The 287,355-nt window shown below is 40.6% G+C and overlaps 9 protein-coding genes across 15 annotated transcripts; 3 read left to right on the forward strand and 6 right to left on the reverse strand.

Moving 5' to 3' along the window:
- Window positions 1-18,885: 18,885 nt before the first annotated feature.
- Window positions 18,886-56,966, reverse strand: LOC139468541 (uncharacterized). Of its 3 annotated transcripts, none has more exons than XM_071250584.1 (9): window positions 56,787-56,966; window positions 49,876-49,892; window positions 39,495-39,606; window positions 36,452-37,199; window positions 33,272-33,366; window positions 31,722-32,001; window positions 28,903-29,063; window positions 28,382-28,487; window positions 18,886-26,536 (listed from the first exon to the last, which is right to left on the reverse strand). In XM_071250584.1, exons 3-9 carry the CDS (start codon window positions 39,561-39,563, stop codon window positions 26,358-26,360), a joined length of 1,638 nt encoding a protein of 545 aa, XP_071106685.1. In that variant the 5' UTR covers window positions 39,564-39,606; window positions 49,876-49,892; window positions 56,787-56,966; the 3' UTR covers window positions 18,886-26,357. The 3 variants fall into 3 exon arrangements, with proteins under 3 accessions (XP_071106685.1, XP_071106683.1, XP_071106684.1); XM_071250582.1 differs by having other exon boundaries at window positions 49,876-49,899; XM_071250583.1 differs by lacking the exon at window positions 49,876-49,892.
- On the forward strand, window positions 56,571-67,715 carry LOC139468542 (kinetochore protein Spc24-like). 2 transcript variants are annotated; one of them, XM_071250586.1, is made up of 5 exons: window positions 56,571-56,599; window positions 60,792-60,975; window positions 62,482-62,734; window positions 65,688-65,764; window positions 67,402-67,715. In XM_071250586.1, the coding sequence occupies exons 2-5, from the start codon at window positions 60,813-60,815 to the stop codon at window positions 67,506-67,508; spliced, it is 600 nt and encodes a 199-aa protein (XP_071106687.1). In that variant the 5' UTR covers window positions 56,571-56,599; window positions 60,792-60,812; the 3' UTR covers window positions 67,509-67,715. The 2 variants fall into 2 exon arrangements, with proteins under 2 accessions (XP_071106687.1, XP_071106686.1); XM_071250585.1 differs by lacking the exon at window positions 56,571-56,599 and adding an exon at window positions 57,153-57,204.
- Window positions 67,716-67,763: 48 nt separating this feature from the next.
- On the reverse strand, window positions 67,764-84,042 carry LOC139468543 (splicing factor 1-like). Of its 2 annotated transcripts, none has more exons than XM_071250589.1 (13): window positions 83,908-84,042; window positions 81,071-81,244; window positions 78,572-78,647; window positions 75,486-75,638; window positions 74,524-74,644; window positions 74,232-74,384; window positions 73,139-73,257; window positions 71,491-71,595; window positions 70,886-70,958; window positions 70,525-70,641; window positions 69,895-70,147; window positions 69,276-69,371; window positions 67,764-68,808 (listed from the first exon to the last, which is right to left on the reverse strand). In XM_071250589.1, exons 1-13 carry the CDS (start codon window positions 83,960-83,962, stop codon window positions 68,525-68,527), a joined length of 1,779 nt encoding a protein of 592 aa, XP_071106690.1. In that variant the 5' UTR covers window positions 83,963-84,042; the 3' UTR covers window positions 67,764-68,524. The 2 variants fall into 2 exon arrangements, with proteins under 2 accessions (XP_071106690.1, XP_071106689.1); XM_071250588.1 differs by having other exon boundaries at window positions 67,764-68,811.
- A 4,448-nt stretch (window positions 84,043-88,490) lies between these two features.
- On the forward strand, window positions 88,491-130,995 carry LOC139469680 (DNA-directed RNA polymerase III subunit RPC1-like). The gene is made up of 37 exons (XM_071251921.1): window positions 88,491-88,642; window positions 93,987-94,122; window positions 95,362-95,511; window positions 96,006-96,165; window positions 97,549-97,703; window positions 98,365-98,418; window positions 98,975-99,096; window positions 99,853-99,952; window positions 100,331-100,408; window positions 102,907-103,044; window positions 103,920-104,071; window positions 104,269-104,410; window positions 105,172-105,312; window positions 106,310-106,379; window positions 106,554-106,681; window positions 107,005-107,140; window positions 107,478-107,642; window positions 108,060-108,144; window positions 108,886-108,973; window positions 109,164-109,275; window positions 110,693-110,806; window positions 111,797-111,954; window positions 112,756-112,911; window positions 113,286-113,413; window positions 114,087-114,169; window positions 114,536-114,628; window positions 116,638-116,733; window positions 117,683-117,834; window positions 121,399-121,485; window positions 121,628-121,693; window positions 122,278-122,394; window positions 124,846-124,951; window positions 127,033-127,205; window positions 127,550-127,618; window positions 128,197-128,260; window positions 128,924-128,993; window positions 130,489-130,995. The coding sequence occupies exons 1-37, from the start codon at window positions 88,599-88,601 to the stop codon at window positions 130,574-130,576; spliced, it is 4,176 nt and encodes a 1,391-aa protein (XP_071108022.1). The 5' UTR covers window positions 88,491-88,598; the 3' UTR covers window positions 130,577-130,995.
- Window positions 130,996-135,989: 4,994 nt separating this feature from the next.
- Window positions 135,990-168,696, reverse strand: LOC139469683 (alanine racemase-like). Its single transcript, XM_071251924.1, has 11 exons — window positions 168,609-168,696; window positions 165,291-165,351; window positions 164,875-165,028; window positions 162,744-162,902; window positions 162,444-162,574; window positions 162,054-162,143; window positions 160,255-160,376; window positions 159,738-159,847; window positions 158,555-158,684; window positions 158,158-158,255; window positions 135,990-136,242 (listed from the first exon to the last, which is right to left on the reverse strand). Exons 3-11 carry the CDS (start codon window positions 165,005-165,007, stop codon window positions 135,998-136,000), a joined length of 1,218 nt encoding a protein of 405 aa, XP_071108025.1. The 5' UTR covers window positions 165,008-165,028; window positions 165,291-165,351; window positions 168,609-168,696; the 3' UTR covers window positions 135,990-135,997.
- Window positions 168,697-203,582: 34,886 nt separating this feature from the next.
- LOC139469682 (alanine racemase-like) lies at window positions 203,583-209,685 on the reverse strand. Its single transcript, XM_071251923.1, has 9 exons — window positions 209,535-209,685; window positions 207,590-207,751; window positions 206,957-207,141; window positions 206,718-206,807; window positions 206,306-206,427; window positions 205,563-205,672; window positions 204,417-204,546; window positions 203,963-204,051; window positions 203,583-203,635 (listed from the first exon to the last, which is right to left on the reverse strand). Exons 1-9 carry the CDS (start codon window positions 209,677-209,679, stop codon window positions 203,583-203,585), a joined length of 1,086 nt encoding a protein of 361 aa, XP_071108024.1. The 5' UTR covers window positions 209,680-209,685.
- A 5,837-nt stretch (window positions 209,686-215,522) lies between these two features.
- LOC139469684 (alanine racemase-like) lies at window positions 215,523-227,889 on the reverse strand. The gene is made up of 10 exons (XM_071251925.1): window positions 227,275-227,889; window positions 222,205-222,353; window positions 220,659-220,817; window positions 220,008-220,192; window positions 219,754-219,843; window positions 219,148-219,269; window positions 218,453-218,562; window positions 217,037-217,166; window positions 216,564-216,661; window positions 215,523-216,247 (listed from the first exon to the last, which is right to left on the reverse strand). The coding sequence occupies exons 1-10, from the start codon at window positions 227,280-227,282 to the stop codon at window positions 215,985-215,987; spliced, it is 1,314 nt and encodes a 437-aa protein (XP_071108026.1). The 5' UTR covers window positions 227,283-227,889; the 3' UTR covers window positions 215,523-215,984.
- An 8,127-nt stretch (window positions 227,890-236,016) lies between these two features.
- On the reverse strand, window positions 236,017-250,908 carry LOC139468544 (uncharacterized). 3 transcript variants are annotated; one of them, XM_071250590.1, is made up of 6 exons: window positions 250,737-250,908; window positions 248,602-248,679; window positions 243,731-244,493; window positions 238,396-238,531; window positions 237,702-237,831; window positions 236,017-236,177 (listed from the first exon to the last, which is right to left on the reverse strand). In XM_071250590.1, exons 3-6 carry the CDS (start codon window positions 244,366-244,368, stop codon window positions 236,092-236,094), a joined length of 990 nt encoding a protein of 329 aa, XP_071106691.1. In that variant the 5' UTR covers window positions 244,369-244,493; window positions 248,602-248,679; window positions 250,737-250,908; the 3' UTR covers window positions 236,017-236,091. The 3 variants fall into 3 exon arrangements, with proteins under 3 accessions (XP_071106691.1, XP_071106692.1, XP_071106693.1); XM_071250591.1 differs by having other exon boundaries at window positions 248,602-248,682; XM_071250592.1 differs by lacking the exons at window positions 248,602-248,679; window positions 250,737-250,908 and adding an exon at window positions 245,590-245,729.
- Window positions 250,909-252,811: 1,903 nt separating this feature from the next.
- LOC139468545 (intraflagellar transport protein 140 homolog) lies at window positions 252,812-285,328 on the forward strand. Its single transcript, XM_071250593.1, has 29 exons — window positions 252,812-252,932; window positions 254,059-254,208; window positions 255,097-255,318; window positions 255,509-255,639; window positions 261,583-261,731; window positions 262,311-262,486; window positions 262,996-263,084; window positions 263,375-263,481; window positions 263,994-264,133; window positions 264,556-264,759; window positions 265,276-265,354; window positions 265,599-265,690; window positions 267,811-267,938; window positions 268,741-269,016; window positions 269,517-269,685; window positions 270,302-270,433; window positions 271,670-271,896; window positions 272,184-272,361; window positions 273,579-273,769; window positions 274,557-274,652; window positions 274,908-275,040; window positions 275,302-275,445; window positions 275,980-276,108; window positions 276,984-277,166; window positions 277,726-277,932; window positions 278,384-278,596; window positions 279,293-279,459; window positions 281,078-281,219; window positions 282,007-285,328. Exons 2-29 carry the CDS (start codon window positions 254,065-254,067, stop codon window positions 282,226-282,228), a joined length of 4,470 nt encoding a protein of 1,489 aa, XP_071106694.1. The 5' UTR covers window positions 252,812-252,932; window positions 254,059-254,064; the 3' UTR covers window positions 282,229-285,328.
- The last annotated feature ends 2,027 nt before the right edge of the window (window positions 285,329-287,355 follow it).

Below are 287,355 nucleotides of genomic sequence, written 5' to 3' on the forward strand. Positions count from 1 at the left end.
CAGAAGGGATATCCGCAAACTTTGCTTCCATTGTCTACACTACTTTGTGCAATAGGAACAAAATGTCAATACACACACAGAAATATACATTCCTGACTTAAAATGTGATATTAATTCATCATTACACAAGGTAAATGATTTCAAAACACAAGCGCACATATTTGGACAAGATAGAACATAATGCTTAAATGTATGCTTCCAACAACATTGTTCAACATCTACTCCAATTAGTTGTGTCATGGGTTAGATAACCCCATTATTCCTCTTTTATCTTATCAATCACCACACACGGGTTAATTTGTACAAATAACAATTAGTGCTCAACAAGTAGGATACGGTAATGAAAACGCCGATAAAGCAGCTAAACTATCCCTTAAAATCCCAGAAATAAGCTTAAACTTACCCATCTCAAAATCAGAAATTAAAAGTGTAAACAAACAAAAAATCACAAAAAAATGGCATAACCTATATCTAAACTCAAATAGCAAAATCAAAAGAGTGCTCAGCAAACCACTAACCAAACCAAAAATTCTCCATCCATCAAAAAAAATCGACAGAGTAATCACTAAACTCCAAACAGGACACACCAACCTAAATAACCACCTAAAAAAATTTAAAAAACACACTACAGGTAACTGCCCACACTGCCAACAACCAGAAACCCCAGAACACGCACTCATCCACTGCACACACTACCTAACACATCGAACCGCATTACAAACCACCCTCAATCTAAACAAGGCTCTCACTCTAGAAGCAATACTAAACCCACAAAATAAACTCGAAAACTTCAAGGCCTTAGGCGTATTCTTAATAAAAACGGAACTAATAAAACGCATCTAAAACCATAATAACCTACCAAATCAAAATCACATAAACAAACAATCATCCACCATACCCAGCTCCCTTAGTTCTCCTCCCCAACCCCATCAGCATCTATTCCAAATCTCAAAATTCCCAAATTCTATATAAGCAACCCCTAAAGCCCCCTCTTGGGTTGCACATACCACCCTCGCCCCTTTCGGAAACACATTAAATGGCCTGGCCGGGCCCGTGTGCGAAATACGCATCAGTCGGAAAGCGCACGTTAAATCTCCAAAGTAAGTAAGTAAGTAAGTAACAAGTAGGAAGATCTTGAGTCCAACACCCGCTCCAATTTGTTAACACATTAAGATAGGAAACAAAGGCGTCAGACAAGCACGATTATACATCAAGAGAATTATGGTCACCTCCTGGATCGGTCCCACATATCGATCTTTGTTCTGTGTCACTATGTTTCACTTTTCAGAATTTCTTTCAGTTCTTTTCTCATGTCTCTTGGTCGCAGGTCCTATTCAGATGCGACTTTAAATTAGTTTTCAAGAAGGGAATGGATGACCTGGCTTACCTGAGTTCGACCCTTGTCCCTATCGTGTCACTATTTGCCTCTGTAGTACAAACGTGTTCTTCACTACAGCAACAAACCCGCCAGCCCTGTTCAGTGCCGACAGCCTGCTAGTCTCTGACGTCAGCTGATTGTTGACGCAATCGCTCTGTGATGTCAACGTGGGTTGTGACGCAGCTCCATTGTCTGCATCAGCGGTTTCTGCTTGGCGACCACATCCTTCTGTTCTCGGCCGTTTGCCAAACCGTGTGTATCTTGGCGTCGCTCACCAGCATTCTGATAACTGGGTCGGGTAGGATACCGTTTTTATACCCATCCTGCTGGCAATGTGTTGGTTGTGGGGACGGCTATCCGAGTACAGGCACTGTACATAGCTCTAATCAATCCCTAACAAGCACAATGAAGTCCCGAGAGGAAGACTGCAATCTCCATAATATATGCATCAAACTGCCTTACCCTGTACTCTCACCACTACTATGCATCAATACCATCATGTTTGATCAACGTCTGTGTCTGCCTGCTGCGTTTTCAAACGTAGGAGCGGTGAACCGTTCAGAAAGTGTCTACTCTTTAGCACGTGGTAGTTACAACAGATAGGGATCCACAGCTACTACAACCAAATGATTTTAATTCCTTAACTGGGACGCCAATTCTCAGAAAGGGATATCCGCAAACTTCGCCTCCATTATATATACTACTTTGTGCAATAGGAACAAAATGTCAATACACACACAGAAATATACATTCCTGACTTAAGCTGTGATATTAGTTCATCATTACACAAGGTAAATGATTTCAAAACACAAGCGCTCATATTTGGACAAGGTAGAAAATAATGCTTAAATGTATGCTTCCAACAACATTGTTCAGCATCTACTCCAATTAGTTGTGTCATGGGTTAGATAACCCCATTATTCCTCTTTTATCTTATCAATCACCACACACGGGTTAATTTGTACAAATAACAATTAGTGCTCAACAAGTAGGAAGATCTTGAGTCCAACACCTGCTCCATTTTGTTAACACATTAAGATAGGAAACAAAGGCGTCAGACAAGCACGATTGTACATCAAGAGAATTATGAATGCAACCTGGATCGGTCCCAGGTATCGATGTATGTTCTGTGTCACTATTTTTGACTTTTCAGAATATCTTTCAGTTTTTTTCTCATGTTAGTCTCTTGGTTGCAGGTTCTGTTCAGATGCGACTTTAAATTAGTTTTCAAGAAGGGAATGGAGGACCTGGCTTACCTGAGTTCGACCCTTGTCCCTATCGTGTCACTATTTGCCTCTGTAGTACAAACGTGTTCTTCACTACAGCAACAAACCCGCCAGCCCTGTTCAGTGCCGACAGCCTGCTCGTCTCTGACGTCAGCTGATTGTTGACGCAATCGCTCTGTGATGTCAACATGGGTTGTGACGTAGCTCCATTGTCTGCATCAGCGGTTTCTGCTTGGCGACCACATCGTTCCGTTCTCAGCCGTTTGCCAAACCGTGTGTATCTTGGCGTCGCTCACCAGCATTCTGATAACTGCTTCGGGTAGGATACCGTTTTATACCCATCCTGCTGGCAATGTGTTGGTTGTGGGGACGGCTATCCGAGTACAGGCACTGTACATACCTCTAATCAATCCCTAACAAGCACAATGAAGTCCCGGGAGGAAGACTGCAATCTCCATAACATCAAACTGCCTTACCCTGTACTCTCACCACTACTATGCATCAATACCATCATGTTTGATCAACGTCTGTGTCTGCCTGCTGCGTTTTCAAACGTAGGAGCGGTGAACCGTTCAGAAAGTGTCTACTCTTTAGCACGTGGTAGTTACAACAGATAGGGATCCACAGCTACTACAACCGAATGATTTTAATTCCTTAACTGGGACGCAAATTCTCAGAAAGGGATATCCGCAAACCTCGCCTCCATTATATACACTACTTTGTGCAATAGGAACAAAATGCCAATACACACACAGAAATATACATTCCTGACTTTGGCTGTGATATTAATTCATCATTACACAAGGTAAATGATTTCAAAACACAAGCGCACATATTTGGACAAGATAGAACATAATGCTTAAATGTATGCTTCCAACAACATTGTTCAACATCTACTCCAATTAGTTGTGTCATGGGTTAGATAACCCCATTATTCCTCTTTTATCTTAGCAATCACCACAAACGGGTTAATTTGTACAAATAACAATTAGTGCTCAACAAGTAGGAAGATCTTGAGTCCAACACCTGCTCCAATTTGTTAACACATTAAGATAGGAAACAAAGGCGGCAGACAACCGCGTTTATACATCAAGAGAATTATGGTCGCAACCTGGATCGGTCCCAGGTATCGATGTATGTTCTTTGTCACTATTTTTGACTTTTCAGAATATCTTTCAGTTTTTTTCTCATGTTAGTCTCTTGGTTGCAGGTCCTGTTCAGATGCGACTTTAAATTGGTTTTCAAGAAAGGAATGGAGGACCTGGCTTACCTGAGTTCGACCCTTGTCCCTATCGTTTCACTATTTGCCTCTGTAGTACAAACGTGTTCTTCACTACAGCAACAAACCCGCCAGCCCTGTTCAGTGCCGACAGCCTGCTTGTCTCTGACGTCAGCTGATTGTTGACACAATAGCTCTGTGATGTCAACATGGGTTGTGACGTAGCTCCATTGTCTGCATCAGCGGTTTCTGCTTGGCGACCACATCCTTCTGTTCTCGGCCGTTTGCCAAACCGTGTGTATCTTGGCGTCGCTCACCAGCATTCTGATAACTGCTTCGGGTAGGATACCGTTTTATACCCATCCTGCTGGCAATGTGTTGGTTGTGGGGACGGCTATCCGAGTACAGGCACTGTACATACCTCTAATCAATCCCTAACAAGCACAATGAAGTCCCGGGAGGAAGACTGCAATCTCCATAACATATGCATCAAACTGCCTTACCCTGTACTCTCACCACTACTTTGCATCAATGCCATCATGTTTGATCAACGTCTGTGTCTGCCTGCTGCGTTTTCAAACGTAGGAGCGGTGAACCGTTCAGAAAGTGTCTACTCTTTAGCACGTGGTAGTTACAACAGATAGGGATCCACAGCTACTACAACCAAATGATTTTAATTCCTTAACTGGGACGCCAATTCTCAGAAGGGATATCCGCAAACTTCGCTTCCATTGTATACACTACTTTGTGCAATGGGAACAAAATGTCAATACACACACAGAAATATACATTCCTGACTTAAAATGTGATATTAGTTCATCATTACACAAGGTAAATGATTTCAAAACACAAGCGCACATATTTGGACAAGATAGAACATAATGCTTAAATGTATGCTTCCAACAACATTGTTCAACATCTACTCCAATTAGTTGTGTCATGGGTTAGATAACCCCATTATTCCTCTTTTATCTTATCAATCACCACACACGGGTTAATTTGTACAAATAACAATTAGTGCTCAACAAGTGCTCTCCTAAAGCCAAGAGATGCAATAGCGAAGGCCAAACTAACTCTATTTCTGAGAGATGGACAGCTGCTCGAACGTATATAAACAGAGCAGCCAAGGATAAAAATGAAATCATATCAATATAAGAAAATAGAAATCATATCAATGCAAAAACAGAAATTATGTGAACACCGAATCACAATAGATATGTGAACCCTTCTCACACACAGGAGTCCCAAAGAGGGACAGGTCAGCCGAAATTGCCTAGGCAGAAGGCAACCTCTTAAACACCTAATGCAATAACAACAACAACAACAAGTGCTCAACAGTTGCAGTTTGTACTCCAAGCGAGCAACACCTCCCAAGCCAGCACAGAGCATTTCCTGATAGCCAACCAAGGAGAACTCCAACATCGGTAATTATCACGTTATCCTTTCAGCCTTATTCACATACCCTTAAAATCACTCTCATCGTTTGTTTGTTTGTTGTTTAACGCCGAAACCAGAAATATTCCAGCTATAATACAGCGGTCTGTAAAAAATCGAGTCTTGGCCAGACAATCAGTTGCAGTTTGTACCCCAAGCGAGCAACACTTCCCAAGCCAGCACAGAGCATTGCCTGATAGCCAGCCAAGGAAACTTCACCATCGGTAATTATCATCACGTTATCCTTTCATCCTTACTCACATACTCTTATCTCTCTCACCAAATTAATCACAAAACCCCTAAATCCTTAAAAAACAACAACACTCAAACACACCCTTTAGTCTCAAACCAACACCTTACCCTCCCGCATCTCCTTAACACAGCACGCTCTCATTTCTATTCACTACCCACGCCCACCACTCAAACGCACCCTTTGACCCAACTCCTAAAAACAAAAAACACCTAATCCCCCCTTCTCCTAAACACAACGGACGCTTTTTCCTACACACCACCCTAGCCCACCACTCACCTATCACTCCACTCCTTCGACTAAATATTTCCTAATCCCAGCTTTCCACTTGTCTCACCAACCCCAGCCTTCCAGCAAAAAAAATAAATCTCTAGGGTTCAGGCACCACACATCTCAACTCACCCAAACCAAACACCCCAAAACATGACAGACACACGCATCATCTCACACGCAGACACCCAAGATCCTGACTTACCCACACCCCCGGAAGCGCACAACACCTCCGGGAGGACAGTCGAAAACATTGTTCCGGACGAGTATGGCTCAGACATGGAACATACCACCCCCACCAAACCAGCCAACTCGCCTCCACAATACACAAACCCCCAAAAACGTAAGCTCGACTCATCCACTCCACCACCTTCTCCCACACCCACCCCGGCTTCCTTCATCACCACCTTCGCACTATACTTCTTCGCCGCAGGCTCAGCATCAATCCTAACTAAACAACTCTCAGCAGACAGGATAGGTGTATGGTTTAAACGCGAAAAAATCCATTACAGCAACATCAAAAAAGCAAATATAGGTTACCAAATAATATTCCCAAATCAAGATTCATTCAATGCAGCTAAAAAAATAGTACAAATTTTTCACGTAACCGTAACAAAACAAATTCCAAATTGGCAGCAATTCACCCGAGGGGTAATAAGAGTAAACCCTAGAGAAACAGCCGAAGACCTAGAACTCTACACCCAAGAAGCAAACACAAATCAATACCCTCAACACCCAAATAACAAGCACCCGCAGGATAACAACAAACAGAAACGGCAAAACGGTCACTACATCAATCGTTACTGTAAACTTCAAAAAAACTGCTAAATTTCCTGAAGCCCCTAATCACATCTCTTTCGGTGCCCACACTAAACTAGAAGTTAAACCATACATCAAACAGGTCAAACAATGTTCTAACTGCCTTAGATATAACCACACGGTCACCCAATGTACATTCAAAAAAACTAAATGTAAAAAATGCGCCCAAACCGATTGCCCAGGTACATGCTCTCCCTGGTGCATCCATTGCAAATGCATAAAACATACATCACTCTCAAACCAGTGTCCGCACAGACATGCCCTAACACAACAGGCCAACAAACACATAAACATAGATTCGGCCAAAATCCAAACAAGAAAATATGCACCACCTACGTCCAAACCTCTCCTCCCCACACCACACTCAAACACCACACACAAACTCTCGGATTCAATCTGGGGCAACCACATAGAAACCGCACCCACCACTTCCACACATCACCTCACACAGCCACCTACAAACTCCCCCATAACATCAACACCCGCATGCAAAGCAAACAGCAAAACCACAGACACACAACGACCCTCAGCCAGACACTCTACAGCCCACAAGGCAACAACACTTCCCCACAAGCAACCACAACAAAAAAACTTAAACACTGAGGAAACCACAGCTACACCCAACACGCAAGCACAAACTCAACACCCCACACCACAAACACCTCCACAGGCCTCCCCAATGAAAACTCAAACAATAAAAACCAACCTAACCGACGAAGACGAGTATTCTTCCACCGAGGAAATAAATGAAATCACTTTCTCAGCCCCTAAAACCAACAAAAACTTCAGGCGCAAAAATCCTCAATTAACCAGCACTAAAACTCTTAATAACCTCACACCACTCCTAGCCTACATGCATAAGCAAAACTCACCAAATGCTAGTACTAAAGCTTTTCACTCAGTAGCACAAAAACTAAAACTCACAACTCTCTCCTTTGAGTTATTTCTCTCCCAACTTAGGGAAGCTACCAATTAAACAAAACCTAAAACTCAAAACAAACTAATAACCTCTCATCCCCCAAAATGGAAGGACTAAATATATTTCAGTGGAACGCCAACGGATTAGCCTCCCACGGCCAAGAATTTTAAAATAAAAAGCTAATTAAAAGCTAAATTCAAACGAGACAAAGGTCCACACATAGTCTGTATACAGGAAACTAAATTCTCTACCAGATCTAAATTCACCCTACCAAACTATAACTCAATAAGAACTGACCGAGCCAAAACAAACCCAGGTAGAGCCGGAGGCGGCCTAATCATATACGTCAGGGAAGATTTAAGCTACAAAGAACTAAAAATAAACACACCGAACCTAGAAGCAAACGGTATCCAAATAACAAATAACAACCAAAAAATTAATATCATAAATATATACCACTGGGTAGAAAAACAGGTCAAACCTGAGGATTTAAACACCCTCCTCCAAATAGGCAATAAATCTACAATCTTCCTAGGAGACTTTAATGCCCACCACCCTACCTGGGGTATAGAAGATAAAATAGATAAACACGGAAAACTCATCTCAGAATGGATAGAAAAAAATGACCTAATACTACTAAATAACAACCAACCTACTAGATACGACAAAATACACCACAAAATGTCGGCTATCGACTTAACCATATGCACCCCAGATTTAGCCCAAAGTATTCAATGGGAAGTACACGGGGTACCACTAGGTAGTGACCACTTCCCCATAAATATAACTATAGGAGACGTAAACATCCCATCACCAGCCCCAAACCAGGAACCTAAATTCCACTACAACAAAGCCGACTGGGACAAATTTCAGGACATTTGCAACCAGGCTAACCTAGCTGACCTAGAAAGTAACGACCCCGAAATCTACTGTAAAAACCTCACTGACTATATAATAAACGCAGCTAAAAACTCCATTCCTTTCAAAACAACCAGCATAGGCAAACCCTCGGTTCCTTGGTGGAACGAGGAGATAGAACAAACTAGGCGTAAACGCAAATCCGCATTCAATAAAGCCAAACGTGACTTCAAACACCTAAAGATAGCACATGAACTAAATCACAAAGTACAAAGCTTAGTTAAAACAGCTAAAACAAGAGACTGGAAAAAAATTTGCGAAGAAATCATCATACAGACGCCAGAACAGTTTCGCGCAAAATCCACGCCATTAGGGGCATTAAACGTCATAAAAAAACTCCCAACGTAGACAATTCAACAAACCCCACTGAAAAAGCTAATAACCTAGCAAATCACTTCTCGGCCGTCAGTAGCAATAGCAACTTCAACCAAAAATTCCAGGAACAACTAAAAGCAGAAACCAAATTTACCAAAGAGCCAAAAGAAAATAACCTAGAAATTAATCTCCATTTCACAATGGAAGAACTATTCCACGTCCTACAAAATAGGAAAAAGGGCACAGCCCCAGGCTTAGACCTTACTTCATACCAGATAATTAAACAACTACCACCCAAACTACTCCAAACTCTACTGAAACTCTATAACCTCATATATCTAAACGGACAGGTCCCATCACCTTGGAAATTCATACAGACCAATCTCCCTAACTTCTAACTTATGCAAAGTAATGGAATCAATGGCCAAAAACAGGTTACAACACTACTTAGAACAAAACAACATACTAAATCCAGACCAAAGCGGTTTCACTCCTGGACGCTCAACCTTAGATAACCTCGCCCGAATAGAGCAGGACATTAAAACAGGCCAACTTAACAAACAATATACTACAGGCATCTTTCTAGACTTCTCTAAAGCATTCGACATGGTTTGGCATAACGGGCTAATACAAAAACTGCAAAAAATAGGACTTAAAGGTCAAATAATTAACTACATCCAAAGTTTCCTAACAAACCGCAAAATCACCGTGGGCATAGACCAAACGCTATCGGACCAATGTCCCCTAGAAAATGGCACTCCCCAGGGCAGCATCCTAAGCCCAACACTCTTCAATATTATGATTAACGATCTATTCGAGGGACTATCCCCCAAAGTAAACACATCAAAATTCGCGGATGATGGAGCCCTCTGGATCCGCACTAAAAGCATGAAAATGGCCCAAAACTTACTACAAAAATCTCCAAATAAAATACAAAAATGGGCTGACAAATGGGGCTTCTCCCTAAACTCAGAAAAAAACACAGGAATAGTATTTAAACACAAAAAAATGCAACCCGCCACCCTAAACCTCCAACTAAACAACAAACCAATCAAATTCCAAAAACAAACCAAATTCTTAGGATTAATCTTCGATGAACATCTCACCTGGGATGCTCACATTAAAAACCTTGTAACCAGATGCAGCAAAGACCTAAACACGTTAAGATGCCTAACCGGTTCCAACTGGGGGGCCTCTAAAAACACCCTCCTCTCACTCTATATATCACTAATTAGGTCCAAACTAGACTATGGCAGTGCCATTTACGACACCTTAAACAACTCTCTCATTAAAAAACTAGACTCAATCCAGTATCAGGCCCTAAAACTAATCACACGAACTCAACATGGCACCTCTTCCACCTCACTCCAGGCCTTAACAGGAGAAATGCCACTTAAACTACGTAGGGAACAACTTACCCTAAACTTCTGGGCCGCGTCCCAATCAAACCCACTAATCGAAAACTTAATAAAACAAAATATTAGCCCTAGAAACCAAGCCCTAGCCCGGAAACATCCACTACTTACTCCAATTTCCCAAAGAATAACCAATTACCTAAACGAACACAAAATAAATAATCTTAAACAAAACAATAAATCATCCAATATCTTCACTCCAAAACTTAAAATACCAAAAATAGACACAACACTAGCCGATACACTAAATAAACAGACTGATCCTAACATCGCTAAAACCACCACACTAGCATACATACATGAAAATTGGCCAAATTGGTGTCACATATACATAGACGGATCCTCAGATCCGATCTCAAAACACACAGGTTTCGGAGTCCACATCGCACAACCAACCAAAGACACACAATCTTACCGACTCCCAAACAACCAATCCATATTCACGGCCGAACTACTGGGCATGGCCTCAGCACTACACAATCAGCAATCTAAAAAACACCAAAAAATCCTCATCCTAACCGACTCCCTCAGTGGACTACAAGCCCTCAAAAATAAAAACACTAAAAACCGCCCCAAACTAATAAATCAAATACTCAATAGCTCAAACAACTTAACTAAGGTAGGTAAACAAATAGAGTTCATTTGGATCCCCGCCCACGTAGGAATCTTTGGAAATGAAAAGGCAGATAAAGCAGCAAAATTATCCCTTAAACTCCCAGAAATAAGCTTAAACTTACCCAGCTCAAAATCAGAAATCAAAAGTGTCACTAAACAAAAAATTAACAAAAAATGGCAAAATATATACCAAAACTCAAATAGCCAATTCAGGAAAGTACTCAAAGAAAACCTAAATAAACCCAAAATACTACACCCATCCAAAAAAATCGACAGAATAATTACCAAACTACAAACAGGCCACACCAAACTAAATAATCACCGTAAAATAGCTAAACTACACACAACAGGAAACTGCCCACATTGCAAACAACAAGAAACACCAGAACACGTACTCATTCACTGCACACACTACCAAACACACTACCAAACACTACAGACCACCCTAAATCTTAAAACCGGACTTACACTAGAATCAATCCTAAATCCACAAAATAAATTAGAAAAATGCAAAGCCTTAGGCATATACCTAATAAAAACAGGACTAATTAGTCGCCTTTAAACCCCAAATAAAATATTAAAACCAAAACTACCTTATTAGATAACCACCCAACACACACAGCTCCCTTAGTTCGTCCCCCACCCACTCTTGGCATCCTTTCCAAATCTCAAAAATTCAAAATTACTATATAAGTAACTCCTAAAGCCCCCTCCTGGGTTGCACAAACTCACTTTTCCCCTTTTTGGAAACAGATTAAATGGCCTGGCCGGGCCCGTGTGCGACATACGCTTGCAGTCGAAAAGCGCACGTTAAATCTCCAATATAAGTAAGTAAGTAAGTAACAAGTAGGAAGATCTTGAGTCCAACACCTGCTCCAATTTGTTAACACATTAAGATAGGAAACAAAGGCGGCAGACAAGCACGATTATACATCAAGAGAATTATGGTCACCTCCTGGATCGGTCCCACATATCGATGATTGTTCTGTGTCACTATGTTTCACTTTTCAGAATATCTTGCAGTTCTTTTCTCATGTTAGTCTCTTGGTCGCAGGTCCTATTCAGATGCAACTTTAAATTAGTTTTCAAGAAGGGAATGGAGGACCTGGCTTACCTGAGTTCGACCCTTGTCCCTATCGTGTTACTATTTGCCTCTGTAGTACAAACGTGTTCTTCACTACAGCAACAAACCCGCCAGCCCTGTTCAGTGCCGACAGCCTGCTTGTCTCTGACGTCAGCTGATTGTTGACGCAATAGCTCTGTGATGTCAACATGGGCTGTGACGTAGCTCCATTGTCTGCATCAGCGATTTCTGCTTGGCGACCACATCCTTCCGTTCTCGGCCGTTTGCCAAACCGTGTGTACCTTGGCGTCGCTCACCAGCATTCTGATAACTGGGTCGGGTAGGATACCGTTTTTATACCCATTCTGCTGGCAATGTGTTGGTTGTGGGGACGGCTATCCGAGTACAGGCACTGTACATACATAGCTCTAATCAATCCCTAACAAGCACAATGAAGTCCCGGGAGGAAGACTGCAATCTCCATAACAAATGCATCAATGCAATCAAGTTTGATCAACGTCTGTGTCTGCCTGCTGCGTTTTCAAACGTAGGAGCGGTGAACCGTTCAGAAAGTGTCTACTCTTTAGCACGTGGTAGTTACAACAGATAGGGATCCACAGCTACTACAACCGAATGATTTTAATTCCTTAACCGGGACGCAAAATCTCAGAAGGGATATCCGCAAACTTCACTTCCATTATATACACTACTTTGTGCAATAGGAACAAAATGCCAATACACACACAGAAATATACATTCCTGACTTAAAATGTGATATTAGTTCATCATTACACAAGGTAAATGATTTCAAAACACAAGCGCACATATTTGGACAAGGTAGAACATAATGCTTAAATGTTTGCTTCCAACAACATTGTTCAGCATCTACTCCAGTTAGTTGTGTCATGGGTTAGATAACCCCATTATTCCTCTTTTATCTTATCAATCACCACACACGGGTTAATTTGTACAAATAACAATTAGTGCTCAACAGGTAGGAAGATCTTGAGTCCAACACCCGCTCAAATTTGTTAACACATTAAGATAGGAAACAAAGGCGGCAGACAAGCACGATTATACATCAAGAGAATGATGGTCACCTCCTGGATCGGTCCCACATATCGATGTTTGTTCTGTGTCACTATGTTTCACTTTTCAGAATATCTTGCAGTTCTTTTCTCATGTTAGTCTCTTGGTCGCAGGTCCTATTCAGATGCGACTTTAAATTAGTTTTCAAGAAGGGAATGGAGGACCTGGCTTACCTGAGTTCGACCCTTGTCCCTATCGTGTCGCTATTTGCCTCTATAGTACAAACGTGTTCTATACTACAGCAACAAACCCGCCAGCCCTGTTCAGTGCTTACTGCCTGCTCGTCTCTGACGTCAGCTGATTGTTGACACAATAGCTCTGTGATGTCAACATGGGTTGTGACGTAGCTCCATTGTCTGCATCAGCGGTTTCTGCTTGGCGACCACATCCTTCCGTTCTCGGCCGTTTGCCAAACCGTGTGTATCTTGGAGTCGCTCACCAGCATTCTGATAACTGGGTCGGGTAGGATACCGTTTTATACCCATCCTGCTGGCAATGTGTTGGTTGTGGGGACGGCTATCCGAGTACAGGCACTGTACATACCTCTAATCAATCCCTAACAAGCACAATGAAGTCCGGGGAGGAAGACTGCAATCTCCATAACATATGCATCAAACTGCCTTACCCTGTACACTCACCACTACTTTGCATCAATGCCATCATGTTTGATCAACGTCTGTGTCTGCCTGCTGCGTTTTCAAACGTAGGAGCGGTGAACCGTTCAGAAAGTGTCTACTCTTTAGCACGTGGTAGTTACAACAGATAGGGATCCACAGCTACTACAACCTAATGATTTAATTCCTTAACTGGGACTCCAATTCTCAGAAGGGATATCTGCAAACTTCGCTTCCATTGTATACACTACTTTGTGCAATAGGAACAAAATGCCAATAAACACACAGAAATATACATTCCTGACTTTGGCTGTGATATTAATTCATCATTACACAAGGTAAATGATTTCAAAAACATAAGCGCTCATATTTTGAAAGGGTAGAACATAATGCTTAAATGTATGCTTCCAACAACATTGTTCAGCATCTACTAGAATTAGTTTTGTCATGGGTTAGATAACCCCATTATTCCTCTTTTATCTTATCAATCAACACACACGGGTTAATTTGTACAAATAACAATTAGTGCTCAACAAGTAGGAAGATCTTGAGTCCAACACCTGCTCCAATTTGTTAACACATTAAGATAGGAAACAAAGGCGGCAGACAACCGCGTTTATACATCAAGAGAATTATGGTCGCAACCTGGATCGGTCCCAGGTATCGATGTATGTTCTGTGTCACTATTTTTGACTTTTCCGAATATCTTTCAGTTTCTTTCTCATGTTAGTCTCTTGGTTGCAGGTCATGTTCAGATGCGACTTTAAATTGGTTTTCAAGAAAGGAATGGAGGACCTGGCTTACCTGAGTTCGACCCTTGTCCCTATCGTGTCGCTATTTGCCTCTGTAGTACAAACGTGTTCTTCACTACAGCAACAAACCCGCCAGCCCTGTTCAGTGCCGACAGCCTGCTTGTCTCTGACGTCAGCTGATTGTTGACGCAATCGCTCTGTGATGTCAACATGGGTTGTGACGTAGCTCCATTGTCTGCATCAGCGGTTTCTGCTTGGCGACCACATCCTTCCGTTCTCGGCCGTTTGCCAAACCGTGTGTATCTAGGCGTCGTTCACCAGCATTCTGATAACTGGGTCGGGTAGGATACCGTTTTTATACCCATCCTGCTGGCAATGTGTTGGTTGTGGGGACGGCTATCCGAGTACAGGCACTGTACATAGCTCCAATCAATCCCTAACAAGCACAATGAAGTCCCGAGAGGAAGACTGCAATCTCCATAATATATGCATCAAACTGCCTTACCCTGTACTCTCACCACTACTATGCATCAATGCCATCATGTTTGATCAACGTCTGTGTCTGCCTGCTGCGTTTTCAAACGTAGGAGCGGTGAACCGTTCAGAAAGTGTCTACTCTTTAGCACGTGGTAGTTACAACAGATAGGGATCCACAGCTACTACAACCGAATTAATTTAATTCCTTAACCGGGACGCAAATTCTCAGAAGGGATATCTGCAAACTTCGCTTCCATTGTATACACTACTTTGTGCAATAGGAACAAAATGTCAATACACAAACAGAAATATACATTCCTGACTTAAAATGTGATGTTAGTTCATCATTACACAAGGTAAATGATTTCAAAACACAAGCGCTCATATTTGGACAAGGTAGAACATAATGCTTAAATGTATGCTTCCAACAACATTGTTCAACATCTACTCCAATTAGTTGTGTCATGGGTTAGATAACCCCATTATTCCTCTTTTATCTTATCAATCACCACACACGGGTTAATTTGTACAAATAACAATTAGTGCTCAACAAGTAGGAAGATCTTTAGTCCAACACCCGCTCCAATTTGTTAACACATTAAGATAGGAAACAAAGGCGTCAGACAAGCACGATTATACATCAAGAGAATGATGGTCACCTCCTGGATCGGTCCCACATATCGATCTTTGTTCTGTGTCACTATGTTTCACTTTTCAGAATATCTTGCAGTTCTTTTCTCATGTTAGTCTCTTGGTCGCAGGTCCTATTCAGATGCGACTTTAAATTAGTTTTCAAGAAGGGAATGGATGACCTGGCTTACCTGAGTTCGACCCTTGTCCCTATCGTGTCGCTATTTGCCTCTGTAGTACAAACGTGTTCTTCACTACAGCAACAAACCCGCCAGCCCTGTTCAGTGCCGACAGCCTTCTCGTCTCTGACGTCAGCTGATTGTTGACGCAATCGCTCTGTGATGTCAACATGGGTTGTGACGTAGCTCCATTGTCTGCATCAGCGGTTTCTGCTTGGCGACCACATCCTTCTGTTCTCGGCCGTTTGCCAAACCGTGTGTATCTTGGCGTCGTTCACCAGCATTCTGATAACTGGGTCGGGTAGGATACCGTTTTTATACCCATCCTGCTGGCAATGTGTTGGTTGTGGGGACGGCTATCCGAGTACAGGCACTGTACATACCTCTAATCAATCCCTAACAAGCACAATGAAGTCCCGAGAGGAAGACTGCAATCTCCATAATATATGCATCAAACTGCCTTACCCTGTACTCTCACCACTGCTATGCATCAATGCCATCATGTTTGATCAACGTCTGTGTCTGCCTGCTGCGTTTTCAAACGTAGGAGCGGTGAACCGTTCAGAAAGTGTCTACTCTTTAGCACGTGGTAGTTACAACAGATAGGGATCCACAGCTACTACAACCTAATGATTTAATTCCTTAACTGGGACTCCAATTCTCAGAAGGGATATCTGCAAACTTCGCTTCCATTGTATACACTACTTTGTGCAATAGGAACAAAATGCCAATAAACACACAGAAATATACATTCCTGACTTTGGCTGTGATATTAATTCATCATTACACAAGGTAAATGATTTCAAAAACACAAGCGCTCATATTTTGAAAGGGTAGAACATAATGCTTAAATGTATGCTTCCAACAACATTGTTCAGCATCTACTAGAATTAGTTTTGTCATGGGTTAGATAACCCCATTATTCCTCTTTTATCTTATCAATCAACACACACGGGTTAATTTGTACAAATAACAATTAGTGCTCAACAAGTAGGAAGATCTTGCTTCCAAAACCCGCTCCAATTTTTTAACACATTAAGATAGGAAACAAAGGCGTCAGACAAGCTCGATTGTACATCAAGAGAATTATGGTCACCTCATGTATCGGTCCCAGGTATCGATGTTTGTTCTGTGTCACTGTTTGATTTTTCAGAATATCTTTCAGTTCTTTTTTCATGTTAGTCTCTTGGTCGCAGGTCCTGTTCAGATGCGACTTTATATTGGTTTTCAAGAAGGGTAGTTACCATTTTAATATCCATTCCGTTGGTGCTTTAAATGTGCTGACGGTGGCGACGGCTATCTGAGTACAGGCACTGTACATAACTGTAATCATCCCCCAACAACCACAAAGAAGCCCCGGGGGGACACTGCTATTTTTTCAACATATCTGCGTTTTCAAACCCAAGAAAGGTTAACCGTTTGGAAATGGTCGACCCTTGCCCACATTGCTGTTATGACAGCTCAACAGTAATTGCAATGTCCTTACTGCAAAGCAGTTCTTAGGGATCTCGATAAACTTGTTTTCAATGTGTAAATAGCATCCTTGAAAATTGACAAAATTCCAATGCTCCTACTTTAACGCGCAGAAACATACATAGCTAAAACAAACTGTAGCTACATCAATCCACAAGCGAAGACATTTGTAGAGGCTCATACAATGCTCAAGGCTACCATTCCAAGTTTCTTTCCAACATCCACCCTGACTTGGTCAACATATTTAGACATTTAAACGTGCTCACAATCGTGATTCACCATCATGAGAACTACAGTACCCTTCTGGATACGCGCCCATGTTATTTGGCAAGTGGGTGAACTGTACTTGATAGCCCAAATTGGAGGGTTACAGGCCGGCAAAGCCACATTTCGAAAATAGATGGCCCAAATTGATGTGGCTCTCGCGGCAATGGTTATGGTTGCGTGATTGTATAATGTGGCTCTCGCAACTATGCTGTCAAAACATGCTTTGTGATTCTAACAGGTTACCGTATATAACAAAACAAGTCTTGTTTTCTCATTTATTATTCAACAAGGATAACATATTCATCAAAACTTTACATTGATGAATATGAATAGCATATGAATATCATAATGGATTTAATGTCATTACTGCATTACTGCAATACGTGCATCGATTGCCTTGTACTTCTTTCTTCGTGAAGGTTCTCACCGCTGTTGAGAGAGTCGCTTTGAGTGACTGCTCTCGCTGAAATAGCTTCACTACCTCGTAGATGTTCGGGTGGCACTCCTTGGCAAGTTTCTTTATCTTGTGCCACCCTTCCAGGGGATTGTTGGTACGGTGGCCTTGGTTTTCGAAATGGTTCCAAATCTCTGGCATGAAGGCCCCTCCTTGAGCCCAAATTGTTGTCACGTAGTCAGCACGTAGGGCCAGCAGGAGAGTCAGCAATTGCATCAGCCACACATTATCCACTTTGTCACGAGGTACTAACGGGAGGGCAGCATTCCTCACCAGCTTCTTCACCTCATCTTCCTTATAGTCCATCACCAGACCTTCTTTCTGCACCCTCCTCCAGATACATTGGGTGAAGTGAAAGAAACACCCTCTAACTAATGTCCCAGGAAATACATCAGTCACGGCATTGTGAGCTGCACGTTCAAAGTCCAACTGAATTGTAAGTGGGGCAAACTCTAGACCTCCTCTACTAGCAAAATTGCATAGGTACTGAAACATGTTGACATAACACTCTTTTGTTCGATTGGACAACAAACAGTAAACTAATGGAAACATATGGCCAAACACCTCAGCATGTAAACAATAAATCTGATCAAACAACTTGGGACAGGCTTAAAATATACCATCACAAAATACAATGTCTGCGGTACACAAATGTTCAATGTTCTTGTCTGTAGTGAAGATGAGGATGTCGTCACTAAGACGGTGTAGGAACTGGTCGCCTCCCTCAGCCTGGGAGTATTAAATTAGGAGTATAATTAAAATGTGGGACACTCATATACAGGTATCGGTAATCGGATTAATTAATTACCCGCTAGAATAGGTGAAATGCACTCAGCTGAAAACGTGGCTCTACCGGCAATAGCCATTTCTGAAATGTGGCTCTCCCGGCTAGACACCAATTGGAGCATGTATGTGCCATAACCACCAGATGTAGTACGGGCAATTGTTTGTACTGGGATCAGTAATGAAAAGCAAAGACACCATCTTGTTGGAACATGGTTTATTAGGTTTGATGTATGACATCTAAAATATGCCTAAGTACCATGACTAAGAACATTATATATTTCTTTGTGGCAAATCTGTCTTAATATTTTTAAAGTAAAAGGAAAACAGAAGTGTGATTGTTTAGTGTATGCAAGATAGAAACCACTTATCTTGTTTTGTTTATTTCAATAGCCTAAAAGAAAAAAACGAGAAGAAAAATTAGCAGTAACATGTATGATGAAAAATTTGTTTAAGCCTTATCTTTCATACAATAAAATATAAAAACCTATGAACTAAGTATCTCAATGTGAGACATTTGAATATTTCTTGGTCGTGAACAATAGCTTGCTGGTAGTTTTGTTCCTTGAGAAAAACATTTCTGTAGGTTTACTGCACTGGATTCATCCAACATAAACATGTCTTCTTCACATTGCATGTCACTAAAAAAACAAATACCAACACTGCTTTATGCAGCTGCAATGAGTATAACTGTTAACAGGTTACACCAATACTAACAGCAAGAAATAGGCATAGGAAACGTACACCTGGTCCCAGGTCATAATTCACAACATAAAATAATAATTCAATAATTCAACAACATTTGTAATGAGGTATTAGGTCTAATAAACATTTTATTTCATAAAAATATACACATACTATATTCAGTTGTCATGATTTGCACAAGTCGTATGACCATCACAGGTAATATCATATTAGTGCAACAAACAATTATTGGACTAAAGATATGTCGTCACATGACACTTTGTCAATATTCCCATTACACATCGGACAGGCCATACCCATCGGAGTTCCTGTATATGTCCAAGAAGGAAACGGTAACATGGAAGGCTTTCACTGTTCAGTGTAAACAGAAAACATGTTTAACCGATTATAACTTGAATGTTAGGCATTGCAATAGACTGTACAGAGTTGTGTCCAAAGAATCCATGAATGATGGATTTCAGTGCATTCACCATACACGTTTCATGAACATCAGAGACCTGTGTCTTGATTGGATGTGTGACACCGTTCCAAGTGTTCCCACATTAGTCACCTTATTTTTGTATCATATTTTAGTTTGGAAAAGCATCTTTGCAACTTGGACATTAATCTATCATATTTATGAACTTTATCTTAAATTTTGAAAGACAGTGTCAAGTTTCTTTTTTTGAAGAGTATATATTCATGAAACTTTGTACACACATCAGGCATACACTGAAATGGAGCCTTGTACTATTTGGGAATTATTTTTTGGCATTTCCATGGCAACAAGTTGGATTTCAAACAAGGGTAGGGATCATTTTCAGAGAAAAACTTTTTTTGTATAATGCAAAGGCTGAACTGATGGGTTTTGCCTGTCAGGTGTCTTTTTTATAGATGTTACGTTAACAAGTGGAACAAAGGTTTAAAGGAGGGTTTCATTTTGCGGTTTAGTCATCTGTCATAATGACGGTTGTATTCAGAATATATTGTATAATGAGGTACGACATATACATTGTTTGATTTATGCACATATCTGAAAGAGCAGGGGATATTGATGACTTTATCTTCTTGTTCAGTTTACATCCGATAGTCGATAGTATACAATAACCATATGCAATGGCACAATGGGGCTTCATTCACACATAAAATAAATCAAAGGTTTATGTTTAATATTATAGGTCTATTTACATCACATGATTAAATATCAAGCTATGACACACAGAAATAGGATCCAAATCAATCTCAGTCCACATCCAAACAATCCCAAACCCTAAGATTCTTTCCCTGCTGGGATACTTTTGTTTATTAAACAATAACCATCAGGGGTATTTCCAAATAACGACATCCGATGATGTCCTAATTGAAGCAAGTTTAGATTTTCCACAGGTTCGGAATCTGCCATTTCACTGTGTCTCCTGTTCAGTTTAAATGGAGTTATTTGTTTCTATCAAAATATTTTCAGAGATTAAGCATAGTCCAGTGTGAAGATGCATGATGTGGTCAGATAATACTGTGGGTTGTGGGCAAGTCACTACTTTTAAAGCTCACTTTCCAGTCTCATTGTTTTAATCCTTGTCGTACTGGCCGGTACACCTGTCCTTTACACTTACTTCTTTTCGGTCGGCTTATCCCAAATACACGTTTTCTTGCTTGTTTCTCTGCGTGTTCAGAACGAACCGCAATCTCCAAGGAAGATCTTGGAGCTTCGAAAGATTGGGCTCTCAAATTCTAAAGTGTAGATGTATAAATATAATACATCTATATTTTTCTCATGTTGCCGTCTTAGATTATTTACCATAGCGATTTCTGCCAATTCCAGATGCGAACTTAACTTAAAATTAACAGAACGTACATTAATTTCTGCTTGGTATGTAAACCTTGTCAAATCATCATAAATTTGGAAAAATTTAATATTTTACATGTTTTTTGGGGGGTGATCATTTCAATTATTTTCTCTGCTGACTGGTCAACATCCAATGGAAAGGTCCCATTGAGAAAAGGTAGGTGTATTGGCCAATACACCACAACAAATATTTCTTACATAAACCACAGAGAAACAATGTAAGCAGTTAATATACACAATATACAACAGGCTAAACAGGAGACACACCAAGTGACCTCAATCCTAGTAACAAACCTGCACAAAGACATAATAAAGTAATTACTCGATTTTCATCCTTACCCACCTCACTACATTCATCAAATCAAATTATTGGTCTCCCCCTCCCCAACTGAGTGCCCCCAAGGTATTTAAAATTTAGATTCTCTAAACATAACAGACGGTGAAATAAAACATGCAAGAAGAAGCCAAGACACAAATAGGTCTCACTATGGTAATACTGTTGTGTTGAACATGAATGTTCTGCAGAAACATGTGATTGCAAAGTGTTTCAAATGTAGAAACATACATAACGAAGATAACAAAGGTTTAAAACAATGTACAGTACCAGGTACCTATAAAAACAGAACTATGAAGATAACAATCCTATAGCAAAATATAATTAGCTTTGATTTCATGGTTATAGGTTATATATGGTTATATCAAAATACCTTTATGCACTGTACATGTTGTCAACAATCTTCAGTAGGAGTGAGAATTTATGGAGGATAACTTCTTTATTATGAGGAACACAACATTTTGGAGTATTTGATTCATCCTTCATCGGGTGATTTTACCTTGTCTTCACCTGATGAAGGAGCAAGAATATACTCCTTTATTTTACCTTGTCTTCACCTGATGAAGGAGCAAGCATATACTCCTTTATTTTACCTTGTATTCACCTGATGAAGGAGTAAGCATATACTCCTTGATTTTACCTTGTATTCACCTGATGAAGGAGCAAGCATTTACTCCTCTATTTTACCTTGTATTCACCCGATGAGGGAGTAAGCATATGCCCTGAAAAGTTCTCTCTCCTGTGTATCTTCAGTAGATAAAAAATATATGTACAAATAACTTGACACTTCCTCCTGCCAAAACCTTTACAACCTCAGAATTATTCTATTTATACACCTTTACAACCTCAGAATTATTCTATTTATACACCTTTACAAAGAGAACTATTCTTTGAACCCACTTTACAACCTGAGAACTATTCCTAACACCCACTTTACAACCTGAGAACTATTCCTAAAACCCCCCTTACAACCCAAGAAGTATTCCTAAAACCCAGTTTACAACCTGAGAGCTATTCCTAAAACCCAGTTTACAACCAGAGAACTATTCCTTAAACCCAGTTTACAACCAAGAACTATTCTTGGAACCCACTTTACAACCTGAGAACTATTCCTAACACCCACTTTACAACCTGAGAACTATTCCTAAAACCCCCCTTACAACCCAAGAAGTATTCCTAAAACCCAGTTTACAACCTGAGAGCTATTCCTAAAACCCACTTTACAACATGAGAACTATTCCTAAAACCCAGTTTACAACCTGAGAACAATTCCTAAAACCCACTTTACAACATGAGAACTATTCCTTAAACCCACCTTACAACCAAGAACTATTCCTAAATGCCACTTTACAACCAGAGAACTATTCCTTAAACCCAGTTTACAACCAAGAACTATTCTTGGAACCCACTTTACAACCTGAGAACTATTCCTAAAACCCACTTCACAACCTGAGAACTATTCCTAAAACCCACTTTACAACCTGAGAACTATTCCTAAAACCCACTTTACGACCGAGACCTATTCTTGGAACCCACTGTACAACCTGAGAACTGAGGGTAGTTTGTGTCACAATTGGTCCCCACCCTGCAACAGGAGTGTTGATGAATCGGAAGGTTGGCACGGTGACTTGGTTGATTTCATGTCATGGTACCTTGATGGTGTTTGATGGTGCTCATTATGTCAATCACTGGATTTTCTGGTCCAGGTATGATTACTTACAGACCGCTGTCATATAGCTGGAATATCGCTGAGTGTGACATTAAACAAGAAATAATTTGAGAACTATTCTTGACACAAACATTTACAAACTGAGAACTATTCTTGCAACATATTTTACAAACTGAGATGTCTTGACAAACGCTTTACAAACAGACACAAATGCAGATCAAAACTTAAACAGGAATGAATGCTGACCTATACTTGTAAGAATAGTTAAGGACCTCCTGATTCTTTTATATCACTATTGTTAATCTATCACAGCATGACAGATTAAATATAGTAATATAACAAATCGGGTTGTCCTTAACTTCTTTGGAGTTGTATATATTGTCATCACATCAGTGTCATTCATTAAACACAGAAGGAAGTAATAAATACAGTCAAATCCAACAGAAAAAACCCATGTGTAAAGGAGTCTTTGTTTCAGGGACAATATATTATCTGATTGGAAGACTACATATTCGTGAAGCACCTGTACATCCACTGGGAAGGCGTTTAAATAGCCGGTTTCTGAATGCCAGTCACTTCCTTCCCAAGGTGACCCTGGCAGTATGTCACATGATGTTTGTACAACAGTCCAGCTAATGATCTAAACATATTAATATTTCAGTTTCAGTGATCAATAACACACCTGACAGTACACACATTATAATGTATATCAGTTTACAATACAGCTCTATTTTTTGTCACAGGTGTTCATATTCATCAAGCCCCTGTTTTACCATAGAAATTGCACTTGCCCAGGTATTCTTTTGCACATGCAGAGGCAGAGATGCCAACACTAATGAAGCTTTTGCGTCATCAGTTGGGTAAAAGTGCGTAATTTCATGTGAAAGGAGTAATGTTAAGAATACATGCCATGATCCTGGTTTTCACTTCGACATTTTCATAAGGCCTCTATGTACGTGAAGCATAGGTACACATGCATTGACGCTAGTAATGTAGCTGCACACTCAAGCCGCACTATCTTAAAAACAGGGTGATAAATCTCCCAATAAGCAGAAGAAATGACTCTGCTTGTGCTTGTATGGCTAAATATGACTAAACCTCGAAATTGAATATCAATCCAAACATTGAAAATAGAAGTTCCATTACAGCATGCAACAACCTGATCAGTGACATACAGGAGGTTCAAGTTAGAAGGACATCGTAATGGCTATCTCCGAGTTGATACTCATTGTTTCACCAACTGTTTGATGTTTCTTTAGATGGACTATAAACTGGTGCTATCCATATGTTAGTTTCATCACATAATTAGGAGATAACATACTATGCTGTAAACAAACTGCTTGAGCATATAGAGCGCTATATTTTGTTTAAATGCTGTTGTCGGTGATTCAGTAATTTCTGATCAACAACCCACTCAAAACACTGGACTGTAATTTCTATCACCAAAGGGTTCGCATTTTATCTAATCATGGAGATAAACATACTGTGTTTTCACTGTGGAGCTAGATTACCAGTAGATTTAACCGCGGTAAATTGAATTTGAAACCGAACACGCAGCATGAGGTTTCAAATGTTAAATTTAACTGCATGTTCGGTTCCAAAGTCAATAAGAGAGGTTAAATCTACAGGTTACCACAGTGGTGTCATGATTCATCCTTATTCACCCTAAGATCTGATGATACGATACAAGATATGCCTCCTGTGTATCAATTCGAGTTTCTATGCAGTACCAATTTACAAAAACATTTTATCAAGTAAATATTGCAATAGCTATGGCCTGATAACGACTTGAGCGAGCGTTGAAGTAACGCCTATTATGAAACAAAATGCTACATCTGTTTGCACTAGACTATTATCACAACAAGCCAGTCACAGCCAGTCATGCGAGATATTACAAATTGGTTGATGGAAATTTTACGCAAAATTGACACAAATTAAACATAACAATAAGTATTGTATCGTGACCTAATTACAACAATATGTATCGATACGTGAGGTAATCATGTCATTACGTCCCCATGTGATAGCTCACCAACACTATCTATTCTCCCCTACAAGCAGTGTCATGTTAGAAGAGAACAAATACGCTGTTGCATGTCACGATGTTTTCAATCCACTGTTGCCATGTTCCAGGGTTTACATCAGAATCACCCTCACTTCACTTGCATCACAGCTTTTGGCACTTGTATAAGATGGGGGTACATACATTTATCCAATATGTGTAATAGTTATTTTACAAAAATATTATGTTTGTTACAATTGAACTTTTTATCTCCAACCTGAGAAGACAAATGATAAACTTGGATATATCAGACCAGTTCAATTTCTTGTGTAAAGATATTTTTTTGGTCAAAATGCAAGACCTTGGAGTCATTAAATGGGTTCATTTTAAAAAAAGACACCATTTGGAGACAAAAGTTTAAACAAGAAATACAACGTTTTAGAAACTATTTTCAAACATTGGTTATTAATCATAATTCAATTTTACTTTTGCAAAGCTAAGAGCATGGGGGGGGGGCACAGTGGCCCAGTTGTCTAAGGCGCTGCGATTTGCTGTGCAGAGTTGCGTCCCTTGGGCAGCCAGAAACCTATGATTGTGGGTTCGAATCCCGGTTCGCCCCGATTATGTTTCTAGGTTTGTCAGCACCATACCCGTGCTCGTGGGTTTCACCGAAGTGGTAAACGTCGGAGACCTGCATCACTTTGGGCTTTCCTCATTTCCAACATTCAGCTGACACGCTGCGATATAACTGGAATACTGTTAAAAGCGGTGTTAAACCCAACTCACTCACTCACTCACTAAGAGCATGGGCAAGAAAGTAAACTGGTGTGGAGGTGTACACCACCTTGAACCAACAATATGGTGAAGAGGACACAGGTGCCCCAGATGTCCATCCATACATGAAATCTTCCTCACAAGCTGTTAGGAGGAACTGTTTCACAACATGAAACAAACAAACTAATATAACATGTGAGAACCATGACTGAAAAACCCATTCTACTTCGGATGATGAAACTAGTTTCAAGACAAAGGTGTAAAAATATGTAATAAATATATTTTGGGGATTAACATAGGTCTTAAAAATTGGTGTATATCTTCATCTGGAATTAAAAACCAAATAAACATTTGCAAAAATATAAGTTGGAATTATTCAATACCTTTCCCAGATACATTTGACACCTTCTACAATACAGATACATGTAGCTGATATCAAATGGCTGGAAGAACGTCTGACATGGAATGCAAGCAAGGCTTTAGGATTATTTCTCATGCACTGTCAACCAAGTTCCTGATGGTTGAGTACAGACTGATCACACTGCATGAAACGCCCATGATGATGATGATGATGTTCTTGGCCTTGATGTACCAGGGCATGCTGGGGCCGCACAACTTGTTGTAGAACAGACACGGCAAGATGTAGGCCAGCATCGAGCTTCCGATTGCACCTACACACATAATGCAACATGTTGGCGAAGAGTATACTGCACAGTGTTTTCTTCCATAAACTCTATATTCATTCTGTCACATTTACTTTGTAGCTTTAACCAAATAACCCATGTTTATAGTTCTGTGTTTTCCTCAATCAATGCATCCCGTGACTAATCAATATTACCATACACCAGCTGGTGCTGTAAGATTTAAATGTATACTCACCACCAAACGAAATGCGAATACCATACAGGCTGGTTAATTTATGAAGAATTACCCTATACATAGATATTAGATTGGTTCGATGCACAAATGAACATACTGGTGTTGTGTGAACCAACGCTCATGAAAGCAGCATATGTGATGTCAAAGATCGATGATACGAGACGCACCATTTGTCTCATGCAGGATTAGTGTGAAAAGTTTGGAAATCATGAACAAGAATAAAGACACTGTGTGGTAACACTTGACTGTTAGTTTTGTCATTAAGTGGAACACATTGGAAACATCTCTTCTTATCGTACATACTGCTCGCATTTCTTTTGGCGTTGAGCATATTAACATACTGCGATAATCACTGCATAATATAGTCATGAAAGGTGTGCACAATGCATGATGGTGAGGATTCATTTCCCTGTATACATTTCTCATGCATATGTTGATGGAATACAATGCACATGATGTAGATTGTCAGGTAAATCATTAAAGTAAGACAGATATGATTTGGGGAGATTGGGGGATGGGGTTAGAGCAGGTAAGGTTTGGGGAGATTGTGGGAATGGGGTTAGAGCAGGTAAGGTTTGGGGAGATTGGGGGATGGGGTTAGAGCAGGTAAGGTTTTGGGAGATTGGGGGATGAGTTTAGAGCAGGTAAGGTTTGGAGAGATTGGGGGATGAGTTTAGGGCAGGTAAGGTTTGGGGAGATTGAGAGGATGAGTTTAGAGCAGGTAAGGTTTGGAGAGATTGGGGGATGAGTTTAGGGCAGGTAAGGTTTGGGGAGATTGAGGGGATGAGTTTAGAGCAGGTAAGGTTTGGAGAGATTGGGGTTGAGTTTAGGGCAGGTAAGGTTTGGGAAGATTGGGGGATGAGTTTAGAGCAGGTAGGGTTTGGAGAGATTGGGGGATGGAGTTTAGAGCAGGTAAGGTTTGGGGAGATTGAGGGGATGGGGTTGGAGCAGGTATGGTTCGGAGAGATTGGGGGATGGGGTTAGAGCAGGTAAGGTTTTGGGAGATTGGGGGATGAGTTTAGAGCAGGTAAGGTTATGAGAGATTGGGGGATGAGTTTAGAGCAGGTACGGTTTTGGGAGATTGGGGGATGAGTTTAGAGCTGGTAAGCTTTGGGGAGATTGTGGATGAGTTTAGAGCAGGTAAGGTTTTGGGAGATTGGGGGATGAGTTTAGAGCAGGTAAGGTTTTGGGAGATTGGGGGATGAGTTTAGAGCAGGTAAGGTTTTGGGAGATTGGGGGATGAGTTTAGAGCAGGTAAGGTTTTGGGAGATTGGGGGATGAGTTTAGAGCAGGTAAGGTTTGGAGAGATTGGGGTATGAGTTTAGAGCAGGTAAGGTTTGGAGAGATTGGGGGATGAGTTTAGAGCAGGTAAGGTTTGGAGAGATTGGGGAATGAGTTTAGAGCAGGTAAGGTTTGGAGAGATTGGGGGATGAGTTTAGAGCAGTTAAGGTTTGGAGAGATTGGGGGATGAGTTTAGACCTGGTAAGGTTTGGGAAGAGAAGAATAAAAACTCACCTCACACGAAGGCACAGATGTCAGAAAATTAGTCACTGAGAAATCTCACTGTGAGATATACTGAGGAGTATTGGCACCAAGTAGGAACAAGGTATGGTGGTTTTCATGTGTAGTGCACTCACCAGTAAAAGCTCCGATGTAAGCGAAGTTGTCCCGGAAGATGACAGCCAGACCAGCTGCTACACCCACTATAAACATGCGCAGCACATTCCGCTTGAGCGTGGACACCTGTACAGACACACATCCTTCATTATCAGGATTATTACTTCTGTCTGGGTGATAAACATCTGTACACACATCCCTGTGCAGAAACTGAATAAACCAGAAGTGAGTGAGTGAGTGATTGAGTGAGTGAGTGAGGTAGTGAGTGAGGTAGTGAGTGAGTGAGTGAGTGAGTGAACGAGTGAGTGAACGAGTGAGAAAAGCTCTGTTCTGTTTACATGTCCAAGTTAGCATGATTAGTTCATAATCAAATTAAATCTTAAGATAAATTTTGGTGATTTGGTATCAATTCTCAAAAGAATAGATATGCTTTGGTTATGACATCGTGAAACTGATACAAAACATTTCTGAAAGAACCTAAAAACCTAAAAACCTAAAAACCCTGAGCTAAGCAATACAAACAGAAACCCCAAATACTTGCCTCCTTGGATATGGCAGCAGCTACTGGGACATGGGGAGATCTGGATGAGTCTGAGGGTAGCAGTGCGTCCTGATCACTGTAGTCACTACTGCCATAACCCTCGCTGCTATGCTCATCAGCATGTCTGTCAGTGATTCCTTTCTTGGGGCCACAACATTTCCCTGTGAACAACAATACAAGTTGTTCATCACCCACGGCAATACATGACACAAAGACCTGGCTCCAATGTCACCTTCAGTGCATGTTCCCATGGCCATGCATAACACAGTGACCTGGCTCCAATGTCACCTTCAGTGCATGTTTCCTTGGCCACACATGACACAGTGACCTGGCTCCAATGTCACCTTCAGTGCATGTTTCCTTGGCCACACATGACACAGTGACCTGGCTCCAATGTCACCTTCAGTGCATGTTTCCGTGGCCATGCATAACACAGTGACCTGGCTCCAATGTCACCTTCAGTGCATGTTTCCTTGGCCACACATGACACAGTGACCTGGCTCCAATGTCACCTTCAGTGCATGTTTCCGTGGCCACACATGACACAGTGACCTGGCTCCAATGTCACCTTCAGTGCATGTTTCCTTGGCCACACATGACACAGTGACCTGGCTCCAATGTCACCTTCAGTGCATGTTTCCGTGGCCACACATGACACAGTGACCTGGCTCCAATGTCACCTTCAGTGCATGTTTCCGTGGCCACACATAACACAGTGACCTGGCTCCAATGTCACCTTCAGTGCATGTTTCCGTGGCCACACATAACACAGTGACCTGGCTCGTATGTCACCTTCAGTGCATGTTTCCTTGGCCACACATAACACAGTGACCTGGCTCCAATGTCACCTTCAGTGCATGTTTCCGTGGCAATGCATAACACAGTGACCTGGCTCCAATGTCACCTTCAGTGCATGTTTCCGTGGCCACACATGACACAGTGACCTGGCTCCAATGTCACCTTCAGTGCATGTTTCCGTGGCCACACATAACACAGTGACCTGGCTCAAATGTCACCTTCAGTGCATGTTTCCGTGGCCACACACGACACAGTGACCTGGCTCCAATGTCACCTTCAGTGCATGTTTCCGTGGCCATGCATAACACAGTGACCTGACTCCAATGTCACCTTCAGTGCATGTTTCCGTGGCCACACATGACACAGTGACCTGGCTCCAATGTCACCTTCAGTGCATGTTTCCGTGGCCACACATGACACACTGACCTGTCAGAAAAAGGTAAGCATCAATGCTGAATGATGAATGACTGAACATGATATCATTAATCAATGTACCGTATTTTCTTGAGTATAGCATGGTATAGTGCACACTTTTTTTCCAAAAAACACAGCTGTGTAGACATACATGGTAGAAGGGTTGGTTGGTTGGTTTGTTGTTTAACGCTGCACTCAGCAATATTCCAGCTATATGACGGCAGTCTGTAAATAATCCAATCTGGACCAGACAATCCAGTGATTGATATCATGAGCATCGATCCACGCAGTTGGGATCGATGACATGCATCAACCAAGTCAACGAGCCTGACCAACCGATCCCGTTAGTCGCCTTTTACGACAAGCATAGTCACCTTTTACGGCAAGCATGGGTTGCTGAAGACCTATTCTACCCCGGAATCTTCACAGGTCTGTGTAGAAGGGGGTGCGCATTATACACGAAATAATGAGTTTTGATGTTTTTTCCCCCAATGGAAATTACCATGAGCACGTAACACTGGAAAAACCATGTCAACAAATCCATACTGAAGTACGCAAATTAATCATGTAATTACACTGTCTGGCTATAAAAAGTGTTTTTTGTATATCTGGACTTATGTTTGTAACTTATTTCATTAATTCTATTCAAAATCCCTTATAATATTGTTTCGGCGAAATCGTGTGTGAAGCGATTGGAAGATCGCACAACTCAACGTTATTAACAGCAACCATGGTCAGATTACTGCTACTGACGCCTTGAAACGAACTTTAGTTGACAGAGAATGGATACATGTATCATAAATGCCACACTTTGACTCGTTAAAAGTCATATTTGTTATAGTTTGACGATTCTATGTCAACACGTAGTTCTCGCGATGACGTTATTATTATTTAAATATGTTTAGTAAAAGCTGCATCTAAATTAACAAGATATTGGAATAAATTATTCCTGATAAAAAAATAGTTTCAGATACAATTTTGCCGATCCTTGCATTAAAATCCTCTAAAGTTATATCATTGGGTGTGTCTTGACCGAATCACCGGTAGATTCCAAGAAAACGTGTGTACAGCTGACTGCTGTGTCCGGCTTAGTTTACGAGAAAATACACAAGGTAATCTTAATCCCTGGATATAAACAATGCCTAGCAGAACAAAAAATACAATTCAAATGGTAAATAAACATAAAAATTTCGAATTTGTACTGACCAAGTTTCTCATCACCTGTTCATTTGCCGGACTTCGCTAAAGGGGTACGGTGTAAAAAGATTTCTGCGCTTGGTATTCAAATTTTCTTTTTTTTTGCCAAAATACTGAATCCGCTAGAGGGGGGTGCGCATTATACATGGGTGCGCACTATACTCAAGAAAATACGGTATCAATAAATATTTTGCAGTCCAAATTTTGATACGTGATTCCTGACAATTTATTTAAAAAATCCAAAGACATGGTTAACAAAGTTGATAAGGATTTCGACTGAAGTATTCTTAATGTACAGATGCTAGACTCATCATCAAGCACTTATACTGAAGCTTCTGAAATAAAGATATTGTTTTGTTGTTTTTGAGATGGGTGTTCATATGATGGTTTCCACGTCCACCTCCACATACCATCAGCGAATGTGTAGACTTCTGCCAGTTCTATCACCGGAAATATCTGGAGCGGGAATGTGAGAATGACCCCGATACACAGGCAGATGTTGACGGCCATGGCTACCCAGGTGGTCGAGGGGATGTTGGTGTTGATCATCTGACTCGTTGACTCCCCGAACTTCAGATAGCCCAGAACACCAAAGGCCAACAGAACCGAAGACAAGGTGCCAACAGCTCCGTGAAGGAATGCGCTAAAGTTGTGCCGGTTGCCCTCCATGCTGGATTCAATAGGAATAATCTGGAACAGGCAGCTTGCATAGTTAGTGAAGGTACTGAAGCTCACCCTTCTTGGATGCTTCTTTTGTTTGTTTGTTGTTTAACGCTGCACTCAGCAATATTCCAGCTTTATGGCGGCGGTCTGTAAATAATCAAGTCTGGACCAGACAATCCAGTGATTAACGACATGAGCATCGATCCATGCAATTGGGATCGATGACATGCATCAACAAAGTCAGCGAGCCTGACCACCCGATCCTGTTAGTCGCCTCTTACGACAAGCATAGTCGCATTTTAAGGCAAGCATGGGTTGCTGAAGACCTATTCTACCCCGGCTCTTGGGCGATCCTATGATCAGCATAATACATATTTTCTATTCCTATTATATGATATTTTGAAAACAGAAACACATGAAGAAAATAATCTCTTTTTCATATAATGTCATACTTAATTAATCAAATTTGAAGATTGCAACATACTTTCATTTGCTGAAGTAACTGCAGAAATAATGTAGGGATACAATGCCTGAGTGAACCGCCTCATGTGTTTTATAGTGTCAAGTGGCTTGCAACCACTTCGGGAAACCTAAATGAACTTTTGTGGAAAATTGGCAAACTGGCATCACATCTTTCCATGAATTTATTTATAGTAGTTCTTGCTAGGTGACCTCATTTGCATATTCATCTGATACTAAGTTTAAAAGACAAGTTCATCGCAGCCATAACAATAATCAGGCTAAAAGTCTTTGGAAGACGGAGGTACATTTTGTGAATGGATACCAAAATGCCTCAAGCAATGTGTATTTAGGAGAAAGAGAAAACGTGAATGATTAACATAATTGTTCATTGTTCTTCAGTTTATTACTTCCTACATATGTACTGTCGTTTACCATGATTTTAACTATATTTGTACTTTACTTAACACAAATGTACATAAATACACAAATGTGATGCGCCAATGTTCCAGCAATCATGACACGCCTATAGCACACATGGATGTTCAATCAATCATGACACGCCTACAGCACACATGGATGTTCAATCAATCATGACACACCTATAGCACACATGGATGATAAATCAATCATGACACACCTAGGGCACACATGGATGTTCCATCAATCATGACACACCTACAGCCCACATGGATGTTCCATCAATTGTGACACACCTATAGCACACATGGATGTTCAATCAATAATGACACACCTATAGCACACATAGATGTTCAATCAATCATGACACACCTATAGCACACATGAATGTCAATCATGACACCTACACGGTACCTACCGTGCCAATTCCTTCAAAGGCACTGGTGACAAGTCCAAAGAATATCGGTAACTCTGCCCAGTTGTACAGCTTATATGATGAGCTAACACTGAAATCTGAAAACAGAAACTTTTCAATATTTCTTGGCATATCAGCTATAGCCTACCAGCGAGATGTAATGTGCACACAAAAGTCTGAGATAAAACAATATTGGTATTAAGCATGCTTAGTGTTCTAATTCAGGAAAAAACAACTGAAACAACTGAAAGCGGACATGATGAACAAAATTTTATTGAAACATCTTTAAAAACTTGCTCATGATATCGCTGAAATCGTACAACTGACTCTGTTTACAGGGTTTATGAGAGATTTCTTATGATTATGTTTGTTGTTTCACGCTGCACTCAGCAATATTCCAGCTATTTGACGTCAGTCTGTAAATAATAAAATCTGGACCAGACAATCCAGTGATTGATAACATGAGCAACGACCCACGCAATTGGGATGCGATGACATGCATCAACCAAGTCAGCGGCCGTGACCTGATCCAGTTAGTCATCTCTTACGACAAGCATTGGTGCTTTTTACGACAAGCATGGGTTGCTGAAGACCTATTCTACCACGGATCTTCACGGGGAGACAAGCATGGGTTGCTGAAGACTATTCTACCCCGGATCATGATTATGGAAATGGTTTTGTTGCCTATTTTACGGCCTTTGAAAGCAAACAATGTCTTCGTGCTTGATTAGTTATTTGTATTGTGTACCACAGATGGTCTTATTATCCTCAGTTGCATTTGGTATTGATTCAGCTATGCAGCATCACTGCAACCATGGTTGTTCACTTTTGCAGGTGGTGTGCAAGCCACTTTGTTTTGATCCTGTTGATTCAAAATTTGGCATTTACCATTACATGCTGCAGGGTAGTCAGACATAACTCTAGGTCTCTCATCAAACATTTGTGAACCTACAAATGCCATTAAAGAAAACCTGATTTATGTTTACAAACATGCAGGGGCCAAGCTCATCAAGATCAAATCGTCAATTCTGACATAAAACCTCTGTGCTTCAAGGCCTGATAACACCCCCATCTGTCATGTGAACCCTGGGTGACCTTTGAACACCCTATCAAAATGAAGGATGCATGTGTTCTTGAGCCAATCAGGTGTCAGCATTGAAATGATTTAGCTTAATTTCATTACTTCCTTAATTAAAAAATGTGATTTTAAACAAAAGAAAACCCACAAAAACATTCCTTTGATGGTAATCCTTTTTTGGTGTAGATGCCACGGCGCTCAGAAAACACAATATAATGAGTGGCCTTCATTATGTACACTCGGCAAAGGTCATCTAAGTTTGTTTTCGACAGGTGTACAGCAATCAGATATGCTTGTCTGAATGTAGACTTGCACAAGTCTTTACTGCAAAAATTATTAGAAAAAAATCATCATTTCTATATTATATAAATAAGAAGAACAAGTTGCCCCTATAAGAGACTAGCGTCCTTGTACTGTCTGCTTATCTAGACGTGCCTGTTATAAGGATAGAATTACTTAACACCAATGGACTTATAATTCAGTACAGCCTTGGAGAAAGGCTAGTGTGAATGCCTCGACAGCTCTTACAGAAAATTTAGATGCCTCAATGCTGACCAGCTAATTAGAAAGTTCATCTGATCTGACCTCATAATGTGTCCTCGGCTCGGCTTGGCTCGGTGAGGTGAGGTGAAATGGGGTTTAGCATCGCATCCAAGATTATTGCACTTACATAGCGACGTGCATGCACGTGTGTGTGTGTGTGGCTGCTTCTACCAGTCCGGACTGATGCTGATTTATAGTGCTTGCCCACTGAGATACCATGCCACAGTTTAACATGAATACTTCACTGAGACACAGTATACTGACTCCGAGCCAACCAGTTCTTGCTGAACGCGAGACAGGGAAACAACAAGTACCATCTTTTAACGTCTTTCGGTATGACGTGGCTGGGGATCGAACCCCGGACCTTCTGCTCTCTTGGCGGACACTCTACCACTAGACCACCGAGGCGGTCTTAATGTGTACTCGGATCTTCACATAGAGAGGTATATGAGTTAAAGATCTGACGTAAATGAGTTTTATGTCTGGAATGCTTTTGAGTTGGGTGTTTTATATACTGAACGAGCCGAACATGTTGAACATGCTGAACATGGTACTGATGATATTCTACATGTTCTTACATCTGTATCATGGGGCAAACGAGGGAGATATTTAATGTATTATGGAGGAGTGAAAGTGAGTGAATGTTATTACCATATAAAACATTAAAAATGTTAACAAGCCACAAGATAATGAGCAATAACATCGTTATTACACCTCAACATCACACTGAACATGTGTAACCCAGCTCATAAATCAAGCAGCAACAGCTGCTGATAATATCACTGTTGTTACATATTCAGAAACACATCAACCATAGCATCATCATCCAATATATCTCTGTCATAGATTACAACAGACAATGTTGAAAAACAAGAGTAGATGCTCAGCCGAAACACTCTGACAAGGTGATGAAGAAATGGATATTGCAGATATTGCAGCGCACCAATGACTTGTTTAAGCCCGAGGCATCAAATCTAACACTGGAAACCTTAAGCTTTTAAATTTGAATTTAGAACTGTCAAATGTACAGGTAGCATAGCTCTGTATTTAAAACATGGCATGTTTATCTCCTAAAAGACACAGACAGTTATAATTCAAGACTCAATTATCAAATAATCAGACACAGCAAACCAGTGACAGAAAGCATGAGCAACCAATCAATGCCATCAGGGCATCGACCCATGAAGATCCCAGTTAGAATAGCTCTTCAGCAACCCTTGCTTGTCGAAAGAGGCGACTAACGGGATTGGGTGGTCAGGCTCCCTGACTTGGTTGATGGCTGTCATCGAATCCCATTTGCGTGGATTGATGCTCAAGATATCAGTCACTGGATTGTCTGGTGCAGACCCTAGTATTTACAGACCGCCGTCATATAGCTGGAACACTGCTGAGTGCCGCATTAAACAACACATAAACAAACATTTGGGCACGATGTAACCAAACATTTTTGGTCAGCTCTTGTGGAGGCAAAATAACATGCTGAACTAGAAACATGAGAAAATGGAATAGGACTTAATAACTTAGAACCAAGACAAAAGATAAATCCCCAGGATCAAACTTACCTGCCATCAGGTAAATCAACACTGCGACAGCTCCAAAGAAGATTGAAATGTTTGCTCCCACACTTATTCCCCCGAGGTGACGCACATTTCTCACGTAGGAAAATCCAATGAAAATCGGTAAAGGCAGCAAAACCAACAACTTGAGCGATGGAGCATTGGAGATGAGAATGGATGTGGAGATAGCAGTGATATTGGTCACATTCATTCCTGTTGTGTTCCTGTCTAGTTCCAACATTGATGGGTCGGAGTCTGATTCTGGATTAGCCTGGTAAAAATGTGTCATTGAACTTCCTATAGAGTTATTGCTCCCTGAATACACATCCCGTCTAGATAGAAAGGTGTCATCGTAGTTTGAAGTCATGTTGTCACCCCCACATAGATATGTGCCATTCATCAAATTGCACATATGAAATGGAAACATGGCTTGAATGGTATTGCCAATAAAAATGAAATAACCTATGCAAAATCCAAACTGTGTGATGAATATACAAAAATTTACAATGTAGAGGCCGAATCTTCCATAACTGATGTTTCCCACATCTCCATAGGATAAATTCCTCAGCATCTTCTGTTGTAGTTCAAAACCGAAGGTGTTTTCAATGACGACATCGTCGTCATTTGTGCTTCCACTCTCTGACACTGACTCCACGCACACAACTGCGTCAATAGCCTTATACTTGCACTTGACGATCATGTGACAACAGTGGTCTGTGACGGCGGCAATCAGAAGCAGGCACACGACACCCAGCTGTGAAGGACAGAAACATGGTATTGGAACTTGCAGAATTAGACAACTGTAAAATGTACTGAAATAGTCACCATGGTTACACTAACCACAACCCTGACAAGTGAGAAGAAACATGCTGTGAAATGGGTGCAATCTCCCACTGACAAGACTGCAAAGGTGCATTTTAAAATCGGTTTGTGCACCCTTAGTTTACAAGCAGACTGCACTTAGCGCAGTCGGTAAAATATTCCACAACAGACTAATACACATCACTTTCCTCAAATATATATCCCCATGTTATGGGGTTTTGGACACTTAAGAAACAGTCACAGTTTTCTCTCTAATCACATGAACTGTAAAACATCTCATTCACTCATAAAAGACAACTTTCTCTTAAAACAAGCCATCATCTGAGTATTCATAAATGTCTGTGTGATGCTATACCCCCCGTTATAGCGTTAATAACTGCAATAAACATCATGAACATGGCCGTCCAAAAACCTACGACCTGACAATACTACGTCACACGATCTAAACAACTTGCAATAAAATTACTTTCATTTCGCACAACATACATGTCACATCCTGTCTATGTACCCTACAGATCACCAATCTACCCACTTCTCTCCTGTTTTCAAACACTTAAACACTGTGATCAATATCTATCAGTGTGCATAAAGATGCTTGTTCTAGAACCATCTCAACCCTAAAGCCATGTGTCTCTAGACTCTATTCCATGTGCCCAGTGTCTACCCCTGTGTAACATGTCTCTAGACTCTATTCCATGTGCCCAGTGTCTACCCCTGTGTAACGTGTCTCTAGACTCTATTCCATGTGCCAAGTGTCTACCCCTTTGTAACATGTCTCTAGACTCTATTCCATGTGCCCAGTGTCTACCCCTGTGTAACATGTCTCTTGACTCTATTCCATGTGCCCAGTGTCTACCCCTGTGTAACATCTCTCTAGACACTATTACATGTGCCCAGTATCTACCCCTGTGTAACATCTCTCTAGACACTATTCCATGTGCCCAGTGTCTACCCCTGTATAACATGTCTCTAGACACTATTCCATGTGCCCAGTGTCTACCCCTGTGTAACATGTCTCTAGACACTATTACATGTGCCCAGTGTCTACCCCTGTGTAACATGTCTCTAGACTCTATTACATGTGCCCAGTGTCTACCCCTGTGTAACATGTCTCTAGACACTATTACATGTGCCCAGTGTCTACCCCTGTGTAACATGTCTCTAGACACTATTACATGTGCCCAGTGTCTACCCCTGTGTAACATGTCTCTAGACTCTATTACATGTGCCCAGTGTCTACCCCTGTGTAACATGTCTCTAGACACTATTACATGTGCCCAGTGTCTACCCCTGTGTAACATGTCTCTAGACACTATTACATGTGCCAAGTGTCTACCCCTTTGTAACATGTCTCTAGACACTATTACATGTGCCCAGTGTCTACCCCTGTGTAACATGTCTCTAGACACTATTACATGTGCCCAGTGTCTACCCCTGTGTAACATGTCTCTAGACTCTATTCCATGTGCCCAGTGTCTACCCCTGTGTAACATGTCTCTAGACTCTATTCCATGTGCCCAGTGTCTACCCCTGTGTAACATCTCTCTAGACACTATTACATGTGCCCAGTGTCTACCCCTGTGTAACATGTCTCTAGACACTATTACATGTGCCCAGTGTCTACCCCCGTGTAACATCTCTCTAGACACTATTCCATGTGCCCAGTGTCTACCCCTGTGTAACATGTCTCTAGACACTATTACATGTGCCCAGTGTCTACCCCCGTGTAACATCTCTCTAGACACTATTCTATGTGCCCAGTGTCTACCCCTGTGTAACATGTCTCTAGACTCTATTACATGTGCCCAGTGTCTACCCCTGTGTAACATGTCTCTAGACACTATTACATGTGCCCAGTGTCTACCCCTGTGTAACATGTCTCTAGACTCTATTCCATGTGCCCAGTGTCTACCCCTGTGTAACATGTCTCTAGACACTATTACATGTGCCCAGTGTCTACCCCTGTGTAACATGTCTCTAGACTCTATTCCATGTGCCCAGTGTCTACCCCTGTGTAACGTGTCTCTAGACTCTATTCCATGTGCCCAGTGTCTACCCCCGTGTAACATCTCTCTAGACACTATTACATGTGCCCAGTGTCTACACCTGTGTAACATGTCTCTAGACTCTATTCCATGTGCCCAGTGTCTACCCCTGTGTAACATGTCTCTAGACACTATTACATGTGCCCAGTGTCTACCCCCGTGTAACATGTCTCTAGACTCACCACGAGGCCACTCTGGTGGAAGGCGAAGGCAATGGTCAGATAGTTGGACCCAATGAATGCCTTCAGCATGTTGGCAAAGTCTCCGATGTGAACGTACCATTTTGGACTTCCTCTGAAACAGAAACAGGAACTGCATTTCATGTCCTCCATATTTAGCGCCACCTAAAATCTTTAACGAACTTCCCCTGTAGGGATTCTGGTAGAATGTAGGCTCCAAGCAACCTAGTCTGGTCATAAGAGGCAACTTAAACGATCGCGTGTTCAGGCTCGGTGACTTGGTTGATTGCACGTCATCGTACCCTGACGACATGAATCATTCCTCACATTATCAAGCACTGGATCATCTGGTCCAGGCTATATTATTTACAGGCTCCCGACCATTTGCTTTATGTATGCTATATATATATACTTATTACAAACTGTCAGTAACAGTTATTATGAACTAAATAAGTGATCCCTTTGAGTTTGTTATATCCGTAGTTTTCTGTAGTTTGTAATCCTAGATAAATCCCTGGAACTGGTTAAGATTTCCTATTCAACTTTCAGAAATAACATGTATGCATCGGCCCAACTATGACCATATTCGGGATATCTATGGTAACTCCGCCAAGACACTGAATATATTTCTACATTAGCTGAGGAGTAGAAGGTTAGATACATAAATCCTCAAAGAATTAAAAAGACGAGAAAATTACATTCATATCATTCAGGACATGGAGTAGGAAAGCTGGGTATTAATGAACTAGCTATGAGAGCTACTGACAAGTATTTCCCTTGCCTTGTGCAACATTCAAATGTTAAAAACACACTATGGTTACATCTTAAAAGAGCTTCTTGAAAATCTTTATAAATGTAATGTTATTGTTTAATGCAAACAATAGACTACATATACACCATTTGGTTTCCTCAACAGAATAAAATCAGCGGTAATTGATACAAATGTCTTCAGTTCTACCAGGATCTTGTCCAACACAGTTGACGTGTTCTAATTTGAAATAGCCTTGAGCTGATGGGAAGACATCCTGTATGTGCTTTACTTATTTTGTGAAATAAATGCTGCTCCAAATGACTGTGGAATATATGTACTTTATTTATGAAACCAAAACCATCTAGATTATGATAAAACAAATCTAGCCAGATCTATTCCACATAAATATTTATCAGCACGATCAATCATGGTCTGCATTTAAAATGCTACTTATGAAGCATCACCAATAGTCTTTAACTAACTTACTCTGTGGGGATTCTGGGTTAGAATATACGTCTCTAGTCTGACATACAGACCCTGAAATAAATATATCCAATACAGCCCATGCAAGTCTATAATTTTTGGCAAGTCTAAATTACTGCAGTATCACTGGCTGAAAATGAAGAAAAGCCTCTGGGCTCCTTTATATTATATTTAATAACTATTATTTAACAACTGTTTTCTTCTGTAAAATATGTTCACTTCACTTCAGAGACTAGATGTTAGTTTAATAGGTCTCTAGCAGCCGATGCTGGTCTTAAGAGGTAACTTGAAGAGGTAAAGAAAGTTGGAGGAGAGAAATATATTGTGTAATAAAAGATTTCATAGGCTGAAAGTTTACTGCCTGAAGTCTTACTAGACAATTCATCAGCTTCAGCCTTATTTTCAACCATTGGATTGAATGCTTTGTTGATGGTGTCTGTACTAGTGATTCAGATCTTAGACTGCCGCAGCTGTTTGTGTTCATTTAGCATAGGCCGTTTTCTGTTTTTCAATTATGCAAATGTTTGAAATATCATACCATAGTATGCAATATGATGCTTGCAAAGATATGCCAACATACTGTACTGGTGTTCCTCATAAATGGTAATGAAGCTGACAATAAAACTGTAACTGACTGAGTTCCGCCCACATTCAGCTGATGATCATTTTCATAGGAAAGGAGACACGCATTTCTGAATATGCTGAGCAAACTTTTATTTGTATTTGAAATCTTAAAACTACACCAACTAAGCAGCATGCCTCACTATAACTCCATACCAGACAAGTGGGTAGTCACATGAGCACAATCATCTATCTGCCCAGCATCCTGTTCAGGTCTTCCTACAGTTATGATTCAACAACCGAATTGAGTACTTTTGTCTGTATATTTCAAAATCCATAATATATAGAACAGTTACATGTGAAACCAGATCCTGGCAAAACTAAGGCTCAAAACTCTCCACAGCAAGTTGCAGTGCTATGGGCCTCTGTCACCTGTGCCCCAAAATAACATAGATGAACTGACATGGCACTGAATGCTCCTACTATTGTCCAGGTACAATGCCAGTGTACTTCCTGAATAACAAATCTCCCCTTGTGATCCTCATGTGATGTACAAGGGGCATTGTTAGTCAGAAAGGAAACCTACAGAACTAATCACGAGTTGACAACATGACTTCCGCTTAAATATTTATTGACAAGTTGACCTTACTACCGGATTGTCAGTGAATGACTAAGTGCCTGGCTTATGTCAGCTGCATAACTCACCCTGTCATTATTTCGTCAATAGGGAAGCAGAGAGTGAAAGGCTGCCCTACCCAAAACTGGTCTGCTAAGCTTAACAACAAATCATTAAAAATGTAAAGAACAGGGCCTAGATTTTTGAAGCGATCTTAGCCCTAAGATTATCGTAAAGTTATCGTAAGGAAATCGTAGGCTATCGTAGCATATTTTCGAAACTCTCGTAGCCCTAAGATATCTTAAGTTTGTCGTAAATCTAAGATAGCCCTATACCTGTCGTAAGTTTATTTTATCTTCATCCAAGATGGCGTCATACTTTTCCATAGATATTTTACCAAACAATTAGTCCGCTTTACGTTCAAACATTGACATTTCATTTTGTAAAACTTAGTGATTCAAATTGACACTTCGAAAACACGAAGAACGCATCAATGATTTCACGTCAAAAATGTTCTTAATCGCGACAGCGATACACATAACTGTGGAGTCGATAGCTTACATTATTTTTCTATCCGAGTCCATGCTGAAGGAGTGTGAAACAACATACCTTTTCGATAATTTGAGAAAGAAAAAAACGGAAGGTGTCGACAGGTTACAGTAATGACCGTGACCTTATTGATAGTTTAGGGGGAGCTAATCTTAGTTCAAACTCTAGTTGAGAGTGGTTTCCCTTTGTATTCGCCCGGGACACCTTGCTCAATGGTACAGTTTTCATAAAGCGCAGAGTTCCGCTGTTATATTTTCTGAGTCGCATTTGTGTCAATGCTTTAGTCTTTATTTTCGCATTTTATAAAATTGTATCAATCTATATGCGTAAAAACAACCATAAAGGTTTCGCATAAGTTTTTACATCTAAAATCGTGTGGGACGGGTGGTTTTAATAATTGAATTTTAACTATACAGTGTAGTATTTATTGACTTAACAAGGAAATACATGTGATCAAATATTTATATACAATATCTATTATTTTTCTTGCAAAAGTAATTGTAATTTGTTTCGTTTTAAATTCAATACCTACGTTATCTATATCCTCTTGAAAGACAAATATTTGATAAAAAGTGATTAAAAACTGTCTGTTGAACAATTGCATTCTTTAAAAACAGGTGATTAACGGCATATAGATGTATTCCCTTATAAATATAACAATTTACTGAAATTTTGACACAAAAGTTAAGCACAGATTTTTGTATTGACAAACAAATCAAATAAAAAATGAGTTCCCATGCTCGTTCTGGTTCTCGTCAAAATGTAGCATAGATTGCACATTGTCTAAAATTCACTTTCAAATATATGCTCGCAGAAACAAAGTTTATTGAATGAAATTTACTGATCAACATAAAATACACATTTTCAACACAATAATCTTTGCATTCAATAAACCGGTTTTAAAATATTTTGATGTTTTTAACATTTAAGTCTACATCTTCCCGTTTTATGTTTAAAAAATATATAGATATACTTGAGACCATTCAAACAATAAAATCGTTGTCACGTTTAGGGTCAACGGACAAATACTAGTAAACGATCCTCAGCAATGCTGTCAGACAAGCCAAACATCATTGAACTACGTTCTGGAATAGATTTGACACATTACAAAGTATTTCGCTCCTTAGTCAGATTTAAATGAAATCAGACAAATCAGTTTATTAACTCTACTTGATTTAAAAGGATAGAAAATGACTACATTATATGTATGTTTACATTAACTTGTGGCGTGTTCAATGAGACAACATAACTTGGCAATTCCGAAATTATCTCTCTTTGCGAACGAAAATTAGTGTCATTTTAAAATTTTGAAAGAATTATGGAAATAGATAGATAGATAAAAAATAGTTTCATCATCTGAATACTTATAGCTTGATATTGTATTTAAGTCCTTGGTTAATTCGTGAAATATATTAGATATATAAATAACAAAACAAACTTAACAAGCTTAGATTGTCATAAAATCCTGCTTGAGGGTGCGCTGCTTCCTGAACAATTTTTGTTTTGAGTGTTTCCACGTATAATGTTGGTGTTTACACTAATATAAACTTGACTTTTGACATAAACACAAACATATACAGTATACATCACTTAACATCAGACTTGAACACGCATGTTAAATGCTGAACGCATATGCTGTTCGATCAAAGGTCTCGTCATTGTCATTTAGAATAACGTCCCTTACTTTCGTCCTTGACTTTGTATGCGATGTGTTTATATCATAACGTTCTGCGCGGTCACGAGAGGACCATTTGAAGTGAAAATAGTGAAGTATCTTTTCGCACACTATTTCCATTCTAATAGCTAAAGTGTGGTAACACTATACTTATTGATTATAACATTTTTTGGCTTTGAAAAATGCTATTGCATGGCATACGAATGCTTTTTGTGTTCGGTTAGTCATGGCATCTTTTATCATAGGAACAACACGTCTACATGTAGGACATATGTAGGATTGTACAGAATTTCACTCAAATATGTGCATGTTAAACAATGTGACCTGACAATGTAATCACGAATTCCGTGTCACTTATCTATGTTGTTGTTATTGTCAGCAGCTGGGAAATCCCTGTGACGTCATTGGGAAACACCCCGCTTTTCTATCTCCAACACAAATGAGTTCTCTGTCAGAGTTACGATTGGTATCGTAGCTCTGAGCGATCTGCGACAGGTTTACGATAGTTTCGAAAATCTAACTTATCTTAGCCTTAAGATATCTTATCTTTAAACGTAAGTTGTTAAGATTTATCTTAGCTAAGATTGTTTCGAAAATCTAGGCCCAGTATTCTAGACTGACATTATTATCTATTACATGTAGAATCATTTAGTTATAGAAAATTAAAAACAAATTTAGAAGTGGGTGCAATAGCTTAGGCATCCAGAATGATCGTGAAGGACTATGTGAGTTAAATAATGATGATGCATTGTGTACAATATGTAAAGGGCCCTACGGTGAAACTCTCCTTGATGGGAGAGTCAAACACCTAACATCTAACTTCTCTGTCTATCTAAATAAAATTTAAATAATACAATGATTATGGTTCTCTATAACAGGAAGCTAATACTTCAATTTAGCTTACAGTTATTCTAATATAATTTTTTAATTTGACGTTTACACGATACACGGCTTTTGCATTGGACGAGAGGTCACATGACCGTGAAATTGACGTTCATAAGTGTATGAACGACACAATTTGACGTTCATACGTTTTTCACGAGACCGTTTTCTTGAAATGACGTAAACACTGACGGACTACTTCCACATTCCTGGGGAAACCTCTGGAATTCCCTAGCACGAAAACATACATAAGCATTATTTCTGATCATTTAGAACCTTTAATCTTGGTCTCAGCAATTCAGTATACATTGAGAAATGTCAGAGAGCTTGACTGCATGATTTTTCACAAATTTCCTCGCTACGGCCCATCCTAATGAACTAACGAAAAAATGCACATCCAAACCATCGTCAGTATCGACTCGATCTGTGTCTAGGCTGACAGTGACCGTCTCCAGCAATCTAAGAATTTACCTTGGTGTCTGTTTGACGCATCTTAAATCACCTTTTTATAATCGGTCAGTTGATCAATAATGAGTAACACATGTAACCGCCACAGGTTCATTAACAACTTCGGAAATCCTCCCGTCACGTTTATCGTGTCGGCCATTTTGACGTCTTGTACTTGATGTAAATGTATTACGACGCACTGTCATTGTGACTGACTTACTCAGGTAGTTCATTACAGACCTTTCTCGTCTAATGGGGATATTATATGAACACATGTGTTGCGTAAGATGTTTCTGAAGAGCAAGTTCTGCTACCATTCGCTCATGTCACCTCTCTTTTTGGGGAACTATTTTATTCAGCGATATAGCTGGTTGTTGTTTGGCTGTCAGTGTAAACATGAAGTCACATGTACTAAATAAAATTGTGTTTAGATCTTGTGGCCTACATCCTTTGAGGTAAGAAATTGTGATAAAAAATTATAAGAATTGACTTTCACTTTGTGTGAGTTCATTGGATTATGAACCTTCATAGAGTGAGGACCAAACATTGTATGAACGTCGTCGCAAACTCCGACGTTCATACAGTTTGGCCCTCACTCTATGAAGGTTCATAATCCAATGAACTCACACAAAGTGAAGGTCAATTCTTAAATAGGTGATGACAAGTTTACTTACCTGGGGTAAATAAAATACAGGTAGTTCAACTATGTAGACATAACTTTTGTCACGTTACCTCAAGCTAATGTTACCTTAGGCTAGTATTTATCTATAAGCTATTACTAAAACTAATATTTTATATTTGCATTTTCCCTGAATCCTAATATATATTTTGATGTAAATTTATATAAAAATGTGTATAAATGTTACACAATGATAACTTCTATAATAATCACTTGCTTAGGATCTAATTATTACATCAAAACTTAATATAAATGGTACACAATAGTACTTCCCTTGAATCCCCATAGGGTTTATCATGTAAGAGATACACTTCAGTATTTTTGACATGTGTGTTAACACCCGGTGAGTTCAAGTCCTCCTTACATGAATGATAAATATCTTACTATTCTGAAGATTGACATTTTCCAATCAAAATAAATACTGTAAATCTTGAAATTAACGCGAGTGTGAATTAAATGCGAATAATACGAGGGGTCTTAGCTTGCATTATCAATTATCGCATTTAGATCAACAATAAAACATTTTGGACAGCAAAAATACCAACTTCGACATACGCTGAAAACAAACAACTAAGTATTCAACATCGTTGTTTATTGAGCAGCACTTGTAACAAGCATATACACAATACCATTCAAACACTAATTACATCCTGTGAATTCCCACTGCTGGGGGCAAGGCAAGAGTCCTACTCCCTTGTGTCATCACTGATCACACCTGCAAGTCCCGACAGACACAACCCATGCAACAGTGTCTTTGTTCTTTGCATTTGCGCAGTTGGGTTTTACGCTGCTTTTGACAGTATTCAAGTTATATCACGGCGTGTCAGCTTAATGTGGGAGGAAAGCCCAAAATGATGCAGGTCTCAGACCTTTACGACTTCGGTGAAACCCACGAGCACAGGTATGGTGCTGACAAACCTAGAAACATAACTGGGGCAAACCGGGATTCAAACCCACAATCATAGGTTTCTGGCGTGCCCAAGGGATGCAACTCTGCAATGCGAATCGTAAAGCCTTAGACGACTGGGCCACCCGTGCCCCTGACCCCCCTTGAAAGCCCCCTAATTCTAGGCAAGAAAAAAATAGCATTATACGGGATATAAAGAACTATTTTTGTATGTGGATAACTTGGAAATCACACCTGTGCTATTATCTGTGCATCTACACCACTTACAAGATGAAATTCATGCTCTGATTATTAAATTGCAAAGGTATGCAAGATACAGGCTCCTGTAAACATGGTGATCACATGTCATGTCATGACATCACCAAGATTAAGGATATTAAAACCGGTATGGACTATTTTATTTTCTTCCACTTGTTTGTCCCACTGTAAGTACTGCCTCTATGCACTGAACAGAGAGGTTATCTCGCAAGTGTGTTTCAGGATGAAGACACTGGTATTCTGTATTAGGAAGAAACATTGCATTTAGCTAACCAATTCAAGCAAAATACATAATGTTTATTGTTAATACATATAGACACTGATTTTTGTTATCTTAGACTATCATTATGATAATATCAATAATTTTTCTGACTGACTGACTGACTGACTGACTGACTGACTGATTGATTCCACACTCAGCAATGTTTCAGCTATGAAACAGCAGTCTGCAAATAATCAAGTCTGGACCAGACAATCCAGTGACTGACATCATGCACATCAATCTACGCAATTGGTCAGCGAGTCTGATCACCAGATCATAATCAGTTGCCTCTTACAAGCATGGGTTGCTGAAGGCCTATCGTAACCAAGATCATCACAGGTTCATTCTTTATGAGCAGAAGGAAACACAATATTTGACATTAGCCAATGAAAGAAGAGATACGAGACGATTCAACAATACCAGTCCTTAGTCCTAAAGCCTCATCTACAATAGGGTTAATAGGGCATGTAATCCAGTGGTCATCTAACAGGCAATGCTGCTCAGTTTCTGTGTATTCCACTTTCCCTGGCGTGTCATTCCGCTCATACTTGTAATAATAAATTGTGACTTGATACGACAACATCGTCACATGACAATCTGCCCGACAATTCAAATATGTGAATTACTGGGCATGTAGGTAAAATTGGAGGTAAAAAATTACTATTTTGAAAATTCTTGTGTTTGTATTAGACTATAGTCTGATTACAACGATTTATTCACACAAAACTAATTACTAGTTACATATGTAACCAATGACATCTCAACAAATCTGTTCCAGTTAACTTGCCTAATTAATGTCATGTGAAATAATTCGATAGAAATGTTGATGTTATGATGAAAGATGTCAACCTGTCCACTTGTAATACTATAGTGCATGACAAAATAATATTAATATTTATCCAAATATCCTGACACCAAGGTTCTGTACTGATGTAGCTATTTTTAATTTGATAGTTACATTTCACAATGCCATAACATTGAATATCACATGAAAACTGCCTTGTTCAAAGAAATAAATACAAACATTTGTTTAAGTACAAATAATCTTACCATGGTTGAACAGATCAATGATTGTTTAAAGGTACTACGGGGGCATGGGTGGCCCAGTCGTCTTAGGCAACGTGATTCGCTGTGCGTCCCTTGGGCACACCAGAAACCTATGATCGTGGGTTCGAATCCCGGTTCGCCCCGATTATGTTTCTAGGTTTGTCAGCACCATACCCGTGCTCGTGGGTTTCACCGAAGTGGTAAACGTCTGAGACCAGATCACTGCGGGCTTTCCTTCCACATTAAGCTGATAGGCCACGATATAACTGGAATATTGTTACAAGCTGCGTTAAACCCAACTCACTCACTTAAAGGTACTACATTCACATATGACACATGAATAGCTCCCCTTTTGTAACAGAGGGCATTAAGTGTATCTGGGGAAAAGCAGGTACACAAAACTGGTTTTGGTTACTGCGGTTGCAGTAGTTACACTGGACTCTATCACCTGTCGCAGTAGTTACACTGGACTCTATCACCTGTCGCAGTAGCAGGAACCCATTTCTGGCGTCCCCCACCGTGATATTGCTGAAAGTTGTGTAAACCTCACTCACTCTTGCAGTTGCACCTGAAGGAGATGTCTGTTTCTTACAAACAGACAAAATTTTGACATAAGGCAAAATTGTAGCTGTAGCTGTAAACACTATCACCTGGCCATGGTGTTACACTGACCTCACATATTGCACGTGAAAATTCTGGTACAGAAATTCATTATTTGACACTGTTTTGTGTTTTCATATCATTAATTTTGATGTGTAAAGACATTAAGTTTTAAAGAAACCACATTCATGACTTTATTAATAACAATTATAGAGAAAGAAGATTACAACAGTGGTCACTAATTTACAAATAGCAATGTCATAGAACATAATACAGGATGACGTCACAAACAAGAAACGTGATGCCAATGACATCAAATAGCAATAGAATATATAGCAGCCCATCATTAGCAAAAAGAGGCAAGATAACAGGCCTACAAACAAAAGCTCTATATATTAATGTAAGCAAATCCACATTATTAAGGGCTTTAGGGTATACATATTGTAACACATTTTATATGCCTTAATAGCAGGATGATTAATAATGGTATGATAAACAACAAATACACAAAACAAATACAATTTTAGTTTATCTTCTGAAATCAAAGCTGCCAATGCATCATGGGAATTATGACAATACAAAGGTTTGTAACCACAGAAAGCATGTTAGGCAATTGTGGAAAAATTAGATTCTCTTTGAGCATGTTGAGATATAAAGCATTGATTACCTTTGTGGGTGAAGGACCTGAAAACTAAGCATGTAATCACGCTTGTATTCAGTGTAAATATATTTTCAACCTTTCAGAAACATACCCAAGCTGCAAACGTTCTGTTGATATATAACAGTCAAACTACAATAACTATGACTTTTAACGAGTCAATGTATAGCATTAATGATACATATATCCATGCTCTATCAACTATGGTTGATCGTAAGGTATCAGTAGCAGTAATATGATCATGGTTGCTGTAAACAATGGTGAGTTAATGTCATTTGCTGATCAGTTCACTCACAATTTCGCCATAAAGAATGTATATGATATCGAACAAACTTTTCAATAAATCTCATAAACTTCATTACAAACATAAGTCCAGATACACAATGAACACTTTTTATAACTAGAGTGCAATAATAGGATTAAATTGCGTAGTTCAGATTTGTTGGCATGGCAATTCCAGTGTTATATGCTCACGGTAATGTCTTTGCGCTGGTGAAAAAACATCCAAAATCATTAGGACATGTGCTATGTGCTGTGTTTTGAGGATAAATGTGTGCGCTTTACGGAAGAAATATGCTGGTAGTACATTGTTAGAACTTAACACTAGCCCGCTAGTCCGGGGCTAGTACAAATTTCCACATTTCCACATTATTTTAACATTACAAGCGCATTTTATCTTCGCCCGGGCTAGTAATGCTTTTGAGTTTAGGTCTAACCCTGTTAGTACAGTAGCATATGCTAGTTACAAGACAACCTTACTACGACTGTGGTAAGTTCAACGATCACCTTAGCGCTAAGATTGCTTTGCACAACGGCGCTTACTTATCTTAGACTATGATTAGCAGTGGGGCAGCATATCCTAGTTACTAGAGCAACATGATCACCCTTTAACCATAAATATGGATTAAGTGTCCATGCTTTAACAAACTGACAAAATTCAGAACAAATGTCTAGACAGTCAAGTATGCTAGTTTCAATTGGAGCAAATAATAATAATGAGAACATACGGAGAAGGATAACCAGAATACCATCAACATTCCTGACCTGGGACCCAATCCACTAAGTGTTTGGAGTGCTACAATCAATGCTAAATGTGCCATAACTTTATGAAAAATCTTCAGTAATCAATAACGTTTTCTGAGTAAACCTATCTGTAAATATAAGAGAAAAGTTACGAAAGGTCTGGGCCTATGACAGCGACTGACAACAGGAAAGATGCTCGGAGGACACAGTATGCATCAAATGCAGAGTTATAATAGGGTAATTTGGTAGAGCTTAACGGGGCACTGATCTAACGCAATTCCCCGGGACTGGTTGTTGCCTCTGTTATTGTTTTTTCCCAGTGAGTACCCGGATGTATAGCAGAAATCTAGACTAGTTCGCGACCTCTGCTGCGCCATTCGTAAGCGCATTAGTCACTTTTATAGGTAGTAATAAGGGCGTATGGTCACATTGATCAACAAAATGAAATACAGTTTTCGAGATAATAAGGAAATGATAACGAATTCCAAACATTTTGATGTTTAATGTCATCACCAAGACTGAAAATGTAACGTTGAAATGTACATTTCTATGTTGTTTGGCTTCTAGTCCTACATAATAATCTGTTGTGATGTTTGTGGGCCCTTTTGATCGTCTTAATCAATCTGGACAGATTTTTTAGTCAAAATGACTGAAATATTTACACATTTTATAAATTGCCTGAGAGAATCACATTTTACAAATTGACGGTAATATATACATGCTTACAAAGGAAAAGACCTGTGAAAACAACGTCTATCGCTCATTGAAGAATTTCCCAACCAAGACGTAGAGAAACATGGACGAATCGGTTCAATGCTACAGCAAATGAAGAAAAACAAAATGCAAATACCATAATTACAACCTACCAAATTTATGTGTATAAATTTTAGGCAGCTTCCTTGTTCGAGGAATGTATCCGTGAATATCCACACAAAGGAACAATATCCCACTCGTCTGCAGCTGTACAAAGAAACTTATTCGATGTCACGTGTCTCTGTAACAATCAAATATATATAAGATATATATCGTTTCTGGATATTATAACCCGTGTTCGTTTCTCAACTGATCACTTGGATTGTTTCAGGTGTTTCAGACAGGTATCAAGTCTCAAAGGTCGGCTGAGAAAGCCCACATGACAACTATTTTCATAACGTCCACGGTTCCTAAAAAATCCATTGAGTGATAGATAAATGACCAATCAATCAACGTATTATCAGTTAACCCTTTGAACAAAGTAATTTGTTTTTACATCAGCACTTCACGCCATGATATAAGTGTATTCCCTTTGTTTTAGTAAACCTACACATGTAAACACTCACTTTTGACATATCCACTGTGCAAGATAACAGTGATTACTCAATCAACATATTTTCTGTTAATCCTTTGATGACTAGGAACGATCCGTTGATTTACAAAAAAATGTAAATCAACTAATCATTCACCTCTTGCTGGTCTGCCACGTGCATATTACATAACACACATTTCACCTCACTTCAAACCTGGATTTAGATTGAATAATTACCCCAGACACAATAAATGCCAAATGGGAACCTTTGTCATGTAATCTAAGTGGTGCTACCACTAATTGTACCTGTAATAAATTCATTAAGTGAATGACGACAAATACACAAGTGAAGGGTTATACGAGAAAACGTGGATGACAACAAAGGAGTAGTAATCGTATTATCGAAGCAATCCGAAATCCCAAAATGCTTTCACTGCATGGATACTTTTTTAGTATTAATTTATAACCATCTGGGGTATTTCCAAATGACGACATCCGATGAGCTCCGCCGTTCTTTTTGTCTGTTTGTTTAGGTTGAAGAAATTAATTAACATGCGCCCTTTGTCGAAATCTTTATAGATCACGGTTAACCAATCAGTGTTTATGCAAAAATGCGTAAAACAAATATTGCCTCCAGCCTCCAAGTTTATTTAGCTGTCCTTGCAGACGGTAGCCCAGTCTCTGGTCACACTCAGTTGCGTTGCGTATCATCCGGGTTCTCACGGGGGAAAAAAGAATAACAAAGGCAACAACCAGTCCGGGGAAATCCCCTTTAAGCTGCGACCTTACTTTTCCTGAAACCTATTCTTTTGCATCAACATGATCAAAACCTCCAAAGCACATTAATGACCTCACAAGACAAACATGGGAAGAGTTGTATTTTTCTGCTGTAATCTACCACACTGTCAAGTTGAGAGAAGCACTATTTCTATCAAGGGTGGGGTCAGGTAGTACTGAACAAGCAGCTATTTCTGAAATAAATCCGAAGATTGAAAAATAACCAAAGACAAACACTGGGCATCTAATTCTTCCTTCCAATTCGCAAATATTGACCATGAAAAAAGAAATAAGATAATAAGTTTGATTACAACTAGAATGTCTTTTCTCTGAACTTAAGCTTTTAAGAAGACAGGACCATCCTTTTTTATAGCAAAATATGGAAAATGCAGTCTGATGAACAATGCATCTTCACCATATTCTATCTATAGCTATTTCTGTACAAACAGACTGGATGTGTGATTTTGTCCTACGATACTGCTCATGTGCACACTATACATGAGGTTTACCTGTTTAGTAATACTGTTATAACCTAACACATGATTGACCAAGTTCTGATACACATGGTTTATACATTAACATGATTCTTGCTTGATAGGTTACTGAATGTTCTAGTTCCTGTAATTTTTATGTTACCATGGAAATAAACTGCATGTGATTCAGTGGTATTTAATTGGCTATCCATGTATTTTTGTGTGTTTGTTTCCACAAACCGGAACAATAATTAAAAAACCTGCATCAGAGTATTTAGATCCCCATTTTTCATGACATGCTGTAGCAATACTTTTTGTGACAGCTGTCTACTGTAAAACAACACTCACTTTTTTATAACTGTTTTGTTGTTGCAGGAATATATAAACACATGTGACGATTCATGTGACTGCACATGATTCCATGTCTGACAAACACAGTAAACATAAATAAAAAATCCCAAGTTTAAGTTTCCTAATTACCGTGTTCGACGTAATAAGCGCCCAGGGCGCTCTCAAAATAAGAAATAGGGGGCCCTTATTAGAATATTATTTTGATGGAAAAAAAGAGAGTTGAAAGATAAATTTCATGGTTTATGCTGACACACACTGAAATGTTTAGATGCGACAGATACATTTTTCCAGAATTTAATTGCCCATAATTAAGAATGCATATAACACACAAGTGCGTATTATACGCGAATAAATAAGTCTTGTGTATATTGATCAATCGGAAGGAATGCTAATTGGGATTGTTCACTAGCCAATATATTAGCAAATATCCCCGTGGGCGCATATTATGTCGAATACAGTAACAGTTTTTCATTGTATCTTGTTTGAGTTATACAAAGGCATGCTGTATGTACTTGTCAGGAAGCTGGAAGTGTTGCATGAACAGTAGCACTAGCAATAATTTTAACACATAAGCTGTAAATTGTCCCATCTTATGAATTAGAACTGATACTTTGTCCTATAACAACGGGTACTGTAACATTCCTGAACCTGGTGTAGCAATTTTCAAGGTATATATTTATAGTACTTAGGGATGTGCGGTTTTATCGGTATACCGGTATATTGCAATACAAATTCATCACGATATGTATCGCGATACGTTTTGGGCGTATCGGTTTTTCCCCCATTATTCAAACTGTGACTGACATGTATATGCCATGATGTATAGTCTTACCTTATTAAATCAACACAAAGACAAAACAAATGCTTCATACTCTTTATTTGATTGTAGATAAAAATAATAGTACAATTTATTAAAATTGGTTCATAATTTTGACCAAATTGTTAACATTGCAGCTTTCATATTAATATTTGTCAAAGGGATATGAAAAAAAGCTTTTCTCTTGGTAGAAATTATTTCCCAATATATTGCAATAATATTGCAATATGTTTTTGAAATATTGCAATATATCGCAATACACCTTTTGGTCCAATTCCCGACCCTAATAGTACTGATTCATAACAATTAATTTATGGGTCATCATAACAACTTTGTCATCTATCATATCTATTCTATGTGAAAGAACTGGCACATGATTCATTATGTATTTAATTTATGGATCAGCCAAAGGAAATTAAGAAGAATTCACCTCTAGCAAGCTAATGTTACTTATACAAGAATTATAGCAGGCATACAAAGTGAGACAGACAAAACTTAGACATTTCTTAAGTCTTCAGTGACAAAAATTATGTCCGGTGCAATTCCTTATTTTGACTTGTACCATATGTTCCCATATTTTTTTGGATGAACAATTGACTTGCCTTTGCATGTGTTTGTGATGGGTGGCACTGGTTGGATAGGATACGCTCACCTTTTTGCGAACACCTGGTATCATGCCTATATGATAGTGATTCATAAACACATGCTCATGATATAGTCAGAATTGTACAATCAACTCTGCTTTTTGTAGAGATTTCTATTGGATTTGGAAATGGTTTTGTTGCTTTATTTCCCACTATGTATAGGGTGTAGGATAATATAGGATAAAACAAACAAAATGCAACAAGATAGGCCATATTCAGAGTTATACACCACTGATCATAGCCAACTAGTCTGCAGCTCAATTAGGACTAGTGGACTATGTAAACTGAAAAGATTTTGGACCAGTTGCCATGCCTTTCCAAGCTTGATATTTGAAATTAAGTTATAATGTTGATGTACATCAGCTTAGCAGGCAACTAGCTTACCAGGCAAGTGATTATAAAAAAAGCCTTGTTTAATCGTCCAATTATATGTTTCAGACATCATACATTTTCAGATGTTTATCATGATGTATTTCACACTGTTATGAGGGGTGTGACATCACACTGACATGGTAAATACTCGACTGATGGCTTGTTGTTACCATAAAGTTGTTGTTTATAGTTAAGCTAGATGTATTACAGTTGTTTATTTGATTAGTGAGAAAACTATGAATGTTTCTTACATCTATGACGACAGTATCTCAGATCATATCATTGATGTGTGTTTGTCATTATGTTTTTTAATTTGTATCAAACATCTTACAAAAGACATGAATAATACTGTGTTCATACTAAACATTGATCTTCCATCACCAGATACACTAACACTTATAGTCTGTGAAAACATTTTTCTAAAATAATTGTATTTTTTATTTCAAAAGAAACTTCGCTCTTCTGCTGTTTTCATGGTGGAATCAAGGATATAGACTTGGTTTAGTTTTATCTACACTTGCCTAGGCTTTTAGTAAGAAAAATATTAATGTTTATAAATTTCACAGTCATGGCGCTGGACTAATCATCAGCTTGAGTAGTTGTTTAACATGACACATTCAAATCAGAAGCGAGTATATAAAGTTGAGTATGACAGTCAATTTTCGTCATGACCCTCTCCATGCATGTTATTGCAAACCTTGCAGAACCTTCTTTGATAGGCATTTAGAAGTTGGAGTACTAAGTAAGGATAAGAATTTATGTATGAACAACTTCTTTATTACAATTAAGAGCGACGTTTCGTTGTAGGTTCTAACACCATTATCAAGCAAGTGAGAACCCACACCGAAACGTTGCTCTTAATTGTAATAAAGAATTTGTTCATCCATAAATTCTTATCCGTAGTTGCTGAACCTGTTAACAGCTGGTAATATTTGCCTCTCGCGGACCCAGCTAACCGTAACAAATCATGTGGTAACTTTCGACTGAGTAGGTGAGAAGTTTGTGTATCGACAACTCTAACTTTTACTTAAACCCAGGCTCATGTATACAGCATAAACTTAGTAATTAGTCGGAAAATAAGATCATCTGAAACATATACTATAGATTTATATCGATATTTTTTTATAAAATAATGAACGGTATCCAGGCATAGCCAATATTATTAAGTTCACACTCACCTGGTTTCTAGTGCTTCCATTTTCAGTTCTTTTAATTAGTTACTGCCTTATTTCCTTGTGAAATCAACGCTTCTTTTCCTCGGATTCTAGCATTTGAACAATTTTTCTTGCGAGTGAGTACTCCCACCAGAGAAAAAACTCAAAATCAACGCGTGCTACATTTGCTTCTCAATCATATATATCAAGATACGCAGTGGCGGGCTGCGAGGAGCTTGCTGTGACAGTTGTACACAAACATTGTTTTTGTTACAGGTTCGCTCATTGGTTCATTGCTGCCAATTTAGCCAATGAGATAGTGTGTATTAAGCACTTATAAAACTTTATAAGAATTTCATTCATTGGTTTCTTTTTCACGTCTCCAGCCAATAGAAATATATGAGAGGAACTGACAGGAGATCGCGGCAATATTCAATTTGTTGTAAGTTTTATAATAGTAATATTGTGTTCCTTAAATGTTCAATACGAAGGAAAAGCACAAAATTCTCTCATGTCTGAATCACATATGACCTTACAGTGTCAGATCATAAATATAATAAATGGCTGGTGAATATGTTGAAACTGATTTTTGTACCACTTCTTATTCATCCAGTTTTCGATCAAAACAAAGTTGTTAGAACCATATCACCGCTGATCATTGACGCGCCGAGATTCGTAGCTTATTCAAATAATCTGAACTGCAAACCGGCCCCAAATTGGCGAAAACAAAATATTAACATACCCTGGGAAGGAGGCACATGATGTTCATACTACACGTATCATCTTTTATGTGGGGTGGGAATAACCATAAAACGATATAATGAGGTTGTTGCCGAAGGAATCCAATCGTAAATCATTCACCTAAGTTGACGTAACCTTTCAAATGTACATTGAGTTAATAAGTCATTAGTTTAAAACATTTTATGTCCATTTAAGTAACATATAGAATAATTATCAGAGTAGAAACTTACACTTTTTGTCCACTCATCCTAATAATGATAACATATAGCAAAACCGGAGCACCTTTAGAATACAGGGCCCCGTTCCACAAAGCGATCTTAGCGCTACGATCATCGTAAGCCTATGTTAAAGTATGGGAGTTACGATCATCTTAGCGCTAATACCGCTTTGTGGAACGGGGCCCAGTACCACAACTTCTTGTGAGGACGATCTCTGCCGTAGGTCACTTGTCTCAAAGACAAGCAACCCGTTTTAATGAAAATCTGTCGGACACGAACTCGCGACCTTCAGATTGTTATTCCAACAGCTAACCGACTGAGCTACGTCCACACTGTGAAACAAAGTGCAAATTTACCTAGTCATGCCTACGACGTTACGGAACTGAACGAAAAGGGTCGAATAAGTTACAGACACTTACGAAGGTTACAGGTAGGCATGGTGTCTCGTGACTTTCAATCTCATTAAAATCTGATCTTAGTTCTCGCTAACGCTAAACAAAGATCTGAGGACATCCCGGTAGGGGTCACGTCAGAACGACCTTTCATCCAACCAATCAGAGCGTTGCTTACCAGATCATGAAAGTGACTGTCTGAATGTGTTTTCTTATCATGCAACCATGAAATATTTAACACGGAGTATTCCGATCGACAGTTACGGGTTTTATGATTATACCCATACAATCTAGGCCATCTATAAGACATTCAAGAATGTTCTTCTTATCAGTTTTAATTTCTTTTAATCGAGAATACGTTAAAGTATGTTTCAAAGCTTAGTCGCCAGTTTGAAACTAGTGTCGTAAAGCTCGAGAAATCTGCCTTCTGATTGGCTAATGTCGATTTCTTGTCAGTCATTTCATTGGTCAGTCATAATAGGCGAAAAGTCTTTCTGACATGACCCGTAATGGGATATCCTCAGATCTTTGTTTAGCGGTAGAGAAAACTAAGATCTGATTTTAATGAGATTGCGTGACTTTAGTCTACGGATATTTACCAATGATCCCCATGCCATTTGGCACACTCGTCCCATTCCGTAATTTACAAGATACCGAGTGGTGAGGAAAGAGCCGATATGGAGTGAACTGAAAACGCCTCCAGGGGTCATACGTCCAACTCGCGAATACGCATGAATGACATGGTATTTAATAATTCGTCGGGTGGATTCTGTGACAGAAAAGTGTGGTAGGGAACACTGTAACGATTATGTGGATAACAGTAAGGAATGAGGGAGGCATGAGCGTGGCTAGTGACAACACAACAGTGAGTTCGCTTTTGAATCAGTACTGAAAAAATGTAGCCGGTGAAAGTGGCTTGTGTGAATGTCCCAGGACAGTTTCCAGTAGCCAAAATATTTGACACAAAACCATTTCATTCTTTTTACTCGACGTTTTTGTGTGAAGAATATTAGGAGCCACTATAGAATCTATAATAGCCACGAAACGGGTACCTAAACCTAATGATCGTAAAGGGGTGATTGATTGTAAAGGGGATCCAAGGGCTAAGTTTGGGTAATCCAATAGCCACTAAACGGGTACCTAACTCTAATGATCATAAAGGGGTGACTGATTGTAAAGGGGATCCAAGGGCTAAGGATGAAGTTTATGGTAGCCTACCCTAATACTGGCGACATTTCGATGTGTTCAACGCCAATATAATATCCCCAATAAACTGCATTCTTGTGCATAATGATGAAAATTAATGAACCAAAAAAATAATACATGTAAATTAGATCCCATTCATAACCATTTTAGCCACTTGAATTTCGAGAAAAACGAAATTAAAAATAAAAGTGCTTTCGTAGTGCTTGTTATAAAATTTGGTGCCGCAGGCTATATTTAGTAAACAAATATCCAAAACTCTCAACACAGGGTTAGAAACTAACAGTTTTTGTCCACTAGTCCTTATAATGATAACATATAGCAAAACCCTTAAAATGGGCCAAATTCTACTAGTCCTTAGGATACCTTTACTATTGGGCAGTTTGGTAAGGACTACAGGACTAGTGCCAATTTCTAACGCTGCTGAATACCGCTGGGCGTATTCAATAACATTGCTTGTAGAGATGATAGATCACTTGGAGGAGCTTATGCACACTCAATGACCCCTGACGTGACAGAGCATTGTTTTGCTGGTGTGACTGGCAACAAAATACCACAAATTACGTCATAGAGTATTGTCACATGTTTGAAAAGTTTGTGGTACTGTATTCTAAAGGTAGGCCGCAAAACCCTTAAAATGGCAATTTTTTATTATTATATGCCAAGGGTGACATGAGGAATACATTGGACGAACAAAGTGCTTAAAGGACAACAAAACAAGGTGCATCCCCTTTAGCGCTCACATCGACAAATGTGCAGCAGGAAAGACATTAAATTTAAGATATTCCTTTTCTTTAAAATGAATACTGCTGAGGCCATGCAACGTAAAGCTAAAGAAGACTTTTTCATTAAAAGCTGTGTCCATCGTTAAATAGGTAACGCAATGTATATGAATTATATTTGTCTGTATTGTGAATGTTACCACTGTCAAATTAAGTCGCCAGTGTGACGTCATGGCAATGCTGCTGACAGTATTCATATACAGTTGCATTGTGACGTCACAACATAGTGACATCATAATATGATCTGTCACTGTAGTCACTTCTCCCTGAAGATAAGGCTGAAACATGTAGGACAACAGTCTGTGTCGTGTGATTATTTTGTGAGTTTATGTTGAAAATAGAGTTTATGCCAATCATCATAAATATGCAGCTTATGTTGATAATATGTAAAAATGATTGAAGTTTCTTACAAATAATCACATCTTAATCTTTGTTGTGTATTTTGAGAATCCTGTCTCAATGGTGTCATTAATCCATGTATTGATGCATTAAACATCATTTTTCAGTCGATATGATTGAAATTTCCAGTCCATTGAATGAGAACCCCTACAGTAGGTGGACTAACAATGACTGAGAATTCTTTTCTGAGCAATGACTGCAAGGGTTATTTGCAGACATCGGAAAGAACAATTGACAGTTGATTCTTGAAGTGATGTTTAAAATAATAAGTTACTATTGAATTCATTGTTTCAGCTGTGAATTTTTCCCATCACTATGACATCATACGACGAGATAACCAGTTTTGCAGGGGAGTTAATTGTGTACCTGGACAAGGATAATGAGGAAAAGAAAATGATTGACGACATGAAGGAGATGTGGACAGATATACAACAACAGCGACAGAAACAATACAAGCATGTACAAACAGCAATTGAAGGTAATTATCAAGCGCAGTCAAGTTATCTTAGTGCTGTCAGTAAGTATGACGTTTCTTGTCACATCTGGCAATAGAATAGCTGGGAACACCAAGAATTGTCTTCACACATTGTATCCATGTGGGACATCAACCCAGGTTTTTAGCATTTTGAACAAATGGGTCGGCAACCCAATGCACTCTTCAACTATTCAAAGCCTTGTATGTATGTAACGTATGTATGTAACTAAGGTATGTGTGTGTGTGTGTGTGCGTGCGTGCGTGTGTATGTATGGCACGCACGCATGCGCGTATGTATGGACGGACGGATGTACGCACATACAGATGGACAGATGGATGTAGGACCGTACGTATGTATGTATGGATGGATGTACGCACACAGGCATAGTATTCCCGATCATTTTGATTGTGAGTAGATGTGTGCTAAAACAGGATTCAGTCTAGCGAATATTTGAATGCCATCTGCAAAGTTGGTAATTTGTTTTATGAATTTAATATCAAACTGTGTTTGGACAAGTTTTGTACATGTTTCTATTACAACAATATGGCTGAAGATTGTGATGAAGCAGATGGATACCAGTGAAAGAGACGTACATAAAAATATTCCACGATGGAATTTCACATTTTCAAAATGGATACCATTCGTAACTGTCAATTCTTATAAGAGAAAACAAAGGGATAAAAAATAAACCGTCAAACTTGAGTGTGCATGCTCTGGTCTTGGCTTCGTCATCGGGCAACTATATTTTCATATTTACATCATTACTGTTAAACGGAATAACACCTCCATGAACATATTTTTCATTGATATTTTTTCTGTCCACCATAGTATACAACTTTGTGTTCTTATAGATTTGAGTCCATATGTACATAATTAAGTAAAGAAGATTTAATATATCCCTTCTGTAAGTGGATTGAACATCACTGTTCTTGTCCAAGCAGATTCCTATGACCTGCACTTTGACTTGTCATACATGTGTGTACAGACTGAATATGCAACTCAAAGTATTTGACAACAATGACACAACAGCATGGCAACACGAGAAACCACAATTATGACATCTCTTCCAAAAAAGGCTATTGTGACGAAGGGGTTCAGGGTGTTTAATCAGGGAGCCGTTATACAAACGATCTTAGCATTAAGGTGATCATAACTCCTATACCATAACATAGAGTAACTACATGCATAAGGCTGTCTTGTACAACTGCACCCAGGACTCACGTGTTTTGTTTGTTGTTTAATGCCGTGCCCAACAATATTCCCACTCCATGACGGCAGTCTCTAATTAACAGATTCTTGACTGGACAATCAAGTGACTGACATCCGGAGCATCAATCTATGCGATTGGGATATGATGCATCAACCAAGTCAGTGAGTTTGACCACCCGATCCCCTGTAGTCGTCTCTTACAAGCATGGTTGCTGAAGACCAATTCTAACTCGGATCTTCGTGGCGCAAATTAGTATGGTATAGCTCTCATCTGACTTGTCCCCCTCCTGTTACAACAGAACTGATAGGACTGAAAGAGGAAGAGCTTGAGAAGAACCCGGGGGCCGGTGCGCAGGACGCTGGGGAACATGTGGTCCAGGAGAGGAAGTTGAAGCAGCAGATCCTGGCAACCAAGACAACGATGGAGGAAACGGAACACGAGTGTGCAGCCATGAAATCTAAGCTAGAGCAGTCGCAGCTGCAGCATCAGCAGCTGAAGGCTGAGAGAGACCGCATCAAGGATGAAACCAACATCGCCCTACCTAAAGCAAGGTATGTATTCATGATGAAACTAACTTTGCCCTACCAAAAGCAAGGTATGTATTCATGATGAAGACAACATCGCCCTACCTAAAGCAAGGTATGTATTCATGATGAAACTAACATCGCCCTACCTAAAGCAAGGTATGTATTCATGATGAAACCAACATCGCCCTACCAAAAGCACGGTATGTATTCATGATGAAACTAACATCGCCCTACCTAAAGCAAGGTATGTATTCATGATGAAACCAACATCGCCCTACCTAAAGCAAGGTATGTATTCATGATGAAGACAACATCGCCCTACCTAAAGCAAGGTGTATATTGAAGATGTCAGGAATTAATTTTATTTTTGTCCAGTTTTAAGTTTGAGTTGTTTCCACAGTCTTTGCTTGTCCCATGTATCAACCTACTGTTGAACACACAAAGGAAACACTTGGACCTGACTGTTGACCCCGATGAATATGCATGAGTGGCATAGTCCATTACATTCCAGGCGGCCTATTCTCAGAGCTGTCTAAGCTATGACAAATCTTCCTGACTTACGACAAATATTATGGTTGCCTTAAGAGCTATTCTTCAAGCTGTCTTAAATCAATCATGGAACCTACTACACAAATATTAGCTTAGACAGTGAACTCTTTTGTGACTGGGTTTCCCAATGAAGCATAAATGTTTGGGGGAATTCCCTTGATTGAAATTCATGTATGCATTGTTATTGCTTATATGTTTCATGACATTTTTCATGTTTTAACTACCCCATGCTTAAATACACAGAACAACTTAATTTCAATTTGCCAAATATTACGAAAATTTGAATATGCTTTTTCAAAGTGTTTTCAGTACATAACCCTGAAACATAGATACAGGATATACCACAACTGAAACAAGGTTGATGCAACGCTCCCTCAGAGCAAAATGGATGATTTGGGAAGGAATGTTATGGGACTCAACCTACTTAGATTGCAAACTGACCTTGTATACTGTAAATCTGAAAGGTTTTGAGCCATTCAATATTGCAAGTTGGGTAACAATATCCTTAAGTGCGTGTGGAAAGTTTTGCAACACCATGGCGGTGAGATTGCACATTTTATTTTTTTATAGAAGTAGGAAGCAGCGTTCTGAAAAGTTGGCTCAGTGTCAGTCAGTTGCATAAGGCTCTCTGGACTACTAAGTGTTATCATGTTATGTTAGGAAATTTACTCGGTGTGGCGGGTCAGTGAACTTTCCTGATTAGACTATTGACACTGAGTGACAATGGGTAATAAGTACACATGATGTGACGGATTATTTATTTAACTGAAGATAACTTAGTGCTAAGACAGATTCTAGAATCGAATAAGCTAAGATTTTTATAACACCTTTATTCAACCTGAATAGTGCTAAAACAGCTTCATGAATACGCCGCCATGGGTGTTGGGTACAGAGTAGTACATGGAATATGTTAGCTTTACATCAGTCCCAGACACATTCTGCAGTAAAATTACCAAAAGTCTGCAGTAAAAACATAATCATTTCCCCCTCAAAACTTGATACAAACTTTTGTTTTCTTTACACATTTTAATCTCTTGCATTTAAAACTTTTCAAATTTAGTTCAACATGACAACTATATGTAGTCATAATACCACAAGAACGTTTGAAAGTGAAAATTATTTATTTCAAATTTTGTTTCATCCGCAGTAGGAGATCTTAAAATTTTCCTGAGCCTGTTACATGAATTCTAGTTGAAATACTTTATTTCCTAGCAATTCTCATGCAGGAGTGATGACAAATTCAAATGATCATTTCATAACCAAATTGAAGTGACTTTAACTAAAGTACTGTCAGAGTTGCTAGAAAACTGCTTTTTGCCTGTTAGGATATAATTTTTCACAGACAGTTGTTTTTGAAATATCGAGTAACTACCGATCGACCTACCTATGGTCTAAAGTATTTCAGTCACAAGGAGTCCTATCGACAAGTTTACAGGAGACAAATTCAAATGAAAACGGGATAGTCTGAAACGGACTATAGAAATATGCACATGTGACTCCGTTGTAATGATAATAATGTAGTCTTCATAAAACATCTAATCCTTACACAAAAATTATTTGGAGAAAAATCTAGATGTGCATCTTCTAAAACAACAAAATGATGCTGCGTTTCTTTTGTTAACATTGCTCCCATGATGCATGTTACATGTATTTCACTTGCATAGCCATAACCATGGTACACAATATGGAGTCTGTATTGGGAAATGTATGTTCTTTACACATCAGAGAGATAGAGGGAAAACGTTTATTAATTTAGATAGGGTGAATTACCGAACTGCCCAAGCTATATGGTTTTCAATTCACACCATCAAGTCTATAGTATGATAAATAAAACAAAACAAAACTGGGACGTAAAAGGATATTAGACAGCTTTGATACAGGGTGATTCGGCGTATAGTGTACAAGCTTTATAAATAGAAGGTAACGCTGACGTGTAGTAGAATCTGGGAGGAATTAAAGATACAATTAATGTTTCCCAGACTGCACTAACTATTATATAAATATAATGCACTACATATCCTTAATTGCTACCCCATCCACGCACATGTCAATTAAGTACAATAACAGTGATATTTTGAGACCAGAGAATGCACGGGACGGTGTGAGGTCATCACTTTGAGACAGGTGTTAGGTAATTACCTCAGGTTATAGGCCATTTCATACATGTAAGACAACACACGAATATTTTCTAAGTTGATCATCATTTTACCTGTAAAAGTACATTTTATGGGTAATGACAGTATCAGTTAGGGCAGAATAGATTAGGGCAATTTGCATTATTTTGATTTATGCAAATGAAGCCAGAAAAGCAGTTTTCTATCATTGCCGACAGTACTTTAGGAAGAGCACCTCTTCTATTGTTTAAAGTAGATAGTTGATGTATTGTCTTCTATTCGTATGTGATGGAGAAATATATTTTTGCTTTCAGATATGATGTGAACCTGTACAGTCATATTACAAACATCCGTTGGCGATATGACTGTCAACCCAATGAAGTCATTGGATGTATCCTTCTTTTCAAACTTGCTTATATGTAAAGAATTGTATTAGCAGACAAATTTCTCCTTTCAAAGAGATTCAGAGCAATCTTGGAGTAAAAGTTATGACATATAGAGTTTAGAGCACTGTGTCCGTCTGGGGAACCTTGACTATCAGCACCTCGATGCAAAGGCAGATCCAGGAATTTGGAAAAGGTGGGGAGCACATAATAACCACCAAGGGTGCAGTTAACGTGTAAGGTGTCTGAAAAAAGTCGGGTGCGAGCGGGGGCAGGCACCGACTTGTTGGTTCAGTCCTCAATGTATCATATGTCCATTCTACTAAGATATAAACCCTAGACCCATTCACCACCATAGCATTGGTTTCCGCCTGGTTTGATTGATACAATGCTAAAATTGGCTATACAATCAAATAACACTGTTCTTTCACAATGGAAAGTGGCAATATCATCAGGAAGGCTGGGACGAGTCCAAATTTACTACCCGGGTACCCAGTGTAGGTCTCAAGAGATAATTACAAAATGTCCGATTGTGAATTTTTTTACCATAGCCCTTGCAAAAGTATTTAGATACATGTATTAATGATCTGGTCATGCATACACTGAAGTTGACTTAAGTTATATCTTTATTCAACCATTTGAAAAGTCAGAAGGAATGTGAACATTAGTGACTTGTAGTGTAACCCTAGAGTTCTAGATAATTTTTGTTATTCCTGTGGGTACCTGGGTCCTGCTCAGTACCCACCCGACCCGAGTTACCCTACCTAGCCCTAATCACCAGTCCTCCACTTGTAGTATTAGAACATCCGTTCCCTCTGCCAACTGAATTAAATGTATTGACAGCTCGCTCACACAAGACAGCGATTTTAAATGATGATCAATGCCAAACTGACATTCAGAAGATGCATTTTGGTTTGGATTTCAAGCTTTTGAGTGAGGGAATTTCAGCACTAGGTTGGCGAAAAAAGATAGCTTTGTTTCTAAAATAATGTCAAATGGGTTTAGAAATATAAATTAGATTGGTAATGAGATTGGATAATCGAGGGTGTGTTGGCATTTTATATTGTGCTCATGTGGCATAATACATTATTCTACCTTCATTGGTAAAAATGACGTTAAAATATTCCCCAACAGCTTCACAGTTCAAGTATGGATTTTTAAAAAAGAAAAGAAATTCTACATTATCCCAACCATCAGACACGATGCCAATGAGTTTGAAGGGTGTTGTTCCACTATAAAAATACTTTTTCAAAAAATATCTATTTAATACTCATACATTTTTATGCTGACAACTGAAGTAATCAAAATGGACAATACAAATCCTAAGAAAGGCTATACTATGGATGATATAGAACACAGATGCTAGTAAATGTGACGTTAAATTTGATTAAAATCATGGTTATGACCATCCAGAAAAAGTTATAATGTCTACTCGACTTGCACCTGGATTCAGTGTAAAGGGGAAAATCGCAGTGTGACTCCCAGATTGTTGATTTTCTTGTGGAATGCTGCCCATAAGCAGTCTCAACAGTTTCATCTCAACATTCCTCAATAATGTTAAAGTAATAACACATGTAAAGATGCCTTCTGCTTTTCTTTTGGTTGAAGTTTCAAGCAACTTAAATATTCCTTAATAGCTTACCAGATATGTGTGACAAAAACAGTGTACGACCGTTTTCATTTGACAGGAACCAGGTGTCCGATTTCTTCACAGTTAACTATTTGTGGGACCTCATGGAAGAAGAATGGTGAAGATCTTACACAGACTTAATCAATACTGTGCTTTGGACACTCACCTCTAAAGAGCACATGACCATTTTAGTTCATTTAACATGAAAATGGACCAATGTACATTCACACAATGTGTCACTGTACAGAAAGGCCTTTTGCTCCTCTTTGTCCACAGCTGAAGGATGTTGTTTCATGTTCAGTGACAACTGTAGTTCATCTTCAGAATGAATCATACAAACAATTTCATTGATTTCATATTTATTTATTTCCTTATTTAATTTGTACAAATTCATTTGAGTACTAGTATAGCATTACATTGGAAAGTAGTGCTAACTTAAGCATACAAAAGTGCACAAAATGAAATTATTTCTACACAATTAACTGAATGAAATGAAATATTTACATTTAGGAAGAACAATGCATACACAACTTGGGTGAACAAGTCTAATCCATATTCAGTAGCAGATTGTATTCCACTTAAGTGATGAGAATGTTATGAAATGCAAACCTGGCACAAAATCACATGGAATTATTAGAAGCAATGTTAACAGCACTTGGTGAAAATAAAACTTGCCTACAATTGATCACATTTCTACAAAACAAACTGGGACTAGTACAAGTGACAGATGACATTTCCTGATCATCAAAGGTGCATGTATGTACAAATAAGACAAACAACTATACAATAAGGGACACAAAACCATCTTCCAAATTCTTGAAAAAAAAACTGTTGGCTTAAACTATCACTGCAAATCCTTCTTTAGATGCCCCGAAATTGCATTGGAAGCAGAATAAATTATTCTCTTCAACTTCTGACCAAATAAGGCCCATATTATTAGTGATTTTCTTTTTCTACTATGTAGACAGGCATTTACTCGGGTATTTACAGTACCTCTTAACAAAAAAAAAAAGACTGGATGATTTAAATCATACTCCAAACAAGATGAATTTGTTAAAGGATCTATTTGAAAACCATCAACAGGATGCAGTACATTTCGCTTCCACCGTGATTCCGTTAACTATGACAAAACTTGACCTTAAGATGAAGGGGGTGGTGGTGGTGGCGGTGGAACCAGCATAGGGTTCACCCCACCAAGTTGATTGACATCAAAACCACCAGGTGGGGGCGGAGGAGGAGGTACAGGGTTGTAACCCTGACTAACAGGCGGTGGTGGTGGAGCTACACCACTCGGCATGGGGGGTTGAACAGGAGGGGGTGGAGCCTGTTGTTGCCATGGTGGCAAATTCGATGGTGGAGGTGGCGCTGATGCTTGTGTCTGCCAGTGAGCTGTTGTGGATGGTGGTGGTGGAGGAACTGGACCTGCTGGGAGAATATTCCAAGATGATTACATGTTACTAGTTAACAGAGTGAGTGAGTGAGTTGGGTTTAGCGCTGCTTTTAACAGTATTCCAGTTATATCACGACGTGTCAGCTTAATGTGGGAGGAAAGCCCAAAGTGATGCAGGTCTTAGACGTTTACCACTTCGGTGAAAACCACGAGCACAGGTATGGTGCTGACAAACCTAGAAACATAATTGGGGCGAACCAGGATTCAAACCCACAATCGTAGGTTTCTGGCGTGCCCAAGGTACGCAACTCTGCACAGCGAATGGCAATAGTTAACAGAACAGGGAGACAACAGGTCAAGAATTAATTTCAGTCAAAAAGGAGGTTCAAAACTGAATTAAACTTGGATTAGGCAAAAATATGTCCTATTCATCACATGATAAATGTATTGTGATATTTACTCCTGTTTGGAAAATTGTCAACACATTGATAGGCCAAACCTTGTGAGTACTGCATCCAGGGTGTGGAGGTATGTTGGTTGTTTGGTGGAGGTGGTGGCGGCGGATTCAGCAGTGAAGGAGGAGGTGGGGGAACACCTGAAACAAAAACATTCACAGCTCAAGTGAGATGAACAACACACAGACACATCCCTGACCCGAATCCATTCAAAATATGTGCTGATTTTGCAGTGATGAGTTGCATGTTGAAAGAGTTCAATATTACCACCTGCATTATTTCAGTTTTGTCATGTTCCTGTTTAAAGGAAAAAAGCAGGCTATAGAGGCGTACCACTTTCATGATACCCGCGAACATGGGTATAATTTTGACAAAGGATCATAATCAAGGTAAATCTGGGATCTGAACCCACAATCAGCTGATCCTAGAAACTAAGGGATGCATTACAAAGATTAACATCATACTGTGTTGAGAGAAATCATAGAAGTCTTATTTCATCTACTTATAAATGTTGTAGACTCATGTCCCATAAGTCACAGCTGAGAGTTGGCCTTCAATAGTGGTTAGCTTTCCAAATATTAACACATTCCAGCAGTTATTGTGATCATCCTTAGTAACGTTGGTTGTCTCTTACACAAGCATAATCATAACATTATAACTCACCCATAGATGTTGTTACTCCAGACTGTGCAGAACTGTTGGGCTGCTGCCATGGTGCTAGCGAGGGAGCAGTGGTGAACTGTTGTGGGGGTGGGACGCCAGGGGGCATACCTGTGCTTATCACACCATGCTGTTGAATTTGAGAGGCATTGCTCACCTGAGGCAAGCCCCCACGATGTTGCTGTTGGGTTTGGAAACTAGGTGGCCCTAAGTTATGTTTAGCACCTGCATTCTGAGGCCATGGAGGATTGATTGCCTGTGGAAAGAGTCAATACATGTACCATCTATAGTATCTGTATATTTGCTTAAATAATCACAGTATACTATCGCATAAAACTTGAGATTAGCCGGAGGTGTTTTTGCATTGTTGCAAGTAACCCAAGGGGTAACTATGGCGGTTTCTTTTCTTATTCACTCATAGATTACTGAACTGTTATAATGAAATTCTAAAGTTGCATTACATTACATGATCAGACATACCTCTTGGGTACTAAAAGTGTAATAACTGATTGGCATTGAAGATTTTCTACGTCTAAGAACATATGCCTCAATAAAGGTGTAATCATAAAACTGAGTTGATTACAGATAACTTTGAGGCACTGAAATGAAGAAAGCTTGGTAAATATGACCTACCATAGGGTTTGGTGGTGGCTGATTGAAGTTTGAGTGTCTGGGTTGATTGAAAACATGAGATGGCCTTTCTACTTTAGGGGGAGGGCCTTCACCCAACTCTGCCATCAGAGACATATACTGAAACAAAACACAATTTTTACCAAGATATTTCTAACATAATACATTATCTTAACTCATATTTGTTCCATTTTTGTTTCCAGTACAACAGCTTAATCATTATTATTTTTTTCTTCATAACATCATTATTTAACATATATACATTATTTAATGAAAGTAATATACATGTATAAACACAATCTATTTGCATACATTAAATGTTGTGCAAGCAAAGTAAAGTGGGTCTTCAAAACAGTTCTCTTACCTCACTGTCCATTTTAGCTTTATCAGCTTGTGATTGAATAGGGGCCTGCTGCATTCTGAAACCATCACCAGGTCTGAAACCATAAGTGAACATGCATTAGTATCTGGTGGGGGAATAACAAATATTTCTGGAAAAAGAAGTTCTGAATTAGAACTTGATGTGAACATTAGCTGGTTGGAATATCTGTATTTTGAAATACTGGCCAGGTGTTAATATACTGGCCAGTCATATTAATTTGGAAAAAATTAATTTTAAGATTTACAGTATATTTTCGGACGCAGCCATGTAAACTAAGTAAGAAAGGGCCTATTCTCTTCATTAGCCCTGTTATCAATAAAATAATGAAATACAAGTCCTGTACGTTTACTGACAATCATTATAATCTGACTTGGGAAGTTTTGAATTTCAATTTGGATATTTTGATTGACATGTTATAGGCACGGGCGGCCTAAATATCAGCCAATGAGAAACCCTGCAACATATTATTGATATATGTCATAAGGGTTTTCTCTGGGTCCAGTTCAACCACCCAGTAGAAGTGCTGTGAAATGGGGTGGTACACCACCCAGTAGAACACATACACAGTATCAACATTATAGACTTACTTTTTCTCTTTACAATCTTGTGCAATGTGACCTGTGCCGCCACACACTGTACAGATGATTGTGTTTGTGATGATTGTCTGTGCCTGTTGTAGCTGTTTCAATTTCCTGTGATACAAGCGGAAGATTAGAAAATTAGATTTCATGATCTTGTGAAAAGGAAAAAGCATAAAATAGGATAAAAAGTAAGTCAAGTTTCTGTTGAGGTGTACGTATACGGTGACATCACTCATAATTTAATATGGTTGACACCGACATTCTCATTTATAAATTTCAATACAAAAGTGGACGTGCTGTTCAAATCGTCCCTTGAAATAAGAAGTATCTCCACATCATTAAATAACAGTGCAGTTTTATGAAAATTATTCAAAATGAATTGAGAACAGTCTGTCTAAACTAGCCAGTAATCCAAAGCTGATGTCTTGTCAAATTTATTTGTACTTAGTAAGCTTGGCTAATAAAACTCCCTTTATCAATCACCACTAAAATCTTCTGGAAATGATGCCAAGCGACACATTCAGGCTAGTAGAATCAAATGTTGCCAGACTGAGAATGAAAGGACACAATTTCATCAAAATCAGATCTTTTACTCTGAAGTCTCAAAAGAAGTCTGTGTGGGTTCTTGAGCCAATAAACAGTCAGAATTCCAAAACTCTAGTTCGTTTATTACCAGCTTCATTTAAAAATTTTGACATTACAAATGAAAACCCCAACACAAATGTTCTCCCTTATGGGTGTAGATGCCACAGCACTCAGAAACAACAGGATGTATGAAATATTAATACAAATATAATGGTGCCGCTATACTTTCTTCTTTTGGAACAAGTTGTTCTAGTCCATTTCCGAGATTCATTAGAAGCCTTGATGATGATTGTTTAACTAGAATGTTCATCTGATGCGATCGCCCACTGAAGTGTCCTCAGTCCTTAGTTCTTCATGCATTGTTAGGAGTGAACGATATATATCGATCTATCACAATTGTTTGCCCTTTTAAATCGATAGGAATTTATTAATGCCACAACTATTGTCAATAGTATGCATAACTATCAACTGTTTCAATTTGTTATGAACTATACATATATTATGCAAATTTAAAACCTGCCTCTGATGTCGGTTTGCAAAAAAACCTTCAGACTAGAGTTACTTGAATACACTAGAGTGACAGGGAGAAAATTGGCAGTCTTTGAGATTGTCAGCAATGCTTTATTCATTCCATTGCAATGATTAATGTAATATCAGGCCTTAAAGTTAGTTTATTACTATCGGAATACTATTACAATAGTGTGCGCTACTATTGCAATACAATCTCAATAGTGAAAATAGTCCCAATAGTCACCCCTAGGTATTGTATCAGAGAAAAAAGATCTGTTTTTAATGAGAGGGGCAGTCAGGTAGCCTAGTGGTTAAAGCGTTCACTCGTCACGCCGAATATCCGGGTTTGCTTCCCGACATGGGTACAATGTGTGAAGCCCATTTCTGGTGTCCCCCGCCGTGATATTGCTGGGATATTGCTAAAAGCGGCGTAAAACCATACTCACTCACTCACTCACTTTTTAATGAGATTTGAAAGGACAAAACCTTATGTTTCGGGTATTTCTATCATAATTTCAGTACAATGCTCTTCAATATTCATTTAGCTGAAACTACTTACGCTAATCCATCATTCTCCCTCAGCGTTCCATTGAGGAGGGCTAACTCCCTTAGCTGCTGCCTTCTGAGATCATTTTGTCCTTCAGGAACTTCAATACCTTGTCGTATAATCTCCTTGATCTGGAAATGGTCCATATTTACAAGTTGATCATATATCTTGGATATAGAGATGTCACCATTAAGGCTGATTCTCATCAATTTCAAATAAGATTATCATAAACGTACATTTACCTAAAGATGGAGATTCAATTCAATACTTTAAGTATACTTTAAGTATTTAAGGCCACAACCCCATGTGTATTGAAGAGAATTTATGGATGTCAACGTCTTTATTATGAGTGAGTGAGTGAGTATGGTTTTACGCCGCTTTTAGCAATATTCCAGCAATATCACGGCGGGTCTTTATTATGAGGAACACAATGTTTCTGAGTATATACTAACTCCATCATCCGGTGAATAAATGCTACGAAGCAGAGAACATATATTATATGTACCTGTAAGAACAACATATATACTTCTTCTTGAAGATACATATATATGTTCTCCACTTCATAGCATTTATTCACCTGGAGTAATTTTATTCTCAAAAACGTTGTGTTCCTCATCATGAAGAAGGTGACATCCATAAATTCTCTTCCTTGTGTGTATCACTTCTATTTACCATTCAAAGACCCCATGCATATCAGTTATTTACCATCAATGCTGTCTTTCACAAACACTTCATTTTCATAGAGTTACAGATAAAGTTAACCTGTTTTGCAATACCTCATGTGGTGATAAACATGTTTTTGTTTTGTTTCTTTCATTTTATTGGGTGTTGAGTAATATAAACCAATCTTCGAGCATCACATATTCAATTACACATGCAAATCAGAGAGTTTGAGTGCAGGAGAAGTGCTAATATGCTGACAATCTTGTCAGGACAGAGTCCCTGGCATCAAATGAATCTGTCCATGTTTATCAATTAATTAGACTGTGGCTCTCCCTCGTAGTTGACAATACAACATAGGCTGACCCCATATACCTAAGATTGAAAGTATCTACCTACACCAGCTGCCCAATTCATGCAGTAAGACAGTAACAGTGACAACTACCTTCTCAACAGCAGTTTGCACATTCTCTGGGTTGTTCGCTGTGACGTATGCATGTAGAGGTTCATCTTCTCCTGGCAGTGGCTGTCCATCTTTACGTCCTATCTTACCCTCCTTTACTGAACCTTTGCCTCTTATGATGATCTTCGCACCAGTCTGCAGAAAAACGTAATGTTCAATCATAATGAAAGATTCAGCAAATTCAAAACACAATATACAGGAAAGTGATGGCAAATTCATCACATGATATATACAGATTATTAAGGCATATTTACACTTTTTGATATTCTCTTACATCTTTTTCCAAGTTTTTCAGCGTATTTCCTCTGGGACCTATCAGCAAACCAACAAAGTTGATATCTGGGTGTTCCTCCTGTGGTATCATCACCTTGTCACTGACCCGCACCACTGGAGGTCTAGAACAATCAATCACATATGTAAGGCAACAACGCAGCTGTCACCAAGCAAGACAATACTGCCTTGATTCAGGAGGCAAGAGAGTTAACTGACTTTAAAAGTACAGTTTCCACCCTTGCTGAACTAGGCTGGAATTACTGGGCTCGATCGTAGCGACATCAGTGGCTATTACCAGTTATGAACCTTCTAAGCCTCTCCAATGGACCAATCGGATTCCAACTCTCGTATCACTTGCGTTTGCTTCACACAAAATGGTGGCACCGGTCAGGACGATCTGATCGATAATCAAGATCTATATTGTGATAAAACGGGTCTTACATCGCGAAATGCATTAAATCACATGATTAAAAACATGAAAAGATTTGGAAAATATCTGTTGACAACGAGTTGGCGGTGCACTAGCTGTGCAAATCCTGCAATCGACCAAAATCTGCACGACAGTTTACCAACTGGATTTCGATTTCGGTGCGCGATTTTGATTGGACTATGCATAGACTCGTTAGTCCAGCCAAAATATAACTCCATAATACCAGCCTAGTTCGGCAAGGGCGGAAACTGGACTTTTATAGTCAGTTAACTCTCTTGCCTCGGGAAGATGGGAGAAAGTTGACATGTCATTATAATATTTACAAAAGCAAAAGTAAAACATGACTTCCAAATTGCAACCATGGAGTTTGAAAAGAATTATCACCAGACAATTATTACCGGCATTCATAATAGCAATGGTTATTACAATGATTGTCATGATTATGTTATTACATATTATTACATAGGTTTAGTGTTTATACTTTTCATATAATAGATGACATTAATCAAAATAGCTTGGTTTTATTCTATTACTTATAATCTGGTGGTGGTTTGTAGTCTGTATTCAATTGCAGTGCTTCCTGCACGAGTTTATGCCTATCCTCTTCAAGCCGTTTCCTTGTCCGGTACTCCCTTGTATTCAGCCTCTTCCCCTCGTTGTTGTATATGGGTTCCGGAGATGGAGACCTGCAGACAACAAGTATGTGATAAGAACACAGCAACTGAACCCAACCACAACTGGCATGACAGACTCCTAGCAGCAGGGTTTGTTGAGTGAGTTATGGAGCTATGGGGGAATGGATGGATGGGTCATGGGTACAGGGAGGGATAGATCCTCGGGACAAAGAATGCTCACATCACATGCTATGATGTACCCAGATAACAAAAAGAAAAGAAAATTGACAGGCACAAAAGCTTCTTTGCATAGAAACCTGAAGCTAGGCATAACCTTTAAGCATTAGACATAATCAAAATTCACAGAAGGATCATGCTCTTGAAAACTTAGGGGAAAGAATGTTTTAACAAATGTGTATTACACTTGACAAATCAGTAGAAGATTGGAAGTTGGTTGACATTTCCATATATTTTAAACATTAACCATTTCATTCCACTCAAAATATTCAGAGCTATGAAGAATTGAAAAATAATGGATGAAATATAAAAAAAAAGCAAAAAACATTTATGATTTCAGGGCTACTTTTGACCTTTCATGGAGTGAATAACTGCACAAGTCACAGAGTTGTCACAAAGAAATGTTCTACATATAACTAGTTAATCCTTGAGTGGATGAAGGCACAAGGAGTACCTCTAACCTCAATGAGAGCATCAAAGAAGTTGTCATTCATAAAGTTTAATTGTATGATGTCTGCCTGTCAGAGACTATTCTCTTTTTCTGACAAATGATATTTTGTCAAATATAACAAAGGTTCAAATATAATCCTAATTAGCACAGTTGCAAATAGAAAGTGAAGGAAGGACAGGGCATTATTTACTGTTTCTCCAAGTACAAATGTCTTTACTTACCAAAAACTACATATAGATAGAATGTTTAATACAAATGTGCAGACAGCCAATTATACATGTGGTAGGTCAATGTTGGATTTAGAGTTTTGCTACACAGAGACAGGAAGTTCATAGCATTTATACTCAGTGACAATATTTTCTATTGGTTTAATGTAGTTAAGTGCTTCATGCAAATTCATACTTGGAGAAATAAAATACAAAATAAAGAAAGGTGAAATATGAAAGTGCACTGGGAAAGAGAACATGCTCTCTACACCCGCAGAATGAGCTTGGTAATCACTTTGGTCTGTCATGCACCAGTGAGGATGGGACTAACACTAAATCAGGGCCGACCATAGTTTCAAACATGTGCATTTTGAAAAATAATTCTCTTAATTTGCTGTCAATGTGACTGTTGTCAAGAGAAAGGCAATTAAGACTTGAAAGCAGGCAACTATATTATGACTTCCTCTGTCGCTGGAAAAGATCTGGAGTCATTTATCAAGAGAGTAAAATCATTATTTCACAAATCTAATTTCATTTATCACTCATGCATGGTTGATTTAAAAGAAAAGTCAATTATCAATGGGAGAAAAATTCAGATTAGTTACAAATGCTATAGAATAGCAGTAATGGGTTATGTGTGAGATATTCACATCATTTGACTCAACTATAGGAGCACTAAAGGAATAAGCTGGGATAACAAATTTGATATCACTAGCTTTCTGGAATGGGTCAGTTCTGATTATATTTAGTATCAATTCAACTTTCAAGCTGGTAAAGGAATCCTCAAAATTTCTATAGATTTTTTCAAGATTTGAAATACTTGACTTGTCTGTGACAACAAATAATTTCAATGAGTCTGAATGATAGCATAAGTACTACTTTACTTCAAAGAATATTTTAGCCAACATATCAATACAAGAACATGCAAACAAATAAGACATATTGATATTGTGGAAGAAGTTTCACTACTATTAACTTCTAATGCAGGTCCTTGAAATTTACTCTACATGCAGTTTGTGTGAAGCATTGGTTGTAGTAATAATTTAAGTGAAATCTCCAAATAGCACATACATGTTTGTTGCAAAGTTCTGATAATATCTAACACTTTATCATATGGACATAAGTATATACGGCAGAGGCTGCGTCTCAAATTAGGTTCTGTTTACTTGCAATGCAATTTGAGGTTAGACACACTTATAAACTCTTTATGGTGGAATGGGTAATACAAATTGCAGGTTTTGTTAAAGAATTAAATGCACAAGAGTAGTAGATACAGCCATTACCAGTCGTCATGATGGTCCCACCTGGTTGAAGTGTTTTATTGGCACAAACACGCATATAATTGATTCTTCATTTCTTGTGAATATCACATGCTTGTATCAACACTAATTCTCTGATGAAATTCACCGTTCTCAAAATATTTACAAAATCTAAACTTGTTTCATGAGCCTTGGAAAATAATTTTGATAAAACAAAGTTGGAATTGAATATGAATAAAAGGCATCATTCCTTCAACCAAAATAAGGCTAAACAAAAGGTCCCTTTGAATGAAACCGAGTTTAAACATAACAATAACAATGTTTGCCCAAAACAACCAAAACATATTGAATAATTGTGAACTAACGTGCAGGTGTTTTGTGAAAAATCATCTCATGTAACTCATTTATGTCATTACTTTGCCATTTTGGTTAGATCTGCAGGATCTTAATTTCCCATTCTGAGAACTCTTGAGAACATTTCTTGATGTAGGGTGAAGCTACATCATTCATCAATATCCTTTTTTTGTGCTTACCAAGTAATGAATGCTAAAGACTTTGGTTAACCTTTCAAAAACATCATAAATACCTATTGCTGAAAATTTGGTTATTACTAGGTAAGCTGGAAAAATAGTCAAATACATTTCAGGTTTAACAAGTCACATTTTAACAAAATGAAGAAAGAAAGATTGAATTATGAATATCAGTAAAATAAAAGTAAATATTAGCCAATAAAAACGTAATGAGAGACAATCTAAGAATTATTCTAGCAATGTTTGTGCCAATCTCCCATGCTCAGGCAGCCGCTGTTGACAAAATCAGATGATATTTAGGATTAACCCTCCGGCGTCAAACCTTTGTTCTGGATTAGGTGGAATGCCAAGGTCCCCAGTGCGCAGCTTACGACTTATTTCTTCAATCTGTAGGTGCACTGTAATACAAGTGGTTAAAGTAGCAGCAATTGTTCATTAACACATACACAAGTAACTGGTCAAAACCATTCTGGACTGTCCTGGCAGGCTTTTGTTTGCATTTGGGAATAAATTTGAATTTCTTTATTGACGACACTTACATAAAGTTACAAATAACATTTATCCAGGGTGACAATATGATGGCGTTTCATGGTCAGTTTCAGCAATATCTAACAATGTTTATTACAACAAGGGAATGTATTGAAATTACTTTCAAAATCTGGTATATATATATATATATATATACACTACTCAAAAGAAGTTAAAGAACATCGGATTCTTTTATATGACTAGTTAATGCCATGACAGATTAACTATAGTAATATGAACGAAACAGGTGTTCATTAACCTCTTTTGAGTAGCATATTTTGAATGTCTGTTTTAGCCATGTTTCAAACAATCTGCAGCATGTTGGAAGAAAGTTGTTTTTACACCAGAAACTACTGGCATAAACTATGAGCGTGTAATGACATACAGTCGAACCTCTTAGTGTTAAACTCATCGGTACATTGAGAAAAGCTTAATTTGGATACCTGGGACTCCCCAATGAGTTTTAGACAACTGGGAATTTGAGACATCCAAGTATGAACTATACAGTGTACTGCAATTGTTTGTCCCACGATAGTACTACATGTGTACATGCATATCGATAGAAATTTTAAAATGCCAATAGTCTTAGCAAGGATTGTCTTGATTTGAGTAGCAAGGGGGGCAAATGGTCGACTCTGGGATTGTCATCAATACTTTATTTATTTCTATAACATTGATTAATATAATTATTAAGTCTTTAAGTTGGTTTACTGTTGCAATAGTTGACAACTATCACATTTCTATTGCAATACAATCCCAATAGTGAAAATAGCCCCAATAGTCACCCCTAATATAAACATTCCATGAAAAGATTTGATGACATATTGAGAAAGTTTTAAGAACATGTAGAGAGTAAGTTATTTGTATCTAATAGAACTGCCATCAACAGTAAAATTTGACCTATTCACATTGTTTGGTAGCAAGCCTGTCTTTTTCTTTACATATTTTACAATTAATCATGCTGAGGTGTTTCTAACGTTTGCTTGTTTAAAGAAATCTCTGGCACAAACAATGAATGTCACAAGATAAAATCACGATGGGTGGATCTTGTTAAGATACATTGCATTGATAATGTTTTAAATAAAAGGATAAAATTAAACGCTTGAATAAGACACACTCCCATTGAGACTAATGCCGCCAAATCATGAAACGTGGGCAACAAGTCCAGAATGGTGAGACTGAAATTTACACCAAACTATTTAGAATCCTGCAATAGCAGAGCCTGAAAATTAAATAATTATTTTTACCTTACCTTTTCTTCTGAAATGTTTGGGCAGTGAATCGAAACACTTAAACACTATGAATAATGTATGGGAAGATTGTAAAACATAATAGTACATACTATATTATCCTGTGGGCAAAAAAGGTATTTAGCCATGATAATGTCCAGCAAGACTGTCATGTACATGAAGAAGCATAACAATGGCGGGTAAATATAATTTCATAATCAAAGACAATACATACATTTTTAAGTTTAGTTTAGTGCTTTGAAACCATATATCACATGTGGACATGAGCAACATGAACAATATTGTGTCATTTCTATTATCAAACTGACCTTATGTTTTCTGACCATGATAAATAAAATTTTCAATTTTCAATATTATATTAAAAAAAGGAAAATAATTATTTGAATCATAACACAAATTTGACTTTTCTTTGAAAATTATTGTGCCCTATTGAACCCTACTATCACAAATAAATCACAGCTTTTCATTGTTTAAAAGATTTTCCAACCACTTTCATAATGGCATTGTGTGTTCATATTCCTAACAAGCCCAGTAGTCAGAAATTGTCTCTTGGCATCACTATTAGTAGATTGTAAAATTTAAATATACTGACTGATACTAGTTGTGTGTACTAGTCTCAGGTTTTGGACTAGTGACTGCAGTTACAGCGTGATATTCTTAAATAGACATGATAGAGGACATGCAAATAGAAAACACAAAAATGCTTACAAAACTATTATTGTTCACATTGCTCAAAAGACATACAGAGTACAAAATCTAAAACATACATTATAATGTAATATTTGTCCAAACTGTCATTTCACTATCATAAACAACATGACCAAGCAAAAGCAACCTCATTTGGATTGTCATTCATTCACACAGTACAAAAAAAATAGAAAATGAGTAATTTAGGCAATGTCTCTCAATGTCTTCATTGTTACAAAACCAGCTTTTGTATCTGAAATTTGAATGTTCTGTTTTATCATAAAGTACATCTCTTACAAACTGAACTTTGTATTAACTGAAAGCTGTTAATGAAAGTGTTTTGATCCAATTCTTACCCAAGTACTGTCGTTCTTGCTCTGCTGTGAGATCAGGTGGAATGTAAGTTGGCATTCCTGGAATAACAGTCTTGTCATCAAACTCTGTGTTCCATCGACTCCGCCTTTTCTTCTTCCTATCTTCTGCCTTGCTACCATTATTGCCCATATTTGGGTTGCTTCCAGCACCCCAACCTAAGGAAAAAAGGAAAAGCTCATGCAGTGAGTGAGGTTCAGGGATATACACGGCCTGAAGTCTGCTAGTCCAAGACTTGTCGAACTAGTTGTTTCACCTTTAAATCTAATTATGTTACATAACTCACTCGTCCAAAATGAGTTGTAGATTAGTTGGATATGAACAATGGTATATTCCATTGCAGGAGTCTGATAAAAAGAAGTTCTTAACCACCCACTGTTCGCAATCCATCTCATTGCATCATATTGTGGCACTTATTTAGGCAAATGGCAAAACAAAACAAAAAACATAGCTCATATGTTTACATTCCAAAAGCTTACATAACAGTAGCAAATTAATGTTACTGACTGTGTTGCAAACTGAATTCAGTGTCTTTTTCAAAATTGGTTTATGGTGAATACATATTGTTTGTGAAAACATTTTTATGGATAGATTCATAAGCACTGCTGTAAATTTTTAATAACATTAAGAAGGATAATGAATACCAGTTTACAAAATTTGTTGCTGTAACCAGGTCCGGACAGAACATGAGATTGCTGCACTCAGATTATTGAGAGTTTAAGAGATTTATTTGACATGCGTGAAACAAACAGTAACACTTCCTTAAAGAGAGGTAATTCTTTATTGGCACCTTTGCTTTGAGATTTCAGTGAATCCTTCAAATTACAAACTATGTTACGATCACACTCAAATCATTGTACACCTTGTATTCAGAGGGCAAGGGAGGTAACCCATGGTGTATTTTCAAAATGACGGCTATATTACTTGCGCTAGAAAGCTTTCTGAGACATAGTCTCTGTTAAATGCAATAAACTATAAAAGTGCAAAAATGGAAAGGGTTTTACATACATCTCTGTTATTTCTTGCGCTAAAACTAGTCCCATTTAAAAAAATTGATCACACTTTGCAGTTTGAATTCACTAGCGGGTTAATGATTTGACTGCTTTATCTCGATCCTCTGATGTCACATCGCAATGAACTGTAAACTTAATCTTGCTGAAAACAAAACTTGGCGGTATTTTGTAGATATACAAGGTGTTACATGCTGATTATGTTCCAACTCGAATCAAGCCTATGGCAAATCATAATGATACAAGAGAGCTGTGGTCGACATGACAAACGCCCTGTAACTTGAGTGCGGCACTGGAATTTATGTACACCCTGAAATCTGGCGTAACTTCCAGACCTGGCAACTGGTTAATCGAGTAATCATGGTGGGTCTATACAAGTTATAATATCATTAGAATTAACCAAATTGTTTTATTACATTTGTAGCAGAAAATATTTACAAGATTATAAACTTAAATATATATTTCTCTCAATATGAACTGTTTGATTCGCATTCTAGACGTTGGCAAATAAGTAAGAAAAACGTACAACTTTATGGCTAACAACTTCTGGTTTAATGCATATAGCAATGTTTCGATGTAGATTCTTTCACTGTTATGAGAGATGTTTATGCATGGTATGTTGTGATAAGCAGCAGATTAACACTGACAACAACGGTAGCAAACAGATAAATGGATGTAGCAAATGTACAGTGAGAATCAACAAATAGCCCACAAGTTATGAAGCTCATGGGTAGAGAAGCCAGATATACAGTAAGAATAATGATTAAAGCGATTAAACAGTTGTGACAAGCTGATTGGATCCTAATTAAAAAGTCCATTGCAGATGAGATATAATACTTGACTTGTGTTGATCAAAGGTTTGTTACGGTGTATTTCAATAGCTTCTGAAAGTTTTCTTTTGATAAAGTCCTGATGATTTGTTGTGAGGATTTTGACTGTCAAACTGAATTTGATGCCTTGGGAATTTTTGCTGGTGGTCTGAGGGGCTGATTTGCTGTCTGCTTTGGCAGTTGAAGTTGTGTTTTCTTTGATGCGGGTATCTACTGTGCGGGAGGTTTCACCAATTTACGAGTCACCAGTCACAATTAATCTTATAGATTACCCTTTTGGGGGGTTGCTTGTTGGAGGGGATTCTGAGGCATTGGGAGGGATTGGGAGCCAGCCAATTATCTGTAGCCAGACATGATTACTGTTGTTGTCAATGTCATTCTGCTGCTTATCACAACATGTCATGCATATATACCTCTCATCACTTGGTTGTCACACCAGTTTAATAACGTTGAAAGTATCTACATAGAAATGTCACTATATGTCATAAACCAGAAGTTGTTATCCATAGTTTTACTTTCTTACTCTCAATATGAATTCAAGAAAGTAAATTATTTAGTTTTATGAACTAGGGTTGGGATGAAATAATAGTGGCTGGAGCATTTTCATTTCATTTGTGCAATAAGCAGGGTAGGAATTTTAAAGGTCCATACATAATAATTTATCATTGTGCTGCCAAAACCAAGGCTTTCCACGTCCTCGGATTCTTGTCAACATGGTAAGTTTTACAGTTCACCATCATGCCAGACAAAACGTAACATGCAACAATGCAACAAATAACATGCATGATTTATTAGGATATCACACGAAGCCGCACACAGTAATATCTCTGATTAAGTAACAGGGATCGATAAGGTTTTAGACACGTGCCATTTTGGCCTACTGGCACAGTTTCTAAACTACAACCATCAAGACCTAGATTCTTGACTTTCTTTTTTAATGTCAACATTCTTAAATCAAATTAGGTTTACTAAATTGTTTACCAGAGACATTGTCGCCTCCTTCGAAAGGTCTTTTCATAGGATTCTGTGTGAACATTGTCAACGCGATTCGCTCCGCTGTAAATATACCGCACAGCAGCAAAACGTTCACCACGATTCAAACAATGGCCGCCGGAAGTCGCTTGCTCGATTTGCCTCGTTTTGGGTGCTATGAGCTGTTTCCGAAAAGTCAACAAAACTATTTTCACCGATGAGTGAGTGAATATGGTTTTACGCCGCCTTTAGCACTCTTGCAGCAATATCACGATGAGGGACATCAGAAATCGGCTTCACATTGTACCTATGTGGGGAATCAAACCTGGACCTTTAAACGTAAAACATCAAAGCCAGTCATACTAGGAAAAAGTAAAACCTCAAAGGTATTTGTACTAGGAAAACGTAAAACATCAAAGCCAGTCATACTAGGAAAAAGTAAAACATCAAAGCCAGTCATACTAGGAAAACGTAAAACATCAAAGCCAGTCATACTAGGAAAACGTCCGAGAAGTAACATTTTCTAAGATTTCGTCACGTGTAAATTCACATAATGACGGAAGGAAAAACAATTTAAATCCTTACATATTATATCCGTAAATCAGAGAGTCTAATATAAGTGTCCATAATAAGTATAATAGACTCCAAGCGAAAATGAAACTCCAAAACGAAGTTTGAGTGGCCATTTCCTCCAAAGAAAAAAAACTCGTAACAATATATATGGGAACTCCAGAAAAGAACGTGACCAAACATAAGCTGTGTTTGTTTGTTTGTTTGTTTAACACCGCACTCAGCAATACTCCAGCTATATGATGGCGGTCTGTAAATAATCTGGACCAGAAATTCCAGTGACTGATATCATGAGCATCGATCCATGCAATTGGGATATGATGACATGCATCAACCAAGTCAGCAAGCCTGACCACCCGATCCCGTTAGTCGTCTCTTACGACAAGCCTAGTCGCCTTTTATGGGGCCGTCACACCATGACGTTCTGGTCAGCGTTCTATGACGTTTGAGGAAACGTTGGTAGTCGCCCATGGTCGCTGGGATAGCGCCAGAAGAGCGTTGTGTGAACGCTAGTGAACGTCGGTGATCGCAGGGAATCGGCGGAGAACAATGGTCCGGAAAAAAAGTTTTGAACATGCACAAAACTTCTCACTGAGACCAGCGTTCTTCAACGTTTAATTTTAAACGCTGAAGAACGTTTAAGAACGTTCGTGGAACGTTTTACTAACGTTCGCCGAGCGTTGCACGCGTTCGACTATAGTTAGTCAGTCGTTACTCTAGCGTTACTTGGTTGTTACTAATCGTTTGCTTTGCATTGAACGACTCACTGGCCACCTGTCAACGACCGCTGCACGGTCCCCTAGCGCACCGTAAAAATAACACGCCAGCAAGACGCTATTCTGTCGTTATTCATACGTTAGTCACACGCTCAACACGCTCAACACGCTCGTCTAACGTTGACAAATCGTTCGTCGCGCGCCAGTGGCACGTTAGCACACGCTTATGGTTTTCAGGGGTATCTTACTTGGTCGCTGTTACACGCTTCTCGTGCGTTAGACACACGCTAGTCATGCGTTAGGCACACGTTAATCACACGCCAGATGTGTCATCCTCATTCTAGAACACTCACAAATTGAACGATTGAAATGTTCAGAGAACGTTGACCAGAACGTCATGGTGTGACGGCCTCTTTACGGCAAGCATGTGTTGCTAAAGATCTATTCTCCCCCGGATCTACACGGATAATCAAACGTAAGAAAATAATATGCTGCAACATACGGAACATCTAACAAAATGACATAAATAACGAAGGTACTCCGTGGGTATTCCGGGTTAGAAAAGGTAAACATGTGCTTGTCGTAAAATGCGGCTTAAATGGATCGGGTGGTCAGGCTTCGTGACTTGGCTGATTGTGTATCGACGTTAGAGGTTGATCATGATATCAACCACTGGTTTGACTGTTTCAGACTCTATTGTTTACGTATAGCTGAAATATGTCTGAGTGAGGCGTTAAAAAACAAAAACAAAAGCACAATTCACGGGTTTTTTTTGTAAGTATGCCTTTATGTAATATGTGTAGCAGGCACAGGTCCAATGCATAAACTGTTTAATGTTTACAGGCTATACAAATTTTGTTTGTTTGTTTGTTGTTTAACGCCGCTCTCGGCAATATTCCAGCTATATGACGGCGGTCTGTAAATAATCGAGTCTGGACCAGACCCAGGATATGCATCAAGCAAGTCAGCGAGCCTGACCACCGGATCACATTTGTCACCTCTTATGACAAACATGGGTTGCTGAAGACTTATTCCAAGCCGGATTTTCACGGGTCATGAGTATAAATAATAATCGACGTTTAACAACTTTTCAACAGCAACAAATTATATGAAAGCACATTTTTAATGATTGGCGATAAAAATACATTAAATCCAGACATCAGGGGACGTGTAACGTTCTGTTCACCTTTGTGTTATTTTCGGACTCTAATTTTAGGTCCAAAGGAGTTTAGCATCCATTCTATTTGTTGAATTTGAACAAACAAACATGAAATATCAAGTATACGTATTTCACTTCAATTCTTGAACGTTCTCACATAGTAACATCACAACTTTTGCTTTCAAGTGTTGTTGTTTTTGCTTGGACATCCCCTGTTGTGGGAATACGACGTTGTTTGTGTATACTTCTGAGTTTAAGACAAAGACTATTGAGATGTTTGCCCTGTCTTTGCGTGATTCAAAAGCTTCATCTCCTTTTCTTAAAAAAATATAGATATAAAGTCCATACTACAACCTGAACTCTACATCTTATAACTAATAAATATATCACAAATCAGAGCGCTTTGTTAATTCTGAATTTCCCTTCTTAAGTAGTTTAATTAACTTAATAATTGTTAAAATGGTTATTATTAGACGCCGAATCACCGCTATTCATGGTGATAATTTAGCAAGAAGATCATTTGATGTACCATTATGTGATAGAATTTGTTTTAATTGGCATAGTACTGCTATCGAATATGAATATCATGTACTCTTTGTTTGTGAAAAATACTCATAAATTCTTCGTAAATATCTATGCATTTTATGTACGCTTCAATGTAATTGAATTTTCTCAACACTGGAATCTTCAGATATGTTGTCAGCTGTGTTGTACTTTTGGTCATTTGGCCTTCATACTGAACAAACTCACTTTGAGATATTGAAATAGACTATATCGGAGATCGGTGTTTATCAGAGTTACCGCCCGCTGTTATCGAGGGTCTGCCCGGCAAAGAGATTGTAGTTAAAAACAGACCATACGCAAACTGGTCATGATAAAAATATGGTTAAACGTCCACAGACATCGTCAAAGCACATCCGAAAGACTGAGATTATATTTTAAAAATTATATTATTCTTTTACATATTCTTCAAACAAGAATCCTGTTTTTGTGTGAAAAGTGTGTGTCCGTTTGTGCATGTATTCCCTGTAGATTGAGTTCAACTGTCATTTTGCATCTTTGTTGTATCCGTTTTCCTGTCGCCATTGTGTCCTTTAGGACACGGGTGTCATCATAATACAAGCTTCTACTTGATATAGTGTATTTGTCTTGAGTAGCAGCCGTGCTTGAATATTGCCAAATGTGGCGTTTAACATGAAACAAACAAACTGACAAACAAAGCATGCATTTGGATATACACTGATGACAACCAATAACAACATTTTGTTTGTTTCCTTTAGATTGTTCTTAAGTTAACAGACTCATAAAACGGATGCATTTACTTATAAAGCTTAATTAGAGACCATATCGGTACATGCATGCTGGTTTTTAGTCCTGTAAGGTTTTGTAAGGATGAGATATATGGATGAACAACTACTTTATAATACAGTAAACTACGGTTATAACGAACTCAAAGGGACTACTAATTTTAGTTCGTTATAACCGTAGTTCGTTATAAGCACATATACAGCATGATTACAGCAAGCAGTCGGGACCAAAAAGTAAGTTCGTTATATCCGTCAGTTCGTTATAAGCGTCTTCGTTATAACCGTAGTTTACTGTATTACAATTAGGAGCGACGTTTCGATGTAGGTTCTTACACCGAAACCTCGGTCCGAATTGTAATAAGATTTTTCTGTGTCCCCATAAGATTATCCCCATGTGTTAATAATATTTGAAACCACTGATCAGAATCGATTATTGCCCAAATGAATAGTAGAATTCACTATTACTCTACCTAAAAGTATAACACACTTAAATTCTTTAAAAATATCTTACTTTAAATTATAAAATTAGAAATGAAAGCATAATTTGACGTTGTCCAATCTAATTAAAATCAGATCTTAGTTCTCGCTACCGCTTAACAGAGATCTTTGTTTATCGTAGCGAGAACGAAGATCTGATTTTAATGAGATTGACGATTGCCGAGTATGATTGTACTTTCTTCTTTAATTTTGTTTTAAACGTGTCTCTTGTCCGTTTTGAGTTAATTTCTCTTGCCATTTCGCTGCAATGCTGTTTTGGCCGGTTCCTTCGTTATCTGACTGGTGCCTGTCTAGTTGGGATATTTAAGCGCAAATCTTCAATCGGAAAGCATACACGGATATAGGTCAAATGGAAAATGACGAAAACATGTGCAAAGTCTTAGAAACAGGAGTACTTGTCGGAATATTGTGATGCTACCTAAACAAGTGCGCTGACAAAACTAAACAACAATGGTGAAGGAACAATTCAGAGAGGCCGATGTGGCCAAGAAAATGTAAGACATACTTCAAGACATCTGGGCGTACCAAGTGACACGAGAAACTATTCATCTCGGGAACATTTGCAATTACAAAAGCGCTGTTGAGAAAGTGAATTCGCAAAATAAATATATGAAAAGATGTATTATGTTAAGAATGAAGGACTCTTTTTTCACCGTAATTTTATACAATAATCCCGTATTTATAACCAAGTCAAGATTCAGTCACATTTTAAAAATCTATCTTGATAATCTTCAAACAATCCCAAGGTTTCTATACCGTTCTCTGTCAGTTGGTCATCACTTGTTGTGAAGCTTCAACACTTTCGGATGCAATGACATATAACAAGTACTGACGTGAATTTAAATAGTATTTCTGGATTTGTTTTTAGCATTGCAATCTCTACGAACACATGGTCGTTATTATGCCTACTCCTATATATTTTATCTTGACAACAGATGTCACTTTGTTACACAAAAGTGTTGTTAAAATCTGAATGGATAGCATTTGCTCTGGAGCTAGGATATAGATGCAAGTCATTTCAACCCTATCAGCAAAGTTTTATGTATTTTAAATTCCATAACTCACTTAAAATAGAATATTATTATTATTATTATTATTATTATTATTATTAGACAGACACAAATGCATAGGCAGCTCGAGGGCCAGTAATTTCAAAATTGAAGTGAATAGAATAGTTCACAATTTGAAATGTCAGTTTACCTTTTATTAAAATGTAATTTAACTAAATTGTATCCATATGAACTGAAGGGTGAAACATGCAATCCGAATGTATAAGTTTGAAGCACTTTAATTCCTGAAAATAATGTTGGGCAGTTGGCCATTAAATTATCTGTAGGACCACTAGTGTGTATATGTTATAACATGTATTAGTGAAACACACCCATACATGTATACCAGTGTGAATGATTTACCTTGTGTGAGGGATAAAACATGACTTGTAGGTTTTGGTGGAAACAGTAAGACCTGAAGGAAGCAGTGATGGAGCTTGTAAAATTGAGGGTGTTAACACTTTACTAGCCAGGGCCCCGTTCCTCAAAGAGATCTTAGCACTAAGGTGATAGTAAGTCCTATACTTTAACAAAGGCTTACGATCATTGTAGTGTTAAGATCGCTTTTAGGAACGGGGCCCTGGGCCCACTTGCACAAAGCGATCTTAGCACTACAACTATAGTAAGCCTATGTTAAAGTATTGGGAGTTACGATCATCTTAGCGCTAAGATCACTTTGTGCAAGTGGGCCCAGGTCTCTGACTCATGTTTTACTATGTCAACCAAAACCGACGAGTTGTGTTTCATCGGACTTATAATCTGTAAGAACAATATTTATTAATATTTGTTTAATATTATGTATGAAAGTGTGTCATGATAGTCAAAGGTAATGCTCATAAATATATATGGCCATGAAATATACACTAAACATGGCACCTTCTGTTTAACCACCTGTCTTCTACCAGTTCTGTAGTCTAAAGGTTGGAGTGCCTGACTGCTGACCAGGAGGTTGTGGGTTCGATCCTGTCATCCATAATGAAGTTTTAAGACTGAGGCCAAACTTTATCTGCTACTCAGGTCATCAAGTCTTACTTGGAAAAAGTAAAACCTCAAAGCCAGTCATACTAGGAAAAAGTAAAACCTCAAAGCCAGCCATACTAGGAAAAAGTAAAACATCAAAGCCAGTCGTACTAGGAAAAAGTAAAACCTCAAAGCCAGTCATACTAGGAAAACGTAAAACATCAAAGCCAGTCGTACTAGGAAAAAGTAAAACATCAAAGCCAGTCATACTAGGAAAACGTAAAACATCAAAGCCAGTCATACTAGGAAAAAGTAAAACATCAAAGCCAGTCGTACTAGAAAAAGTAAAACCTCAAAGCCAGTCATACTAGGAAAACGTAAAACATCAAAGCCAGTCATACTAGGAAAACGTAAAACATCAAAGCCAGTCATACTAGGAAAACGTAAAACATCAAAGCCAGTCATACTAGGAAAAAGTAAAACCTCAAAGCCAGTAATACTGGGAAAACGTAAAGCATCAAAGCCAGTCATACTAAGAAAGTGTAAAACATCAAAGCCAGTCATACAAGGAAAACGTAAAACATCAAAGCCAGTCATACTAAGAAAGTGTAAAACATCAAAGCCAGTCATACAAGGAAAACGTAAAACATCAAAGCCAGTCATACTAGGAAAAATTAAAACATCAAAGCCAGTCATACTAGGAAAACGTAAAACATCAAAGCCAGTCGTACTAGAAAAAGTAAAACCTCAAAGCCAGTCATACTAGGAAAACGTAAAACCTCAAAGCCAGTCATACTAGGAAAAAGTAAAACATCAAAGCCAGTCGTACTAGAAAAAGTAAAACCTCAAAGCCAGTCATACTAGGAAAACGTAAAACATCAAAGCCAGTCATACTAGGAAAACGTAAAACATCAAAGCCAGTCATACTAGGAAAACGTAAAACATCAAAGCCAGTCATACTAGGAAAAAGTAAAACCTCAAAGCCAGTAATACTGGGAAAACGTAAAGCATCAAAGCCAGTCATACTAAGAAAGTGTAAAACATCAAAGCCAGTCATACAAGGAAAACGTAAAACATCAAAGCCAGTCATACTAAGAAAGTGTAAAACATCAAAGCCAGTCATACAAGGAAAACGTAAAACATCAAAGCCAGTCATACTAGGAAAAATTAAAACATCAAAGCCAGTCATACTAGGAAAACGTAAAACATCAAAGCCAGTCGTACTAGAAAAAGTAAAACCTCAAAGCCAGTCATACTAGGAAAACGTAAAACATCAAAGCCAGTCATACTAGGAAAACGTAAAACATCAAAGCCAGTCATACTAGGAAAAAGTAAAACCTCAAAGCCAGTCATACTAGGAAAAAGTAAAACCTCAAAGCCAGTCATACTAGGAAAACGTAAAGCATCAAAGCCAGTCATACCAAGAAAGTGTAAAACATCAAAGCCAGTCATACTAGGAAAACGTAAAACATCAAAGCCAGTCATACTAGGAAAAAGTAAAACCTCAAAGCCAGTAATACTGGGAAAACGTAAAGCATCAAAGCCAGTCATACTAAGAAAGTGTAAAACATCAAAGCCAGTCATACAAGGAAAACGTAAAACATCAAAGCCAGTCATACTAAGAAAGTGTAAAACATCAAAGCCAGTCATACAAGGAAAACGTAAAACATCAAAGCCAGTCATACTAGGAAAAAGTAAAACATCAAAGCCAGTCATACTAGGAAAACGTAAAACATCAAAGCCAGTCGTACTAGAAAAAGTAAAACCTCAAAGCCAGTCATACTAGGAAAACGTAAAACCTCAAAGCCAGTCATACTAGGAAAAAGTAAAACATCAAAGCCAGTCGTACTAGAAAAAGTAAAACCTCAAAGCCAGTCATACTAGGAAAACGTAAAACATCAAAGCCAGTCATACTAGGAAAACGTAAAACATCAAAGCCAGTCATACTAGGAAAACGTAAAACATCAAAGCCAGTCATACTAGGAAAAAGTAAAACCTCAAAGCCAGTAATACTGGGAAAACGTAAAGCATCAAAGCCAGTCATACTAAGAAAGTGTAAAACATCAAAGCCAGTCATACAAGGAAAACGTAAAACATCAAAGCCAGTCATACTAGGAAAAATTAAAACATCAAAGCCAGTCATACTAGGAAAACGTAAAACATCAAAGCCAGTCGTACTAGAAAAAGTAAAACCTCAAAGCCAGTCATACTAGGAAAACGTAAAACATCAAAGCCAGTCATACTAGGAAAACGTAAAACATCAAAGCCAGTCATACTAGGAAAAAGTAAAACCTCAAAGCCAGTCATACTAGGAAAAAGTAAAACCTCAAAGCCAGTCATACTAGGAAAACGTAAAGCATCAAAGCCAGTCATACCAAGAAAGTGTAAAACATCAAAGCCAGTCATACAAGGAAAACGTACAACATCAAAGCCAGTCATACTAAGAAAGTGTAAAACATCAAAGCCAGTCATACAAGGAAAACGTAAAACATCAAACCTATTCGTACTAGGAAAACGTAAAACATCAAAAAGCCAGTCATACCATGAAAAAGTAAAACATCAAAGCCAGTCATACTAGGAAAAAGTAAAACCTCAAAGCTATTTGTACTAGGAAAACGTAAAACATCAAAGCCAGTCATACTAGGAAAATGTAAAACATCCAAGCCAGTCATACTAGGAAAACGTAAAACATCAAAGCCAGTCATACTAAGAAAGTGTAAAACATCAAAGCCAGTCATACAAGGAAAACGTAAAACATCAAAGCCAGTCATACTAGGAAAACGTAAAACATCAAAGCCAGTCATACTAGGAAAACGTAAAACATCAAAGCCAGTCATACTAGGAAAAATTAAAACATCAAAACTATTCATACCTGGAAAACATAAAACTTCAGAGCTCTTAGTAGGAAAAAGTAAAACCTCCTAAAACTAAGAGTTTATTATGAAGAAACAAGTATAAGCAGAGAAATCACAGGTGCAAGCCAACTACACGTTTGTTATTTATGATACCCAATTTTCCACGTGTTCAGACATGAGCTCATATGTGCATCATTTTAACCATTGTTTATTATGTTTTCCTCTTCATTTGTCTTCTCATGACACCGCAGTAGAGTGGTAGGGTAGGTTAGGGGTTAGAGTGTTAACTTGTCACCCCACATGTCCAATGCTGAAAACCCCTCTTGGTGTCCCTGCCATGATTTGGCTAGAATATTGTTGAAAGTAGGTGTTACAATACGTATCCTGTATCAGCTGTATATTGCAGCATGCATATCGTGATACTTTGTTGTGTTTGCCTCCCCTTCCATTGGGATGAGGGTGGAGAACAGGTGCCCATATCCCATGCTGTTTGTAAGAGCTGCTGAAGAGGATCGGGTGACCAAGTGTCATCATGCCAGAATGGTGTGACCCACTGCTAAAGCTTTCAGTCAATTGTTTGCCTGGTCCAGACTTGATTGTTTACAGGTCCGTGTAATATATCTGGAATAATGCCAAGGATTGATATAGGATTCCAAACTAAGTGACCTTGGCAGGTAAACTGGAAAAAGAAATAATTATTTTGATCCAAATTGGGATGTTAAAACAAATTTGCTTTTAACATTGCATTCAATGTAATTATTAAGCGTAAAGTCTCTTCCTTTTTATTGGTCCTGTTATCAGTGAAAAGTCAACTTAACAAATTCATAACATGTATTGGGAATATCTTTATTCCAGTTTGGTTTATTCCAATTTACTTGGGTCTGAATATCGGCCATGGAGCAGAATTACATAAATCCCTGATTACTGACTGGTGTTGAACAACATGAGTTACTGTCACTGTCTCACTGTTCCAGCTCCCACGTCACCTTTGGGATGATGACTCCCCAGGAGATGCAGCAAGTCGCCCACATACAGGTGACCTGCAAGAACCTCTACAATCAGGACGGAAGCAGGAAACCTGTTGCTTTCGGGGTCCTCGATCACAAAATGGTGGGCGTCATACAAGTTGTCATGTTTTTGCTGAACTACCATTTGGACATGCTTAAAAAGCTTAAATACCTTTTGCAAGATTTGTCACTATGGACAGGCTAGAGAATTGCACAGTGCTAGAATTGCCTAAATCATCCTAATATAGATCTTGTATGATTAGGGGGCACGGGTGGCCCAGTCGTCTAAGGCGCCGCGATTCGCTGTGCAGAGTTGCGTCCCTTAGGCACGCCAGAAACCTTTGATTGTGGGTTCGAATCCCGGTTCGCCCCAATTATGTTTCTAGGTTTGTCAGCACCATACCCGTGCTCGTGGGTTTCACCGAAGTGGTAAACGTCTTAGACCTGCATCACTTCGGGCTTTCCTCCCACATTAAGCTGACACGCCGTGATATAACTGGAATACTGTTAAAAGCGGCGTTAAACCCAACTCAGTCAGTCAGTCTTGTATGATTACTTTACATAAGATGCTGCGTGATAAATCGCAAAGAACAATGAAGAATGAAGAGTTGTTTATTCAACAATGTAACATTGTTCTACCAAACATCATTTCTGGAGATTTGAACATGCGCTCGCAACTTGCTGGCGTCGTAGATTTGAAGATGTTTTTTTTAAGAGGGAAGTGTCTAGTGAGTTGTTCCCCATAGATGTTGGTTGGCAACACAGAAAAACGCCATTGCTGAATGATCACTTCTGAAAGTGGGGGAGATATGGCAATCTGTATTAGGGGAAAAGCTACATATAACCGCCGTAAAAATTGTGAGATATCTGTGAAATACCACACTAAGCACCCCTGTTCATAAAATGGACTTGTCCGACATTGCTGAGATCGGATTGTATTCAGGGAGTCATCATTGTTTAAATATGGGTAAAGTGGTAAACGTCTGAGACCTGCATCACTTCGGGCTTTCCTCCCAAATTAAGCTGACACGCCGCGATATAACTGGAATACTGTTAAAAGCGGCGTTAAACCTAACTCACTCACTCATTGCATGTTGTCATGACCTGATGGCTGGGTTATTGCTCATTATATCAATCTCTGGATTGTCTGGTCCAGACTTCATAATTTACTGGCCAACATATATCTGGAGTATTGCCGAGTGTGGTGTTACACAACAACAAAACAAAAACAAACATGATACAGGCAATATCATAAGTGATATTTGTAATCAGATAAATTTTTTAAGTCTCCAGTGCATTTGTTTTATTTGTATTTCGCTCCAGTAACACTTTGTTCTTTCAGGGCACCAGTGAGAAGGACAACACATGTGACACGTGTGGGAAAGGCCTGGCAGACTGTACTGGTCACTATGGCTTCGTAGAACTGGAACTCCCTGTTTTCCATATTGGATTTTTCCGGACAACTATAACAGTATTACAAATGATTTGTAAGGTATGGAGACAAATAGCATCTTACCTCGTCTGGCCACATTCTGTTTGGTATGGTTTATCCCATCATGCACTTCTGTCATCTAATCCGTGGGGATTCCGGGAAATAATATAGGTCCCCAGAAACATATGTTTGCCGTAAGGTGACTAAATGGATTGGGTGGGAAGGCTGGTTGATGCAGGTCATTGTATCCCAATTGTGTTCCATGCCCGAATCAGCAGAAGTTTGTAATTTGTTTGTAAGTAGACATAGCAGACAAGTGAAAACTTTGCCATCAACTAAAATGAAATGTATATGCACAATGGTATTTGAGTTGCATCACTTAGCTTTCCCAGATAGTTGATAAATGGCATGCTGATTCTGCAAATGTGGCACTATCGGTGACCTGTGTCATTTAGGGGTTTCTTTCGACATTAAAATAACACTGATATGTTTAGTCTGAAACCACTCACTTCCTAGTCATTTCTTCATGATAATAATCCATTGATTTCCCTCAGAATTGCAGCCACCTACTGCTGCATGCTGCTGATAAGAAGTCCTTCCTGGAGTCTCTGAAGAGGCCAGGGATGACCTACCTTCAGAAGAAAGCTATGAGGAAGAAGATCTACGATGCTGCCAGGAAGGTGCCAATATGTCGTTCCTGTGGGACATATAATGGTGAGATGTTATGGCTTTCTGGAACAAGTAACTTTCGAGTCCTACATTTCCATATCCCTCTCAAGTTTACCTGAGGACGGATTATTTACAGATAGTTGAATACAGCTGGATTATTGCTGACTGCAGCATAAAACAGCTTTCAATCACTTATTCCTTTATTTTTTGTGTTTTTGTGTCAGAGGAACAGGTGTTTATTGGTCAAGGCACCCCAATTTGCTATGCAGTGTTGCATCCCTTAGCTGTGTCAGGATCTGCTGTACCTGGGTTTGATTTCAAGTTTTGCCTTAATCATGATCCTTGTTTTGTCAGCGACATGCTCATGGTATTCTACATGAATCAAGGCACTTAAGGCATTATTCAGACTGCCTCCGTGGTTTAGGGGATAGAGCGTCTGCCTGGAGAGTGAAAGGTTGGTCGTTCCAACCCCGGCCGTATCATGTCAAAAGACGTTAAAAGATATTACTTGTTGTTACCCTGCTTGGAACTTGTCCTTAAGGGCGTAAAAGAAGGACTGGGTCACTCGGAGTCAGTATACCGTGTCTGACTGAAGTATCCATGTTAAACTGTAGCATGGTATATCTGTGTGCTAGCACTGTAAAGCCGGTATTAATCTGGACTAGTACAAGCTGGACCACACACACGTGCATGCAGGTCGCTATATAAGTATAATAATCTTATACACCACGTTAAACCCCTTGACACAAGGACATACGGTAAGGTCCTGGGCCCACTTCCACAAAGCAGTCCTAGCGCTAAGATGATCATAAGCCTATTTTAGTGCGTGGGTGTCACGATCATCTTAGTGGTAAATTGTTTTGTGGAACGGGTGCTGTAACCTTGGGGCTGGCATTTCCACCTGAGAATGCCCTCTGAGATAAACCAGGGTAAAGGCTGTGTTTTCAATCTCAACTACATATCAGCCTCAAAGACTGTATCCTAGGGACACAGCCATTGGATCACACAACCACTGGATCACACCGCCACTGGATCACACCGCCACTGGATCACACAGCCAATGGATCACACAGCCACTGGATCACACAGCCACTGGATCACACAACCATTGGATCACACCGCCACTGGATCACACAGCCATTGGATCACACAGCCACTGGATCACACAGCCATTGGATCACACAGCCACTGGATCACACAGCCATTGGATCACACAGTCACTGGATCACACAGCCATTGGATCACACAGTCACTGGATCACACAGCCACTGGATCACACAGCCACAAGGTCACCCAGACAATGGAGTTCCTGTGGTTTGCTGCTGTGGTGTTTGAATCTAAGGACGCCAACTTTTGTAACATTTAACATGGTTCTGACAAGGACCCTTGGCTTAATTTGAACACTGCTTTATCTGGTTACTCTTACAGGAATGGTGAAGAAATGCGGCCTCTTAAAGATTATACATGATCGTTACAAACAAAACAGAAAAGGAGGAGAGCCTGTTTTTACTGAGTTCGTTGGTTCGTTTCAAAGTGCCAATGAAAGCAATAAGGAACTTGAGGGACTCTTGCCTAAAACACAGGTGAACTATTTACTTAGTTGGGTTATGATTCTTGTCATTTCTTAAACATGGTGAATACAGTATTCGACGTAATGAGCGCCCTGGGCGCTCTCAAAATTAAAAATAGGGGAATCTTATTAGAATATAATTTTGATGAGAAAAAAAACGGAGTTGAAAGATTGTAAATTTCGTAGTTTATGCTGACAGCCTGAAAGGATACAAAAGAAAAGCCGGTGCGTATTATACACAACAGATATATTTTCCAGAATTTAATTGCCCATAATTAAGGGTGCATGTAACACACGAGTGTGTTTTATACACGAACAAATAAGCCTTGTGTACATTGATCAATCGATAGGGGTGCTAATTCGGATTGTTCACTAGCCAATATGTTAGCAAATATCTCTGTGGGCGCACATTATGTCGAATACGGTACTTTAATGCGATCAGATAGGAAACTAATTTACGAAATAATCATATTTTCTTTTCATACATTTTGAAGTTGAAATATTTCAATATTTTTAAAATAAAATTCAAAGTATGTTTAACATGGAGTTTTTCCTCACTATGTCCTTTTCGTGTTAATCACACAAGGTTTAACCCTTCTTGTGTTTTAGTCTCACTTCAGCCTTTCTTGTCCTCCTCTAACATTGAAGAAGTGTAATATTGTATTTGCTTGCAGGAGGTGCTCAATCCATTGTCAGTGCTTCATCTGTTTGAGCGGATACGAGATGAGGTAAGCTTGCGTTCACTGAATGGGGAGAGCATCTTTATACCAGAAGGAGGGTTAGTGGGGTAGCCGAGTGGTTAAAGTGCTTGCTTGTCATGCTGAGGGTCCTGGTTTCATTCCACACATGGTGTCCACAGATGTAATATTCCTGGGATATTGTTAAAAGCAGCATAAAGCTATACTCACTTAGACAGAAGGATGTATGTATCACAGGGAGACTGAGAACTTGAACTGTATACTGACACAGATGACAGTCATTGTAAGAATCTGCGAACAATATACTTCACTTCCGATTCACCTAGGGGGTGGGGTAGCATACTGGTTAAAGCGTTCTCTAGTCACGCTGAAGGCTAGTGTTTGATTTCCTACTTGGATACGACGTGTGAAGCCCCATTTCTGGTGTCCCCTAGAGTGATATTGCAGAAATCTTGCTTAAAGCAGTGTAAAATCCAAATCAATCAATCAATCAATCAATCAATCAATCAATCAACCAATCAACCCATCAATCAATCAATCAACCAATCAATCTGTAGTTTTGTGACTGTTGGCGTGTTTGTTACAGGATATTCCCCTGTTGTTGATGAACCCAACAGTGGGAAGGCCAGAAAACCTCATCCTCACTCGCATCCTTGTCCCACCCATCTGCATACGGCCTTCCGTTGTCTCGGACCTGAAGTCGGGCACGTGAGTAACAATGTTGTCCCTCACACATACAGATGCCACCCAAACTATTGTGACCCTCTTTTGTTGATTATCCGACATACTGGCAGTCAGCTTTACCAAACTGTCCAACCGTAATCATGGTAATACATAGGAGATATTTCTTGTGTTCTAGTGGCAATAGATGCTGTGATGCATTAGTACTGTGTTGGGGAAAGAATTATGTTTCTGTGTATGTCTATTAGTTTAGCCACGATGACGTCATACATTCGTATGGCCGCTTTCTAATGGATGGCCTGTTTCTTGCTTCGAACAAGGCCGTAACATGTCTTGTTTGTTGTTTATGCGGAACTCAGCATATTCAAGCAATATGACAATTTCTGTAATATGAGTCTGGACCAGACAATCTAGTGACTGACGTCGCGAAAATCATCTTAATTAAGATACGATGAGATGCATCAACCAAGTCAGCCAGCCTGACCACCTGTTAGTCGCTTCTTATGACAAGCATGGGTTGCTGAAGACCAATTCTAAGCCAGATATTCAGTCATGATATTACCAGTGCATGTGAAAACCTTTTGAGTATTATCCCAGACTTGTGTTTTGACATTAGTTTGACTATTTTATACTTTTAGATCATGGACTTATGAAGTTATTTTATTAGACTCAGGACTGGTGTTTTTATTACAAAAGTATGTTTGGCGATTGTCTTGAACCTGTAAGCTGGACTGTCACGGGGAGCGACAATATGTCATCCACTTTCAACATTGTATGTTGCAGGAATGAAGATGATATTACAATGAAGCTGACCGAAATTATTTTCCTGAATGATGTGATTCAGAAACATCGTGCTACTGGGGCCAAGATGCAGATGATTATGGTAAGTATGTCCTGGTCTTGATGTGCCCTGCACAGGCACTGCTTTGTTCAGTTCACCTGCGTCTTGAACTGCTTAAGATATATATACTCTGTCAACAATTTGCACGTCGAGTCAACTCATGGGATATATGATGTCTTTATTCATTCTTTGTCAGCAATATAAGCATCAGTTGCAGTTAATGTCAGTCAGTTGGTGTTGCTATAAATGAGTTGGTGGGATTGCGTCAAATAGAGTTTTGCGTTTAATGATACAGATTTGAATGAATACAGTACTTACATTACTAAAATTAAATAAATATATCTCTGCTGCAACATAACGACTTATGATGGGACATCATCACAGCTCCCCGAGTTCCTGACGTGATGCCTTTGTTTGCAGGAAGACTGGGATTTCCTGCAGCTGCAGGTGGCGCTGCTATACAACAGTGAGACGTCCGGCATCCCCCTCCACATGCAGGTGAGTAATTAGGGGCAGGTACAGTGAATAGGACCAGTCCAAACTAGGCCTACCTTGCTGTGTGAGACAACTAGGCCTACCTTGCTGTGAGACAACTAGGCCTACCTTGCTGTGTGAGACAACTAGGCCTACCTCGCTGTGTGAGACAACTAGGCCTACCTCGCTGTGAGACAACTAGGCCTACCTCGCTGTGAGACAACTAGGCCTACCTTGCTGTGTGAGACAACTAGGCCTACCTTGCTGTGTGAGACAACTAGGCCTACCTCGCTGTGTGAGACTAGGCCTACCTTGCTGTGTGAGACTAGGCCTACCTTCCTGTGTGCGACAACTAGGCCTACCTTGCTGTGAGACAACTAGGCCTACCTTGCTGTGTGAGACAACTAGGCCTACCTTGCTGTGAGACAACTAGGCCTACCTTGCTGTGAGACAACTAGGCCTACCTCGCTGTGTGAGACAACTAGGCCTACCTCGCTGTGAGACAACTAGGGCTACCTCGCTGTGTGAGACAACTAGGCCTACCTTGCTTTGTGAGACAACTAGGCCTACCTCGCTGTGTGAGACAACTAGGCCTACCTTGCTGTGAGACAACTAGGCCTACCTTGCTGTGAGACAACTAGGCCTAGCTTGCTGTGTGAGACAACTAGGCCTACCTTGCTGTGTGAGACAACTAGGCCTACCTTGCTGTGTGAGACTAGGCCTACCTTGCTTTGTGAGACAACTAGGCCTACCTCGCTGTGTGAGACAACTAGGCCTACCTTGCTGTGTGAGACACTTAGGCCCAGCTTGATGTTTGAGACAACTAGGCCTACCTTTCTGTGTTAGACACTTAGGCCTACCTTGCTGTGTGAGACAAGGCCTACCTTGCTGTGTGCGACAACTAGGCCTACCTTTCTGTGTGTGACACTTAGGCCTACCTTGTTGTGTGAGACAACTAGGCCTACCTTTCTGTGTGAGACACTTAGGCCTACCTTGCTGTGTGAGACAAGGCCTACCTTGCTGTGTGCGACAACTAGGCCTACCTTTCTGTGTGAGACAACTAGGCCTACCTTTCTGTGTGAGACACTTAGGCCTACCTTGCTGTGTGAGACACTTAGGACTACCTTGCTGTGTAAGACAACTAGGCCTAGCTTGCTGTGTGAGACAACTAGGCCTACCTTGCTGTGTGAGACACTTAGGCCTAGCTTGTTGTGTGAGACAACTAGGCCTACCTTGCTGTGTGAGACACTTAGGCCTAGCTTGCTGTGTGAGACAACTAGGCCTACCTTGCTGTGTGAGACAAGGCCTACCTTGCTGTGTGCGACAACTAGGCCTACCTTTCTGTGTGAGACAACTAGGCCTACCTTTCTGTGTGAGACACTTAGGCCTACCTTGCTGTGTGAGACACTTAGGACTACCTTGCTGTGAAAGACAACTAGGCCTAGCTTGCTGTGTGTGAGACACTTAGGCCTAGCTTGCTGTGTGAGACAATTAGGCCTAGCTTGTTGTGTGAGACAACTAGGCCTAGCTTGCTGTGTGAGACAACCAGACCTACCTTGCTGTGTGCGACAACTAGGCCTACCTTGCTGTGTGAGACACTTAGGCCTAGCTTGTTGTGTGAGACAACTAGGCCTACCTTTCTGTGTGAGACACTTAGGCCTACCTTGCTGTGTGAGACAAGGCCTACCTTGCTGTGTGCGACAACTAGGCCTACCTTTCTGTGTGAGACACTTAGGCCTACCTTGCTGTGTGAGACAAGGCCTACCTTGCTGTGTGCGACAACTAGGCCTACCTTTCTGTGTGAGACAACTAGGCCTACCTTTCTGTGTGAGACACTTAGGCCTACCTTGCTGTGTGAGACACTTAGGACTACCTTGCTGTGTAAGACAACTAGGCCTAGCTTGCTGTGTGTGAGACACTTAGGCCTAGCTTGCTGTGTGAGACAATTAGGCCTAGCTTGTTGTGTGAGACAACTAGGCCTACCTTGCTGTGTGAGACACTTAGGCCCAGCTTGTTGTGTGAGACACTTAGGCCTACCTTGCTGTGTGAGACAACTAGGCCTACCTCGCTGTGAGACAACTAGGCCTACCTTGCTGTGTGAGACAACTACGCCTACCTCGCTGTGAGACAACTAGGCCTAGCTTATGTGTGAGACACTTAGGCCTACCTTGCTGTGTGAGACAACTAGGCCTAGATTGCTGTGTGAGACACTTAGGCCCAGCTTGTTGTGTGAGACAACTAGGCCTAGCTTGTTGTGTGAGACAACTAGGCCTAGATTGCTGTGTGAGACACTTAGGCCTAGCTTGCTGAGTGGATATCAGGAAACAGAAATGATTGATGTTTACAGCCTTATGTGTTTATATATAGTCATGTATGGTGATGTAAATAATAACATCTTTATAAGATTGTTTCTGACAAGAATTGAGTTCAACTTGATGAAGAAAACTTAATCAAGATTTTAGAAAATAAGCTGTGATATTTTTATTCATTAACTTGCACCAGTAATGTTTCTGTCAATTTAGCCAAAGAAGTCGATGCGAGGGTTTGTACAGAGGTTAAAGGGCAAACAGGGTCGTTTCCGTGGAAACCTGTCTGGAAAGCGTGTTGATTATTCTGGAAGAACTGTGATCTCTCCTGATCCCAACATGAGAATAGATCAGGTAGGTGACCGAGAAAACGTGTCATACAGTCTCTTAAGGGAGTTGTGTAGGAGACATCTGAATGTTGTAAATGTTACACAGTTAAAGTGTGGTGAGAGCCATGTCACTTCCTGTTTGTTTGTTTGTTTGTTTGTTTGTTTGTTGCTTAATGCCACACTCACCAATGTTCCAGCAAAATGATGGAGGTCAGTAAATAATCAAGTCTGACCACACATTAGTCACCTCTTACAAAATTTGTTGCTAAAGACCAGTTCTAACCTACATCTTTACTGGATTCAGATTAGATAACTACCCACCCCTTGCTTTACCTCGGGGGGTTGCAGGTCATCATCTGCATGTCATGGGTTCCCAGTCGCAGATTTACCCAAATTACGATCCTCGGGTTCTATGCACCATCATGTATTCATGGGTTTAAAAAAAGTGGCACCTGGATAAACGTCACATTAAGCTGACATGATGTGACTAAGTACAGTTTTAGCAGAGTTAAACAGAACTCCTCCCGCCACAGATACTCGGATTCCATGGGGATTCTGGGTTAGAACTCGTCCCCAGCAACCTGTGCTGCGGCCAAGTAGTCAAACTTGGTGACTTGATTAATACCGTGTCCTCGTGACACTGATGTTGTTCACAATGTCAATAACTGGAGTGTCTGGTCCAGATTATTCACAGGCTGCCGTAATACAGTTGGAATAGTGCGGAGTGTGGCATGAAACAACAACAACAACAAACAATCAAAGGGACACCTGACTTCTGTTTTGGGCCCAGGTGACTCCGTGGTCTCAATCATCCCAACTGAAACACAGTTTAAAACAGTGTTAAACCCAACTGAAACATGTCTTAAACAGTGTTAAACCAACAGACTGACTGTTTTGTAGGTGGCAGTGCCAGAGCATGTGGCCAAGATCCTGACTTACCCAGAGAAAGTGAACAGAGCTAACATCAAGCTGATGAAGCAGCTAGTGCTCAACGGCTGTGACGTCCATCCAGGAGCCAACTTCATCCAACAGAGGGACAACAACATCAAGAGGTATGAGACAAGACATTGTGATATGTTTTCAGGACCAGAGAAGTGCACTTTAAATAGCCAAGTAGTTGTAACAATAGTCATAATATTTTTTAACTTCAGATGCCACTCTGAGCAAAATGAGTGTCTCGTATCTTTTCATTTCCTTCCAAGCAAGTATAGTATTTTGCAAAATCTATAGAAATATATGACCCTTTCAGGTTTTTGAAGTATGGAAACCGTCAGAAAATAGCAAGCAGTTTGAAGTTTGGTGACACTGTGGAGAGGCATCTAATGGATGGCGATGTGGTTCTGTTCAACAGACAGCCGTCCCTGCATAAACTCAGCATACAGGCTTTTTATGTGAGTTGACAGGCTTAGCCAATCAATGAGGCTCCTTAGTCGTTGTTTTAGTGTTACATGGATAACTTGAATGAAAATGTCACCAGTGTTTTGTGACCCACAATAGAATGATGTGTCTCTGTTGAGGCAATCTCATTAAAATCAAATCTTAGTTCTTGCTACCGCTAAACAAAGATCTGAGGACATCCCATTACGGGTCACGTAATCATCACTTACAAGACCAGGAAAGTGACAGTCGGATTGTGTTTTCAAATCATGCAACCTCGAAACATTTAACACAGGGTATATGCTACAGGCTTTATGACTAAATCCATACAATCTAGGACATCTATTAGCTATTCCAGGATGTCCTTTTGTTCCGTTTTCAAATTTTTAATCGAGAACTTGTCAAAATATGTTTTGCAGCATAGTTGCCAGTTTGAAACTAGTGCCTTAAAGCTTGAGAAAGCTGCCTTCTGATTGGCTAATGTTGACTTCTTGCCAGTCATTCCATTGGTCGGTCAAAGTCAGGTCACGAAAGGTTAGTATGACATTACCCATAATGGGATGTCCTCAGATCTTTGTCAGGCGGTAGCAATAACTAAGATCTGATTTTAATGAGAATGCTGTTGAGGGTAATTCCATATCTTCATGATCTTTACTTCACAGTTTATTTTCATTTCAATTGAAGCGTGAAGTGAAAAAAACGGTTTTACTGTCATTTACACACCTATCAATATGTTCGCCAATCGAGGTGTGAATGGCTGTCCCCTTTCCTGCAGGCCAAGGTCATGCCAAATCGGACATTCCGTTTCAACGAATGCTGCTGTGGCCCCTTCAACGCCGACTTTGACGGAGACGAAATGAACCTCCATCTTCCCCAGACAGAGGAGGCGAAGGCGGAGGCAATCACACTGATGGGGGTAAGAAGTCCCAGGGAGACGGTCTGATTTCAGTTATGATTTTAGTATTTAAAGTTGTGGACATTTTATTGTGAACCCTGGAAGTTAAACGTTGTTGGCTAGTGCTGTGTGTGTCCAAGTTTATGTGTTGGATGTCATGCAGAAGAAACTGGTTCGATCAGAACATGAACCATTGATTGTCTCCTTGTCCTGATAATTGTCCCATTAGTAAACTCACCATGTGTAGAAATAGGTTGTAAGTCATATAGGGGGCATGAGGGGCCCCGTTGTCTGAGGTGCCTCAATCAACAAAGTTGCCCGCCTTAGGCATGCTGGGAACATTGTGTGCGTGGTCTTGAATCCCATATCCAGGCTTTTATCTCGGTTGTTACCATCACTTGTGCTTGTGGTTCCACCCAAGTGGTAAGCCTCTAAGACCTGCATCATTTCGGGCTTTCCTTGCATATCAAACTGACATTCTTTGTTATGGCTGAAAAACATGCCCTGTACTGTTGTTGGAAACACAAATCAGTCATGGTTAGAATAAAATGATACATAGATTGTCATGTTGCATGTAGCATCTACGTGAAGGTCCAGGCCATTGTTCCCTAAAATAATATTACCAAGTGTTTTAGGTCTTTAACTATGACCCGTGAAGATCCGGGGTAGCGTAGGTCTTCATCAACCCATGCTTGCCGTAACAGGCAACTATGCTTGTCATAAGAGGTGGCTAAAGGGATCAGGTGGTCAGGCTCACTGTCTTGGTTGATGCATGTCATCGTATCCCAATTGCGTGGATCGATGCTCATGATATCAATCACTGGAATGTCTGGTCCAGACTCGATTATTTACAGACCGCCGTCATATAGCTGGAATATTGCTGAGTGCGGCGTAAAACAACAAACCGACTAACCAACCAACTTTAACATGTCTAATACTTAAACATCAAAGTAGCACTAAGAAAGGTCTGTGGAAAGTGTCCCCTGTCTCATACTTTCTACTCACGTTTCCACTTCAGTCTAAATCCAACATCATCACACCCAGGAATGGAGAGCCACTGATAGCAGCTATACAGGATTTCATCACAGGTGTGTTATATTTTTCAATTTGTAGCAAGCTTAATGTTCTCTTCTTCACTTCAAGACCTGATCTGTTGGATTTAGAAAAGAATAGAGATTTGGGGAAACCCTGTGAGAACTGTTTGTGATGGACTAGCTGTCTGTGTTTGTGAGTGGATGTACTGACAGTCTGTGTTTCTGCAGGTGCTTACCTCGTGACCCAGAAGGACGTCTTCTTTGACCGGAGCCGTGCCTGTCAACTTGTGTCCTCCATGTTGGCTGCCAAAGACATGAAAATCAAAATTGACCTGCCTCCCCCGGCGATCTGGAAGGTAAGTCGTCATCCTTCAGTTTCTCCAAGCAGTTATGTTCCACTATGTTCAACATGTTTACCAGCACACATGGGGTTGTTGGGTAGCCTAGTGGTTAAAGCTTTCGCTCGTCACCCCGAAGAGCCAGGTTCCATTCCAGACATGGGTACAATGTGTGGAGCCCATTTCTGGTGTCCCCCGGCATGAAATTGCTTGAATATTGCTAAAAGCGGCATAAAACCATACTCACTAACCACTAGCACACATATACTCATAGTTTGGTTGACATGTAAGTTACCATGGTTACTGATTCGTTGACCCGATTTCACCTTTTGACCCTGCAGCCATGCAAGCTGTGGACAGGGAAGCAGATCTTCAGTCTGCTGATGCGGCCTAATAGGTCATGTCCTGTGAAGGCCAACCTGAGGACCAAGGGCAAGAACTACACCCAGGACGAGGACCTGTGCACAAACGATTCATGTGAGTCTGTTTGGGAAGACATCCTTCAGTCTGATCTAGTACTAGGTCACCTTGATGCTTAAAATGTTCAAACTACTTTCCAACAACTTTCACAGTATTTTCAATATAATAAAAAATAAAATAATAGTAGTGTCAGCTGTCATACAGCAGGAACATTGCTGAGTGCAACAAACAAAAAGAACAAATATCAAAGATATAAGCAAACTTGCTGATGTTTTTTTGTGAGCGTTACCTAAATGTTGAGAACTATACAACACAACTTAGTTCACTATGTTTGTTTCATCCTGATTATGGTAAGTAAGTTTCAATATGATGATTCTGAATGCTTGGTGTTTAGGGGTGGTGATCCGAAACAGCGAGCTTCTGTGTGGATCGATGGACAAGGCCACTCTGGGATCCGGCTCCAAGAACAACATCTTCTACATCATTCTGCGAGACTACGGCCAGGAATATGCAGCTGACGCCATGTCCAGACTTGCTCGACTTTGTCCGGCCTACCTCTGTCAGTATTAATCTCAGTACATATAGTCCAAACATATAGTTACGTCCTATCTTAATGAGGGGCAGCTTCAGTACCCATTGGTTGATATTTTAATTTCCCAGTGGGAGAAACTGATCGTGTATTTCCCCTGATTGTTGCCAACAGGATATTTCTTCTAGCGCCCTAAGGCAGCTTGGGTTGTATACTCCCAAGGGAGTTGAGAATGATAACTGGAATGCGAATGGGTCCACTGGCCAGGAAACAAATAAAACTGCTTTTGAGCAGATTCTAGTTCCTAGGTACCTGCGGAATAATAATAATAATAATTGACAATTGTAACAAACCATTTAACATGTTTAAGAGTATATACTCTCTAACATGTTTAGTCCTAACTTTGATGCATTCTGTTAGGGCCAGTTTTTATTATCCATCTTGCAGCCAACCGAGGGTTTTCTATCGGCATTGGTGATGTCACACCCGGTCTAGGTTTGATCAAGGCCAAGAACGCGCTCCTGGATGATGGGTAAGGCTCACATTGTTATTGGGATGTAACCTACATGTAGAGAATCTCTCGCTTGTGTCTTTTGATAGCAAGTATATCCACACAAGTCGAGAAAAGTTTAAACCTCTGAGGCTTGTCGTAGATTTTTAAACTTTTATCAACTCGTGTGGCTATATTTGGTCACAAAAGACACTCGGGTAAGATTCTATTTATCATCCGAAATCATTCTTCCCACCTTTTGAGTTTGTTAACAGTAATAACCAGTGTCTTGAGTGTAAAAGTAGATCTCAACAGCCTCAGTGGCAGAGAGGTTACTGATGTCATTTGATTATGTCACCATGGTAACCGATGATGTCACGATGGCAAAAAGCATTGCTATTACATCTTGTAGGAGATATGGCTTGATCACATCGAAGACATATCTCCTGTGGAAGTCGGTTGTGGATGATAAATCGTGATCTTTGACTGTCCTCTCTAAATATTGATAAATTATACTTACATTGTTTTGCTGTCTGGTGATTCTTGACTCACTCGTGCTTCTGGTCCGGACCATCTTTGTCAGGTGCTGCGATAGAGCTGTGTTATTGCTGACTGTGATGTAACATTTACACATGTATGTAACGTCGTGCAGCCGATACTGAAATATGTTCCAATTTTTTTTGATAGATTTTACATTCCAATCAGCTGAAAACATTGTATAATAATACCGACAGTGTCTGTGACTGCCAGACTCTGTGTGTGACTGTCTCTGTCTGACTGCAGGTACAGTAACTGTGACAGCTACATCCGAGACCTGGAGGACGGCAAGCTCCAGACACAGCCAGGATGCTCGGAGGAGGAAACACTAGAGGTTCGTGTTTCTGTCATGATCTGGAGGATACTTCCCTACAATGAAATGATCCTCTGTCAGTGATTTCATAAACATATTAATAGGCTTTATGACTTCACAGGAAGTACTTTTGTATTATTTTGTCATATGTTTCCCTCATTGAATCATTCTCCTATGGCAACTCCATGCATGCCCACCTTCCATGCTACAGGCCATGATCCTGAAGGAGCTGTCTGTGATCCGAGACCATGCGGGGAAGGCCTGTCTCCGGGAGCTGCACAAGAGCAACAGCCCCCTCACCATGGCCATCTGCGGCTCCAAGGGTAAGAATACACAGCCATCTGCGGCTCCAAGGGCAAAAATACACAGCCATCTGCAGCTCCAAGGGTAAGAATACACAGCCATCTGGGGCTCCAAGGGCAAGAATACACAGCCATCTGCGGCTCCAAGGGTAAGAATACACAGCCAACTGTGGCTCCAAGGGTAAGAATACACAGCCATCTGCGGCTCCAAGGGCAAGAATACACAGCCAACTGTGGCTCCAAGGGTAAGAATACATAGCCAACTGCGGCTCCAAGGGTAAGAATACATGGTAACTGTGGCTTCAAGGGTAAGAATACACAGCCATCTGCGGCTCCAAGGGTTAGAATACACAGCCGTCTGCGGCTCCAAGGGCAAGAATACACAGCCATCTGCGGCTCCAAGGGTTAGAATACATTGTAACTGTGGCTCTAAGGGTCAGAATACACAGCCATCTGCGGCTCCAAGGGTAAGAATACACAGCCATCTGCGGCTCCAAGGGTAAGAATACATGGTAACTGTGGCTTCAAGGGTAAGAATACACAGCCATCTGCGGCTCCAAGGGTTAGAATACACAGCCGTCTGCGGCTCCAAGGGCAAGAATACACAGCCATCTGCGGCTCCAAGGGTTAGAATACATTGTAACTGTGGCTCTAAGGGTCAGAATACACAGCCATCTGCGGCTCCAAGGGTAAGAATACACAGCCATCTGCGGCCCCAAGGGTAAGAATACACAGCCATCTGCGGCTCCAAGGGTAAGAATACACAGCCAACTGTGGCCCAAAGGGTCAGAATACACAGCCAACTGTGGCTCCAAGGGTAAGAATACATGGTAACTGTGGCTCCAAGGGTAAGAATACATTGTAACTGTGGCTCCAATGGTCAGACAACACAGGCTCCAAGTGTCAGAATAAATTGTAACTGTAGCTCCAAGGGTCAGAATACTCAGGGCCAACTGTGGCTCCAAGGGTCAGAATACTCAGGGCCAACTGTGGCTCCAAGGGTCACAATACATTGTAACTGTGGCTCCAAGGGTCAATAAATTGTAACTGTGGCTCCAAGGGTCAGAAAACACAGTGCCAACTGTGGCCCCAAGGGTCAGAATACATGGTAACTGTGGCTCCAAGGGTCAGAATACTCAGGCCCAACTGTGGCTCCAAGGGTCAGAATACACTGTAACTGTGGCTCCAAGGGTCAGAATACACTGTAACTGTGGCTCCAAGGGTCAGAATACACTGTAACTGTGGCTCCAAGGGTCAGAATACACTGTAACTGTGGCTCCAAGGATAAGAAAAGACACGGCCATCTGTCGTTGCAGCTCCAAGGTTAAGACTTGACATGTCTAAATATGGCTCCGAAGTGTGGTAAGGTTACATTTCAGTGAACATATGGCTTAGAGCACAGTCTGGCAGTAACCACCATGCTTTGTGTGTGTTCAAGGATCCTTCATCAACATTTCCCAGATGATTGCCTGTGTCGGCCAGCAAGCCATCAGTGGCAAACGGGTGCCCAATGGATTCGAGGACAGGGCTCTGCCGCACTTCGAGAGACATGGTGAGTAACCCTTGGGAGATCTGTGTTCTGTTGAACTACCAAAGACCTTCAGTGAGTGAGTGAGTGAGTGAGTGAGTGAGTGAGTGAGTATGGTTTTACGCCGCTTTTAGCAATATTCCAGCAATATCACGGTGAGGGACACCAGAAATGAGCTTCACACATTGTACACAAGTTGTCAAAATAATGTTACGTCTGTCTTAGCTTTCTTTGAATCATTTGTAGACAATAATGGGTACAAGTATGTCTTGCAATGGCAGAGTTTGTTCAACACTGAAATTACTGTGTGAAGTTAGAGTTAATTGCCTGAACATCGGTATTCTGTTTTTAACGTAAATTACATCCATATGAATCGGTAGTTACAATTATCACAGGTTTCATGCTTCTAGGCAGATATGGTCCTTATTGTCATGATGGATAACACGGACATGTTGACACCAGCCGTCATGTGACCACATACTTAATACATGGTGCCATGGCCAATTGTGTTTTTGCCAACAACCCTTCTATTTCTTAAATACAAGTACAGTCAAGTCCTGTTAATCCAACATGGTTGGCTGCATATGATTATGTCTGATTAACAAGTATGTTGGAAAACGAAATCAAGTTGTATCAACTTTAAAGCTTGCATTGTTCATTGTTAAGCCATTTTAGTATGCAGCTACAAGCTTACTCGTATCACATGAAAACATGGGTTGTGTACTGGTGGGCAGATGACCGCGGAGTACACTGATCACTGTGTCGAATTAACGAGACTGATTAATGAGTAATTTCGGTAATTCGTTGAAAATTAGGTGTGTCAGAGTCGGCGTGCGAGACTGTCTGATTAACTGGTCTAAATAACACTGATCTAATCGGTTCCCATGAGTAGTGTCAGATAAAGCTGATTGTCGGATTAACGAGTGACAGATTAACGAGACTTGACTGTATGTTGAGTGAAGAACAGATGCTCATGTGTAGGAAAGTATAAACAAATCTCTACTTCCACTTCAGCCAAGGAGCCTGCAGCGCGAGGGTTTGTGTCCAACAGTTTCTACACCGGCCTGACTCCAACCGAGTTCTTCTTCCACACCATGGCCGGCCGGGAGGGCCTTGTGGACACTGCGGTCAAGACAGCCGAGACTGGCTACATGCAGAGGCGACTGGTCAAGGTAGGACCATGTGTGACCCTCTGTTCCGTGTGTGACCTTCTGTTCCATGTGTGACCTTCTGTTCTGTGTGTGACCTTCTGTTCCGCGTGTGACCTTCTGTTCCGTGTGTGACCTTCTGTTCTGTGTGTGACCTTCTGTTCTGTGTGTGACCTTCTGTTCTGTGTGTGACCTTCTGTTCTGTGTGTGACCTTCTGTTCCGTGTGTGACCTTCTGTTCTGTGTGTGACCTTCTGTTCTGTGTGTGACCTTCTGTTCTGTGTGTGACCTTCTGTTCCATGTGTGACCTTCTGTTCTGTGTGTGACCTTCTGTTCAATGTGTGACCTTCTGTTCTGTGTGTGACCTTCTGTTCTGTGTGTGACCTTCTGTTCCATGTGTGACCTTCTGTTCTGTGTGTGACCTTCTGTTCTGTGTGTGACCTTCTGTTCCGTGTGTGACCTTCTGTTCCGCGTGTGACCTTCTCTTCCGTGTGTGACCTTTCTATTCCTAGTGTGACCTTTCACTTCCTATTGTAGGCTTCTGTTCCTTTGTACATTGTGTGAAGCCCATTTCTGGTGTACCCGCCATGAAATCGCTGGAATATTTGCTGAAAGCTGTGTCAACACCATACTCACTCACTCCAAGTGTAACCTTTCTATTCCTTGTGTGACTTTTCTATTCCTTGTGTTATATTTCGCTTCAGATGCATTGAGTAGCATTGAGAGCTTTTAATACTCACTCTTATGACAGAAGAAGTGTTTCCATTAGATCGGTACTGATGGTGCAGTGTGTTGCTACTGTGACATAGTGCTGCTACTGTTTCAGTCACTGGAGGACCTGTGCCTGCAGTATGACCTGACAGTCCGGTCGTCCACCGGGGAGGTGGTGCAGTTTGTGTATGGAGGAGACAGCCTGGACCCCGCCTCCATGGAGGGCAACGAGAAGCCCATGGTCTTCAAGAGAGTCATGGATCATGTCAGGGTACGGGGAATCACTTGGGGAATCAGAGTCTGTTACTGACAGCTGGACAGTGGTGGAAGTTGAGCTGGAGGGCAAATGGTGTTGGCTGTAACACTGGCTCTTGATGTTTTCATTTATAGGGTACCTAGATAAAAATACTACAGCAGCACACCTGAAAGACATTGGACCCTAAATTTCTATCATTTACCCGACCTGGTTAGTGGCGCTTTGATTAGTGAAAGGTCTTTCTGACCCATAATGGGATGTCCTCTGATGTTTATTGAGAGGTAGCCAGAAGTGAGATTGATTTAAATTAGATTGTGGGATTGCCACAGTGACATGTTTGTTGTGTTTCCGAGAGTGTGAGACAGTGAGATGTTTGTTGTGTTTCCCAGAGCGTGAGTATGTGGGACTGCCACAGTGAGCCGTCACTGATGGGGAAGCAGTTGCGTGACCTCACCGACTTGATCCTGGAGGAGGAGGCGTGGCACGAGGTCAGCAAGGAGTTCCGGGAGGAGGTCAAGTAAGTGGCGTCAGCAGGGATTTCTCATCTATTGTTTCCAGTTGTAACCGTACCTTAACATAGTGATCCCATAGACATGCTTGGTTTGTGTAGGTCCCAGCAAACCATGCAGATCTCTAAGAGGGCACTCAATGGATCAGGTGATCAGACTCGGGGACGTGGTAGATTGCATGTAATTGTAACCTGATGGTGCTTGATAGTTGTTCATACCTTATTGCAACTGTCCCAATCTTGGTATGTATACTCCTAAGGGAGCTGAGAATAAGATATACCTCTGATTAGTCAACTGGTCTATTAATAGGTCATGCCCTGTTTGTGGTGGTGAGATAGGAACGATGTGATAGTTTGAGACAATGACATCCTATAGTAGGGAAGTCATCACATATCGGGATGTCGATGTCTCGATAAATTGTTAACATTGATACTGTATTGATATAAATTTATGAATATCTTGAATGAAGTTATTGACTGCCACAGACACGTTTACATTTATTTACATTACCTTGGGAAAGATGGACAATAAGAACGCAGTAAATTCAAATTTGAACATTTAATGGATAATCCTAGTTCATATTTACCATTAAGTTTATTAGTTGAAGGCCTACATATGTAGATTATATCCAAACACATACAGAATAATACAGTTTTTTATTATATTATGTTTTCGTCTCAGGAAATATATGGATAATTATGCTGAGAAGATCGACAAAACCCGGAGCAAACTGGTGACAAAGCAGAAGTCTAAGAAAGGAAATGGTTAGATTCCTACTATTAGTGTTATGGTTGTAAACTAACGGTAATATTATATATGTTACAGTCAGTGTCTATAATCAGGCAATATTCATATTGCCTGAACAATGAGGGTGGATTTTAGACACATTGACTGAAATGAATTAGACTCCTTAAATTAATTTCCTCATTTTGATTTTGATCTATTTTGAATTAAATATGTTTCCACAATGAGTTGATTGGTTCATCAAACATGAAAGAATACAAGAGTCTTTTTTTATGTTACTTATCTTTATTGACATAACATGCAGTTACAGGGTACAGGGTTTATTGTGAACATATCGCTTTAAGGTGAGACTGAGTGTTCAGGTGTGGTGTGTTCCTTTGTTGTAGTTGTGTACCAGGTGGAGCGGATCACCAAGGTGCAGGTCAAGAAGATGCTGGAGACCTGTCTGGACAAGTACATGCGGGCCCTCATAGAGCCAGGTACCCCATCCAGCAGTCTACGCAACACACGACACTGTCACGCCAGTCTCCGCAACACACGACACTGTCACGCCAGTCTCCGCAACACACGACACTGTCACGCCAGTCTCCGCAACACACGACACTGTCACATCGGTCTCAGCAACACACGACACTGTCACGCCAGTCTCCGCAACACACGACACTGTCACATCAGTCTCAGCAACACACGACACTGTCACGCCAGTCTCAGCAACGCAGGACACTGTCACGCCAGTCTCAGCAACACACGACACTGTCACGCCAGTCTCCGCAACACACGACACTGTCACGCCAGTCTCCGCAACACACGACACTGTCACATCAGTCTCAGCAACACAAGACACTGTCACGCCAGTCTCCACAACACACGACACTGTCAAGCCAGTCTCCGCAACACACGACACTGTCACATCAGTCTCAGCAACACAAGACACTGTCACGCCAGTCTCAGCAACACACGACACTGTCACGCCAGTCTCCGCAACACACGACACTGTCAAATCAGTCTCAGCAACACACGACACTGTCACACCAGTCTCAGCAAAACATGACACTGTCACGCCAGTCTCAGCAACACACGACACTGTCACGCCAGTCTCAGCAACACACGACACTGTCACGCCAGTCTCCGCAACATACGACACTGTCACGCCAGTCTCAGCAACACACGACACTGTCACGTCAGTCTCAGCAACACACAACACTGTCACGCCAGTCTCAGTAGCCACAACACTGTCACGTCAGTCTCAGCAACACACGACACTGTCACGCCAGTCTCCGCAACATACGACACTGTCACGCCAGTCTCAGCAACACACGACACTGTCACGTCAGTCTCAGCGACACACGACACTGTCACGCCAGTCTCAGCAACAGACGACACTGTCACGCCAGTCTCAGCAACAGACGACACTGTCACGCCAGTCTCAGCAACACACGACACTGTCACGCCAATCTCAGCAACACACGACACTGTCACGCCAGTCTCAGCAACACACGACACTGTCACGCCAGTCTCAGTAACACACGACACTGTCACGCCAGTCTCAGCAACACACGACACTGTCACGCCAGTCTCCGCAACACACGACACTGTCACGCCAGTCTCAGCAACAGACGACACTGTCACGCCAGTCTCCGCAACACACGACACTGTCACGCCAGTCTCAGTAACACACGACACTGTCACGCCAGCTTCAGTAGCAACAACACTGTCACGCCAGTTTCAGTAGCAACAACACTGTCACGCCAGTCTCAGCAACACAAACACTGTCACGCCAGTCTCAGTAGCCACAACACTGTCACGCCAATCTCAGCAACACACGACACTGTCACGCCAGTCTCAGCAACACACGACACTGTCACGCCAATCTCAGCAACACATGACACTGTCACGCCAGTTTCAGTAACACACGACACATTCACACATCGACATAGTGACACAACACAGTGTATCATGGTATAAAAGGAATTCACTCAAAGAGTGTGAGAAAGAATGGGTGCAGCATGGACTAGCTGCAGTCATGATAAACTTAACAACTCATCACTTGCCCTGGTAGCTCAGTGGGAAAACAGTGGGTTGCAGAACTTAACACGATATGTGAAGTTGCATGTTCGATTCACGTCATGGAATTTTCATTTTAAAAAACAAATTGTGACTTTTAATCAGTCATCCACTATGACTCAGCAATGTTCCAGCTATATGACGGCGGTCTGTAAATAATCGAGTCTGGACAAGACAATCCAGTGATTGATATCATAAGCATCGATCCACACAATTGGGATACGATGACATGGATCAACCAAGTCAGTGAGTCTGACCACCCGATGCCATTAGTCGCCTCTTACGACAGGCATATTTGTCTCTTGCCGCAAACATGGGTTGCTGAAGACCTTTTCTAACCCGTGACCTTCACACGTTGAAGGATGTGATGAGGTCTGCAGTATGGTTTGTGTGCCTATACTTTGGAACTTGTCTCCCCTCACAGGGACTGCAGTGGGAGCTGTCTGTGCACAATCCATCGGGGAGCCCGGCACACAGATGACCCTCAAAACCTTTCACTTCGCAGGGGTGGCATCCATGAGTATCCTCATTTTCTGTTCAAGATTTGAAACAGTTTAGGGTTAAAAAATATAAAAGAATAGGTTCTCAAGCAATGATTTTTGAAAATATAGTGCTCACAGGGGGTGTATTTTTGTTTTTTTATGTTGTGCAAACTAGTATGTAGGCAAGTAAACAGTTGTGTACAATCAACCTGGGAAAGGGTCTCCCCATAAAATTAATTCCTTGATGAATAAAATACTGGAATACAGTATTTGACTACCTTTGGGACTACCAGTGTGTGCATAATACACACATACAATGAGCTTTGATTTTATTTCACTACGCGAAGACATAACCCTGGGCACACAAGTAACAGTAACTGAACAGTATTCATGTCATAGTGCATAAACTTGTTGTGGGAAGAGAGCCCAAATTGGAGCAGGTCAGTCGTTTACGCTTTGTTGTAACCCAAGAACAAATGCTGTGAGGCCACAATTGGAGGGGTTCCACAGTTCAAACCTACAATCAGGTTAAGGGACACAACTCTGCACAGACACCTGTTGTTCCTTGTATAGCACACTGAGCCAACTAGGCCTTTCTGTTTTGACAAGTGAAATAGTGTTAGACCCAGTAAACAACTTGATGTGAATCAACATTTAATTTGTTTGTTTGATACTGCCCTCGATCATATCCCAGCTCTATGGCAGTGCCCTGTAAATAATAAAATTTCTGAATAAGTGATAGATATTTTGAGCAACAATCCACACCATTATGGTAAAATGACATGCAATCAACCAAGGTACAAAGCCTGGCCTCTCTATCTAGGCATAGGTGCTGGGGAACAGTTGTAACCAGGAATGCTCAGGGTTAAGGATAGGCCATAGCGATTGTTTATCCTGGTGGCCTATGTTTTGGAGGAAACCTTCTTTATTTTTACATCCTTCTAAATGTTACTGAAAGACCTTGAAATGAGTCCTTGACTGTATAAGACATCACACTCGGTGTGCCAAGGATCAAGGAGATCATCAACGCCTCCAAGACCATCAGCACCCCCATCATCAGCGCCATGCTGGAGGTCAGCGACAACGCAGAGTTTGCCAGGGTTGTCAAGGGCCGCATCGAGAAGACTGTGCTGGGAGAGGTGGGTAGACGTATAACAGGATAAGTGCTGGGAGAGATTGGTAGACTATAACAGGATAAGTGGAGAGAGAGATGGGTAGATATATAACAGGATAAGTGGTGGGAGAGGTGGGAAGACGTATAACAGGATAAGTGCTGGGAGAGATGGGTAGACGTATAACAGGATAAGTGCTGGGAGAGGTGGGTAGACGTATAACAGGATAAGTGGTGGGAGAGGTGGGTAGACGTATAACAGGATAAGTGCTGGGAGAGGTGGGTAGACGTATAACAGGATAAGTGGTGGGAGAGGTGGGTAGACGTATAACAGGATAAGTGGTGGGAGAGGTGGGTAGACGTATAACAGGATAAGTGCTGGGAGGGGTGGATAGACGTATGACAGGATAAGTGCTGGGAGAGGTGGGTAGACGTATAACAGGATAAGTGGTGGGAGAGGTGGGTAGACGTATAACAGGATAAGTGCTGGGAGAGGTGGGAAGACGTATAACAGGATAAGTGGTGGGAGAGGTGGGAAGACATGATAGGATAAGTGCTGGGAGGGGTGGATAGACGTATGACAGGATAAGTGCTGGGAGAGATGGGTAGACATATAACAGGATAAGTGCTGGGAGAGGTGGGTATACGTATAACAGGATAAGTGCTGGGAGAGGTGGGAAGACGTATAACAGGATAAGTGGTGGGAGAGGTGGGAAGACATGATAGGATAAGTGCTGGGAGGGGTGGATAGACGTATAACAGGATAAGTGCTGGGAGAGGTGGGTAGACGTATAACAGGATAAGTGGTGGGAGAGGTGGGTAGACGTATAACAGGATAAGTGCTGGGAGAGGTGGGAAGACGTATAACAGGATAAGTGGTGGGAGAGGTGGGTAGACGTATAACAGGATAAGTGGTGGGAGAGGTGGGTAGACGTATGACAGGATAAGTGCTGGGAGAGGTGGGAAGACGTATAACAGGATAAGTGCTGGGAGAGGTGGGAAGACGTATAACAGGATAAGTGGTGGGAGAGGTGGGAAGACATGACAGGATAAGTGCTGGGAGAGGTGGGAAGACGTATAACAGGATAAGTGGTGGGAGAGGTGGGTAGACGTATAACAGGATAAGTGGTGGGAGAGGTGGGAAGACATGACAGGATAAGTGCTGGGAGAGGTGGGAAGACATGACAGGATAAGTGCTGGGAGAGGTGGGTAGACGTATAACAGGACAAGTGCTGGGAGAGGTGGGAAGACATGACAGGATAAGTGCTGGGAGAGGTGGGTAGACGTATGACAAGAGAAGTGGTGGGAGAGGTGGGTAGACGTATGACAGGATAAGTGGTGGGAGAGGTGGGAAGACGTATAACAGGATAAGTGGTGGGAGAGGTGGGAAGACGTATAACAGGATAAGTGGTGGGAGAGGTGGGAAGACATGACAGGATAAGTGCTGGGAGAGGTGGGAAGACGTATAACAGGATAAGTGGTGGGAGAGGTGGGTAGACGTATAACAGGATAAGTGGTGGGAGAGGTGGGAAGACATGACAGGATAAGTGCTGGGAGAGGTGGGAAGACATGACAGGATAAGTGCTGGGAGAGGTGGGTAGACGTATAACAGGACAAGTGCTGGGAGAGGTGGGAAGACATGACAGGATAAGTGCTGGGAGAGGTGGGTAGACGTATGACAAGAGAAGTGGTGGGAGAGGTGGGTAGACGTATGACAGGATAAGTGGTGGGAGAGGTGGGAAGACATGACAGGATAAGTGCTGGGAGAGGTGGGTAGACGTATGACAAGAGAAGTGGTGGGAGAGGTGGGTAGACGTATGACAGGATAAGTGCTGGGAGAGGTGGGAAGACATGACAGGATAAGTGCTGGGAGAGGTGGGAAGACGTATAACAGGATAAGTGGTGGGAGAGGTGGGTAGACGTATAACAGGATAAGTGGTGGGAGAGGTGGGAAGACATGACAGGATAAGTGCTGGGAGAGGTGGGAAGACATGACAGGATAAGTGCTGGGAGAGGTGGGTAGACGTATAACAGGACAAGTGCTGGGAGAGGTGGGAAGACATGACAGGATAAGTGCTGGGAGAGGTGGGTAGACGTATGACAAGAGAAGTGGTGGGAGAGGTGGGTAGACGTATGACAGGATAAGTGGTGGGAGAGGTGGGTAGACGTATGACAGGATAAGTGCTGGGAGAGGTGGGTAGACGTATGACAAGAGAAGTGGTGGGAGAGGTGGGTAGACGTATGACAGGATAAGTGCTGGGAGAGGTGGGAAGACATGACAGGATAAGTGCTGGGAGAGGTGGGAAGACGTATAACAGGATAAGTGGTGGGAGAGGTGGGTAGACGTATAACAGGATAAGTGGTGGGAGAGGTGGGAAGACATGACAGGATAAGTGCTGGGAGAGGTGGGAAGACATGACAGGATAAGTGCTGGGAGAGGTGGGTAGACGTATAACAGGACAAGTGCTGGGAGAGGTGGGAAGACATGACAGGATAAGTGCTGGGAGAGGTGGGTAGACGTATGACAAGAGAAGTGGTGGGAGAGGTGGGTAGACGTATGACAGGATAAGTGGTGGGAGAGGTGGGAAGACATGACAGGATAAGTGCTGGGAGAGGTGGGTAGACGTATGACAAGAGAAGTGGTGGGAGAGGTGGGTAGACGTATGACAAGAGAAGTGGTGGGAGAGGTGGGAAGACATGACAGGATAAGTGCTGGGAGAGGTGGGTAGACGTATGACAAGAGAAGTGGTGGGAGAGGTGGGTAGACGTATGACAAGAGAAGTGGTGGGAGAGGTGGGTAGACGTATGACAAGAGAAGTGGTGGGAGAGGTGGGAAGACATGACAGGATAAGTGCTGGGAGAGGTGGGTAGACGTATGACAAGAGAAGTGGTGGGAGAGGTGGGAAGACATGACAGGATAAGTGCTGGGAGAGGTGGGTAGACGTATGACAAGAGAAGTGGTGGGAGAGGTGGGAAGACATGACAGGATAAGTGCTGGGAGAGGTGGGAAGACGTATGACAGGATAAGTGGTGGGAGAGGTGGGTAGATGTATAACACGATAAGTGTTGGGAGAGGTGGGTAGACGTATGACAAGAGAAGTGGTGGGAGAGGTGGGTAGACGTATAACACGATAAGTGTTGGGAGAGGTGGGTAGACGTATGACAAGAGAAGTGCTGGGAGAGGTGGGAAGACGTATGACAGGATAAGTGGTGGGAGAGGTGGGTAGACGTATGACACGATAAGTGTTGGGAGAGGTGGGTAGACGTATGACAAGAGAAGTGGTGGGAGACTTGGGTAGATGTATAACAGGATAAGTGCTAGGAGAGGTGGGTAGACGTATGACAGGATAAGTGCTGGGAGAGGTGGGTAGACGTGTGACAGGATCAGTGCTGGGAGAGGTGGGTAGACATGACAGGATTATTTCTGTCCTTGTTGGAATCTGCTACATTTATTAAGCTTGGTAATAACAATATCTTGTAACACTTTGTTAGGAACATAGAACTTACTGACATTTCTAAAAGTAAAGTGGTGAATGAGGCTGATGCTGCCTCACTGAATGTTCGTGTGTTTTGAGAGGGTCTCCTGTTTCAGGTATCGGAGTACATTGAGGAAGTATTTCTACCAGATGACTGTTTCATTCTCATCAAACTTGACATGGACAGAATCAAACTGCTCAAGGTAAGTCATCTCTTGTGTCCACTTGTTTTGTTTTCATCTTTAACAAGAATATATTTTCAATTTGACATTGATTAATTTCATTCCATGTGGCATGGAGGCTAAAGAGAAGTAAGATGTTGATGTGAAGGTGTTATCGCTTCAGTTGGAGGTGACCGCAGACAGTATCCGAGATTCGTTGACGAAATCCAAACTGGGCATCAAGTTCCCTGTAAGTATTTGCAGTGACTGTCAATTCAACAAATGTTTCTGGTTTTTTTTACATATGTTTAATATAGAACTGTATCAGTACCATGTAGATTGTTGCATAAGGTTGAAATTCATATATTTTTGCCTTTTTTCTCTTTCACCTGATCTGTAATAATGTCATTTAGAAGTGTTCATTCAATACTGATTTCATTTCAGTCATAGCTACCATGAACAATAAATGTGTCATTTTTACTCCAAGTGTCAATATACAATACCCCTGTGGGGTGAGAGGACAGGGGTGGCTCAGTCATCTTGCTCTGCAAATTGGTCTGCTTCAGACACGCAAGAAGCATATTATCATTGGAATGAATGCCAAACTCAGATTGATATAGCTAGGTTTGTCGACAACATACCTGTGCTTGTGGGTTTCATCAAAGCAGTAAACATTGAAAACATCAATCACCCTGGGGGTTCTTCCCATTAAGCTGCAGTGGTAAAACTGAAATACTGTTCAAAGTGGTGTAAACTCCCTCCCTCACTCACTTACTCCACTGGGAAAGTTCATGATATGGTTCTGCCAGCCAATGTTACTTTGATTTGTTCCAGGATGTCCACATCTACAACAGTGACCTGCTGTCGGTGTCCGCACACGAGACGTCCAAGTCATCCATGTACTATGTGCTGCAGAACCTCAAGAAACACCTGCCTCGTGTCATGATCAAGGTGAGACTGTGCTGGGTTCTGTCATCCCTGGCACTGCCTGGCGTCATGATCAGGGTGAGACACTGTGCTGGGTTCTGTCATCCCTGGCACTGCCTGGAGTCATGATCAAGGTGAGACTGTGCTGGGTTCTGTCATCCCTGGCTCTGCCTGGCGTCATGATCAAGGTGAGACACTGTGCTGGGTTCTGTCATCCCTGGCACTGCCTGGAGTCATGATCAAGGTGAGACTGTGCTGGGTTCTGTCATCCCTGGCTCTGCCTGGCGTCATGATCAGGGTGAGACACTGTGCTGGGTTCTGTCATCCCCGGCACTGCCTGGAGTCATGATCAAGGTGAGACACTGTGCTGGGTTCTGTCATCCCCGGCACTGCCTGGAGCCATGATCAAGGTGAGACTGTGCTGGGTTCTGTCATCCCTGGCGCTGCCTGGCGTCATGATCAAGGTGAGACTGTGCAGGGTTCTGTCATCCCTGGCACTGCCTGGTGTCATGATCAGGGTGAGACACTGTGCTGGGTTCTGTCATCCCTGGCACTGCCTGGAGTCATGATCAAGGTGAGACTGTGCTGGGTTCTGTCATCCCTGGCGCTGCCTGGCGTCATGATCAAGGTGAGACACTGTGCTGGGTTCTGTCATCCCTGGCACTGCCTGGAGTCATGATCAAGGTGAGACTGTGCTGGGTTCTGTCATCCCTGGCTCTGCCTGGTGTCATGATCAGGGTGAGACACTGTGCTGGGTTCTGTCATCCCTGGCACTGCCTGGAGTCATGATCAAGGTGAGACACTGTGCTGGGTTCTGTCATCCCCAGCACTGCCTGGAGCCATGATCAAGGTGAGACTGTGCTGGGTTCTGTCATCGCTGGCTCTGCCTGGCGTCATGATCAAGATGAGACTGTGCTGGGTTCTGTCTTCCCTGGCTCTGCCTGGCGTCATGATCAGGGTGAGACACTGTGCTGGGTTCTGTCATCCCTGGCTCTGCCTGGTGTCATGATCAAGGTGAGACACTGTGCAGGGTTCTGTCATCCCTGGCTCTGCTTGGCATCATGATCAAGGTGAGACACTGTGCAGGGTTCTGTCATCCCTGGCTCTGCCTGGCGTCATGATCAAGGTGAGACTGTGCTGGGTTCTGCCTTCCCTGGCTCTGCCTGGCGTCATGATCAAGGTGAGACTGTGCAGGGTTCTGTCATCCCTGGCACTGCCTGGCATCATGATCAAGGTGAGACTGTGCTGGGTTCTGTCATCCCTGGCTCTGCCTGGCGTCATGATCAAGGTGAGACTGTGCTGGGTTCTGTCTTCCCTGGCTCTGCCTGGCGTCATGATCAAGGTGAGACTGTGCTGGGTTCTGTCATCCCTGGCACTGCCTGGCGTCATGATCAGGGTGAGACACTGTGCTGGGTTCTGTCATCCCTGGCACTGCCTGGCGTCATGATCAAGGTGAGACTGTGCTGGGTTCTGTCATCCCTGGCTCTGCCTGGCGTCATGATCAAGGTGAGACACTGTGCAGGGTTCTGTCATCCCTGGGCCTGTCTGGCGTCATGATCAAGGTGAGACACTGTGCTGGGTTCTGTCATCCCTTGGCCTGTCTGGCGTCATGATCAAGGTGAGACACTGTGCTGGGTTCTGTCTTCCCTGGCACTGCCTGGCGCCATGATCAAGGTGAGACACTGTGCTGGGTTCTGTCATCCCTGGGCCTGTCTGGCGTCATGATCAAGGTGAGACACTGTGCTGGCTTCTGTCATCCCTGGCGCTGCCTGGAGTCATGATCAAGGTGAGACACTGTGCTGGCTTCTGTCATCCCTGGCGCTGCCTGGAGTCATGATCAAGGTGAGACTGTGCTGGGTTCTGTCATACCTGGCGCTGCCTGGAGTCATGATCAAGGTGAGACTGTGCTGGGTTCTGTCATCCCTGGCGCTGCCTGGCGTCATGATCAGGGTGAGACACTGTGCAGGGTTCTGTCATCCCTGGCGCTGCCTGGAGCCATGATCAAGGTGAGACACTGTGCAGGGTTCTGTCATCCCTGGCACTGTCTGGCGTCATGATCATGGTGAGACTGTGCAGGGTTCTATCATCCCTGGGACTGCCTAGCGTCATGATCAAGGTGAGACACTGTGCAGGTGTTGGTTACCATACAGATGTATCACATACTTGTGGGGTGGCCCAGTTGTCTAAGTCGCCACAATTCGCTGTGCAGAGTTGCGTCCTTTCGGCACGCCAGAAACCTATGATTGTGGGTTCGAATCCCGGTTCGCCCCGAATATGTTTTAAGGTTTGTCAGCACCATACCCGTGCTCGTGGGTTTCACCGAAGTGGTAAACATTTGAGACCTGCATCACTTCGGGTTTTCCTCCCACATTAAGCTGAGACGCCGCGATATAACTGGAATACTGTTAAACCCAACTCACTCACTCACAGATTTGAGACTTTGTGTAATGGTTTATATGATGGCCTGTGTTTCAGGGCATCCCCACGGTGACGCGTGCTGTGATACATATCGACGAGAAGTCCGACGCCCTCACGCTGCTGGTGGAGGGAGACAATTTGTTGGAGGTTATTGCCACACAAGGTGGGTACAGCAATTGGTCATCTCAGATATGTGTAGAAGTGGTAGGAGGCGGTGTCAGATCTGTCTGGGAGTGGTAGGAGGTGGTGTCAGATCTGTGTAGAAGTGGTAGGAGGTGGTGTCAGATCTGTGTAGAAGTGGTAGGAGGTGGTGTCAGATCTGTGTAGAAGTGGTAGGAGGTGGTGTCAGATCTGTGTGGTAGTGGTAGGAGGTGGTGTCAGATCTGTCTGGGAGTGGTAGGAGGTGGTGTCAGATCTGTCTGGGAGTGGTAGGAGGTGGTGTCAGATCTGTGTAGGAGTGGTAGGAGGTGGTGTCAGATCTGTGTAGAAGTGGTAGGAGGTGGTGTCAGATCTGTCTGGGAGTGGTAGGAGGTGGTGTCAGATCTGTCTGGGAGTGGTAGGAGGTGGTGTCAGATCTGTGTAGGAGTGGTAGGAGGTGGTGTCAGATCTGTGTAGAAGTGGTAGGAGGTGGTGTCAGATCTGTGTAGAAGTGGTAGGAGATGGTGTCAGATCTGTGTGGAAGTGGTAGGAGGTGGTGTCAGATCTGTGTAGAAGTGGTAGGAGGTGGTGTCAGATCTGTGTAGGAGTGGTAGGAGGTGGTGTCAGATCTGTGTGGGAGTGGTAGGAGGTGGTGTCAGATCTGTGTAGGAGTGGTAGGAGGTGGTGTCAGATCTGTGTAGGAGTGGTAGGAGGTGGTGTCAGATCTGTCTGGGAGTGGTAGGAGGTGGTGTCAGATCTGTGTAGAAGTGGTAGGAGGTGGTGTCAGATCTGTGTAGAAGTGGTAGGAGGTGGTGTCAGATCTGTGTAGAAGTAGGAGGTGGTGTCAGATCTGTGTGGTAGTGGTAGGAGGTGGTGTCAGATCTGTCTGGGAGTGGTAGGAGGTGGTGTCAGATCTGTCTGGGAGTGGTAGGAGGTGGTGTCAGATCTGTGTAGGAGTGGTAGGAGGTGGTGTCAGATCTGTGTAGAAGTGGTAGGAGGTGGTGTCAGATCTGTCTGGGAGTGGTAGGAGGTGGTGTCAGATCTGTCTGGGAGTGGTAGGAGGTGGTGTCAGATCTGTGTAGGAGTGGTAGGAGGTGGTGTCAGATCTGTGTAGAAGTGGTAGGAGGTGGTGTCAGATCTGTGTAGAAGTGGTAGGAGATGGTGTCAGATCTGTGTGGAAGTGGTAGGAGGTGGTGTCAGATCTGTGTAGAAGTGGTAGGAGGTGGTGTCAGATCTGTGTAGGAGTGGTAGGAGGTGGTGTCAGATCTGTGTGGGAGTGGTAGGAGGTGGTGTCAGATCTGTGTAGGAGTGGTAGGAGGTGGTGTCAGATCTGTGTAGGAGTGGTAGGAGGTGGTGTCAGATATGTGTAGAAGTGGTAGGAGGTGGTGTCAGATCTGTGTGGGAGTGGTAGGAGGTGGTGTCAGATCTGTGTAGAAGTGGTAGGAGGTGGTGTCAGATCTGTGTAGAAGTGGTAGGAGGTGGTGTCAGATCTGTGGGAGTGGTAGGAGGTGGTGTCAGATCTGTGTGGGAGTGGTAGGAGGTGGTGTCAGATCTGTGTAGGAGTGGTAGGAGGTGGTGTCAGATCTGTGTAGGAGTGGTAGGAGGTGGTGTCAGATCTGTGTAGGAGTGGTAGGAGGTGGTGTCAGATCTGTTTGGGAGTGGTAGGAGGTGGTGTCAGATCTGTGTGGGAGTGGTAGGAGGTGGTGTCAGATCTGTGTAGGAGTGGTAGGAGGTGGTGTCAGATCTGTGGGTTGATTTGAACAACATTTACTCACTCGACAATGATTGTCAGCGGTTTATGGCACTGAACGTGTACATGTGCAGAGTTGCCTCCCTTAGCTTCTGTGGCGTGCCTGCTGGTGTTTACAGTCCCAGATTCACTGTGATAATGTAATGTGAGCAATGTCTTCTTACCTGCGTCACTTTCCTCCAACACTGAGTTTACTTCACTGGTTTCATCCATCACTTTCATTCTTACAATTTGATTTCCACTGCACTGCAGTCATGATATGGCTGAAATACTGCTGATGTGACTTTGAATTTTAACTCACTCACTACACTGCTAGAGTTCCTGACTGCAAAATATGATGAATTGCTTTGTTTCAGGTGTGAAAGGTACAGCCACAACATCTAACAATACGTTTGAGGTGATGAAGACACTTGGGGTGGAGGCTGCTCGTACAACAATCATGAACGAGATCGTGTACACCATGGTCAACCATGGCATGAGCATCGACATCAGACATGTCATGTTACTGGCTGACCTTATGACCTTCAAGGTGAATTCCAGTGCATGTTTCCAAAAACTGTTGAGCAGTGGTTGACATGGCTTGTGTCACAGTTGTTCAAGCGCAGTAGATATTTTAAGGTGTTATTATGATGTCATGCAGTTTAAGGAATGGTTTAATATTCAGGACTAAGATTCTTGAACAAATAGAAAGAAGGGAATTTTGATTATAGTGTTTCGTTACAAAGACAAGTTCGGGAATGCATTTTTGGGGAATGAACTAATGTTTTTTATGTTAAAAAAAAACAAAACCAATTTTCAGCATATTACCCTAGAATTCTCAAAATATGAAAGTTTAAAATGTTTAATGTTTTCTGGAATATGATTATTTTCAAGGGAGAAGTTCTTGGAATCACCAGATTTGGGCTGGCCAAGATGAAAGACAGTGTGTTGATGCTGGCGTCTGTAAGTATGACAGTTGTGTGATATCTCATCATCAAATCAGTGTGTAGAGTCAGCACTTTCACCGGCTCACTGCATGGTGTAGACTGGCATATAGCCTTGAAATCTTTTATTACACAATAAATTTGTCTCTTTTAATTTTGTTTTTCTAATGCTGATTGCTGGACTAGCCTGTTTTTATCATCTTGACTGGGTTTGATTGTCTGATGGATGCCCAGGATGACATCGTATTTAGTTTTGTGGAACATCATGATGATGTGAAATGTTTTCCACTCTGTCAATATGACACTTGTGGAGGCTAACAGATTAATGAACAGTATGACTGCTTCGCGATCTGGTGGATAGAGTGTCTGCTGGGAGAGCAGTGTGTTGGTGGCAAAAACATTACAATATGGTACTTGTTGTTTCCCTGTCTAGTGGTTGGCACTAAGGAGATGGAACAAGGATTGGTACAAGCAGCCACAAACACGCACGTTGCTGTATGTGCGATAATCTTGAACGTTAAACGCCGTTTCACCTTACCTATGAACAATCGCTGTGTTTGTTGTGACAGCCCTGACAGAACACGTTCTTTGTTTCAGTTTGAGAAGACTGCCGACCATCTGTTTGACGCGGCGTACTATGGACAGACAGACTCCATCAATGGTGCGTCTGGGATACACATGACCCATTTGTCTTTTTACAAATAATACTTCAATATCAACAGAATAAAGAATTTCAAGTGCATTTTCATGCTGGAATATGGCTGGAATATTGCTGAGAGTGACGTAAAACCATGCCTGCTCGCTCGCTCACTCACTCACTCACTCACTCACTCACGGCAGGGTGTTTTGATACTTGATGATCCCCTTTGAAAATTTAATACATTGCCTTCCAGATTTATACATTGTATACATTAGTTAACACATGAGCTGATATATAAACATTTATCATCCAAATCAGTCATCCTAGGAGATATCACTTGTGTGATGATGAAATTGTATCACTATGCACTGCAGACTTGTAGTGACATCACTGGTCTCTCTGCCTCTGTAGCTGGTTAGCTGTATCTTTTACATTCAAACACTGACAAAGTTGAAAAAAACATTTTGGATGATTATTAGAATCTCACCTGATTATGATGATGAAATTTATGACGTTTAAGCCACAGAGTTTACGACGTTTTCGATTCATGTTGATATATTTGCTGTGGAAAGATATACGGGTGAGATTCTCAGTGTCTCACTTTGCATCCCTTTGGAGTTTTGTCTGAAGAACTCGGCTTCTTCCATTTTTTTTGTGTGTGTAATATATGTGTTTGTATTTCAGGTGTGAGTGAGTGCATTATCATGGGAATCCCGATGACAATAGGCACTGGCCTCTTCAAGCTGCTCTACAGATATCCTTTTTGAAACTCACATGATAAAGTTTTGTGCAGGACATGCTCATCATAACACATCCAATGAAATGGCCTCACGTAGGTTCTGCGCTCTCTCTTAAAGCAGCATCTCCTGGTGATAGGGCAACTATTGTTGTTCCTGTATATTGATTTCCTGGTGATACAGCAACACGTGAATATTGTAAGTTGATACTGTGCATCTTCTTGTGAAATCTCCGCGGAAACGCGGAAAATCGCGTTTTTTAAAACAGTTGTCCTCGGAAAAAAATCATCTTCCTCGTAAAAAATTAATACAAAATTATAAAAAAAACCACTCCGTCGCGGATTGTCCTGTTTTCGATCAGAGCTCTCACCAGCATAGGTTTTCGGACATCATACGTTTTCTATCACGAATACTTGCACTATGAATGTTTCTTCAGCGTCCAAAACCCCATGTCATGGGGATATATGTTGTATTAATGTCTTATGTTTGCAATGGAGTTTTGTTTTTTTCATCAAAAGGTAAGTACAAGGTAAGTTTTTTTCAATATGCTTCAACATGGGGAAAGGGTCAGACATTGCACGCTTGTGACAGTTGTCCTTGTGTCTGGGGGATGGGGGTTGAAGTTTATGGCAATATTGCTCCCTGACCTGGCGGGTAGCAAGGTGCGCGTAAGTTACGCCCGATTTTTTAAAAGTACTGATTTAACTTCGAAATTTTGCTGTATCTGCCATCTTGTTTATTTGACTTATGCCATTGACTTATTACATTTGTTGGTGTGAATGTTGTCCAAACTGCACGAAATTGCTTAAAATGCAATCAGATGTTTTTAAAATTTCTGGGGGGGCATGCCCCAGGACCCCCTTAGACTTTTCCTCTTTTTTAGGGAAAACCTGCTCACATCCCTGAATTTTATTATAACAGTGTATAATACACACTTGAGTATGATAAACCAATCAGTAATGAGCTTCTAAATTCTCAGAATAAAACAAGCAAAGCATTCAGGCAGCATACTGGTACCTGACCTCTGTATTTCTGAAAGGGACTGACATGGGCAGTTCTGAATGTAAATAATATAGGCAGTACCGTTATGTTGTGGATATTGTATGCACCCTGTCGTTTCTGGGCACCATGGCATGTACACACAAAAGAGAGTATAGCTGAAGGAATATTTGTGTTCTGTTGGGGTTTACTGTTGTTAAGTCCCTGAATCAAGCTGGATAAGAAATGAAGCCAATCATTGGGAAGGCTGACATCTAATTTAGACCCATCGTTAATTTAGACTGGATGGTCAAAAGTTCACCTGACGCGACCTTGGACGGAGAGGTTTTCAGATCTTCACGCAGAGAGGTAAAAACTCTTATATGGTTGAGATTGGCACAAGACAAACCAGGGCTTGATATATGTGTGAAGGATTTTGATGACTGAATGAAAAATTAATATTATCACGTATATTTTTGATAATGCATGTTGATAGCCAAGTTTTATGACATACATTGACCTTAACGTGTGCACAGCTGAGAGGAAGCCAGAATTAACGAAACGTCCACTCATCTTTGACAACGATGACTTCCACATCCCCGAAGCATCTGCAGCAACGTGACATTGATCTCTCTTACTACCTGTGTGTCAGTGTGAGAGATGTGATGTACGTAGTTGTTCTTCGTGATTCACCATATTCCAGTTTCCTGACAGACTTATTTCAGTTCCAAGATGGGTAGGAACACATTCACTCAGCGTGTGCTCATGATAAGTACTAAAGGAATATGCTTCTCTGATTCTTAAAGAACAAATCATGTTGACATTGAAACTGGAAACAGTTACACTTTGGCAAGGCAACAGTGGATCTACAATTGGAAGCCTTTAATACAGTATAATAATTACAGTCACGGTGGTGGTGTGTGATGCATGTCATGACTCCCATCAGTTGAATGTACAGTACCTGGTGATAGCATCGTGAATTTGAAACTGTAAAATGTGTACAGAGTATATATCAACAAGGAGGAATGAAACAAGTTATATGAATGGAAATGTCTTGTTTGTCTTTGATATTGTCGGGAGATTGAACGTCTCTATGTTGCACAGTTACACTGAGGAGATACAAACAGGAAGAATTTCATTGACGATGAGGAATCTGTGTGAACCAACCCACATTTGAGTCTGTCATCAAAAACCATTTTCATTAATAGCTGCCTGACACTATGTGTTGGATAAAACAGGTCTGAGGTTATTATAAGATTTTAAACCCAAATCCGAGGTTTTAAATCTCATAAAAATACGGGGGAAAGTGTCTTGTCAAACTTATTAACAAAGATAATAATCTGTAACAATCAACATTTTTTTTGTTTCCAACATACATTCCATGAGCCTAAATAAACGGATGTAAAATATCTCATGCAGGCGTACATTGTCTGAAAAAAGACATCCTGAAAAGCATTGTGGTTTGTCAGCACCCTGTGTCCTAGTGGTTCACTCACTAGGCTACAGATATGAAGGCTGCAAGTTCGATGCACTGAAATATGAAGAAAATATTTGTCATTTGAATTTACACGATTCTACACATTTCCTTGATTGCGTTCAAATGCAAAATGCCTCTAGCGAGAACACACGTTACATTATCGCTTGAACTTGTACATATATAATCCACAGGACATTATATGAAAAAAGTCCTCGGGATATTAAAATATCTCGTCTTTAGGAATGCTCTGAGATCCAGGGTTCTTGCCTTGGCAGAAATGCAATGAGTCAGTTTTATCCAACACATGTTCAATGGTGTTAAGGTACGAATGTTTAGATGCTCAACATTGTGACGTTCTTAACAAACTCCTATGACAAAGGAGCTGTGTGGGGGGAAAAAAGCAATGAGTCAGTTGTTATAATTTATCCAACACATGTTCAATGGTGTTAAGGTACGAATGTTTAGATGCTCAACATTGTGACGTTCTTAACAAACTCCTATGACAAAGGAGCTGTGTGTGGGCGGGCATTATCCTGCTGAAATTCAAATTGACGGTGACTCCTACGCGCAGAGGGAACCACGGATGGCCTAAAAACCCCAGAAGAAAACGAACCCCTGTGGCTTGACATTCAATCTCTGAAAAGACAAATGAATAAGTTGTCATCGTCTCCCAATTGCGAAGATTGATGTTCATGATGTCAATCACTGGATTGTCTGGTCCATACTAATTTTTTGTACAGTTTTACAGATGCCGTCATATAGCTGGAATATAGCTGAGAGTGGCGTTAACCAGCAAACAAAATAACATAGATCCTCGCCGAGGCCTTAAATAGGAGTGAGTATGGTTTTACGCCGCTTTTAGCAATATTCCAGCAATATCACGGCGGGGGACACCAGAAATGGGCTTCACTCATTGTACCCATGTCGGGAATCGAACCCGGGTCTTCAGCGTGACGAGCGAACGCTTTAACCACTAAGCTACCCGATCGCCCCCTTTTCTATTGATATGACTCACGGATGCATGCATTGAGCGACTTATGCCCTCGATTCAATTTTATGTCAGCATGCATAATATTTGTCTAAGCTACTTACCTCTTAACAACAACAAAACATTCTTCCTCAAACACAAATTCGGCAAAAGAGCTTTTTAAAAGCAGCAGCGCCATCATTAAAGCATCATGAACATTCAACACATTTCAAATCTCAGCTTAAAATTCATCTCTTCAATAGATCCATAGCTTGACCAAATATCTTTGAAATCTTTATGTTTATTATTTTGATGTAGCTCTTTGTGCACGTTCCAGTGGATTGATTTAGTCCCTTTATATACACATTATTATTCAACTGAATAAAAAGGTTGCGATAGAAGAGAGTGTCTCGTTTGAAATGTTTAAACTTTGAACTTCACATAAAATCACTTTGAATAGGGGACCGCCTCCGTGGTCTAGTGGTAGAGCGTCTGCCCGGAGAGCGGAAGGTCCGGGGTTCGATCCCCGGCCCCGTCATACCAAAAGACGTTAAAAGATGGTACTTGTTGTTACCCTGTCTGACGCTCGGCATTAAAGGGCTAAAACAAGGACTGGTCGGCTCGGAGGCAGTATACTGTGTGTGAGTGGGGTATTCATGTTTAACTGCGGCATGGTATCTCGGTGAGCTAGCACTATAAATCGGCATCAGTCCGGACTAGTACAAGCAGCCACACACACACACCTGCATGCACGTCGCTATAAAAGTGCAATAATCTTGGGCGCGACGTTAAACCACATTTCACCTCACCTCAACACATTGAATAGGAAGTTTACCTCACTCTGAAATAGGATCATACACACACCTGTTTGCAGATAGAGTGAAATGTTTACCCAATTGAAGCAATAGATAATTGTATATTTTGACAAAAATAGTCGTACAGCCATTTTGATATTAAGGAACGGGCTACGAGGAATTATATGTATATATATAATTATATGGCCTTGGGACCCGAGTTTCGAGTGACTTATTTATATTATTACTTAACTTCATCCTCTGTGGTCATATCTTACAAATCGTGTCAGTGTTGGTCAACTGTAAGGGAGATGACCCTTCAGATATCACAAGGGTCAGCGTGTAAAGCGTCATTTCTATTGCACAGCGAGGCCGATTGATTATTAGTCCTCAAAATATTTCAATCGCAAATAAACACAGAACTGTTATTTTTTACCATTCAATAGACAAACACTCGAGGATGAAATACAACAAACTTTCAACTTTCGTCTTAAGAAACAAGAAAGTGACTTAACGCAACCTTGTTTGGATAGCCTTACAGCTAAAATGTTTGCAGAGGCACACTGGCAAGTAAGTTTCTGTTAATGTAGTTCAAAGCTCGCGTTTAATTCTGGAATATGTGAAGCAAGTCTGTTGTGGCTCTTTGCAAGATGTCCCCAAATGCCCCATTGTCACCACCCTGCTGTGGACTAGATGTTATACATGGCAGAAGAGCCATCATGCAAGACGTTGCAGATCACATAATTTTCATGGAATACGTCTTGTTCTTTGCTACTGATTATACTCCAGGACTGAAACAATGCTGAAGATGTATATTTACCTTACAGAAACATGTACGTCGAATGGAAATGTTCTTGGTGTCACAATGTTGGGCAACAGCAACACATCGCCGGACGCTCGTCAGAACCTGTTTGACAAGGAAGTGAGACACTCGCTATCACTATACATTACGACAACGTGCCAGTTGCTCACTTTAACGCTCTGTTTGCCGCACACATTTAAATAACCTGTATAACTATCTCTGCGATGGATTTATTTGAGGGTGACGTTGTGAACACTGCACACGCCCATCTACACATAATGTATGTTTGCATTTTCACACATTTTTAAGTCTAAAACATTTCCTAACTGGATATGTAAATATTTAAAACCAGTAACTTGATGATGGGTCATGATGGGGGAATAATAGCTTGGCATAACATATTGGATATGCGCATTTGTCGAAAAGGTCAATGGCATGTAAACTAATGTCCAAAAGAAACGATACCAACTATTTTTTAAAGTATTTTTGTTATAAGTGATTCATTTTATATGAAAACATACTTAAACATATCCCACGTACCAAGCCAAATGTAATCGGTGGGAAAAGGCGGGAAAATTGACAATTTGTGTAGAAAACGAGCACTTTGCAAAAACGTTGTCAGGTGCCGTAGGCTGACCCAACACAAAGAGAGGGAGAGAGCCGTTGGAATGGCCCAACAGGGAGCGACGCATGCCGTCATTGCCAGAACGTTTGGATGCGCCGGTATAACCGTTACAAGGTTGATGCAATGGTTAAGTCAGACGGGCCGAACAACAGACATGCTTTCGTAACAAAAATGTTATGTACTGTTTGCTTATATTTTTTATTATAAGTCAGTATTTATTTCTAAGACATTTTGGGATTTAAAATTTATTGTATCTGTTTTGTAATGAAATAATGATTCTAATATGTAAGATAAAGAAAACTTCATTTCATGTCACACCTTACTTTAAATAGTGGATTCCTAATGACAGGTATGTTGATCCATTTCCAGTTTCTAACTTTTTGTGACTCAAATTTACATTGAGATAACATTAAAACTGTCAAAAGCAGGTGCAATACATGTTCTTTTTGTCATTTGGGGGTTCGATCCCCAGCCGCGTCATACCCAAAGACGTTAAAAGATGGTACTTGTTGTTACCCTGTCTGGCGCTCGGCATTAAGGGGCTAAAACAAGGACTGGTCGGCTCGGTGTCAGTGTACTGTGTGTGAGTGGGGTATTCATGTTAAACTGCGGCATGGTATCTCAGTGTGCTAGCACTATTAATCGGCATCAGTCTGGACTAGTACAAGCTGCCACACACACGTGCATGCACGTCGCTGTATAAGTGCAATAATCTTGGACGCAACGTTAAACCCCATTTCACCTCACACAAATGATGTCCGATGCAATTTTATATTCTGACTTGTAACAGATGTTCCCGTGTTTTTTCAGGTGTACAATTGACTTGCCCTTGAATGTGTTTGTGACGAGTGCAATCGGTGGGGCAGGATACGCTGATCTTTTCGCGAACACCTTGTATCATCACTATTTGATGGCGATTCATGTGCTCATGATGTAGTCGGAATGGTACAATCGACTCTGGTTTTGGCAGAGATTTCTTATAAATATTGAAAGGGTTTTGTGGCTTGTATTTATTTGTTATGATAACGGGGACCACGATTAGCTAAAGTTGGTGATGTGTCAAACCATCTTTTAGAAACCATACTCTGTGACAATGGCATGTTGTTAAACACTGCAATATTCCAGCTAAATGACTGCAGTCTGTAAACAATCGAGCCATGACCTGACAATCAAGTGATTGACAAGGCAACTCAGTGACGGGATAGCACGTTTACTGATTTTGTTGAAACATGTTAATTTTGAATTACGTCTTCTGTGTACAGGTGCAGAGACTCTGCTGCTCACAAGTAAAGAAAAACGTTTATCAAATAGGTTGACCCTCCTTGCTGAGATGCATGAAACGATGGACATCTGGCAGGTTTCATAAAGAATCTGTGATCTACAACTTCGTGACAGCTGCAATAAGCCCGTCAGATACAAAGACCCGTGGTAGTCTGGCAGCTAGATTTGTCGTCAGCTGGCTTGTAACGGTGCGGAGTGTGGCGGCCATCTGAGTCACACTGTTGGGGGAGGTGAAATCGTCTGCGATGATATTGAACGTCGTGGATGAAGGTCTTGGCCCATCCAAGCGTGACGTGATGGCATCCATGGATACTTTTCCTACCACTGGACATTGCACACCATCTGAAAAACAACGAAGTACTCAATAGATTAGAGATGTAACTGATCATTCTGCTCTTTCAGATTAAGTCCTGCCGTTAATAACTTTATGTTGGCGAGACACAACAGGAAGTATCTACAACAGAAATGTTTCCAATCGTATGTACCAACTTTTAACAATAATTAAAAAGAATTCCATCGTTTGCTTGGAAGTTATGATATAAGAGAGATGTACCATCAATGTAATAACCATGTGTTCAGTCGATCGTAGGGGATGTCAATAGAACGTTATTGGTTTAAACTGGTGTGTACAGCAATGCGGATGTGAAGAAATAAAACAAACGACTCAAGCAACATTTGCTGAGGAATGGGATGGACTCCACTAAATATAAAAGAATGCATGTTCCTGCTATTTGCAAACAAGGGAATTAATGTATTATCCTCAGATAAAAACAGTTTCCCTTAGTGTCCCGCAATATTTCAAATTTCAGGATTTGTTCAATTATAGGAATGTGTTGCAGAACGTGAACTTGGCTGGGATTTTCTATTGAGACACATTGCGTCAATCTCATTTTGGTGGTAGACAACTCCTTTTAAAAAAAAATAAAATATGAATAATCATTCTTTTTGTAGCGTAGTGGTTGAAGCGTTCGTTCGTCACGCCAAAGACCCGGGCTCGATTCCTCACTTGGATACAATGTGTGAAGCCCATTCCTGGTGCCCCCCCTCCGTGATATTGCTGGAATATGGCTAAAAGCGATTACACACTCACTCATAATGACTTCAACCTTGAAATAGTCAACTTTCTCATCAATATTCCAGCAACTCCAGTTTTTGGTGCCTTCATTTCACAACTTTTGAGGTATAATCGACTATGCTCCATCATGAGGTCGCCTAGTACCAAAATCATGTTTTTGTTGGATGTATCGGACCACTCATGAATGTCGGTTTCAGTTGGTAGTCCTTCGTGAAACTGTATATTTGAAATGGAAGCTTGCATTTCCTCATACATTTCCTGCCATGCAGCATAACAATACACGATGAGATGGGGTTACTTTTCAAACATCGTCTTAGCATTCTGCAGTATTCGTTTGGTCAAGTAAGTTTTTCCGCTGCACGTACCTCCAATAATGGTAATGGTAGTAGGTACTGCAAACGGCACTAAGCATTTCGAGCTCATGCTGACACTTCGGTTGTCAGAGTATAACTGAACATACAGTTACGAGTGGGCCTCTCATTTGAGCAGCCTGACGACGACGACGAATATTGCTTTGCGCTTCGGCTCTCACCTGTCTCGCGTGTTCGTATTTAAATACGAATGGGATCAAATGGGTATGATTGATAAAACTGCGTTTAACACTCCTATCTGGAGTTTCGGGGAGAGAGATGCGCCTTAAAATCCTCAGATAAGTGTTGTGAGGAATTGGGTTGCAGATACCTTCGGTTCTCATTCCGAGTGACGGGTATGCGTCCGTTCAACAGTCGCTTGACAATCGCTTTGACAGCTTTGATCTGTCCTCTAGTCATACCACGTATGTCATCGAGTGTTTCGTCATAATCATTTTGTAGAATGATCTGTCTTAGAAAAGTATAATTCTGCAGCACGTATCTGGCCATTCTCGTTCGAAAGTTACTTCACAAATGACATGGAACTTAACAGTTCCTCCTTAAATATTGTGACAAAAACCAGGTCAAATGTTTTCAACCTTTTATTCTTTTCTAGGGTTATTTGGTTACAATACAGAAGTAGAGGAGTACGTAAACTATTAGGATGTACAAAGAGCTTGGTTAGGTAAACAATATTTGAAATAGTTGCAGATGTATCGTGATATGAACATATCATTTTGTCGTTTATCCGCACTAAATGTAGACACGATGTCTATCATAGAGTCTCTACTTTCTCCATTTTAGAAGCAAGAAAAATAAACAGTAAAATCCACACGTTTTGGACGTTGATTGTTGGATTGCTTTCGCGTTGTACCGATAATGACGAGAATGTTTCTTTATAAATTGAGTGAATTCCCGGTTATAAAAATCTGGTTTGTGTCCAAAACTATCAAAGAAATCTGCAACATCGTTTTCAAAATAGAAAGCAACCCAATGGTGTCCCCTCGACCGCGTCACATCCGTGTTGACCACACATCCCCAAGTTCCATGTTGTGATGAGGAGGGTAAGGGATCTCGGGAGAACAGGCCAACTATGCGTCGACGAAGATTCGTATCACTCTGAATGGCACACAGCAATTCATCTGCGTTCATTTTGTTTGTTTGTTTGATTTGTTTTGTTTGTTTGTTGGTGTTTTTTTGTGTGTGTTTTTTGTTTTGTTTTTAACTTCAGGAACACGTTTCGACTTTGATCAATTTCTATGATGGCCGGGAACTTGGCTAGGGTTATGATATTGAACGTGTGGGTTAGGGGCTGGGTGAACTGTACTTCCAGTCGGAGATTGCCGGACCGGACCAGGTTCAGATAGTCCCCATCCGTGACTGTATCTTGAAGATTGAATACGTAAAGGGCGTAGCCAGTAGAAAACTCTGTGCGTTCAATACCGAGGCTTTTGTTTTTTTCGCCATGTATTGTTCCAGTCATACAGGCTGGTGTAAGCTTCGGTGTCGTCCGTCTCGAGCGGACGTCCTGGCACACTAGTACCATTCAGAGAGAGACCCACGCTTTTGACAATGTCTCCTTCAAAACAGAAAGGGTTGACTGTATAGGATCCTCGAACCCCATCGGCTTTAACCAGGGACACAATGAGTCCACTAGGCATTTCATTCAGAAACATATTGTCCCATGTGTAGGACAGCTGAGTCGATGGGACTGATACCATGGATTTCCCTTCTCGAACAGTTTGTTGGGAGCAAGGATTAATGCATCATTAATTTTTAATTTACATACTTTCAGGTACACGTCTTGTAGTTCAATGTTATATTCCTTGCCACTTTCTCCCGACATCAAGACGAATGATGTTGGTTCTGAATAGCTTGATGCTGACATCCACACCATTCACAAGGTGTCGATCGAAATGAAACGCATCTTCACAAAGGGGACCGGACAGGGTCACTGACTTGCTTCCAGATATGAAAGCTCCGCCTGCTGTCCTTGTAGGTAAACACTGATCTGAGACCAAAGACTCTGCAATGCCAGGTCAACGGGTCCAACTTCTCCTTATGAGCGAGAGGCGAACTGTCAGCATGGGTCACTCTCAGTTTGACGTGAATTCTGGTTCGACGCAAATCGACGTAATCGCTACCAGCGTTACTAATGTGAAATTACACGGGACTGGAGTCCATGATGACCAAGAGAGGGCGAACATTGTCGTAATAATGTTGTAGGATGCTAGTTTGATAGGGATCGAGTTCAAACAAATCCAGAGAAGAAGGGAGAGCTTCTGTAAACTGCTTCTCCGTGAGTACCGACATGTTATTGGTGGAAAATGTCCTTTTTACCAACGGCTGGAGTATTGATAAACTTGAGAGATGGTTTTTTGGTCTCTCCTTCACGACGAACTTTCTTCGTTTTGACAATTTTTTCACCTGCTTGTCTTTTTATGGCTTTGGTTCTCTTCTGCGCAGCTTCTGCTCTCTCAACCTCGTCTTGGTTGTGTGACGTCACTTCTAATTTGACCGATCATCTGCTCGATTGTGACGCTGGGGGCTTTCTGGGTAGAATGGAAATGATTTAGGAGCGTGGACGACCCTTCACCACTGACGGGTGATACCCTTACGATCGATTATCAAAGAAATGTATAAATTTACTAGGATCGGCTATATACAATTTGCGTTCCATAGTTTCAGTCTAAAAATGGATAGGACGCAAGACAAGTGACACGTTCACGTCTTCTTTCAGAAATGAGTGTGGCGTACCCTCTGCACACTTTATATAGATTTGAATTTCGGAGTTGTCTTTCAAAACCACTGGTATGTACCATGGGAGATGGAAATAGTAATTGGGGCCGTCTCGCAAATCAACACGTCTTAACAAAGGGACATAATCCTCTCCAACGTGAGAACTATCGCACAGATTGCACATCAGGTCTATTGTGGAATTGTTAATGTCTTTCAAGTTAAGCTTCCCAAACTCTAACTCTAATAAAGCCACCAACCACACTCCTTCTAGTTACAGGCGTTGAGATAGCTTCACCCGGAAACAATACGGTGAATTGGGAAAGTAATCCTTGGAATCTGAACTGCTAAATAAGACATATTTATCCATGTTTAGACAATTTTCACTTCACTTTCGGGTACCCAGCTATCGAAACTGGATGTCCAGCCAGCCCACCTCGCTAGGTAAAAGACCCTCCCTCTCTTGCGCTTTTTTTCAACACTTTTTCGATGTTCCAAACTGCGTCTAAATCTTTATCGACCTTCTGAAGCTCTTGTTCGTAAAATCGTCCTCGCACGGGTTCGCCATGAAAATCTTTCAATGAGTACTGCGGTATATTCTGTGGCAATTTTGAACAATTCTTCCGTCTAACGCAAGTTGTGCTCCTTGGTGAAGGTTTTTTTCAAATAACTGATATCTCTAACTTTATAGTGAAATTTGATGATTTTTCTGTTGCTCTGAATGCTTTTCAAAACTGGATTCATGTACAGATGTGTCCACACTTTAACTTCATTCTTTTTGGTGACATCGGCGGGCGCCCGTTTTCCCAAACTTCTATGTACAGTGTGATTGTAATTGTACACTAAATCTGGTAACACGTCGATGTAACGTTCTGCGTTATTGTGGGTCAGATACCTAGATATTAGGGATCGTAACGTTCTTATCACTCGCTCAGCATAATTGGCTTTGATGTCTTCGTTTTGTGTCACTATTACTTTGATGTCCAGGCTCTCTACGTAGGATCGAAATGCGCCTTTAAATTCATCTCCCTTGTCCACGCGTATCTTTTTGGGAATGTGACCCTCGAGTAGTATAGGTAATGATGGTTCTGGACCACTTCCACTGGCGCCAGATTTATATATCTATACTGCTACTACAGGTGGCATTTTTTATGCCAAAATGATTATGCGATTCAATGATAGTCATGAGATTAAGTTAAATTAGCTCTAGCTCACCACCACCTTGGGCCAATCATTGCTTCTATTAGTATAAAAATGATTATGCGATTCAACGATAGTGGTATTAAAAGAAACACCAATATTAATTAATAATGAATAATATTTACTATAGCCCACGAGGATATTGGAAAGGTGTATGAGCAATAAAAAAATTAGCCACTGCGGCTAAGGTATCTAAAGATGTGGCCAAGGATTGGTTAAAGAGACAAGCGATGTGGCAAATATATTTACCGGCACCGCGTTATATACCGAGGAAGAAGTTTGATATTTTTACAACGAATGAAGTTCATCAGGCTGACCTCTTGTTTCTTCCCCAAGATAAGGTAAAACGCAAAACGTATAAATACGCTTTAACAGTAGTGGTTGTGGCTAGTCGATACAAAGAGGCTGAACCATTAACCTCGAAAGATTCAACAGAAGTAGCTAATGCACTGAGCCGGATATATAAACGCGGACCGCTAAAATGGCCTAAGCTATTTCACGCAGATCCCGGTCACAAGTTTATGGGATTGATAACTGAACTGTTAACAAAGCACGATGTCGAAATCAGGCGTGGTGAAAACGAGGCCCACCGCAGTCAAGCTATCGTCGAAAGATTTAACAGGACATTAGCGGAACGTTTGTTTGGCTATCATTATGGGATCGAAATGAAATCCGAACGATTGAGATCAACCGAATGGGTGACACAATTATCAGCCGTTGTATCAGCGCTGAATAATGAAGTAACGACATTAATAGGGAAGAAACCATCCGATGCTAGTAGAATGAAGTCTGTGACTTCCGAATCTTCAGCACCGAGGAGTAGCAAAGAACGAAAACTGACGGATAGAGTAAGGGTAAGATATTTCTACCAGGCCGGTGAACTCGAAGGAGGCCTACGTCGCGCAACCGATTCCATATGGTCCCTTAAGACATATAACATTAGTCGATTGGTTACGAAAGAAGGAGAGCCTATTCTTTATTATCTTCAAGATGGACCGGGTACAAGAAGAGTTGTTCATAGTTCCCAACGGTACGGTATTACCACCATAACCATAAGCATAGGTAGTTACACCATCATTATCAATCCATCTCTTTGTATCTAAGGGGGATAATGATGTCTTGTTCATTCTTAATCCATATATCCTATGATTGTAACTTCTTAAAGAGTTCATCTCGTGTTTGAACGTTCTACCGCTGAATAATGATTCTTTATACTGTTCGTGTTTGATATGCCTTTTTACAACATACTTCTTAACGCCCTTAGCTTTTCTTATCTCCCCATTATCAGACTTTTTTATAGAATACATCTTAGGTCTTAATCCGACATACTCCGCTATAGGGGCCCCAGCACATTCATCCTTCATCTTACCTAACACCTTTTCATTTAGTACGCTGTGCAGTGGATTAGCTTTTGGGTAATCGCTCGTGTCGTACATATCTATTTTTTCTGCTATATCTTTATACACATCCTCGGTGTGTATTTCCATCAACAAAGAATCTGTGTCGGTATATAACACCTCACATCTATCGCCGTATTGCTTCTTAAGTTCGTTGTAATAAAAGTCATACATTAAGTGTTTTGACAAGTCGAGAATACTCATACCGACGTACACCGGTCTGTTGAATTTTATACTACTTTTCTGCATATGCAATGCGGCTAAGTCATTATTGAATATCTTGCTTCTGTTAGAAGCCGGACTGGCTATAAGTTTCCTGAGTCTTTCTTCCTCATTAGATCTGACTAATTTAACATCAACGCTCTTCCTTAGATTCTCCATAGTTTTACCAAATACTGAGTCATTCATGAGCTGATATAGATTCTTTTCGAAATCGCTTGTAGCTATCTTTCTTAAATCTGTGTTCAGCCTTATATAGGGCTCCATCCAAGGGCTTTGATCAAACTTTAGAACTCTGTGTATTTTCTTAAGTTTCATACCTAACGATAGATATAACTGGAGATTTCTGTAGTGAACTATATATTTTGTTTTATCCATCAAATTTGGTAGGAGTTTTTCTACGTTAGCTAACCTAGTGTTACCCATCAAGGAGCGTTGATATTCCGACATCTAATCTTTATTAACCATTAATCTTTCGGGAGCTAGCGCATAACAGTTATGATCTTTATGTAACTAACTTGGATATTCCAAGTCAACTTCTAGTATGTACCCTTTATTCGCCTCATTCACATTGATATTATTCACATTGACATCATCGACCCACTTAAAACCACCCGTGGGTAAAGGTTGACTCAAAGCCCATCCGTACAAATTGTTAGCGTCGAGATATAATATGTGCGTGTCGGGTTTACTCGAATCGTATCCTTCCACTAATTTATTATTAGCCTTAGAATACCTTTTCGCTGCCATCGATATACCACCTCTTAATCCTTTCTCAATAAACAAGTGCATATCGTAATCTGTGAGTAGTTTTAGTTCTACGCCGGTCTTCTTCAACAATGCATCCCACGACAGTCCGGGACTGGAATAGTACCATGCCGGGTCCAAGCCGTATTGTTTTAAACATGTCTTTCTAAATATCTCGAATATATTGGCGAGTAACAGTACATCAGTTTTTAAGTACAGATTGTGATAATCACCTAAATTCTTACAACCTAATTTATCCCAGACCGTCAGAGCGTGTTCATAATCGGCATCTGTTATTTTAGATTCTGTTAAGTTACTATAGAATGTTTTTTAAGGGGTGGTAATTCAGTTTCTTCGAATCTAGACCAATCATCCATATATTCTTAAGGATATACAACTTTTCTCAGCAACAAATGACGAGTTATCTTATCGGTATATTGATTTGTTATCGCGAAGTCATCGGGATTGTTCGCATTAGCTAAATTGTCTACGGAAGATAACAGAAACTGTACAGAGTCTATGAATCTAAGCCCATTACTTTGCTTTATTCTAGATTTCCCATCCTTGACCCTATAACGTATAGGTTTAGTCAACGAGAACGATATGTATTTTTCCATATTATTAGGAATGCACGTTAAACCGCCGTCTGTCTTTGAGATAGCTTGCATAATGAGATGTGAATCGTATCCCCTAAGGTTGTGAAACACAACGGGGATGGGTATTGTTTGAGAATTCATTTTTAGTTTCAAGTTACACTCGTTATGAGCGGATCCCCGATAATTACCCGTGACGTGGCAATGATCTCTTACGGAATCCCCATCCAGGGGTTTATTACAAACATGACAGCTCGTTGACTTCTTATGGGCCCTCCAATCATCCCTCGTCATACACATGGGTTTCTTACACGATAATTTTTCCCTGATTATTCTCTCTTCATTTTGTAGATATTCTAGAAACTTTCCTGCTGCATCGGGACCTCTGTAAATCACGGGAGTGTTTGTTTTCCCATCATACCTTACAACTATATATCCAAACCCACAAGGAATATGTTCTTGAGTTTTGTACGTAAAACTACTATCTTGATTATTATCTTGATTATTTTCTATGGGTTTGATAAGCGCTTCGAAGTCGGCATAAATTATCTACGGTACTGGCATTTGATTACAATAATGTTCAAATTTTAATATATTTTTTCCCTCTTTAGGCATATCGATCCTGATAGCGGTCTGTCCAACACCTCTGCAGTCTTCTTTATGCGCTTCTAATAGATCTTGTCTGCTGTACCCATGTAGGCATCTTTCGCAGAAATATTTCTTTCTAGCATGTTTTGTTTGATCGTATAATAGCCTGTTTAAACTCTTTATCCACGTATAATGATATTTTCCATCTTTTTCTATCAGAAATGAACTGATTCTTGGGATATGTTCCGGGGCGGAGCTTATCCTGTGTACAACAATTCCTTTAGAATGTCCGAAAACATTTATAGCTAAATTATTTTGCTTTTCCACCTTATCAATTTGTGATATTGGTGTAGGTTCGTCTATACCATCGAAGTTGAGTCCATCATTTTGGGGATAGCTAGAAGGTCTATCCGGATGCTTGTTTACGGGGAACGATGCAGATTTTATCATCATTCTTAAACAGTCATTGGATTTATTTTTTACGTTAATTATGGCTTTTTTCTTCTTATAATACAGGGGTAAATCTATATAAGATCCACCTTTGAAAGGCATATAATTTGCTATATCTAAATATAAACTATCGATTTTATCCACACCCCAACCAGAACCTCTATTAGTCAAACGTTCTAAAGTTTCCTGTATTCTCTGAATTGATGTATCTAATGATGCGTTTATAGTATAGGATTTGGTTATAACTTCTTGATTGCTACGGAAATATGGTTTGGTATATTCGGTGCTATTGTCTGTGTTACTTTTACTCAATAAAATTTTAATCGTCAGCTGGTATTTTATACTATGTAAATCATCTAACTCCTCGTTAATTTTACTTGATATGATTGGCTTAATATCGTTAACATCCATGTTGGAATTAATATCCATCTTCCAACACCTTAGATATTTACCAACACCGGCGGATGTGGGTACAAATATTAATTCTTGTTGTTTATTCTCAACATCATTATCAACATCATTAGGTTGATTATTATCTAGTTAAGCGATCAATTCAGCTCTTCTCATTCGAGAATAACCTCTCAGCCCACTGTTTCTTGCTCGAACTTTGAGTTCTCTAACAGTCTGGGGTTTGTTGTATTCCAAACCAAGTAAGGTAATCAATTCAGCTTTTCTCATTCGAGAATATCCATGGAGACCACGTTGTTTTGCCATAGCCTTCAACTCTCTGACAAAAACCATTGTGACCGTGGTATATACAAAATGATTCATTTGTCTACATGGTTGTTTTTCATATATAAATACGTATTCTCCCCAACCTATTCCTCTCATTGATGTAATCTCTCTTCCTAGTCTTCCAACGTGACTCTTACATAAACTGTAACTACATTTGACTCCAATCCCACATACAGAACAAAAGTAATTTTTAAAACCCTCTCTGATGTTATAAGCGTGAATGCCACATTCGATTGAATCGATTTCCCCTTGAGTGTATATTTGCACAGATTCATGGTTATACACATATCATATCATTTGTCTAAAAGGTAAATCACATCTACAATATTGATTAGGCAGTCAGCCAACGCTATTTATAGATTAGCTAACTAGGTCATGGTATAGCTGAAAATCAATACAGCAGTTAACCCCATTATCACAAATGTGACCTCACGGTTCTTTTGAGCCTCTGACGGTGTATAAAATTGACTCATTGTTGGTCTCGGTATTGGGTCGAGTTTTTTCCCATAGACGAGGAAGTATTCCTGCATGGCAGATTCGACATCCTTAAACGTTTGAATTGAATGTCCTTCCTTACGCATTTCTTCATGAATAAAATCTAATCTCTTCATTCTCTGCCGCGTATATTGTGACTGAGCTGCTTCGAGTTGTTCTAAAGCATTATGTCGTTTACGCTCCTCTTCAACTTCTTTAGCGTTTGATTCCCTCATATTAGAAAATAAAAAATTACTCCCCGAAAAAGCTAGAGCATTAACAATAGCTCCACCGACCATCATCGCAATTGTTGCCATAGTATATGAATATAAAATATTCAAATGTTTAATTACTTCATTATGTCTTCCGGGATAAGCCCTTGTTTGATGAGCATATCCTTCGTTGCCATAGCCAATCCAATATCCAGAACCATCATACCTATATCAAATCCATTAAAATCTAGCTTGGGAGGTGTGGCTTTAGTTATCATTTTAGCTATACGGGCATAGCCAATGGCCAAGCCGGTGACCACCGCTGATTGATTCGTTGCGTTTACAAACATTTTACCGTCTGGAACTGGAGTAGTCATGCTTCTTATAACATTATATGGGGGCTAACCTCTTATTGAACTTGTTGTTGCATTGGGGGTGACGTTTTCTCTTCTCCGGTCTTATAAAAGAACCATACAGCCGCTATACCAGCAACTCCTACTAGTGCCCATGTTTTAATCGGATTAATATTTGAATTATTTACTAATTTCCCTTTCCTCGCGAGTCCTCCCTTTCTTCCTGCAGCTATTTTTGGGGGGTTCTTAGTAACTCTGGCTTTTAGTATTTTCTCATTCACATGTGGTGGTTCCTCATTCACTCGTTGTTCCGCAATCTGTTGTGGTGTCACCTGTTGAGTCTCCTTTATTTTTTTTAACTTCGTTCTTTATATTATTAAGTTTAAATTGACAATACCTAGCCGTTATTAAAGCTGTGGTGAGTGGAGCTAAGAACATTCCGTATCTATGATAAAACTCACAGCTCACTGAGCTTATAGCGTGTTTGATGAATGGGTCTTTCTCGAGAGATTCGCATAAATACATGCGATGTTCTGCCGGGATAGGGAGAAACGTACTAGCTACGACTGTGTATAGTTGTAATATAGCCGAACCTATCGTTTTAGTCATGGTACTCCCAGTGTAGACTCGTAACGCGCATACAGTTTTTTAATTTCTTCGTCGGTCATGTTATCAATTTTTTCGATGGTATAATTTTCTCCCAAATATTGGGAACATTTTCCACCGGCTACCAAAGCCGCGAGTCTTTCTCTATGTTTATCTAAAGATTTATCTACATCAGGCTCAGATTCTTTGAGCATTTGTTCGATGAGTTCGTCGCATTCCATAATGTTATACCTAAGGAGATATTTAAGTCTAACATAATATACTATGGCATATCCAATACATCCCGTAATAATGAACTGTTGCGAAAGAACTATGATTTCGAAACACATTTTATGTCATATTAACCGCTAATGTTCAATTTATCGTATATTTGCTATAATTTTGCTATATTTGCTAAAATTTTGCTATATTTGCAATAACTTTGCTACATTTTGCTAAGCAATTGCGTAAGCAGCTGGTTTAACGGTTTTTAATACGAGTTTACAGTGCTTCGTTGCCGATAACAGTTTTCTGACTTTATCTCGTTCAAACTTGGTATAAATAACATCATTTTCGCGTAAACATTCCTCGAATGAATCTCGATCTTTGCAATGAAAGAGTGCTACCCATTTGGTTTGCTCTCTGAGATCTTTCAGGACAGAGTTGTATTTTTTAGTAAGTACCCAAACGCTATGCTGAGTATGCCGTCCGGAGAATGCTAAATACGAAAGCATATCTTTCTTTTTTGTGAGTTCTTTACTCGCGCTGCAGTCGTCTATTACGAAAAGGGTTGATTCTCCTTTGTAATTTTTGTGACATACTCGTAAACAGTCTTGTAAACGATCCCCCGGATCGACTGTGTGTACTCCGTCGTCAATCATTACCCAATCTCTCGATAGGTATGTTTTATTAACGCTTATAGTCAGCTACAGAATAATAATATGATCGAAAACGTCCCGATAATGACTTTGTAAAATATCTAGAATAAAAGCTGTTTTTCCACAGCCCGTTTGCCCGCATATGATAGCACAGTGCGGATCTTAAGGTAAAAGATTATTAATAGATTGCTTGCACGAATCTCCCATTCTGTATATTAAGTTGCGCATCCATAATCACGTACAAATATATGTTTAATTTACCTGGAACTTCGTTATCTATATAGTGACACCCTCGCTAGCATTTTCTATTCTCCTCCCACTGCCGTGTAGTTGGTCATCGTCCGTTGTTCGCATGTCGAGCCATAGTGCGTACTTCGTGGTGAGGTATTCACCCATCGATACACTCCCGAGAGACAGATCTTTCACGACCGCGATAACTTCCGGCTTCGTATTATAGAAGGAATTTTTTTAATCACATCCCACTGGTGATATGCTAGCATTCCTTGGCTATATAGTTGATTAGGAACGCCCTCGATAGTCAATTCTACTTTTGTAATCTTGGGATTGTAGAACTTCTCGGTATTTCTTTTAAACGCATCGGAGGGGTCCTCGAACAACATTAAAATACCCTTCAACAACCTCGTGGGGACGTTAAGATTGATATTCCACATCGTATCTTTTTTGTCCCTCGTGATCTTTCGGTGTCACAGCACGCGATCGTACAAAATGGCTAATTCAGGATCCGTTATGATATCGTACTCCAGCGAGATATTGTCAATGGAATAGCTAGCATCTTCACCACCGGTTCTGATTACTCTACCGTAGTCATTAAAAGTGAGTTCGTATTCTAACCTATCGCCTAAGGATGCTTTATAAAAGGGCATGTGGGAATCTAGTAATTCAAAGTCTAGGGGAATATAGAATCGGTTACCTAATGCGTCGGCAACGGCCTTATCTTTTACAACGGTACTATCACCATTTTCAGCACCTACGCGCAGTCTCAATGTGTTCCGATTACAAATACCTTGGTACTGTAAGTTTTCCCGCTCTTTATCCGTTCTCCAGAGATCCATGTAACAATAGTATACATCGTTATTGTCGATACTCAAAACCTCATTACCGCTAATTTTAATGGCGATTTTCTTAACGATACCACAACCTATGTTCTGAACTGGCTCCCTGTTAACGTCGGTAGTAGTAAAATTAATCGTAAATGCTAGTCGGACAGTTCCCGGAACTAACACATCGTGTGCGCCGAGATTAGGAAAGCGAACCAGAAGCGTTTGATTCTGATCGATGGTACTAGGGTTATTAGTTATAGTTACAGACTGACGAATTGCTTTGACCCCTAATGGATCTCGAAGTCTACGTTACGGGTTTAACTTGCGTCCATATTGCGAAGACATTGTTATATTGAAAACATGTACCCTATGTTTAATATAAAAATGGTTGATTTTGATCTAGATACCTTTGATGACTTTGATAACCAGAATCCAATCGATGATACTGATGAAACCAGCTTTATGAATCTTAACGATGAACTTTTGAACCAAACCGTAAATGATGAACTTTTGAAACCAGCCGTTGATGATTATTACGATACCTTTAAAGATGATATTCCTATTGGTCGTGACTATTCAAAGTTTGAGATAGATAGTAAAGGAATATTGCGACTGCGTGGCTCTCCGGATATTGATCTTATGCATTATCGTACTCTTAAGCCCCTAGCCTTGTCTACGATAGCCGCTAAACACGGCATCAGCACTGTTCATGATGAATTAGGTTTTGTGGACTACTCGCGGCTTTCCGCGAAGACTACTGAGGCTCTTCGGACTGTGCGTGATAAACTCGTTAACAACACAGATAATTTGGAAGCTTCTTCGATGGTGGCCTCGGACAGACTCAGAGAAATCTTAGATACCTATTACGATAATTCCACATTACAGGTACAATCCTCGGAGTTTAGTATTGGGGAATTACGAGGTCTTGACAAGGCAATACGAACAATGCAGGGAGAACTCATGAATAATACAGCCAAGATATCCGAAATCGACAAGCATATAGCTTACGAGAAAACAAAACTTGAACAGGTGGGCGATGAGTTCAGTAGACGCCGCGAAGCGGAAAGATTGCGTAACTTAGAAGACGAGAGATCGGCCCGCTTCGAAGCAGCTTCCTGTAATAGAAAGGCACTTCGTTCGCAAATCAGTCGAATTCGAGAAACTATCGATCAAGTCCTCAACGATGACACTACACTGGCTGATAAAATTAAAACATTGTTCAGAGAACAGGGAATAACCATTGCCAGTATTTTAACCGTGTTGGGATTTATTATATCGACTTTGACTCACACGTTAACCGGTTGGACAGGTGGTACAGGTGGTGGCGGATCACCGCCTAGGTCGGATGGTATAAAAGAGTGGATAAAAAAGCATTTAAAAGCATTAGGTTCAGCACTGGGAAAGCTCACTGAGAAAGCCGCGGCCACACTTCCCGGTATAATAGGGAGTGTTGTTTCCTGGCTCTTGAATTTATTAGCTAAGACCACCACTTGGCTTAGTCAAAACTTGTGGGCACTGATCGTAGCAATCGCAGGGCTGTTGTACGTATCCGCTAAGAACTATTTAACCAAATCAGTTCGCTAACCAAATCATGAGTAAACCAACCGCGACTCCACCTAATACGAGCGCTGTTTTTTCATCGATATGTTGTTGATTTTTAGCCCCAATATGTGGTGGTACTTGTGGTTGTGCGTCAGTAGATGGTTGAGCGATAGTTGGTGTTTGTGGCTTGACTATTCCCTTTTCACCTGTGATTGTTTGAGTTATTAATTCAACGTTAATATCTGAATTTATACCTGTTTTTTGTTGATCTGTAGCGATAACAATTTTATTATTATAGCCTATCACTTGGCCGATCTTAAGTTCCATATTACTCGGAGACCCGGCACATAAACGAAGTCCACTTTGGATTGAGCGTACTGTAATACATCTTGAAAACGCTTTATAGACGATGGTATGTCAACTGGTGAATTAATGGCGTACTCCACGTTTGGGACAAACTGTTTTTGCGCATCGAGCGCCGTCCCAGAACCGATAATGGATGTTCGTGTTTGTGATTGTGCACCGAGAATTGCCCATACATAAGTTCTTATCGATTCATTAACTCTTACAAATCCTGGGTTAGTAAAATTATTTTCCGTTTTATCATTAAGAAATTCATTCCAAGTGTTTGCGGTATCGTTCAGTTGTATAAATTTTGTAACAATATAAATTAAACCACTCTTAAAACTCATAATATCCCCTCTCCAATCGTTACTCGAAAGTTCCCAGTCTTTATACCAATGATGGGTTTTTAGAAAATAATCATACATTCTTATGTAAAGTTTGCTGGTATGCAACAACTTAAACGCATCAATTGGACCTTTGTTAACTTCTTTAAATAAATCATCGCTTTCTTCTTTGACAGTTATTTCCCCTGTGTAAGGAACACCTAGACCTTGGTTTGCTCCTTTAATACACCAATCTTTACTCGTACAAATATTAAATTCCTGACAAATACGCTCATACGCGGACCTATCATAATTATTATTTGTGGAATTTCACGCTCGATCCTGTGGTAATGGAGAACTAATTTCTTTAAGTATACGTCTAATCTGATAGTACACGTAAAATGATATAACAGACTTATTCAGTTCAAATCCTGGGGAATAAAGAGATACGCCACATCCCGTTGTGGCACACCATATGGCAAAGTTTAACTGATTCTGCCAAAATTGCATCGGATTGTGAAACCAATCGTGCACCATTTTATCGCTAGTTGCCGTGACCCTGTACTTTTCAAAGATATCAGGGAATTTAACGATAAATTCAGCACCAGAGGCAGTTACTATAATCAATTGATTAGTAATGTATCTCGATTTCATATTTAAGTTATGATACAGTATCATTGTATATTTAATATGTATGTTACACTCCCGGGAATAACAAATGGTCAGTCTATTGAACTGCTTCATACTATAGATAACTCTGATGGTCACCTCGAAGTCCACCCGCTGTGGACCAATATAAGTGCTGCGAGAGGTAATAATAAGATATGGTTATTAAATGAAAGAGGTGGTATTACTATACCTGATGGATATTACAGCAAATGCTCACTCAATGATGAAATTTTTAAGCCTAATGGAATTAGTATCACACAAAATGAGTCGAACGGGACAGTGAAAATCAACACTGGAGAAAAAGGAGAACTTATCTGCTACACTTGGATTTACACGCGGAATTTTATCAATATTAAGGTCAACATTTGATGGAAATACATTTCCCGATTTAGTTCCCTATAAAGAGTTGTGTATCCATCTTGATCAAATAAGCACGACGGATAATATTCAACTAGAAAGTCCTTCAACTCTGCTCAGATCTATTCCAGTGAAAAATGAAAAAAATAATAGCGGTAGAACGGAATCTTTCTCGTCATAACAATATAAAAAATTAAAGCGGGGTATTATTTCAGACCTCAAAATTTCTGTATTAGATGTAAAACACCAACCTGTACATATAGGATACTTAAGTGTAACACTCCATATTATAAATAATGGTTGATGCATCAGGCCCTGGAACGCTCAGAAAATGTAATACAATTGCGCTTTCCGATCTCGGAGACACAGAAGGATTCGATAAACCCGGTACCGAAGGTAAGTTATTCGCTTTACACTTACACGATAATGTATACAAGCGGAAAGAAGTTACATTCACAGGTAATCTAGAAGATTTAAGCGATGTCGACGTTAGTAGACTCCTTAAAAACACTTCGTAAAATATTACTCACAACTTTGAAAATAAATGGACTATGGTCGAAGCAAACATCGAGTGGCTATTGAATATCGTCATTACCCCACCTTATGTGATGATGGGTAAGGGACATAATTTAACTAAGATAATAAATAGTGGTATCGTACTCGCGGCCTATATCCCGTCAAAACGAAAAAGTGTGTTAGTCACTCCCCTGCCAGAAAACCCAGGTCATATGTTATATAGTCGTCCGGCCTTACAAAATGTTAGTTTAAATTTGGTTACAGAATTCGATGATATTAAAGTTAACTTGAGTGCAATATCTAATATTTCTACTCTTATTGAAGTCTTGTTCGGAGATGTACCGGTAGATGCCTTCGAAATATTACCAGGTCTATCGATTAATATACATTTCATAAGGTTGATGTATACACTCAAAACATTTAAGCAAGACCAATTAAAGACTATTATATATTCATAATATACACTATGAGTTTATATCTGACGCTCGATGAGGCATTTGAAAAGATGGAAACTGTTGATGGATTTCGATTACGTCAAATAAGCGACATAAAACATCGAATAGAGAAGGATAGTGAGTTGAGACTTGGATTGTATAAAAAGTATCGCAGAGCCATGAATGCTCTCGACGGAGTTGACACCGCACTTGTAGCAGCTGGCATGGGACTTGGTGTAGCTGGTGTTGGTTTATTATCAACTATAATCACCGCGCCTATAGTGCTCGGCATGGAAATAGCCGCTGGAGTCTCGGGACTGGCAGGAATAGCGATAAAATTCATTTCTCATAGGTTGCAAAAGAAAGCATTAAAACACGATTGTATTCGGATACTCGCCGAAGCAAAGTTGAACAGCATTGAGGATCATATTGCGACAGCAATGGTCGATTGTAAGATATCTGAGGATGAGTTTCGTTTAGTGCTGTCAGAACTCACCAAATACAATGCAATGAAGCAGGAGACTCGATCAAAATCTCGTAAGACCAATAGTATTAGCGAAGACGAGAAAAAAAAGTTCATAGAACAGGGGAGGCAACAAGCTCGTCAATTATTCCGTGCCAAAACCAAAGAAGTGGTTGGAGATTAAAAATAGATTGCTTACTATCGTTTGATCACATTTAGACAAATGCTTACATAAATATATATTATAATGGAGATCGAAAAAGCTATCAAATGGAGAGAATTACCACAAGGTTTTTATTATATTAGTGATGTCAAACCAACCAAATACGGTTATCAATTGTTCCGTATCAATTTACAAGAAGAGTGTAGTTATATAGTCAAAGAACTTAATAAAAATGTTGAATATCGCTTTATTGATAAAAATGATAAAGAATATTTTTATTACCATTTAGGCTCATCTAAAGCAATGATTGGCCCCAGGTGGTGGTGAGCTAGAGCCAATTTAACTTAATCTCATGACTATCATTGAATCGCATAATCATTTTGGCATAAAAAATGCCACCTGTAGTAGCAGTGTAGGTATATAAATCTGGCTCCAGTGGAAGTGGTCCAGAACCATCATTACCTATACCACTCCTCGGATAATATCGTTTTGAACGCCTCTACCACAGACTCTGGTTTCTTATTGTTTAACGGTGCCACCAACAAATACCGAGACAATATGTCAATGGCTATCAATACATAATGTACGCTGTCATTGGCCTTCGCATAACGTCCCATGTCCATTAAATCGACATCCCACTGTTCATTGAGGCTGTTGACACGCACCTTAAGTCGTGGAAACCTGTATCTCACTGGTTTGTGAAGTGTGTAGGCGTCATGTTCACCCAAGAAAGACCTTACTTTCTTAAGGGAAACCGTTTGACCATGCTTTTTCAAACTCTGATGAAATTTAGATGGTCTGTAAAAGGCACCACCTTGCCTCGGACTAAAATAATAACGCTGCAGAATTTTTTTTCAATTTTTTTCTTCTCTACTACCTACGATGGTGCTGGTGTATCGGTAGCCATGGTGCAAATGAGCTTTACTACATTAGTTTACTATTTATATGTGAAAATCAAGACAAATGCAACACTCAAGACATCATATTTTATTAAAAACCCTTTCCATTACATCATGTTTTACAACAGTGAATACGTCATCATCATCATCATAGTATATTGAAAACTCTTTGCAAATGTGACATTTTAACTACACGTTTTTTTAACTCTGACACCCACAGCTGTGTTTTAAAGTAGGCATCCCGATAGTCTTTACATTGGTATTGATACAACGTAAAGGATGACACAGACTGGAAACTCTGGTCGTCTCAAATTAATGTTAACCAGTTTTCGATCACACGATCAATCGTTGACTTCACACAAAGCCATTTTGAAATAATGATTTACTCTGTTTTCATCGGATACATCACGACACGAATGAACTGCCTCCCCTTCGTCTTCAAACATACATCCAAAACAAAATTCAGTGGAGAGACGACTTATAATCTTACAGAGTTCACAAAGTCAACAAACTTTCTATCTGTTGGACCACGTGGACGGCTTCCATTTCATCTACTTGTAGTTTCTTGAGTTTCTTGACAATCACACGTTTACTCGTTGACACTTCATCTTGAACGTTATTTGTAGCATCTTGCACGCAGTGGGCGCGGTCTTGAAACCACTGCGATGACTGTACAAGCATGAATTCATTCAACCGGTTGGGTTCACGGAGGACGTATTTCCAAGTGTAGAAGACGGCAGGTTTCCTGACAAAGATAAACAGTCTGGCATGACTATGTCTCGCACCTCCATTAATATACGTCCTAACAAATTCTGACCTCTCCACTGACAAGGACAAAAAATATTAGGATCATAAATGGATAATCCGATGCCCCACTTTCTGTCATAGGGACTACATTCCACAAGAATTCTAGGATATGTCCATTTCAAAAGTTTCTTCAGCTCAATGACCTGCGTATATTTGGCTATGGAAGCTTTTCGAACAACTAACAGCATCCCACTTTTGCTGATCAAAACCACTGATACATTTACCGAGTCTTTTCTGCTCTGTAGGGGATGTAGATCTTAAAATCCTTTCGGCAGAGATCCAATCTTCAAAGACATAAGCTTTACTGTACATGTAATATTGCTCGGTGCAGTTGAATGTTTTATTATCCACTTCAACAAGTGTAGGAAAATGTTGACTGAAAGGTGATCTTTTGGTATAGAAAAATACATACTTGTCGGTGATTGCCATAGACATGGTTTCTTATCCAATATTTCTTTTCCGTCGACCTTCCATCAAGACGTACAGCAGTGAAGTGATGTGACAAAACCTTGGTACATATATGTATGATGAGTCGTCTCTAGAAATACGATTTAAATCTGTTGGATGAACATGTGTTCCCTCTTTGCATAGATGACGTCAACAATGTCATGTTAGCTGATACCATGCAGTTAATGTAGTCGTTTCCTTTTTCTCTGTTCCCGCTTAAGCTTTCCAACCAAATAATCAAATCCCTTTGGCATAACTTCTTGTTCCAAATGGAAGCACCTCTCCTTGAGTTCCAAACACATTTTTCTATAAGTCTCATCACATTCCATCATGTTTCAATGAAGTTGCTTGTACTGCGTCATGATGTCTTCTAAATGCCTCTTAAATATGAAATAGCCGGCATCGTTAAAAACACTCCACCAGTCAGTCTCATTGCTGGAGAGAGGGACTGTCGGTCCACATCTATCAGTTCCTGTAAATACCATATCCTATGAAGAAAGCCTTTATCCCACTCATCATGTTGTACAATTTTGTCGTATCAGCCATGATCTTAGCAAGATGATTTTTCTACACTCCAGTGAAAAGCAATCAGCGGGACGTCAGTTTTAAATACCTATAGGGGGCATGCGCAGTGGATCCTGGACGTTTCATGACGTATTTCATGGGAAAAGGAAACCATTTTAATATATGCGCAGTCTGGCGACCACTTCTCGTGCTCAATCCAAAACGTCGTCGGATTCATCCCAATCCTTTCAATCGAATGTCGCATTTAAAGCAACGACAGACATCACCATGGTTCAAATAGATAAATCCTGCATGGGCCCAATCGACTGGAGATTGTTTCATTTGCTTCGGCCAGTCTTTAAACAAAGACAGTCGTCTTTCAAACAACGTCCAGTCTGACGAAACCACAATTGACTTACAAGGTACCGAATCCGTACAGAGATCCCCTTCCATCCTTACTGCTCAACAGCAACAACGCAACTGTCCCAAACTCGAATTTGAATGCACATATATTTCATTTATAACGCTGGAAAAGTACAAAGACATTTACACACACACAATGATGCTCGGCTAGACCTTCAACCAGACCACCCAACCACTTGACACCCAAACTTTATCAAAGCATGTACTGCTCCTCCAAACAAACAGACTCAGAAATCCCCATTCCATTGTTCCCCCCGCATAGTTTGAGGAGAATCCTTTGTTTTCATGAAGTACTACATTATTATCTACTCACATGTGCGACAAACGAATGCACCATCGTCAAAAGGTTCAGTTCATTGTTCCAATGTCACCAGTGAAGTAAAATAACGATCATAAAGATTGAAATACAAATTCATTGACATGTTGATAGTAGCGCACTCCTTGCGGTGCTGTGTTGAAACACATTGTACTTATTGCAGAACGATGTGAAAGTGTATTTACGTATCGTGGACCAATGAACTTATGTCACTATTACAAATATGTCTAACACTTCATTTTAGAAACACATTCTCGCATTGGCCTTGCTTTTACTTGCCATGTCAGCAGATCTACTTAAAATGAGAATGCCTTCAGGACATCTTTACTTTCTAAGATATGAACATCATCATTAGACACGAATATCTCGTGGGATGTCATGTAATCTGAACCCTACCTTTCTCCAGAGAAACCACACATTTCCCCGAGAGGAGCACGCTGAAGCCGTCTGCAAAGCCAAGGCCGAAGGTCGCTATTGTCTCCTTCCCGTGTGTCCTAATTAATGATAATTACAGAGTTCCAGACCTCAAAGGTGGGTTCTAGGATGCTATGTAACTGCTGGACAGGAATTAACAAGATATAAGCACCTGGATTCCTGGTTAGAATACAATTTAATTCCTAGCAATCTATGCTTGTTGTACAAGGCGACATATTAGTGGATCAGTTGCTTCACGACACATACGTTTCTTCTCTGCAACGCACAATATTTCACTCGAGTGTAAAACGATATAAATTTTTTCTGTTTCTTTTTTTAAAAATCCCCTAAACATTCCCATCCCAAACACCGGAATTACATGTATGTGTTGTCATATCCGACGACCCTGCCCTGAGGTAGTTGTTTGATGAGGGTGGGGCGAGCTCGCCACGAGAGAACGGGTCTGAGGCCCTGGGACTCCACCAACTCAGTATTCTCTACGCTGCCATCTGAAGACACAGAACACGCAATAAACACACTGTCATGGAACCACGGAGGGCGCTACTGAGTCAACCAATTGCTTGCATGAAACCATAAAATCATTTGTTTAATATATTTTCACCCAGTTTACATAGTCATTGAACTTATGGATGTCTGGAATAATGATGCACTGTATGCATTTTAAAACATTCATGTTAAATTGTGTTTATTTGATTAAATTCAACAGAAGGTCTTTTGAAACTCGTATTGATTTTTAAAAATATACTTGTATTATCTTTATTGATGTTTTAATTCGTATTGATTTTTAAAAATATATCTGTTTCATTATATCATTACCATCTGTTGTAATTCTGTAGAAGGTCTATTGAAAGTCATTCATGTATAAAAGTTGTTATTCAAGTATTATATAACCATTGGCATGACCATTTGTTGATGTTAGGAAGATAGGATTGTTATATTCTGTAACAAATGTTCTATTTGGGATTACACTTTTCAGTAAAGTACAAATTCTAGTACATCTATGCTGGCGATAAGGTGCCTCACTCTGAGAGTGTTGGTTCGAATCCGGGATAGTGTTCAAGCATCAGTAAAGTATAATAGTTCATTTTCGCTTTATCTTATCGACATATTATCATAATTGTGCACTAGCAAGTTGTATGTATTATTTTTATTGAAACTTTAATTCGTATTGATTTTTAAAAATATATCTTTTTTATTATATCATTACCATCTGTTGTAATTCTGTATTGCTTCACTCATTTTTTCCTATCATAATTATTTGGAAGATTTGTATTCAACAGGCAGGATTGAACCTGATCTATTCACGCGTGATGGAACACAAGGCATTATTAAAGTCTCAAGTACCATGTGGTCGCTTTATTATCCCATAATGCCTCACAGGCAGAATTATACACCGGAAGTGTCAGGGAATGATCCTTATATCGTAATGTAGCAATTACAATACCTTCAGCGTACCTACGTACACTACAAAGATTATTATTCGATTCAATTTCGGGGTTAATAACTCACAAGTGACTCTATGCTCTCTGCGAATGACTCACCCGGAGGCAGTCCGTAGAGCAGAATTCCAAAACGGATGAAATCCAGATCTGTTCCATACCCATGTGCTATCCCTGACGAGCTGGCAACGTGCAGTTTCAGGCCATGCTTCCTGGCAAGAGTAAGTGGGTTGATGTGGTTGAAAGTATATCTGTATCATATTTAATGTATGTTGGATTTATCCTCTTATTTGAAGTGTATGATAGAAGTCAGAAAATGCTTGTGCCTACAGACTCACCATTTCTATGTTAAAGAAATACACACAGACACAATAGATACGCTGAATAACGCACAGCTGCTCAGTTTGTAAACTCTATTTTAGGGCTTCATCGTGGGGTGTCTGGGGACAAAGTGAAACGATGTTATGCAAAGCTGTAAATACATTTCCGCCAACTGATGCTTAGATTGCGTTCAGACAATAAGCAATACTACAACAATGTGTATATTAGATTTGGTTACCTTGGGAAGTTGTCCATGTGACATCTGCCAACACTATGTGCGGCTTATTGTTGCGTGTACCTGTAAGGTTCGGTCAGGGACATGAATGTGTTGAACTGGTGCTTGGTGAAGTCTGGATTGTCCCAACCCTGGTTAAAATGCGTCATCACACTGTGGACATCCAAGTCATTCTCCAGGCAATACTGGAACGACAAATGAACCATCTACCCAAGTGTTCTCCGTTTAGCAAACACGTACATTCTCTCCTCAAATATGAAAAATATGACATTTAAATGGGTGCAGCAAGACCCGATATCGTGGGTCGTTGCTCACAATATCAACCACTGGCTTGGTTTATGCCATCTTTTTTTCTCAGCAAAGGTTTCAATGAAAATCAGGGTCTTTATCATTTTAAAAATGTGAGGTCAATAAATGCTAATGTTAATGTTAGTTTTAAAGATATATACCCAACAAACATTGTTTCGATAGAGAAGAAATTAAACGATTTGTGTCTTTTCTGCTTTTCAAGATCAAGAAAACACCCTTTCGTACCTAATTTGTCTTAGTGAGTACATGTTTACGGGTGGGCAGACAGAAAATGGCGAAAATATGTGAAGACCCCAATCACCGTCACATCAATATAGTAAATATGATAGCTATTCAAACTCAGAATGTCTATTCATTTTGAACTAAGCTTGTGCAGTTTTAGATGGGGCCGATGTGGTAGTGTTTGCCAAAAACCCTAGTTCGATCCCCAACCTGGGTAGAATTTGTTATGTCCTTTGTTGTGTTTGGGATATGTGAGTTACATTGTCATAAGGGTTTATTACGATTTCTTGAACAACCGAGGCCCAACAATGCATCAAATTACTGTGGCGAACTTGCCATACATCCAAGATCTTGAGTAGTTTTTTGCCGAACAGGTAAACAAGTCGATTTGTATGTGTTTTCACAAGACGGCAAAACTATTCAATCAGATATCTTGATTCTATGACGAATAATGATAAAATGGCACACAATGTTGAAGGTGGCTTGTGCATTCATTCTGCCCGACCGTAACCTCTTCATTATATATTGCAGCAAAGGTTCATGCTTTGACGATTCTACCCTGGTCACAGCAAAAGTATGATTTTGAAATTAGACTGAACACATCAAGCATATGGTTACAGTTTAAAAGGTGAGGTGAGGTGAAATGGGGTTTAAGGTCGCGGCCAAGATTATTGCACTCATATAGCGACGTGCATGCAGGTGTGTTTGTGTGGCTGCTTGTACTAGTCCGGACTGATGCCGATATATAGTGCTAGCTCACTGAGGATATGCTGAGATACCAGTTTAACATGAATACCCCACTCACACACAGTATACTGACTCCGAGCCGACCAGTCCTTGTTTTAGCCCCTAAATGCCGAGCGCCAGACAGGGTAACAACAAGTACCATCTTTTAACGTCTTTTGGTATGACGCGGCCGGGAATCGAACCCCGGACCTTCCGCTCTCCGGGCGGACGCTCTACCACAAGACCACGGAGCAGTTTAAAGGGACATACATGTATCATGAAATCAGAATAACAGTGCAGTTATTATTGCATCTTATCAATTTTTGTTCACCAACATAACTCAAAAGAAGGGATATTTATCACATGATCTATACTAAGTCTAATACAATGTTATCGAGTACACATGCGCTTGCACTTGTTCATGAGTGACCTTAACCTCCAATCACATGTCCTAATAATTCCACAGGGATATACAGTTTCTTAAATATGTCATAAGCCCATGGCTGAGAAAGCCAGTTGGAGTTCAGATTGGACCAAACACATTAAGCGAGGTTGTTTAGTAATCTTATGTAGTCAACAGCTACCTCTAAAGTAATCGACCCCACCTGTATTAGTGAGGGGAAGTCCTGAGTCTGACACCCATTCCTGGACATCCCCGTGTCTATCTTCAGCACCAGTTGGTGTCTCTTCCTAACCTGGAACACGAAAAACATGTCACGACGATATTTAAACTTACTATGAAATGTCGAATGAATAAACATGAAGATGTGAATGGGATTGAGTGCATAAATGTAATTTTACGACGCACTCAGCAATATGCCAGCTGTATTACGGTGGCCTGTGAATAGTCTTGGCAATGCATAATGTTACTGAAAACATGAGCAACGATCCAAGCAATGAGCCAAGTCAGCCACTCTGACCCTTTTTAGACGTTTTCCACGACAGGCTTGGGTATTTGGGCCCTATTCTTCCCAAGAATTGAATGGTTCACCCACCTGACTCCCGTTCCTGGTGTTCATTGCAGAAGTGACAGTCCGAGACCATTCCTGGAGGAAATTTAATTCTGCCACCGTCGGTGTCAACCTATACTTCACCAGGATCGGGATGTCCTCCTCGACAGCGTTACCTGCGACAAAGACGTTCATGAAGTTTCACTATTTTAGATATACTACAATAGAACATTAATCCAATTATGACGATATAACCTGTGTAATTCAAATATTAGAGGCGATGACATGACACAACAGGGCATAACCTGCAGCTGAGGTACGTTGAAAAGACCAAATAACGTATACCGAAGACCTGTATGTGTCCCTTTATCTCTGCCTGCCTCAGCCGAGCGCCTTCCTCGGGGGTGGCGACGGCGAAATGCCTGACCCCCCGGGACTCCAGATATCTGGATATCTCCACACTGCCGTGACCGTAAGCGTTGCCTTTCACCACTGCTATAATGTCTGTTGACAAAAGAGCTAACATTGGTTTGTGGTTTTATTGTCGTAACTATCAACTGAGTCTTATAGTAAATCTGTATTTGCCGAGTGGTTAGATATTTGAATGACTACTTTTGTAACCAGTTATCTGTATGGATAAACTGATGTACGAAAGTAAAATGGTTTTCTTTAAAGCTTTGGACAAAGACTTAACAAAAGTTGCTTTCTTCAGTGATATCGAAATATTTCGGCCAAAACACTGAGAGAAAAATAAACAACATTAGATTCCAGGTTTTAAAACAAAATAGGATTTCATCATAAGGAGATATATAGATACATGCCAAAATTCAGCTTCCTCAATCCCGCAATTTCAGAGGAGAAGACTTTTCGGAGGAACCAAAAAGAACACTACAGAACATTATATTTTGAATACACATTGTTGAAAAATGTCCAGTAATGGGTGTATCTATATTTCTGTGGCAGCTATATTGAAGTTAGAATTCAAACCTCTTGGGATGCCATAAAAAAAAAAACATGACGCTTAAGCTTCATGGGTAGATCATGTTAACAAAGAAATGCATTTTCATCGAATTCAAGAGCATGGTCCAAACGGAAAAGTCATATCTGGGTCAAACTAAGTCCCTTAACATATACCACATTCTTACAATTTGAACAAGATGGCCGAGTAATGTTAGGGAATGTTGGTTTTTTTTTTCAATATAGCTGCCGTTGCGGCCATATTTCTTTGGTGGCTTCTCCTAATTGTCGTAGTTCTGTGCGTAGACTTTTCAGTGGTCCATTCATATATTTTTTAACAGCAAATTTACTTTCACACAAATTGAATGTGTTACGCTCTAGACTGGATATTCTCTTGCATTGACAATTCAAATTTGTCAACTGAAACCACTCGCTTGTATTTCTTTGCTACGGTTTAGGCCAAATGTTTCCACTGTATCTTCTGAAGATATAGTGACGGTTGGGTAGCCTAGTAGTTAAAGCGTTCGCTCGTCGCGCCAAAGACCCGGGTTCGATTCCCGACATGGATACAATGTGTGAAGCCCATTTCTGGTGTCCCCCGCCGAGATATTACTGGAATATTGCTAAAAGCGGCGTAAAACCATACTCACTCACTCAATCTGAAGGTATCATCCTGGGTTACATTTCGCATAGATAACTAGTCAATTGGTTCCTGGATATTTTCAGTCATGTCAGCTTCTGATCCAGTGCCAACATTCAGACTACACGTATTGCGGAAAGCTCTGAAGTGTATCATTTGAAATGGACCCAAAACTAATCCCAATAGTGCGGGCGACATGCATTATTGTAACACATCTGTCAGCCATTAACCATGCGGTGGACAGCCTCCACTTGAGTTTAAGACTCTGGGAGTATAAGAACAAGGGTCAGCTCCTGTGCTATTCTCCCAAGTATAAATTCAGCATCAAAAACAATATCTTTGAGGCCACGACCCTTTTGATTTACCCTCATACATGATCCTCATGTTTAATGTTGTTATGGACCGCTATAGAGGTAGAGCGTCCGTCCGGAGAGCGAAAGAAAATTTAACGGGAAGGAAAAGGTCGAACCCAGTTAATGTTATCAGGTATTTATGTGAAGGATATATATTGTTTGTGCTATGTGACAGTATGTATTGTAAACTATATCATTGTGACAGTAGATGGGGGAGCTTGTAAAATATCGAACTTTGTATTAAGTAGATGTTTTCTTTTAGCTGCCCTCGGCAGCTGGTTGTAAACGTTGGTGGAACCTATAAGCCCCTGGTATGTAGAGTACCCAATTTACCCGTCTCAGCCCTACTCGTGTGGTCTTGACACACCAACGATCATAACCGGGACGAATCTTGGATTCAAACTCACGACAAACACTTCACACTGCGGCTGAAAAAGTCAACTGTCGACGAAGAAATGGTTTCTAAATTGAATCCATTCCAAATTAAAGGGTGGGGGGGGGGGGGGGGGGGGGGTGCTACAGGTACCTGTCTGTGGTGAACACTGGCGTCTGAGAATGGAGAGATTCTTGTCGAGGACGTTGAGATCTATACGGAGGTATGTCCGGCGTCCCACCAATGTATATATCTGTGCGTCCATAGCCTTAAACCTGCCTTCCATGTTCTTTGTCGTAGATTGTTCCTAATTGTGTTACACATAGTATGTCAAACCTGGTATGTCCATTTCCGATATTTGTCAAAACTTGTTTTAAGTACCATTTTCGACTGATCATACGCCAATATATATATAAGTCCAAATAATGTTAATTAAATGTACGTTTACAGCTAAGATGACGTTAACAATTGTCAGGATGCTGGAATAACTCTGAAGATCGTCCAGTGACCATATCCCACTTAGGGTATTGACAAAAAGAAATATACATGACATTCTTGATAAAACATACCTTGATACGGTGTCGGCAAAGCTTTCTCAGGCAGCAGTTGATGGCAAATCGATAAGGCAGTCTGAAATAAAATAAAACAAAAAACATTGAAGCAAATTAGCTTGATATAACTACAGGTAATAGAAAACGAAACATACGTCACACAGCATGATTGATTGATTAGCATGGAAATGTTTTATTGAAAAACAAAAAAAGTGAAACTTCTCTAAATCAGGGATGTGAGCAGGTTTACTCGAAAAAAGAGGAAAACTCTTGGGGGGTTTGGGGGCATGCCCCCCAAGAAATTTTGTAAACATTTGATTGCATTTTAAGCAATTTTCGTGCAGTTTGGACAACATTCACACCAAGAAATGTATTAAGTCATGGGCAAAAGTCAAATAAACAAGATGGCAGATGCAGCAAAATTTCGAAGTTAAAGGGGCACTGATCTAACGCAATCCCCGGGACTGGTTGTTGCCATTGTTATTGTTTTTTCCCCAGTGAGTACCCGGATGTTACGCAACGCAACTGAGCGTGACCAGAGACTGGGCTTCCGTCTGCAAGGACAGCTAAATAAACTTGGAGGCTGGAGGCAATATTCGTTAAAGATTTCGACAAAGGTCGGCTTGTTAATTAATTTCTTCAGCCTAAACAAACAGACAAAAAGAACAGCGCAGCTCATCGGATGTCGTCATTTGGAAATACCCCAGATGGTTATAGTTTAGTTCTAATAAAAAGTATCCATGCAGTGAAAGCATTTTCGGATTTCGGCTTGTGTCGATAATACGATTACTACTCCCTTGTTGTCATCCACGTTTTCTCGTATAACCCTACACTTGTGTATTTGTCGTCATTTACTTGATGCTCAGTTAATGAATTTATTACAGGTTCAATTAGTGGTAGCACCACTTACATTACCTGACAAAGGTTCCCATTTGGCATTTATTGTGTCTGGGGTAATTATTCAATCTAAATCCAGGTTTGAAGTGAGGTGGAATGTGTGTTATGTAATATGCACGTGGCAGCCCAGCAAGAGATGAATGATCAGTTGATTTACTTTTTTTGTAAATCAACGGATCGTTCCTAGTCATCAAAGGATTAACAGAAAAATATGTTGATTGATTAATCACTGATATCATGCACAGTGGATATGTCAAGAGTGAGTGTTTACATGTCTAGGTTTACTAAAACAAAGGGAATACACTCATATAATGGCCTGGAGTGCCGATACAACATACTTTGGTCAAAGGGTTAACTGATAATACGTTGATTGATTGATCATTGTTATCTATCACTCCATGGATTTTTTAGGAACCGTGGACGTTATGAGAATAGTTGTCACGTGGGCTTTCTCAGCTGACCATTGAGACTTGACACCTATGTGAAACACCTGAAACAATCTAAGTGATCAGTTGAGAAACGAACACGGGTTATTATATCCCGAAACGATATATATCTTTTAAAATATTTGATTGTTACAGAGATACGTGACATCGAATAAGTTTCTTTGTACAGCTGCAGACGAGCAGGTTACTGTTCCTTTGTGTGGATATTTACGGATACATTCCTCGAACAAGGAAGCTGCCTAAAATTTATACACATAAATTTGGTAGGTTGTAATTGATATTTGCATTTTGTTTTCATTCATTTGAACAGATTCGTTCTTGTTTCTCTACGTCTTGGTTGGGAAATTCTTCAATGCGCGATAGACGTTGTTTTCACGGGTCTTTTACTTTGTAAGCGTGTATATATTACCGTTAATTTGTAAAATGTGATTCTCTCAGGCAATTTATAAAATGTGTAAATATTTCAGTCATTTTGACTAAATAATCTGTCCAGATTGATTAAGACGATCAAAAGGGCCTACAAACATCACAACAGATTATTATGTAGGATTTGAAGCCAAACAACATAGAAATGTACTTTTCAACGTAACATTTTCAGTCTCTTGGTGATGACATTAAACATCAAAATGTTTGGAATTCGTTTTAATAATAATAGAGATGGAAATGTTTTTCAGTCACTTTGTAAAATAACTGAATATTTAGACGTTTAATAAAAGTGTTACACATTTGACAGTAAAAAAAATATACTCACTTTAAAAAAAAGCAATGCTTAGGTGAAATATTTACTTTGTGATGCAAGTGAAAATTGTGTAAACGAAAATCGCAAAATTACCAAGCAAGTGACTTATTAAAACTTCATCACCATTACCGATACTACTCACAAAGATACCTACATTTCCTTATTATCTCGAAAACTGTATTTCATTTTGTTGATCAATGTGACCATACGCCCTTATTACTACCCATAAAAGTGACTAATGCACTTACAAATGGCGCAACAGAGGTCGCCACTAGTCTAGATTTCTGCTATACATCCGGGTACATACTGGGAAACAAACAATAACAAAGGCAACAACCAGTCCCGGGGAATTGCGTTAGATCAGTGCCCCTTTAAATCAGTACTTTTAAAAAATCGGGCATAGCTTTCGCGCACCACACCTGGCTACCCGCCAGGTCTGGGAGCAATACTGACCATAAACTTCAACCCCCATCCCCCAGACACAAGGACAACTGTCACAAGCGTGCAATGTCTGACCCTTTCCCCATGTTGAAGTATATTGAAAAAAAGGCCACAATGCAGTTTACCGGGCGCAGCCCGAGCTCTACCATCCGCTCAATTACCGCGCTATAGTGCCACTCCTGTCTCGTTATACCGTTACCGTGCCTCACGCTCTGGTGACTCTCGCGTCACGATCCAACACCCGTTTTCGGTCTTAGGGAAACTTACACATCTTTTCGATCCAACACCCGTTTTCGGTCTTTTGGAAACTTACACGTCTTTACGATCCAAAACCCCTTTTCGGTCATTAGGGTTAGCTTGCTTTTGGCAAGGGTTAGCCATAAATTCAAACATTTTCAACCGTTAATCCCTTTGGTCGGTCATGTTGACAAACAATTGCGGGTGTGGTTTCAAGAAAAGAGGAATGGTAGAGCGGACAGTGACGTCACACGCATGCGCTATTCATTGTTTACTGAAGTACGCATGCATGTCAATGGGGATTCTAATGACCCGTTAAACGAGCACTGATTACATGTGATAGCGTCTGTGGTCCAGTGGTAAAGCGTCGGCTAATTAACGTTCGAGCCCCCACAGCGCTAATTGGATCTGAAAAAGTGCGCCCGGTAAAGTGCACTACTCCCCAATATATGGCCCAATATATAACCCCTATGTTATGGGGTTTTGGACGCTGAAGAAACATTAATAGTTTTCTCGTAAATAAATGAACACAGATATGAATCGTAGACAAAAATGATCCGTTTAACCGTAAAACACCTGTTGTTTATCGTAAGCCGTCTTCACCGCTTCATGAACTAAACCATTTAACAAGTTCACTTCACACAGGCGATAGGTAATTACAACACGTCCGACACGAACCGGAAGTCAGTGTGTAGACATGCGCACATACTTCCGTTCCAAAATAGAACATTCGGATTTAATTGAGCTATATATAGAATCAAGGTCACACAAATGTCATCGACATGACAGATGCGACAGATCAGACGGGGCATATTTTTTCCTGGGAAGACCTGTTTGCCTGGAGTCCTGGGGAAAACTATGGCTATGTAACCCGTCTGGATGATGCTTTAGAACTCGCACAAGCAACATCAACGTGTTACGTAGAAACACGATCAACGAAAGGTTTTGGCACCTTTGACATAAATGGAGGTATGATTTTATGTATTATTTTTTTTTCATGTCTGGTATGTACTTACAATTGTAACATAATACCCCTGCGTATCATGAAAGTAATTATAAATACCTCATACTAACTTTTATCACAAAGTTATCCGTTCCATTCATCAAATCTGAATTAGATGATCATGTCAATGTAGACACTTTAACTGCACGGGATCTGGTGGTCAGGCTTGTTGTCTTGGCTGAAGCATGTTATCAATCTCAAATTGTGTAGAACTATTATTATTATCATTATTATAATTATTATTACGTTTCCTCATTTCTGTGATACCTTAGAATATCTTTAATTTATGAGTGAGATTAGATATATCTTGCTGTATGGTACAATATCTCATTTTATCATATAATGGGTAGGTTTCTCGGCAGGATAAACCCAACGGATAAAAACGATATCCGTTGGGGTCATATGCGGATAGAGATGCAAATATCAAAGGTCAAGTAGGGACTACTTTCACTGTATATAAACAAGTCGGCGATCGAGTCAGAATTAACCATCGGGAATATGGATAAACTACAGGGATAATTGCTATCATTATCAAAAGAACAGTCTAATATACTGAAAATCAGTGTCTCACTGTGACGGAGCTAAGGGATTTTATAAGTTTTGGCAACTTTGGAGATATATAAATTTCGAAAGATTTGCGAGGGCACGAGTCATAGCCAAGCGGGATCAGTAGCCATATCTGTGCTTGTAGACCTCTGCGGCTTGAAACCTCCACAAATAAAAAAAGTTGGATTTGGCCGAAATATGTTTGAAGCCTCTATCAAACAAAAGGTTAGAAGTATGGCGAATTCAACAGTTACCTTGTTTCGTTTTGTCGCTGTGTGTACATCTGACTACACTTCTTAACGTTATGACAGGACAGACCGACTGTCAACAACATCTGACCGTGGCCGTGACGTCTCATAGACTAGGGTGAGAGTAGCTTCCCTTTGACAAAGGGCAGTTACTCCAGCGGACAGACCCATGGATTGCCGCGAAAGGCAATTAAAAACAATTGTTGTGTTGCGTTTATGTTGCTTCGCCACTGCATAAGAAATAGATTTCAGTTGGAACTATATTGGCTACTGTCACTGTCCGACTGACACACCACTTACCCTGTGACGTATTAAGTATTAATGCGCGCATTCCAGGAAAACTCGCAACGTTTCGGTAATGTTTGTGAGAGAGTGAAAGCGATTTTGAAGTACAGAATTAAAGAGTGACATTATATGATAAAGAGGTTATCACGCTTGTGTGTTTGGGGATGGTAAATATCCAGTATTAGGAATAAACACTATACTGTTTATTCCTAATGCAGGATATTTACCATCCCCAAACACAATCGCGTGATAACCTCTATGTATATATAAATATTTAAAGCACAACTACTAATTAGGCAATAATTAAATTTTCGTTGTGTTCATGGAAATTCCTGCATTCTGATTAGCTGAATTGGTCACGTGTTATTGCATTCATTTCCCAATGAATGTAAAAAATTAAGCCACGCCCACAGCGGCGCACTACTTTTATTATTGCGGAATGTCGGGGAATCCCAATATTACAGTCGAGGGAATTCCCTTTCTGCTCACGTGTATCGTCATGCACAGGACATTTAGCGACTTTCATGCATATTCATTGTCCAAACTACCCTTTGAAACCGAAGGCCGAGAATGAATGAAACAGCAAACGTGCAGGCTCGCTCGCCTGTTTTTTCCCCGCTCGCCTCGGTTCAACTTTCATGTCTTCGGGTTTCATTTCTAACTAGCATTTCTCCAACTGTGTTTTACCGTAATCAGGGAAGTAATGTTTTAGGCACGCGGTAAATGACCATGTTATTTGAAACAGCCGCCTTCTCTCGGACATATTTCTTCCGGTTCGTTACAGTTTGACTGTTGCAGTTCTTTTCGCCTCTTGCCTTAATTGACAGGTCCAATGAACGTTGTTTTAATCCCACTCTCCGTTGATTGGCTACTCACTGTGTAGGCGTGTCAAGTTATGTGCATAAATTAAACGATCACCTGATTCATGTCACACCAATGTATGTATTCCTACCCCTGGAATGCTTATCAATGTCGTCATTTTTTCTGTTTTGATATATGCAACTGTTTTGGGTTAAACTATTGTAGATAAAACATGGTTTACGTTGTCGAATTTAATTATAAGCTACGCGGATTCATACAGTTTGCACATCGGTTTTTAAATTCATACCTCAATGAACCGAAAAAAATACACAGTCAATCCTTAAAGGGCAAGTTCACACGGAAATGAACCATTTTTTCTTGTACATTTTCCACATTAAAAGTGTTAACATAGAAGTGTCATAGACAAAAATATAAAAACATCATATTTAATTAACATATTTTTGGCACTAAAACGATTTATATTTTTCACATTTACCAAGTGTTCTATTTCCATAACAAAAACACCATGGCTTATGTCCCTTGCAATATGACGTCATTGGTGCCAATTGATAAACATTATGACGTCATCATGCTTTGTTAGAGCCGCTTCACGTGGTGTAGGTACAGTTTTGTGATTCTAGCATCTCAGATGCCAGCCAAAATTGTGTTATGCTGAGTCACCACTGCGCCGGAGTTTGTCGTAGACCATGTTGTTTTACCGCAAACTGGTCCTTGATATCTTTTGCGTTGAGAATAGACAGGGACCCAGTTGAATTGGCACCAATTACGTCATAATCTAAGGGGGATAACTCAGGCCTATTTCGCTCGTAAAACGAAGGCCTCATAACGGCATATCACTTTCACACTATTGTGAGCTTCCTACTTTCACTGTGAAAAAAAAATGAGTGTATATTTTCAAACACAGATACTAACTAATTCTAAAATTGCGTTTTGTTTAGAAAAAGAAAGAAAGTGATTTTTGCGTGTACACTTCCCCTTTAAATATTTTTTTAATTTGACGTTTACACGATATACGGTTTTTCCATTGGACGAGAGGTTGGTCACATGACCGCAAAGTTGACGTTCATAAGTGTATGAACGACACAATTTGACGTTCATACGTTTTTCACGAGACCGTGTTCTTTAAATGACGTAAACACTGACGGACTACTTCCACATTCCTGGGGAAGCCCATGGGAATTCCCTAGCACCAAAACATACATAAGCGTTCTTTCTGATCATTTAGAACCTTTATTCTTGGTCTCAGCGATTCAGTATACATTGAGAAATGTCAGAGAGCGTGACTGCATGATTGTTCACGAATATCCTCGCTACGGCCTATCCTATGGAACAAACGATGAAATGCACATCTAAACTATCGTTGTATCGACTCGATCCATGCCTAGGCTGAACTTGACCGTCTCCAGCAATCTATGAATTTACCTCGGTGTCTGTTTGACGCATCTTTACTCACCTTTCAATGATCGGCCAGTTGATCAATGATGACTAACATATGTAACCGTAACAGGTTCATTAACAACTTCGGAAATCCTCCCGTTACGTTTATCGTGTCGGCCATTTTGACGTCTTGTTTTTGGTGTAAATATATTACGACGCGCTGTCATTGTGACTGACTTACTCAGGTAGTTCTTTACAGACCATTCTCATCTAATGAAGATATGATTTGAACACATGTGCTGCGTAAGATGTTTCTGAAGAGCAAATTGTGCCCCCATACGCCCATGTCACCTCTCTTTTTGAGGAACTATATTACTCCGCGATATAGCTGGTTGTTGTATGGCTGTCAGTGTAAACATGAAGTCACACGTACTAAATAAAATTGTGTTTAGATCTTGTGGCCTACATCCTTTGAGGTAAGAAATTGTGATAAAAAATTATAAGAATTGACCTTCACTTTGTGTGAGTTCATTGGAGTATGAACCTTCATAGACGTTCATACAGTTTGGCCCTCACTCTATGAAGGTTCATACTCCAATGTGAAGGTCAATTCTTAAATAACTCTTCTTTTGAAATGATATAAGCGATGGTCCAAACTGTCGCTTCCGGTCTGGTTCCCGGATCAATGCGCGCTGCGACAACTACTGACATGTAGAGACGGAGCCAAGCTAAAGAGTTATCCTGTTGGACCTTCGTTCAAAAACGGTCGTTTACAACTGAATATTTTTAACTAGCACATATTTTGTAGTGAATATTAGTTTATAATATCAACATTTGTTGAGTCTTCATCTACAAGACGAATTGCCACTTTGGAATATAGCGTGAAAAACGTCATCAAACATGGTATATTGCCACGGGATTTTCTACGTCAGAAACAAACTCATTTTATTTATCAGCCTTTGTGTTATTTCCCACAACAATTCAAGCATTCAAATCTCAACAAATACTACCATGGACTTCAATTTAATAAAATTAGTGATACGCAAACATTTGCAGCACACAGACAACTTTGACAGGCCTTAACCAATGATCTATATAATAAGTATTCATCCGCGCCTTTACAAATATTTTATGAAGAAATAACGTTCAAAATAATAAAACAACTGATTTTAAATGTTACTTTTTATATCAAAATTAAAGCTGCATCTGAATATTTGAATTTATATTATTTTTTTAGAAATAGGCCAAATGAACATCTGTACCATGCATCTATTAGATCTAAGCACTCAGTTACTCAGTTGCAATATACATACCAGTCATCATACATTGTAATAAGAGATTTACCCATATTATTCTGCCTCTTATAACATGTGTCCCACCATTAAGTGCTCTGAGTCATCACAGGTGTTAATTAGTTGATCCATCATTTCTCACAGAATTCTGATACTCATGCTCTTAAAATAGTAGTTTATTACAGAGATGTGTCCCAACAAACAACAAATCATACTGACTACCCCACAAAATGTGTATGAGGCATAAATAGATCTAAATCATAGTTTTATCTTTTTGTTTTGGTAACATTATATTTATTTTAATGTTGACAAATTATTTCCCATACAAACCAACACACTATCCTGCTGTATCTAAGTATCCTGATTTTCATTCAACAGTACTTCAAGACACCTGTAGTATAAAGTATATTTTGTAGATATTATTATCATATAGCAAATATGAATTTTATATGTAAATATGAATATGAAAGTTTATCATCAAATCTTCTGATGGTTAAATAAATGCAAATTGAACTCCACAGTCATTCCATGTAGATAAATGGATTTATTTATGCTATTTGTTTTTGCATATAACAGATTATACTTACATATGTTACAGTCAGTGTCTATAATCAGGCCCAATATGTATTTTGACTCAACATTTCAGTCAATATGCATATTGACTGATTCACTGAGGTAAGGTATATTTTTTCTTAAATTTTCATTCATTTATTATTGCCTGAAAAATAGGACCGGATTTTAGACAGACTGGCTGAAATGAATAAGACTGCATAATTTAATCTCCTCAATTTAATTTGTATCTATTTTGATCTTAAAAAGATCAAAGAAACTTATGTAAGAAATTAAAAATGTTTTCACAATGAATTGATTGATTCTCCAAACCTGAAAGAATACCAGAGTCCCTTTTTTATGTTACTTATCTTTATTAGCATAAAATTCATTTCAGAAACAGATGACAGCTAAAAAGTCATGCATGTGTAATCAAATACTAGTACACATGCACAAGTGTGCCAAGATATTAAATAAAATAATTAGAGTCATTGTGCAATGAAGATATCTTTTGGTGTGAAGAGAAAAAAGAAAAACATTGATAATTTGTTTATGTTGGAATGTGAAAAATCAGTTTAGAACAAGGAAATATAAAAAGCAAGGCCTAATGAAGTTAAGAATCAGCTTTATCTGTGTCACAATCATATGATTATTGTCAATGCAGACACTGCATTGTTAATACAATCAACATTTTAGAGATTGGCAATTAGTATGAATATATTGTTTTATTTTAAAAAATGTAGTTTGTACAAATTAATACTCTTGAATATGTATTTTAACTAACATGTAGGGTCCTCTGTGTCTGAATTTTTTTATGGCCAAAATAATATATATTTTTCATTGATCATATTGAAATATAATCATGGTAGTAATTGGCAACAAAGAGATACCATTCATATGCATAAAATCCTTGTATACAACATGCACCAATTAACCCTTAAAGGGGCACTGATCTTACGCAATTCCCCGGGACTGGTTGTTGCCTTTGTTATTGTTTTTTCCCAGTGAGTACCCGGATGTATAGCAGAAATCTAGACTAGTTCGCGACCTCTGCTGCGCCATTCGTAAGCGCATTTGTCACTTTTATTGTTAGAAAAAGGGCGTATGGTCACATTGATCAACAAAATGAAATAGCATCGGTAATGGTGACGAAGTTTTGATAAGTCACTTGCTTGGTAATTTTGCGATTTTCGTTTACACTATTTTGACTTGCAACACAAAGTAAATATTTCACCTGAGCATTGCTTTTTTTATAGTGTGTATATTTTTTTACTGTCAAATGTGTAACACTTTTATTAAACGTCTAAATATTCAGTTATTTTACAAAGTGACTGAAAACCATTTCCATCTGTATTATTATGATAACAAATTCCAAACATTTTGATGTTTAATGTCAGATTTTTTTGTCAGATTTGACTGAAATAGTTACACATTTTATAAATTGCCTGAGAGAATCACATTTTACAAATTGACGGTAATATATACACGCTTACAAAGGAAAAGACCTGTGAAAACAACGTCTATCGCGCATTGAAGAATTTCCCAACCAAGACGTAGAGAAACAAGAACGAATCGGTTTAAAAGAAGGAAAACAAAATGCAAATATCATAATTACAACCTACCAAATTTATGTGTATAAATTTTAGGCAGCTTCCTTGTTCGAGTAATGTATCCGTGAATATCCACACAAAGGAACAATATCCCACTCGTCCGCAGCTGTACAAAGAAACATATTTGATGTCATGTGTCTCACTAACAATCAAATATTTTAAAAGATATATATCGTTTCGGGATATTATAACCCGTGTTCGTTTCTCAACTGATCACTTAGATTGTTTCAGGTGTTTCACATAGGTGTCACGTCTCAATGGTCGGCTGAGAAAGCCCACGTGACAACTATTTTCATAACGTCCACGGTTCCTAAAAAATCCATTGAGTGATAGATAACAATGATCAATCAATCAACGTATTATCAGTTAACCCTTTGAACAAGGTATGTTGTTTTTACATCGGCACTCCAGGCCATTATATGAGTGTATTCCCTTTGTATTAGAAAACCTAGACATGTAAACACTCACTCTTGACATATACACCGTGCAAGATAACAGTGATTAATCAATCAACGTATTTTCTGTTAATCCTTTGATGACTAGGAACGATCCGTTGATTTACAAAACAAAGTAAATCAACTGATCATTCATCTCTTGCTGGGCTGACACGTGCATATTACATAATACACATTTCACCTCACTTCAAACCTGGATTTAGATTGAATAATTACCCCAGACACAATAAATGCCAAATGGGAACCTTTGTCAGGTAATGTAAGTTGTGCTACCACTAATTGAACCTGTAATAAATTCATTAACTGAGCATCAAGTGAATGACGACAAATACACAAGTGTAGGGTTATACGAGAAAACGTGGATGACAACAAGGGAGTAGTAATCGTATTAACGACGCAAGCCGAAATCCGAAAATCCTTTCACTGCATGGATACTTTTTTTAGTATTAAACTATAACCATCTGGGGTATTTCCAAATGACATCTGATGAGCTCCGCTGTTCTTTTTGTCTGTTTGTTTAGGCTGAAGAAATTAATTAACATGGACCCTTTGTCGAAATCTTTATAGATCACAGTTAACCAATCAGTGTTTATGCAAAAATGCGTAAAACAAATATTGCCTCCAGCCTCCAAGTTTATTTAGCTCTCATTGCAGACGGTAGCCCAGTCTCTGGTCACGCTAAGTTGCGTTGCGTATCATCCGGGTACTCACGGGGGAAAAAACAATAACAAAGGCAACAACCAGTCCGGGGAATGGCGTTAGATTAGTGCCCCTTTAAATATCAAAACACATTTCAGTGATTTCCATTTCTTTTATTTTGAACATTGTAACATAATATCTAGTTTATGACGTAATTTTACAGGGCCTGTTACTCTTACAATTTCTTGAGAACATTCCTCATTGCTCTCTGTTATATATCTGACAAATACTTACATGTGTTGCTGTCAATATTCACAACATTGAGGCTACGGGCAACGTACGTTGCATGATACCTTCACATTTCGCGTACCGTATCGCCTCACCGTTGTACATACTGAAATGCATGCATATGATGTAGCCTGCTCGGCGATGCTACAGCATAGATATAGGAACGTATACAAAATCTACTTAATTTTCATATTCATACATGAAGGGCAACACTTTCAGTACCGATTGCAAAACGTCAACAAAGCGACCTGGGATGAACGATCAGCTGATCTCACCGCATCGCTTCGAACGCCTATCTAGTGGATAACTATACAATATAATCAGTCGTGGTCATCCCTGATGTATCATTAAATCAAGGAACATTTATTTCCGGACATGGCAATAGATTAATCAGTGTTTAGGCGAAAAGATATGCTGTCCACACACAAGCGTGACCGTTGCCGAAAAAGGTGAAGGTTATACTAGTTAACTGTCTGTATAGGCGTCATAGTAACATGTAGTGCTCGTATCGCGCATACCACATGCGCCGTCAGTTTAAAGTTGGACCGTCCGGGTCAGCGCACCTAGCGGATTAGTGAAGGGAAGTTAAATTGAAAAAGATCGCCCATTACCATATGATGACGTCCGGTTCCTACTTCAGCCAACTCTCTTGTGTTAGGTTTATGTTTCGGATAGCTGAGAACATGGGGAGAAAGGGCACTTATGTCTATGGGTCCAAATTGATCAAGAAGGTACTTTTGGTTTTTTTAATGTTCAAATCCTGCCATCCTACGACCAAGGTCATCAAATTAACTATGCAGAATAACTCAAAAATATTATGTGGCAGTGTAATCTGTTGTTAAAAAATGTTATAATTGTATTATATTATAATATGTATGTAAGCAGTGGTGTGGATGTTCCTATATTAAGATGCTTTTGGAGTCAGTTGTAATTTGGAATCTTCTAGAATAGCTAGACTATCCCAGCACTGTGTAAATCTTATAGGAGGTATTTAGACTTAATATAAGGGAAATAATGTGGCTCCCTCATCTCACATTACATCTCTCATTATATCAAGACCAACGGTAGTGTGAAGATAATTGTTTTCACTCTGGATATCATGCCTATGCCTACTTTGGAAGCCTGACCAGTGTTGCTGTGTGGTGAATATTATTACCACTGCTATTATATTTTTTACTGTCATTGTAGTTGTACTGCCAATGAGGCTCATGAGGATCAATGTTACAGTTGCAATCATGCAACTAAAGAGATGGCCACTGATTAACACACTATTAGATGAAACCAAGAAACCAAGATGTGAGATGAGGTGAAATGGAGTTTTACATCACGTTCAAGATTATTGGGTAACATGTGTGAAGCTCATTTATGGTGTGATATTGCTGGAATAATTCTTAAAGCGGCGTAAAACCATAGTCACACACTCAAGATTATTGCACCTGCAACTACTCCACAATAACACTGGTTTTATAGTATTAGACCCCTGAGACACCATGTCGCACAGTACACTGATTCCGTGCCGATCAGTCCTAGTTTTATCCCCCAAATACCTGGCACCAGACCAAGCAACAACAAATTCGTATTGTAACATGATCTTGAAACATCTGCGCCTTGACGTCAAAACACTGACAATTTCGTGGGGATTTTTTATTGGTAACTTGAGCGCACAAATAATTCTCAATCATTGTTTACTTTGACATGAGTGTCATGTGTTTATCATCGTTGGTGCATCTATCTAAATTTCAAACAAATTACGAGAAACTTACAAGCTTATAATACCCGCACCTTAATGCTGCTTCCTCTGATCCCTCTTTTCTCCAGATGACACCTCTCGAACAGCTCGTGTACTTAATGTCAAGTCCGATTTTTCTCAAATCCCTCGAGGCACATCTATCTCAGATGTATAAGCGGCATAAGTCTCACCTACCGTAGCTTGTATACCGCACATATGTGCTAGGTTGTTCTAATCAGCACACGCATGCATCAACATTTATGTATGATTGTGTGTATCTGTTTGTCAGTGTCTTTTTATATATCTCTTAATCACCATATGTGATTCGTTGTTTTTAATGATCATTGCATTTTGTAGGCCGGAAATTGTATGTATTGTCATAGCGACTGATTTGACATTTGACTCCAAAGGCGAATTACCCTGTAGCCATGACATGTATATGTCTCCGTAACTTAATTGTCATTATTTATAAGACACTTAGCCACGTTGTTAATCCTCACCAACATTTCATTGTATCTTGACTGTCAGTCAGCCTGGACTACCATATCAGGTCCCTTTAACTACTGCTTTTTATAGTATGGCATTTATTGCCTTAATTGATCATCCTTTGAACTGTCGGTTAATCACGCCCATATGTCCAATGTCCAAAGCAACGTCATTGTCTCTTTGTCTGTCCATTGTTGTTCATTACTATGTATGTGTTACCATTACATGGTTGGTCACCAAACAATAACAATCTAGAAATATACCAACCCTACACAATGGAGGAGCTCCTCTACATAATCCAAAACAGGAAAATGGGCACAGCCCCAGGGTTAGACCTAACTTCTTACCAAATAATTAAAAAACTCCCCCCTAAACTACTCCAGGCACTACTCAAACTATATAATCTCATCTACCTAAACGGACAGGTACCTACTCCCTGGAAACAGGCCCTAGTCATACCAATCCCTAAACCAAATAAGCCAGCTAACCAGGCTAACTCATATAGACCAATATCCCTAACTTCAATCTTATGCAAAGTAATGGAATCAATGGCTAAAAATGGATTACAACACTACCTAACCCAAAATAACATCATAAACCCAGATCAAATGGTTTCACCCCTGGCCGCTCAACCCTAGATAACCTCGCCCGACTGGAGCAGGACATTAAGACAGGACAACTCAACAAACAATATACCACAGGCATCTACTTAGACTTCTCTAAAGCTTTCGACATGGTATGGCACGACGGGCTAATACAAAAACTTAAAAAAATAGGACTCAAAGGTCAGATAATAAACTACATCCAGGACTTCCTAAACAATCGTAAAATAACCGTGGGTATAGACCAAACGCTATCGGACCAATGTCCCCTAGAAAATGGCACTCCCCAGGGCAGTATTCTCAGCCCCACACTCTTCAATATAATGATAAATGATCTATTCGAGGGCCTATCCCCTAAACTAAACACATCAAAATTCGCGGATGATGGAGCCCTCTGGATCCGCACTAAAAGCATCAAAATGGCCCAAAATTTACTCCAAAAATACAACAATGGGCTGACAAATGGGGCTTCTCCCTTTACTCAGAAAAAACAACAGGAATAGTATTTAAACATAAAAACATGAAACCCGCCTCTCCAATCCTCCAGCTAAACAACCAAACAATCAAATTTCAAAAACAAACCAAATTCTTAGGACTGATTTTCGATGAACATCTCTCCTGGGATGCTCACATCCAAAACCTAACAACTAAATGCAGTAAAGACCCAAACACGCTAAGATGCCTAACTGGCTCTAACTGGGGGGCCTCCAAAGATACCCTCCCCTCACTCTACATATCACTAATTAGATCAAAACTAGACTACGGCTGCGCCATATACAACACCCTATACAACTCCCTATCTAAAAAAACAAGACTCAATCTAATATCAGGCTCTAAAACTAATCACACGGACCCAACATGGCACCTCCTACACTTCACTTCAGGCCTTAACAGGAGAAATGCCACTAAGTCTACGTAGGGAACAGCTTAGCTTAAACTTCTGGGCCGCGTCCCAATGCAACCCTCTCAAATCTCAAATCCTCTCCCAACAGCGAAATACAATGCTTAGTCCCTCATGGTTGTCACAGTCACTGGAAGGTTTACGATACACGTAAGTACACAATATGTTTTGTAGCAAACTAATAATTGGCGCTTCCAGCCAAGTTCAAGAAGCCACAATTAAACCATGAGTTCATCCTGTACTCAACTCTTTTCCGACACATTATGCACATCCGCATAAACAGGCGTCTGTTGAACTACACTATTAAATTCGTACATTTGATATGAAGAAACACGGCTCAACACCATACTACCTTTGCAACATTAATTTCAGAATAACACTCGCACCCACCTGTATAAGTGAGGGAAAATCCTGAGTCTGACACCCATTCCTGGACATCCCCGTGTCTATCTTCAGACCAGCTGGTGTCTCTTCCTAACCTGGAAATACCCGATACCTTCTGTATTGACACATAACGCAATACATGTACAGTTACTTTGCTCTATACAATGACACCTCGTTATACCGGACCCTAAATCGTGATTACCACGAATCGTAAGGCTGGACGATTCTAGTGAGAGCGGTACCGTTCGATTAAGTGGGGTGTCCGACGCAGAAATCAAATAGTGTTGTTTCTGAATACTGATCATTTTGGAAAACACACTGAGGTTTAAGTTACCCTCACCTTTAGATCGGTTATATTGTTACTACTGTTGATGTCGCTACCGGCACTGTTGTTACTGACGGAGTCTGTCTTGACGGCCTTGCACCATTCCTGGAGGAAGTTTAGTTCTGCCACCGTCGGTGTCAACCTATGCTTCACCAATACTGGAATATCCCCCTCGACAGCATTTCCTGTGATAGAAATTAATCTTATTGAGGACGTTGGCTGTTTCATTGAAAAGAAAATATATCGGGATTTATTATACTCACACTGTACAAAATGTGTTTAAGTCCCAAACATAAACCTAAGCGCGTTCTTTGTGACATACGTTTGACGTGTGTAGGGTTAATGGAGTTTTCTATGTTTTTTAGCGTTTAATGGTGATATAGATTTATGTGGGATAACAGCTGGATGTCTATCATAGTAATCAGATATACTTTCCGCTTCGGTTTCCTTTATGGAAAATGATATCTGTTCTGTCACGCTACCTCGTCTGTTGTCGTCATTTTTTTTGTCGTCATTTTTTCTGGTCACCATTATCTTAGCTAGGGAAGTATACTCACACGCAAAAGAAACGCAAGTCGAGTATGCAGTATACATGATATTTATTTTCAACAGTAAAGACAAGAAATACTAATAGGGCATGATTGACAAAAATTTGACTGAAGACAGTTTAATGGAATTAGAGGCAGATGACAAAATTGTTTTTGTCAAATGTTAAGGGTTTACATAGTTTCGGTCCAATACCCAAAATGTCAGTCATTGTGACCACCATTAGCATTGGTCACTGCCACACAGCTCCTGTACATTGAGTGGATCAGACGATTTGTGAAGGCCCTAGGGATCCTCCTGCACACATCCATAGCAGCTGTGCGTAGTTCATTGGCAGTTGTAGGGACATTGTGCAGAAGCCTTTCAACCTCATCCCATAATTGTTCGATGGGGTTCAGATCAGGGCTGAGGGCTGGCCACGGTAGAACACGGATGTTGTGTAGTTGCAGAAAGGCCATGGTAGCTCTGGCAACATGGGGACGAGCGTTGTCCTGCTGGAAAATGTGTTGTTGATGTTGTGCAAAAAATTGAACAACGTCGGGTCTGATCACTTGGTCGATATAACGCTGAGCAGTGACGCCGTGTCCCCGACCTTGACCAACATTCAGAAAGCACATGGGTCCAAGTCTCGCATTAAGTGCATTCCCTGTCCATATCATAACGCTAGGTCCACCCCATGGATCCCTTTCCACAACGTTTCTGTCAGCGAAAAGATCACCTCGACGCCCCAAATTCTGACTGTTCCGTCTGCATGGGAGACACAAAAGCGACTTTCATCAGAGAACATGACACGCCCCCACTCACGATGACGCCAATTGCGATGACCCTGTGCCCACTGAAAGTCATGCTTGTCGATGCCGTGGTTGGAGAACAGGACGACGTGCTGGTCGGCGACATCTGAGGTTGTTGGAACGGAGACGTCGGATTACAGTGTCCCGGCTAATGTGTCGATTATTTGTTCCTATGGTCTGTCGAGCACTTTCACTTGCAGTTAGGAACGGATGTCGCTGGTGTTGACGGGTAATCTGCCAAGATTTCAGAGAGCGTGGTGTGTCTCTCGCTCACATGTTGTTTGATCAAAATTACAACATTCAAGGCCTCGGTGAAGCTTTCAAAACCTTATTTCGTACTCACGTGGAGGACATTTAAAAACATTGACGCATTTTCAAATCGGTGACACAAATTATGTCCGATGCAATTTACTATTTTGACTCAATTCACCGTGTTTTTTCAGGTGAACAATAGACCTGCTTTTGAATCTGTTTGCGGGGCAGGATACGCTCATCTTTTCACTATTTGTTGTAATTCATAAACACATGCTCATGATACAGTCGGAATCGTACAATTCGTATTTGTATCTCCTCAAATCTGGGCACGACTGTCATTCGGAAAAAAATGAAAGTAGTTCTGGTATTGGATTGGTGAATGACTTGGGTTTATCACAGCTTGCAAGATTTTTAACAGCGTTTAGGGTTAATGTGAGAGAAAATCGTAGTGATGCAGATTTTTGACGCTTACTTTAATGAACCCAACTGGGGAAGCTGGATGGGTGACCGTGTCCAGAAGCTCAACACTTGATGTTCCTAGGGCCCCGGTCCTTTCCCCACACTGAAACAGGTTACAGGTTACAGGTGCCTCATTAGGGCAGTGACTTTGTTCACACAATAGTGAATGGGTACCCGGTAGGATGAGATGGTTAAGTGACTGTTAACCATTTAACGCCTCACAGGCAGCTTGGGGTGTTTACTTCTTCCCAGAGCCTGAGAATGAAATATAATTCAAAATTGGCCAGGGTAATAATTATTCATGATCTTAAGCATGGAAATATTATGCATATGAGGTAACATACCATTAATTGAACATTTTATCTAGCATATAACATAGGCGTGTGAAACGTTTGCGTTCCACGACATTGTTAATTAGATAATGATTTATGCATAAATACGATGCGAGTTATTTTGTCATAAAATATAACAGCATCTGTTGTGCATTAATTTAACTAGAAATATTAAGTGGCCACATATGGCACAAGACAGCATGTATCTGGTTTTCATAAATAGTTCACTTCACAGCAAGGGATTATCTCCAACCTTTTTTCATTTACTACACAAAGGGTCACGTTAGGTTTCCTGATTTTGATTACTTGGTATTTAGTTGACCGAGGCTGCGTGTTCAAGATGTGACGTCACACCGGCATTGTTTCTTTCACCCATATAGCGATCACAGACAAGTTCTACTCCAGTTGATTCTAAAGATACTTTTGGATTTTCGTCGGAGCCTATTTGATAATTGCAAATATTGCCGTAAGCCAGGGCATGTCATGTCAGAGTGTAGAAAGCTCGCTTTTAAGAACAGTCATTCTTCCCCTAATGTAAATGTCGGGTCACAGCCTTGTTGTGGTTCTGCTCATGAGGTGTGAGCGAGGAGTACTTACCTTTTGTTAGCAAAGCTTTTGTGTAGTTTAAGTTGATAGTTCCAATGTGAAGCCCATTACCATTTTAACGGATACTGAAGCAATTCAAACTCCAAACTGCTTTTGGATGGTTTACTCTATAATGAAATGAGAAGCGGACATAAAATGCTACCTTGACGTACTCCACTGAGAGAGTCAAAATACTTTGAAATAGCAGATCTTGATAATTAAATAACACCTGTTTAATACATATTCCAAAAGATATGAAACATATAACTGTGAATATTACTGGATAAAATATGATACCAAAGAAGATATGTTAACTGAATCATAGGTTTTATGGAAATTAACAAATAAACAATGAAAACGACCTTTACATTTGGACATAAACTGTTGTATAATAATTTGCAATGAAAAAATGATGTAAATGGTGGAGTATCCTTTGCGAAAACCACCCTTACACTCAGGGTACATATCATATTACTCGACAAACTGTTGTAAACGTTTATTTAGAATACGAGTAAAGACTTTTTCACACACATCTATGAGAGATATGCAACGCTAATTGTTTACATCATGCAGGTTACCCTTTTTGTGTGAAGGAAATATTATACCTCTTGACCATTGTTTCAAAATACAATTAACTAATATGCATAGATAAGAGGGAAAGGGCCTGGCTATCATATTTAAACATATACGCCAAAAGGACCAGGAATTTTCTTAAGTTTGCGTTCAGTGAACGAGGATTCAATCTCTATCAAACTTATATCCCTGTTTTAAACATTATTAAAGTCATCATTATTACAGATATCACAAAAAGCAGCCCTTACTTCGTGAGTAGCAATGAATTCCTTTGCGAAGCTAACAAAGTCATCATTCTCAATTGTATTTTGAATATTCAAGACAGTCTTAAAATAGACTGGCGACTAAAATACCTGACAAGGGACAAGAGGGCATCTGCACTATTACTTTTAGAATAATCTGCTCAAATGTCAGGAGACACATGTTCATTAGATATACTCGAAAAGGGAAATGCAAAAGTGGTTTTAGATGTATATTTTATATATCATAAACATAATTAACAGATGGTAATCGATTGTTAAAAAATAGCACACATCATTGTCATCGACCCAGGTTCCATATGGAAATATAGCAACACAATCCTTTTTATATCCAATAGAAATCTCTGCATACAGCAGAGTCGACTGTACAATTCAGACTATATCATGACCATGCGTTTATGAGTCACTATCAAATAGTAATGATACCTGGTGTTCGTGAAAAGGTGAGCGTATCCTGCCCCACACATGCAAAGGCAAGTCAATTGTTCACCTGAGAAAATACAGGAACATATGGTACAAGTCAAAATAGGGAATTGCATCAAATTCGCCAAATTTGGAAATGTCCTCTACATGTCTGGACATCCCCGGGACCATACAGTGTTCACTGTTTTAACATCAAGCATTCATGAGAAGATATCTATTGATAAATGAATTTGTGTAGGCATCCCTAATGGGTACCAACTGTGCTGCCCTTCTTGCCGATATGTTTCTTTATGCATATGAATCGGAATATCTGCTCGGATAGGCAAAGTCAAAACAAGGTAATTTGGCCAAGAAGTTTAACTTCAGCTTCAGGTTTATCGATGATCAGATATCATATAATAACCATCAAACAGCCAATTCCCTTCCACTGATTTACTCGCCTGAAATAGAATGAAGGAGATCAGTGAGACCTCATCATCTAGATCTATACTCAGCAACAAAAGTTCCTGTGACACCAATATTTTAGTGTATTTTTCAAACAAGTAAAGTTTGGTTTTCAATATTGTTGTACATGTATGGAATCAAGTCACAAAAACGCAACTGCTACAGAAAAGCATGCATTCCATGCAAAAGTTACTTTTATGCAAGCCCCATGCATTTCACAACCCCCGAATGGGTATAACATATGCATTGTTTAGCATCGTGCTGACAACAACCACTCAGAAAACAACAAAATTACGCAATTATTCAACATTACGAAATGCCACGCCTGTCCGAAAATGAGCGTCTGCGAGCCATTGGTATGCTTGAAGCAGGATCGCGTCAACGTGATGTTGCAAGACAATTTAACGTCCACAGAAGCACCATTTGGTGTTTATGGCAACGTTGGCATTGGACGAATACAGTCAGAGACCATCCTCGGAGTGGCAGGCCACGCGTAACCAATAATCGACAAGACAACTGGACAACGCACCTACGAAATCGATTCCAGCCAGCAACAGTGACTGCAAGAAGCATCCCTGGCCTTCGACGAATATCTTCACAAACCGTACGTCGTCGCCTCAGATGTGCAGGGATTGTCGCCAGAAGACCCGCCAGACGTCCCATTTTGACAGGAAACCACCGTCAAGCACGTCTACAGTGGACTGCCATGCAGTGAGGACAAGTTCTATTCACTGACGAGTCTCGTTTTCCCCTCAGCCACAGCGATGGACCGATTCGAGTGTACCGACGTCGAGGTGAATGTTACGTCAATCATTGTGTCATGGAAGAAGATCGGTTCGGGGGCGGCAGCGTTATGGTATGGGGTGGGATTACAGCAAGACAGAGGACCCGTTTGATATGGTAGAGGGAAATCTCAATGGCCAGCGCTATCGCGACGAGATCATCGGCCCTGTTGTTCTACCGTTTTTGCGTCGTCATGGCCCAGGCATTACCTTTCAACATGACAACGCCCGGCCTCATATTGCTCGACTTGTTCAGGATTCTCTTCAACAAAACAACGTGAATGTCATCCCCCTGGCCGACTCGCTCCCCTGATCTCTCACCAATCGAGCCCATGTGGGATGAAATGGATCGGCGCCTTCGACGTCAACCACATGTTCCACAGACATTCCATGAACTTCGAAACATGCTCCAGCAGATATGGACAGATATCCCACAGGACTTTGTGCGACGCCTGGTCCATTTTATGAGACGAAGATGTGTTGCTTGCATCGCAACCAGAGGTGGACACACACGCTATTGATTTGTAAATTGACTTTTTGGCATGTTCATGTTTTTTTTTTTATAAAATCACGCATTTTCTGAAGTCAGTATGGCAAATTAAACCATTTGAACACTTACGGGAGTCCTTTTAATTGTTTCAGATTTGCATTAAATCTTATTCAATGTCTCAGGAACTTTTGTTGTTCAGTATATTTCATATTTAGATGTTTGCATGACGACCCAGTGACAAAACACTCTCCGCGTGACTGCATGACACGAGGGATCACTTCAACTTTCCCTTTTATGTCGAGCAATATTCCAGCGGCTCCAGCCTTTAGTGCTTACATTTCACAATTTTTTAGGTACAATCGAGCATACTCTTTCTTCAAAGATTTCAGAGCTCGTCATACGAGTCTTGCTCAGAAGTTGTTTGATCAAGGTTACAACATTCAAGGCCTCAGTAAGGCTTTCAAAACGTCTTATGGTGGACATGTGGAGGAAATTTCCAAATTTGACGCCTCGGTGACAAAAAATATGTCTGCCGCAATTCCCTATTTTGACTTGTACCATATGTTCCCATGTTTTTTTCAGGTGAACATTTGACATTGCTTTGCATGTGTTTGCATGTGGGACAGGAAACACTCACCTTTTCGCGAACAGCTGGTATCACGATGCTCGTGATCTATTCTTTGATAGGCATTTAGAAGTTGGAGTACTAAGTAAGGATAAGAATTTATGGATGAACAACTTCTTTATTACAATTAAGAGCGACGTTTCGGTGTAGGTTCTAACACTTGCTTAATAACGGTGTTAGAACCTACACCGAAATGTCGCTCTTAATTGTAATAAAGAAGTTGTTCATCCATAAATTCTTATCCTTACTCGTGATCTAGTTGGAATCGTACAGTCGGCGCTAGTGGTTATGGAAAGGGTACCGTCACCCTATTATCCTGACATGATGTATATGCACAAATAGGATCAGGACATCAATAGGAGTGCAATGTGGGGAATTGTCTTTCTTTACCGTATTCTACTTTTAAGAGGTCGCGTTCTGCTTGGGCAATTACGGCTTACCTGTCCCTATTGGGACTCACGTGTGTGAATGGTGAGGGTTTGGATTTTAGATAAGATTTCTGGTTTCGTGCTGATGTGATTTTTTGTTTTAAGAAATGGATTTCTTTGGCTGCTGTGATACTTTAGAGTTAGTCTGGCCTTCACTACTGCATTTCCGGGTTCTGGAAGGTCTGTAGGGCAGGAGAATAGAGTTAGTCTGGCCTTCACTACTGCATTTCCTAGCTCTAGGAGGTCTGTAGGTCAGGAGCATAGAGTTAATTGGACCTTCACTACTGCATCCTGGTTCTAGGAGGTCTGTAGGTCAGGCGAATAGAGTTGATTGGACCTTCTCCTGGCTCTATAGTGTTTTGTGTCGATTCCCAAATAGAAACAGTATGTTAACCAAAAATCTGTACGTAAAAGAACTTAGTGCGAAACCAACAGACAGCGATCGAACAAATGATACACAATAGAAAATTGTATTACGCAATTTACTAGGTTTACGAATCAACACAAATTCCTGCACAGCAATTACAATGGCGGTACACCATGGAGTGGCAGTACAATATTCTATATTCAATATATAACATGATGGCAGTGGTCAGTATCAAATAAAAAAACAACAGCGTTGATAGCAAAAGTATCAGATAATAATATTGTAGTATAAGGGGAGGTAACTTGTGTTACCTTACATAGCCAAGCTCCTTCCCAGCGCGTGACGCCTTCGTTACACTCTCTGTTACATTGCTGCTACAAGTGTGGGCGCGGCAATAACACGAATTTTGAAATTTGAAAACTCCAAATGTAGTAACGTTTATACTATTGTTTATGTCTTTGGTAATGCCATCATAGATAATTTTGAACAGATTTACGACTGACCATGTTTTCCAGATGTATTTATTTTTTGTGTTTAATCAGATTGGTTCGAGATTGCAGATTAACGGAAAAATAACCGTTAGATTCTTACTATACAAATTACATGATAGTTGGAATGAAATAGAAATTCAAATTTACAAACAAAGGAATTAATTAAGCTGGGGTAAAAATATTCGACAGTCATTACTTCTTTGTAAACACAAGGGTCAGTCGGTTGCGAGTTCAACTCCATGCATGGTTGTGGTCACCTATCACAGTGGGGAGTTTTGACAGGTGGCATCGTTAGAGCGCTCCGCGAACGGGATATCGTTGTGAGGAGCTTGATACATGGCCAAGCTCCTCACAGCGATAGCCCGTTCGCGGAGCTCTCTATACTACCGAGAGTTGAACGAAGCTGTCACACACTGGGAAGGAATATGGCGGACGAAGGGGGTGCGTTGCTAGGTGAGCGGGTGCACGGTAAGAATAGAAGGAAGGAGAAGATAGAGCGTCAGGACAGTTGGATTTGTAGAGTAATGGAATAAAGACGTGTGTTGACTGTAGCAGTGACCTGCGTGTTTTCTCTGAGAACGTTTGATGATTACAAAATATTCAATATATAACAGCGGCTATGCTGGTCAAGCTTCCGAGATGGGCCTAGGCAGGGAATCTTGGATGATGAGTGATCTTCACACGAAAGCTGATCTTGATGTAATTAAATATGTGCGAGGTACGAGAGGCACGCTCTTTTACCCTTATATACAGTCTAACTAGCTACTGGAATTTTCCAAACAGTGCCATCACAACAGAATATTCTACATGTTTCTATAACATTATAACAGTCCACGGTATTCCGGATGTTTACACATGACATTAGCATCTAAATATAGTAACTTCCCCAAAACTGCTTATATTTAACAGCACTACATACCTGACAACCAATCACTGTCAAATAGAATGCAATGAGTTTCTACCGAATGTCAACAGAAACAATGTAATTACAACCATTGTTGAACAATAAAAACAAAGAGCAATAGGCCAGGAATTAGTTTGGCCTCCACGACAGTAGGAGGTCTAAGACAGACAGCGGATCTAACTACATCCGTTTTACCCCGGGATCGGTCTTGACAGTCTCGTCACAAATGAGCGATGGATTCCGGCTTATATACTAAGTTAGATATTTAAATACCAGCTTATATAGTAAACTTGAGGCAGCCACAGTTCCAAAAGCTTGAATCACTATATTTCGTTATACATTTGTTAAATTAAGAATAAATTACTATGTTTTATAGTTTGACCTTATTAACGGCGGTAACAGCCTTAATTGAAAGGGTGCTGCTGCTTGGCTCATTTCCACATGTATAGTAGTAGTTAACACTTGACTAAACGGGAGTGACAGCTTCATTACAAACTCTGTTTGCATGACCTGCTTGAACATGCTACGTGAATGATTGTGAATATCCCGTATGAGAAACCTGGTCAGCTGAACAAATATCACTACTCACGGCTGTAAGGTGCTGCATAGACACAATTTGCAAATTTATCACGGAAGAATATAACAAAATAGTATTATATTCCTCTGGTCTAAATAGCTCTTGTCCTCGGCATATTGGCTGTTGAAACATAATGTATAACCGATGTAGAATAATTGCTTGAGTTCTACAACTTGGAAAAGAGTTGTTTTAAAAACACTGTAACAATTTTTAATACCTGACACAAATATTTGCAACAGAAGGCTGAGTAAGAATACATCTAACTTGCCGTAACTGAAATATCATGATTTGATGTGATGGACAATTGTTGTTTTGTCATCGTTTGAGTAAAGTGAATCCGGTCAACCTTTTCGTAGTTAGATATTCTGACATTTTTATCAATCATGAACCTTACCAAATAATTAAAGAAATAAAAATTACAAATTACAATGCTCCCCGACGCACTACAACAAGGAGTAGTAATGTAACCTACGCAATAGTATTTCTACCCCAACAAATGTTTAAGTCCCTGTTCTATCCCATTATCGTACGACAATACACCAGGTCCTGTTCATTCCCGCAATGGTCCTGTTCAATCCTGCACGATGCAAGCCGACATGTGAACTGCAGGACAAAAGAAAGCATGCACTTGAAATTTGGATTTGACCAAAACATTACAAACGCTGTCAAAACGTTGCCAGGCTAAAGCAGTCGCCGAAACACTGCAAACTTAAGGTGCATTCTCCTTATCCCCTACATATTTAATCAAGACACAACACCATTAACATGGGAATACGCTGTGTGATACACGGCCGTTTTATATGCGTATAGCATAAGACAAAGATATTCATTTATACACATTTGTATATGCATTTTCAGAAATCTGCTATGAATATTTATATTTTGCTGAAGCCCGACACGTAAAACCAGATATAAAAACTTTTATAAGAAAACATCTGGAACTGTGTTCCTTCAACGGATGCAGCAGCAAATACTGGAGGGTATACAGTATACTCATGACATGTATATGCAAATCCAAACAGAAATACTAACAATTCATGAACATATGTTACAAATGAATTTTATAATTTATTATATACAGTGCAACTCGCATAGTATATGCAGTATTATCAAAAGCTCTTCAGCTTAGTATATATGGTCTGATTTTGAAGATATGTGATATAAGGGCTCTGCAGCAGAATGATAGTTTTAACAGATGTACAAATTACACATCATGCATAAAGCAACGTTGTATTATAAAGGCTCGCCAGCCAAGCGATATCATTGCATCCAACAATGCACGCTTTCACAATAAAGCAGCGTTGTATTATAAAGGCTCGCCAGCTAAGCGATATCATTGCATCCAACAATGCACACTTTCACAATAAAACAACGCTGTATTATAAAGGCCCACCGACCAAGCAATATCATTCCATCCAACAATGCACACTTTCACAATAAAACAACGCTTTATTATAAAGGCCCGCCGGCCAAGTAACATCACTGCATCCAACTATGGACTTTCTCAATGAAGCAACGCTGTATTGTAAAGACTGGCCAGCCAAGCAATGGCATCACTTACAACAGTACACATTACCCTCAAATGTGCATTCCATTTCCGTGACTATCTGCAACACATGAACTCATTAAATCATAAAATGAAGAACAATTTTTTATATACATGTTCATCACATAATTATAAGAAACAAGTGTGAGGCCGTGCATGCACAGTGAGCGAGAGAGAACAATTCAAAATTTACTACCCCTTATATACTCCCTTAATATCGCCACCTAGGGGCACATAATCACCTTGATTGACATACCACTAGGAGAAAATAATTTCTATCTTATTCATTCTTCAAACGAGAGAAACATTATTTCTCCTTATCCCCTACATACTTAATCAAGACACAACACCATTAACATGGGAATACGCTGTGTGATACACGGCCGAGATGTACAAAGAAAGTTATAGGCCTAAGGAAAGTGATACTTTCATTCTGTTATCAATGCTATCTTTGATGTAACCATCTTTAGCGTTTTCGCTTCTCCGACGACCATGTCGTTTGAACATACGATCTGGTATACCATTATTTGCAGCTGCAGTAGCACCACCACTGCGTAAGCTGTGCAGACCATACTTCTTGATTATGTCAACAAAGGGAGTTAAAGCATCAATAAATAGTTCCCTCAACCTCGTATAAGACAGTGGAGCATTGTCCTTTCTAACAACATAGCCTGAACGACATTTGCTTACATTCCTGAATATGTACTGATCACAATCTGGATGAATAGATGCAGCTTGTAAATATCTCTCCACACAGGCTACTGGACACAGCTTGGAATCTGTCCTACTAATAACAAGTCATGCGCCATCCCTGTATATATCTGTCTTTGACTTTTCAATTAAAACGACCATGTGTGACTTATAAAATAAATTATCAGGACGAGATATTTGAATTCATTCTGTAGATCTTAAAAATCTGTCAAAAGCTAATAAACACATAGATACTGTTCGCAGATCCATTAAAGATGCATTGATCATTTTTTAATCATACAACCATTCAAGTATATCAACTGTGATTGGCTCCTTTTTAACCACTGGCTTAGACAGTTTGCGCCTTGCTCCTTCCAAAACATTCTTGACGAGGCTATTTTCAGTGGGACTCTCTAGTCCAATGTTATAATGAGCATGCCTTAAACTATAAAATGCCGTTAACACTGGTGATATTGTTTCACTCTGTTGCACAATAGACAACAGATAAATAGCACAATGCAAATGTGAAACGGGCAACGGATCACACATATTGTAAGCGTTTGCCCACCTTTTCCAAGCAGCAAATCCATTGCTATATTTTTTATAAGTAGAATCTGCCCTGGACCATGCCAACAAACCTGGTAGCTGTCCAGCTAACTGGCGCACATTCAAAGGGAGTTCATCAAGTTCATCACTATAGGCATTCTGAAGGCTATCTGTAAATACACAGCAAAATATTATCTAAAATCCACATAAAGTGCAATCATATCAAAATGAAAATCGTATTCACCGAACAAACCACCTTTGATTCTGCTTGCATCAAAAGCTTCTTTGGCCCTAGACAAATATATTTGCCACTCTGGGACGACCAACGTTCCAACTGAATGACACTCTGCCATGTGTTTGATTACTCGCAGTATCAAACAAATAGGGGGAAGAACCCAACTAATTGTACCTCTCCAGTTAACAGTGAAACAGTCCACTGCCTGGCATCCAGGATTACTGAAACGAGAGTTAAATTGGACAACTTTTGTGTTATAATATGAAGCCAGCCTATCAACTTGATGAGGTCCCCATTTCTCATCTATTTCCTGAAAAATATTTTTTGAAATACAGTAGAACACGGATGTAACGAACTACAAGGGACCAGAGAAATCAGTTCGTTATGTCCATTGTTCTTACACACGTTTTCGCTCGGACGCGTCCGCCATCTTCGATAAGACAAAACACAATACACGTAATTGCAGTATCCTCTACGTCTTGGTGATTGGCAGCTCGTAAAATTTATATGTTAAATGTTTGTTTTACAGACAAGATTACATGTACAGGTAAGATTAACACAATGCAAATTTAACACTGTTGATCCGTCACCACTGATTGTATTGATTCGCCGCCATTGTGTTGATTCGCGGCTGATTGCGTACAGCCAATTGTCAGTGACACAAAGATACAAATTGAATATGCCATGTTATGTGTTATTTAGACTGTATCAGGTATTCCCATTGACAAAGATACAAATTATGTGTTATTAAGACCGTATTGGGCAATCCCAATGACAATGATACATACTGAATACGCCGTGTTAGGTGTTATTTAGACTGTATCAGGTAATCCCACTGACAATGATACATACTGAATACGCCGTGTTAGGTGTTATTTAGACTGTATAAGGTAATCCAACTGACAATGATACATACTGAATAGCCAAACTGAAACTGCCATTTATGTGAGATGTCCGAGGTTTGACTGTAAAGATACATTAGTTTAGTTTATAAATTTTAAATATTGTTTTTATATTTTGATATGAATTATTAAGCAAGTTTGCGCACTATAACAATACCCCTCTGTCTCGAGAAGCTTTTGTCCTCAAAAGCAAAAATAATTATCTATGAGAATATTGTTCACAAAAATGCATATAAAGATACAATTATTGTCTTGAACCATCTTGATGAGGTTCTCACATGTAAAAATTACAAATACAAGGAACAAATTAAATCATATTAATGATGAAGGTAGTCCTCCATAGGAAGGGCCTCATACGAACTATGATGAGAGATGAGGATGTTTGTGGCAAAAGGTTGAGGGAGTATGACGTTTATACATCTTGCCATAAATGGTGAGATTCTAACTGAAAGTGGAATCTTTAATGATTGCTGGGTAAGCTTGTTAGAAATTCTGAATTTTGGCCAGGTAACGTTGAGAGTAGGTCTAATAGTCAGTTGGCCAGGGGTGAAAAACAAGATTTTCGTTCCCACATTTCCCTGTATACCTTAAACCTTTTCTGCTGCATAAAGGAGGTATCTGTACACAATTTTCATTGGGTAGTAAGCTTGCAAGTGTGTGCATGAATTTTCAGGAAGTCAAAATTGCATAAATTGAAGGGAAAATGCATAATTTAACAAAATTGTCTGTAACACTTTTATTAAGTCATTAAACTATCCAAATTATGTATTTGATTACAGGTAATGTGTTTGCTTATCTGAATTTGGCAAACATTTTGTTTCATATAACTATTATTCTAATTCTCAGTGGAAAAAATTGATAAAAATCATGTTTTTATACTTCATTTTCAAATATTGTAAGTAAGTAAAACACTAATTCCATTGAATTGTGACAATAAAACCACTATACCTGGGTATCAAAATCTGCCTGAACCGTTGTACTATCCTATACACAAAACAAAATGAAAATATATTACCTAGGGGCTGAGATATTGTATACAATGTTACCCCACCCCCCCAAAAAAAACAATTTTGACGAAAATTGCTTATTGAGATATGGTGGTAGATTATGTTAATGTAGTGTTTGAGTGGGATAATTGCAACAATGCTTAAAAACACCAAACTAGTAAACTCATAAAGAAAAATGATGTTTCAAGTCTTTCTGTGAACATCTACGACAACACTCTTGAATTTCAAGATGGCCACCATTTTTACCTGTTTTCAAAATCAAGATCTAATGTAGTTCTTCAACATGGTCATGTAATATATCACATGAAAGCTTTTTACATTGTCTTTTCAATGATGTACATCATTCAATGACGTCTGTGGTAAATTGATCCCCAACAATGAATGAAAAAAAAAATTGAAAACTAATTTCTCTAGCGACATCAACCCATACCCAAATTTAGATTTAAATTAAAATGGACATATTTTTACTCAAAATTGTAGATGTACTGCACTTTTGTGTGAACATTTCACTAGTTTATCATTTGAGTGAAGAAACAAACATGAGAATACTTGTAGTATTATGAAGTATTAAAATTAAATATGAAATAATGTCACCTCTAGTCACCGTCATCTGGAGAGATAGGTAAGTTGTTTCTGTTAAGGCATGATATAGCACAACTGCATCCAAGGGAACATCCCATGTTGTTCTTGGCACAGCTACACCTGGATGAGGAACATCTGCCTGTTGTGCATTTACAGGTGAGCAATCCTAGACACAGTGCTGGCATTTGTTCCTGGGTCATTGGGATGGGTTCTATGACAGACGTCCACCTATACTCTTCTGGTGGTGGAATGTCAGCCTTTCCTTTGTGTGCAGAACACCACGTGATGCAAATGTGCTGATATCTGAGTAGAATTTGTGTGGTGGGAGTTCCTCTAGGTCTCCAACTCTGTGGAACATGTCAGCTGTAAGTGTATTAATGCTAGTTGCAGTCGATGCTGGATTGTACACTTTGATGACAAGTGAGTCTGTCTCTTTCATGTCAAAGGCACCAGTTTCTTCTGTTAGTTGCAACAAATATGGTTGTGCGATAAATATGTTCCAGGTCTACAACCTGTGACTGCATGGAATATGGGTAGAGCTGCTACAACATCTGAGAGAATGAGAGATTGATGTACATCACCAACTGATATGCACCCATCCATATCTGAGCAGAAAACCAATGTTTATGATGTGTCAACTGTACTAACACATCAGTGTCTCGGCTGTGAATGACAATGTGGTCGTATCCATTGCAGGTCCACAACCTGTGACTGCATGGAATACTGGTAGAGCTGCTACAACATCTGAGAGAATGAGAGATTGATGTACATCACCAACTGATATGCACCCATCCATATCTGAGCAGAAAACCAATGTTTATGATGTGTCAACTGTACTAACACATCGGTGTCTCGGCTGTGAGTGTGGTTGTATCAATTGCAGGAGGCATCCATGACATTGATCATCATTCGTGTATCTGCCTCTTTATGTGTTGTCAGTTGATTTGGCATTGCTTCTGATTGATCTATGGAAGATACTGCTGTATCTGGGCTGCTTAATCCACCTGCAATGATGATGATGGTTATGATGGAGATGTTGTGCCTGTGCGTGCAATTCGGTGGTCAAGAATTGTATCAAATTTTGCTTGTTCTCATTCATTCCAATAAAACTGGACCATGAAGCCGGCAGAAGGATGGCTCATTTATCTATCATTCTTCGAATTTTCTTTGATCGATCACCTCTTTTTGTCCGAGTTGCAGATTTTACTGACTTTGCAACATATTGGTCAAAGAAATCATCGACTTAAGTACAAGTTTCACTGAAGTTCTTCAGCTCATTCCAATTGAAAACATCAGCCAAATCTCCAAAGGTCCTAGCTTTGCTTGGTTTGCCTATAGCCTGTACAAGAGCCATGCTAGCATGAGAATGTGCAAGCAAATGTGGTAATGTTAACGTTGAGAGTAGGTCCAAGGTAGCTTGATATGTACAAATTTTTGACAATGGAAGGTGGGTGAATGTCCCAATGTGATGGACATAATGATAGAGACATTATTGGCACTAGTTCGCATAAAGAACCAGTAGTAAGCTCTAGCAAGATAAGAGTATGGTTTGATTTCTTGGTGAATACTTTATATAGGATAACCAAAAGCAGTACGAATGATATGGAAATAACTATCATTGGACAGTGTAATGAAGAAGTGCCATAGCACTGAGAAAGTTGGTCCAAACCGAGAGTTGTAGAGTATAGTTGGTTATACGATGTGGCTTAAAGGCGTGGCAGATTTAATAGTTGTGTGGAGTGGCTACAAGACTCATTTACAGGAACTGGCATTGAAATGATTTTGTACAATTTAAAGGTAGCATCTGATGGAGCCAATGGGAACTTAACAGTTGCATAGAGTTTGCATGATTTAGTCCTGGCATATAGAAATTTAGCATTGTTGTAATCGAATTGTACATCAGTGTGTAACAATTTAAAACCATTGTATTTACGTGACTGATCATTTAGCTAAGGATTGCAGGGGAGATTAAAAGTGGTGAGAGTTTGCCTTTTAGTAGGTCTAAAGTTCCCAGTTTACATTCCTGCAATTTGTGCTCAATAAGTGCATCTTGTTCAATCTGGTGAAGCAAAACTGACGATAAGGACACATAAGCATTTTGAAGATTATCATATGAAGCTTTAATGCTTGCTGTAGCATATCTGATTGCTTCATGATTGATTTTTATGCCTTTAAGAGCATTTGAAAGTCGAGTATCTTCATTTGCCATGATTGATGTTAATTTGTGCTCATGCTCTGTTAGTGCATTGTTGCAGTGCCAAACAATGACTTTGATGGTTGACCAATAAAACCTAATAGTGCCTGCTTGGATCTTTGTCCTTCGAGAAATGATGAGATTGGTAGTATTTGATTTAATTGAAATACTGTTTCTCCAAGTAGTTGAAGATGGGGATGTAATCAGGGCATTCTCCTTGAAGTTTGCTTACCTGATGAGGAACTGGATCTTCCTGACTGTGGACCGCTGCTACGCAAGGCATTTTGGCCAGGTAGCCAAATGTTACTTCTAAATACTCGTCTACTTTGGTGGGGCTGTCTTCAATTAATGAAGGGTTGCTGATTTGCTGAGACTATACATGGACATTCATCAGTATTTGCTGGTTTCGTTTGTTCTGGATATTGTCTTCTGGAGAGAGCATCAGCATTTTGATTTGACTTACCTGCACGATGAAAAACTTCAAAGTCATATTCCTGGAGTATCAGAGACCAACGTGCAAGACGGGCTGTTCCATTGTGCTTGCACATCTGAATGTAGGCTAGAGCTTTGTGGTCTGTATAGATTTTGAACTTACTGTCAGCTAAGTATGGTCTGAAAGTTCTTACGCCTTCTAACATAGCAAGACTTTCTTGCTCAGTAACTGACCATTTCTTTTCACATGGATGTAACGATCTACCTCCATATGCTATGACTTGTTCTTGACCAGCATCATTAAGCTGACCAAGAATATAACCAAGAGCTTCACCGCTTACATCGGTGGTGAGGATAAAGGACTTGGTTAAGTCAGGGTAGGCAAGTATTGGGGCTCTATTCAAAGCTGATTTTAATTGGTCAAATGCTTTCTGACAAGCTTGGGTCCAATCAAATTGTGATTCTTTTTGTAACAGCCGTCTGAGTGGAACAGCAATTTTTGAATAATTTGGAACAAATTTCCAATAGTAATTTGCTAATCCAAGGTATTGGCGCACTTTTTGCTGAAAAGATGGAACTAGGAATGATTGGACAGCTTCTGTTTTGTCTGTATCAACAGCAATACCATCCTTTGAGAATATGTGCCTGAGGTGATTTACCTTTTTGGCTGCAAATTTGCATTCAGTTGGTTTCAAGGTGAGACCTGCTTCTCTTAATTTGGAAAAAAACGGCTTTGAGCCGTTTCTTTTTAAGCATAAGTACTGGTGAGTGCCAATGAGAATCACATGGCTGAATAATACCTGCATCCAACATTTGCTGTACCTGCTTTGCACATTCCTGTCTTACCTGTAGAGACTGGCATCCTGACGGGATCAGCATTACCAGTGTCTATTTCATGATAATTAAGTTTGGTCTTACCTAACTCCTTCCAGTCTGTGGCAAAGACATCGCTTTGGGTTTGCAGGAACTGATGCAGTTGCAGTCCTTCAGTGTCAGAAAGGTCGGATTCACTGAGATCAAACTGAATTGGATCTTGAGCACTTCTCTCTGGGGTTACAGTGTTGATAGATGGAATGTCACCTGACTGCTTGGAATCAGTCAATGTGTGAACTTCATGTTCTTGAATATGGGACACTGTCGTTAGAACTCTATTTCTTGGTATGAAAACTTCCTCTTCTGATGGGTAAAAAATACGCATTCTTGTCTTCTGGCCACGAAGGTGAACTAAACATTCAGCTCCTAGCACTTTGGATGAATGTTTTTAAACAGGTTCAAGTAAACAAATACTCTCAGATTGAGTACGAGAAAGGATGACAGGGATATGACATTCTTGGTAAGGTGCAAGTTTTTCGAGACTTAAGAGACCTAGTAAGGCCTGAGTTAGTTTCTACTAGGTTACGAGGTTTTCACAAAGTGAAAATGTGCGTTGGCCCAGATCAATGTGGGCTTTGTTGATTTCCATGAAATCAAGACCTAAGATAAGTGCATGGTGAAGGTTTGAAAAGACACATAATGTATGCTCAAACGTGACATGTGATAATCTAACAGGCAATGTAATGGTACCTAACACAGGATGGATTTCACCTCCTACTCTTATCACATTTAGGAACTCTTTTGGGCATAAATGCTTCTGAGAATAACCTGCTTTCTGAAGGTAGCTAAGCTTTACACATGATATGGATGCTCCAGTATCTACCAATTTCTTAGTCTTTGCTGAATTGATAGATGCTAAAATGGTATTTTTGTCTATTGGGGCAACTAAATGAACCTCTTCATATTGCCTGACCTCACCTGGATGAGAATCAGGCGCCTTATCCTATTGGTTATAATCACCACAAAGTTTCGTGTGATGGCCTGGTTTGAAAACTTTTGACAAACAATGTCTATATAGGGGCATGTTTTTTTGGGGTTACACTTTTCAACCTTTCCACAACCACCGCATGAGTCATCATCGCGCTTTATCCTAACAAACTTAGCATGTTGTCGAATCTCATTCAGAGATTGAGGATCTTTACCTCTCACCCACAGATGGTATGAAGGATACAGGCCTTTGATAAAGTAGGATACAAGGATGTCCTTTTAGATATGGACTCCCAGAATTTGTCTTTGGACATTGTCGAGGTACTGATTCACTGTCTCCGTATTTCCCTGTTATCAAAGTATTTTGTTGTGGAAAACCTGTTTTTCTAGTAGTTGTAGGAAGTCTGCTAAAGGGGTATCCTCAAAGCCTTCTGAGAGAGAGTCAAAAAACAATTTTGCTTCACCATCCAAATGTGAATGGAGAAGTAGTTTCTGATTGAGGTCATCTAATTTGTTAGCTTTTAATGTTGCCTTTAGCCTGTGTACCCATACTTTCAAACTCTCTCCGGAACCACCAGAGAACTTGAGCTTGGTTGTCTGGTTCACGAGGAAGATCTGCAACTTCAACGTTGATGGGGATGGTTCGGTGATTTGCTGGGATAGAGTTTTCACCTTCCAAGCTTGAATGGATAGTCTGCCGGCCGTAGGGGAACACTGTAGGTGTAGCTCCTTTGTTTTGGCCACGCATTTGAAGGTTGGGATCTTTTGATTCTCCACTAGCTGAGAACATGCTGTATCATGGTAATTTTCCCTTAAAATAAAATGGAAGAATTGAGAATAAATGATGACATCAGAGTTGCTAGTGTTCCAAGATTTATTCAGGTGCAGTGTGAAATAAACATTTCAATTCAATTAATCACATAATCATATCTAATAGTCATAAATTATATCATGACAAATAATTGTCATAACGTCGTGGTTTCTTATGACATAACTACTCAGAATATAAATCAATAAGCATTTCGCTTCAATCTTATAACATATCAAATAATCACCATTACATTATACACAAATAGATCAGGATGGAACTTTAAATAACGGCACAATAACAAAGACAACACATATGATTCACAATGCCAATGTCAGCTGAAATAATGCAACATTAATGATAGACATATTTGTAGATGTATTACGGTAATGCAGTTTTGCGCATTACCGTAGTTCTTCTAATACAAGTGTTATTTAGCTACTTTATGCAGAGCTCGCATACAAGCATTGTGCATTCAACTATTAACATCAAGTTACAGGTATTTCATTTCCTATCAAGAACAAAGCTGACTGACTATTAACTAATTCCAGCATTACTGCTGGCAATGAATCTACACATAATGACGACATGACATATTTTACTTTACGATGTTGTTGATACTGGTACTAGATTTCTTATTTATCAAACGTCTATCCAAATGTTGATCAGGAATAATTAATTGGTGATCGAAATTACTACAACCTACATAAGTGATAACTATAGTGGCATAGCGCGCATTACTTAATGTTGAAAACTTTCCTAATTGTTATAGACGATTCAAAATACTTTAAACAATAACTTAACAATGAACCAATGCACGTAATTGAAAATATACAATGTTCAAGAAATCTATGACAATAATCATGAAATACATTCAACATATTTGAAAACAACAATTGAAACAATTTGAGACAATAATCATAATACACATTCAACAATAATGAAAACAACCATTGAAACAACGCATGAAAATGTCTTACCTTAAAATAGAATGGAAGAATTGAGAATAGATGATGACATCGGAGTTGCTAGTGTTACAAGATTTATTCAGGTGCAGTGTGACTTGGCAGTCAAACTGCACCTACTTATATAGTGGAGGGACGCATAGCAAACTCTGATTGGTTTAGTTTTGAAAACATTATTTTAATTTATTGTCTACATTACTTCCTTTGTTATTTCATGTGTTGTTCCGGATTAATACAATATTCTCATAGATTACCTAACTAATGTCTGCCCATAGTGGATTAAGGTAATAAAAAACAAAGGCTGGCGTTTAGTTGAGCTGCCGGCATTTTAGACTGACCGCCAACTTGTCAAGGGGATTACCGTTATTGGTCAGCGTGTCAATCTTGAATTGACACGCACCCAGCGACTGTAATGCAAACGAACATCTATTGTCTAAATTATGTCTCGCGGCATGGTTTTACAACCTAAGTGAGTTACTGCCATTTATGTGAGATGTCCGAGGTTTGACTGTAAAGATACGTTAGTTTATTTTATAAATTTTGAAATTATTTTTATATTTTGATATGAATTATTAAGCAAGTTTGCGCTCTATAACATACTTTTTGAAAATTAAATTAAAACCTTTAGGGACGTTACATAACCTCTTGTAATTGCAACTTAAAAAGTAGTAGAGTGTTTGCAAAATCACCAAAACAATATTTACAAAAGAAACCAAAAATAGTTAATATAAATAAATATCTATTTTTCATTTGGATATGATTATATACAAAAGACAAAACTAAGACAAAAATTATTCTTGAAATCTACCAGACTGCGAAAGAATACACGCTTGTCAAGAAACAAAAAACACGTTTTGCGAAACGAACAGTCTCGATGGACGAGTTAAGTTTACAGTTTATAACAAAACACTTTCAAGAGAAAAAAATTCGGCAAGAAGCGATATCAACTTGATCATCTGTCACAACTTTGCTATGTCATGGCGTCCATGGACACTCTACCAACAACTGGACACCGGACATCATCTGTAATGATGAGTATATTGTGTTTGTGAGTAATTTGGGTTTAACACTGCATGCTTTGAAGCGTACATCAAATTGAAGATCAAGACCAGTGGGCCCTGATAAGGATGCAACTGTGAAGAGATGCTTAAAGACCTGGTTTCTTCCAACAACTGATGAAACAAAACTTATGTGATGGGGATTCATGTTTTTCTGAGGTACTTCTCAAGCAGTGTAATGTAGGGTAACGGAGGTAAGGACTAATTTTTGGAATTCTATTGGATGCTACACTTCCCGTATTTGTAACAAGAATAATTAATGACCAAACACATTAATGATGAATGGTCTCACCTTCATCCAGAGATACCACAGACATCAGCCTGTTGTACCCATCTGCAAAACCCAAACTAAAGGTCGCAATGATCTCTATACCACGTGTCCTGAAAGAAGGAAGAACTATCTGTCATCCTCTGATTCGATATATCTTTAGCAAAGATTCTTTATAACCAATCCTGTCTGTTTCAGTATCTATGAAACTCGGAGATCTATGTTATCCTCCCCTCTGAAACTGCCTTTCTTAATGAGTCGGTGAATATTACTCTGAAATAGTTTATATGCATCATGACGACCTGTACATAGTCGGGTCTGATGTATGTCGTGTCTGACGGCTAGACAAACCAGTGGTTAAGCAAGAAATATGACCAAAGCTATCGGCCAAGCCGCACATTGCTATCGATCTTGGAGAACGATTCCTCTCTATATGCAAAACGAGTTAGTACCACTATATCTTGCTATTTCTGCTTACATGTAGGTGTTGTCATATCCCACGACTCTACCCTGGGGTAGTTGTTTGATGAGGGTGGGGCGAGCGCACCACGAGAGAACGGGTCTGAGGCCCAGGGACTCCACCAACTCAGCAGTCTCAGTGCTGGCATCTGCACACAATGAAACAGTTAGTTGTTTCCCTTGTTGCAAAAATTCCTCTTGAAACCACTTTAATGAAACCGGCTATCTGCAATCACCAGCATGCACTTTACCTAATATCAAACCAAACAACAACCTTATCGGGCAGTTTAACGTTTTCTCCTTCCCCTGTTACACCAATTCATCTTGAAAACACATCCCACCCCTGGTTTCCAAATAGGTTACCCTACCCAAAGTATACTTTGGAAGATATAAGAAATGAATTATTCATTGCTACCCACTCTACCTGGTCGTTATAACACATGGTTGCAGGTTGATTAACCCCTGCAGTGACAAACATGCATTTGTCAGAATCAGTCGGTGCCACATCAGCAGAATTACAAAACAACAATTGCCTTATTTCCACTGAGGAATGGACATGTTTCATGCTCAACGTAAGATTTTTTCCAGAATCTTGAATGGGATGCTTCAATTCCGTCTCTAATTTGAAATATGAAATGCGGGTGGTGGCTTGGCGGTGTGGTGGGGTTATGATGTGGTTGGTAAGAAGAGATGGTGGTGTGGTGTGGTGATGTGGCAGTTTGTCGGAGATGTGATAGTTGTGTGGAGGTATACAGTGATGTGGTGGGGTTATGGTGTGGTTGGTTAGAAGAGATGGTGGTGTGGTGTGGTGATGTGGCAGTGTGATGGAGATGTGATAGTTGTGTGGAGGAATACATTGATGTGGTGGGGTTATGGTGTGGTTGGTTAGAAGAGATGCTGGTGTGGTGTGGTGATGGTGCAGTTTGTCAGAGATGTGATAGATGTGTGGAGGAATACAGTGATGTGGTGGGGTTATGGTGTGGTTGGTTAGAAGAGATGCTGGTGGTGTGTGGTGTAGGGTGTGGCTGTGTGATGGAGATGTGATAGTTTTGTGGAGGAATACAGTGATGTGGTGGGGTTATGGTGGGGTTGGTTAGAAGAGATGGTGGTGTGGTGTATAGAAATTTGAAAGACCATTGAGTCCTGTTCCCAACACGGGCCTGACCTGGAGGAAGCCCGTACATGCAGATCCCAGGCCTGATAAAGTCCAGCTGTGTCCCAAACCCTCTGATGATGGCGGCGGAGCTGGCGACGTGAACCTTCACACCACTTGCTCTGAGAAGAAAACAAGTCACCAAGTCGCCTGTTTCAACATGGCTATACATATAGCGAACATTTCATACTTTCATATTGAAGTTGTGTCTGGCAGGCAGGCTGCGTCACCAAACAGAGGCATGTATGTACTGGAGATACACCGTTTAGTTCATGGATGAAATACAGATACTGATACATTTAAGTTGGCATTGCACGTGTAACAGTTTCTAATAATTTTATTTATATTTTTTGGTACCCACTGGCTATTTTTTCCAGATTATATTATACATTTACTCATTCATACAAAATAAACGTTTTACTGTTTAATGACCTGCAATATACCTGAGCGATTCTAGCACACAGCATGTTAGTAAACCAACTAGTAATGTTTCACAGACTAGTCAGGGTGTACGAGTATACCTGAGCGGTTCTAGTACACAGCATGTTAGTAAACCAACTAGTAATGTTTCACAGACTAGTCAGGGTGTACGAGTATACCTGAGCGGTTCTAGTATACAGCATGTTAGTCAACCAACTGGTAATGTTTCACAGACGAGTCAGGGTGTACGAGTATACCTGAGCGGTTCTAGTATACAGCATGTTATTCAACCAACTGGTAATGTTTCACAAACTAGTCAGGGTGTACGGGTATACCTGAGCAGTTCTACCAGCGTCATAAAGGTGTTCAGCTGCTGCTTGGTGAAGTGGGGGTTGACCCAGGCCTGAGAAAAGTGCGTCATGACACTTTGGACAGTTAGACCCTGTGTCTGGCAGAACTGCAAGGGGACAATTCTCAAAATATAGCGAATCACTCTTGATAAATATGCATTCACTGCAAGATAAAAAACAAAATCTCGTTTTGTTCTTAAAATCAATGAGACAATTACACCGTGCGGGTCATCATGAATTCATGACAGCCCACAATGTGCACATCTGCACTGACAGGCGTCTGTTCAGCTATGTATTATATGCGCATATTTGATATGCAGAAATATACACATTATGTGCAACAGCAGCAACTATATAACCATCCCAACGTTGCTTTCGGAATAACACTCGTACCCACCTGTATAAGTGAGGGGAAGTCCTGAGTCTGACACCCATTCCTGGACATCCTCGTGTCTATCTTCAGCACCAGCTTGAGTCTCTTCTTAACCTGGAAATACCCGATACCTTCTTAATTCACACATGATGCAACACATACACTTTGTTTATCCCAGTTCCGTACGAATAAACGGGTAAAAATGTAACCGTATTGCCTCGAAATAATGAGCATATAGGAAATCACATTGAGTTTTAAGTTACCCTCTCCTGTAAAGCGTGGCTATCGGTGACTTTGTTGCTACTGATGGTGTTGTTACCGGCATTGTTGCTACTGACGGGGTCTGCTGTGACAGCCCTAGACCATTCCTGAAGGAATTTTAGTTCTGCCACCGTCGGTGTCAACCTATACTTCACCAGTGTCGGGATGTCCTCCTCAACGGCGTTACCTGTGATAGATAAAGAATATACATGAAGACGTTTGCCGTTATATTTTAAAGAAAACATACGGGAGTCGGGATTTGCTGTACACAGGAAGTGAGTCAGATGGATTTCACGCCACTTTGAAAAGTATTTCAGTTACATCAGGCTAATGCGGGAGAACACCGATCTGAAACTGGTCATAGGCTGGGAAGTTCCCACTTTGACTCAAACGAGCACGAATATGATGGCAACAACCCACGAATCATATCAAGGCGAATATGGAATTAGAATCCACGAACTAAGGATCCTGGCACTGCTAAGGGACGTTTCTCTGAAAATGAAGATGCAGCGCCACGGACCAACACACCCTGATGTCCACAAAGGGGAAAAGTGTAGAAAATACCATACGAAATCATCTTTGCAAAGAACACATATCAAACGGAAAGAAGTACCACTTAACTTGGAGGTATATACCTAATATCTGTATGTGTCCCTTTATCCCTGCCTGCCTGAGCTGAGCGCCTTCCTCGGGGGTAGCGACGGCGAAGTGCCCAACCCCCCGGGACTCCAGATACCTGGATATCTCCACACTGCCGTGACCGTAGGCGTTGGCTTTCACCACTGCAATGACGTCTGCTTGAAAGAAAGGCTTCACAAATAGACCCATGGTACGTTCATTGCACATGACATATCCGCAGTTCTAGACAAGCGCAGCTGTGATATTAGACTATAGGGTCGATAAAGATTTTAATGTGACCATAAAGATATACACTCTTCAAAAAAAGAACCGCACAGGTATTATGTAGTTCATTGAACCTGACTACACAAAAACTCTGGTATATAAATTGGACATATGTTATTGGAAAATGTTGGTGGCCTGATATTCGACAAACAGTGCGTCAAAACGAAGCCATTGTCGATTTGCAATGTCTTAAACTACATTGTAACTCATGGTAGTGGCTATAAAACGGCAAGCATAAGCCAATAATTTGTCATTCAATTGTCAACATTTTTCAAGCTCGAAAATGCCGAGACTCAGCGCTGCCGATTGGAACATCTCCATAGGAGGCATCCAAAGAGGGGAACCGTCTTCTGTTGCACGCCACTTCAACGTCCACCACAGCACCATTTGCCACCTTTGTGAGAGATACAGACAGTTCAATTCCACTGCAGACCGTCGAAGAACCGGCCGACCAAGAGTTACAACCCCTGCACAGGATCGCTACATTCGACTGTTCCGCCTACGTCATCGCAATGCCACAGCTACGGAGACTGCAGGACGCATCCCTGGTTTGAGAAGGATATCAGACCAGACTGTCAGGAACCATTTTCACGAGGCTGGAATCCGACCTAGAAGACCAGTTATCGTCCTTGGTTTGCACCAAATCCGTCGACAGCGACGCTTGCATTGGAATTTGAGAAACTGGAGACGAGTGTGGTTTAGCGATGCATCATGATTTCTTCTTCACCGGAGAGATGGAAGACAACATGTTTATCGTTGACGTTTTGTCTCACATTGTGAACGTGAATTCGACAAATTCGGTGGGGGAAGTGTCATGGTGTGGCGGACCATATCCTACACCACGAGATCTGACTTGGTTGTGGTTCATGGAAATTTGACAGCAAATCGCTACATGAATCAAATTCTTCAACCATTACCTCCTTCCAATCATTGACTGCTAGAGGGAGCTGTTTCAACAGGACAACGCTCCAATGCACAGAGCTCGTGTCACGGTAGACTACCTTCATAATGCCAACATCAACTCTTTGCCCTGGCTGTCGAGATCTCTATATCTCAAGCCAATCAAACACCTCTGGGATGAAAAACTGAAAAACTGGCCAACGCGTTACTTGCAGAATGGTGCAGAATTCCACAGGACAGAATTCGTACACTTATCCAGTCAGTGCTGAGGAGATGCAGAGCTGGGATTGCTGGCAGGGACGGTCATACTGAGTTCATCGCAGCCTTGCGGCCTTAATATGTGACATGACAATGAACAGTTTTCAATGCCTTTGTACAACAACAACAACATGTGACTATCGAGCTCCAAAATTGCATAGTTGTATCTATCATGTCAGGATTTACTAAAAATCTACCTGTGCATTTCTTTATTTGAAGAGTGTATGTTAAACGAGAAATTGACTAAGAGTGTTGGAACTTATAAGGTTCACAGTTCAAACATTTTTAAGTTCATGTTAATGTAAAATTGAGCTCATCAAATGAACAGCTGACGGTAAATTAGACATAATGATAATATCCCTCTGTTCTCTTCTCCTGTAATGGCTACAAATGGTTCCAAACCTATTAATAACCTATTTAATATACCATTTCTTGTCAAATTGTTCAATACAACACAAGGCAAAGAAGAATCTTTCTGATCATTTAGAAAGGAGATGGGTTATTGTTGATAATCGCAACCTGTATGTGGCGAACACCGCTGCTTTAGAATGGAGATGTTGTTGTAGAGGACGTCGAGGTTGATACGGAGGTAGGTGCTGCGTCCAGCCCGGGTGTACATCTCAGTGTCTGTGGGAGAAGCTTTCATCTCGCCGTTATGAGACATGGTACTGAAGAGAATATAACCGGATGTTCCTTCAACGTTCGGTCGGTTTGCACTGCATGCAGTGACTGAGTGTATGTTGATAAACGCTGCATTCTTTGGAATACTGTAAGGGCCATTCTCGCAATCTCGCATTCTTGCCATCTCGACCTTTGGAAACGAGCTAAAACACGAGAATGCGACCCACCGAAGTTTTATGTATAAATTTGGGTAGCTTCCTTGTTCGAGGAATGTATCCGTGAATATTCACATATAGGCACAATATCCCATATGTGTGGAGCTGAACAAATAAACTTATTCGACGTCAAGTGGCTCTGTTACAATGAAATATTTTAAAATATATGTATAGCGTTCCTGAATATTATAACCTGTGTTCGTTTCTCAACTGATCGCTAAGTTTGTTTCAGATGTTTCACAAAGGTGTCAAGTCTCATCGGTAGGTAGATAGCACATGTGACAATTATGTTCATGATGTCCATGGTTCTTAAAAATTATCCATGAGAGTTAGAAAGCAATGAAAATCAATAAACGTATTATCGGCTAATCCTTTGAGCCAAGTATGTTGTTTTTACATCGGCACTTCACGCCATAATATGAGTGTATTCCATCTGCTTTAGTAAACCTACACATGTTAACACTTACTTTTTACAAATCCACTGTGCAAGATAAGTGATTAAAGAATGAACGTATTTCTGTGGAACTTTTGATGGCGAGGAATGATCCGTTTACAAAAAAGTAAATGAACTGATCACTCCTCTTGCTGGGCTGCCATGTGATTATTACATAACATACATTTCACCTCACTTCAAACCTGGATTCAGATGAAATAATTACACCAGACACAAGACATGCCAAATGGGAACCTTTGTCAGGTAATCTGAGTGGTGCTACCGCTAACTATACCTGTAATAGGTTCATTAACTGAGCTTCAGGTGAAAGGCAACAGAGACACAGGTGTAGGGTTATGCCAGAAAATGTTTATGACAACCAGAGATAGCAATCGTATTATCCGTGCAATCCAAAATCCGAAAATGCTTTCACTGCTGGGATACCATTTTTTTAACTACTAGTATATTAAACTATCCATCGTTCTTTTTGTCCGTTTGTTTAGGTTGTAGAAATTAATTAACTTGCGCCCTTTGTCTGAGATGCATAGATTAAGGGTAACCAATCAGTGTTCTTGAAGACGGTAGCCCAGTCTCTTGTCACGCTCAGTTACGTCAGCGAGCAAATCGACTCACTGCAGATAGTGAGCCCCAGCTGGCAGTGTTAGACAGCCGAGAAGAAGATAAGTGCCCCTTTAAACCGACAAGCCGGGATGTAACTGAAATATAAATACTGTTCAAACTGGTGTTAAGCCAAACTCACTCACTTATTAAGAGCCATGCTGTTCCCTCAGGCTTGATATTTGGGGTACTTTTCCAGTATAAGCATGCCTGTCATTTGGATGTTAAGGCCGCAATAAATTAAAAGTGACAGTTTGATTGATTCTTTAAAAACATGGGAGACAGGAGGCATTTTATTTTTAACGTTTTTTTTGGTTCTTATCGACCTACTTTAGGCATATGTGTACAATTGCTGTCGACGGGTGCGATTCACATGCATCATGTGTGTTCAGTAGGGCTACGTGTACGGAGTATATCATCAGGTAGGAACGTAGGAAAGTAGGAACACTCATATTAACGATACTTCTATTACTAGGAATTTGAGGGCATTAGAATAATGTCAGGCCGGATGTTTTGTTGTCAGGCGGGAGCGGATGAAAATCTATTAATTAAAGTAGCGAATATGGTATCGTATAAAAAAACATCGGAAAATATCATTTTAACCGAATGCTACAAATTGGTCTGTGAGAATTTTATTTTAATGAATATCATAGCCGTGTATAAATTTGCCTCATTGAGAAACTCACTGGCTTGTGATTATTTCTGTAACTGACAGTGTAGCCGCCAATTGCTGCAATAATGCTGATGCGGCTTTAAGCAATATTACTCACTCACTCACTCACTCACTCACTGACGGTGATAGTTTCGTTTCCAGCTATCGGACACATCACTATCATTGGACATTCATGTACACAATTTCTTTTGTTAAATTATATTGAGCATGTTGAAGGTTTTAATATAAAGTACATAGGAAAGTGTCGCAACGGGAGAGGACCCTACTCTATTCCAGATAGGACTTTGCGTTTGTAAATTACATAGCATTTTCAAGCTCAAGTCATAATTTTGCTAAATGCTACTTGGAGAATGAAGAGCATGAAAGAAGCATGACCAAAGGACTACTAACGTGCGCATGCGCCTTGACATGTGATATGCGCACGGACAGCGTCTAAAACGCTAGATCGCGAGATCGCGAGAAAATGAAATGTCACATTCTCGCGTTCTCGCGATTTCGTGTTTTTGTGGCCTAATTTGACAAGTCGAGATTGCGAGATTGCGAGATTTTGCATCTTTTCCAAATGTCCCATTCTCGCGTTGTTGACTTTTGACCAAAAGTGCTATGTACCAAAAACACGAGAATGCGAGATCGCAAGAACGCAAGATTTTGACCAATTGTCGCGTTCTCGCGATCTCGCATTCTCGTGTTTTGGGCATATAAAGCTCGTTTCCAAAGGTCGAGATCATGAGAATGCGAGATCGCGAGAATGTCCCTTACATTATTCCATAGAATTCAGAAATAGTGCATCTATATCTCAGTGGTCTGTCATTATCGAGCCTGGACCAGACAGTGGCTGGAAACCATGCCAAAAAATCTATGCCATCAGGGTAGGATGGTAGGAGATTACTCAAAGGCAAAATTAACTGTGATCATGTTCTTTTCAATGATACTGTGATTTTTAAAAAATTCAAAACCTGTCTTACTTTCTTTTAATAATTGCTTTCCATCGTTTTTGTATTTCTTTAGCATATTACGGGATGTATCATCTTTGAGTAAATAACTATTACTAGTACAGTGGTAGCATTATGACGATTAATTTAATTATTATTTACTTTTGAATGTGTTTTCTAAAAATTGAGGACATTTACTAACTTATTCCTCAGTCCGGGCGAGTTAACATTCGTTCATTTGAAACTTACGCATGATAACTGACAAAAGTAATTGAAAATATATGCTGAAACCATTTAAGTATACCGTATACTGAGTGTTTAGCTTTTTCAAAATACGTATCTTCCATTAGAAATAATTTTGGTCTCAGGAAATGAATAATTCTCTCGTTCAGACTCGAATATATACAGACCGTCGAATATTGTGCGGCATCAACCAACAAGCAAGCACACACGTGATTTTACAGCCGCATCAGAGACATGGTTGACGCATGTTACAAAGGTTGATTTTGTAAAATGTGCATGGAGTTGTCGATGTTCTAGATTGATATTAAAACAAAATTCACATGTTTTGACAGTTACTCTTTGCAATTATCTAATTATTTTGTTAATATAATTCTTGAATATTAAACAAATGGTGAGAAATGACAAGCATATAGACTTTCACTCAGCCTTTTAAGTGTGACTCAGGCAAGGCAAAGGCACATCTATAGAATTTAACTCGTTTAAGTCACCAGTCCGTATAATGCTTTATATTAATTAGGAAGTTATAAGTAATGTTAACTAGTTGTATAGAGCTTATTGTGTATTTGGGGATGATAAATATCCTGTATTAGGAATAAACATAGTATTTAGCAAGCCTTAGGGGGCTAAATACATAATGTTTATTCCTAATGCAAGATATTTACCTTCACCAAATACACTCGCGTGATAACCTCTTTATCATAGACATTAATGTCATTCTTCAATTCTGTGTTCGAAAACTCTCTTACCATCTCTCACAAATATTACCCAATAATAGCAAGTTTCCTGGAATGTGCGCATTAATATATATTACGTCACAAGGTAAGTGATGTTTCTGTCGGACAGTAACAACAGTCAATATAGTTCCATCTGCAACCTGTTTCATATACAGTGGCGTAACTCAATATAGGCAAAACAACAACTGCCTCACAAATTGTTAACACTTGCCTTTCGCGGTCTTGTCCGCTAGCACCCTCCGGCGCAGTGGTGACTTAGCATAACACCCGGCTGCCACAGGCTAATTTGCATATCACGTGACCAGAATTAGAACGGACTCATGCAAATATTTGGGGGCGCTTTACATATTGTTTTGCATAATTATATAGATATGGTACTACAACTGCTACAGTGCGTTGCATGACAATACATATTTACACATCACAGTGACTTATCGCTAGCTCTCCGTCGGGCTTCGATGACAGCACGTAGAGCCGTCCAACCAATGTAAACATCGGATAACCACGCAAATGGAAATAGTTTTTAACGATTTAGGATATTTTCTCAATGAAAGTTAACCATTCTATGACATATGTTTATCTAGATATGTGTATGTGTCATAAATGAAACAGATTAAATACATATGCAATATCTTGAATGGACTGTGTAAGATGTGACGAATCGACACATGGCGCTGACCTGTGGCAGAGGTACTATGCTGGTCGCATGGTAGGAGAGTGGTCCGCGCGAGTAACTGCCCTTTATCAAAGGGAAGCTACTCTTTATCAAAGGGAAGCTACTCTAGCCCTAGTCTATGAGACGTCACGTTTGTTTATAGCCTGTCCCGTCATAACGTTTCGAAGTGCGGTCAAATGTACACACAGCGACAAAACGGAACAAGGTAACAAATGGAACATGTTTTGGCCAAATCCAACTGTTTTAACTTGGGGAAAAGGTTCCAAGCCACAGAGGTCTACAAGCCCAACTATATGGAAAGTTGAAGACCAATCCCTCTTGGTTAGTGTCCTCGCTAAATTACGGGGTATGTAGCATCACACAAACATTGTAAGTAGACAGATGATGGCTTGTTTTAAAGAGAAAGTTGTCTTTTATAAGTGAATGAGATCTTTTACAGTTGTTCATGTGATTATCGAGAAAACTACGAATGTTTCTTAAGCATCCGAAAACCCATCACACTGTATATAAAACGATCTGGTCATGCATACGCTGAAGCTGACTGAAGCTTTATTTTTACTCAAAACTTATAAAAGTCAAAAGTAATGCGTGCATAGACACAAAGAAATGCGAACACTAGCGACTTGTAGTGTAACCTTGAAGTTACACAGATTTATGGTCATTAAACAGTATATCACGTGACTAACCATGGATCCGGGTAGTCAACTCGTTGTGACTGATTGAGGACGTAAAATTCAGACCTGCATTCAGTACACGTGTTTAATGTCGGATCTAGTTCAATGTACAGCCATCCGTGGTCAAGAGGAAGTCATCCTTCAGTCTAATCGTTCAAATGAGTTTACAAGAGAGTCCTCAGTACGGAGACGACGCCTTACACGTTATTTTACTGATGTATGTCCTGGGGAAAGTATTAATGCCATACCGCCCCATGTATTTTACATTTGGATATGATTATATACAAAATAAACTAAGACAAAAAGTATTCTTGAAATCTACTAGACTGTTGTTGAAAGCAAAAGAATACGTGCTAGTCAAGAAACAAAAAATACGTTTTGAGAAACGAACAGTCTCGATGGACGAGTTGAATTTAATCTATAACGAAACATTTTCAAGAGAACCTTTGCTTTGTCATTGTGGAATGCATAAATAGAAAGTATGTGTACGGGCGAGACTCTTACGATAAAGGTAGATAATTTGCGGGGATGTAACTCTTGACAAGATAGACACAATTTTTATGGATAACAACTTCTTTAATACTGTAAAAGGCGACGTTTCGGTATAGATCCTTATACCGTTGTCAAGCAAGACTGACAACGGTATAAGGATCTATACCGAAACGTCGCCTTTTACAGTATTAATGAAGTTGTTATCCATAAAAATTGTGTCTATCTTGTCATCCGTCAACTTCTAAGTAATGCCTATCAAACAATTTGATGTAAATCTTGAAAGACAGTAGTTCCATCAAAGTGTTTTGTTCACTGCAGTGAAATATCTAGTGTTATGTTCACTGCAATGAAAATATCACTTTTCTCAACTTCAGAAAAGGCAGTCTTTCATACTAAAGTATATAATAAAACGTTTCATTTTAGTCAAATCCACAAGCTCGTTCACGATAGTGGACACATCTCAGCACAACATGGGCATTGGTTCGGTGGTCCAGAAAATATCCTACACGATCCAAACTATATGGAATATAATCTGTCATCTGTCCTGAAGACTCTCGGGCACCACAAGGGACTTAACTCTGCTCAAGACACCCTTGCTTCTATACGTAGAAAATGTTCATAGGGCAGACACTTTTCCCACACGGTCCAGAACGCACTACTATCTCTCATCTGTCATCAACGACTTCGTGACAGCTACAATATGTCCACCAGACACAAACACGCGTGGTAGTCTGGCAGCTAGACTCGTCGTCACCTCATAGGGGATTGTGCCGAGAATGGCAGCCATCTTTGTCACGCTGTTTGGGGAGGTGAAGTCATCCGTGATGATGTTGAACGTCGTGGGCGAAGGCCTTGGTTGATCCAAGCGAACTGTGATGGCGTCCATGGACACTCTACCAACAACTGGACACCGGACATCATCTGAAATGATGAGTAAATTGTGTTTGTGAGTAATTTGGGTTTAACACTGCATGCTTTGAAGCGTACTTCAAATTGAAGATCAAGAACAGTGGGCCCTGATAAGGATGCAACTGTGAAGAGATGCTTAAAGACCTGGTTTCTTCCAACAACTGATGAAACAAAACTTATGTGATGTTTTCCTGAGGTACTTCTCAAGCAGCGTCATGTTTGGTAACGGAGGCAAGGACTTATGTTTGGAATTCTATTGGATGCCACACTTCCCGTATTTGTAACAAGAATAATTATGACCAAACACATTACTGATGAACGGTCTCACCTTCATCCAGAGATACCGCACCTCTGTCAGACATCAACCTGTTGTACCCATCTGCATAACCCAAACTAAAGGTCGCAATGGTCTCTGTACCACGTGTCCTGGAAGAAGGAAGAACCATCTGTCATCCTCTGATTCGATATATATTTAGCAAAGACTCTTTATAACCAATCCTGTCTGTTTCAGTATCTATAAGACCCGGAGATCTATGCTACCTCCCCAATGAAACCGCCTTTCTTAATGAGTCAGTGAATATTTCTTTTTGCGATTCTGAAATGTATATGTATCACGACGACCTGTACATAGTCGGGTCTGATGTATGTCGGGTGTGATGGCTAGACAAACCAGTGGTTAAGCAAGAAATATGACCAAAGCTATTGGCCAAGCCGCACGTTGCTACCAATCGACCTTGGAGAACGATTCCGTCCTCTGTGCATGACGAGTTAGTACCACTATATCTTGCTGTTTCTGCTTACATGTAGGTGTTGTCATATCCAACGACCCTACGCTGGGGTAGTTGTTTGATGAGGGTGGGGCGAGCGCGCCACGAGAGAACGGGTCTCAGCCCCAGGGACTCCACCAACTCAGCAGTCTCAGTGCTGGCATCTGCACACAATGAAACAGTTAGTTGTTTCCCTTGATGCAACAATTCCTCTTGAAATCACTTTAATGAAACAGGCTATCTGCAATCACCAGCATGCACAGGACATGATGAAACGGTTTGTTGTTGACTTACTAAAGCCTTCCTGCATTGTACCTAATATCAAACCAAACAACAACCTTATCAGGCAGTTTAACGTTTTCTCCTTCCCCTGTTACACCAATTCATCTTGAAAACACATCCCAACCCTGAAGAGGCCACAGGCCTATAGTACAATTTGAAGAATATACAATTTCATACAATTTATGTACATATCTTACCAAATCACCTCACGTCATTCCACATCGCATCTCAACACAGTCACATAATTTATGAGATGGTGGTGTGGTGTGGTGATGTGGCAGTGTGGTGGAGATGTGATAGTTGTGTGGAGGAATAGAGTGATGTGGTGGGGTTATGGTGTGGTTGGTTAGAAGAGATGGTGGTGTGGTGTGGTGTGGTGATGTGGCAGTGTGGTGGAGATGTGATAGTTGTGTGGAGGAATAGAGTGATGTGGTGGGGTTATGGTGTGGTTGGTTAGAAGAGATGGTGGTGTGGTGTGGTGATGTGGCAGTGTGTTGAGATGTGGTAGTTGTGTGGAGGAATACATTGATATGGTGGGGTTATGATGTGGTTGGTTAGAAGAGATGGTGGTGTGGTGTGGTGTGGTGATGTGGCAGTTTGTCGGAGATGTGATAGTTGTGTGGAGGAATACATTGATGTGGTGGGGTTATGGTGTGGTTGGTTAGAAGAGATGGTGGTGTGATGTGGTGATGTGGTAGTGTGATGGAGATGTGATAGCTGGGTGGAGGAATACATTGATGTGGTGGGGTTATGATGTGGTTGGTCAGAAGAGATGCCGGTGTGGTGTACAGAAATTTGAAAGACTTTCGGAAAATTTCATGCTCAGTATGTATTTTTTCCAAAATTTTCAATGAAAGGCTTCAATTACTGCTCATATTAGAAATATTAAATGCGTGTGGTGGTATGCTATTGTGGCTTGGCGGTGTGGTGGAGGTTTTATCATGTGGTTGGTTAGAGAAGATGGTAATGTGATGTGGTTATGTGGCGGTAAGGCAGAGCTATAGAGGAATACAGTGAAGTGGTGGGGTGGAGGAGATGGTGATGTCGTGGTGTAGTGGTGATGTGGTAGTTGTATGCTGGTAAACGCCGATGTGGATATATTTAGGTTTGTAAAATACTTGGATCATATTTGAAGACCATTGAGTCCTGTTCCCAACACGGGCCTGACCTGGAGGAAGCCCGTACATGCAGATCCCAGGCCGGATAAAGTCCAGCTGTGTCCCAAACCCTCTGATGATGGCGGCGGAGTTGGCGACGTGAACCTTCACTCCGCTTGTTCTGAGAAGAAAACAAGTCACCCAGTCGCCTGTTTCAACATGGCTATACATATAGCGAACATTTCATACTTTCATATTGAAGTAGTGTCTGGCAGGCAGGCTGCGTCACCAAACAGAGGCATGTATGTACTGGAGATACACCGTTTAGTTCATGGATGAAATAAAAATACTCATATGTTTAAGTTGGCATTGCACGTGTAACAGTTTCTAATAATTTTATTTATATTTTTTGGTACCGATTGGCTATTTTTGTCCAGATTATATTATACATTTACTCATTCATACAAAATAAACGTTTTACTGTTTAATGACCTGCAACCAATGTCTTAAAGGCAAATAAGCAGCGTCGCTTCGTTGATGAATGATAAACAACATGTCAGTACACCTACTGGTAATGTTTCGCAGAGAGGCCAGGGTTTATGAGATGTACCTGAGCGGTTCTAGCACACAGCATGTTAGTCAACCTACTGGTAATGTTTCACAGACCAGTCAGGGTGTACGAGTATACCTGAGCGGTTCTAGCACACACCATGTCAGTACACCTACTGGTAATGTTTCACAGACCAGTCAGGGTGTACGAGTATACCTGAGCGGTTCTACCAGCGTCATGAGGGTGTTCAGCTGCTGCTTGGTGAAGTGGGGGTTGTCCCAGGCCTGAGAAAAGTGCGTCATGACACTGTGGACAGTTAGACCCTGTGTCTGGCAGAACTGCAAGGGGACAATTGTTATACCAGCCAGAGATCCCTGCATGTATTCTCAAAATATAGCGAATCTCGTTTGATAAATATGCATTCACTGCAAGATGAAAAACTAAATCTGGTTTTGTTCTTAAAATCAATCATGAGAGGGAAAAAGAAATTTTTAAATTCCCTCTCACCTCAATGAAATATAATTCACGGTATCTCATAATTCATCTCATAATTCAGCAGCAGCAGGAGTAATGAGGTTTCCAGATAAACATGATTACCCAATGTGATATGTAGCGTTCAGCCCAGTTCAACAAGAGACAATTACACCGTGCGGCTCATCATGCATTCATGACAGCCACAATGTGCACATCTGCACTGACAGGCGTCTGTTCAGCTATGTATTATATTCGCATATTTGATATGCAGAAATATACACACTATGTGCAACAGCAGCATATATACAACCATCCAAACGTTATTTTCGGAATAACTATCGTACCCACCTGTATAAGTGAGGGGAAGTCCTGAGTCTGACACCCATTCCTGGACATCCCCGTGTCTATCTTCAGCACCAGCTGGTGTCTCTTCCTAACCTGGAAATACCCGATACCTTCTTAATTCACACATGATGCAACACATACACTTTGTTTATCCCAACCCTAGATACGAACAGTACCGTACGAATAAACAGTGAAAAAATGTAACCGTATTGCCTCGAAATAATCAGCATGTAGGAAATCACACAGTTTTAAGTTACCCTCTCCTGTAAAGCGTGGCTGTCGGTGACTTTGTTGCTACTGATGGTGTCGTTACCGGCATTGTTGCTACTGACGGGGTCTGCTGTGACAGCCCTAGACCATTCCTGAAGGAATTTTAGTTCTGCCACCGTCGGTGTCAACCTATACTTCACCAGTGTCGGGATGTCCTCCTCGACGGCGTTACCTGTGATAGATAAAGAATATACATGAAGACGTTTGCTGTTTTATTTTAAAGAAAACATATCCCTTTCTTTGAAAAAGAGTGAGTCGGGATTTGCTGTACACAGGAAGTGAGTCAGATGGATTTCACGCCACTTTGAAAAGTATTTCAGTTACATCAGGCTAATGCGGGAAAACACCGATCTGAAACTGGTCATAGGCTGGGAAGTTCCCACTTTGACTCAAGCGAGCACGTATATGATGGCAACACCCCACGAATCATGTCGAGGCGAATACTGAATAAGAATCCACGAACTAAGGATCCTGGCACTGCTAAGGGACGTTACTCTGAAAATGAAGATGCAGCGTCACAGACCAACACACCCTGATGTCCACAAAGGGGAAAAGTGTAGAAAATACCATTTGAAATCATCTTTGCAAAGAACACATATCAAACGGAAAGAAGTACCACGTAACTTGGAGGTATATACCTAATATCTGTATGTGTCCCTTTATCCCTGCCTGCCTGAGCTGAGCGCCTTCCTCGGGGGTAGCGACGGCGAAGTGCCCAATCCCCCGGGACTCCAGATACCTGGATATCTCCACACTGCCGTGACCGTAGGCGTTGGCTTTCACCACTGCAATGACGTCTGCTTGAAAGAAAGGCTTCACAAATAGACCCATGGTACGTTCATTGCACATGTACAGCAATCTATGCTACCTGGAAGTCCTTCAGATAACAGGATATATATGTCGACATATCCGCAGTTCTAGACAAGCGCAGCTGTGATATTAGACCATAAGGTCGATAACGAGTTTTGATGTGACCATAAAGATATACACTCTTCAAAAGAAGAACCGCACAGCTACTATGTAGTTCATTGAACCTGACTACACAAAAACTCCGGTATATAAATTGGATATATGTTATTGGAAAATGTTGGTGGCCTGATATTCGACAAACGGTGCATCAAAACGCAGCCATTGTCGATTTGCAATGTCTTAAACTATATTGTTTTCACACTTGTTCAAAAATGTCACGGAGGAAAACAGTAAAGCAAAATGCATGTGCAAGGTATGGCATTCGTTACTAGTGGTAGTGGCTATAAAAAGGCCAGCATAAGCCAATAATTTGTCATTCAATTGTCAACATTTTTCAAGATGGAAAATGCCAAGACTCAGCGCTGCCGATCGGAACATCTCCATAGGACGTATCCAAAGAGGGGAACCGCAGTCTTCTGTTGCACGCCAATTCAACGTCCACCACAGCACCATTTGCCGCCTTTGTGACAGATACACACAGTTCAATTCCACTGCAGACCGTCCGAGATGCCAACATCAACTTCTTGCCTTGGCCGTCGAGATCTCCAGATCTCAAGCCAATCCAACACCTCTGGAATGAACACGCCGCAGACACGCCAAAAACTGGCCAACGCGTTACTTGCAGAATTGCGCAGAATTCCGCAGGACAGAATTTGTACACTTATCCAGTTGGCGCTGAGGAGATGCAGAGCCGTGATTGCTGCCCGGGGCGGTCACATGAGATACTGAGTTCATCGCAACCTTTTGGCCTCATGTGACATGACAATGAACAGTTTTTCAATGCCTTTGTAAAACGACAACATGTGACAATCGAGCTACAAAATTGCATAGTTGTATCTATCATATTAAATAAATCGCCTTTATTAGGTACAATACATTTACTAAAAGTCTACCAGTGCGTTTCTTTTTTTGAAGAGTGTATGTTAAACGAGAAATTGACTAAGAGTGTTGGAACTTATAAGGTTTACAGTTCAAACATTTTCAAGTTCATTTTAATGTAAAATTGTGCTCATCAAATGAACAGCTGACGGTAAATTAGGCATAATTCTAATATCCCTCTGTTCTCTTCTCCTGTAATGGCTACAAATGGTTCCAAACCTATTAATAACCTATTTGATATACCATTTCTTGTCAAATTGTTCAATACAACACAAGGCAAAGAAGAAGCTTTCTGATCATTTAGAAAGGAGATGGGTTATTGTTGATAATCGCAACCTGTATGTGGCGAACACCGCTGCTTTAGAATGGAGATGTTGTTGTAGAGGACGTCGAAGTTGATACGGAGGTAGGTGCTGCGTCCAGCCCGGAGGTACATCTCAGCGCCATGGGGAGGAGCTTTCATCACGCCGTTATGGGACATGGTACTGAAGAGGATAAAACCGGATGTTTCTTCAACGTTCAGTCGGTTTGCACTGCATGCAGTGACTAAGTGTATGTTGATAGACGCTGTATTCAGAAATAGTGCATCTATATCTCAGCGGCCTGTCATTATCGAGCCTGGACCAGACAGTGGCTGGAAACCATGCGCAAAGATCTATGCCATGGGGGTAGGATGACACGCAATCAACCAAGTAACTGGGCCTTTCGACAAGTATGGGGCACTGGGGAGCAGTTCTTCTCAAGTTGACTCATAACAAGGAGAGGATACTGGGGACCAAATGTTCTACGGCATCCCCGCGGGGCGCTCTCCATACATGTACATGGTTTGTCATTTGTATAAGGCCACGATGAATACTCAAAGGCAAAATTAACTGTGATCATGTTCTTTTCAATGATACTGTGATTTTTTAAAAATTCAAAATTACTTTCTTTTAATAATTGCTTTCCATCGTTTTTGTATTTCTTTAGCATATTTCGGAATATATCATCTTTGAGTAAATAACTATTACTAGTACAGTGGTAGCATTAATTTAATTACTATTTACTTTTGAATGTGTTTTCTAAAAATTGAGGACATTCACTAATTTATTCCTCAGTCCGGGCGAGTTAACATTCGTTCATTTGAAACTTACGCATGATAACTGACAAAAGTAATTGAAAACATATGCTGAAACCATTTAAGGATACCGTATACTGAGTGTTTAGGTTTTTTAAAATACGTATCTTACATTAGAAATAATTTTGGTCTCAGGAAATGAATAATAATTAAAACTTTGTTCTTGCAATCATCTTTGTTGAGGGCAAATTTAAACCTTCACCAAATCATTTTTAGTTCTATTATTTTATTTGCCATGGATTTTGATAGGGCTCGCCAGGTTTATAACTAATGTGTCATTTTAATTACTGACGGAATGTTAATAATTAAACGTCATATATTTTAGAAAGAAATATTGAAACAGAAAAACATGGAATTGTCAAAAAGGGTAATATTTTTTCTTCAAATTTCATTGATATAAATAATTATGATTGTTACGATTTTGTGGCACCGATAACATGCAAACGTTATATTCACGTTTGATACAGTTGAGACACATGGACCCGTGGGCACCCCAGGTAAGAATATAGGTTCCCAACACACTATACAGGTCGTAAGAGGCGGCTAAATTAATAGGCGGGGTCATTGTATCAAATTGAGTGGATTGATGTAATGCCAATCTCTTGATTGTCTCGTTCAGACTCGAATATATACAGACCGTCGAATATTGTGCGGCATCAAACAACAAGCAAGCACACGCGTGATTTTACAGCCGCTTCAGAGACATGGTTGACGCATGTTAGAAAGGTTGATTTTGTAAAATGTTCGTCAGTGTGCATGGAGTTGTCGATGTTCTAGGTTGATATTGAAACAACATTCACATGTTTTGACAGTTACTCTATGCAAATATTTAAATTATTTTGTTAATATTAATTCTTGAATATTAAACAAATGGTGAGAAATGACAAGCATATAAGCTTTCACTCAGCCTTTTAAGTGTGACTCAGGCAAGGCAAAGGCACATCTATAGAATTGAACTCATTTAAGTCACCAATCCGTATAAGGCTTTATATTAATTAGGAAGTTATAAGTAATTTTAACTAGTTGTATAGAGCTTATTGTGTATTTGGGGATGGCAAATATCCTGTATAAGGAATAAACATAGTATTTAGCAAGCCTTAGGGAGTTAAATACATAATGTTTATTCCTAATGCAAGATATTTACCTTCACCAAACACACTCGCGTGATAACCTCTTTATCATATAATGTTATTCTTCAATTCTGTGTTCGAAAACTCTCTTCCCATCTCTCACAAATATTACCCAAAAATAGCAAGTTTCCTGGAATGTGCGCATTAATATATATTACGTCACAAGGTAAGTGATGTTTCTGTCGGACAGTAACAACAGTCAATATAGTTCCATCTGCAACCTGTTTCATATACAGTGACGTAACTAAATATAGGCAAAACAACAACTGCCTCACAAATTGTTAACACTTGCCTTTCGCGGTCTTGTCCGCTAGCACCCTCCGGCGCAGTGGTGACTTAGCATAACACCCGGCTGCCACAGGCTAATTTGCATATCACGTGACCAGAATTAGAACGGACTCATGCAAATATTTGGGGGCGCTTTACATATTGTTTTGCATAATTATATAGATATGCTACTACAACTGCTACAGTGCGTTGCATGACAATACATATTTACACATCACAGTGACCTATCGATAGCTCTCCGTCGGGCTTCGATGACAGCACGTGGAGCCGTCCAACCAATGTAAACATCGGATAACCACGCAAATGGAAATAGTTTTTAACGATTTAGGATATTTTCTCAATGAAAGTTAACCATTCTATGACATATGTTTATCTAGATATGTGTACGTGTCAAAAATGAAACAGATGAAATACATATGCAATATCTTGAATGGACTGTGTAAGATGTGACGAATCGTCACATGGCACTGACCTGTGGCAGATGTACTCTGCTGGTCGCATGGAACTCTTGGTAGGAGAGTGGTCCGCGCGAGTAACTGCCCTTTATCAAAGGGAAGCTACTCTTTATCAAAGGGAAGCTACTCTAGCCCTAGTCTATGAGACGTCACGTTTGTTTATAGCCTGTCCCGTCATAACGTTTCGAAGTGCGTTCAAATGTACACACAGCGACAAAACGGAACAAGGTAACAAATGGAACATGTTTTGGCCAAATCCAACTGTTTTAACTTGGGGAAAAGGTTCCAAGCCGCAGAGGTCTACAAGCACAGCTATGGAAAGTTGAAGACCGATCCCTCTTGGTTAGTGTCCTTGCTCAAAACATATACAAGTCAAAAGTAATGCGTGCATAGACACAAAGAAATGCAAGCACTAGCGACTTGTAGTGTAACCTTGGAGCTACACAGAAGTTTGGTCATTAAACAGTATATCACGGTTAACTCATGTTATATTTGGGATAACACTTTCTTAGTAAAGTACAGATCACGTGACTAACCATGGATCCGGGTAGTCCTGAGGGTACCCGGGTCCCACTCTGTACCCACCCGACCCGAGTGCCGGAGTTACCCGTTCCAGCCCTACAACCCATTATATGATAAATGACAGGGATAATGATGTGTTTAACCCTGGACAACCTCACCGCCCTTGTTTTACCATGTGATAAGGATCATGTAAAGCTACAAGGACTAGATCTAGCACCAGTGTGTGCCAGTTGAAGCTAATCTATTATGATAACGTGAAAATGAGATAAAGGAAACTAAACATTTGGCTAAGCATCGGTTCATATGTGTTTAATCTAGAATGTCCACGCTTGGGATTTAGGTGCCTAGTTTGAACAATATTGTCAGCAATCAAGAATTCCTTGTTGTTGTATCAATCGTAAAAGCATGCAAATAACGATCGTCAACCTTTAAAATTAACATAATTTATTACTTGCCCGTGAAGAGATCACTCGTTTAATAAACATACAGCTGTATTACACATTGTGTAATACCAAAACGCGTGCTTATGTACTCTCGGAACACGTTTCACGAACAAATATAGAAAGCTCTTGGCTTATTCAACGATATCGCGTGTGGAGTTGATAGATCACTGAGAGGACCTTATGCACACTCGATGACCCCAGTAACCTTGTTGCTAGGCAGACGGCACATGGCATTGTTTCGCTGATGGATCTTGCAACAAAATTCCACAAATTACGTCATCGGGTATTGTGACGTTATTGTAAACTTTGAGGTGCAAGGCCCGTTCCACAAGGCGATCGTACTGTAGCGCAACGACAGTCGTTAGTCTAAGTTAAAGTATGTGAGTTGCGATAGTCTTAGCCCTACGATAATTTTGTGAATTCTAAAGGTGGACCGTTGTATGGTATTAAATTCATACGTTTCAACTTTTGACGTGTTTGAAGTATTATTCTGTTAAACTCAATTGGACTATGCCGTGGGTCGTGTCGGTGTCAGCCTATTCCTACTCAACAGTATAATTCAAAAAACGTTATAAATGGCAAGTAATGAATAAAATACTAAACTCGCTCCCGTGTGAAACCAATATCATGAAACTCGTGAATAGTTGTGGTATCTGACGAGCGAAAGCGAATCGAATGACCCACATGTTGATGTAATGTACTGAGTTTAGCAGAACCCTGTTCAATGGTGCTTCATCCGTCTTATCAAGACCTGCGAGGTTAACCTAGATTTGTAGTACACGCCGATATACAGGTATTAATGCTTGCAATGGAAGGTACGCTTGAGTATCATACAGATGTTGGCAGAGTTCGGTCATTTAGTGATGTCACAAAACCTGCTATGGGTCCAGTGTCAAGGCTGTTTCAAGTCGTGACACTGCATGCTATCCTGAGTTGGGACAGTTTCCATGATGCATCAGTTAACCCTATTACTGATATTCCTAGTATATCTGACCCACAATAAATATGGTTGCTTTATACAGCCAAGTCCCGTTAATCCGACATGGTTGTTCATATGATTATGTCGGATTAAGGAGTATGTCGGATGAACGAAATTAAGATGTAGCAACGTTCGTAATCGAAAATCGGACAACTACGCGATATTTGACGATACAAACACGTTGTAATAATAAAAGGAAAAAGGAAATATTCATATTGTTATGTTACATAGTTAGAGGAAATGTTTTCTAATCATGTAACGTCTAAAGCTTAACACACAACTACTGTTGACTATATATTGTATATCCTCTATATTTCTTATATAAATATATTATGAATTATAAAAAAAATCGATAACAATTTCTTGTCATTGAGTGAACCTATAATATAAAATTATTAAATGTTTTACAAAATTTCTCAAACAGCTTTGGACTACATAAGATATGATAAAGAAGAAATAGACGCCGCCTGACCTTCTCATGCTGTCGTGGTGCTTTCGGCAGATATAGGTCCAATCTTATCGATCGTGTCTTGTCAACAGTGTCATTGTCGCTAACCGGTTACCTAGACTCAAACGATAATCTGTGATCCAGTTAACAGAAACCATAAACCGGAATCAGTATCCACAGTTCGGAATGTCACAATGTTCCAGACACGTGTTGCTATTAAAATTGAAATATTTCTTGCTGTTTCCTGAAAGGTAAAGACGCCTCTGAGATCCACCTACATCAATAGTTAGATTTAACATAAGATCGTCTCTGTCGAAGTATTCATCCAGTCCCCGACGAAATGTTTGATAGTCACATCAGCATATTAATCCATGTAGTTATCCGTTGACGAAGATACACAATGAAAACGTTATCCCTCTAGACACGTGTGTGTAATTCAAACACCAGCTACTACCCCAGATTCCAGATCCAGTCTCTCCACGTCTCCATGGTGAAGTCGGCGTGTACCTCCAGATGTATGCCGGTAGCATGCCAACAAAGGTCAGAGAAAACAATATAACATTGGTATTTACAGAGCTAAGCTTGGCAGTCCGAGTGGTCGGTTGTAATACAGTGATACATAGCTTATCTACAGTACAAGCGTCGTTATAACGGGTGATTTAGCTGTTGTAAAGACAGGGCGCACCTGTAAAATGTTCAACTGAATTTATGACTTCTAAAAATGTCGGATCCCTGGCAGCGTTCAACTCTACACTGTTTTATGTCGATCAGCCAGTACGCGTGTTCGCTCGTTTCGCTCACGTTCTGGGTTCGACTCTCCTCGTCAAGGTGTGTTGGGGTCCATGAGGCTGTGTTCGTCATGGGTTATCGGTAGATTGTACGACCATTAATATCTATTGTGTTATCTCTACGAGAGAGTTGCAACAGAGCGTTAGATGATGTCAATCCATTGGTCGATCTTGGTTCAATATATAATGCACACGGGTGACCAATGGTCTGACAAGACTTAACTTGTTGTTGTTTGTCTGACTTAAATTCCAGATTCGCATTGATTATTGTTTAGGGTTCGTAATGCTATTTGTGCTATTAATTTCACAACGCGACCGTATATAGCTATTTTTCTTTTCAAAGCTTTCTAAAGCCAAACTCCACCAATCAATCTACATGCTAAGAACCTGTAAATATACTAATTAATCCTAATTGACACAATGGTTCTACCATTTGTGACTTTAATAAATGAATGAACACAATTATTACCAAATACTAGACTGTTGGATAATACCATGGTTAGATAAAACTTTTTCTGAGTCTATTTGAGGAAAATGTGTCGCCAATTGTTTACAGATACCTTATCTTGCTTGTCTGACGGTTGGCCGTAAAAGCCAGTCCAGGTCACCTGATAACGATCCATTCTTAAGATCGTTTCGTGAGCAATCAATCATTCTCTTTATAAGAATGTCTTTTAGGAAAAACGAAAGTACTTCTGGTAATGTATGAGTGGGTGAGTTGGGTTTAACGCCGCTTTGAAGTTATACCACAGCCTATATATCTTGAAGTGGTGCAGGCCTTGGCGAGTACCACTTTGGTGAACTCCACGGGGGTTGGTGGACGGGTTACCGTGATCAGCAGCTTGATTCGAGTTTCTAGGGCGCCGGTCATGTCCCACATGTGGTGTCTCATTAGGGCAGTGTCTCTGTTCGATATGTGTCTCTGTTCTCACAACAACGTCTCATTAGGGCAGTGTCTCTGTTCGATATGTGTCTCTGCTCTCACAACAACGAATGGGTACCCGGTAGGATGAGATGATAACGTGGCTGTTAATCTTTCAGAATCTCATGGACAGGTTGGGGCGTATGGTAACCAGGGGGTGAGAATGACATTCGAAAGCACACTGACCCGTTCCCCCGTGTGATACCAGTCTATGACCCCCAGCATGGAATAGCGCAATACAAATGATCTAGTATTATAGTATGCCTGTAACTTACCATTTCTTTTTTCATATAATATAGGATACAACCGCTTGTGGAACGTTCATTTGACTTCCTCGACATTCGTAATTACAATTTTTAATATATATGCATAAGTTAGGCACACATCACAATAGAACACAATGAAGCTACTTATTTAAGAATATTATTTTTTAATGTAGAGCATTAATTTAACGTGATATGAAAATGGCCACATATGGCACAAGCCAGCATGTATCTGGTTTACATAAATATTTCACTTCACAGCAAGTGATTATTTCCAGATCCATTTCATTTACCATACAGAGGGCGGCGTCGGGTGACCTGAATTTGATTACTCAGCATTTAGTTGACCGTAAGAAACCCGAGAGTAGGAGATGGTGCTCTAGCGAGTTACAACTTTAGAAACCTAATATCCCGGCTCACCGTGGCGACATACTTTGTAGTTGAAGTAGTGTGAATCTAGTAGTTAAAGTAATGGTAACCTGGTAGTTACAGTAGTGGTAACATGGTGGTTAAAGTAGTGGTAACATGGTGGTTAAAGTAGTGGTAACATGGTGGTAACATGTTGGTTAAAGTAATGGTAACATGGTGGCTAAAGTAGTGGTAACCTGGTAGTTAAAGTAGTGGTAACATGGTGGTTAAAGTAGTGGTAACATGTTGGTTAAAGTAATGGTAACATGGTGGTTAAAGTAGTGGTAACATGTTGGTTAAAGTAATGGTAACCTGGTGGTTAAAGTAGTGGTAACATGGTGGTTAAAGTAGTGGTAACATGTTGGTTAAAGTAATGGTAACATGGTGGTTAAAGTAGTGGTAACATGTTGGTTAAAGTAATGGTAACATGGTGGTTAAAGTAGTGGTAACCTGGTAGTTTAAGTAGTGGTAACATGGTGGTTAAAGTAATGGTAACCTGGTGGTTAAAGTAGTGGTAACCTAGTAGTTAAAGTAGTGGTAACCTGGGCCCACTTGCACAAAGCGATCTCAACGCTAAGATGATCCTGACTCCCATACTTTAGCATAGGCTTACAATAGTCTTAGCGCTAAGATCGCTTTGTGCAAGTGGGCCCTGGTAGTTAAAGTAGTGGTAACCTGGTAGTTAAAGTAGTGGTAACCTGGTAGTTAAAGTAGTGGTAACCTGGTAGTTAAAGTAGTGGTAGTTAAAGTAATGGTAACCTAGTAGTTAAAGTAGTGGTAACCTAGTAGTTAAAATAGTGGTAACCTGGTAGTTAAAGTAATGGTAACCTAGTAGTTAAAGTAGTGGTAACCTAGTAGTTAAAGTAATGGTAACCTAGTAGTTAAAGTAATGGTAACCTAGTAGTTAAAGTAGTGGTAACCTAGTAGTTTAAGTAATGGTAACCTAGTAGTTAAAGTAGTGGTAACCTGGAAGTTAAAGTAGTGGTTACCTAGTAGTTAAAGTAGTGGTAACCTGGTAGTTTAAGTAGTGGTAACCTAGTAGTTTAAGTAATGGTAACCTAGTACTTAAAGTAATGGTAACCTGGTAGTTAAAGTAATGGTAACCTGGTAGTTTAAGTAGTGGTAACCTAGTAGTTTAAGTAATGGTAACCTAATAGTTAAAGTAGTGGTAACCTGGTAGTTAAAGTAACGGTAACCAAGTAGTTAAAGTAGTGGTAACCTATAAGTTAAAGTAGTGGTAACCTAGTAGTTAAAGTAGTGGTAACCTGGGCCCACTTGCACAAAGCGATCTCAACGCTAAGATGATCCTGACTCCCATACTTTAGCATAGGCTTACAATAATCTTAGCGCTAAGATCGCTTTGTGCAAGTGGGCCCTGGTAGTTAAAATAGTGATAACCTGGTAGTTAAAGTAGTGGTAACCTGGTAGTTAAAGTAGTGGTAACCTGGTAGTTAAAGTAGTGGTAGTTAAAGTAATGGTAACCTAGTAGTTAAAGTAGTGGTAACCTAGTAGTTAAAGTAATGGTAACCTGGTAGTTAAAGTAGTTGTAGCCTAGTAGTTAAAGTAGTGGTAACCTAGTAGTTAAAGTAATGGTAACCTAGTAGTTAAAGTAATGGTAACCTAGTAGTTTAAGTAGTGGTAACCTAGTAGTTTAAGTAATGGTAACCTAGTAGTTAAAGTAGTGGTAACCTGGAAGTTAAAGTAGTGGTTACCTAGTAGTTAAAGTAGTGGTAACCTGGTAGTTTAAGTAGTGGTAACCTAGTAGTTTAAGTAATGGTAACCTAGTAGTTAGAGTAATGGTAACCTGGTAGTTAAAGTAATGGTAACCTGGTAGTTTAAGTAGTGGTAACCTAGTAGTTTAAGTAATGGTAACCTAGTAGTTAAAGTAGTGGTAACCTGGTAGTTAAAGTAACGGTAACCAAGTAGTTAAAGTAGTGGTAACCTATAAGTTAAAGTAGTGGTAACCTAGTAGTTAAAGTAGTGGTAACCTGGGCCCACTTGCACAAAGCGATCTCAACGCTAAGATGATCCTGACTCCCATACTTTAGCATAGGCTTACAATAGTCTTAGCGCTAAGATCGCTTTGTGCAAGTGGGCCCTGGTAGTTAAAATAGTGATAACCTGGTAGTTAAAGTAGTGGTAACCTGGTAGTTAAAGTAGTGGTAACCTGGTAGTTAAAGTAGTGGTAGTTAAAGTAATGGTAACCTAGTAGTTAAAGTAGTGGTAACCTAGTAGTTAAAGTAGTGGTAACCTGGTAGTTAAAGTAGTTGTAACCTAGTAGTTAAAGTAGTGGTAACCAAATAGTTAAAGTAATGGTAACCTAGTAGTTAAAGTAATGGTAACCTAGTAGTTAAAGTAGTGGTAACCTAGTAGTTTATTTAATGGTAACCTAGTAGTTAAAGTAGTGGTAACCTGGAAGTTAAAGTAGTGGTTACCTGGTAGTTAAAGTAGTGGTAACCTAGTAGTTTAAGTAATGGTAACCTGGTAGTTAAAGTAGTGATAACCAAGTAGTTAAAGTAGTGGTAACCTGGTAGTTAAAGTAGTGGTAACCTTGTAGTTAAAGTAGTGGTAACCTGGTAGTTAAAGTAGTGGTAACCTAGTAGTTTAAGTAGTGGTAACCTGGTAATTAAAGTAGTGGTAACCTGGTAGTTAAAGTAGTGGTAGTTAAAGTAGTGGTAACCTGGTAGTTTAAGTAGTGGTAACCTGGTAGTTTAAGTAGTGGTAACCTGGTAGTTAAAGTAGTGGTAACCTGGTAGTTAAAGTAACGGTAACCTATAAGTTAAAGTAGTGGTAACCTAGTAGTTAAAGTAGTGGTAACCTGGTAGTTTAAGTAGTGGTAACCTAGTAGTTAAAGTGGTGTAACCTGGTAGTTCAAGTAACGGTAACCTGGTAGTTAAAGTAGTGGTAACCTAGTAGTTAAAGTAGTGGTAACCTGGTAGTTAAAGTAGTGATAACCTAGTAGTTAAAGTAGTGGAAACCTAGTAGTTAAAGTAATGGTAACCTTGTAGTTAAAGTATCGGTAACCAAGTAGTTAAAGTAGTGTTAACCTGGTAATTAAGTAGTAGTAGTCAGGTAGTTAAGTAGTGGTAGCAAGGTAGTTAAGTAGTGGTAGTTATAGTCGGGGTAAACCAATGCAGCCAACTGGTAAAAGCGTTCGGTCATTTCGGATTGTGTAGAAGCCAACCTTGTACCCTCGACGTGATTATGTTTGAATAGTGTTAAAAGGTAGATAATTTTTTAATTTGAAGTTTACACGATATACTGCTTTTCCATTGGACGAGAGGTCGGTCAAATGACCGCGAAATTGACGCAAGCTCCGACGATCATACAGTTTGGCCCTCAGTCTATGAAGGTTCATACTCCAATGAACTCACACAAAGCGAAAGTCAATTCTTAAGTAAACGTTCAGTCGCTTACTCGGATGACTATGATGGCTGTGTTGCAGAAATACCTGGGCCACCGTCTGTACGTCAAGGGTATTGGCGATGTGCGTGAGTGGCGGTACTCATGACTGAACACTAATAACGATCAAAGTATCAAGCAATGTTTGGGGCGGTGGGGTACCCTAGTGGTTAAAGCGTTCGCCGAAGACCCGAAGATTCCCGACATGGGTACAATGTGTGAAGCCCATTTCGGGTGTCCCCCGCCGTGATATTGCTGGAATATTGCTAAAAGCGGCGCAAAACCATTCTCACTCGCTCACTACCTTAAGCAATGATTATTAAAGAACCTCAGGTTTGAATCGGTTAACCTTGCAGGTTCATGTCCTGAGATGCTGTCTACTTAATTTATGTGTTAGTTTTCAAACATTATTTTATCCCTATATGCCGGTATATGGTTGTGCATGTCTATTGTGTTGTTCGTGTATATGGTTTAAAAAAAACATACTCTAATACATACGGTGCGGTGGATCAGCTTATTGGTGAACACATTCGCTGGTCACACTGAAAGTGGGTGATTGAGTGAGTTGGGTTTAACATATCACGGCGTGTCAGCTTAATATGGGAGGAAAGCCCACAGGTCTTAGACGTTTACCACTTCGGTGAAACCCACGAGCACGGATATGGTGCTGACAAACCTAGATACACAATCGGGGCGAACCGGGATTCGAACCCACAATCAAAGTTTTCTGGCGTGGCCAAGGGACGCAACTCTACACACCGAACTGCGGCGCCTTAGACGGCTGGGCCCCCCGTGCCCCGTCACGCTGAAAGCCAAAGTTTGAGTTCCCACAAGGGTACAATAGAGTGATAGAGTGGGTAAGTTTTTGTTGTTTCGCCGCATCCAGCATTATTCCAACTCTATCGTGGTGGCTTGTTAACACATACAGTCTTGGCCAGTAATTCCATTCGTTAGTAGCGTTAACTGCCCTCCACCCCGTTGAGGTACGATGACACGCCATTAAGCATGTCACACGTTGCTACCATTCGACCACCTTTTCGTTGGTTCGTTTAGTCAGTTATTGCCAGAAGTATGGAGTACTAGTGGAACATCCACCCCGGAAAATCACTGGGGGTGTTCGTTAAAGGCACTGCAATTCACTTGTGCCAAGTTGCGTCCCTTGGCCACGCCAGGAAACTATGATCGTTAGTTCGAATCCCGTTTCGTCCCCGATAAAGTGGTAAACATCTGAGACCTGCATCACTTCGGGCTTTCCTCCCACGTCAAATGACAGGTCGTGATATCAACTGAATATTGTTCAAAGCGGGGTTAAACCCAACTCGCTCACTCAGTCATACTTTGTGAAGGGACATTGTGAAGTAGTATTTTCTTTCTTCTGTTTTGAGAGTTGACCTCGTTTCTCGAACAGACGCAGGACTAATATAAATGTAATGATTTACAAACACAGATTTAACAGTTTATTCATTTAAACGAGATAAGAAGTGTTTAACCTTTGCGATGTCTGAATTATAGATCATCACAGAATCTGTCATTACGCACTCGGATCCACTCGGCTTATTCCGCTGCCTCCAATATACTTCGGACAGCTCCGGTGTAGTGATATCACGTAAGTTTGAAAATTATCTTTGCACTGCAGAACGACGTTGTTTCAATATATGCTTTACAGAATCAATTCGATTTTAAAATAACTGCAGACAGAAACACGTTCAGCATATACAACAGTTCGGCAACGGTCATGTGACAGTCACCTGAAAAAAATTATTTCCAATATGGATTCTTCCCTGCGCTGGCAGAGATAACTTCTTAGGATTCAGGAGAATCGAATGACCTGGCGTGTACATAATAACCTGTATACAGAACCGATGAGACAGAGACACATTACCACTGAGTGAGTGACCGCGCGTGTTTGATATACAACATGGAAATATACCGATATTATCAGGGAAAAAAACAAAAAAAACACAAAAATATGACCTAATCTGCCATGACTATGATAAATAATACTTGAACACATCGAAAGTGAGGCTTTGATCAAACGGCGTATGAGTAACTATCCAATGATTAAATTAGCTAACATTAAATCACCTTGCAAAGATCCTAAAAACGTACTGTACATTGGTAACACATGAAACGCGTTACTTTTGTCAACAAATACATCCAACTGGTAACAATCACAGGAGAACAAAATCACAGAATGCTGGCAGTCTGAGTACCACAATCAGATAACTGAAGAACATTGACCAGATGCGTGCATATGTAAAATATTCCAACCCTGTGCTCAGTAGAACATGCTTGAACATGCGTTAAATTTTGGGATGAACTTTAACCTGTGAGAATGAGACAGCATAACGAAACAACGATGTGAGTTAGATTATACGACGCTTCATACAATATGGTTATCTAACGATTTGGACACATTTGATAAAAAGAAAACTGACCAAAGCGTTCCTTAACCAATATGAAATTAAAAGTATGTACAGAGAAATAGTAGTTGAGAAAAACAAAAAATCAAGTAATCGATGACATACTTGTTTTTTTTGTGGTAGATCTTAAGGTCGCTGTTTGATAAGCATTACTTAGAAGTTGAGGGCTGACAAAGTCGACAAAATTTATGGATAACAACTTCTTTAATTACTGTAAAGGCGACGTTTCTGTATAGATCCTCATACCGTTGTCAAGCAAGACTGTGTCAACCACCCCACACCCTTCCCGACCTGCAGTATATATACCGAAGCCCCAGCAAAATAACCCCTTCATTCCCCACCCTGACAACCCCCGTCCCAGTAAGTCCTACTCCATCCTCTACTGACACATTGTTGAGACCAGAAACCCCTCTGACGCCCCCACCCCTACAGACAACGAGGGCTGCCATAACCCAAACCCTTCCTCTACCCCTATGGAAAATGTTGCACGTCCCCTTTAGCACTATCCAACCCCCTCCACCCCCTTCCCCAACTCTATCCCACATAGGACGTGAGCCTTTTCCACCTCACCCCACCACCAACCCCACCCCCACAGGACACACCGCCTGCCCCAGTCTTCACTGTAACAGACAGCACTAGTCGTACTCGGAGCCGATGGTGATGCTGAGGTCGCCAGGGTGTATGAAGGTGGAGTGGTACCACTCGTTTGTGTCGACCACAACTGAAACACACAAGACGTACATGTAGGCTCTGTGCACTCGGGCACAAGGGGGATGTTGACACAAATCAGATTTCCAGCCATTGAACCTTTCTTCATTCTCCCAAATTATACACCGCAGAGCCTTTATATTTCGGATCCCGTTTTCTGGAACGCTGTTTGCACACGGTTCTCCTACTGGCAACATATTAGACTAACATCAAGTCTCTGAAATGAACATATTTTACAGAAAAAAACAGTTGTTAAAGTATAGTGATAATATATAGTAAAAAGGACCCAAGAGACCTTCTTAATTTTTAGATACAGCAGTAATCTAGACTTGCCAAACATTATAAACTTGCATGGGCTGTATTGGACATACTTGTTTCAGGACAGACTAGCCACATATTAAAGGCGCAAGAACATATTACCCACTTTGTTTCATGAATACTTAACTCAAATTCTTATTTATACTGGACAACACATTCCAGACGCATGGCGGGTATAACCCTGTCTTGTGCAATGATATCGGGAAAGGGTAATACCAATGTGGCAAACATGTTGATACCCAGAACATATGTCGATAATAATCCGTCTCTAGACATCGTAAAGATGACGCAAAGCATTTAACACCAGGAACCCGCCTACTTTAAAAGGGTTTCTCGCAGCGTGTGGCATATTCATCCAGTCCTATTCATTCGGAGCAAGCAATCACTTTTAATCGCCTCATGTATCAACAATGTATAGCAAGTCCTAATTTCAGTAGTCCCTCTTACCCAAGAGCGTACAGTTAATAAAACAATCACCCATTTTCATCCCCCTTCTCAGCTCTAGCAGCCTTTACTCTCTTATTTGTCAGCCCCTTCCCAGCTCTAGCAACCTTTACTCTCCAATTGTCATCCCCTTCCCAGCTCCAGCAACCTTTACTCTCCAATTGTCAGCCCCTTCCCAGCTCCAGCAACCTTTACTCTCCAACTGTCATCCCCTTCCCAGCTCCAGCAACCTTTATTCTCCAATTGTCATCCCCTTCCCACCTCCAGCAACCTTTACTCTCCAGTTGTCAGCCCCTTCCCAGCTCTAGCAACCTATACTCTCCAATTGTCATCCCCTTCCCAGCTCCAGCAACCTTTACGCTCCAACTGTCATCCCCTTCTCAGCTCCAGCAACCTTTACTCTCCAACTGTCATCCCCTTCCCACCTCCAGCAACCTTTATTCTCCAATTGTCAGCCCCTTCCCAGCTCTAGCATCCTTTACTCTCCAATTGTCAGCCCCTTCCCAGCTCCAGCAACCTTTACTCTCCAATTGTCAGCCCCTTCTCAGCTCCAGCAACCTTTACTCTCCAATTGTCAGCCCCTTCCCAGCTCCAGCAACCTTTACTCTCCAATTGTCAGCCCCTTCCCAGCTCCAGCAACCTTTACTCTCCAATTGTCAGCCCCCGAACTGAGGCTTGCTGGTATATCTTCGTGAATTAGTTGTATTTAACATTATACATCATCGAAAGTTTATTTCGGGGACTATATGTTAGTGTACAGATATGAGGCACTTACATATGTCCCCCTTCTTGACCGTGACGTTCATGGAGGGACAGACAGACTCGCACTCGGGACTGGGGATCAGGGTCCACGTCTTGGCACCGGAGATCTGGGCCTGCCATGACGGCCTCATCACACTGTCCAGCTGGAAAGGAACAGTTCGCACACTAAGTCACATCCTTACAGTAAGGCCACACTCTATTGATTTTATGTTTCACGGATGTATGACAGCTTTTCCACACAAGGTCGGTCGAAATAAAAATATAAATAAAGAGCTATGTCAATCATTTATTTATTTATATGAAAGTAATTCTGCCTTGGAGTTCAAACTGCAGCTGGCTTCTTGAATCACTGATAGTGATGTTTACATTGAACTGATATATAACAATTTATATTTTATAAGAGGGACTATATTACTAGCGGGAGACATAATAAAAGTAAATATGTTTTATTTATTTATTTTCCAGCTGTCGCTCAGCAGGTGCGGGGGGCTGTGAAACGAAAAATAGAAAATGTGTGATGCGATATAGAAAAATGAATTTCCCATTTGATAACAAAGCCTCATGTTGAGACTATTATGATTTTACAATATACCTTGTGACCCAAATACCGTACACCTTTTCATTAAACGTCGGTGATACTATATACGCTTGGTATATCGCAGATGGAACGTTTACATCGGGGATCTCCTTCCTAACGTGGCACTCACATGAATGAAAGCCCCAACGCCCGGGCCCCCCATAAAGATCCAGTCTAGGGTGCTGGACTCGGAGTCGTTGGGGAGGAAGTAGGGGCGCTGGTAGTGACTCCGCAGCTTGGCCGCGACTTCCCGGTGACAGTTACTCCTGGAACGCAATATACATACTTTACGGTACGAGCGAACAGGGACACTTTCTGGTCCTGAATACATACTAAGGTCAATCCCCGTGAAGATCTGGGTTAGAATTGGTCTACAGCAACCCATGTTTGCCGCAAGAGTTGACTATGTTTGTCGTAAGAGGCGACTAACGGGATCCAGCTCGCTGACTTGGTGGATGCATGTCATCGTATCCCAGTTGTGTGGATGCTCATGACATAAATCACTGGATTGTCTGGTCAAGACTCGATTATTTACAGACCGCCGTCATATAGCTAGATTATGTCTGAGTGCGGCTTTAAACAACAAACAAAAAATAACAAATAAACTAAGATCAGTCTAACTTAATGACAGGTCACAGCAAATGTCCGCCTGACATTGTGGTCATCCAATTCCCGAATCACAGAAATTGTCCTCGTGGCATTGTGGACATCCAATCCCCGAATCATCTTTTACAACTGGGGATACGGGGGATATTCAAAGGTGCATCGTCATGAAACTGAACGTACATCAGGTGACGCATTAGTGTACACGCAGGGATTCAGTTTATGTAATATGTTAATATTATGCATGTTATTTATGAGTTTTGAGTGAAATATGGTACTTGTTGTTACCCTGGCTGGGGCTCGAGGATAAACTAAGGACTGGTCGGCTCGGAGTCCCTATACTGTGTCTGAGAGGGGAATGCAAGTGAAACCGCGGTATGGTGTCTCAGTCGGCCAGCACTATAAAACCGGCTTTATCGGGACTAGTACAAGCAGCCACCTATACGCACACGCACGCACACACGCACGCACGCTCGCAGCTCGATTATAAAGCCCAATAATCTTGAATGCGACGTCAAACCTCATTTCACCTCACCAGCAGCACATCAGACCATCAGCATGCTACCACATTCCCCGTTACAATATGACATCTAGTTCCACGTTACATATATATCATGTGTACTATACTTCATACCTACATATTCTGCGTCCGCATCACTCATTTATCAACTGCATCTACTTACATGTTACAGAAACGGCCCTATTTAAACAGGAAACACTGTCCTTCATTTATACAACACTACAATAATATTGTGTATCCGCTTCAATCGTTTATCAACAGAATCTACCAAAATTAATCTTAACTATCACCATGTATTCTGATTCTATGTTAGGCTAACGCTTAATTTAAATATATATATATTTGATAGAAACAAGTAACTCCATTTGAATTGAAAAAGATTCCGAGTGAGTTTGGAGATTCAGAACTCGAATCTGAGAAATTCTAGACTTGATTCATTTAGGTATTTGGCATTACAGAAAGTGTTGGGCGGAAGGGAAAATAATATGGTTCAGGGACTGCGAGACAGAATAGTACCACCTCGTCTAGTCCGGACCATTGGCAATGCGACGTAACATCCGGCACATTCATATGGCTCTGGAAAATGGACTTGATTATGCTTGTCGCAAAAACGAACCCGGACTTCAACAGAATTCCGTCAAACCGTCGAAATGTTGGTTGGTCGATTTCTCTTCAAGTCTTCAACACGCGTTAGAAAAGTGAAGATGTGAGTTATCTCCCTTGGTCGGTACTCGCGTCCTTGGCATAGAGCAGCGTCCATCTTAGCCCTACCCGTTCACAAGTACTCGATAACCCTTCAGAGCCCTACACAATCACTCACTTCTATTTCAACATTAGAGTGTTTATCCTGAAACATCCCAGATCTCCGTCAGCAAGGAGGGAAACAATATCTAATTCACTGATAGATAAGTCGACTTCACTGCCAAGTGAAGACAAGTAAAGAATGTATTTTCCGCGTCATCACTGCCGCCATGTAGACATCTCCACGGCCGGCTGATGCAACACGGCAACTGTATCCGGTCCCGTTAATGAACGTCACACCTTCACGTGTTGCTGGGAGCGACGCGTGATGTGCACATATGTTCGGGCTAACGACGTCGGATGCTTGACAGAACACTGCAGTCCGTTTGTAGATCGTGAACAAACCAATTAAATGATATGCATTTATATGACCTTATTTATAAAGTCACGTTAAATCACCGAAAAAAATAATGATTTGATAGGGAAACAGCACCACTTCTACGTTGGTTTAGTTTAATAATGTTGTTATGTCATAGTTTTTGTATCATCCGGACTGTCGGCGCTTGTTCTAATGGTGTGTTGTTTGAGGGACAGAGGGCTGATGACCTATATTTGAAAATATGTCTACCCTTCAAGGATTCCAATTTAGAATCGTTTCTCAGCAACCTATCGTTGGCGTAAGGGGCGACTAAATGGAACGGGGGTTCAAGCTCGGTGACTTGGTTGATTGCGTGCCATCGTACCCCGATATCGGGGATCGGTGCTCATGATATCAATCACTGGACTGTCTCATCCAGACACGATTCTTGACAGGCCGCCCTTGCGGCTACAGCTGCAGAGTTTAACAAGCAAACAAACAACACATTTTTAACACGGTGTGTGAGATACTATAACAGTTCCTTGAATGAACTGGACAAAAACTCGTTTGATTTTAAATAACTGATGGACAGTGAATCGAAAGAAAATCAAACAAAAAATAAAATAAATGAGTGACTTATACGCTTATGTTTTATCGTGTTGCGTAATTTGTTCACAATAGCAAAGTTTAATTAAGGTTTAAATCAGAAAGTTTTGAATAAAACGTTATTATCGGTTTCGGATAACGCTTCGCGTGATCGGTCATCCAGATAATTTTCAGAATCACATTCATGTCCGATTGACGAACCTAAACAAAATCGATTTAATCAAAACATGTTTATTTCTTTTCAGATGTTATGTGTGTGTTTACCTTAGCAATTGTAGTTAGGTGGACGACACGCTATGGACATTGTTGGGAAATACATGGGAACGTCTCAAATGAAACAGTGACAATGATCGGAACAATCGTGTTGCAATTGTTGTTTCGCCATCCGACTGTCTGCTATGGTCACTCTCTGGGTATGAACAATTACATAGGTAGTGACGTACTATGAAGGAGATGCGGTTGCTTTGTTGTTTGACGCCATACTCGGACATATTCCAGATATATGACTTTTGTCTGTAAATAATCGAGTCTGGTCCAGACAATCCAGTGACTGACAACATGAACATCGACCTACGCAATTGGGATACGATGACATGCATCAACCAAGTTAGCATCAGTCATTACTGTTTGCGTCGTTATGCAACATTCACTACCTCAACCAGGCGCCTACATCACGGCGAGGTGCACCAAGAACACCACGGACGTCGCAGGTCAACGCTTGTTAACAGGAAAGTTGCAAGGCCAATTCGCTGGCAACGTCGAGATATCGTCGCATTTGATCCTATCTGGAGCGCGTGCAACTCTAAAACATTAACTCGGGAATGCGGATGTAGCATAGGCTTCAACGACGCTACTTCAACAAACGTCGCCTTCTTTCGTTAAGATGACGTCGACAAGGGCGTACTTCATTCGGAATATATCAATGTAATTCGTTGTGATTGAGTGAATTACGCCGCTTTTAGCAGTATTTGAGCAATATCACGGCGTGGACACCAGAAACTCGCCACACACATTATACCTATATGGGGAATCAAATCCGTGACGAACGAAAGCTTTAACCACTAGGCTACCCGACCGCCCCAATTTGTCGTGATGGTATTATGACAATCAATATCCCGATGCATCCATATTCCGAGGGTAATATATGACACACACACAGAGAGAATCAAGTCTTTGAAAGTTTGTTTGTTTGTTTGTTTGTTTGTTTGTTGTTTAACGCCACACTCAGCAATATTCCGGCTTTATGACTGCGGTATGTAAATAATCGAGTCTGGACCAGACAATCCAGTGATTGATGTCATGAGCATCGATCCACGCAATTGGGATACGATGACATGCATCAACCAAGTCAGCGAGGCTGACCACCCGATCCCGTTACTCGCCTCTTTCGACAAGCATAGTCGACTTTTACAGCAAGTATAGACACCTCTTTTACGGCAAGTAGGGGTTGTTCTAACCCAGGTCTTCACAAGTTAAGTCTTTGAAAGGCATTTAGAAGTGATACACATAACGAAGAGAATATATGAATGGTCAACTTTTTATTATTAGGAACACAACGTTTCGGAGTATGTACTTACTCCTTCATCAGGCAGAGGGAGAATGAGTGTTCTTTTAGGCCGCACTCAGACATATTCCAGCTATATGACGGCGGTCTGTAAATAATCGAGTCTGGACCAGACAATCCAGTGGTGATATCACCAGCAACGATCCACAATGAAACACAATCAGACAGATTACACAACGTAACCACCTGATCCTCATTGTAGTCGGTTCTAGGGACAAGTTGGGATGCTGGTGACGTACTCTGAATATCAGCTGTGCCCTTAACATATATTCTGTGAACTATATTTGAGAGTTGTTTAATGCCGTAGTCAGCAACAACCCAGTGACTGAAAGCATTAACAATTTTAACGATCGACAGGGTATACGACGGCACACCACAGACCACGGCCACCAGGGCCCGGTTCAACAAAGCAATCATAGCGCTAAGGTGAACCTAACTACCATACTTTAACTGTTTTGTTTATATCAGTGACAGCAACATATGTACCCATATCAAAATGCAGTCCATTGATTCCATCAATCACCATGCGTCACTGCACTAGTAGTCTCTAAACAATCCAGTGATCGACATCATGAGCATCGACCCACGCAACTGGGACATGCATCAACCAAGTCAGCGAGCCTGACCACCCGATCCCGTCAGCATGGTCAGTCGCCTCTTACGACAAGCATGGGATCTTCGCGGGTCAGTAGTCTTTAACAAAAGTTGATGTGTGGCTGAAATAAAGCCGATGCGACGTTAAATTTCAACTCACTCACTCACTTTAACGAAAAGTGTTTGCACAGGGAAGGCACCCCATTTTAACATTGGCTTACCATTGTCGTAGTGCTAAGAGCGCTTTGTGAAACTGTGCCCAGGGCCCCGTTCCTCAAAGCGATCTTAGCACTAAGGTGATCGTAAGTCCTATACTTTAACATAGGCTTACGATCATCGTAGTGCTAAGATCGCTTTGGGGAACGGGGCCCTGATCTTCATTTTAGCCGGCTCTAAGGGCAGTGATGGGACATTGAGGACCTATTCTGACCCAGAATCTCGCCTGCCAACTGGTATATGTACGAATGTCTGTTACTCACCATCCGAAGTACCAAGGATCTTCCCCGGGCTGTAGAGCAGCACGCTCGTCTGTCATATTCAACGCTTCTTCCAGGGTTGCGAACTCTGTCTTGTAGGGAAAAAACTGGCACTCCTCTTCCACGGATACTAGCGCTCCCTTTGTCCCCGTGTACAGCTGCTTAAAGAACTGGTAACTGAATGTCTCCATTGCAGTCCAGTTAGTTGTTCCTTCTTTGATGAGAACGGGCACTTTTGAGTAGGCATATTTCTCCACGAACCTCTCCGTTGATATACCTCTCTCGGTAGGGACGGACGTCAAACCTCGACATATCTCGCAGTCTGCTAAAGGTCGCGCCATCTCCGAAAGTAAGGGGTTGTTCGTTATGAGACATTTGGAGTCGTAAATATATTCCTCCAGGAGATCTCTAAAGCCGAATTTCGCGGCGATAACGACCGCCACTAGCACTATCAACATTTGAGTCTGGAAGGCCGGGTTGGACATAAGCCCTTTCCATGTCCACGATTTGGTTTGTTTAAACGCTCGACTTATTTCACCGTCGCTTAGACCCTTGCTCAAACCCTCCTTCCTCAGTTGAAGAAACTTCTCAATTAGTTCATCCTCTTTCAAACTGGCCTTCTTACCGTTTGTTTCAGTCATATTCGCAGCTCACCTGGGTACTTGCAATCAAGCTGTTTGTGTTCGCCGTGAGGTGAAGGACGTTTGTACTTCCGTGTAAGTGACACAAATCGCTTAGCGGCTATGCTTCAGTGAATTTCTTGTACCTGGAAGACAAGCAGTGGACAGTGTTACTTCATGAGAGCCATGTTCAGATGTAGCAGAGCTGAAGCTACAGATACCAGCCCACAACTCCATCTATGAGGTACACATCACCCCCACCCCCATGTGTAGTGACATGGATAAACGGTTGGGCCAATGAAATGAGGGGCAGCGAGCAAGTGACACACCCGGGGGCGGCCCGACAACCTCGGCAACGGTGCTGGCCAAACGTCCGCGTCCGTCAGCCATGGAGGTAACAGGGAAAGCGCTGAACGCAGATATCTGTGCTTTAACTTCGTGAAATGGGGTTCAACGCTGCGTCGTTGTGTCGGAATGGCTCGGCGGTATATGTTCACTTGCTCCTCACGCCGAAAGTACGGGATCGATTCCCGAAGGAATACATTTAAAAAAGAGAATATTGATTGCCCCGTCGGGATACGACACTGAAGTAAAGTTGAAAGAAAAGAGTTTTATTTGAATCATGAAAATACAAGTTGTACAAATACAGCTGTCATTTTCATTTCCTGAAACGGATGCTCGTTTTCACGTGACACTGCTTCTTAAAAGTGGAGATTCTCTTCTCGGGGGTTTTACAAGCTGTAGTGTCACCGATGATCTAGCTCTGATAACAAGTATGTCAGAATATAAGGAGAAGTATTGAGAAAAACAAGTACTGGAGTACAGATGTACTGAAGTATAGACTCGACCGGCGCCTTGTCTATTTCGCAAGCGCAACAAGAAACACATAGTTAAAATGCCGGGCAAAAGTAAGGCCGTTCCTAGTCCAGAAAACATGCAGGGCTCCACTCTTTGGGACGAATGGTTAAAAGCCTTACTGATATTTACAAACCATAAATCATACATTTAAAACAATAAATTATACATTTACAAACAATAAATTATATATTTACAAATAATAAATTATATATTTACAAACAATAAATTATACATTTACAAACAATAAATAATACATTTACAAACAATAAATTATACATTTACAAACAATAAATTATATATTTACAAACAATAAATTATACAGTTACAAACATATCCTACATTCACAAACAATAAATCATATATTTGCAAACAATACACTCTTACAAAGAGCTATATTTTAGGCATATAGACATATTCTTTATCACCCATCACAGTGCACAAGCTTTTCAGTCAGGTATGATATTGCAAAGGTGTTGTGCACATTTGGCTTGGAAGTGTCAAATCCTGGTCTGGTATATCCGTCCCGCCATCTGTGACAACGTCCCGACACCCCAGCGACGATACACGGACTATTAACGTTTCCCTCTACACCCAGCAGCAGCTGTGGCAACTACGTACGCTCCACAGACAGGCCGGGTTGGTTAATGGGACGATTGTTATCTATTGGTAGTGTCAGACATTGTTGTGTGTACGTGACAATAGGCATGGCAGTCTCAATACAAGGTTGTACGGTCATATGCATTGGGTCATAAATGATGAATATAGGGCTACGTAAAATCTCACTGGATTTGTATAACTGGAGGAATGATCAAACCTTCCAGAAAACGTTTAGAAAGTTTTTAAATGTGTTTATATGAAAGAGAAGAAGATCCGGGTTAGAATAAGTCTTCAGTAACCCCTGCTTGTCGTAAGAGGCGACTAACTGGATCGGGTGGTCTGGTTTGCTGACATTGGTGATGCATGTCATCGTGTACCAATTGCGTGGATCGATGCGATCAATCACTGGATTGTCTGGTCTAGACTCGATAATTTACAGAATATAGCTGAATATTGTAGAGTACGGCGTAAAACAACAAACAAACAAAGAAAAGTCAGTGGCTGATCCAGGATTTGAAAACGGGATGGTACACATAAAGCCAGGTGCCATGGCAGCGGGTGCAATTATCATTCCTTGAAGATATGAGTTTGGTCCATTATAGGAAGTTCTGATATAGCTGGAATATTAATGGGGCCTCAAACTGTATTCACTTTGGCGGATTTGTATGAAAATAATATTGTTAAAAAAAAAAGATACAAATTAATAAATTTAGTGTAAATATTATGAGACATTATCAATATGATGTACATGTACTGGTGAAACAGCTGTTTACACAATATGTCGCCGAGTGAAGAAAATCATGACATCTTAGTTCCGGTAAGCTTTCAAATACATGTACTTTCATTTCCCCCCAACTACAACTGACTGCTACAGGAGTAAGTCGGGTTTAACGTTGCCCTGAGCACTATTCCAGTCACGTGTCAGCTTGACGTTGACTGGGAGCTCAGCGTGACGTCCCAGTTGTTGACGGTCATCTCTTGGTGAAGCCACAGAGCAAGGGTCCATGCTGGGTCCATGCTGATAGATCAAGGACCATGATCGGTACTAGTGCCACGGTTGAGGGACAATCTCAGCACAGCGAGATGCAGTCTTTGATCACTGGCCACCAGCTCCCCCTGTTTCAAAAAATGCTAGGGGCAAGTAAAGTGAAAAAGGGGATTGCAATTTTGTTGCGAATTTCAGTTTTCATGGATAGATTTATTTAACTGTCCAAATGAAAGTTCTGAAAACACACGCTCTGTAATCGACTTCCAAAACAAACCTGTTTGGGACATAAAGCTACCGGCGCAGCGTTGACAACTTTTTTCATTGGCTGATATTTTTGCCGCGTTTATCTTGTGATTCTTATCCGTTATACATATACTGTTTCTGCAATTTCTGTTAATCCTACAAAAATAACAACATTGCACACATTGTCGAATGTGTGAAACGGCCTTTACTCCTGACATTGCCAGTCATTAAAATAACAATTAACAATCGGTAACTAGTGTTTTATTACTGCCATCATGTTTGGATATAAAACACCAATGCAACAGCCGGCGGCGCTATTCCACACAACCAATGCCTGTCAGGGATTAATGCCCTGAAAATACAACTGAAGGCATCTTCCATGTTGTTAGTACATGTACTTGTTACTTAGTTGGTCACGGCAATCAAGCGGATGAGCAGACAGAAGAAAGGCCACAAAGTATTAAATAATCCGAGGCTAAAGCAGGCGGACTGGGCCTCGGCCCTATCGTATTGATCGTTATAACAGCGCAGCGCGTCGAACACCGGGAACCCGATTAACCCCAATAAGCGGAATCCCAACCTGCAGTGGCGATTTTTTTGTTTTGGGTACGATTTCGCCTGTCGTTTTTTATCGTCAGTTTAACGCAATAACCCTTTTTCAAATTCAATTTTGGTCAAACATTTGTGATTAAGTATGCCCTAAAGTATAAAAACCTGCAAAGTTGCTATATTGACTTTAATTGCCCTTTAAGAAGAGCAGGGATGGCCCTGGGACCTGGGGCCTAATGCTACACAATTCGTTGTGTATGGTTGCGTCCCTTGTCCGTGCCAGGAACCACTGATTCATGGTTCCGATTATGGTCCTTGTTTTGTCAGCACCACCCCCGTGCAAGGTGCGACATTTAGTTTTCCCTGACACTCTGAGCCCTGGTGTAAGTCAAAAATAGTTCATAGCAGTGGTAAACCCATCTCACTCCACTCAAAGTGTTATGACGTGTAACATACATTCACTTACACCTACCATAATAGAAAAAGTACAGGCTATACCATTAAGGGCAGTGCTAACGGAACATAGACACACATTCTGAGACACACTTAGCCATCTTCAGACATATTACGTGTCTCATAAAACATAGATTGGGATACACCCCTGGTGGATTACCGTGTCCTTACTACAGTCAGAACAAACAAACAAACAACGATCACTTTGCATAGTTTGCCCCGTGGGGATTCCGGGTTAAGAAAACGCCCCGAACAACCTATGTTGATTGTAAGAGCGACTACTGGATCGGGGGGTCAGGCTCAGTTACTTGGTTGATAGCATACCTCCAACCCCGACCTTGTGGATTGTTATCTCACAATATCGATCATTCGATTGTCTGGTCTTGACTCGTTTATTCACAGGCCGCCGTGGTATAGCTTCACTATGGAGTGGCGTTAAACAAACAATGTGATCGACATCACGCCTGTATCCGTATTTGTACCCCCATGCAACAGAGATTCAAGTATACAAATAACCGAAAGGCAAAATAATCCTCCGTAACAACACTGTAATGACACTCTCTTACCTTGTACATAACTGTGTTTAAGTGTCCATATGTTCAGTCAGTCCTTTTCCACGTGGACAGGATCTCCTGCGACACACTCTGCTGGCGTTAAATACAAATACAAACATTAAAGGATTTAACCAAGCTGATGACATATGAACCAAGAGCAGACTACTCGGGTGGGGCGGGGTGGTTACCACGCCCCATGTGCATGTTTACCTGCAGTGTTTCTGCCAGAACATACCGTCGTATCTGGACCAGACAAACCACTCGTTAACATCAGGAACAGCGATCCAAGCCATCGTTGTACGATGATATAAACAACGTGTTCTTGCACTCTAACCAACCCTGCGTTTGTGGACTCTGTGGTGACTTGCGTGAGATTCCTTGGACCGTTTCATGCGCCAAAGTGCCCACTAAGATCAGTCTCTATTTCTATACGAATATATTATGCTATACACGCTATCATCTAGAGGGATGCGACTTTTCTCTATACGAATATATTATGTTATACACGCTATCATCTAGAGAGATGTGACTTTTCTCTATACGAATATATTATGTTATAAACGCTATCGCAAAGAGGCATGTGACTTTTCTCTATACGAATATATTATGTTATACACGCTATCATCTAGAGAGATGTGACTTTTCTCTATACGAATATATTATGTTATAAACGCTATCGCCTAGAGGGATGCGACTTTTCTCTATACGAATATATTATGCTATACACGCTATCATCTAGAGAGATGTGACTTTTCTCTATACGAATATATTATGTTATACACGCTATCATCTAGAGAGGTGTGTCTTTTCTCTATACGAAAATATTATGCTATATACACGCTATCATCTAGAGGGGTGTGACTTTTCTCTATACGAATATATTATGCTATATACACGCTATCATCTAGAGGGATGTGACTTTTCTCTATACGAATATATTATGCTATATAAACGCTATCATCTAGAGAGATGTGACTTTTCTCTATACGCATATAGTATGCTATATACACGCTATCATCTAGAGAGATGTGACTTTTCTCTATACGAATATATTATGCTATATACACGCTATCATCTAGAGGGGTGTGACTTTTCTCTATACGAATATATTATGCTATACACGCCATCATCTAGAGGGATATGACTTTTCTCTATACGAATATATTATGTTATACACGCTTTCATCAAGAGGGATGTGACTTTTCCTATACGAATATATTATGCTATACACGCTATCATCTAGAGGGGTGTGACTTTTCTCTATACGAATATATTATGCTATACACGCTATCATCTGAAGAGATGTGACTTTTCTCTATACGAAAATATTATGCTATACACGCTATCATCTAGAGGGGTGTGACTTTTCTCTATACGAATATATAATACTATACACGCGTACGCCACATCACGAGAGATGTGACTTTTCAACTTGTTTACGCAATAAAACTTGTATTAGTCCGAACTAGTACGAGCAACCACAAACACACGTGCATGCACGCCGCTATATAATATAAGTGCAATAATCTTGAACGCGACGTTCAACCCCGATTCACCTCACCTGAGTGAATGAGTGTTTTAGTTCCCGCTTCCCATGCATGGGCAGTAATTTATAGCGTCTCAGCTGAATGTGGAATGAAATACCAGCGTGACGCAGGTTGATTACGATTACTACTCATATAGCTGAAACAGAGGATCATAGTTCTATAAACAGGGATAATCTGGAGTTCGAACCGGCGAACACCGGATAAGCACACTGGATAAGCGAGACTAAGGGCGACAACTCTGCACGACTAATTACACCGCCTTAAACCATTAAAATGTGCTATCAGTGCTCACTTAAAAAGGAATTATACAAATTAAAATAAAAAAAGAAATAAAATGATCTTAGACCAGGGGCATTAGAGAGTGCATATATGTGTACATCACATCCCGGTACATATGTTCTGCCCCAGCGACATCGGAAATATTAAATTGGGTCAGGTTGACATCCTGTTACGAAGTTCACGGACGTTGCACACATTACCGAGTTGTATCAATACAAACAGTAGCTATTACACTGACCGTTCATCAAGTGACCAACACGCCCGGATATTCTACAACTAAACACTGAGGCACGAGGGTATAATATATGATAAAACACCCACCTTTGGTCGTAGACAGTGGTAAAGGCATATGCACGTTCTGTGTTACTGATAGTCTCGATAACATGTACCACGTGTTTGAAATGTTCGTTGAATCTCCTTAAATGAGTTGTATTAAGCATTGGGTTCCCCCACAGAACGACTCCTGTACGTGACACTGTACGTGGACTCTATATTCAGATGTGGAGCTTGTATTAGTTCCTGGTTGGGGGTCATTGAAACAGACACGTTCAGTTAGACTGGAGCAGTCCCCATATCATTATTATAACATGTAAATGATGTTTCAAATTACCTTAATCTGCAAACAAACAAATTGGAACAAAACATTGAAATAGTGACAATTAGAATCACTGATGCGAGAATATTGAATTGTTTTGTTATGTAACTATAGTCATAGAGAGAGGTATCGTATAGGAGTAAAAGATCTGATTTTCTAATGACATTGTGCTTCGAAAAAAATCCTACTAGGCATAACTAACACGCATTGGAATCGAACCCGGGTCTTCGGCATGACGCTTTTCCAACTGAGCTACCCCACCGCCCCTTAGAAGTATTAACATACGTAGTTGATAATTGTCTGTCTGTGTTGGCAGACTCTTAAATCTCCCCCTGCTTCAATATACCATAGATTGCGTATTCGGCGTATTTGCAGCATATAGGAGTGAGTGAGTATTTTGTTACACCGCTTTTAGCAATATTCTAGCAACATCACGGCGGGGGACACTAGAAGTGGGGCTTCACACATTGTACCCATGTCGGGATTCGAACCCGGGTCTTCGGCGTGACAAGCGAACGCTTTAACCACTAGGCTACCTGACCGCCCCTCAGCATATAGGAACACATCATACCCCAGTCCAAATGCCTAAATAATCAATGCAAACAAAAAATAAATTCCTGAAGAAAAAAAACACCGGGAAGAAAAAAAACACCGGGAAGAAAAAACAAACACGTCAGATATAATAACAATTTAATCGATAGATACATATAGACAATTAAATAATCTCGATAAACTAATTACTCATGAATTCCACCCCCCACCCCCCACCCCCACCCACACCCACCCCCCACACGCACACACACACACACACACACACACACTCAAACAGTAAAATCATAAATTTATCATAATCGCCACTGGACAAGAAAGATAGAAAGATATTTTTATTTAGAATACGTGTTATACGTACAGTTAGTTCACGTGTTTCATACGCATACGGTCTGTATATAGTTATGGTACAGTCAATGTCTATTTGTAAAACGGCAGAAGTGTCCATAAAATACGTATGGCGACTGAATCAGATAATTTAAAAAACGTAACTGAAATTTGATTTTTTTAAATAAATGGACTGAATTTAGACATTGACTGTATACATACTAATATATTCGGCTAGCTGATAAAAATTAATCTGACCAGTTCCGATTGAACATAGAAATAGTAATGTACTACATATTTCATGTAAAAGAATGAGAATGATATCTTAGTATCAGTTCTTGGCTTCGAACAAATTTTATCTCGGTTGCTTGGATTCCGTGCTGTAAATAAACAGGTTAAAAGCCGACATGACCGAGACTCTGTCTTCCAAGGTGCACAATTTTAGACCCTAATGAGACCGCGCATTCTAGTCACAAGAACAGTTACAAGGTAGCTTGGGAGGAGTAATCTCCCTTTGAGATTAACCTAACACTGTCTTAAAAAGATAAAAAGAAATGCACGTATTTTTTTATTACTCCCACAAGTCAATTTATTAATATGAAACGGTGCATGAGAAGAAATGCGATTTCCGGTGTTCGAAGAATGAAAGACATCATAAATAGTATCAGAATGTATTGTACTATTTTCTCAATAACTGTTTAATTATTAGTAGTTCTTTCAGGTATTCGCATATTACATGATATTAAAAGTCAGTTTATAGTACTAACTGTGAACCTGTTATGTATTTGAAATATGTTCGTAGTATTTGAGCTTCACATTTATGCACTTTTGTTTGTAATTATCATGTCATAGAATTGGTATTTGTCATATCTAACATATGTCATTGGGTATATACTATTGACGTCTCATCCGGGCGCTACATACTTTCAACATGTCGGCGGCCGAGGTGCTGTGACTGATGTGGATGGCATCATAGTAACCACGGTAACCTAAAAGAGTAGATGAAATCAAAACACAGCAAGCGTTTTGGATGAACAGGATCACATGTAAGATTATATGTCAAGTTCTCGACCATGTACATGTATTTGATGTGACTATGTCGGCATCGTTTGGCGTCGTTGTGAATGTCAACAACTCATGGTGGAACTTCAAGTTATGCTCAACGCCTCCTAAGTTGCTCATAATCCCATGAGACAGGGATACATGCATCTTTTTGATTTATGGCAAGCATTTTTCAAACGTGAATTCAGGTAATTTCGTTTCACCGAAGGTCTATTCTGTACCATGTTTAACTTGTATTGTAGACTCTAAAATTGGAAAAGATCAAATTAATTTTCTGTCGTTTGTCAGGATTCTCCATTAGCAGATCATTATGTATTTATTTTCAAGTAAAGACAATATGGAGTCAATAACCAAACGTGAAGTACTGTGTGAATGATGAGCACTAGTTCTTGTCAATGTCTGTCCCAAAATAAGAATGTCTACTCAGTCCAATTACTTATTATTCCTATGGTGATTTCCAGGTTAATTCTATCCTCTGTAACCTGTGCTTATTGGAAGACTGTGAGGTCACTAAATGGTTTGTGCAGTCAGCTTGTGACTTGGTTGATTGCCATGATTGCATGTCATTATACCTTAATGGCATTGGACAGTGGTTAAAATACCATGTATTCTAAAGAATGATTACTTTGTTCAAAACTTTGTCTTTTTCAAGTATGTGTCACCATGACAGCTGCTATATTGCCAACACAATGTAAAAATTTGACTCGCTTTAAAAGTACAGGAATGTGTTTGATGCCATATCCATTGTGTTTATGTATCCTTTGGGCATTTTGGAAGGATATATAAACAAAATATCCTTGATACGATTTAGAACCCTGAGTACTCCCTCAATATCAATTATGCTTGTCACACAATCTATATCATATCTGTTTTATTTGACACCAGGAATGTTTTGATAAAATATCAAAAACAAGGTGAAGCATGTTTATGTGTGGAATGTTTCATGTCTGTTAGTAACATTAGAACATGTGAAGGCCCAAGTGAAAACCATGTAAAAAGGGGGATGAAATATTTATTTCTTACTAATACTAGTTCAGCGGTTAGGTTAAGTTCTGTTGTTCATGATTTTATTCATATATTATTTTCATTATATTAATGATTGTTTTGCAGTGAGACATGGCTGTCTACTTTGATCACCGCTTGGAGACGGACCAGGCTGGCATCAGTACAGATCTAAAATGGTTCAGTGGGAGTCCACTGCTAGCAGTTACATCCTACAGTGATGATAATGGAGGTGCTGTCACATTTTACACAGAGGAGGTAATATTAATCATAACACATTCATATTTATATAGCTCCATTTAGAATATTTGCTTCATTCATAACCGTGATAACTAGAATGTTAGGGTTTTTTAACCATGATTACAGCATCATTCATTTGTCATGATGATAATTAGCATGGTTAGTATTTTACCTTCATCAAGGTATGTCAGCTTTATTCTGTTGATGTGGATGGAAGTCAGAAGTGACACTATTATGAGGTTGATTTACTTAAGAGGTATGCTGCTAACAGTCCCAGGGCAATAAATCGCGAAAGTGAGGGATTTTAATCCCAAATCACTTATCCTCGTAGTTGACACGTCTACGGGCTAAGTGATGTAGGGTTGGGACGGGTAACTCGGGTACTCGGGTTGGCTGGGTACTGAGTAGGACCCGGGTACCCACAGGACTACCCGGACCCGTGGTTAGTCACGTGATATATTGTTTCATGACAAAAATTCACTATATAACTACATGGTTACACAACAATTTTAAATCTCTAATGTTCACATTTCTTTCTGACTGAACACATTCCTATCTCTTGACACCAACAGCAGGTACCCAGGTAGGGTCAGGTAATAGGGTGTGGGTACCCGGGTAGTAAATTTGGACTCGTCCCAGCCCTAAAGTGATGCACATAAAATATTACATTAGTGGGTAATCGTTGTAGGCGTTGCGTTAAGAACATCAAGCATATGTGAATGTCATAGAGAGAAATTTACCACTGTGGGTTATGACCAGTTAAAAGAGATGACTTGAACTCTCATTATTGATCATGTGTTCATTTACTTTTTGTTACACTATAACACTATAAGGTATTAACATTTTGTATGTGCTGATGTGATATGTCTATGTGACACGTTTAAAATGTTCAACTTTCCATTTCAGGGAGAAAAGTTGCCCAATACACATCTCCAGAAGAACTGCCATGTGACGTCGGTGTCATGGCATCCAAACAAGAAGATAGTGGCAGTGGGATGGGAGACAGGAGAACTCCTCATCTGGAATGAACAGGAGCGTAGTCTCCATGAAGCCATACAGATGCATAAATCAGCCATCAGTGTCTTGCACTGGAGTTCTAATGGCACCAGGATTGCATCAGGAGATAAGGTGGCCATAATTATTATGATACTAACTCTCTTTTGATATAACTTGTCATGAAGTCTTTTAGTAATATGTGAGAATACATTTCCCTAGCTTTATTTAGAATTTTATAAGCTTGGTTTACCAACTACATTTAATCTAGCACCAACGTACATGAATTGTAACATTTTAAGCATGTGAAGTATTTCTGTTCCAGTCTGGAATCCTTATTGTATGGAAAGTAGATACTAAAGGACGCCTGAACCCCAACCCTCTCTGTCAGCACCACATCCAGGAGCCACTCACACACATCCTAGCTAGACCGGCTCCACCCCCAGATCCAGCCTCGTGAGTTAATTACTGTATTATATACGCAGTAGGATGTCTCTATGGTCTCAGACTGCATTAGGATCGATCACAACCCACTGATTTGAAATTACATTAAGTAATACGTTACCACTGTTATACCGAGGCTGTTGTCTCCCACAACTGCTGCTATAGCGAAATCTACCACAGAGATCTCAATTACCTCATGCAGCACGTGCGTAGCCACCTAGCTGCCATGTGACACCCTTCACTCTTGTTTCTTCGCTTGCTCTAGCAAGACGTACAATAAACTGCTCAAGCGTTCCTGTTTCTCCGACCATTCGGTGATATTTATTACTGTTTATTCTCTCTAATAAACTGTGCTTTTACGGGGCGTTTGCTGTAACTACACTTGGAAATATTTTTCCCGCCAAAAGGAAATATTTTTCCCGCCCTTTTTTTCTATATACTTGCGGGGTGTCTCGTATGCACGTTGCGTCTTACGTTCCCCTGTTCTAGTATATCTTGGGTTTTTTACATCACTTATTCCTCTATATGTTATATGTGTATGTTCTATATTCCCATTGCTCGTTTATTTTCTTGTGAAAATACCCGTTTGTGACTATTTGTGGTGCGTGTGTTGTAACCATGTTTTGCTCTTTGTTCATAGTACAAACAAAATGTCTGACATGGATGTTTCGCCGTCCTCCAACCCCTCTACCCCCGCAACCAGGAGCTGCGGGGTGTGCCGCAAGCGAGCGTTACCGGCTGTATGTGCAGTCCGTTTCCACCCCTGTGGTGGCCGGCTCGTCCAGTCGGGGTCCCCTTGCGGGTACCACCACCACGGCTGCGGCGGATCCCTTGGCGGCCCGTGGGCTGTCCGGGGATTCCGTCGCGCATTTCTTGCATAACTTGTGGACTCCAAGCTGGCGGCCTTATCTCAGGATAGGCCGCTGGCTGTTCCGTCCACGGCCACTTTGGTGGCCGCGGGGTTGGACGCGGGGTCCACCGGTACGGCGGCGGCTCGCGTGGTCACCGGTCCTTCCCCCGAACCGTTGCTCTCGCTATCGGTTAAGGACCGCGTGGCCATGGTTTATGACCTCTTTGAGGACATGCCCCGGCCGGTACCGCGGGGAATCCACGACTGTGGGTTCCTCCGAGGTATACGATGAGTCTTCCGACATGGCTTTCCCCGCATCAACCTTGCTGCGCGGTATCAAGCCTTCCTTGGAGAACGCCTTCGCGGCGGCCTCCGGTCGGGGTCTCCTTTTGCCTCCGACGTCGTGGAGAAAGGGTTTATTCCCGGTACATGACCTTGCCTTTCCCGAGGCTGGTCCTACCGCGGAGGCCCATGTTGAGCGGTTGGGTGTCCGTGCCCCACCGGCTGCTACGGTAACGCAAGCTACCTTGCACCAGCTGGACGCCCTCGCTCGGCACTCCATGTCTCACGGAGACACTTACTTGGCTGCAGCGGCCAGTCTGGTCGAAGGTTCTCCCACGGACCGTGACCAGCGCATTTACAACTGCCTGCTCAGTTTAAATGCTTCCCTGGAGTACGTTGCCGAGGACTCTCGGCACACACTTGCTCTTGTTGGGTCCCTGCATAGGCGCCTGGGTGCCGCTCCTAACCGGAGCGCGCCCCAGGCTGCTGCGGCCGGTAGGTCTAAGGGGTCGGGTTCTTCTTCCTCTGGGAAGTAGTCCCGCCCTGAGGGCTCCGGTATGGGCAATCAGCTGCCCTTTCGCGGAAAGATGGGGAACTGGGGGAAGCCCAAGTCGTCTAAGGACGGCAAGGGCCCCTCCAGGTGACTCTCATTGGAGGGGTTCGTATGCCGACAGCGCCAACTTCGGTTGGCCCTTAGGCGAACCCGAGTCACTTGGCCCTGGACAGTTGCGCCTGCCGCAGCCTGTCAGGGCCCCCTCTCCTTCCCCAGTGGGAGCCAGACTCCAGACTTACTGGGAGAATTGGGAACAAGTGTTCGACGACCCGTGGGTGGTCAACACGATTCGGTACGGCTATCGGCTTGATCTCAAAGCGAATCCGCCGCTCACCGTTGCCCCGTTGGCAGGTTTCGATTCGAAACCAATCTTCCCATCCTCGCCGATGCCATCGGCAGGTTGGTGGAGAAGGGGCAGTACGGGAGTTAGCTCTACCAGAAATAACACCGGGGTTTTACTCCAGGATATTTCTCGTTCCCAAGTAGGACAGTGCCGAACTCAGAATGATTCACACGTCCGCTTCCTGGCTGTTCACCCAGTTAACCACCCCCATAGTGGGGTTCCTCCACAGGAGGGGTGTCCGGTACTTCGCGTACCTGGACGACTCGCTAGTAGCAAATCGAATGACGGACACCCTGTCACGCCATCTCGTTTTCGCACGTCGGCTCTTGGAGCAATTGGGGTGGATTATCAATCTCCCCAAGAGCGAGTTAACCCCTTCTCTGAACTTGCTGTTCGGAGATCGGTTCAACACGGTGTCCCATCGCCTCTTTGTCCCCCCAGACCGGTGGCACAAGATTCAGGCGATGATTGCAAAAGTCTTAGCAGTGCAACAGACTGTTCACTTTTGGGAACAGCTGTTAGGGCTACTTGTATCAGCCCAGGAATGCACCGAACGGGGTCGTCTCCAACTCCGCCCGCTGCAACGGTTTATAATCCAGTTGTTAGCAACGGAGGTGAACAGTGCGACCGTCGCCCTCCCGGATCGGCTCCGACCGCATCTGGAGTGGTGGACGGTCCCTTACAATGTCTTATCAAGAGTCTCTATGCGGCCCTACCGGGCCACGTTGAACCTGTATACAGACGCCTCTCTAGTGGGCTGGGGCGCCCATCTAGAGGGGGTGGTGAGCTCGGGGCTGTGGTGCATAGACGAACTAGGTCTTCACATCAATTGTCTCGAGTTCAAGGCAGTGATCAACGCAGTCAATCACTGGAAGCATCGTCTCGTCGACGCCCGGCTCATGCTGGCGACCGACAACACGACAGTAGTGTCCTATGTGAACAAACTGGGGGGAACCCACAGTCACTCGCTACTCGATCTCACGTTCGAGTTTTACGCTCTGGTGGACAGTGTCCCGTGCCAGATACGCGCCCGTCACATCCCAGGTGTGCGGTACGTACTGGCCGATGCTCTATCGAGGCCTCAGGATCCGAGCCCCACAGAGTGGATGCTGAACCCAGTAGTGTTTCAGTGGCTGTGCGAACGTTTGGGTCGTCCGATGGTCGACCTGTTCGCAACGTGGTTCAACAATCAACTCCCGTTGTTTGTATCACCAGTCCCGGACCCGAGGGCCATCGATCACGATGCTCTCGCTTTAGACTGGACGGGCTTGGACGCTTATGCTTACCCGCCGACAGCGTTGATACCACACATTCTAAGCCGGCTCCGAGGAGTTCGCTGTCGAATGTTACTGATCGCGCCCATGTGGCCGAACAGATCGTGGTACCCCGACTTGCTGACCCAGGTCACGCAGTCGCCACTTCCACTGCCTGTGAGACCGGATCTCTTGATCCACCCTCACACCCGTCAGCTTCATCCAAACGCAGGGCAGTTCAATCTGCACGCGTGGATGTTGTCACCGAGCGTCTGAGGAGTAAAGGTTTTTCTCGCCGGGCGTCTCGGGCATACGTTAGTATGCATCGTGATTCTACCCAGAAGGTGTATAATGCACGTTGGGTTATTTTCACGAAGTGGTGTTGTAAACATCACATTCATTCGCCAGATAAGGTATCTGTGCAGGATATTGCTCGTTTCATGTCTCACTTGCGAGAGACCCGGAAACTCTCCGGGGGTTCCATTGCCAACTATATCTCGTCCGTTGCTACGGTACGGGACGTTGCTATGGGTACCAGTCTCTCCAAAGAGCCGGTGATACGGGGTATTATCAAGGGTTTCAAACAGCACGATCTTAAGAAGGGACGCCTATGGGCACCGGCCTGGGATCTTTCCCTAGTGTTGCAACCACTTACGGAAGCTCCGTATGAACCCTTGCATTGTGCTTCGTTCCGGCATGTGACTTGGAAAACAGCATTTTTCCTCTCCTTTGCCACGGCGGCACGTGTATCCGAAATTCATGCACTCGATGTCGCCAAGGTACGATTCGATAGGGGTGACGAAGGAGCGGTCCGCCTGGGCCTGCTCATGTGCTTCGTCGCCGATAATCGGGCAAACGGAGAGAGAATTCACTGTAAGATCACTCAAAGAAATCTTACATCCTGCTGATACTGAGGACAGAGCGCTGTGTCCGGTTAGGGCCCTTAAGTATTATCTTAAGGCTTCGAATGAACGTAGACAAGGGCTTGACCGTCTGTTCATATCGTGTAACCCTAATCGCACGGTTGACATAACTCGCAACTCGATTGCGTTGTGGCTTCGTTCTGTCATCAATCTGGCGTACCGGTCTCGGGGGTTACCGGTAGCGGGGTCAAACCCGCACGAGATCAGGGCGCTAGCGGCAACATTTGCCCTACACTCGAATATCTCTGTTCGCAGAATATTACGAGGTTGTTACTGGCGTTCTGACTCGGTTTTTGCCAATCATTACCTCAAACAGGTCGCTGATGCCGTCGTGGAGAGTGTGCACTGTCTTGGCCCGCGGATCACGGCGCAAGCGGGCACCTAAGGGGTGTGCCCAGCGCAATTCCGAACTCCTCAGGCATCAGACCTTGCACGGTGGTCAATCTGGGTCGACTCCAATGTTCTCACTGCCGTGGGTACAGGAGTTGGGGTCCCGCAAACCAGCGCACTCACACCACAGGTGAGGGCGGCTTTTTGTGTGCTTTGTCCTTATTTGTAATTTGACAATTATGTATTTAATTGTCTGTCGTGTATCCCAACCTTGTGATGCATGCTTACAAATACTGGAATTAGGTCACGCGCCTAATGCATACTTTAAGTAGGCTTGCTCTGGGATATACGGTCTGAATGAAATTAATTTCCCTCTTTTCGACTGTTTAACCTGATCTAAGATTAAGCTCACGCGGATACAGTGTTCTCATCCGCTGCGGCGATGAAATACCTATCCAGTGGGGCCGTTTGGAGTCACCAATCGTTTTGGCAATGACGATTGAGCCTTACGGTATGCGCTTGACAGTGCTTTGGTATTCCTATAGGGTAACGCCTAGCTAGGTGCATGCGCATCGAGTGCTTCCGCCTTGGTGTTTACTTCCGCTGGTCGGAAGGAACGCTAGCAGTCAGGATTCGGGTTGTAGGTGCTCCCCACCGCCTACTGTGGTAGTCAGCCTCGGTATAACAGTGGTAACATATTACTTAATGTAATTTGTAGAATTTTCCTATTCGGAATATTCTATAAGTAATACGTTACCACTGGGCTGCTGCCCGCCCGTCCGTCCCTCGAGCACTTGCTCTCGCAAGAGACAAGAGTGAAGGGTGTCACATGGCAGCTAGGTGGCTACGCACGTGCTGCATGAGGTAATTGAGATCTCTGTGGTAGATTTCGCTATAGCAGCAGTTGTGGGAGACAACAGCCTCGGTATAACAGTGGTAACGTATTACTTATAGAATATTCCGAATAGGAAAATTCTACAAAATATTAATGACTGATATCTGTAATAAACATGATAAAGTCATCTAAAATGTGAAGGTAATACCTTGCAGATCCATTTGTGTTCTTCCTCATACAAATCAGTTCTTAATCCTGTCGGGGTTAGAGCTAAACTCAAAAGCTTTACTGGCCCGAGAAAAGATGAAGACCCTTGTAATGTTAAACAATGGGGAAATTTGTACTAACCTGCAGGATTGTACCAGCCTGGGCTAGTGTTAGATTCGACCCCTGCATGTAATGTTTGGTTTATAATGATGTACGTTTGGAAATTGATCTGCTTCAGTTCATACTGTCCTAGTTTTGAGGAAGGAAGCGATAGTGTTTCTTCTAACATCTTGCCTCCTTATACAACTGAAGAGAAGTGGGTGAATGTTGTGTGAAACCTTGTTATGATGACTCACATTTGAACTTGTTTTGTTTTCAGAGACATTGCAAGTTTGGCCCGAGCAGCTGTGAGTGGGGACGAGAGTGCCTTGGACATGTTTAACTGGAAACGAGGGAAGAATAATTCCAAGACAACCAATAGCTTTGGCCAATCTGAATCACTGTCTTTCTTTGTTGGTGGTGCCAGTGGTGAGTCCAGTCTACCAGTCAAACATTTATTATTGGATGGATTTTATTTTTATGTTTCATGAAGTGCATATATCATGATATATATGTTCTTAATTCCCAGCTTAGAATTCAGCTTAGTTCCCTTTGGTATACCATATATACATTGTCTAGACTGTCGAATGTAAAGCAAGTAAGGATAAAAAAATAATAATCTTTACTCAAGACTCATAAAGTCTGCCTCATGTTTTGTTTTTATTTCCATTTTAAAATTTTTTTAAATCTTTTAATATTCCACATCTCGAACACACAACCCGGTTGTTAAATGCTACAATACTTAAGAGCGACATGATTTACCTGAAATTATTGTAAACCAAATTTGGTTACATTCTTGCTTGAACAACCAAAAATAAAAAAAAACACCACCTGTGCAATAATTTCAAAAGTCATTGATATACTTGATAACGTTACATTATGTTAAACTAAGAATGAATGAATGCAACTGTTTTCTTGCCCTAGAGTAAACATCGTGATGTTTTAAGATGCTTGTGCACATACTGCAATATCTAACTCCATTGTTGTGACTATGGTACGTTTATACAGGTGGAGTTTACTATGTGAATGAGAATGGACAATGCATACAGTGTTTCACGGTTGACTCGTCAGTACGGAAAATGCTGTATTATGATGACAAGAACATCCTCATAACAATCACGGACAACATGATGCTTACACAACATGCTGTACTTCTTGAGGGAGACACCAAGGAAATGATCAAGGTAAAACATCGTCTCTTCGTGTTGCGAGTGAGTGAGTTAAGATTTAACGTCACATCGGCAGTATTTCAGCCATATTGTGACGAGAAGTACATTAATGATACATATATTTATACAATATAAAAAGCTGTCAACGATGGACAGTACAATTACTAGAATATCACAGAGTCTATTTAAAACTAGTTGAAAATATATAAAAGTCTTAATTATTAGTGAACAATACAATAAATAAAAATGGGCTAGAGATCGTCCGTAACTAAAGGGAGATCACCATACCAGGGACCATGGGGACTTACAGTGCCTTTTCTTCCTGCATCGACCCCGGCAGGATTTATATTGTGTTGCATTCTTTGCTACTATTACCGTTATTATTCCAGAGACTTAAGCATGTCCAAGACTTCTTGTAAATGGACTTTCTGCACGGAATCCAAAGAATTGCACAGACCTGACATGATAACACAGAAATGTTTGAAATATGATTGTTAACTTATGAGCTGATTTGCGTATTTCAGGTGAAGCTGAGTGGGAGGAATGAGGAGCCCCACATCATTTGGGCAGGGAAAGGTTTGCTGGCGACTGCCACGGGAGAAGTGGCCATCAGGTGAGTGCACCTCAAGGGAACTTTGTCTTGTGATCTGACTCTAGAAAAATAAGGGAATATAAGTCTATGTTGACCTGGCTTTTAGACCATTTTCCGTAGATTTTGCCCTTGTTATTTGTGGTGTCATTATGTAAACCTAGAGTGAGTAAAAAATGGCTGGCTTAGACTATTGCCTGCACTGCAAACTGACTAAATTAAGCCAAACTCACTCAGTGACCATACCATTGAGTCATGTTATATGTGAGTGATGATTCATCATTTTCATATGTTGGTACCACTATTTTGAACAGAATGTGGGATCTGGAGCAGGATGACAACTATGTGTTGAGTTTGGATGCCCACAGCAGCTACGACAGCAATGAGTCCATTATGTGTGTGGCATACTGTGCGGAGAAAGGTAAGAACTGATGGAACTTGTTTCAAATGCTGCAGTGAAATACGCAAAGTAATCAATATTGATTCAGGTTTAACTAACATAATGTGTGGCAAGTGCTGAAGTGAAAGATTCTAGAGGAATTACTTCTGATTTAAGTTGAATGAATATTCTCTATAAGTAATCCTTTGATGCCATATTGTGTGTGTGTGTATGTGTGAGTGTGAGTGTTTGCTTGTTTGTCGTTTAACACCGCACTCAGCTATGTTCCAGCTATATGACGGCAGTCTGTAAATAATCAAGTCTTGGTCAGACAATCCAATGATTGATATAGCAAGCATCGATTTACACAATTGGGATAAGATGACATGCATCAACCAAGTCAGCGTGCCTGACCACCAGATCCTGTTAGTCGCCTCGCATAGTTGTCTCTTATGACAAGCATGGGTTGCTGAAGACCTATTCCACCCCAGATATTCACGGTTTGTGTGGGAGTGAGTGACCTTGGATTAACACCACTTCCTTGTCTTGTATAGGCATGTTGGCTGGAGGCACTAACATGGGGAACGTGGCGTTGTGGAAGTTTCATCCGACCAACAATCGTAAGATAGAGGGAGAGGACAAGTGGAAGCTGCAGGCGCCGGCAACTGTGGAGGGTCCAGTCAGACAAATACAGGTACAAGGAGGGTGGAAACACACTCTACCTCTCCCAGAATGCAGTAATAGCATGCTATAGAATGGAAATGACTTTTCAAGGACAGATATTGGAATTTGCTTGAAAATTATTCATCCACATTGTAGAGATGTCTACCAAGTGTATATTAAAAATATATGCATATGCATATAGACCAATGAGGTATTTATACAAACATTGCACTTATTGCAAAGTATTCAGGTAACGTTTTGACAGGTTTGAAGAACAAACAAATCTGAAATGTCTGAGTTTACCATGTTTACAAAACATTCCCAAACCAAGCAATAAAACTAAGTCTTTAGGGTTTCACTCACATTAACAGTAACATTTCCTTGGTGCCTAATTCCCGATGATCATCATGTGATGGTTGTTCTGCATGTCCTGACATGTTCTCCTGTCTCCAGTGGGGAAGCAACAAGACACTGATGGCCATCAACACCATCGCCAACGTCTTCGTCCTGAGTGAGCAGGTGATGAGCTGCAGCTACCAGGACCAGACAGCGGTAGTTCAGTATGGGCCGAGCTCTCTGTCCATAGAAGTGTTCGCTACTGGAAACCACCATGACCTCAAGACGGACATCCAGGTCAAGGGGGTCTGTACAACTAAGGTGAGGTGTTTTGGGGATATAAGTAATATATTAGAAAATCAGTTTTTCAATTTTAAAAAGTAAAAGATAAGAAAATTGTTTTGTCAATTTCAAATTTTTTTTATAGTGAAATCATTTTGTTAGTTTTAAACAAAAATTGATAATGAAATTGTTATGCCAATTTATAAAAAATAGATAAAAATCACTTTGTTGATGTTAAGTTTGCCCAAGACTACATTCAACAATACATTGTCCATTAACAGACTTTGTTTATCTTGTTGTGTTTGTCAGACCATTGGGTTAGGGGTGTTTTTTCTTCACGGTGGTAATTTGGTAGCTTATGCATATTAAGTTAGGGTTTCTATGATTCCAAGAAATATTCTGTTTTATTTCAGCTTAAGGATAAGGTGACTGAAATATCTGATGCTTTGATTCTAATTGTGCTCTGTGGATTAACTGTCTTCGAAAAGATTGAGATGTTTCTTTAATAGTATGTTTCAAGGTCTCCTTACAATATTGATAATAATTCTGTTTTAGGATGTCCTTGCTGTGTGGAATGGAAAACGAGTCATCATCTATGAATATTCAGCTGACAAACTAGTCCTGAAGGCTGCAGGTAGAAGTCTTTAAGAACATCAAACAGATTAAAATGATTACAGTACAATCAAACTTTGAACTGAATGCATGAGATTGAACCATTACATATGGTTGTGTGTGCAATGTTAAAAGTAATGACTTGATATAGTGTTGTGCATATAATAATCACATTGAGTTGCATGTCCGAATACATTCTTGGAATCATCTTCAAAGTTCAACTCTGTCCCTTTTCTTCAGATGAAAACGATTCTGTTTATTCCCAGGTTCATTCACCACTGAAGCACAGCTTGTCTGCCTGTATGAACAAAATGTGTACACCATTGAGGGAAACAAAGTGCAAGTCAGAACATTCCAGGTATCACAAAGATTTCTTTCTGTACATATAGTAGAATCCATTCTAAATGAGACTTGATGTTATGATGATTAACTTACAGCATCAATAGGGAGATAACAACTTAATGAGACGTTTCCATTACACAGTTGTAATAATTGTGTCATGCAAAGTGAGGTTATCTCCCCTGATTGAATCCAGTGGAGGCAAAGTTTTGACTGCATATCTAACCCCCGTCAATACTTCCCCGGCTTGTATCCGCTGCGTTCCTCCGTCACCTGTGAAGACATGTAGTAAGCCAGTGAAGTGAGACCATTCCTAACTCCCTGAAGTCACGTGATGGCAACTGTGTGCATGAACCGTGTGAGAACTCTACCATTACTTAAGAAATAGGGGCGTTCTTGTAGCCTAGTGGTTAAAGCTTTGCTCGTCAGGCCGAAGACCAGGGTTCAATTCCCGACATTGGTACAGTGTGTGAAGCCCATTTCTGGTGTCCCCCGCCATGATAGCGGCGTAAAACCTCAATCACTCACTCACTCACTCACTCACTCACTCACTCACTCACTCACTCACTCACTCACTCACTCACTCACTCACTCACTCACTCACTCACTCACTCACTCACTCACTCACTCACTGTCTGTGCAAGAGACAATGACCACAGGACTTTTATTTCTTATATGAGATATCCACATTGTGTACATCCTCTCTAAGGATCATGATAAAACATTCCAGGTATCACAAAGATTTCTTTCTGTACATATAGTAGAATCCATTCTAAATGAGACTTGATGTTATGATGATTAACTTACAGCATCAATAGGGAGATAACAACTTAATGAGACGTTTCCATTACACAGTTGTAATAATTGTGTCATGCAAAGTGAGGTTATCTCCCCTGATTGAATCCAGTGGAGGCAAAGTTTTGACTGCATATCTAACCCCCGTCAATACTTCCCCGGCTTGTATCCGCTGCGTTCCTCCGTCACCTGTGAAGACATGTAGTAAGCCAGTGAAGTGAGACCATTCCTAACTCCCTGAAGTCACGTGATGGCAACTGTGTGCATGAACCGTGTGAGAACTCTACCATTACTTAAGAAATAGGGGCGTTCTTGTAGCCTAGTGGTTAAAGCTTTGCTCGTCAGGCCGAAGACCAGGGTTCAATTCCCGACATTGGTACAGTGTGTGAAGCCCATTTCTGGTGTCCCCCGCCATGATAGCGGCGTAAAACCTACCTCACTCACTCACTCACTCACTCACTCACTCACTCACTCACTCACTCACTCACTCACTCACTCACTCACTCACTCACTCACTCACTCACTCACTCACTCACTCACTCACTCACTCACTCACTCACTCACTCACTGTGCAAGAGACAATGACCACAGGACTTTTATTTCTTATATGAGATATCCACATTGTGTACATCCTCTCTAAGGATCATGATAAAACATACAAGCTTTAAAAATATTTACCTGTATTTTAATAAGGATGACTTCCTGAATAGAATCCGACCTCGGTAATGTCGGACAGGTAGTTATTTCACGCATATTCTCACAATCCTCCCGTTGATTACCTGTTGGTTTTCTCCCAATACTGATTGTTGTGTCTTTCTCGCTTTTCAATGCAAATGTTAGGCCATTGCTTTTATCTGCATTGTCCACCTTCATATATAGGGAACAACTCACTAGACACTCCCCTCTCAAAAAGACGTTGACTAATATACAAAGTCATCAAGTTGCGAGCACATGTTCGAATCTCCAGATATGATGTCATGATAGAACAATGTTTATCGTGAAATAAATCACACTTTGTTCTTCATTGTTCTTTTTGATTTATCCTTAAGCTATCTAATATATGAAATTAAAGCATTGTCATTGTGTAGAGCATAGAGGCACAAGGCTGTGGCACATGTTGCACACATCACGTGGGAAGCATTGCTGATAGTGCAGTGTATGCTTCACACTCACGGGTCTGAGCACTTGCTGGCTTTCCTCCACTGTTGGTTAGAAGCAGCTCTTAGTATTCACAGGTGATGGAGAAGCACACTGTTTACAAATCCAGTTTGCTCTAATAAACCTTTCTTTTGCTGTTATTTATCCAGCATGTTTGCTGAACAATGTCTCAACTGTTGTTTCCAGGGAACAATTAAACAGCACATGACATTTTCTGAGGTTGAGGGAAACCCCTGCTGTATCAACATCTGTGGTAACTTCTTGGCTGTGGCCACAGAACATGGAACCCTCCGAGTCTACGACCTCTCTCGCAGGTTGGTCGTGTTGAAAACATGAGAAATATTAAGCACAATATTGTTACAAAGTGTAGTCCATACATACTTCTAGAACAACATTGTTAGGTAAAGGATCTGCCATACCTTGTAACAGAGAAAGAAATATCAGCAACATTTACCAGTACACTATGTGTATTGCTTATGATTAAATCTTGGTGAAATTAGGATTGATTCAAGGCCATTCTGATCATGCCATCTTCCTCTGGCAGGGGAGTTAACTGACTGTAAAGTCCAGTTTCCACCCTTGCCGTACCAGGCTGGAATTTGTGGGCTTGATCATAGCACCACCACTGGTCATCACAAGTTGTCCCTTCTATGACCCTCCCATCAACCAATCAGATTCCACTTCTCATATCACATGCATTTGCTTCAAACAAAATGGCGGCACCCAGTGAAGACGATCTGATCGATAATCAAGATCTATATTGTAACAAAACAGGTCTTACGTCACAAAGTGCATCAAATCACGTGAGCACCTTGATTAAAAAGATGAAAAGATTTTGAAAATATCTGTTCATGCCGAGCAGTACACATGCGTTACAAATCCTGCAATTGACAAAAATCAGAAAGGCAGTTGACAAACCGGATGTGGATTTCTTTACGTAATTTTGATTGGACTCGTTAGTCCATCCAAACTATAACTCCATAATTCAAGCCTAGTTTGGCAAGGATGGAAACAGAACTGTTGCAGTCCGTTAACTCCCTTGCCCCAGGAAGATGTGATCATGAGAGAAATAATACTTGAATTATTGATGATGCTAATATATGTTCTTTACTTCAGGGAAGCGAAGGCCCACAGTAATCCAAAGAACATATCTGAATCTGTCCATGACTTTGGCACCATTCTTTCCGCCCGCTGTAACTGCTCCGGCAACAGAGTGAGTGTGATGGTGAAGCTGCAACACAACACCTTTGACAGCAAGTTGTACGTCTGGGATGTTGAGACAGACAGTGTACAGTACTTCAACTTCCAGACGGGCCGGGGGGAGCAGGACGACTACCCCCCTCCTGACGGGGCTGAGGAGGAGAATGAATCCGATACCAATGATGCTGAAAGGTATGTGCACTACACATTGCAGAGGCTTGGAGGACTTATCTAAAGTGCCTTCAGTGCTTACTTGCTCACTCACTGTAATTTTACAGTTCCTTCTGAACAAGTAGAAAGGGGTATATGTGCCTCAAATGTCTCAGGCAGTGATGATTATGATTCTGTAATTGAGAAATCTGTCGATTCAGGAAGTAGAATCAACTAGCAACCAAGCCCCAAATCTACTTTCGGAACCAACAGGTCCTCATGATTTCTGACTTAAACCATGTTATGGTTGATATCTATTTCAGCGGTAGAAACTAACATGTTTAATCCACTAATCCTTGTAACGATAACATATGTCCATACCCTTAAAAATACTAGTTCTTATGATACCTTAACTATTGGGCAATTTGGCAAGGACTAGGACTAGAACCGCTTCCTAACGCTGTATTTTCTCTATAATTTTGCATAATGACATAAATGTCAATGTCCAGAACAGTCAATGCATGTATGTGAAATTCCTCTAGGGGTAAGAACCAGGCTGCGAAGGACATCGCAGGTCGACGCCCGACATCTCACTACTGGGACCCCCTTGAGCCCAAGCTGCTGGTGTGTGAGGCTATGGCAGTGGAGCAGGAGAAGAGCAGGGAAATCAAGAGGAAACCATCTCTCACTAAAGCTGTTGATGATGGCCCGGTAAATACTGGGGAACTATGATAGGAAAGGGCCCAATACCACAAAGCCATCTTAACGCTATGATTGTTGTAATCTGTGTTATAAGTATGGGAGTTGCCATTGTCTTAGTGCTAAGATCACTTTGCCATAAATAAGGTTTGAAAAACTGTTCAGAGAAACTTAAGGCTTAAGAACTAAAAGAATTGGTTCTCAGGCAATGACTTTTGAAAATATGGTGCGGGTGGGTGATGGGCTGGGGCTATTATGTGACCAAATAAAGAGTTGTGTACCATCAACCTGGAAAAGGGCCGGCCTCCCTACATAAAGAAGCTCTCAAACTCCTGCCGACATGACCATAATACAAGATGCACAGTAAAGCAGTGCGCATGTAAAGGGAAGTAACTGCCTGCTATATTGTATTGCATTGTTTTTAATTATTAGGGTGTTTACATTTTTTTTTTAATGGAAAACCCCCGAAATGTGCGACAGACTTTATGATGATGCGGGTGGTGCCTGAGAACCAAGACTATTATTTTGGGGGGCCTAACTTTACCTATTTTGTACTGATTTCTGTAAGATGTTGGTTGTTTGCAGCTTTACAGCTTGAAGTCAGTAATATGTTTTGGGTGTTTTTCAGGTTGAACTGATGGTGGTGTCTCTCTTCTGCACACAAGAGAATGGTATCCTCATTCAAGACAGCTTCAGTCTTCCCCCACAAGTCACTGCTCTCATGGGAGTGGAAGTTCCCTATCACTATTTCATAAAGAGGGTAGGTCATTTCAAGAAGTCCTTGTAGAATAGAAGAATGAAAATCAATAGATATGGTCCCCACTTTGGATGCTGAGTTAGACGTGGTCCCCAGTTGGGATGCTGGGTTAGACATTGCCCCCAGTTGGGATGCTGGGTTAGAAATGGTCCCCATTTGGGATGCTGGGTTAGACATGGCCCCCGTTGGGATGCCATGTTAGACATGGCCCCCAGTTGGGATGCTGGGTTAGACATGGCCCCCAGTTGGGATGATGGGTTAGACATGGCCCCCAGTTGGGATGCTGGGTTAGACGTGGTCCCCAGTTGGGATGCTGGGTTAGACGTGGTCCCCAGTTGGGATGCTGGGTTAGACATGGTTCCCACTTTGGATGCTGGGTTAGACATGGCCCCCAGTTGGGATGCTGGGTTAGACATGGCCCCCAGTTGGGATGCTGGGTTAGACATGGCCCCCTGTTGGGATGCTGGGTTAGACTTGGCCCCCAGTTGGGATGCTGGGTTAGACATGGCCCCCTGTTGGGATGCTGGGTTAGACATGGTCCCCAGTTGGGATGCTGGGTTAGACTTGGCCCCCAGTTGGGATGCTGGGTTAGACATGGCCCCCTGTTGGGATGCTGGGTTAGACGTGGCCCCCAGTTGGGATGCTGGGTTAGATGTGGTCCCCAGTTGGGATGCTGGGTTAGACTTGGCCCCCAGTTGGGATGCTGGGTTAGACATGGTCCCCAGGAACCTCTGCTTGTGTACAAACCACCATGATGGATCGGGTGGTCAGACTCAGTGACTTATAGCATGTCAATGTACCCTGCACGTGGACTCTGCCTCATAATATCAGGGGCGGTGGGGTAGCCTTGTGGTAAAAGCATTCAATCGTCATGCCGAAGACCTGGGTTTGATTCCCCACATGGGTACAATGTGTGGAGCCCATTTCTGGTGTCCCCCACCATGACATTGCTGGAATATTTCTAAAAGCAGCTTGAAACCATGCTCACTCACTCACTCATAATATCAATCACTGGTTTGTCTGGTCAAGAATCGTTTATTTACAGGTCACCATCTTATAACTGGACTGTTGATGATTGTGGCATCAACATCAAACAAATAAACGGATAGTCATGGTAATGATGCTGTAAGATTATTATTGAAATCAGTGTACAACCTCCTCCCTCGCTCCTCCTTTTTTGGCTTTCTGGACATCTTTGCATGTCACTCATTCCCTTTCTTACTGACTGTTCTATTTCAGCCGGAGAACACATCATCCGAGGCTGCCAATCAGCAGGAAGACAATGTGGTCAAATCTGAGACTGGGACAGCAATCTACCCCAAGCTGGTGTTCAGGAAAGTTCTGCGTGACTTTGTTGGTCTGGAGAACAGTGATAAAGGCACAAGAGATGCCATGATGAACTTCAGCTACTATCTTACAATAGGCAACATGGACGAGGCGTTTAAAGCTATCAAGCTCATCAAGAGGTATGTTGTGACACACAGTCCTTGTCCTCACAGTGCTGTTTTGGAATGTGTTTTGTGGCTTTGGGAGGCTGTACTTTCAGATGATAAAGTACATGGGTAGTTCAGGATTTTAAGTCTATTTTTGAATGAGGTACAGATGTTTCAAGGTGCTGTTAACTTATTGCATTAGGTATGCTTGTCGTTCTTATCATTTATGAGTAAAGGCTACTTCTTATCTTATTTTTAGATGATGTAAAACCTGCCTGACATGATTGTGTATTTATTGATCTGTGTGGTTTGTTTGACAGCGAGTCGGTGTGGGAGAACATGGCCAAGATGTGCGTGAAGAGTCGGCGGCTGGATGTGGCGTACGTGTGTCTGGGCAACATGGGGCATGCTCGGGGAGCCAAGGCGCTGCGCGAAGCACACCGAGAAGCTGAGCTGGATGCCAGGGTGGCCACATTAGCCATACAACTAGGATTGTTTGTAAGTACTGGGATGGAACTACGCAGTCTGGAGGCTGTAGATTATTGTCAATACATTGAATATTTCAACAATTTTTGGAAACTTATCAATGTATTTTCTTTTGTTTGTTATTAACCTTCTCATTTTAATTCCTCTGATGAATGATAATTGTTGTTACTGTGAATCCTTCACACACCATTTATAATTCTGTACCATGTTCATTATTCAGTCTTGCTTGACAACAGTATAAGGATCTATACCAAAATATTGTCCATGTGTAGTCAGGGGACGAACATGGTGAACAATCCTGTGAAGTAGTGATGAGAAACTTTGTGCATGTCAGTTACTTAGAATATTAATGTCACTGTAAATATACATTGTATTAAAGTTTTCCATTCAACTATGAATATTAACATCATATCTCATACACCTTGCACAGTCCTCAAAAACAAATATTTGTGAACATTGATAAGTTTAAATTGCTTGATAGGCATTTCATAGAAGATGATGGATGACACCGTTGACAAAAACGTCTTTATTATACTGTAATACCGACAAACAGTATACTAATTACACGTCTGTGTTTAGTCAGGTATTGGAATAAGGCCATGTGTAACTCAGGAAAGTTCTGTGTACCCTACTGTGCATGAAGTTTGTGGAAGCCTACCATTGCCTGATATTGAAGCAATGTGTAGAGGCTATGCACATGGTACATAGAGCTGATGTTTGTTTGTTTGTTGTTTAACGCCGCATTCAGCAATATTCCAGCTTTATGACGGCAGTCTGTAAATAATCCAGTCTGGACCAGACAATCCAGTGATCGAGCATCGATTAACGCAATTGGGATACGATGACATGCATCAACCAAGTTAGCAAGCCTGACCACCCGATCCCGTTAGTCGCCCCGGAGCTTCACGGGTCTAGTGCTGATGTAAGCTGATGGTCTGAGCACTGGCTGGTTTCCTTATCTCTGGGACTAGGTCGCTGCTTCGTGTCCTGGTATAAAATAGTGACTACCCTAAAGGGTCCGTATGTATTCACGGGTGATAGAGGTGAAGTTTGTTCACATGCTTCTTGAAGGAACTCTGACCACACGTTAGAGTCATGGCAACAGTTGATTTACTACTCCTGAGTTTAGGCCACTTTAAAAATGAATAAATTAAGACATTAAGGGATTGTGTTTAATTGACCACTCTGCAGTTACTGTTATTTTGACATTACAATTTTCTGTACTAAAGGAAGATGCAGAGAGGTTACTGAAGAACTGCAAGCGTTACGATCTCCTGAATGAGTTCTACCAGAGTGGAGGGCAGTGGGGAAAGGCCCTGGAGACAGCTGAGATGTACGACAGAATCCATCTCAGGACCACCTACTACAACTATGCCCGGCATCTGGAGGAGAACGGAAACACATCAGGAGCCATTCCAAAGTGAGGACAATAAACAAAAGAAATGTTCATGGCCTCTCAGTCCTATTCTTGATTATGCATGAGGTGGCTCAGTGCTGCCGCATTTTGCTGTGCTGAGTTTAGTCCCTTAGGTGTGCCTGGATCTTATAATCATGGTTTTAAATCCTAGTTTCACCTTGATAATAGTTCTTGTTTTGACATCATGGTCAGCACCATACCCATTCCAGTAAACTTCTACATCTGCGTTGGAGGGCACAGGTGGCCCAGTCGTCCAAGATGCTGTGATTTGCTGTGCACAGTTGCGTCCCTTAGGCACGCAGAAATCTATGATCGTGGGTTTGAATCCTGGTTCGCCCCAATTATGTTTTTAGGTTTGTCAGCACCAGAGTTTCACTGAAGTGGTAAACGTCTGAGACCTAAATTACATCAGGCTTTTCTCCCTCAATAAGCTGACACGCCACGATATGACTGGAATACTGTTAAAAGTGGCATTTAACCCAACTCACTCACTCACTACATCTGCGTTAACATGATTAACCTGACACATTGTGATACAACTGGAATACTGTCCAAAGTGTAGTTAAATCCAACTCGCTAACATATTTATGTACATGGCTAAGTGTCTGTTACTTCTCTTCACTATATCATTAAGTTCTTAACTGTATCTAGAAATTGTTAGGTCTAAAAGTAGTTTGTTCCAGTGTGATTGGATGGAATGTTTTATGTCAAACTGATTTCTGCAGGAAATATTAAACCCTCCCTGTTTCATTTTTTATTGATGTTTGCTAATTTGAGTGATTGTTTTCAGCTTTGAGAAGTCGGAGACACACAGGTTCGAGGTGCCCAGGATGCTGTATGAAGACCCTGAGTCTCTGGAACAGTACATCCAGAGGAGCAAAGACAAGTAAGCCCATCAGTCATGGTGTCTTTTTAAAGACTGCCCCCCGCCCTCCCTCTTCCACCACCACCCCACATGCCCTAATCAAAATGTCTGAAAATGACCCAAGGCTTTTTGTACTCATCACCAAATTGATGAACTTTGGGAACAGAAAGAAAGAGGTTAAAATATGTAATGTTTTCAAATTGTGACTGTTGAAGATTATTGGTGCTACCTGAGATTTGTGCTGGTGATGACTGAGATCTGTGCTATGTTATCAAGGTCCCTGCGTAAATGGTGGGCCCAGTTTATGGAGAGTAATGCTGAGATGGATGTGGCGTTACAGTTCTATGAGGAGGCCCAGGACTTCTTCTCCCTTGTTCGAGTCTACTGCTTCTGTGGACAGATTGACAAGGTCAGTCATACCGAAATACAGTTTAGGACAACACTTACTGGTTCTTCTTCAACATATAGACTCCATGAAACAATTGTACCCTGTTTACAAACTTCAAGTGACACAAATCAAGTCTTTAGCAGTCATTTCTTACTGCATCACATATATGCCTTAGAAGCAACTGTGTTCTCTTATTGTGTTCTATCTAAAAGAAACCAAAAGTTCATCCCGAACATACTTATAGTGCTAACTGTAGTGCAGCTGAACATTGTGTGGTTGTAGGCAGCGGAGGTGTGTAACGAGACCGGAGACAAGGCAGCCTGCTACTACCTGGCCCGTCAGTATGAGAACCAGGACCAGATCAAAGAGGCCATTCACTTCTTTACCAGATCACAGGCCTTTGGTAGTGCTATCCGCTTGTGTAAGGTAAGCAGAGATTCTCATTCACTTCTTTACCAGATCAATGTTAACTAGTGTTATTGGTCACAGTCTGGATTTTCTGATGCCATGGAGTGTTAAGAGATGTCCATGTCCCAGACTGTGTTCAGTATTGAAGGACCATGGACGTGATGTTTGTTTGCCCGACTGTGTTCAGTATTGATAGACCATGGACGTGATGTTTGTTTGCCCGATTGTGTTCAGTATTGATGGACCATTGACGTGATGTTTGTTTGCCCGACTGTGTTCAGTATTGATGGACCATGGATGTGATGTTTGTTTGCCCGACTGTGTTCAGTATTGATGGACCATTGACGTGATGTTTGTTTGCCCGACTGTGTTCAGTATTGATGGACCATGGACGTGATGTTTGTTTGCCCGACTGTGTTCAGTATTGATGGACCATTGTCGTGATGTTTGTTTGCCCGACTGTGTTCAGTATTGATGGACCATGGACGTGATGTTTGTTTGCCCGACTGTGTTCAGTATTGATGGACCATGGACGTGATGTTTGTTTCCCAGGAGCATGGCCAGGAGGAACAGCTGCTGAACCTTGCTCTGCTGGGGCGTCCCGAGGACATGATGGAGGCAGCACGCTACTATGAGCAACACCCACGCTACAATGACAAGGCCGTCATGCTGTATCATAAGGTGAAGCTTGGATCTGTTTCTGTATCTTCCATTGTGTTGGAGGGGGTGCAAAGGGCACAGATGCATTCCTTATCTGACAGAACCTGTTGTCGTAGGTTGCATTGTCCCTCATACTTATGGCTAGGGCCGTGTTTGGTTACCCAACATTAAGGCACGGGTCATTATGATAGGGTTGCGGTTTAGAGGGAATGCCTCTTGGGGATAGTCATAAAAAATAAAACACATATTTGGGGAGGATCTTGGAAAATTTGACTTTTCCTAATGCGTTTTGATTTTGTCTTTAGAGGAGGGTCATGATAAAATGTACAAGGCCATAGGGAGGGTCTTTTTCAAAAATATGACAAGCATTAGGGGAGGATTATTTTTTTCAGTACATTAGTCCATCCAAACTGCTGACCCATCCACCTTTGTCACAAAAGACTTGTCTCTCATGATGAAACTTGTTTGAAATATTCCTTCATGATTTTCAACGTGCATTCGTGTGATTATGATCAGTATCTTTGTGTATGTTGCACATAGAGGGGGCATGGGTGGCCCGAGATTCAGGGTGCAAAGTTGCGTCCCTTGGGCGTGCCAGAAACCTATGATTGTGTGATTGAATCCCGGTTCTCCCCGACTATCTTTCTAGGTTTGTCAGCACCATGCCACTACTCATGGTTTCACCGAAGTGGTAAACATCTGAGACCTGCATTACTTCGGACTTTCCGCCCACATTACTCACTCACTCACTCACTCACTCACTCACTCACTCACTCACTCACTCACTCACTCACTCACTCACACATAGAAGTCTGGTATTGATTTATGTAATTACTTACTTGGCTTACTTCAGGTTCTGGAACACACACTTTAAGACATCTCAATATCTGTTTCAGGCTGGCAACTTTTCTAAGGCCCTGGACCTTGCCTTCAAGACGAAGCAGTTCGGTGCTCTACAGCTGATATCAGGTGACCTGGATGAGAGAGCCGACCCAGAGCTGCTTCAACAGTGTGCGGACTTCTTCCTGGAGAATGGGCAGTACGACAAGGCTGTGGACCTCCTGGCTATAGGGAAGAAGGTAGGACTTGCATGAAACATGAATACCTCGCCAACTTTTTGTCCAATTTCCAAATCATTCCCTTGGTTCCTAGATACCACCAGGGAGAGAGTTGCCATGTACCTGATGGTAAAAGTGGTAGTCCTCAAGGAAATGTCACTATCCTTCCTGAATGGAAGATCTTGGATCTCAAGTATTTCACCATCACCAGCCAATATACACTTGCATGATACTGATTGCATTTTACACCTGCCTGTAAGAACATGTTAAGTAGCACCTTAGTAGAACACACTTGTAAAATTCAGCATCCAGCAATCTTTTTCTAATGCAATGTTTACTGTAGAATGAAGTGTTTTTAATTGTCAACTTGTTTAATTGTTAGATAGGTAGAGGACTTTGTGTATATATGAGATCTGTCTTTAGCGAGGAATTGATAGTGGTTGACAGAGGAATTGGTACAGTATATCGATGCTCTGAGAGGTTGTATTGTGTCCTTATGACTCTGATTGTTGGTTCAGTATATCGATGCTCTTATGAGAGTCTTTGTTATATCCTTACAACTCTGTGATTGTTGGTACAGTATATCGATGCTCTGAAAATCTGTATGGAGCGACATGTGGAGATCACTGAAGACCTTGCAGATAAACTGACACCAGAGAAGGTAGAGGGTGAGAACGACACGATGGACCGGCTGAAGATCCTGGAAGGTATAGCCGATGTGTGCATGCACCAGGGACAGTACCACATCGCCACCAAGAAGTTCACCCAGGCTGGCAACAAGATGAAGGTAGGACATGTTGGAGGAGGATGTCTTGTGTAGCATAGTTTGTGTCACCTGTGTTATGTGGTGAAATATTGCTGACTAAGCATTAAACCCCCCTCTCATTACTCAGTCTAGTACATTCCCAGACGACATGTGAAGATCTGGGTTAGAATTGGTCTTATGCTTGTCTAAAGAGGCGACTAAAGGTTTGAGTGGTCAAACTTGCTGACTTGGTTAATGGGTTTCATGATATCCCCGTTGTATAGATCGATGCTCATGATGTTAATCACTGGATTGTTTGGTTCATACACCATTATTTACAGACTGCTGTTATTATGTAAAATAATGAATTACTTTAGCCACTGCCTAACATGGCTTGTGGAAAAAGAGTCAGGATTGGGGACATGTCATAGCCCATCAAACAACTGTTGCCATGATTATTTAAGATGTTGTAAGGACTCTTTGTTGTGTTCAGGCTATGAAAGCACTGTTGAAGTCAGGTGACACTGAGAAGATTGTGTTCTTCGCTGGTGTGTCTCGTCAGCGGGAAATCTATGTGATGGCAGCGAACTATCTCCAGTCTCTTGACTGGAGAAAGGACCCTGAGATCATGAAGAGCATCATTGGCTTCTACACAAAGGGCCGGGCACTCGACTTGTTGGCAGGATTCTACGATGCATGTGCTCAGGTACACAATAAATGATAATATGCTATTCATGCTGACTTTTTCTAAATTAAATCTTAATAATGTTGGTTTTTTGTGTGTAGAATAGTGCTTAAATAGTGATAGTAGTAGTAGTAGTAGTAGTAGTAGTAGTAGTAGTAGCATCATCATCATCATCATCATCATCATTATTATTATTATTATTTTAAGTTAAATTCTAAACCTGGATATCTATCTGATCTGGGCAATATAGATATGTGAGATTATGTTTATTTTAAGTCCGATATGGAATAGACATGAAAAGCTTTTTTGTTTGTTTCTTCTTCCTAGAGACAGTAGAGTGACAGGTAACAGATAAGTACTGTCTGTCAGTGTGGTTGCAGTCATAGGTAGAGAGATGGACTAGAAATCATGTCCATGCGTAGCCACTGTGAGTGGGATTATCATTCACAGCTGAGATGAATAAGACGTACAGCTTTTTCCTCTTGGCATTATGTGCAATCATATTGTGACTAGTGGAACTGAAAGATGGACACTGGAGATGTATTATACGTGTATTGTCATTGTAAGTGATTCCCTGTGTGTCTATAGATGGACATTGGAGATGTATTATACGTGTATTGTCATTGTAAGTGATTCCCTGTGTGTCTATAGATGGACATTGGAGATGTATTATACGTGTATTGTCATTGTAAGTGATTCCCTGTGTGTCTATCCAAGGTGGAGATAGATGAGTATCAGAACTACGACAAGGCGCTGGGGGCCCTGGGGGAGGCCTACAAGTGCTTGAGTAAAGCGAAGGTGGCGGACGAGACTCAGCAGGAGGAGAAACTGGCGCACCTCAAACACAAGATGACACTTATCAAGAAGTTTGTGCAGGCCAGAAGGTTGGTTTTCTTTGCATGCTGTTATGTAAACATGGGGCGACACGTAGGGTTTATTATATGGCAACAAATCTCAGTAGATCTAGAGGATTTTACTTTATTTGTTAGTATTATTCATTTTATTATTGACAGATCATTTTGATGAACCAAAAAATTAATTGTGCAAACTGTATGAATAGACATAGCTGCATATCTCTTGACCAGTAATGGTTATGGTTAGTTAGACTCAGGTCAGGGTTAGATTTAGGATCAGGGTCAGGGTCAGATTTAGGGTCAGAGTCAGGTTTAATTTTAGGGTCAGGGTCAAGGTTAGGGTCAGGGTTAGACTCAGAGTCAGGTTTAAATTTAGGGTCATGGTCAAGGTTAGGGTCATGGTTAGACTCAGAGTCAGGTTAGATTTAGGATCAGGGTGAGACTTAGGGTCATGGTCAAGGTTAGATTTAGGGTCATGGTCAAGGTTAGATTTAGGGTCAGGGTCTGGGTTAGATTTAGGGTCATGGTCAAGGTTAGACTTAGGATCATGGTCAAGGTTAGATTTAGGGTCAAGGTTAGGGTCAGGGTTAGACTCAGGTTAGATTTAGGATCAGGGTCAGACTTAGGGTCATGGTCAGGGTTAGATTTAGGGTCATGGTCAAGGTTAGATTTAGGGTCATGGTCAAGGTTAGATTTAGGGTCAGGGTCTGGGTTAGATTTAGGGTCATGGTCAAGGTTAGACTTAGGGTTGGGGTCAGATTTAGTGTAAGGGTTAGCATCAGGGTTAGACTCAGGGTCAAGGTTAGATTTAGGGTCAGGATCTGGATTAGATTTAGGGTCAAGGTCAGGGTTAGATATAGGGTCTGGATCAGGGTTAGATTTAGGGTCAGGATCAGGGTTAGATTTAGGGTCAGGACTAGATTTTGGGTCACCGTCAGGGTTAGATTTAGGGTTAGGATCAGGGTTAGATTTAGGGTCAGGATTAGATTTAGGGTCAGGGTCAGGGTCAGGATTACCATCAGTTACAGTCAGGGTCAGGCAGAGGTTGAATTTTTTCCAGTTTACTTACATTTTCCAGTTTACTTACACTGATATCATGTGTGCTTCCTTCTTTGTAGTCATATCCTAAGTACTGCTGCATTTCATGAAATTTCAAGTGAAATTAATGAAATGACTCAAATCTGCACTGAATATTAATCAAAAGAATCATTTATAAACTGAAATGAAAATTGAGTAACATTGCTTCCAGAAGAAATGAACACCACATTTCAACTATTAACATTATCCTACCAGTCCCTCATCTCAGATATCCAAAGGGACATTGGAGGCCGTCTGAGGCACCTCAACTCACCATCCAGACTTATCTCCCTTAGCTGCAAGGATCTGCCACTCATAGTGGTTCCAATCCCAGTCTCTCTGATCATAATGAAGCTCTGTCGGCACTATTTCCTCAGTTCTAAATTGACTGTGACCCAAATCACTTTTGGGCTTTCCTCTACTATGAAGATGACACACTGTTCAAAACGGCATTAGACTCTCTCACATATCAGAAAGCATACGTAAGGTTGTGCATGGTATAAATATGTTATAATGAAATATGTATGAGGCTGTTGATTTATTTCATCAACATGTGTTTTCTGGTTGCCAGGGTGTACGAGGAGAACTCGGAAGAAGCCATGAAACAGTGCCAGGTGTTGCTGGAGGAGACCGACCTAGACAGTGGTGTTCGTGTTGGGGATGTCCTCGGCTTCATGATTGAGCACTTTGCCAGGAGGGAGAGATGGAAGGCGGTTAGTAGAGCATGCAGTCATTTACATATTTCAATCCTCCAGTGTGAATTGACCACTAGTGAATAGAGCGTCTGCCTGGAGATCGGAAGGTTGGTGGTTCAATCTCCAGCCGTGTCATGTCTAAAGACATTAAAAGATGGTACTTGTCACCTTGTGTCATTATTCTGTAACTGAGGAGGTATTCATGTTAAACAGAGGCATGGTATCTCAGTGGGCTAGCACTATATATCAGCATCAGTCCGGACTAGTACAAGCAGCCACACACACATGTTGGTATATAAGGGCAATAATCTTGTTTGCGGTGTTACACCCTAGTTTACCTCATTTCACAACCTTTCACAACCTTTCACAACCTCCAGTCAATTCCAGGAAGAATAGGTTCTCAAGTATCTGATAATCATTGAGTCATATAAAGAGGATTGGATAGTCGGACAGGGTGGCTTGACTGATTGCATGGATCATTGTCTAAGCTTTCAGTGACATTTACAAGCTGTTGTGTCAGAGGGAATAGTGCTGAACAAACAAACAGTTCACTTCATGTATCTTCAGAAAGTCAGTCGGTCAGCACAAGGCAGTCGTTGAATTACTCATTGTTAGATCAGATGCAGTGTTTTGTTAAGCATGGTGAAAACAAGTTGTAGTTAGAAGTAACTGTGTTTGTATTGTTAGCTTTACCTTTGTCATTTCTCATTGAATATTTTCATAATCAAACAGACATTGTAGTGTGTTTTGAGAGACAATACTAACACCAGAGTTTCAGTCCATTCATCAATAATTCTATTTCCAGGCCTACTCCAGCCTTGAAGAATTGCGCAGTAGGTTAAAGGGAGGTAACCCTGCTTACTATGTTAACACAAAAACAATAGAGGCAATTCATCGAGCACTCGATGTTCCACTGTCGCGGACCATTGATCCTGACAAGATGAATGGCTTCCGCAGTCCTGAAGACGAGGAGGGAGACTTCATTGAGGAGGATGTTGCGGATGACTCGTATGGTCACAACGTATGATAGCTAGATGACTCTCTGACCCAGGTTTGAGTGGGCCAACTGTACATATATGCACATGGGGTAACAAACAGTCTGTGGGTATGGGCACTTCTGTACAAGGACACAATGTGGAAATCTTAACTTTATGGAAGTCTCGAGTTGCTAGGAGAATATCGTTACTATAAACTGTGACCACAAGCAGTTCTATATATTTTTATAACTTTTCCAACATAATTGCCTCTAACATAACTCAAACACCTCTAATCGAGAAGCTGTCCTGTAATCTGATCTGGTTTGTATGACTGGGAAACAAGCAGGTTTTGTTACATTTGTGAAGCAAACATAATGTTATAATGTGACTTTTACAAATTCCAAGTAACTCCATGGTTACCTGATGATGCAGGCCTTTATTTCTACCATAAATGATATTTGTGCATAAAGGTAAATTTACTTGATGCATGACGGATACCGCATTGACAACAGACGTTGTGAGGAACTTAGTGAATGACATTATGTACATTGTTATAGTTATAATATCTGCTGAATTCCTGGGATTTGAAAGCCAGCTTGTTTTTTCATGTATTAACTCCCTAGCCCCAATATGTTCAGATGAAATATTCAACATTATTTGTTGTCTCTGTAGGTAGCCATTAACTTTAGAAACTCTAGTTCAGTTGATTTGTTACCTGATATATTACCTGAGGTTTCACATGTTAAATGTTGATGATTTGTTCAGTAAATCCTCATGGATCCGTGGACCAACTGCACTGTTATGATTTAATTGATGAAGATCTTGGTTGTAGATGGTAACTAATGTTTCAGTGCTGATGTTAACTTGACTGTGATACTTAGTGAAGTTTATCTCATAATAAAATCTGATGGCATGATCAGTAATAAAGAATATGGCATATATGCATATCATTGAATTCCTAGTGAAAATCAACAGCTGATATATGTGATAAAGTGCTGGGTGAGATTGAGGCAAGGTTATCAATGTAGTTGGAGATTGTGTTGTATCTTGTGTTTATGGTATCGAAAATACTTACCGTAATCGACGTAATAAGCGCCCAGGGCGCTCTCAAAATTAGAAATAGGGGGCTCTTATCAGAATATTATTTTGGTGAAAACAACAGAGTTGAAAGATACATTTCGTGGTTTATGCTGACAGCCTGAAATGTTTATGTACGACAGATATATTTTTCCAGAATTCAATTGCCCATAATTGAGGTGCATATTACACACTAGTGCGGATTATACACAAATAAATAGGTCTTGTGTACATTGATCAATCGGAAGGGGTGCTAATTAGGATTGTTCACTAGCCAATATATTAGCAAATATCGCCGTGGGCGCTTATTAGAGCGGAGCGCTTATTATGTCGAATATGGTACATCAAACTATTGATTCTGGTAATGGTATCAAGTAAAGATTTGAGATTGGAAATTTCTTTTTTCAGCTTTTGTTGTCCTATTCATATTTAAAGTACACCATTTTCATAGAAAATGCAGAACAGCTGAGATACAGTGTTGTTATTCACACTTACCTTGTGCTTGGTTATCTTAGTACTGACAGGAAATGGTTTAGGATATAGTGTCTTTGAATGCTTGTAACAGTCTACCATATTCAGGATTTGTTAAACACTTGTGATAGCAAAACGTTATTGGTGCCTTTTTCAGTCACGAGAAAATAATTATATGTGTCGTGATGGGGTGAATCTCATACACACTGATTTTTATATCCATTTACTTACAGCCGTCCACTCTCAATGTAATTATAGTAATTCCTGCAGTGTCAGCACAGTGTCAGCACAGTGTCAGGTGCAGCAATAGTTTAGTGTTATAGTTCCAGTCCTAATAGTGGTAGGGAAATCACTCAATTATTTACTTAACCTCAGCTGGGTACCGAGATTTAGTTTTTCAATGTAATATTTTCATTTGTTGAATTAATAAAATGCCAATAAGATATATTAATAATAAACCTATGGATATTTTGGAATGATTATGGATTCAGCTTGGACATGTCAAAGATGAGTTTTCGTTAATAGAAAATGCAATAATCAATGTGGGCTACAAACTGTTTCTTGTATATATCCATCAAATTAAGTTATACTCTAATTCATGGTCACACATTCATGGTTTTCTAAATGTTTTCAACACTGACATGGTCACAAATAAATATTGGCTTGCCAGAAATGTCCGTCCTAGTTATATAGATCTATATAGTTCCTCTTGTTATCAAAACATACACAATAATGTTGAAATGTTATGGAAAGCTATGTTCAAAATGTGAGTGAAGTTTTTATTTTTTAAACATTGTTCTTTACATCATACATTCCATGATGTATGTAATTAATATTTTGTTTGACATATACAAGGGTTTCATCATACATAACGTTGTGATATAGTTATTGATCATTTGTGAATATATTATGACATCATATTCCTTGTTCAGCGATTGCTGTTAGATTCATTACTTCTGTGATTTCATGATACAAGGTTTTGTAAACGTTTGGAGTCACACTGTACATAGGAGTGATGTGTAAGATAATTCACTATGTTAACAGAGGCCATATTTCTGATACACATATAAACCAAGTTGCTATACCGTAAGTAACTATGGGGTAGTAGTCCACATCAGCTGCTGTTCGCAACCAAGTACTAATATGTACTTCTTTTTATTGTTTTAATTGTGGACTGTCGGACTTACTTATGTCTGTATATTCACTTTGTTTATACTCATTTCACTCTTCAAAGTGTAACACTCAATATCTTTGTGATGATAACACTAATTAATAATAATGATAATTGATTAGTAAACCGACATGTCATTTCGTACAGGTTAACAGAGACATGGCATGATCGTGTGCCCTTCATTTGAACTTGAATCTCAGCAGGAGTTTCTTCGAAAGGTTGAGTCTCAAAGAATATATTGCTGTTGTGGATTATCAATCAATTTTGTCAAAGATTTTAATATTATGCTTTGTTAAACGCCTTACCTGCAAGGGCGTTGCTGCCAAGAATGGAATCATGCCGTCCTTTTGTGTGCTTTGTATATCCTGTATTTTGTATATGAGTTATTCATATTTGTTGACTGACAGACATTTACTATAACAATAAATCAACCTGAGTGATGTTTGTGTTGTGTGATCTGTGTCTAGAGGTGTTAAGTGTGATTATACGGAGATAATATTTTTAGTAGCATTTTGTTCCACCAACATCAGTTTACCAGCACTTGTCTATGGCACCGCAATTTGCTGTACAGAGTTACGTACCTTAGGCGTGCCAGAATCCTATGATTATGGGGTTGCATCCCATCTTTCCTCTCACATCCTGGATATAACTAAAATACTGTCCAAAGCCGGGATAAATCAAACTTGTTTATTCATAACAAACAAATTAGGTCCAGGCCATTTGATTAATTAGTTGTTTTTTAAAAGAACTCGTTAAGAGATTGTGATTGATGGGGTGTTTTAATTCCTTGATAGGATATGAATGATTTTGTTTGTTGTTGAACGCTTCACTCTGCAATATTCCAGCTATATGATGGGGGTCTGTATGTAATCAAGACAAGACAATCCAGTGATTGACATCATGAGCATCGATCTGCGCAATTGGGGTACGATGACATGCATCATCCAAGTCAGCAAGCCTGACCACCCAATCCCTTTGTCACTTCTTACAACAAGCGTAGTCAGCACAGTCACTTTTTACAGGCAAGCATGGGTTGCTGAAGACCAATTCCAACACCGATCTTCACAGGTAAGGCTATGAATGAAGTCGTGTTGCTATATTTATGTATATCATTTACCGTGAGTAGATTCCTGTCAGACAAGATAGCTTCTTTTTTTTTTATTTTGATCGTACCTAGACTGTGTGAGATGTTGCTCATTTTATCAATCACTGGTTTGTCTGTCCCAGACTTAATTATATACAGGCTTCCGTCCTATAACAGGATTATTGCTGAGTGCAACAGTCAACAAACACGTGACATGGGCTGTACAGATACACTGTTTGCACAGAAAGCTGGTCATTTGATAGCTTGCAAACTATTTCCCTAATATAGTCATTTAATATTATCAGTCTTCAGGTTTCAGTAAACAAATTCCGAGTCGAAGCTATATTAAGGTATATGAGTGGGCACACGACACAGTCACGTTACAATGCTTTTTAATTAAAATGTTCTAGAGGATGAATATGGCTTTACACAAGTCCAGCAATATCAGGGTGGGGGACTCCAGGAATGGGCTTCACACATTGAACTCCCTGTTCGCTCCGATTATGTTGCTAGGTTTGTTAGCATCATACCCGTGGGTTTCATGGAAGTGGTAAACGTGTGAGGCCTGCATCACTTCGGGCTTTCCTCCCACATTAAGCTGACACACGGTCATATAACTGGAATAATGTTAAAAGCGGCATTAAACCCAACTCACTCACACACTACATCTATGTTAACATGATTAACCTGACACATTGTGATACAACTCACTCACTCACTCGTTCACTCACTCACTCACTCACTCCAGTGGCAAGGTAGTGAGCTGACTATATAAGTCCAGTTTCCACCCTTGCCAAACTAGGCTGGAATTTCCAGGCTCGATCGTAGCGCCACCAGTGGGTGGAAGGGTGGAAACTGGACTTCTATAGTCAGTTAACTACCCTGCTTCGGGAAGATGTCAGTTGCCATGAGATGCCACTGAATGGGTCGGGTGGTCAGCCACGGTGACTTGGTTGGTTGTCTGGTCCAGACGCGATTATTTACAGGCCGCCGTCATATAGCTGGACTGTTTCTGAGCTCGGCGCTAAACAACGAAAAATACCCACAAGGAGACTGACGTCGGAGCAGGGTTTAACGCCATCTGTGGTGTTGTATAGTTGACGTCAATGCGGTAATTGATTCGAAAGATTTATATTAGCAAGCGCGCATCTCCATAACCATCCCCGTTATTGGTCGTTCATAACACCTGTTCACATATTGAGCCATGGCTAGCTGACGCTTTTTATTAAGACATCTGTGTGTTAAATATGTTTATGTGACATCGATGAAACGTCTAGCTGTGAGGGTGGTATGGAACGCCCTTTAGAAGTCACATGTATTAAGCACACTATTGTTAATGTTTATAGGCTACATGTCACAACCAGGCAGCATGTT

The sequence above is a fragment of the Haliotis cracherodii genome, unplaced genomic scaffold (genome assembly GCF_022045235.1).
Source record: "Haliotis cracherodii isolate W230 unplaced genomic scaffold, xgHalCrac1.p SCAF_2, whole genome shotgun sequence".
NCBI lineage: Eukaryota > Metazoa > Mollusca > Gastropoda > Lepetellida > Haliotidae > Haliotis > Haliotis cracherodii.

Excerpts from the sequence above, each read along its gene's own strand:
- LOC139468541 (XM_071250582.1), bottom strand. The coding sequence starts at position 56,806 with ATGGAAGCACTAGAAACCAG. Across the intron at positions 37,200-39,494 it reads TCCACCAGAGTGGCCTCGTG|CTGGGTGTCGTGTGCCTGCT; the intron begins GTGAGTCTAGAG and ends TGTCCTTCACAG. Across the intron at positions 29,064-31,721 it reads AGTCTACACATTCGCTGATG|GGAAATGTTGTGGCCCCAAG; the intron begins GTATGTGGAGGT and ends TGTTGTTCACAG.
- LOC139468545 (XM_071250593.1), top strand. The coding sequence starts at position 254,065 with ATGGCTGTCTACTTTGATCACCGCTTGGAGACGGACCAGGCTGGCATC. Across the intron at positions 255,319-255,508 it reads GGATTGCATCAGGAGATAAG|TCTGGAATCCTTATTGTATG; the intron begins GTGGCCATAATT and ends TTTCTGTTCCAG. Across the intron at positions 267,939-268,740 it reads GTCTACGACCTCTCTCGCAG|GGAAGCGAAGGCCCACAGTA; the intron begins GTTGGTCGTGTT and ends TCTTTACTTCAG.
- LOC139469684 (XM_071251925.1), bottom strand. Across the intron at positions 218,563-219,147 it reads ACGCTGGTAGAACCGCTCAG|AACAAGCGGAGTGAAGGTTC; the intron begins GTATACTCGTAC and ends TTTTCTTCTCAG. Across the intron at positions 216,662-217,036 it reads GGATATGACAACACCTACAT|GACACGTGGTACAGAGACCA; the intron begins GTAAGCAGAAAC and ends TCCTTCTTCCAG.
- LOC139468543 (XM_071250588.1), bottom strand. The coding sequence starts at position 83,962 with ATGTTCACACAGAATCCTATGAAAAGACCTTTCGAAGGAGGCGACAAT. Across the intron at positions 70,959-71,490 it reads CAAGATTGTAAAGAGAAAAA|ACCTGGTGATGGTTTCAGAA; the intron begins GTAAGTCTATAA and ends TTATGGTTTCAG. Across the intron at positions 70,642-70,885 it reads AAGCTAAAATGGACAGTGAG|TATATGTCTCTGATGGCAGA; the intron begins GTAAGAGAACTG and ends GTTTTGTTTCAG.
- LOC139468544 (XM_071250590.1), bottom strand. The coding sequence starts at position 244,368 with ATGACTGAAACAAACGGTAAGAAGGCCAGTTTGAAAGAGGATGAACTA. Across the intron at positions 238,532-243,730 it reads GATCCTTGGTACTTCGGATG|GAGTAACTGTCACCGGGAAG; the intron begins GTGAGTAACAGA and ends ATTGCGTTCCAG. Across the intron at positions 237,832-238,395 it reads GCGTTGGGGCTTTCATTCAT|CTGGACAGTGTGATGAGGCC; the intron begins GTGAGTGCCACG and ends GTTCCTTTCCAG.
- LOC139468542 (XM_071250586.1), top strand. The coding sequence starts at position 60,813 with ATGACATCATACGACGAGATAACCAGTTTTGCAGGGGAGTTAATTGTG. Across the intron at positions 60,976-62,481 it reads TGTACAAACAGCAATTGAAG|AACTGATAGGACTGAAAGAG; the intron begins GTAATTATCAAG and ends CTGTTACAACAG. Across the intron at positions 62,735-65,687 it reads ATCGCCCTACCTAAAGCAAG|ATATGATGTGAACCTGTACA; the intron begins GTATGTATTCAT and ends TTTTGCTTTCAG.
- LOC139469683 (XM_071251924.1), bottom strand. The coding sequence starts at position 165,007 with ATGGAAGGCAGGTTTAAGGCTATGGACGCACAGATATATACATTGGTG. Across the intron at positions 160,377-162,053 it reads ACTTCCCCTCACTAATACAG|TATTGCCTGGAGAATGACTT; the intron begins GTGGGGTCGATT and ends TTGTCGTTCCAG. Across the intron at positions 159,848-160,254 it reads TCCCTGACCGAACCTTACAG|GAAGCATGGCCTGAAACTGC; the intron begins GTACACGCAACA and ends TACTCTTGCCAG.
- LOC139469682 (XM_071251923.1), bottom strand. The coding sequence starts at position 209,679 with ATGTCTCATAACGGCGAGATGAAAGCTTCTCCCACAGACACTGAGATG. Across the intron at positions 207,142-207,589 it reads GGGACACATACAGATATTAG|GTAACGCCGTTGAGGAGGAC; the intron begins GTATATACCTCC and ends TATCTATCACAG. Across the intron at positions 203,636-203,962 it reads TGTGGTATCTCTGGATGAAG|ATGATGTCCGGTGTCCAGTT; the intron begins GTGAGACCATTC and ends TCATCATTACAG.
- LOC139469680 (XM_071251921.1), top strand. The coding sequence starts at position 88,599 with ATGGTGAAGGAACAATTCAGAGAGGCCGATGTGGCCAAGAAAAT. Across the intron at positions 88,643-93,986 it reads GCCGATGTGGCCAAGAAAAT|CTCCCACGTCACCTTTGGGA; the intron begins GTAAGACATACT and ends TCACTGTTCCAG. Across the intron at positions 111,955-112,755 it reads TGCAGAGGCGACTGGTCAAG|TCACTGGAGGACCTGTGCCT; the intron begins GTAGGACCATGT and ends CTACTGTTTCAG.